At 38.3% G+C, this 244,894-nt stretch overlaps 4 protein-coding genes across 8 annotated transcripts; 2 read left to right on the top strand and 2 right to left on the bottom strand.

Moving 5' to 3' along the window:
• Window positions 1-27,297: 27,297 nt before the first annotated feature.
• On the bottom strand, window positions 27,298-29,388 carry LOC149831030 (GRAS family transcription factor). Its single transcript, XM_090011957.1, has one exon. It carries the CDS (start codon window positions 28,965-28,967, stop codon window positions 27,456-27,458), a length of 1,512 nt encoding a protein of 503 aa, XP_089868083.1. The 5' UTR covers window positions 28,968-29,388; the 3' UTR covers window positions 27,298-27,455.
• A 62,519-nt stretch (window positions 29,389-91,907) lies between these two features.
• On the top strand, window positions 91,908-129,205 carry LOC149831029 (putative potassium transporter 11). 3 transcript variants are annotated; one of them, XR_016433257.1, is made up of 11 exons: window positions 91,908-91,933; window positions 92,105-92,279; window positions 92,900-93,125; window positions 101,624-101,869; window positions 121,967-122,017; window positions 122,145-122,405; window positions 122,500-122,552; window positions 122,641-122,755; window positions 122,842-123,096; window positions 127,835-129,049; window positions 129,121-129,205. XR_016433257.1 is itself a non-coding variant. In XM_090013620.1 (9 exons), exons 1-9 carry the CDS (start codon window positions 92,157-92,159, stop codon window positions 128,872-128,874), a joined length of 2,370 nt encoding a protein of 789 aa, XP_089869746.1. In that variant the 5' UTR covers window positions 91,976-92,156; the 3' UTR covers window positions 128,875-129,205. The 3 variants fall into 3 exon arrangements, 1 of the variants encoding a protein (XP_089869746.1); XR_016433256.1 differs by lacking the exon at window positions 91,908-91,933 and having other exon boundaries at window positions 92,015-92,279; XM_090013620.1 differs by lacking the exon at window positions 91,908-91,933 and having other exon boundaries at window positions 91,976-92,279; window positions 127,835-129,205.
• Window positions 129,206-134,765: 5,560 nt separating this feature from the next.
• Window positions 134,766-138,783, bottom strand: LOC149831028 (phosphoglycerate kinase, cytosolic). Its single transcript, XM_090013619.1, has 6 exons — window positions 138,487-138,783; window positions 136,541-136,618; window positions 136,183-136,443; window positions 135,592-135,909; window positions 135,349-135,507; window positions 134,766-135,214 (listed from the first exon to the last, which is right to left on the bottom strand). The coding sequence occupies exons 1-6, from the start codon at window positions 138,676-138,678 to the stop codon at window positions 135,005-135,007; spliced, it is 1,218 nt and encodes a 405-aa protein (XP_089869745.1). The 5' UTR covers window positions 138,679-138,783; the 3' UTR covers window positions 134,766-135,004.
• Window positions 138,784-150,939: 12,156 nt separating this feature from the next.
• On the top strand, window positions 150,940-242,988 carry LOC149831027 (transmembrane E3 ubiquitin-protein ligase FLY1-like). Of its 3 annotated transcripts, none has more exons than XM_090013617.1 (15): window positions 150,940-151,479; window positions 156,721-156,790; window positions 157,022-157,149; window positions 169,148-169,263; window positions 171,154-171,211; window positions 211,495-211,561; window positions 211,681-211,758; window positions 235,971-236,128; window positions 236,221-236,280; window positions 236,677-236,770; window positions 239,194-239,361; window positions 240,817-241,145; window positions 242,104-242,220; window positions 242,314-242,471; window positions 242,670-242,988. In XM_090013617.1, exons 1-14 carry the CDS (start codon window positions 151,303-151,305, stop codon window positions 242,413-242,415), a joined length of 1,722 nt encoding a protein of 573 aa, XP_089869743.1. In that variant the 5' UTR covers window positions 150,940-151,302; the 3' UTR covers window positions 242,416-242,471; window positions 242,670-242,988. The 3 variants fall into 3 exon arrangements, with proteins under 3 accessions (XP_089869743.1, XP_089869742.1, XP_089869744.1); XM_090013616.1 differs by having other exon boundaries at window positions 211,492-211,561; XM_090013618.1 differs by having other exon boundaries at window positions 150,961-151,479; window positions 211,492-211,561; window positions 242,063-242,220.
• Window positions 242,989-244,894: the final 1,906 nt, after the last annotated feature.

The raw sequence follows: 244,894 nt of genomic DNA, 5'->3' as shown, positions 1-244,894 counted from the left end.
GTCTAGAAAAGGCTCTTTATGATCTTAAACAGACACTAAAAAGCCTAGTATGACAGATTTAGTCATGTTATGCATGATATTGGTTTTTAATCTTGTTTAACTAACAATACTTTATTTATTAAGAAATTTGGTGCAAGCATCATTATTATTTTTCTCTATGTGAATGATATGATCATCACTAGAAGCAACAAACAGGGAGTTGCAAATATCAAAACTCTTCTTAAAACTCATTTCGAAATGACTGACTTAGATTTATTAAGATATTTTTTAGGAATTGAAGTTGATTATTCCCCTCGTGAATATTTGATATCTTAATCTAAATTTGCTTTTGATATTGTTTTCAGGTCTAGAATTACACATGATAAGAAAGTGGGCACTCTACAAGTTGTCAACGTTAAAATGTGATGAAAAACTTCTTAATGATCTTATACCTTACAGACAGCTTATCGGAGCACTCTCTTATATTTTCATTACTAGGCCCGATATAATACACAATGTTCACAGAGCTAGTCAGTTTCAACATGCTCGCACCTATGTTCATATGAGAGTGATTTTGCATATTATTATATATTTAAAGTCCTCTCTTTTACAACGACTTTTTTTGTTTTCTTCATCGTCATTAGATTTAATTGTTTATTTTGATGCTGACTGAGGAGGTGATCCCAATAATAGGCACTCAACCACTGGTTTTTGTGTTTTCTTAGGTGAATCCTTAATTTCATAGAGATATAAAAAGCAACAAAAGGTCTCTCTCTCCTCCATCGAAACTGAATATAGAGCCATGACGACCACTACAATAGAAGTTGTTTGGCTCAAGCGACTGCACGCTGACATGGGAGTTGAAGCATTACAAGCTTCAAGAATGTGTTGTGACAACAAGAGTGCGATCTATATTGCAAGCAACCAGAAATTTCTCGAGCGCACCAAACATATTGAGATGGACTGTCACTATGTCAGAAAGTCATGCCATGAATAGTTAGAAATCAATATGCATTGATTCACATTCCTCGAGATTGAAGGTGTAAACCTTTATATTTTGTTATTCATCGAGATTACGAAGTATTTTGGGGAAAGAGTTTTCTACCATCCCAATCTATCACCAAGCACACTCAAGTATTTTCAAAAGAGTATTTTCAAAGTCCTATTTGATAAATGCATTTCAAAGGACATTCAGTTTTAAGTGTTGTTTGGTCTTGTCAAAGTAAATCTAGTTTTTACCAAACTTTGACCTACGAAACAACATTTTCAACTACTTTCAACAAAAATTAGAGGTTTTTAGCTTTCCAACAAGCTAAACAATGCGTTGATTTGATGTCAAAGTGAAAAGTTATGGTCAAAACATGTTTTTAGTTTAAACAATAACATGTTTGGAAAGTATGACCCATTTTAAGGGAATTTGTTAGCTTTTAAATTATTAAATTTGTTATTGATCTTAAAGGGTTCGATTCCTGGATGGGTTTTTATAAAGTTTGAAAAATCAACTGTCCAAAAATCTTTGTAAATTTTCGATGCTCTAAATATCATTTTTTTCATCAAAAATACATGATCCAAGTATGGATTCCTCATAAATTGACCATGCCCAACACATTTATGGGGGTCACGAATCATGCACCTAATGTTCAAATAAATAATATATATATATATATAAATAAATAATATATATAACTAAAATATGTTTACTGGTATGAACCAAGATTTTCATAGGTTCTTTTGAAAATTTCACTATAATAATGTGATCTAGACGTTTGGTTTTATAAAAAATAGACTCTTGGATCATCTAATTACAATGTATAAGAAGATCTTTTAAGGGTTCAAAATCAATGGCTTAGAATTTTCATAAATATTTAAGCATAAAAAAATGCATTTCTTGATCCAATCATGATGATCCAACAGTTGAATCCTAGCAAATGGATCACATCGAATGCATCCACAAGGTTAGATTTGCAGAAAAAGCTATGAAAATCTTGGTTCATATCAGCAAACATATTTGGTTGGTAAACATATATATATATATATATATATATATATATATATAACCTATACACTAGAAAACTTGATCCAAAGGTCAGTTCCTAGTAAACTTAATATGTAGATCACATATGAAGGGTTAGATATGAAAAAAAACTGAAAAAAAAATAAAAGCATTACAATTTTTAACTAAGGGTTCTTTACCAATGAGGGTAGCAAACGTTACCCCGCTCATATTTTTAAAATTATTTATTTCATTGAGTTTGTCTTTGCCACTGTCTACAGTACCATACCATCTAGTAGGACTTCTTAATATTTATATTGAATGTTGTATAGAATTTACGATGTACCTGGAGTGGCCATGTCGGTCTACAAACAACCAATAAGTGAACCTGAATCGGTGGAGTTTCTCGACCAACTCTTTCATTTTTTTTTCTTCACCCTTTTTCCTACACCATCTCCTCACCCACAAACTCACCACCACAGCTATCACCAGAGTTAGTTGGATGGAAACTGCATCGTAACTGGGAGATGTGAACCATGAGGAAGAGGGAAATGAGAGATAGGAGAGAGGTCGGACAGCAAGGGGAAGGAGAGAGCTCTGGAATGGGTGATGGGTTGCCGCATTTGAGTGCTTGCTGGAGTTGAGATGGATGGTGGTGGTGGTGAGATGTAGTGAGATGGGTGGTGAGGAGTGTCAAAATAAATTCTCTTGGTATAAAACATTTCTACACTCCCTCGTATAGGAAGTGTACTTTTTAGAAAAACTTTCTCAACAAAAAAGTCTTTTTTATTTGAAAGGGTTGGAAAATTTGTACGGGGTTTTTAATTTTGCATCACTTTTCTTACATCTTTCTTTCTTCCAAAAATGAATATGAGAAATTTTTTAAAAAGAGAAATTTTATAAAATATGTAATTTTTGATAGAAAAATTCATCTACCTGAAGGGGTGAAAGAATTTTTTCTATCAAAAATGATTTTTGATAAGGGCAATCATTCACCCACAACACATCTCATCCCATAGAATGCCACAAGAAGAGCTTCCTCCATGTTCATCTTCCATCCACCATCATCTCTCTAGTGTGGTCAACCACCTCTCTCTCGTATGCTCAAACCACTCTCTCTATGGGAGGGTTGACCGACTCTCTCTCTCTCTCTCTCTCTCTCTCTCTCTCTCTCTCTCTTTTCTACTCACATTTTCTAATTTATTTTTCGCATGCTATATAAATAAATGAAAACAATTCATTTATAAAAGTTATCATATCAAAACTTTTCATAGGCAAAAAAAAAAAAACTTGTGAGATTTTTTCTTGCTTCCAAACGTGGAGAAGCGTTTCTCATAAATTTGTTGGCATTTTCCCAAATGTTTCGAAAACACAATGTCTTTCATTTTAAAAACAGCTTTCTAAGAAACACATTTCCCGTCTTCCTGTACCGTTTTCATTAACCCTAGTTTTAACATTGTTTACAGCCATTTGCTTTTTATGCTCAGATGTCAATCATCTTGAGCATCAATGGCTCTGAAAAAGTTAAGGTTTTGTTAATTTTTTTTTTTATATAATCAAGCTGAGGTTTGGCGGAACTCTACAAGTGTATTACTTCAAAAGAATCTATAAATTAAAGTTACAAACATTAACATTTACAAAATTGATGGGACCGGTCTAGAGGCTTGTCCTTCCATTTGTAGTCCTTGTTAATGTGAGCAAAGGCTAGCTAACAAAACAGCAAAACCATCTTGAGATATATGGAAACTGTGGAAATGATAACTCGATCTAGTCTGAGCTTCTCATTCATTATCTCCACTAGGTTAGGATTGCGCACTGACCTCTACCTTCTACAAGGGCCTGTTTGGAATATCGGTGCTAGGATGAGTGTTTATGCATTTGGTGTTCCCAAGGCAAAATCTTGGTCAAATGCCCTTGGTGGTCCCGTTTGAAATTTCGGCACTAGGATAGGCGTTTATGCATTTGAGATGGGAAGTGAGGCCCTTTCTCCTTTGTATTTACACTAAAGGATGAATTTGACAGCTAGCAGTTATCACTTCCTCGAATGCATAGACTCCATAAACGCCCATCCCATCTACCGATCCCAAACAGGCCCTAAGATAATGAATGGTGCTGCAGACATATAGCTCAACACTCACCTTACTGTTGATAGGGAGCAACGGAGGATATCTAACCACCATGCCCATTCTCTATTCTCTACTGATCCTCTAAAACTGGTCCAACTGGAACTAAGAGTCTCTGATTGTATAACCAATTTTCCAGTAAGACCTGTTCCCACTTTATACATTGAGTTTCAGTCATCCCTGTGGAGGGCCCGTCCACCTTCCCTCTGCTCTCCACCTGACGACCGAGTTGAGATCAAAGGAGCGCTAAGTGCCATGGCTATGTGACACTAGCCAATCACATGACAGCATTGCATGGAGCCCACAGCTACATAGTGCAGGCCCCACATAAAATGTTGTCACGTGATTGGCTGTGTCAAATAGCCATGGCACTTAGCCACTCTCTAGATGTGTTGAATTTGTTAGTATGTGATTGGCCCGACTAGATGTGTTGAATTTGTTAGTATGTGCTTCATGTGTGCACTATATTAAGGCAAAATTGCTATACGATCATCGCCAATGTCCCTAATTCTCTGAAAATGACATCATTTTTAGCTCTCCATGTAGCTCAAATTGTGACCTGAAAAGCCACTAACCAGGCTTGGTTGACCTGTTTATCCTTGAATTTAGACCCTCCCCATCGAGTAAAGGCCTCGATTATAGTCCTGCTTGAAAACTCATAACCAAATAAGTTTTGTTAACTTGTGATTTTGTAATGTAGTTGGTTACTTCATGGTTCAAATCGCATTGGTTTCACTCTTCAAAACACATGCTTTTTCTTTTGCAGCTTTGCCACATTATAATTTGTGGCACATCTTACATTTAAAACCTATATATTTTATCTATACCATTTTTTTAGATGATGAACATTGGGATACTGCTCCCTAATTCTATGAAGAAGCTATACAAAAAATATATACGTGACATAGCAATGCAAACCAAAAAAATTCCCTAAAAAGGGGCCTAACTCGGCAAGGAACCAGCCCAGAGGTGCTGAGCATCTGCTTCCACATGTTGTTCTAAAAGCAAACACACTTCAAGAGTGGGGTTGGAGTTGGGGAATGTGCAAAGCTGCAACCATTGAGTCAAAATGGTTACATGGTCGTGAGGTCTAAGAGCTCCATTTCTAATAGCTTTCAGTGATGCCGTCAACGTAGAATTGTTGGAACTCACCTCCACATGTCTCAAGTTCAACATCTCATGTGGGAGGTGCATCCATATTCTATTCCCAAGCACGATCAGATCCAATTGAAACCCCATGGATCCTCATTAGAGTTGCATAGGATATGGTGGATTCACCCACCTATGCATTTGCACTTCTAGGGGTTTAATGAGGAGAAACCCAAAATCTGGGTCATGCTTTAAGCTTATCTGAAATATCCGGCATTTTTTGGGATTTTTTCTGATTTTTGGATTATCTGAATAATAGAAATTTTGATGCATTATTCATGATTTTTTGAGCATGTGGTTGCATTTGTATCAAAATTTTGAGAAGATCGATGTTCATTTCATCAAAAACAGGGTTATATGAGTTCGAAGTTAGCCCTACAAGTTCTAGGGGTATTTTTGGTATTTTAGAATTATTTTGAGGGCATTTATGTCTTGAGGGACATAGTTGTTCAACTCTATGTTGATCGTCCCAGTCAACTGTGTGAGGGCTATTATTGGCATTGCTTTGTTTGACCGTGAGGCATGATAGTAAAATTTTGTGTTTGACTAGGATTTTAAATGGATTTTGAGGACCCATTTGGATTGATTTTGCTTTTAGGGGGCAACTAGGTCTTTTTGGCCAGCTCCCATCCGAACATCTTTTGCCAGGGTCAGCTGGGTGGTTGGGCCCTTTGACCAGAGGTCTGATCCTAGTTTTATTTTAAATTAGGTTAGGATCCAGTTAACCTAAAGAGGGCTAACTAGGGCCCAATGAGATTTTTGTGGTTAAGGCCTAGACTAGGCCCCAACCTAATCTGATCCACAAGTTATTTAAACATCAACACCCCCTCTCAATTCCCTTTCACGGTTTGCCACCCTACTCTCTCACGTATGTGCTCTTCCCTCTCAACAGAGCTCACTCCCTCTCCATGCCCTCCGCTCTCTATCCCCTTGGAGTTGAGTGTGCTCCTCTTTCCTCTGTTTGTCCTCGTGTTGGTGCCGGCAAGTTGCACCATCATCTCCCTCATTTGGCCTGCAGTTGTAAGGTAGCTGCAAAGTGATGCGTAGAGGAGTTTCGAGGAAGGAGTGAGCCAAGGTAGGGAACTCGATCCATCTTCTCACGATGGTGGCATGCGTAGGCATGCTTGTTTGACTAGATATATGATTCTCTGATTGTTTTAGTTATGTTTGAGAATCTGTTATGTTCATCGTAATAGTTATGTTTCTACAAAAGTAAGAGTTTTAGGAATGATCCTCGTAAGGGAGTCAATTTTCTTTGAAATGTGTATGTGATGATTTCAGAAAGATGGATTGCAGTAGGTCTTTTAGAAGAACTATTGTGGGTTCTTGATCATGCTGAGAAAATTGACATGTTTGCATGTTTGCATGTTGTGCATGTTAGATGGATCTTTGCATGATCCTTAAGCATGTTGATACGGATTCATGTGCATAAAGCTTATCGAAAGATCACACTTTTTCTGTGTTATTGGGTTTTATGAGACATAGGAGTCAACTCCTGCTATACAGAGTCAACCCCTATAGAGTGAGGAAGACCCGAGGGTCAACCCTTAGTTCATGTGGGTCGATACCCGGGGTGACTGATATGACTCGGTTTGTTGTTTGCACATGCCATGAGGGTCGACCCCTATTCTTAGACGGTCGACTCTTATTGGTTATGTGCGTTGACGCTAGACCCATGAGAGTCGACCTTGGTTCTTGGGGGTCAACTCTTGTTGAGTCTTGCTCCCTGATGAGTCAACTCCTAGTTTCAGGAGGGTTGACTCATGAGTGCTAAGTGAATGTTTTTGCAAGGTTTTAAATGAGTTTTCATGAACAAAAGAATTTGGTTTAGCTCAACACTTGGTAGTAAAACTTTTGGTTGAAAAACCCTTGTTTCACTTAAGGTTATTGCTAAACTTTTAACGTTGCAAACGATTTCGGTATTTTTGAAAGTTTGTCTTTACAAATACTTTGAAAAGGTTTCATAGTTTTGGTATATTCATATATTTTTCTGAAAATCTTGAATATACACATAAATATGTATGTTTTAAAAGAATTTTGAAATTTGAAGTATTTACAGGTTTTGAGTTTCTTTAAAAAAGCTTTTGAAATCTAGAATATTTAGAAAAGTATATATATATTCTTTAGAATAAAGATAAATGTTTCTAACATTCTCCATAGATGTAGATTTATGTAAAATTATCAAATGTTTGCATGATAGAGAGAAATATGTTTAGTTGTACTTTGTTGTGCCATTTTTTTTTTGGAGAAGTTAACCGAGGTTGTGAAGCATAGAGTCGACCCTTGCTACTTCACTACGTGTTGGACAAGCCTGAGGGTCGACCCCTATTCCTGGGAGTCGACTCTTGGCAGTCCATAGTGTTGACCACTAGTTCCTAAGAGTCGACCCTTGAGAATGAAAAGTTGACCCCTGTTCATGAGGGTTGACCCTTTTGGCATAATTTGACTTTTTAGTATCAAGAGCATTCATTTCAGCTAGTATCTGAGTGGACTTTTCATAATAGTCCAAGGTTTGATCTAGAAGTCTGAGTTCAGCATATTGTCGATGACCTGACCCTGTTAGAGTGAGTAATGGTTTTGATTAGGAATTTCTTGATAATGACTGCTTTGGTTGAACTATTTGTTTGCTATGTGCCTACCTTATATAACTTGGTAGCCTCGTAGTGATTCAAGTGTATTTCTGCATCTTTAGATGCCAAGGTATCCTGGTGATAGGAGTTAGAGGGGCTTCGTCCTGGAAGCCCTTATAGCACTCACCCAAACAATATAGACCCAGGCACAATCGCATGCAATGTAGGGTGTTACATACAAGCGATTTATGGATTTGGATCATCATTCCTTTGCAGAGAAATTGAACCTAGAGAAGGCTGAGAGTTGGATCTAAGAGATTGAGAATGTGCCCGAGGTTCTCTGTGTGTCAGATGATAAAAGACCTTGTTCGAGCATTATCAGTTGATTGAGGATGTCACAAAGTGGTGGAGGACCACTAAGGAGATCCATTTTGCTAGAGTTGCCACAATTTTGTGAAAAGAGTTTCGATTAGCTTTTCTGGACATGTATTTCCTCGAGTTCGCCAGATATAAGAAGGCTTAGAAATTTTTGAAGTTGGAGCAAGGTAGTTCTATGTTGATGGAGTATTCAAGTAGGTTTCAACACCTAGAAAGGTACTTTCTGAATACCTTTCTCATAGAGAAGGCTCGAGTGCTGAAGTTTGCTCGAGGACTTTTTAATGGGCTTCACAGTAGGGTCCTTGAGGAATGACCTCAGACGCTGCTGAAGGCAATTGAAGTGGTAAACATTCTTGATGAGAATTGAAGGTCCTCTAAAAAGAGCTAGACTAGAGCCGATCTATTGCCATCGACATCAAGATCGAAGAATGATTCATAGAAGTCCTTTAAGAAGCATCCTCAAAAGAACCAAAAGCTAGCCCTGTGCCCCTCAATAACCGCAATAGCAAAGACAACCTGCTGGAGATGTCAGAAGTGTCATAGAGATCACAAGGGTCAGCCTTGTTCTCGTGAGACTGGGGCCTGTTTGTGATGCAGCCAGATGGGCCACTATATTAGATTTTGTCCACACAGGTTGGCTATGCCTCAACCTTTGCAGCAACAGCCGATGAACAATTCAGTATCAGCTAGCTCAGCAGTAGAAGAGGACCATGAGTCGAGTTTATGCAGCTACTGCAGATATAGACGACCCGAGTCACCAAGACATCGTATATGTCCCCCTTGGTCAAAGTGGGATGACGACTCCATGACATTGAAGAATGCACTCAAGATTCAAGAGTCGATACGCTTAGCTGATACCTCTCATTGTTAGTGTGAATTTAGAGGATGAATTTTTGTTTTAATGGGGTAGATTGTAATATTCGATATTTTTTAGAAATTTGTATAGTTTTACCTTGTTGTGTTGATTTTTTTGTTTTAGATAAGTTAGCCGAGGTTATGAAGCATATAGTCGACCACTGCTATGCAGGTTTTGATCTCTGCTACTTCACTAGGTGTTGGATAGACCCGAGGATCGACCCCTATTCCTGGGAGTTGACTCTTGGCAGTCCATAGTGTTGACCCTGTGTTATGAGGGTCAACCTCTGATTCTGAAGGGTTGACCCTTGAGAATAAAGAGTCAACTGTTGTTCATAAGAGTCAACCATTTTAGTATAGATTGACTTTTTGTTAAAAAAGAGTCAACTCTTATGAACAAAACAATATCTATTTTAGAAAAAGTCGGCCCTTTTTTAACAGAATGCGATTCTATTAAGGGAGAGTCGACCCTTGAGAGATGAGAGTCGACTATCCTCAACAAAAATAAACTCTATTTTATAAGGAGTCGCACTACAAGAAACCTGTGGATTAGCGACGATATAAATCCCTCGCTAATCTGCTGCTAAACAGCTTAGCGACGGATGTCTTCCATCACGATTTTTTTGATGCTAATTAGCGACGAAATATATCTGTCGCCCATTTCGTTGCTACATAGCGATGGACGGTATTTGTCGCTCGTTCTGTCGCTAAGTTGCGACGGAATAACGAATGTCAACATCCGTCGCAAGGTCATCGTTACTATACGGCGACATTGGTTTTGCGACGAAATTATAATCGTCGCTAATCCGTCGCTACATTCAACACTAATAGTACTTAGCGACGGATATATCTGTCGCAAACAAGGAAAAAAATTAAAAAAAATATTTGAAAATTAAATATCGAGAAAAAATTTCTCGTGATCCAATTTATATTTCCTGTATAATTTACATTTCTTGTGAATAAAAAATAAATTACACATCAAAATACATATAAAAGGAAACTAAAACAATTAATTGATCCACTTTAAAATTCGCAAGTTCTAATTATTTATAATTCAACATTTACATTTTTGAAACAAAAAGAAGATAGAACAAATTCAACACATGAATCTAATCATTGCCAAGATTTTGTGTGTCCTCTTGTTCATTGCCTTGATCTGTCCCTTCAGCTCCACTGCGCTGATTATCGCCAGCAACCTACGCAAGAAAAGAAAGGTCAGTATTGATAAACAAAATATATTGAAATAAATTATACTCTATTTGTGATTCTATCATCCTAATATGTATTCTAAGGCAGTAAAAAAATTGTATATGTGATTCTATCATGCTCATATGTGTTCTAAGGCAGTAAAAAAACTGTATATGTGATTCTATCATGCTCATATGTGTTCATAAGGCAGTAAAAAAAACTTATATGTGATTCAATAATGCTCATATGTGCTCTAAGGCAGTCGAAAAAATGTATATGTGATTCTACCATGCTCATATGTGTTCTAACGCAGTAAAAAAACTTTATATGTAAGTCAGTCATGCTCATGTGTTCTAAGGCAGTAAAAAAACTGTATATGTGATTTTATCATGCTCATATGTGTTCTTAAGGCAGTAAAAAAAACTTCTATGTGATTCAATCATGCTCATATGTACTCTAAGGCAGTAAAAAAAACTGTATATGTGATTCTATCATGCTCATATGTGCTCTAAGGCAGTCAAAAAACTTTATATGTGATTCTATCATTATCATATGTGTTCTAAGGCAGACAAAAAACTATATATGTGATTCTATCATGCTCATATGTGTTCAAAGGCAGTAAAAACACTGTATATGTGATTCTACCATGCTCATATGTGTTCTAAGGCAGTAAAAAAACTGTATATGTGATTCTATCGTGCTCATATGTATTCAAAGGCAGTAAAACTATTATACTGAAATATTATATAAAAGGTCAGTATTGATAAACAAAATATACTGAAATAAATTATATCTAATGCACCTAAGTTAAGGCAATTAAAGTTATATAAAATCTAACGACATGCAATATATCACATGAAACTTTCATACCTGAGAGGCACCTGCAATCGAAGTTCTCTTGTTCTGCAAAAAACTGTTTAACTCATCTCGGAGAACGTCGACAATTGTTTCATGGAAGTAGTCACACATTGTGTCCTTAACGATCTGGCGTACATCATCACCGAAAAAAATAGGGCACTTGGAGCTGATGTCGACGAGAGAAGTCTGTGAGCCGTAACTGGAGGAAGCAACGACTGGTGAGGTGTTCATATTACACCCAAACCCGAACACACGACCCTTTTCGGGTTCACCTGCTGCAGTCACCCATGCTGCAGGATCAAATGATGGATGCTGAGTAGAGTCATTGCCATATCGCTCTACCATCTGTTACTCATATGCCTCCTACAAAATAATGTTTATAGTATGTATTAATAATTAAGAATTACAATGTTTACGATAACTTGTATATCACAATGATTATTAATACAATAAATACATATCGTTGTCGTTCTTGCCTTCTCTAATACGAACTCTCCCGTGGTCTTACGTTTATGTGTTTCAACAAACACATCCTTGTATGGTACAATGCCTCATTTTTCTGTTTCATGTGAAGTGAAATGATAAAAGATTTAGTTAACAGGTTTGCAACAATACTTATAAAATTGACAATATATATATTGATGAGTTACCATTTTCTTCAGGTGGCTCCCAAAAGTTCTAGATCCACCTGTGTGTAGATGGGCTTCGGACATTTTTGCTCGATTTTGTGCAGCCTTCGCTAAGCGATTTCGAAATGCATCCTCCGCCCATTTGTCGCACATTCCCTCCAAATAATCCCTCCTGATAGTAATAGGGTCATGGCCCTTCCACTGTAGTGGATCATCTATTCTGCCATATGCTTTTTTTGTTGCAATCTTCATATTGTGCAATATGTCTGCAAATCGATTGACAACCACCTTCTGTCACACCTTCCTTACATCATGTTCCTCCATCGTAGTCGCGAAGCGATTCGAAGCCTATATATATTTTCAGAAAGTTAGTAGACAAGACTATAACAAAAAATTAAATATGAAATACATTAACTATGACAAACAACTGTATACCGTGAATGAGGACCACAATCTGTCTATCACCTCTTTTGGATACTCTTTCCATTGAGCGATCGGTCTTGGTAGATGTTGAGGAAGTGAATTTCTAATATCACGTACTACTTCTTGTGGCTCAAACCTCGTGCTGCACATGAATTGATATACAGTAAATATCAATATACAATATTTATAAGATATGTAATAAGTGAAAACGAAATACTTACGGTCGATTATCGATATACAATATTTGAATGAGTCTTCTTATGCCAGACTGAGAATACTCTGCATCTTGTGTTGGCTCCTGACTTGTATGATGAATAGGTGTAGGTGGGTCATGTACAGGCGAAACATCATCTATAAAAAAATACGTTAGAAATTCTCAGAATGCACATTTCAACTAATCAAACATCCAATTAGTTAAATGATATACCTATTAAAGGAGCCCGTAAAGATGAAGGTTGAGCCTGACTACTACTGGATGAACGATCACTGTAAGCTCCACGAACCATATTCTAACGAATAAAAAATGACATATAATACATTCAAATTGTTTCAAATAATTCACATCAATGCAATACATTTCAATACATTCAAATAATTCAACTACTAGTATTACAATACATTCAAATCATTGGAATACCTGCAAATCATTCACATCATTGTAATACATTATTGTGGGTCGGCCAATATGGTAGTTCCCAAAAAATAGATTTCTTTGTCTAATTGTGGTCCTTTCCAAATTCAAGGAAGGACGTCCGACTACGGGTATCTGTTAAGACATCTGAAAAGTTTCGCAATCTTATTAAAATCTCTATGCTAGACAATCTTGTGGGTGGACCTTCTATTTCAGTTGTGCCTGCTCGAAACGCATTTCTTTATCGTCGGAACGGATGGTCGCTGGGTAGAAATCGATGATGACATTCAAACCAGCAAGGCTTCCTTCCATGCGTCAATCTAAAAGTTTTTGTATCCTTCATGCAGTACGGACATGCCAACCTCCCATGTGTGCTCCAACCAGATAACATACCATATGCAGGGAAGTCACTGATTGTGTATAGAAGAACGACCTTCATATTGAAATTTTATTTTTTATGGGCATCATACGTAGTAACACCGTCATCCCACAATACTTTTAGTTCATCAATCAATGGCCTTAAATATACATCAAGATTTTGGCCAAGTAAGGTCGGACCAAGGATCAATAGAGACAAGAAAAGATTTGAACGCTTTATACACAAGCTTGGTGGAAGGTTGTATGGAGTTACAAATACTGGCCAACATGAGTATGAAGTTGATCTACCCCCAAATGGATTAAATCCATATGTACATAGACCGAGTCTAACATTTCTCACTTCCATTGCGAAGTTCTGATAAGTACGATCAAAGTGCTTCCAAGCTTCTGCATCAACAGGATGTGTGATCTTGTCTTCATCATGTCGAACTTTATTTCCATGTCATCTCATGTGTTTAGCTGTCTTTGAAGACATATACAATCGTTGCAATCTAAGAGTGATGGGAAAGTAGCGGAGCGACTTGTATGAAACTTCTTTTAATCTCGTGCTACCATTGCCTCTTGTCTTTGGCTTGAACCGAGGATGCCCACATGACGGGCATGATATGTTGTTTTTCCGATCCTTGAAATACAACATGCAGTGATTTGGACAAGCATCTATCTTTTTATACCCCATACCTAGAGCGTTGACCATAACCTTCGCACGATATAAATTTTGTGGCAATTTCTCATCTTTGGGCAACATACTCTTCACAATCATGCACAAACGATCAAAACATGAATGACTCAAATTATACTCGGACTTCAAATTCATTAGTTGAAGAACTGTAGACAAGATAGTGTGACTCTCACAACCGTTCCAAAGTGGCTCATCAGCATCTCTAAGTAAATCATAAAATATACTAACTGCATTGTTTGGTGATTCTTCATCTACTGCAGTTGTTACATCATTAAGACCCATAGCAGAACCCAGTTCTGTTCCTGCGGCATCAAATATCAAATCCATATATTGATTATCGTGCACAACATTCACCTGTGCATGAAAATTGTTTCTAAATTCTTAACCATGAAATGTCTAATTCTGATAATCACTCACAAAATCCTTCATGTATAGGTGATGTCTAACACCATGAGGTTCTATAAATCGATTGTTCTTACAAATCTTGCAGGGACACCTAATCTGACCAGTAGGATCCACGGTACTGACACTTGCCATTGTAAATTCAATAAAACTTTCAACATCATCCATATATTCATGCAATAACTCATTATCAACTATCCTACGGTACATCCATTCACGGTTTGCAGTCATTTTGTCGTATGATGTTACGAATAGTATCCTAACCAGTTAAAAGAGAATCATCAGTATGATGAAGAAAATATCAAATTTCTCATGCAATATATGAGGTCATACAATCACAAGAATTATGATGCGTGCATTGATAACTTAATATTTTTATGTGCAAACTATTCATAACACGATACATTCATTTGAAACATGCTTTAATTATACAATTTCACATGTAAGTCATAATCAAATTGAAAGTAACTACATGCAAGCATGGATACAATCACATCAAACATTGCAATACGTCGAAAACATTCATATGAAAAAAATATCAAACATGTACCTGCAGCAAACGCACTCCAATATCCCGCTAACTACTACCATGCCTTGTAAAACCCGCAAAATTTCGATAATTATCAAACTAAGTAAAGGATAAAATCCTTTGAAATAAATACGATAAAATGATATAGAGTCGATCCAAATGGATCTTGAAATCCAAACTGGATCAAATGGACCCAATATTTGGATTTGGATACGATGTATGGATTCGGATCCTGGATGGATCCGAAATCCAATTAGAATCCAATTGAATCTTAATGGATCCAAATTTTGTCAAATTGCAATCAAGATCCAAAAATAGTTAAATCGCAATCAGTTCCAAAAATGCAGTAAGTACGAATTTGGAACACCCAAGAGAACGATGTCATAATTGAACGAGAGGACCATGAAAAAAAAAAACCATACTTAAAGGTTAATGAGTCAAGAGGCAAGACATGAAGGGACATTTTAGGTTCGAGACCCCTGTCCACGGTAAAAGCGTAAGAAAAACGTTTATGATTTAGACGGAGCATCATAAGTGGATAAGAGAAACTAAGTTGCAGGAAAGAACATCTAAAGAGGAGTTGGTGCATTGGTTAGGACAATGGGCTTACAGAGTGGAGGTTACAGGTTCAAATCTCCTAGGTAACATAACGCTTTTTATGTAGAAAACGTTTTTGGTTGGTAATATAGTTCAGCCACAACGAGATTAAATACATTAATGTTGCAAGTTATTGCAACGAAAAACATCATGGTACACTAGTGGGAAACATTTGCCCTTATGGTGGAGACCTGAGTTCGATCCCCTCTGTGCACCAAGAAAGAGGGTTATTTTTATAAAAATAAAATATATTTTTATATTTTTGGAATTTGAAATTAGAGAGGACGTTAACCATTCCCATTTAAGACGGTTTTAAATGTGGAATGGGGTGGCACACGAAGTGGACTGGGCGTTTTTCCCAAAGGGGAAAGCCCCAACCAAATTTAATAAGATTTTTAATCAATAATGAACTTGGGAGGGGGGAAAGAACGTTTGGGAAAATCCTTTAATGAGGAAGGTGAAGAGGCAGCATCAAGAAGGGAAGATGGCCTGCCGTTTTGGGCAGGCTGTAATAAAAACAAAGAAAAAAAAAACGGAAGTCTTGGGAGGGGTTTTTACAAAGTGGAACCCTTGGAATTCACCCCCTCTCTCTCCATCCAGCCGATTGACCATCATCATCTTCCTTTTCATGTTTTTTTTTTCATCTCCAGCCATTCTCTCACCAAAAATTTGTACTTCTCATCCTTCTTTCCAAATCAGCCGAACCCTTTTGTTCTTGTGGTGCTGGAACCATCGGTTCTCTTAGCTACTTCCGGGAAGGATGCAAGCCGAGAGGCGTGGGGAGCGAGGGTTACTATTCTACCGATTTTGTTGATTCAGTCTTCGACAAAAGTAAGGGCATTCTATCCTTATGCGTATGCCTAGTGACATGTAGCACTCATATTAAATCCTACAGCCCGAATATATGTAAGAAAATACATATACTTAGTCGTGGGTGTTAACTATGTCGGATCCAAGATCAAACCGATCTTAGGTAGGTGAATGGGGTGTAACGTATGGAGTTAAGTTGTAACACGTATTGGTAGGTGCATCGATCCCCTCTACACAGTTGGATCAGTAACATCAGCCTTGTATAGAATGCTTGCAAAAATACGGTTATTACCGGAGGGGTAGCTCGGATTATCATTTATGAATTATCATTTGGTTTTGTTTGATCTTTTGCTTAATAAACCATTCAGGCCATGTATATTGAACTGCCCTAATATGATCAGAAATTTTATATACGTGGTTATGATTTCACGTCATTGCAAGATATATCATTCTTGTTGTGTAACTCGATTTGCCACAAAACTCATCTGAATGACGTATATAAATATGACTCATTTCATGTTATTGTGCGACATTTAGCATATTGTTTCATTGTTTATGTGAACCGTGAATTTGGTATGCCAACATACATCTATGAGTAAGGATTTGTGGCTGGGTTCATTAATATATATATATGGCAAATTGGGAGCACGGTTGGGGAGGGCTGCAGGCCCGACAACATTGTAATTCTATTTTTTTTCTGATCAAGTCAATAACGGGTGAGATTGACTAGACCGACGAGGGTCTATCCACCTTAAACGGGCTGTGTGTTTCAGCGCCACTGATGCATAATTAGTGCAGGGTACTTTTGACTGGGCACAACATACCCGAACCAGATTTCATATTGTCCCAGTTCAGGTCGGTTGCAACCCAGTTTGTTGTGAAAAAAAAAATAATGGGTTTCTAACGTATTTCTTTGCTGAAAATTTTCCATGCTGAAACTGTGCCTTCCTGTATATCAACGTGATAAGAAAATTTTTTTATGTAAGCAAGGATCATTTTATTTTTTTTTTATCATTAGTGTATGCTGACATTAACTCATGCACCTCAGATTATTAGATCTGTATGAGCATGTCTTAGGTCTACAAGGAAAGAGAATATATATATATATATATATATATATATATATATATATAAAATCGTGAGATGTGAATATGATTTTTCTTAACGCATCTTTTAAAATGAATCTTAACGTATTATTCTGCCTGCATATGCATTTGAAATCAATTTCAAATGCATAGACTAAGGTTAGCATATTGCAAGTTTTATGTGTATTTTTGTTTTTACATGCTAGTATAGTAATATGATCTTCTTGTACACACACAAAAAAAAGGCACGGTTGACTATAAGTCCAAATGCTATACCTAAAGTTTTGATATTTTTTTCAATGCCTATGCCTTGCATGGTTAGTGGTTGTGTTAGTTATTAAAAATATGCAAGGACTAATTCCTCTCACTCAACGCCCTAATGGGGGGGAGGAGAAAAAAAAAACGTTAATGTATATGGTGTATGCGATAGAAGTGGAGAATGGGTAGGGGTTAGTTTGAACCCAACCCCATTTGTTTTTTTTTTCTAGTACACTCACAATCGTGGACACCCCATACCATATCGTTCAATTTGCTCCAACTGGAGGTGGGTTGGCCCGGTGTGATCCGAAATAGGCTGGCTAGACCCAGGACACACTTTTCACGGCAGGGCGCGTGGCTTCCTGTGGGTGCTGCTGGCACAACAGGTTCTAATGGATCTGCTGGCACCACTAGCATTGCAAGTGTTGTTGGAGCTGCTGGCACTGTGGGTGTTGCGGGCGCTACGGGCACTACAGGTGTCGCAGAGGCTATTGTTGTCTATCATCACCTAAGGTACAACATGGTTCTGCTGCCCCGTTGAACCCTATAGTGTCAAACTGTGGTAGTTAATGGTGGCAGCGGTTGGCAGAACCATGGAGGTGTTATAAACTGGGTCTACGAACTCTAGCAACGGGCTAAAATTTTGGCATGTCATTCTGCTCATGTACCACCCACTTACATTTGAAATTTCATAAATTCCATTCATGAGTGGCATACCCTAACATACACCAACTTGTTGAGATTATATATTAGTCATTATATTAATAAGTGTCTTACAGTGGCGCGAACCTGATAGGATAGTAAACATGTCATTGCACTTATAATTATTCTATACCAGTATATGCACTTCTGCCAAGGTAGTTATATATGAGAAATTCAAATCGTGAATACAAATGTATAGCATCATCAATGAACTATAGTACACATATCTCGAATCGATCGAAAACCCACCAATATGAATATATATTGGTTATAGGATAAAACACTGCAATGCACATAGTCATTACCATCATGAAATTTTGATTATCTTCTGTTGAAAGGAATGTATGTGATTATGGTAAATGATTGAGATGTCACTGACACAATCATATTGCACATGGTTTTGTGTGTGGTTGGCGTAGATACGTTGCGACCAAGGTTTAATGCATAAATCACATGCAGAAACCTTGTGGGGCCATAAGGGACACTTATGATGCAAATTAATTTGTATATAAAGTGGATGGTGATTGCGTACAAACGTTATGACATGTTTTTGTGCTAGTTGATATATATATGCTTGTTCTGCAAAAATTTGCCTAATACAAGGCATTTGTCATGCCATGATCATGTGAAAGCTCAAAATCGAGCTTACGGTCTTGAGGGACCATTATAGTGGCATACGTGCCCCTATGAGTTTTTTTAAAGTTATGTTATGTCAGGTTGTAGCACAACCAGTGGGGTACGATACGTATACACTAGCAACAAAGATAAAAGCTAAATTAAGATATGTTCACATAAATGAAAAATCTAGATCCTGGGTATACCTGAAAGACGATATATGTTACCAGTTTCTATTGGAGGTTCTGGGTACATCTGAAAGACGATGTATGTTACTAAACCCAATCAAACAAGAATGAAAATATATGCACACCTAAAATAATTAAGGGGATTCTGGGTATACCTGAAAGACGGTATATGTTACTGGTTTCCCGGGATACTGGGTATACCTGAAAACAGTATATGTTACTGGTTTCCCAGGGCTCTGGGTACACCTGAAAGACGGTGTATGTTACTGGACCCATGGTCTACCTTGGAGAGGGTAGATGGTACAAGCTCCGTGGGACAATTTTTGTTTTGGTGAGAGCGAGGCGTCTCACCCGGTCCCCAGTCCTCGGAGTTAGGGGGGCAAGACTACCAATTCGTCCTAGGTGGTAGATCCAAGTCTTCTGCAGAAGTACAGGGTGCATCATAATTCTAGTTCTAGCCATTGGGGAGTACTCTCTCGGTCGTGAACCGTCCTCTTTGGATATCCGTACGGCTAGTCATACGGGTTATAAAATAATAAACCCCTGTGTGGTCTCGATCCGCTACGATGTCGAATGCCTGTGCGTACCCACAGGGTAATTAACAAGATGAAACATAAAGTTAGTGCATTAAGAAAGATCTTTAAGTAGTTGCATACTGCTCGATGTTGAAATTGTTGGAGTAAGTTGTGACTCCTGTAGAGCATGATTCAAATTAGTTTTCCGTTACATGGAAATTGTGATAACTTATGAATGATGTGTTGAACGTTGATGTTTGTGCTTTATACACACTTTACATTAATTGCTTTAGTTAAGTCAGGTGTACATCCTCATTAGTTCCAAAGTTGTTATTGCTTATATAAATATGGTTCATGCATATGATATATCGTGCTTTGACGTTGATGGAATATATCATGAAATACTTGACTTTAGTGACCTGTACATTTATCACTTGTTAAATGGTTATTAGTTCTATCTAAACATGTTGCACATATACTTGTACACGTGACACTGTGCACATTCATATGGATATTATGCTTCTTACTCAGACGTGGTAGTCTGACCCTTTCTGAATTAATGTTTTTCAGGAAACTGAATGACGAGCAATTGTGGTCGTCGCTACGACAGTGCCATGTGACCATATCTTCTTCGGATGTCCTGAGGAATATGACTTGTAATAAATCATTAAGTTGTAAATAATAACTTGTAGTATTTCAATGCAAGAATTTATTTTACTTAAATGCCTTGAGTCTGTGCTATTACTTGTAACCCGCCTAAATAATTTGACGAAGGACTTAATAAAGCTTTTCCGCTGTTGTTTAGAAAAAAAAATTATTCCAAAATTTTCAAGTTAAATATTTGGGGCGTTACATGCCTAGCATGGAATCCGTACTCCAAAAATAAGAACACTTTTATTCTCATAAATTAAACTCATGCTCAGCATGATCTCCAAACTCCAACAAAGCAGTCCCAGATATCAACAACTAAGTAAGTGTGTGAACAGTAAAGTGTTGCATCCAATAAATTAAATAACATGTAATACGCTTGTATCACCTACTCACCACGGGTATTTACCCGATTTGCATTGTTTTTGTCACTTACTTACCACGGGTGGCGGGGCACAAGCGGGATCCGTTGAAAAATCTGCAAAAGACACTGTGTTAAAATGAAATCACCCTCTACCGAAAGGAAAAAAATTAGAATAAATATTGAAGTCGGACGTGATTCCGGTGAGGCAGAACGCCTCCCGGGCGTTGACCACCTCTCTGTTCAGCCCGACCGCCCTCGAGTTTGACCGGCCAGTCAGTAGGCCAGCGATGTACGACAACAACATGAGGTCTCCGGAGGCAGTGATCGTCCCCCGAAGTGGCAGACACAGGGTGATGCCGTGGTTCAGGAACCCGGCGATCGTCGGGTGCCACCCGACCCGTCGCTCCCCTGTCGGAAATAAAACCGAGGCAGGGGGTCGCCCCCTACCAAAAAAAAAGAGGCAGGGTCGCCCCCCTCCCTCCTGCCAGAAAAGCAAGGGGGGCGACCCCCTGCCCGAATAAAAAAACGCGGCAGGGGGGTGATCCCCTGCCGAAAAAAACAAACGAGGTAGGGGTCGCCCCCCTTGCTGAAAAAAGAGGCACGAAGGCGACCCCTTGCCTGAATAAAAAAATGAGGCAGGGGGCGACCCTCTGCTGAAAAAAAAATAAGGCAGAGGGTCACCCCCCCTGCCGAAAAAAAAAAGTGGCAGGGGGGCGACCCCTGCCGAAAAAAAAAAGTGGCAGGGGGGCGACCCCCTGCCCAAATAAAACAACGAGGCAGGGGGGTCGCCCCCCTGTTGGAAAACAAAAAACGCGGCAGGGGGCGACCCCTCTACCGGAAAAAACAAATGAGGCAGAGGAGCGACCACTTACTCGAATAAAACAACGAGGTAGGGGGGTCGCCCCTGCCGAAAAACACAAAACACGGCAAGGGGGCGACCCCTTGCCCGAATAAAACAACAAGGCAGGGGGTCGCCCCCTACCGGAAAACACAAAACGCGGCCCCTGCCAAAAAATACAAACGAGACAGGGGGCCGACCTCCTGCCGAAAAAAATAAAAGGGGTAGGTGCCCCTTTTATCAGAAAAAGAATAAAAAGGGATTTACCTGTGAGACGATGGGCGGCAGGCGGAGGACCGGAGGGCAACGGGCCGGGCGGCAGGCCAGGGAGCGATAGGCGGAGGAGGAGTGCGTCGGGCGAGAGGGAGAGACAAAACAGAAAAGAGGAAAAAGGGCTCTGATTAGGGATTTACGGGAAAATTAGCGACAGATTTGGCGACTGCCAAATTTCGTCGTAACTCCATCATAAATTTAGATGACCAGTTAGCGACGGAATATTGTCGTCACTAACATCGTCCCTACTTAGTGACAGAAAATGTCCGTCTGCCAATCCGTCGCTAACCGTTGCCTGTGTTGTGACAAAAATCTGTCGTCGTTAAGTCGTCACTAACTAGCGACGACTTAGCGACAGAAATATTTTCATCGCTAGTTTCATAAACATTGCAAATCTTAGCGACGGATTAGTGTATGTAGTTAATCTGACGCAACGTTGCGACAGAAAAAATCTGTCGCCAATATCCATCACTAATTGGCAATTTTCTTGTAGTGTCGGCCCTGCAAGTAGTTGAGCTGACTCTTGCTGAACAAAATAGGTTTTGGTTTAGAAGGAGTCGACCCATGAGCTTTGAGAGTCAACTTCTGGTTAGAGAGAGTTGACAAAGTTGACTCTTTTACACCTACACGAATGTTTATTGTGTTTTGAGCTCGAGTAAAGGCTGTTTAGCCTTGGTTTTGGATGAATCAACCCTGAAAGAGGTTGAGGAACCTGGGTTTGATATATCTAGGTTTGATTGCATCAATTTGAGTTCGGTGTCCAAATAGGGGCTCAAATCATATTGGGATACACACTATAATATATTTGAATGAATGTATAATTGGTTTTTGGTTAGTATACTGTATAATTCTTGTATGCTTGAGTATGTGGTGCAGTTGTGTACATTTGTGCATGTTTCTACAATATAAGTATGCATATATAAGTGAAATGATATATATAGGTGGAATGATGGTGAGAACATTATTCTTTTATGTATTGTTAGAAAATTTTGTACCTTTGTTTGAGTTATGAACATGTGCTAAATAGAAAACTAGGTTGTGTGAAAATGTTCAAATGTTCACATTATAGATACTTATAGATGTGTAGGTCTGAATAGATTACACATTTTGTTCGAGATTCATGAAAATATTTATTTTATGAAATTACCCTTGATAGTTAGATTTAGACCATGAGAAATGAATTTTACCAAATATGAGCCTACTTGATTACAGTGAGGCTGAGCCTACTAGGGCTAGTAGTATGGCCTAGTTGAATATGATGTGGTTGAGCCATGAAGGTGACCCCAGGTGTGAAGCTAAGTATTTGCACATGTAATTGTTATCTCATAAGTTGAGAACTAGGAGTAACTTGTTGACCTAATGAGTACGATAAAATTAATAATATATGTTAACTATAGATGAAACAAGTTACACAGAGTGTGAAGGTTACGCCTTAAGAGATGGGATGACCTATTTTGGACTCAACTCGTTAAGCGAGTTGGCACCACCCTCGTGAAATGCTGAGTTGTAGATGAATACGCTCTCCACAATTGAGTTGTCCTTTGGTTATGCTGTCGGTAATGGTACGGTGAACATTGAGTTATCAACGGATATGCACTCTCAGTGACGATGCAAAAATGTTGAGTTGTCGATGAATACACTTTCAGTGATAGTGCAAAAATGTTGAGTTGTCGATGGATATGCTCTCAACAGATGAGTTGTCGTCAATTACATTCTCAACAGTGGTTCGATAAACACTAAGTTGTAGACAGATACACTCTCAGTGATGGTGCGAAAATGCTGAGTTGTCGATGTATATGCTCTCAGCAGTTGTGTTGTGTTGTTATTAATTACACGATCAATGACGATTTGGGACATGCTGAGTTGTCGACAGATACACTCTCTACAACTGAGTTGTCATCTAAACACTCCTTCAAAATGGTGATTTTTGGAAACCATCTTGGTCACTGAGGGTGAATCAGTCCCCAACCGTGAGAACTTGGGGAGCAAGGACTCTTTAGGAAGGAGATCCAATTACGTATGCTAGGTCTTTTCAAGAAAAAGAACATCTTGATGAGGGGTTTTATATTTTTTGTTACGGGTGGATTCGTACGTGTGGAGTTAATAAAGAATGTAGATATAGTTGTTTAAAGATACACCCCCATGTTAACTGATGAGCCTATTGTTGTAGCCCAGACAATGGTGCCTCGGTGGAAGCAAGTATTTGTAATTACTTTATGTTGAGCAAAAGAGAAATGTTTAATAAGAAATATATTAATATTTGTTCTTATATTTAGGATATGCGTGTACGTGTTGTTCTTCCTCTTGGATAGAGGTGGAGCCGAGTCAGATCATACAAAGAGTTGGGTGTTGGCACTCGTATTGAGCCGCAAACTTGGTTGGAGTTTGGTTAGGCTGTGACCTATCCATTCACTACTGTGAGATAGGTGGTCGAGTTTTCGGTGAGACGGTGTTTGGTCTCACCCCCCTATGGTTTAACTTTTTAAGGTACCCACTGGTGGGCGGCGTCGGTGGCAATAAATGCAGGAAGACTTGAGCTGGACTTGGACTCTTCTATTCTAGAAACTGTTGTTGTGTACTTTGGGTCTGTTTTATGTTTTGAGACCCTTGTATTTTGAAACTATCACTGTTGTTATCGTATGTGGATTGATGTTGTAAATAGTACTTTTAGTTTACCAAAAAATTTGTATGAAATTTGGATTTATATAAAGGAAATGGTTTTGGATTCCACTGTGCAAATGAGATCCATGAGGTATTTTCTTTCTACAATTCGGGTTTTAAAAAAAGAGAGGGGGAGGGGGGGGATTTAAAATAGTTTGTCTTCTTCAGTGTTTTAAAAAGAAAACCTTTTAATAAGCCATTTTTTGCTGTGTTAAATCTTTTAAGGAAATATTATAAAAAAAAAAACAATGGACACAAATTTTCTAAGTATCAAGAGCATTCGTTTCATTATGAGTGTGATCAGAATTTACCTGCAATATAAGAAAATGATCCTAAATAACGCAGCATAAGTTACACTTGAGCTTAGATAAGGAAAGCATTCCACCCTCATGAAGGATTCAATGGATACACATATGACATCATGATTAACAAATCTAAATGTAAAAAAAAGTTGGGAACATCTATCTAAAAAAGAAAATTATAGAAATGAAGTAAATGATAACTTAGAGTTTCAATCAAACTCTAAAATATGCATTTAATATTTAAACCATATAATAACAAACAAATCTCACAATTATCACAAAATATTTAAAAAAGCAAAAGAAAACCAATTCAAGCTGATTTCCGCCTATTTGATTTGATTATAAGAATATTGGTTTCTGGGGTTCCAGTGGTTGCAAAGGTTAGGGTATCTCTATAGCAGTTTTTATAAGGAAAGGGGGGCTCCTCTTCTTATAAGGTGGTTGATGCCAATCAGCCATTGCATGTCAAAGACTGTTTACTGGCTTGGTAACAAGAATTCCCCAAAATGACATTGGTTCAAAAGACACGTGTCTGCCAAAACACATTTTTTGTATTAAAGTCGCTGTAAAAAAATAGTTTCAAGTCAATCAGCTATGAGAATCTATACAAACGGGGAGATCCACTTGTCTGGCAGGAGCAGTTAGTGCACGTCACCTTGCGTTGGGACGTTGCAAGTTCGAATCCCAAATGGTGGTAGGTCGTAAAAAAGTCCAACTTTTTTTATAGGAACGATCTATGAATTTCACCAAGTTGATGTTTCTAGAAGTTCAGTTAACGGGAATAAAAAACTAGATAAGCTGCCTGTGGTTCGGATCGTGCTTGGCTTGTAAAGAACTCATTCAAATCCATAAAATAATAGGGGTGTTAACGGGGTCGAGTTTGGTTCCGTTCCGACTTGGGGTAGAATCAAACCCAAACCTCATTTGAGATGATGGTACCGGATCCAGACCCAGGTCTATTCAGACCCACTATAAGAGAAACCATACCTGAATCCTATAAAGATTACATGAACCAGACCATGTAAAATAATAGTTTTATATTAAAAAATTGTGGATCTTAATTGGCACTCGGGTCGAACCGGGGTCCGGTATGAAATTTCACAATCCATACCGGCTCTATATATTAATCGGAGCCTTAGGGTCAGACCCGAATTTTAATCAGGCCTTCTTATTTATCACCAAACCCAAACCCTAGGGTTTGGTATGGGTCGGGCCCGGGTCAAACCTGACCCATTGACACTCCTATAAAATCAGCCCGACGGACAAAAAAAAGAACAATAGGTGTTTGGCTCGGCTAGTTAAGTGATAATAATATATTTTGTATCATATATCGTAGACTAAAATAAACAGTTGAAGTGTATGGCTTACGAGCAGCAGGTTTACACCTAAAATCACTGTATTTTCTGTGTAAAAGAATTAGCGTGAGCCCCACTCAATAAGTCTAGAATTCAGAATTTATTATTTTTAGCTTGAAATAATATATTTTTCAAAAAAAAATGAATTAGCTCAGACTTTGCTTATTTAGCTTGGGCTTGTCAGCTCGGCTTGACTCGTCAACTCGGCTCGTTCTACTCCTTTACCAACCTAGAGCTGATAAACTAGTCACATGAGCCGAACTTGATCTGTTCAGGCTCAGTTTGTTAGGATATATACATCCCTGGTCTGACTGGCCCATGAGCTCGTCACAAGCCGAGCCGATCCGATCCGAGCCTGAGGTTATTATGTGCTTACTAATTTTTTAAAAGAGTTTGTTTTTAAGTGTTTTAAAGCTTGATAATATATAAAATATATAAATATATGTAGAATACATGTATAAAACATATATAATATGCAATTTTAAGGATATATAATATGTATTATAATATTTAAATATACAATATATAAAATAAGCCTAAACGGCAGAGCCAAGCTTGCTATGTTGGTTCTCGGCTCATTTACCTAAATAAACTGGTTTGTAGCTTTCTCGAAGAGCCCAGCCAAATGGTAAGCTGCTTGTCTCGTTTCCCAGCTCTAGTTCCAGCCGCTTATCGGTCCGTCTAAAGCTTGCACATTAATGCACAGCTAGGGTTGGTAAATGAGTGGAATGAAGCGAACAGGGGATCCATGTTTGGGCTCGACTCGCTTACCAGCGGATTGAGCTTGTGACTCGGCTCCCGTTTGTTTTTAGCTGAACTCGGCTCATCCCTGAATGAGTGAATAAGATGAGCTGAACACGAGCAGGCTGGTGTAAAAACATTTCAACTTATTTATACATGGAATATACATATTTTCATATATTGCACTTAATATATATTATATATATATATATATATATATATTTCATTCATTCTTCTCTACTTATATATGTTTTATGCATTCTTTTTTATGTATTATACTTAAAATACATATTATACATAAAAATATATATTTTAACTATACCAGCTCTCTCGAGCCGAACCGAGCTGAATACCAATGTGCTGCTCGTGGCTGAGCTCTCTAGCTATACGAACCGATCGAGCCAAACCGAGCCGAGTCACAAGCTGCTCGGTTCGTTTGTCAGCCCTATGCAGCACGGCTAATACTCTTTCGTAATACCTAACGTAAAGTCGCGCCGTACGCTAAAAGTTTGCCGTAAGGAAGCAACTCTTTTAACTGCGCAAACGCAATGATCAAAAAAAAAAAAAAAAAGAGAGAAAAAGGACAAAACCTCGTTCTGATCGCTATGACGTTAGTAAAATTAAAATATTCACATATGCAAAATCAAAACTAATCCCTCTCTTTTTTGCTTTTCTTCTCCCTCGAAAAGCGGTAAAAAAAAAACAGCAGCAGAAAGCAAGCGAAAAAAGTGGCCGGTTTTCATCGTCTCTGCTGCTGTTGCAACATAGAAGCAGCAGCAGAAGCTCCGGCGTGGTGACGGCCGGAAGCGCTCAAATCGTCGCCGTTGGCGCGCTGCCAAGCGGAGGCGGTAAGCAAGGGGAGGTCCTTCCAGCCGAGCTTGAGGCACCCGCCCTGCTCGACGAGGGTGTAACCCCTCTGCCAAGGGAACATCCCCAGCAAGAGGGTGGCCTGGGCGGCGGCGGGGCTCCCCCCGCCCAGGCACACCTCCCTGAACCCGGCCCGTCTCAGCTCCTCCCCCCACCGATCCAGCTTCGCTTCTCCGTTCCTCTTGGGCCCCCCCACCGCCAGTATGTTCCTGATCTCGCACCCCAGCACCTGCTGCTCCACCACGTGCCGCTCCGCCTCTGTCCCCTCCCCTCCGACCCCGATGGCGTCGAACAGGGCCGAGTAGTAGTGCAGCGCCCCAACGAACCTCCTCAGGAAGCTCCCTCCGTGGCTCAGATCCTGCTCCACGATCGTCACCAGATGAGGGCCGAGCTCTCTCAGAACTCTCAGCGCGCCGGCCTCCGATCCCGTCACGTCGTACAGGCAGTGGTGCATCCAGTGAACCGCTACTGCTTCTCCTGCTCGGAGTTTGAACGCAGAAGCGACGTCGGATATGCTCCCGACCTTGCCCTCGACGGCGTGGAACTCGAAGGGGATGCCGAGGGAGAGGGCGAAGTCGGAGAGGCGGCGGCCGGTGGCGTCGAGGGAGCTGGCGGAGTTTCCGACGCCGGTGATGCGGAGGGAGGCGATTTTCCGGGGGCGGGAGGCGAGGATGTGGAAGAGTCCCGGCCACTGCAGCCCCTGCATGACGTCGAGGTCGATGATGTGGATCCGGTCCTCGAGCTCGAAGGCCTGGAGGATCGCCTGGTTGGCCGTGAAGTGGGAGAACTTGACGAGGGGACTGATGGCGTTGTAGGACTGGAAGGCGCGGAGGACGCGTTGGGTCTGCGCGGAGGTGAGGGACGGGTCCGTTAAGGGGTGGTAGATCCCCAGGAAGGAGCTCACGATGCGCGCCTGAAGCGCCTCGGCGAAGTAGGCGGCCACCCGCTCCGGCGACGACCCGAACGGGGAGGAGAGCTCGCAGATCTCCGGGAGGAGGTCGCTCGCCTCCTCCAGCCTGTCCATCGCCACCGCCTCCGCGCAGTGGAGAAGGAGGCTTAGGAGACGCAGCCCCGTCGACTCCTCCTCCTCCGCCGCTCGCATCTCCGCCGAGTCTTGGATAGGTTTGAGCTTTTTCCGCTTGGGTGATCCTCTTGGTCTTGGCTCCTCTTCTTCTTTGCTGCTATCGTCTGAAAGTGACTTATGGTGGTGGTGGGTGGTTTGTCTTTTGGTTAGGTGAAGGGAGGTCTGTGGTTGTTGGGAGTTGGAGGTGAGGTTTGAGGAGAGGAAATGGCACCAGGAAGAGGTGGTGGAATCATCCATGGGAAGGGAGGAACAATAGGGAGAACAATGAGGGAAATAGCCTAGACCAAGACTGTCTATCATTGGTCTTTTTGGAGAGGCAAAAGAGCTTGTCTCAGAATCAGACAAGTGGGTGTGCGCGTTTCATAAGCTTCAGAGAGAGAGAGACCAATCGATCCATACCAACCGAATCCGATGAATAACACGCAGAGAGAAAGGGAGAGAGAGACCAATCAATCCATACCAACCGAATCCAATGAATAACACGCATGCAGAGAGAGAGAGAGAGAGAGAGAGAGTCCGATGAATAACACGCAGAGAGAGAGAGAGAGAGAGAGAGAGAGAGAGAGAGAGAGATCCAAACCAACAGAATCCGATGAATTAGATGAGCAGAGTGTCAGGCAGAAAATTCTGGGGGAGTGGGATCACACGCAGTATGATAAGGGGGAAGCCAGAATCTTCTTCCTTCTGGTCCCTTCCCTGATGATCCTTGTCGTTTACCTCTCCAATCGCTATTATGCAAGAATCTTTTCGGTCTTACCAGCTCCCAGCAATAACAGCACCCTCTGCTATTCTAATTAGTGAGTCACGCTTACATGCCTCTCGTGCCCATGCACGCGATATGAGCCTCTGCTGTTGACCGTTCGATCATCATCACGACAGCAGGGCTCTTTGTGAACGACAAGTATTCTATATGTTGTTTCATCAGGTGGGAGTTTCATGCACGCTCCCCTCACATAGCCATCTGAACTTATGTGGGTACCCACTGAAGATAAACAAACCATCTTGACAAATATCAGCAATATTCGGACATGGAAAAATGATTGTATACCCTCGACTGTACCGTGCCATCTAGTGGAAACAGCTCGTTCCAACACATTTTCTTGATTTTTTTTTTGTAGATCAAGCTCTAAAACATCTTTCACATCATCCAATTACTGATCTTTTAGAGGCTTCAGGATTCAACATACTGTAGTGCCAAATTTTCAAGATTGAGAAAATCAGCACCGAGCATTACCTAGTAAATGTATCATGTTGAATGCATTTGTATGTCAAATTGATGAAACAAAACTCCAACCTATGAGTTTGAGCTAGAGAGTAGGTGCTCTAGAGTCTACCCAATATTTTCCCTTTTGAAAATGTCACAAAAAAGGGCAACATTTTAGTTGTCATTTGAAACGGCCAAAATATTGTGATATTAGTGCGAGGACAAGAATAACATAATTATATTGTGATATTTATGTTTATAAGAAAATGGTATTTTTATTATTTACATATTTTTACTGTTTTGCTTTCTTAATTTATCATTCTTTGCTGATAAAAATACAAAAACAAAATAATTTGATTTCTTAATGGCCATAATTTTGTGGTTTTAAACATTTGTCACTACATGAACACTTTTCTTTTTTACATGAACACTTAGGCTGCCTAGTGAGTCCTCGCTTGTAATTTGCACAAATCGAATGAGATGCATCATCTCTATATGGGTCGCTCACCAAACATGACAAGAACTGGTTAAATTTTGCGGGACTCATAGTCTGAATCAGACACGTGTTGTGCAGCCAAGTAGAACATCACTTTTTTTTCTTTTGTGCAATTACTTTGAACCTCATCTGCTCTCTTCATGTAGACCATTAGGTTTTGAGCTTACCGACAATAGGTGCAAGGGTAGGAAGTGGTCATACATCAAAATACTATATTTTGATATATGAACAAACTCTATCAATTAAATCTGGTAAACCGGTAAACGAACCGATCACTCGTAACTCAACTCGGTTCGGCTCACCACAAACCTATTCGTGATCGGTTCGTTGGCAAGCTGAGCTATGAGGAGCTCGTTTAGCGTAAATGAGTCGAGCCCGAACACAGGGTGTTTAGCTTGGCTCAAAAGAGCTTGTATAGATAAAAATCTGTATTTTTGTATAATATATATTTTAAGTATAATATATAAAAAAAGAATGCATAAAATATATATAGAAAGAGAAGAATGGATGAAAACTATATACATAAAATATGAATTATTAAGAGTAATATATAAAATATATAATTTTAAGTATAATATATAAGTGCGGGCCCAGATCTTTCCTATGTATTCATTTCGGTATAACTGGACCAGATCAGCTCTATGGGGTTTGGTGCAGTAGATGGGGCCTTGGCCACAAGACGAGTAGTCAGGTTCCATTCCTATAAGTGCCAAATCCGTTGCATTAATGAGGGCAAGGGTTAAAAGTCAAGGGGTAAGCTCTTGCTCAACCGAAGCTGGGCAGCTCCTTGGGGCAAGGGGTACACCATGGTTTTACACTGTTGGAAAAGCAACCGTAAATATGCCAGACGTAACTAGGGATGGCAGTGGGGCGGGGCGGGGCGGGGGACAAGGTTTCCACCCCCGCCCCGCCTCAAAATTTTATCCTCCACCCCCGCCCCGCCTCCGCGGCGGGGATGGATTTTATCCTCCACCCCCGCCTCCATCCCCGTTTCATACCCTTCATCCCCGGTCCAAACGGGGATGAGGCGAGGCGGGGCGGGGATATTGCGGGGAAAAGTGGTCGGGGCGGGGTTGGGGCGGGGATTAGGCGGGGATCGTGGCGGGGGCGGGGAAAAGTGCACGTCCACCCCCGCCCCGCCTCCGCGGCGGGGATGGATTTTATCCTCCACCCCCGCCTCCATCCCCGTTTCATACCCTTCATCCCCGGTCCAAACGGGGCGAGGCGGGGCCCCGCTTTCCCCCGGTCCAAACGGGGTGAGGCGGGGCGGGGCGGGGCGGGGCCCCGCTTTCCCCTGGTCCACTGCCATCCCTAGACGTAACCAGCGTGACTTTGTCTCTGATTCCAAAGGTATTTTTTCTGTCCATAAAAAAAAAAAACAAGACCAGATCAAGTAGGCTCTTGACAACATTGAGGGAGGTGAAGAGCAGGTCTAATACATGGGCCCAAGTACTTGGCAAAGTATTTGGCCTCAAGTTGAAGCTGCAATGTGCTTTGGAGGCTAGACCGACCATCCCACATGGCTTCTACATGTATTGGGGTAAAGGCCCACCCTTTCCCAGGTTCACATGGCCTAAGGATAGGCCACCCTTCCCTTAGGGTGACAGGCCAGTAGGTCGAGTACTTAGCAAAGTACTTGGCGCAAGTACCGGATCATGCCTCTCAAAGGTGGCCCAAATGCCATTCATCTTCAAATCACCATGAATGTGATGGCCATCCTTAATTGGATGCCTCACTGCCTTTTTTCCATGTTGCCCATGCGGTAGACGGAGCATTAAGATGGTTTAATATGAAGTATGAAAGGCTCACATAAGTCATAAGTGTCGTCCTTGCCCGTTTTTGGATGTCATTGATAATATAAAAGACATTCAACGACCAATGACACCACACTATATACAATCAATTGTGACACTCATCTGTCAGTTATGAAGCACTAGCATAAGTAATATATGTAATCTTGAGAGTCAGGATCATCTAAATAGGAAATATTAAAGAAACCAATTTCCTCTTGTAATCAAATGAGCATTATAAATAAACCTCTCATCTCTGAAGAAGAATACTGACAGAGGAAGAGAGAAATTATCAAGGATGTAGGCATGCCTGACTGAACCATGCAAAAGCATGAGTGTGCATGTTTTGTGTTTTTGAGTTTCAACTTACGTAAGATTTGTTCCTACATCATATTTATTTTCTTTCATGGTATCAGAGCCACAAGCTACATATTGAGATAGTCAATCTATGTTGTGTTGCTTCTTCAATTGGATCCTCGCCAGGCATAGACTTTGTCAGGTGAGTCTTGCTTGTGTGTTTTACGTATGCATAATTGAGGTTGTGCATGCCTCGAGCATTGAAATTAATTATTTAGAGTTATGCTTTTGGGAGTGTGTTCTTCCTTGTTTTGGGATCGTCCTTGGGTTAAAGAAGTTTGTGTACCCATCATCATCAATTCCTTATCTAAATTGGTATCATCATCCATGAGTGCATCTTTGGTTTCCAATATCTCAATCTAATGAAACACCTTTTTAAGCATTGTTTTGGTAAAACTTGATCGCAATAATTATTTGTTGGGGTGATCTCAGATTGAATCAGTTATGTTTAGTCAAGATTTGATTAAATTTGTTGATGGCTTATGTGTTGTTCTAAAAAAATATTTAAGTGTGGCTAAGAAAGGTGAAATTTGCCTTATAAATCCTAAATATCTTGTGCGAAAAAGGTCTGATCAGCTAGCCTTAAGATGGACTAAGGCTGTTGTGTCTGAGGTTGTACTCAGTCAAATTGTTAGAATCCACAATGCTAGGGATACATGGGTAGCTCTTGAGAAAGCATATGCTTCTCAATCTAGCCTTATAATCATGCAACTGAAGAAAGAACTCCAAGATATTAGCAAGGGAGAAAAGTCGGTGATAAATATTTAAATCATGTTAAATTTTTTTGTCGATTCACCAAGTGCTATTAATAAAATTGTGAGTGATAATGATTTGATGCATTATACTTTAAATGACTTCACTCATGAATATAAGAACTTTCTTACCACTATTACTACACTTGATGAGTTGTCATCTTTTTATACATTATATGGTATGCTATTAAATCAAGAGAAAATGATGCAGTTGATAAGTCAAAGATCTTCTTAAGACTCTACTACTACTGTTTTCTTTGCTAAAAAAGGCGATGGTCGTAGTCAGAGTTAAGTCATGATCGTGGTTTTCCTATAGAAAATAATCAAGACAGAGGTAATAGTAATCAGAAAAAAAATCCAAATTAGCAAAGGGTTATTTGTCAGTTTTTTGGCAAAAGAAATCATATTACATGTTAGTGATGAGATATTCCTAAAGCTTTTGTTGTCTTCTTGAATATGTCCTTAGTTGGAAACTCTAATTGGTACCAGACACAAGTGCCACTTATCAAATGGCCGTAGAAGAAGAGGGCATGACAGCCTAGGTAGAATATCAGAGTCCGAATTCAGTTATGTTTGGTAATTATGATAATCTCTCTATATCCACTACATGTAACTTAAAACTCCCATCGAAAGTTATTCCTCAAATCAAGAAAAAATTATTTTATATTACTCACTTTACACATAATAACAATTATATTTTTGAGTTTCACCCAATGTGTTTCTATGTTAAGGATCTGAAAAATAGGGCTGCACTCTTAAATGGATGAAGTGAAGGAGGACTATACATCTGAAACTAGAAAAATAAAGAAACTAAGAAAAGGAGTAGAAATGTTTCATGCTTAGAAAGATACTTCCTCTAACATATGGCACTACAGACTTGAACCTCCAAATCACAATATAATGAATATTTTTAGTTTTAGACACTTATTTAGAAATAAATTGCATTTATTTGATTTATGCCCTAGTTGCATGCTTGAAAAAACTCATAGATTACCTTTCAGTTTATCTAAGATTGCTGCTTCTCATCCTCTTAAAATTATACATGCTGATTTGCGGAGTCCTGCACCTGTGATTTCTAGAAAAGGTCATATATATTATCTGCTACTTGTTGATGACTATTCTTATTTTTTATGGTTGTTTCCTTTAGTAAAAAATCTAATACCTTGAGTTGTTTTGAAACTTTCAAAAATATTATGAAAAAATAAATTGGTTTTCAAATTAAAATTTTCCAGAATGATGGGGGTGGTGAGTTTCTTACACTACAAGAAACCTGTGGATTAGCGACGACCTAAATCCGTCGCTAAACAGTTTAGCGACGGCTTAGCGATGGATAGAGGCCATCGCGAATTTTTGCTCGCTAATTGGCGAAAAACTTATCTGTCGTTAATTCCGTCGCAAATTTGCGACAGATTAGCGACGGACATTATCCGTCGCTAATCTGTCGCTAAATTTAAAAAAAAATAAAAAAAAATTGATCCCTGTCGGGCGGTATTCCGGCAGCAATAAGCCGGACTTATACCGCACCCGACAGGCATTGCACAGACTTGTATCGTCCTCCGTGAACCGGTGCTCTCCGGCATTGCCGTCCTCCAACAATCGCTCAGCCTCGTCGCCATCCACCGTGAAACGGCGTCCTCCGAAGTCGTTGCCGTCCTCCGTTGTCACCGTCACCGTCCTCTGGTGTCGCCGTCCTCCGTGAAACTGCGTCCTCCGAAGTCATCGTCGTCCTCGGACGTCGCCGTCCTCCATGAAACTGCGTCCTTCGAAGTCGTCGCCGTCCTCCGTCGTCGTCGTCCTCCATCGTCGTCGTCCTCCGTCGTCGCCGTCCTCCGGCGTCGTCGTCCGCCGGCGTCGCCGTCCGCCGGCGTCGCCGTCCTCCGTGAAACTGCCTCATCGCCGTCATGCTCTCCAGCGCGCTCTTCGACGGGGAGAGAGCGGTTTAAATCGTGCGCGGTCGATTTAAATTTCGAACGAGGAGAGAGGGAAAATTTCGCGCTCGGTTTAAATCGAAAATTAGCGAGGGAATTTTTCCGTCGCTAATTAGCGACGGAAAAATTCCCTCGCTAAAATGGTTTTCTTGTATTGAGAATTAGCGACGAAAAATTGTTGTCGTTAATCTATCGCTAATTAGCGACGGATTAGCGATGACACAACTTTCATCGCTAATCCGTCGCTAATTAGCGACAGATTCATGAAGAAAGTTTTCTCTAGCTAATTTGTCGCTAATTTGCGACGGAAAAAATCCGTCGCAAATTTTCGTCGCTAATTAACAATTTTCTTGTAGTGTTAGTTTGTTTTTTTCAAGTTTCTTAAATACATGGTATTAAACATTGAATTTCTTGTTCCTATACTCTCCAATAAAATGGGATTGTTGAAAGAAAATATAGACATGTTGTAACAGGTTTTAGGTATATACTTTAAGAACTACCACCTACCTTATAAACATGCTTCTTAGTCCTAATCTTGATAATAAGTCTTTATATGAGATTTTTCTTAAACAAATTCCTGACTATACTTCTTTAAGAGTGTTCGGATGTACTTGTTATCCTTAGCTGGTATAATGTAATTCTTTAAAATTGTCTCCCAAAACCAAGTCATGTATTTTTATTGGATATAGAACAAATTATAATGGATACAATTAAGAAAAAAGTTTACATGGATCAACCACAAGGGTTTGAAAATAATTGATATCCAGTTATGTTTGCAAATTGAATCAAGCTTTATATGAGTCAAAATAAGCTCCCTAAGTCTTGGTTTGAATAAATTTATAATTATCTCATCTACCTACGCTTTGTTGAGTCAAAGGTTGACATGTCTATCTTTATTAAAAGAAGTAAAAAATTTATATTATTTATCCTTATATATGTTGATGACACTATTGTGACCAAAAACTCTTATGTAAAAGTTCAGAACTTGATCAATAAGTTTGGAAAAAAATTCTCTATTAAAGATCTCGGGTCTCTGCATTTCTTTCAAGGGAATGATGCAGTTCCCTCGTCAAATGGATTGATTCTCTTTTAAGAGAAATATATTGTGGATGTGCTCAAAAGAAATCAAATGCTAAAGGCCAAACCTCTAACTACTCCAGTTGCAATTAACGTTGCCTTGTCTAAGTTCTAAGGAGAACCATTCGAGGATACCACTCATTAGCGAAACATCGTTGGAGCAATCTAATATATCACATTTATACGCCCAAATATTGTTTACACAGTCAATAAAGCCTGTCGATTTATGAATGCTCCAACCCAAGACCATTGAAACCATATCAAGAGAATCCTTTGCTATCTTAAGGAGACAAATGCACAATTTTCACATTCATAAAAGTAAATCCTTACAATGATCAGGGTACACAAATGCTGACTGAATATGATGCCCAAATGATAGATATATGCTCCCTTGGTGGTTACCTAACCTTCCTTGGCATAAACTTAATTTTTGAAACTCGTCCAAGTAACAAATTGATGTCAAATCAAGCACCGAGGCCAGATATAAAGCTCTTGCAAGAGTTGTGTCTGAGCTCACGTGGTTAGCATATCTTTTACGTGAATTACATGCTAAGCAACATAACATCCCAATAATATAGTACGATAACTTTAGGGCCACATACTTGAACAAAAAATACATTTTCTCATGCGCGCATGAAGCATATTAAAATAGATTTTCACTTTGTCTGAGAATAAATTAAAAAAAAGAAATTTAAAGTTAAATTCATTGTGTCAAAGGATCAACTAACATATATTTTAACCAAACCTCTACCTACTAGGCAAAGACATTAATTCTAGCTCAATCGCACTGCTCGGGAAATGAGCTTGCAGAGGGTGATAAAGAAGATGATCAAAGTGGGCGTGCAGGGCATCCTCTAGTGAGCCCACATGGTTTCAAGATAGATCAAGACTCCAAGAAGAATCAAGAGTCCAACTTCAAGAAAGATAATGCTCTTAAGAATAAAAAAATATTTAAAGGATAATTCTAAACACAAGTAATCTTAAGAGTCAAGATCATCAGGATAGGGAATGTTCAAAAACCTATTTCATCTTGTAATCAAATGAGCATTATAAACAAACCTATCCTCTCTCAAGAAGAACGTTGAACACATAGAGAGAAAATAAGAGAGAGAGAGAGAGAGATTACCATGGATATAGGCATGCCTGACTGAACCACATAAAACCGTGAGTGTGTGCATGTGTTTGTGTTCTTGAGCTTCAACTTACATAAGATTTGATCCAGCATGAAATCTAGTTTCTTTCATTTCCTTTTTGTGATAAGGTTTCAAATCCAATTAAATGGTTTATATTTGGCTTTGCACATGAATACCTATTGATATTCCATTTGTAGGACTGATGTTTTGAGAAAGTTAATATCAAATAAGGGCCTTAAGGCTTTATTCTTTAAGAGAGAGAGAGAGTCAAGTGAGCACTGCTCACCTTGATCCAATCCCTCTTATTAGAGATTTTAAGGTCAGGGTGAGCACTTTCTCAAAAGAAAAGTTGCTGCCACCGTTGCCAAGAAGTTGAGAGAGGATTAGATCAGAGGCATCTTTGACTTGTATGTCGTCCATCTTCAAAATGAACGGCACCCATCAAACATTGAATAAGGCTTCCCGGAGGCACTCATTTTAAACCATTCCCAATATTGTAAGGCAGATCTCCAAGTCATACATATCTTGAATAAATTGGATGCAATTTAAAAATAATTTAATTCGACAAAATAGGCATCTTTACCTGACCTTTTTTCCTTGTTTTTTTTTTCATATCGAAAGGGCGTTTACCTGCAAGATAAAAATGCTGGGATCACTTTTGACAGATTCTTTTTGGGTCCCACCTCAATCATGTAGCTAGGACAATCTTCTTTGCCTTTCCGGTTGACAACTGTTATAAAATGATGAGATATGATCAGGTGAGAGGTGTCTTGGCCGTTTATCCTTGTGACGGAGGGCAACTCAAAAACCACATTTGTACAGCTTATTTCACAGTTGGGTCCCACAAAAAAATTCAGACCCGTTCATTATCCAGATGAACGACATCTAAAAAACACAAAACATAACGGTTGAAAAATAAAAGAAAAACGATGGTGTTTGGGTTGTGATTCATATCATAGATGAACGGCATCCAAGGCATCTCTGACGATGACTGTCAGAACTCAGAAGTGCCTCTGACTTGATAGGCTTCCTAAAATGATAATAAATGAACGGCATCCAAGGCATCTTTTTTGTTCGCTCTCGATCACGTAACTACGCCTCATATGATAAGATGTACAATACTGTTTATTTTTTTTCGAAAAATCTGACTTGTTTCATTAATATTAATATTATTATTATTGGATTTGCAAGCTGAAGCTTTTTTTTTAAAGGCAAGCTGGGGTTAGGCAGACCCCTTACCAGTCATACAACTATACCATTGGGTTTCGAACCTGCAACGTCCCAACACAAGGTAATGTGCACTAGCTGCTCCTTCCGAACAAGCCTGTTGGTCAAGCTGATTACATAAAAACTGAAACCATATTATGGGACTTTTAATAGTACGTGATTTGCAGTTTTGACTAATCTGAACTTCAGATGATTCCTTTGACTAGGTACTCATTTTTGCTGTAGGTGCACACGGATAACAGTCACAATATTCTTTATTATAAATTTATATACAAAATCAAATTCTTGCCACACATTAATCGATGTTAAAAGTATTTGATTAATCAATTTACTTTGGCAAACCGTTTTGACTCAATCCAACAAATAGATGTATTCAGCATGGTCAATTTGTTAAGAATCAGCCCTTGATGTGAAAAAATATGTTTTTATGAGTTGAAATTTTTTGAAGCATTTATGAGCATCGAATTTTGGATCACTGAAAAATCTACTCAATATTTGTTGGAATCCTAAGATCACAATTTTGATTTTTCACAGTATACAGATCATGCATGCGATCATTTCAACAAGATCAAATTTACCAAAAAATAAAAAATAAAAAGATTTGCTAAGTTATTGATTTATACATATAAACAATTGTTGCAAATCTTTCCCCTCCTTAGATAGCCCGATCCCCTACAGGATTTCTCAAATTTCTACTGATGCATGTGTTTCTAGTGTGAGATTGATGTAAACCCCAAATGGGTTTACAGAAAAACTTCTATCCAACTACGAATTTATCTAAGAGACAAAAAATATAAGAGAAATTGCAGGAAATTCACTAAATTAATTGATAATAAATTAAAAAAGAAATAACTGAAATAAAATCCCAGATGACTCCTCATATCAATCTCAACTCTGCTCTAGATTCTTCCTTTTCATCTATATATAGATGAGATAGTACAATCCCAGATGACTCAGGTTTCCTATATAAATAAACACCTAATTAGGAAAGCAATTCTTAATCGTACTAAACTTCTAAAACGATATACTAATCAATTAATTGGATCCAATATCCATTACAATGACTCAAAATAAAAAAATATCCAAATTCAAAAATATAAATCTCAAATAATCCCATGAACCATGTTGACCCGGATATATGTCGCTCCGCTCTTGCGTCATTCTCCTCGGGTTGGATAAGACTTGCTCTCAAGTCTTAATTCTGCTTGTGCTTCTTCCAATCCCACTCAATTTCTACGAACCACAAAGACGGTGTAAAAAACAAGGAGAGGAAGAAATGGGTCAGCGAGTTGACGCTCATCTCCGCCATAGAATCTGTGTATATATATCTCTGTTTATTTCATGCAAGGTTATTCTCACTAAATTCATGCTTGTCTTTTGGGTTTAATTTCTTTTGAGTTGAACTTCGTAGCATCGTAGGCAAGATCGAGGTCACGCCAGTTGATGTAAACCCAAAATGGGTATTAAAAAAACTTCCATCAAACTACAAATTTATCTAAGAGAAACAAAAAATATAAGAGAAATGACAGAGAATTCATTAGAATAATAAAAAATAAACTAAAAACAGAAAATAACTGAAATAGAATGAAAATAACAAATTCTCATATCAATCTCAACTCCACTATGGATTCTTCCTCTTTCATCAATATACAGATAAGATAGTACAATCTCAGATGTATCAGGTTTTCTATCTAGATAAATATCTTACTAAGAAAGCAAAGCCCAATCTTACTAAACTACCCAAATAAGATATAAATCAATTACTTCAATTCAATATCTAGTACAATGACCCATAATAAGAAAGTATTCAAACTAAAAAAATATAGATATCATATGATCCAATGAACCATGTGGACCCGGATATATGCCTTTATACTCCTGCATCAGCGATGAAGTGAGCACACATCCTCTCCACCCCACCCACTGTCTTTCTATAGCCCTTGTTCATCCTATACCCAAACGAAACCTATCCCAAAGGACTTCTAACTAAAACCACCTAATGGATCGATAGGAACTGAGAGCATGTTTGCAATGCCCTGTGATTCTCGAGGTTAGTGGAATATGAAAAAATAATAATTCTGATTGTGAATGCCAACTATGATTATTTTTGCCTATTTTTACCTTAAATCTTGTGAAAATCGATCACAAAGTTGCGCTTGTCATTCACAATCACAACTTCTACTTTCTCAAGTTTCTAGTCTCTCACCTGTCACCAAAGTAAAAACGAAAAAAAGAACCCTTCATTTTACTTGTCATTGCCTATTTAATTCTCTTTAAAAAGGATAGCACTCTTGCTATATAGTATTTTATAAAGGGGAGCAAACCTTATAGCTAGGGCTGTAAATGGTTCCGATGTAGCTAATACCAAATCCGACTAATTATTTGAATGAAAAAAAACTAATACCAAATCCAATAAAGTATATAATCAGGTTCAAGTATCTGTCCGATTCAGTTCTGAAATCTTAAACTGAATTCAAATCCAATTACCTATCAAATTCAGTTTTTTAACTAAATTCAATTAATTGGATTTGGAATCAGGTCAAATATAGGATATATTTGATCCATGGACATCCCTACTTAGAGCTCAACCTCAAATCAGTTCACTTCCACTCATCCCCTATATAATCCCTCATCTTGGTACCCCTCTTAAATCTAGTGGTGCAAGTTGTTTTGATCAAATATGACCCTATAGATGGATTTAACATGGCTGATTTAGTAGAATCGTCCCTTGGATTGTATTTTTTCATTGAAAAATATGATTTTTTAAATAACAAAATTTTGTATTTTGTCAACAATTAATTTTGAGTTGCCAAAAAATCCTAAACACGTGTCAAATTTCGGGGATTAAAATGTAGATGTTCACTAAACGAATGATGTAGATCACATTTGTAGAGTCCGATTTGATCAAAACAACTTGCTTCAATTAAATCCCATGGTGGGGTATGAAGATAAAGATGACATAGGGATGTGGAACCGATTTGGCTTCAAATGGGGAGGTTGCAACTGTTGAAGTGAAAATGAGAGAGAGAGAGAGAGAGAGACTTTGTCATGGTTGGGGCTACGGTTGTCAATGGGTCCGGTTTGACCCGGACCCGACCTGCAGGGTTTGGTGATAAACAACGAGGTCCGATTAGAATTCAGGTCATACCTGAATGGTGAGATTAATATATGGATCCGGGTATGGTTGGTGCAATTTCATACCAGACCCGAGCCTGACCCGAGTTCTGACTAAGATCCGTAATTTTTCAATGTAAAAAAGATAAAAAATATTATTTGTCAGGTATTGTTCAGGTCTGGTTCATGGAATCCTTATAGCATCCGGGCATGGTTTCTCTTATGGTGAGTCAGATTAGATCCGAGTCCAGACCCCATACCATCATTTCAAATCTGGTCTGAGTTTGGTTCTACTGGATCCGAATCAAGCCCAACCCGTTGACATCCCTAGTTGGAGCACATAAGGTTGGGTGGTCATGTCACCTTACAGGAAGGCGGGCCCATTAAATGACCCAATTCTCGGTGAGGGTTTATTAAATAGAGACCAAAGCCAAACAGGAGAGAGAGAAAAGCCAAATATGTGGAACCAAATAGTAGGTGGCGAGTCGCACCACACTGCATAAACTAACAGTAGAGACTTGGAAATATTGCTGGATGCATCATAACAAACTAGATTTGAATAATAATTCCACGAGAAAAAAAAAAGAAAACAGCAATTTTACGGCAAAGGTATACAGGCAGCATCATGCCAGATCAAAACTTGAATACAATATTCAAATAGTATATTCAAATCTGAGTTTGGATCTAAATCATATCCAAAGAGATAAAATTGAATTTGGACAAAAAAATGTAGCAATACTGGATCTTCGAAAAAAAAAAAAAGATTAAAAAGGTCTTTAGATGTAAAATGCAATTGAATCAAGTTTTTATTTGAACCTGAATTAGATTCGACCTAAAATATTGATCTTAATCTGAAAACAATTAGATTAAGCAATTTCAAATAAGAAATGAATGCACATTCAAGTCTTACTTTAAGTATCCAAATTCAGAAATAACATGTTAGATTCGAATCGGATATTCAATCATATCTTATTATATTTGCACCCCTAGTAGGTATATAATATACCAGAAAAATGATCACAGAAATCTCTTCTTGTTAAATTTATGTTTCCCTTAAGGACGCCTTTAAAAGAAAAACAACTAAACAAAGTTTTGGAATTGAAAATAACTCTATCTATTTATCAACATAGTATAAGAGATGCCACACATTTTAGAGCCCTTTGAGTTGTGCATTCTAAGAGATAAGACCAGAAGAGGTGAATACAAGACTTATCCTTGTTCGTAATAGTAAAAAGTTTGAATGACACTAGGCTACAAAATTTTGGTCTTATATGACTGAGTTTTCACCTTCCATAGTTTTATAAAACCAACGTAGCTTGTGTATGTAAATATTCTTTTCTTGATGAACATGAGAATATTCTCCATGAGTACAAAATGATCTTAAACAACCTTAAAGTGAACTTAGTGTGGCTCAAAGGTGCAGTTTTGCTTGAGTTTCTTGGCCATTTTTTTTGACTAAGGAAAACCCTCACCGAGAACCGAGTCACTTAATGGGCCTGCCTCCCTTTGAGGTAAAACTCAGGGATGATGACACAGCCACCGAGCCTTACGGCCCCCAACCATGATAAAGCAACGGCAGCCCCCATTCACTAGCAGTATTCGATCCTGGGCCTTCAGCTTGACACAGGACCCTGCTGACCATATGGGTAACCACCACGGTTAACTAGTTGGCACAATTATGGAACAAATTATACTAATTGCACTAGTTGGCTTTCCTGGTTAGCGGGGGCAGTGATTTGTCACAAGACATAAAACATGCAACCACTGTTTCGAACCCATAGGAGGCATCCCATGCAGCAAGGCCGAAGCTCAGTATACTCCCTGGTGGGCATGGGGGACCTCAAGGGTGTTACCAACCAGTGGTGTAGCTAGGATTATTTTTTTTTGAGATAAAATAAAAAATGGCTACAATTATTAATAAAAGTCTATTTCATATGGACAAATCAAACTATTTGCTGCAGTCAGGGCTGGGCTGGGCTAAAAAAATGGATAAAAATCTATTTCATATGGAATCAGGGCTGGGCTAGGACTGGGCTTTTAAAAAAATAAAAAAAAATTTAACTGTTTCGGGAGGCAGGACTGGGCCACAGCCCAGTCCTGCCCCCCCAGCTCCGCCTATGTTACCAACTGTAGGCCTGCCAATAGGGCTGGTAAATGAACTGGTCGAGCAGCTCGTGACTCAGCCCGGTTAAGCTGGTCACAAACTCATTCCTGATCGGTTCATATAGTTGGTGAGACGAGCCATGAGCAGCTCATTTAGGTTAAATGAGTTGAGCCTAAACACAAGGTGTTCAGCTTGGCTCGGCTGCTCGTATAGATAAAAAAAAATATTTATGGATAATATATTTTGTGTAATATATAAAAAAAAAGAATACATAAAATATGAAAAAAGAAAGATGAATGAAAAATATATACATAAAATATGAACTATTAAGTGTAATTTATAAAAAGTTACATATATTTTAAAGTATAATATACAAAAATGTATATACTATGTATAAATAACATGACATGTTTTTGCACGCTCCAACTCGTGTTCAGCTAATCTCATTCAGGGATGAGCTGAGATCGAGCTCTGCTCGGCTAAACACGAATACAAGCTGAGTCATGAGCTCAATCCACTAGTAAACGAGCCGAGCCAGAACATGCCCTGTTCGGTTCGTTCGGCTCATTTACCAGCCCTACCTGCCAATGTGCAGTCGGCGAGGGGCTCCCTTGCCAAAAAAGTAAAAGAGGTTTAATCTTATTGAACCGAATTATAATTTGTCACAATGTGTTTTGTTATGCATAAAAAATACGATTAATTATTATGTGAAGTTAATTTTTTTCATGTTATTTGAGTTGGGTTTTGAATTTTTTGCTATTGGGAGTGTTCTTCTTAGTTGGTGGTCTCTTTTGTTTATTTATTTTTTCCTTGTATCTGTTGTGCTTGCTGTTGGAAAATCGTTTGAAATTGTTTTTTGCCCAACTTGTCTATAAAAAAAAATTCAAAAACTTCGCTGAATTAAAATCATCAAAGGCTTGAATTATTGATGAAAAGAAGTGCCAAATCGGCATTGTTGAATTTACCTTCTGATCGAATATTACTTTATGATACACTACGCTAATTTATGATCAAAATCAAAAGAAATTAAAGAAAATAACTCAACATTCATCAATCATCCATCTCTCTTCAACATAGTCCATACAATGAGTATTTATAGAAAACAAAAACCCTAATTCTCACAAGGATCTAAGATTTGTGTGATATCGTACTAAAACCCAAAAACAAATCTAAAAACCAATATCTAATTTAAAATAAAATGATAAAAAATCCAAATGGAACCTGGACCCAAACATGTTCGGCTTCTGCCCTGCAACAGAAACCTTGTTAACTTTGTCGTTATAGAAATCATTACATGATTCTTGGCTATTGCATTCACTTGACCACGCAAATTTACTTGCTTGTGGTTCGACCCCAGAAAATTGTAGCGACCTTCTATCAAGTTTAATTTATCAAATAAAAAGGGCAACGAGATAGAGTAGATTATTTCAAAGTTTTGCCGAGTAAAACCCTAACTCTTAGCTCATCTTGAAAGAAAGACTAATTTAAGGATCAACGCTGCAGCCCGAAGGGGGGTTGGCGTAGTGGGGTGGAGGCCTTGGCTGCTCGACGGAAAGTCAGAGGTTCGATTCTCATTGGCATCGCCCTTCTGCGCAAGCCAAAACCTCGCATAGGTCCCGGGGCAGGGGTCCCATGCATCGTAGTTTTACGCAGATGATTGTAGGTATGGCAGGCTGAGCCAACACAACCAGGTCTTCGTGCTGGGCGTGGTTTATTCAGGTTATAAATTAAAAAAGAATGGATCAACGCAGCATTGGATGCACTAACAATAGGCACATAAGCATGAAAATTTTTCTATTTATTTTAATGACGAAGAACCCCGTGAAAAGAGCAAAACCCTTGGTGGGGCCCCACGACGACCTTGCCTTACCTAAGCATGGAAGTTGTCAAGGTTTCAAATGACACCAATAGAGACGATGAATTTCATCGTGGGCAGTTGGAGGGGTATTTTAGGGCTGATAAATGAGACATCTTTAACGAGCTCGTTTAAACCTGTAAAATAAACTCAACAAGCTGAATATATCTTTGTTGGGCATTCCCCAAAGGAATGCTCCAAAAATAGCCCTTAGACACCACTTTTTGGAGAATTCTAGAAATGAATGCCTCAAAAAAGCCTTCCGTTCTTCCTGTCACTCTAAGAAATTTGATTTGCAGCTTTTGCGCCAGTAAATATATTTATTGACGCAATCGCTGCGGCAGTAAAAGTTTTTACCGGCGCAATTTACATTCGTCTTCATTCGTACACATTCAACGCCGCGAAACACTTTCACTGGTGCATTATTTTATGCGCCAGTAAAATTTCAGTTCACTTTTGCTTATAATTGATGAACGCAGATAGTAAAACCTGTTTAATAGAAATGGTAAACATGCTACCACATTGACTATTCCGACCACTGTCACATTATCTCCAAAAAAACACAATAGAAATTGAAAGGAGATGAGATCTCCAAAATATGTAACAGAAATTGAAGAAAGAAATGAGAGTCTCATTAAACAAGTGTTCGGCTCCCTCGGTACAGGCTCATTAGGTAATAATAAATATATTTTACATATTTTTTACATAATACAATATAGTGTAAAATAAATTGTCATAATATTTAGCTCGCAAGCAAATAATGTATTGTTTTGTAAATTATCAGGCTCGTTTAGCTCAAGCTCAGCTCATCTTGCCATGAAAAAAGCCAAGCTTGAACACCTTAAGTTCAGTTTGTTGGACTCATTTACCAGCCCTAGGTATTTCACAAGGGTAAGAAAGAATATGTTTCTCTGTAGTTGGGTGGCAATTATAGGTAGATAAATTCCACTTAATCTTCTTTTATGGTTTTCTTGTCTTGTTATTGTTAAAGTGGGTTTTTATGCCTTATGCAAAATTTCCAAACCACGTCTGAGCACATAAAATTTTTTGTAATAAGTCCGATTATGCAAATCCCTTAAAAATCTAGGTCTTAGCTTGTGAAAATCCCTTTCTTTTTTCTCCATCTTTTTCATTTACTTTGTTCTGAATAATTGGAAAAAGTTCTTTAGATTGTCAAAAACAGAAACCCTTAACCATGCTAGCTCTTAAAAGTAAGAACTTACTTCCCCATTGGTAGGGGCACCTCAAGGGTTTTACTAACTGGAAGCCCGCCAATGCGCAGTCGGGGATGGAGACGGGGTTCTTCCATTAGTCTTGCCAAAAGAAAGAAAAACAATAATTTTTTTTTTGTCTCGGAGAAACCGCTCCAGGCGCAGAGATCTAACTGTGCTGGCTCAGCCTGCCATACTTAGGGTCGCTGTCATGTCAGCATAAAACTCGGTGTACACTTGCTTTGTTACATACCCAATTTTTAACTAGATTAAATTTGAAAACTTAGTTTTTTAATTTATTATAAAAGAAAACTAAGATTTAGTTTGTTTTGTATTTTGGGCAAGCTTGACTGACCATTGAGAAGCAGAACACTAGTGGAAACCCATCCGAACCTTTCAGTATGCTGGCCGGGCTGGAGCTAAAGCTAGTGGCCCCAACCCAGTCAGACACAGCCCTAGTTTGATTCACACCTTAGACCCCTCAGTTTGGACAATTCAACTCTACCCTCAGAATTGCACCTACACTATCTCTAACTTGACTCTTTGAGATGATGCATCAACGGTCAAGAAAAAAATTTTAGCATGCGCTTGTCCTTGAGCCAATGATGTATTAAAATTTCCTACAAGTGACAGGCCAACCAGATGTGACATCTTGTGTTGTATTTTACAGTAAGATATAAATTTGTTGTAGTTGTTTGTACATGCAATCTAATAGAAAACACTATTTTGTTTTCGTGCTTCGTTCATTTTTTTAATTTAACCTTATAAATGTGATCTACACAGTTGATTTAATAGAAAAAAAGGTTTTGAATAATGTTTCCCCAATGTACAAGTTTTTTCAAGAACTTTCAAAAAACAACGGCTCCCCAGGATATAACAGGATTTCATGACTCAAAAATCATATTTTTACATTGAGAAAAGATGAGTTACTGGAAGCTTTTTAGGTGGGTGGGAAGCACGCTTCACAAAAACTCGCTTTGAAAGTACGATACTTTTCACTTAAGAAACTTCATGGAAATCTCAATTTTCCCACTCTTCATCTATGCTTTCCACATAATACATGATATATGTTATGTACATGCTTTTCTCATGTTTCTTTTCATGTTTTTCATATATTTTCTCTCACACTTTCACTCACTTTTCATGTACTTTTTTAAATTGCTAACCATCATTGTTAGATTTTTACAAAAATTTAACTTTTTTATTGAAAAATCATGAAATATAAGAATAATTTGCTTCTTGTTTGATTCCTATTCAGTTACCATATTGCTTCATTTTTTATTTATATTTTGCTTTCAAATTGATAGTTCACTTCTCGCTTCATATAAATTTCAAAATACCTTGCTTCTCGCTTCCCATATCCTTTGCTTTTGCTTCCTTGTTTGACAACTTGAACCTATGATTTTTTCCATTAACTAGGTTGTACGTACAATATAGAGTAGCAAATATGTATCCTTTACAGTAACCATATAAAATACAGTTTTACTTGAGATCCACCATCCACAGCAAACTCATGTGAACACAGATGGGTCCCACCAAAGAGGGGCCCACCGTATATTGGTGTTGGGCATCGCAGGGAAAGTGGGGTTTCTTGTCTGGAAATGATTATGGCCACATGTGGATGGATATGGCGTGGCACGTTTGAGCGGATGTGATCTATTCAACTTTTGGCCAAAAAAATGAAGTGCACGGAGATTCCCTCATCCTCATATCATATCCACACTTATTTTTGGGCTTCTGGTAGATCAAGTCCTCCAAAAAGGAACATAACTTTTCTATACAATCCGTAAGCAGCTTTTAGTGCCAATCAAATCCTTGTATCTGACAAAAATTTGGAATCTTAGCCTCATTTTATGACCTTAGTAGTTCTGATAGATATTATATGATGGCAAGGGGATCAAAGCTCAAAGTTAACAATCTTTTTCTTCTCCTAAGTTGCATGAACTATTTTGCAGTTATTGGTTGCCAACTCTTTAAAGACAAATTTCTGCTAAATAGGTTTATCACAGTCATAGATAAGAAGAATGTGTAATGGGAGCAGGTCTCGAGCAGCCTAGTGGTTAGGGTGGTGCTTGGTAAGATGGTGGAACCGCGTGTTTAATTAGGATTGATTTTAATTTCCCTAGAGATCATACTGGTGGCTTGCTTGGTAGGTATCCTTTGCCAACTAGGGCACTCACACAAGGTTTGCTATCTAGGCATCTAGGAAGGGTGAGCCCGTTGAGTTTCATTTCTATGCAGGTTTCAAGTTATAAAAAAAAAAGATAAAAAGAATACATGGTGAAATGTCTAAAACTGCAAAATAGGGGAGGTGTTAAATTCTAGAGGAAATTGAAGCTTTTCATGTTTATCGTGTTATATAGGCAAAATATTGACAGAAATAAATAAATTCAAACAAGTATATTTGTAAGAAGAAATAAAAATAAATGTGTAGAAAACAATATCACCCTTTTTAATATAGTGTATATCAGGTGAGAGTAAAATTCGACGGGTGACTATCAGATGTCATTTGGATGCCGTTCATCCATGCGATGAATGCACTACAAGAAAAGGGATTATTAGTGACGAAAATTAGTGGTGGTGCCAGAAAAACTGGCTTTTATTGGTGCACAAGAGGTGTGCGCCAAAGTGCATTCTTTTATTAGCAAAGAGAAAACATGTGTCAGAAATGGGCTGGTTATTTCGGGCTGCTAACAAAATTTTTGTAACAAATGAGATTCACTCACCTTGATTTCGTAAAATCTATTTTCAAAATCAATTTGTAAGATGTGGGATGCCAGTTTCAACTGTGATTCTTCACGAGAAGGTAAAGCGGAGGCAGGTGCTCGAAATCCATTATCAGGATCCAAAGTCAAAACTCTTAGCGAAATAATGTAACATGCAATTCAGATCGAGAGAGCATATAAGTACTCACTCAACAAATAATGAAAAATGAATATAAAATTAAGAGTAAATCATAAATAACTGAATGAATCCAAATGTTACCTTTTTCAGACTCAAGATTCATTGTCTTTTGGTCTTCAAATTGTAGGCTTTTTTTGGCAAAACCCCCTCCTAGGGTGTGTATAATGATCTAAGAGCTGCTTTTTCTCGGTTTAGCAACACCCCCACATAGGTGTAATGGTTTGAGGAATGAATCTAGCAGCACCCCTACATAGGTGTAATGGTTTAAGGAATGGTTTAAGGAAAATCTAGCAACACCCCCACATAGGTGTAATGGTTTAAGGAATGAATTTAGCAACACCCCCACATAGGTGCAATTTTTTTTCTATGGTCAGTACTCAGATAGAACCTTATTAGATGCCTCAGGTCTTAGGGGGCATCTCCTATTTATAGATTTTAGATTACGAGTTTTGAACTATGAATCTTAGTCCTAAAGGTTTGGATTTGGCTGTTGCAAAATATCCAACTCCTGATTGGTTAGACAGACAACATGGAACTATCTGATTGTGTGAGTATGACATGCTTACATTCTATTGACATCTACTCTGCTCAAGGGTTAAGAAATTAGAAATCAGTTGGATTCAACTAATATGCAGTGAGGTCTATCTCTAAGATAGAGATAGGTTTTCTGGAGGTTTCCTATAGAGGCGTATTCACACAAAAATGCAGGCAAGATCTTGGGATAAGGATAGGGATAAGGCCTAGGGCCTATCTCGACATTCGATGTAGCTGACGGCAAAGCCTCTTTGCCATCTCATAGTAGCTGGCAAAAATTTTTGTTGTCCCCAATAGCGGACGGCAAAGCCTATATGCCATCCCACTGTGGACGACAAAGCCTGAATGCTGTCCCCAATGGTCGGATTCAAAGAACATGGGTCAAATATCTACTTCATGTAAGCATCCTCAACCTATGAAGTTGTTCTTTGACAACTAAGCTGCTATGCACATAACAGCCAATCCAGTCTTCCATTAGCAATCCAAGCCTATAGAAATATAGGATAAAGTTCAAAGTAGGCTAATTTGCTACCAATACATTCACACCTTTAATCAATGTGCCGATATCTTCACAAAGACTTTGGGTCATGATCAATTCACCCTGTTGAAAACAAGCTGGGCGTGTTAAATCCTCACCCACCAACATATGGGGGAGTATTAGAATTACCACAACATTGTTGTATTTATTTGGCAGCCTTATCAGGATCAGTTGGAGATTAAGAAGGTTGGATGGTTGGTTTATGACTAATGTCAAGGAGAGAACCATGTATCCGTTTCATGTACAGTCTTGTAAATATGTTCTTGTTAGCTAAGTAATTCAATACAATAACTTTTCACTGTTTTATCTTTGGCTCTTACCATTTTTACAAAATGGAGGGGTACTGGTTTTCATATTAGAGTAATTTACAATCTGGGGAATCAATGTGATGAAATAAATAAATGAAATGGGAGGTAAAGAAAGGTGGTTTCCTCTGTTACCAAAGGGCCTATATAAGGAAATTAAAGAGAACATGACTACATGAGTCGAGCATAGCCTAAATGAATAGACCATGTAGTTTTCTCTGCTTCCTTCTGCCACAACTGCAAGATATTTTCCTTTGGTAATGACCATAATCACTGTTAAGCGACATTTGTTACACCCCACTCAAGGAAAGCCACTTTCAAACACCCAGGAAGGAAAGTGTTTCCCCTTGGGTGGGGCTGGTAAATGAACCGAATGAATTGAGCAGAGGGTGTTCAAGCTTGGCTTGTTTCTATAGCAAACAGACCCAAGCTCGAGCTCATAGTGAGCCCGAGTTGAATGAGCTGAACTTGAGCTAGCTTGCTATAAAGTTTTAAGCAATAGGATTTGAACTCTAAAACTTCTTGTTTGCAAGCCAAACACTTCAACCATCTAGACTCATATAAAATATGTATGACTAGATATGAGAGACAAAACACTTGTTCTTCATGTTTGGCTTGCCGAGCTCTTTAACAAGTTTGAATGAGCTTTTTACAAGCCAAAAACAAGGGAAGGCACGAGCAGCTCATCTCATTTCCCAACTCTACCCGCTGAAAAAGTTGTGAACCCATTTTGACAAGGAAGATATTTTTTTGTTTTCACTTACTATGTGAGCCTCACCACATTTTTCATGGAGATGTTTTTGTTTAACCTCCCTTAGGAAAGGCCTCTTTTCAATGAAGAGGGCTTTGGCCAAGGTTTCGTTTAGGCAAGTCCAACACAACACAAGGGACCAATTTTGATAAAAGATTGAGGGACTCGTGAGGGTGAAGAACCCTTGGTTAAAGAGGTCCGATTACGTGATATGCCAAAGCACAGTTTTTTGTATTTTGAGGTCGCTACCATCTGTGGCCTTTATCTTCGTGTGATGATGGCGTCAGCTCTTTTTGGTAGGCCCCAGTGTTTGCACAATGAATGGTGGTGATGAAGGCCATGGGCGGTGGTGATCTCAAAACACACAAAATTTAATGTTTTCTGATATCACCTGATCCAACCTCAGCTACCGTGCCACCATACATGTTACACCTGTCCCTATAACAGCCAATGCTATTTGCCGCTCGGGAAAAAGGATCAAGTGCAATCAGAGTGCACATCTGAAATGTGCTGCTGCACCAGAACACCTACCATCTACCGTTGGGCCCCACTGTATAAGAAAGATGGAGGGTGCTCAGTTGCGGCAGCACATCACAAAGGTACAATGCGATTGCACCTGATCCAGCCTCGTTTCTTATGATTGCCATGGGATGAGGGCATTGAAGGACAGACCAAGCCTGTTGAGCTCTGAAGCCTTGGTTCTCTCAATTTTTAAGATTTTTTCTGACGCACCATTATCGGCTGAGAGGTGCCATGTTCGGTATCTGCAATATTGTAAATCCCACGCGGTGATAATTTTCCATTGGCTTAGCTGGGAGAATCAGGTGTAATGTGATTGCACACTTTTAGTGTGCTTTGCTGCACATATCCATCTTTGGGATACAACATGTCAGCTGTGGGGCCCAATCAATGATGAGGTGATCGAGTGCAGCAGCACCAAAGCAGGTTATATGTTCCTCCCCCCCCCGAATAGGGCAGTTAGCTACATCTCATGCTCGGGGTCCCAAAGAGCAAGCATGTGTGTCTCGTCTCCCCATGTTTGTCAGCATTAATTAGCGTTGGAGTTTGATGCAATTGCAAAGACTTAAGTACCCTCTCCTCCATTGGTGCAAAAAAAAATGATGATTCTTGAAAAGGAGTGGTTGTAAAGACTTAAGTGCCCCGAAGATGATTATTTAAGACCCAGTCTCTGCACTGCAGGATTATCTGAGAAAGAAATCTCCCCTAGAGGAGGCCATGAACATCAACCCTCTCACACTCTCTCTCCCTTCTATTTCTGCTTCTATGCACATCCAACAGAAGATCTTACATTGCTCCATCAAGCACCGGCTGACCTGCACATTAACTATTGTGGAGCGTGATTCAGAGTTTTTACCCTTACAGGAGGAGGGTTTGGGGGTTCATCCCAGCGTGGGTAGCATCATTCAACTAAATGAGTTGTAGATCCTGATTCAGAGTTTTTACCCTTATAGGAGAGGGGTCTGGGGGCTCCTCCCAACGTGGGTAGCATCATTCAACTTGAAGAGTTGTGGAGTCTGATTCAAAGTTTTTACCCTTACAGAAAAGGGGGGTCTGAGGGCTCCTCCCAGCGTGGGTAGCATCATTCAACTTGATGAGTTATGGAGTCTGATTCACAGTTTTTACCCTTATAGGATGAGGGTTTGGGGGCTCTTCTCAATGTGGATAGCATCGTTCAACTTGATTTGTTGTGGAGCCTGATTCAGAGTTTTTGCCCTTACAGGAGAAGTGTTTGGAAGCTCCTCCCGATGGTCATCCGACGAAACAAACCTGAGCCATCAAAAATGTTTGTTTGAACTTTTCATCATCATCTTCTTCTTCTTCCTTCTCCGTAAAACACTGTAAAACCCTCTCTCTGTAAAACATTTTAATCTGAATTTTTTACTGCAACTTCATGCATATGTCTTCATGCTCTCCACCAAAAATCAGATCATTCTGAGTTTGTTGGCCCACTTTAAAAATCAAGATTCAAAACTTGTTATTTTGCACCGTCAGGATTTTAGCAGAATCAGGACCAACTTGCAGGAGTGATTTCTCCCTAACCAGAGATGATCTTTCCAATCTGTAAAAAAGGTTGTTTTTTAAATTGAATATAGTTTGTTCATACCAAAGTTCAACGATTTCTATGGTGTTTTCATACCAGTTTGAGGTAGAAAACCATAACCCTGTCATCCTATGTCATTTTAACGGCTCAGATTTTGATCCATTTTGTTTGAATTTTATTTCCCTAATGGGAGATCATTTTTCAATTCTGTAAAACAGGTTCTCTTCGTTTATGTGTCTAGTTCATCCCTGTAAATTTTCAGAATTTTTCATGGTCAATTACTATTTTATTTTGATTAAATACCAGAACCTTGTATCCAGATTTTATAAATGTTCTGATATTGGCCCCCATATCATGACTGTTGTAGCACTTCTTCAACAAATCGTTATTTGATTGGCAATATTCTTCAGCAAATTATTGTTATGATTTTTTTGGGTCTCTAATGAGTCTCTACTATGATTTGTAGTATTTTTGGGTCTCCAATGAGCCTCATAATGATTTATAGTGTTGTTCGGTCTTTTAACTATGATTTATAGTGCTTTGGGGTCTCCAACGAGCTCCACAGCGATTTGTAGTGTTTTTCGGTCTTTTAACTATGATTTATAGTGTTTTCGAGTCTCTAACGAGACCCACAGCGATTTATAGTATTGCTGAACCTCGCTATAGCGATTTGTAGTGTTTCTCGCTAAACACTACAGCGATTTGTGATACAAATCGCTATCCGAATCAGAACCAACTTGTCAGGGTCATATCTCCCTAACCAGAGATCGGATTTCAAATCCGTAAAAAGTGGTGTCTTCATTATGAAGTCTAGTTTATTGCTGTAAATTTTCAGTGATTTCTACGGTCATTTGATACCCCATTTGGATCTAAAACCAGACCCATATCAGTCTGCCTTATTTGAGTGACATAGGTTTTTATTTTATTTTGTAAGAGTCATATCTCCCCAACGGAAGCTCATTTTCCAAATCCGTAAAAAGAGTTTTTTTCCTCTATGTGTCTAATTTATATCTGAAAAGTTTTATAACTTTTTATGCTCATTTGACATTTCAAACCTGTTAAAAACCAAGAAGGGTTATAATTAACTTTCATTCACTCACTTAAAACAGAATAATAACATGTCTCGGTTTTTAATAGGTTTGAAATATCAAATGAGCATAAAAACTTATAAAACTTTTCAGATATAAACTAGACATATAGTGTATAAAAAAACTCTTTTTACGGATTTGGAAAATGATCTTTCGTTGGGGAGATATGACTCTTACAAAATGAAATAAAAACCTATGTCACTCAAATAAGACAGACTGATAGGGGTCTGGTTTTAGATCCAAATGAGGTATCAAATGACCATATAAATCATTGAAAATTTACAAGAATAAACTAGACTTCATAACAAAGACACCATTTTTTACGGATTTGAAATCCAATCTCTGGTTAAGGAGATATGGCCCTGACAAGTTGGTTCTGATTCGGATAGCGATTTGTATCACAAATCGCTGTAGTGTTTAGCGAGAAACACTACAAATCGCTATAGCGAGGTCCAACAACACTATAAATCGCTGTGGGTCTTGTTAGAGACCCGAAAACACTATAAATCATAGTTAAAAGATCAAAAAATACTACAAATCGCTGTGGGGCTCGTTGGAGACCCCAAAGCACTATAAATCATAGTTAAAAGACCGAACAACACTATAAATCATTGTGAGGCTCGTTGGAGACCCAAAAATACTACAAATCATAGTAAAGACTCATTAGAGACCCAAAAAAATCATAACAACAATTTGCTGAAGAATATTGTCAATCAAATAACGATTTGTTGAAGAAGTGCTACAACAGTCATGATATGGGGGCCAATATCATAACATTTATAAAATCTGGATACAAGGTTCTGGTATTTAATCAAAATAAAATAGTAATTGACCATGAAAAATTTTGAAAATTTACAGGGATGAACTAGACACATAAACGAAGAGAACCCGTTTTACAGAATTGAAAAATGATCTCCCATTAGGGAAATAAAATTTAAACAAACTGGATCAAAATCTGAGTCGTTAAAATGACACAGGGTGACAGGGTTATGGTTTTCTACCCCAAACTGGTATGAAAACACCATAGAAATCGCTGAAATTTGGTATGAACAAACTAGATTCAATTTAAAAACAACCCTTTTTATGGATTGGAAAGATCATCTCTGGTTAGGGAGAAATCACTCCCGCAAGTTGGTCCTGATTCTGCTAAAATCCTGACGGTGCAAAATAACAGGTTTTGAATCTCGATTTTTAAAGTGGGTCAAACAAACTCAGAATGATCTGATTTTTGGTGGAGAGGATGAAGACATATGCATAAAGTTGCAGTAAAAAGTTCAGATTAAAATGAGCTCTGGTTACATACAAATTGATAGATCTAAAATGCACCAGAATTCAAAGTATAATCTTGAAAGCAACTGAACATGATGAAAGCAAACTGCACATGCATGGATGTTCAAACATGAGATATAATGCCTTAAAATATGAATGGGTAAAAACTTTGAATCATACTCCACAACTCTTCAAGTTGAATGATGCTACCCACGCTGGGAGGAGCCCCCAAACCCCCCTCCTGTAAGGGCAAAAACTCTAAATCAGGCTCCACAACTCATCAAGTTAAACGATGCTACAGTTAATGTGCAGGTCAGTCGGTGTTTGATGGAGAAATGTTGGATCGTTTATTGGATGTGCACAGAAGTAGAGAGAGAAGGGAGAGAGAGTGAGATGATGTTTTACCCCTCTCTTGTAAGGGTAAAAACTCTGAATCAGGATCTACAACTCATTTAGTTGAATGATGATACCCACACTGGGAGGAGCCCCCAAACCCTCCTCCTGTAAGGGTAAAAACTCTGAATCAGGCTCCACAAGAGTCAATGTGCAAGTCAGTCGATGCTTGATGGAGCAATGTAGGATCTTCTGCTGGATGTGCACAGAAGCAGAAAGAGAAGGGAGTCAGAGGGTTGATGTTCATGGCCTCCTCCAGGGGAGATTTCTTTCTCGGATAATCCTGCAGTGCAAAGACTGGGTCTTAAATAATCATCTTTGGGGCACTTAAGTCTTTTCAAGAATCCTCCCTTGATTTCTTCTCTAGAGAGAGAGAGGGTTTTACAGTGTTTTACGGAGAAAGAAGAAGAAGTCTTTGAAGAGTCAACATCATCTTCGACTTTCTGGATGGAGGACATGTTTGTCCTTTTTTTGAACTATTTGTTTTTTCTTTTTTGAATGAAAGGCATTTTTGTCATTTTCTCAAACCATCACTTTATGAGAAGAATAGCAAGAAAGGGTACTTAAGTCTTTGCAACAACACCAGAGTCCGATGCAAAGTTATGTCAACATACATAGGAATACGAGCCCCATGTGCTTGTATACGTGGTGCTCATTCAAAGCCCCGAACACAGATGTGGGATTCAGTGAATCATCGGGGGGGAACATACACCACCCTCACTAAAAGTTTGCAATTACCTTGCATCTGATCCTCCCTCTTGGCTTCAACCTTGCAGCAAGAAACTTACACTCAGGGTATCCCTACTTCTAAGTTACAACAGCAGTAACCAAGGTCTTGGAACAAGAGCATTTGCAGAAAAACCTTGTAAATGATGAGTGATCTTGCTAAAGTGCACACATTACTCTTGGAAGAAGAGAAACACAAGTTCCATCACACTCACACACACAAGAGACACTAAAATGCCTCAATGCATTAACAAGAAAGACACTCAAAATCAAAGATACACCTTTCGCTTTTTCAAGACTTTTCAACTCTCCACTGTTTCACATATGACCTGTCCTCGAGGAACGTTTCAACAACATTAACTCCCATACATTAACAATATTAACTCTTATCACTCCCCTTTGATGCAAAACTAAAGAACACCAAGTGAATCTCCCAATTTGATAAACTTTGGATGCAAAAGTACTTTGGTGAGACCATCAGCAACTTGATCATTTGTAGAGTAGTGTTTAACACAATTATATCTTCAACAACAATATTTTGAATGAAATGACAGTGGAGCTTGATGTGCTTGGTTTTGCCATAAAAAAACAATTTTTTTGTCATTGCTATTGTAACAATGTTATAATAAATTTTTGTTGCAGAAACTTGATATTATTGCATGCCTTTTAAAATCTTTCTAATTCATATAACTTGACAAGTTATTCCAAAAGCTATAATATGTTCGGCTTCGGATGATGATAAGGTTGTAGAAGACTGTTTTTTTAAGCTCCATAATATAGCACCTAAACCATGATTGAAAACATACTCGCTTGTGCTTTTTCTATCATCTGCAAAACCAGCTCAATCACTGTTAGTAAAACCAACTAAGTTAAAATTAAGAACTGATTTATACCATATTCCATAATTGTTGATTACATAAATGTAGCAAAGAATACACTGGCTACTTCAAGATGATGCTTAGAAGGATCCTGCATGGATTTTGAGATTAAGCTAACAAGAAACATGATATCCTGATGGGATAGAGTTAAAATGCATTAACCCACCAACAATGCTTTTGAACAATCTTGGATCTACACGAGTTATTCAATAATTTGATGTCAACTTATCATTTGTGTTCATTGGAGTAGAACTCTCCTTACAATTTGACATAACGTGCCTTTTAAGAATATCAAGTGCATATTTCGCTTGAGAGATAAAAATATCATTAATTATTTGATAAATTTGAAGTCCAAGGAAGTAATACAAGAGCCCCACATCAGTCATGTCAGTTTTGCTTTATACTATTCTTGAATTTTTCAATAAGAAGATTTAAAGAACCAATATATATAATATCGTCCACATAAATATAAACAATGAAAAAATCATTACCTTCTACTTTGAAACATAACTTAGACTCATTTTCACTTCATCAAAAATCATTTTGCTGAGTGTATGAATTAAGTCTCTTATACCATGTTCTTAGTGCTTGCTTAAGACCAAAGGGTACTTTCTTCAACTTATAAATTTTTTTCTCTTTTTTTATCAACAAGACTTTGTGGTTTCTCAACATACATATCTTCTAAAAAACTATTTAAATAAGCCGACTTGACATTAAATTAAAAAACTTGTCCTTTCATTTGAGTTGCTAATGTCAATACAAGTCTAATGAATTCAATTCAAGCAACAAGACAGAAAGTTTTAAAGAAATCTATACCAGGTTTCTCTGCATACCCCTTTATAACTAACTTTGCTTTGTATTTGTTCACACTTCCATCAGAGTTGCACTTCACCTTGTAGACCTATTTCAAACCAATTGCATCTTTTTCTGGTGGTAAGTCTACAAGCTCTCACATATTCTTTTTCTTAATGGTTGCAATCACTTCTCTCATAGACTCTTCCCACTATTTTTTTTTCATATGCCTCTTTATAACATGTAGGCTTTGATTCATAAATTTCACATAAGTTTTGTGCCTTCCGTGAAGGAGTGTTGTTTGGGTTATTCAAATCACTAGATGATGTCCTTGAAGAAGGAGATGAAAACCCATGGGATGACATATTCTTATTTAATGGACTAGACTTAAGTTCATTCTCTAAAAATATTAGATGTTGACATGATTCTCTTTTCCATTCCCAATAACTATTTTCATAAAAAATATCTTTTCGAATAATCAACTTTTTAGTAGTAGGATTAAACAACCAATAACCCTTTGTTTCATCATTATATCTAACAAATATACATTTTTTACTTTCTTATCCATTTTGGCATGATCATCAAAATGAATCAAAGCATAAACAACAGAACCAAAGATTCTAAAAAAGCTTACATCAGTTTTTTGTTTCTACCAAGCTTCATATGAGGCCTTATTGTGCATTGCTTTAGTTGACAATATATTTAAAAGATGAGTAGACATCGCCACTGCTTCAACCCAAAAATCATTTGAGAGCCCCTCCTCACTTAGCACACTTCGAGCCATTTCTATAATTGTTCAATTTTTTTGCTTGGAAACACCATTTTTTCAGTGTTTTTCTTACAATCAAGTACTTGTGTATACCATTTTGCTTGCAGAAAGAACCGATTTCATCATATAAAAATTCTCTTCCTCTATCAGTGTAGAGAGTTTCTATAACATGCATACTTTTTTTTCAGCGAGGGCTTTAAATTTTTGAAAATTTTCAAACGCCTCTAACTTTTAAATAAGAAAAAACACAACTCATACGATAAAAATCATCAATAAATAATAAAAAATATTTACTTTCGTTCAAAGATGGAGTTTGTACTGGTCCACATATATCAACTTTAACCAATTTAAAAGGCTTTTTGGCTCTCCATGCTCTTTCAATAGAAAATAATCATCTATACTACTTGCCATAAATACAACCTTCACACATATGATCAACAAAAACAATAGATGACAAACCACATACCATCTACTTTTTACTTAACAACTTCAAACGATTAAAGGAAAAATGACCATAACGTAGATGCCACAACCAAGTCATTCTTTATATTAGCAACAAAAAGGCACTCATCAAGATATGAGATATCAAGAGATAACATGTTATTGTCAACGATGTGAATCTTAATATATGAAACACTAGATTTTTTAGTTCTAATTTCATATATATTATCATAAAATATTATTAAAAAACATTTTTTAATCAACTAACCCACACTAAGCAGGTGATGAGCTAAGCCAAGAATATAATAGACATTACTATTTTTTTTCTTTACCTGATTTAATTTTAACTGCAATGGTACCTTTGCCTTCAATTTTTTACATGCTTGCCATTTTCAAGTCTAACTTGCAATTTCACTGATTCATCCATGTGGCAAAATAAATCTTTTTTGCCTAGCATGTGGTTACTATATCTACTATCTAGAAACCACATCACCAACACTTTTATTTGGATTTAAGCAAGTAAGAAATAAGTTACCATCTCCTTGCTTTTCTTCGACAAAGTTTGATTTTTGTTTTGCTTTATCCCAACAGTAGGGCTCAGTATGATCCATCTCTTTACAAAGCGTGCATTGTTTTCTCTTGTGGCTTTGTTTTTTATCTCCTTTCTCACCACTTTTTTATTTTTGCTGGGTGGTGTAGGATCTTCCATGTCCACGACCACAACCATGACCACGACCATGACCACGTTAGCTAGCTTTTATTCTGCCTTTGCCTACATACTTGTGATCAGAGAAATTTTCACCATTTTTATCTTTGTCAGAAATCTCCACCTTAAACTGAAATATATACTCAATATTCTTATCAATCGATCTGTTCATTATTACTTCATTAGCCATCAAAGAACTCATTAATTCTTCAAGAGAGTAAGTTGATTTCGATAGTAGTGACAACATGATTAAATTTTGAAGCTAAACTCCTTGAAACTTTTTTACAATATTTTGATCAATGATGTTTTCCCCAAAAGATCGCATTTGATTAATAATATTAGAAATTTTAGAAAATAAATCTTGTCTAGACTTACTACCTTTCACAAACAATGTCTCAAATTCTCTACATAGAGTTTAACCCTGATTACCTTTTTGTCACCATGAAATTCTTGTTTTAATATGTCTCATGCTTCTTTTGGTTTTGTGACATTGGCAATTCGAGGAAAAATATAATATGTAACTGCTTATTGCAACACAAGTAGAACTTTGAGTCCCTTTTCCAAATCCCCTTTGTATCTGCCGGTTTCTCTTTTGCTTTAGAATTCTTTGTTCCCATAAAACCATTCTCTACTAGATCTCAAATATCTTGTGAGATGAAAGAATGTTCAAATTTTTATATTTTAAAATTTATAATTTTCTCCACTAAAAATAGGAACCAGAGATTGTGAAAGATTTAGTGTGTTCACACCATTGGACATCATGAACCAAAAAAAATAATTACCTCTCTTCACCAATTGAAGATCTTCTACTTCAACTACGACTACACACAAAAGAAACACTAAAATACCTCAATGCATTAACAAAAAAAGAACACAAGAAAATAACAAGAAAGCAAAGAGCACACACGACACTCAAAATCAAAGACACACCCTCACACACACACGTCTAATGCATTTTTATAGGCACAAAACCATTAAGGCATACACCCACGTATACCACCAACCCATTAATACTAACAATACCACTAACCTTTACTCACATTTTTTCATTTGAAGCAAAAACACACACCCTTTCACTTTTTCAAAGACTTTTCAACTCCCCACTATTTCACACACCACCTGTCATAAAATGTTTGTTTCAACAACATTAACTCTCATAGGTTAACAACATTAACTCTGATCAATTTTGAGCATAATCTACTGAGATTTGAAGAAAAATATTGCATACCTTTTTCTAGCTTTGAGCAAGACAGTATAAACAGATGTAGATTGGCGCATCATCAAACAACAAAGTGCAGATATGTCATTGGCAATTATCAACAACCTTGCTGTAAGGTCGATCGATGCTGGGTTTACTCTCTAGTAAGAGGGGGGACTTCAAGAGTTTTACCAACCATAGGCCAGCCAACTGTTCGAGTTTCCAATAGCTTTTAGACCTTTGTGGTAGAAATTGTGAAGATAAGCGAATTCTCTAACAGCAAGTTAATTATTCTAATTACAAAACCCAAATAATGTAAGTTCTTGTATCAATTAAACATAGATCCTGGCAATATGTAAGGTGCATTGGTCGATAGAATTTGGTTGGCTTCATATGCACAACTGGCAAAGGGTTCATAAGCTGCACACACACAAGCTCACAGAGTTCTTCATCAAGGTTTAGTCCTCAGTCCTATGTAAAAACTAAACTCTATTGCCGTGTGTGTCACTACAAGAAAAACGTGGATTAGCGACGGACATTTGCGATGGATTCTTTTCATTGCAAATGTGTGACGAATTAGCGAGAGAAAACTATCCGTCGTTAACATTCAAAATATTTGCAAAATTAGCGACGAAAATATCTCCCTTATAATTTCGTCGCTAATGAGCGACATAATTTTTCCATCGCCAAGCACTACAAGAAAAATAGTAATTAGCGATAAAATTATTCTGTAGCTAATCTATCGCTAATTAGCGAGGGATTAGCGAGAGGATTTTTTCGTCGCTAATTAGCGACGGATTGTGACAGAAAATTCTCTCGCTAATCCCTCGCTAATTTTTTATTTAAATCGTCCCATCTGAGGCGCAATTTTTTTTCTCTCTCCTAGTTTGAAAATTTTTTATTTAAACCATCTCCCACCACTCCTCCTGCGAGGTCCTCCGCTCCTTCAAGGAGCTCCACCGGCTCTGCATCGAGCTCCCCGACGGCAAGCTCGACGTCGACGGCGGTGCCCTCCTCAAGTAGAAGGCCGAGTTCGGGAGCTCACTCAAGAGTTGTGCCATCCTCGTCGCCTCCTCCTTCCGTCGGTGGCCCACTGCTAGCTACGATCTCCCCATCGATCCCGCCATTGAAGTTGAGAGGGACCCCAATTGTGGCCCTGAGGACCAATGAGGCATCCCTGAGTCATTTTACATGAACGGCGGACTGAAGCTGCGCGTCGTCTGAACGATCACCTTGCTGATCACCACCTCCGCCGGAGAGAGCGCCAGAGAGCACACCGGAGAGCATGCCAGTTCTGTGCAAAAGACCCCGCAGTGGCGGGCCGACCTGCTCGTGTGCAATGCATGTGTGGTGCGGTACAAGTCCGTCCTATTGTTGCCGGAATACCGCCCGACAGGGATCAGTTTTTTTTAAAATTTAGCGACGAATATTATCTGTCGCTAATTTAAAATAGTGACAGACTCACGACAGATAATATCCGTCGCTAATTTAAAATAACGACGTACTCACGACAGATAATATTCGTTGCTAATTTAAAATAACGACGTACTCGTGATGGATCATGTCTGTCGCTAATCTGTCGCAAATTAGCGACGAAAGTAGCGACAGATAAGTTTTATCGCTAATTAGCGACTAGGATCATGCGACAAACGCTATCCATTGTTAATTCGTCGCCAAACTGTTTAGCGACGAATTAGAGATGGATTAGCGGTGGATAGTGTCTGTCGCTAATCCATATTTTTCTTGTAGTGTGTATATATATATATATATATATATATATATATATATATATATATATATATATATATATATATATATAGTAGCTGCCTATCATTTTTTAGCCTACCACCAGCGAATAGGTTCTTTCGGGTTGTTTTTCACAAATCTTACCCTACAGATGTGTTCCACATGGTTGATTTGCTAGGAAATGATACCTGGATTGTGTTTTCGATAAACAATATGATTTTTTAAGCATTGAATATTTATGAAAATTGTAGACCATCAATTTTTAAATCTTATAAAAACCTACCTGCATGTCGAAATCAGACGATCAAAGAGTTGACTCCAATAAAATCAATCATGTCGATCACATTTGTATGGTTATATTTAAAAAAATAGCAAAAAAAACACTTCAAAAGCCTGGTAAGCTAGAAAATTAGTAAGTAGCTACCAATTTCTCTCTCTCTCTCTCTCTCTCGCTATATATATATATATATATATATATATATATATATATATATATATATATATATATATATATATATATATATGATGCCTAGCTGCGCAGGAGCGCAATGTCTGTTGGATGACGCTACACTCAGCATCAATTTTTGTAAAAATACCTTTACTGGCAAATTAAAAGTGCGCGCCAGTAAAGCTCTTGCACCTTTAGTGTACAGCTAAAAGGTCTGAGGTGCGCCGGTAAAGGTATTTTTGTGAAAACCGCGTGATAAACGCTCAGCATCATCCCGCTGGTAGTTGTGCACCCAAGGGTTGCACAACTACCATTTTCTGATCTCTCTCTCTCTCTCTCTCTCTCTCTCTCTCTCTCTCTCTCTCTCTCGCTATATATATATATATATACACACACACACACACACACGTCTTTGGTGCATATATGAATATGGTATCAATGAGCCAAAGTCCTTGGCTCGATCTAACCCTTCCGATGCGTTTAGTATAGTCAATTTGTCAGCGATCAACGCTTGAATCACAATTTTTTGACCAAAAATACATTTTTTTAAGCTATAAAAAATTGGCATGGATTTATGACTTATTTTTTAATCACCAAAAAACATGTACATACACCGGATTTCAGTGATTCAAAAGTCGATTCCCAGCAAACAGACGATGTAAATCATATCTATAAGGTTAGACTCACTTAAAAGACCACAAGCAATAATATATTTCTCATTTCAACTCATTGAGATGGTATACACATCTACACCAGATTTTTTTTAATAACTTTACAAGTCTATATGAGGGAAAAACCCTTGTTGGGCTTTGGCTCTTAAAAAGTAACAATTTTGTATAACAGGCTCATCAAGGTAGATACAAACACATTTCGCGGACCCAAATGAGCTCCTTGCTAACCCTACTTTTTTCGTAGTGATGCCAAAGAAGAGGAGGGCTTGGCTTTGATAGTGGACATGGAGGTAGACTTTACACTGTTCCTGGGGCAAGTATAAACCAAGGCTAATATTGCTTTGTTTTTTCGTTTATTATGTAGGAAAACTGCTCTTAGGATCGATGACCTGGTTGCACTGGTCTAGACTTTATGTACAATCGGTGTAAAACTCACGAGTCCTTCCTTTGACCTCACAGGGAGCCTCTTTTTTTTTTTTTTTCTTCGACAGAGAAAGCTGGGGTTAGGCAAACCCCTACCAGTTATAAAACTATACCATTTGAGGTTCGAACTTGCAATGTCCCAACACAAGATGACCTACTTACTAACTGCTCTTGCCAGACAAGCGGAGCCCCCGTTTTGTCTTGCAGAAGGGAGCTCCGACATGGGAACTCAAACTTGGGATAGGGAGCAGACCTTCCTATCCATTAGTCCAAGATCATGCAGGCAACCTTTATGGTCAGAACCATTGTTACCTATGGATGCAAATGGATCGGATCCACAACAGCTAAATATTTGGTCAGCATTCGGATTTGGAACAGCCAAAAATTCCAAAACCTCCATCCTTGATCTGACCCATTTGAATCTCTACTGTACCCGAATCAATATCCTTTATATGGATTTCAGTCCATATAGAATGATTGATTGATGTGAGCTTTTATGTTTCGATACTTATTCCGACAGTAATTGGAAAAAGAGATAAGGGGCAGCCTCTTCTCATTACACAGGACAAGAAATTCGTTTTACTAGTAGTAGAGTTGGTAAAGGAACCAAGCTTCTTGTAACACTGACTGGAAGGATGTAATATCTCCGAATTGACCACTAGGATCTATGATGTATCTTATTCTCGTAACCCTTTTGATGCAATATAGGCAAATTATTCATTCGAAAATGATGGTAACTAAAATCATAAGATGCTTATATATTGAAAATAACCCAAATTATAAAAGATATTTAAGGCATCTGGGCAGTGTGTTTAATGGCATGCAAGTAAAACCCAGAATCATAACTGGGGGTATTGGTGAAAGAGTTAAAGCTAGTATAGCAAGTAAAAGGCGATGTATGTGTAGGGACATTGTTTGGTAGGAGCTGTTAGTGCACGTCACCATGTGTTTGGGGGCGTTGCAAGTTCAAAAACCCAATGGTATGTTGTGTAACTGGTGGGAGTCTGCCTAACCTAGGGGTGTCAACAGGTCGGGTTTGGTTCGGACCCAGGTGGTATCAGACTTGGACCTGTTTTCGGGTATGGTATCGGGTCTGGACTTGACTTTAATTGGGTCCACTATAAGAAAAACCATATCCAAACTTGATAAGAACTATATGAACCAGACCTGAACCATACCTGATAAAACCATATTTATTATTATTTTTGCAATGAAAAATTGTGGGTCTTAATCGGAGGGTTGGGTCTGGGTCTGGTATAAAATTTCACAAACTATGGTCCATATATTAATTGGTCCTTTGGGTCCAGACCCGGGTCTTATTACTATACCCTGCCGGATCCTATAGGGTTTGGTTCGGGTGAGTCTGGATAAACCTGACCCGTTGACACCCTTAGCCTGACCCCAGCTTGTCTGTAAGAAAAAAAAAGTTGCAAGAAATTTATGAAGTTACGTTGGTGAAATGGCCTGTTGTGCACTATGGTCTATGTGATGTGTACTCGTCAGAAATTGGATGTTTTGGGTTCTACGAGACTTGTGGCTACCGCTGCTAGACAAGTTGAATACGTCAGAGTCCGAGTTTTATTACTTTTCATAAAAAAAAAACTATAACTAATTAATGCTTTATTGTTTCATTTTGATTTTGGGTGCATGGAGTAATTTAACACGCAACCTCTTGTACAGAGGCCACACAAGATAGAGTGATAATGGGTCCCATCCTCGGTTTTCCTCACTTCTGCGAGGGTTTCTCTGTCATCAAACACACAACTAAAAGAAAAAAGCACACCACTAGAGACATTGATTTTAACGTGGTTGGGTCTTAGGAACATAGCTCCATCCACACCAACGAGGGCGCCGCGTGGTTGGTAGGCGCTGTCAGTGCACATCTCCTTGTGGTGGGACGTTGCAGGTTCAAAACCCGTAGTACCGTTGAATAATAATTGATGGGGGTCTGACTAACCCCGCACCCCGTGCTTGGCAGGAGCGGTGCACATCTCCCTGTGGTAGAACGTTGCAGGTTCAAAACCCGTGGTACTATTGAATAATTATTTAACACCATGTTTCCCAAGCAAATCTATACGGAAGGACTGTTTAGAAACAGGGAGCAGGTAATGAGAGTTCGGCAGAATTCTGAAAGCGTAACAGCAATCAGGTGGCGTCGTCAAGCATGTTGGTTCCCTCCCGATGAACACTGGATTCTGGTTAACATAAGCAGTCTGTTTTATTCACATTGGCACTTTGGCTACACTGTCATGTTGGAAAGTTTCTGTGGGCAGGATGTTTCTCTGTCAAGGAAGGCCTAGAGGCAAAAGAATGATGCGGATGGCCGAAGATTCTCAGCATAGTCGATCCAAAAACACAGCTCATGTTGGAGTCCGGTAGGCTTGATGTGATAGCCAAAACAAAAGCGAAACTTGAAGAGGTAGACAAAATCAGGTACCTCACCACATCACACAATTTTTTGATAGGTTCTGTAGTTTCAGTGTACAAAATTCTAAATTCAACTCTAATTGCATAGCTAGGATACTGGCTAAAATAGCTAAAGGGGAGTGATCAAATCATGGAAAGATCACCCCCCCCCCCCCTCCCCCCATTGGTGATAGTAAGGAAATGTAAAGAGCTCTGTAATTTTTTGATGAATTAATTGAATCTGGTAGGGGTCTGCCTAACCCCAGCTTGCCTTTCTAAAAAAAAAACCCTGCATCCACGAAGTCTCTCTTCTCTCTCTTTTTCCAATTCAACTCGAGAGAGGAGATTCCACTATTTATGATTTTATATTACACGTGTAGGAAGGAGTTTTTGCATATGAAGATTACACGATTTGGCTTGGTCTCCTTTCATATTGAGGATTCTTTCTGAAACACATTTAGGACTCTCCTTATACATGACTTGCTTTATGTGCAAGTCTTTCTTTGTAGAACTTATATCACACATAGAGCGGTGGGATACATTGGAGTCCTTAGGTAAGTTTATGAACTTGATGACTTTCCTCGAGTTGCTGACGGTGTATGTCCCAGGTCAGGTTTGGACAAGGGCAAGACACTCATGAGTACAGAAAGTGATGCTTCCTTTTTGTTTATCCCGAATCAATAAAGAGAAATCATGCTCACTGACACTACATATCTGGAGATGTAAGCACAACCAGTATTAGGATCAAGACATTAACATCCTTATCGCTGAGCTGCATAGCCCATGAAAACACAACAAACAGATTTGAAGTCAAGCTTATGTCGCCCATAGGGTCGAAGGCAAGGACAACATGTTGAACCAAAGACTTTAAGAAACTCAGGATCAAGACATTAGCATCCTTATCGCTGAGCTGCATAGCCCATGAAAACACAACAAACAGATTTGAAGTAAAGCTTATGTCGCCTATAGGGTCGAAGGCAAGGACAACATGTTGAACCAAAGACTTTAAGAAACTCAGGATCAAGACATTAGCATCCTTATGGCTGAGCTGCATAGCCCATGAAAACACAACAAACAGATTTGAAGTCAAGCTTATGTCGCCTATAGGGTCGAAGACAAGGACAATAGGTTGAACCAAAGACTTTAAGAAACTCAAGATCAAGACATTAGTATCCTTATCGCTAAGCTGCAGAGCCCATGAAAACACGAAGCAGGTTATATGTTCTCCCCCCGAAGAGGGCAGTTAGTTACATCTTGTGTTCGGGGGTCCCAATGAGCACCACGTATTTAAGCATGTGTGTCTCGTATCCCCATGTTTGTCAGCATTAATTACCATTGGAGTTTGATGCGATTGCAAAGACTTATGTACCCTCTCCTCCATTGATGCCAAAAAAATGACAATTCTAGAAAAGGAGTGGTTGTAAAGACTTAAGTGCCCCGAAGATGATTATTTAAGGCCTAGTCTTTGCACTGTAGAATTATCCAAGAAAAAAATCTCCCCTAAAGAAGGCCATGAGCATCAACCATCTCACACTCTCTCTCTTTCTGCTTCTGTGCATATCCAGCAGATCCTACATTGCTTCATCAAGCACCGACTGACCTGCACATTGACTGTTGTGGAGCCTGATTCAGAGCTTTTACTGGAACCTGATTCATAGTTTTTACCCTTACGGGAGGAGGGTTTGGGGTCTCCTCCCAGCGTGGGCAGCATCATTCAACTAAATGAGTTGTGAATCCTGATTCAGAGTTTTTACCATTACAGGAGAGGGGTCTGGGGGCTCCTCCCAGCGTGGGTAGCATCATTCAACTTGAAGAGTTGTGGAGCCTGATTCAAAGTTTTTACCCTTACAGAAGGGGGGTCTGAGAGCTCCTCCCAGCGTGGGTAACATCATTCAACTTGATGAGTTGTGGAGCTTGATTTAGAGTTTTTGCCCTTACAAGAGGAGGGTTTGGAGGATCCTCCCAGCGTGGGTAACATCATTCAACTTGATGAGTTGTGGAGCTTGATTTAGAGTTTTTGCCCTTACAAGAGGAGGGTTTGGAGGATCCTCCCAGCGTGGATAACATCATTCAACTTGATGAGTTGTGGAGTCTGATTCAGAGTTTTTGCCCTTATAGGAGGGGGGTTTGGGGGCTCCTCCCAACGTGGGTAGCATCGTTCAACTTGATGAGTTGTAGAACTTGATTCATAGTTTTTTTCCTTACAGGAGAGGGTTTGGAGGCTCCTCTCAGCATGGGTAGCATCATTCAACTTGATGAGTTGTGGAGCCTGATTTAGAGTTTTTGCCCTTACAGAAAGGGGGTCCGGAGGCTCTCACCCGACGCGGGTCTCCAACGAGCCTCACAACAATTTATAGTGTTATTCAGTCTTCCAACAACGATTTGTAGTGTCTTCCGCAAATCACTATAGCAATTTGTAGTGTTTTTTGGTATCCATCGAGCCCTACAGTGATTTATAGTATTGTTGGATCTCACTATAGCGATTTGTAGTGTTATTCGGTAAACAAATTGCTACCTGAATTAGGACCAACTTGTCAAAGTTATATCTCTCTAACCAGAGGTCATATTTCAAATCCGTAAAAAATGATGTCTTTTTTATTGAGTCTAGTTTATTTTTGTCAAATTTTAGCGATTTCTATAGTCATTTCATTCTTTATTTTAAGTAAAAACTAAATTCCATAGTGATTTATAGTGTTGTGCAACTCAAATAATACAAAATAATAGGGGTCTGGTTTTTAGTTAAAATAAAGAATGAAATAACCATAGAAATCGCTAAAATTTGACAAGAATAAACTAGACTCAATAATAAATACACCACTTTTTACGGATTTGGAATATGACCTCCAGTTAGGGAGATATGACTTTGACAAATTGATCCTAATTCGAGTAGCGATTTACAGCGATTTGCTTATTGAATAACACTACAAATCGCTATAGTGATTTGCGGAAGACACTACAAATCGCTATAGTGAGATCCAACAACATCATAAATCGATGTGGGGCTCGATGGAGATTCAAAAATACTACAAATGACTATAGTGATTTGCGAAAGACACTACAAATCGTTGTTGGAAGATCGAATAACACTATAAATCATTGTGAGGCTCATTGGAGACCCGAAAACACTACAAATCGTTGTAAAAAGGCCTGATAATACTATAAATTACTGTTAAAAGACTGAACAACACTATAAATCGTTGTAGGGCTCGTTGGAGACCCAAAAACACTACAAATCGCTATAGTGATTTGCGGAAGACACTACAAATCATTGTAGGAAGACCCGACAATACTACAAATCGTTGTTAGAAGACCGAACAACACTATAAATTATTGTGGAGCTTGTTGGAGACCCGACAACACTAAAAATCGTTGTAGCAGAGTCATTGAAAAAATCATGGAAAAGAAACAGAAAAAGAAAAATAGAAAAATCGTGAGAAGGGGTGTTACGAAAACCTCGAGCAAGAAACAACCGAAGAAAACATGAGCCCCACGATTAAACAAAACATTTTATTGCTCTTTTTCGATAGTTAAAAGAGGAAAACAAATAAATAAAATTATACAAGGCCCAAAAAAAAATGGTACGGGGGCGCTGCCCCTCGTCTGCTGACCACGCAGCGGGACCCACATCGGGGGAGAGCCCCCGGACCCCCCTCCTGTAAGGGCAAAAACTCTAAATCAGGCTTCATAACTCATCAAATTGAATGATGCTACCCACGCTGAGAGGAGCACCCAAACCCCCTCCTGTAAGGGCAAAAACTATGAATCAGGCTCCACAACTCATCAAGTTGAACGATGCTACAGTCAGTCGGTGTTTGATGGAGCAATGTAGGATCGTATGTTGGATGTGCACAGAAGTAGAAAGAGGAAAGGGAGAGAGTAAGAGGGTTGATGTTCCTGGCCTTCTCTAGAGGAAACTCTTTGTCTCTCTTGATTTCTTCTTTAGAGAGAGAGAGAGAGGGTTTTACAGTGTTTTACATAGAAGAAAGAAGAAGAAGACGACAATAAAAAGTTCAAACAAACATTTTTTATGGCTCAGGTTCATTTCGCCGGATGACCACCGGATCGCCGGCTCACCATCAGATCGCCGACTTACCATCGGATCGTCGGCTCACCATCGTTTCGCTGGATCACCATCGGATAGTCAGATCACCATCGAATCGCCGGTTAAGGTTCGTTTCACTGTGTAGACTTTGAAGAGTCAACATCATCTTCAACTTTCTGGATGAATGACTTGTTTATCCTTTTTTCGAACCATTTGTTTTCTTTTTTTGAATTAAGGGCATTTTTGTTATTTTCTCAAACCGTCGTTTTATGGCAAGAATAGCAAGAAAGGGTACTTAAGTCTTTGCAACTGCACCAGACTCCAATGTTGAGTAATGTCAACATACACGGGAATACGAGCCCCATGTGCTTATATATGTGGTGCTTTTTGGGACCCCCCGAACACAAACGTGGGATTCAGTGAATCATCAGGAGCAAACATACACCACCCTCTCATGAAAACACAACAAACAGATTTGAAGTCAAGCTTATGTCGCCTATAGGTAGGGGGGTAGCCAGGATTAAGGGGGGGCAAACAGGGGTGTAGCAAAAAAAAAATGGTGTGATAGTCTGGGGTTCAGAGGCAGCGCCCCCTAATTTTTTTTTGAGATAAAATAAAAAAATGACTACAATTATTAATAAAAATTTATTTCATATGGACAAATCAAACTATTTGCTGCAGTCAGGGCTGAGCTACAAAAATGGATAAAAATCTATTTCATATGGAATCAGGGCTGGGCTTTTAAAAAATATATATATATTTTTTAACTGGGTCTGGAGGCAGGACTGGACTACAGCCCAGTTCGGCTCACCCCCCCCCCCCCCACCCCCACCCAAGCTTTGCCTATGCCTATAGGATCGAAGACAAGGACAATAGGTTGAACCAATGACTTTAAGAAACTCATAGTCGGGCTTTCTTTTGAACAAGACTTCTAAAGGGGTCTTACATCTAATATTCTTGGATGACAAACGGTTTATTAGGTACACAGCTGTGGGAAAAGCATAGTCCCAATACTTGTAGGTATTCTAGCTTGGGCCATCATAGACCTGTATCAACCACATGTCTCACTACAACAAAGCAGTAGATTAGCGACGACCACATTCCGTCGCTAACATGGTTAGCGACGGATTAGCGACAACGAGGCGACAGTATGCTTACGTCGCGAATATTTCGATGCTAACTGGCGACAGAATTATTCCGTCGCCAGGTCCTCCGCTAATTGCGATGGAATAACGAGCGCTATATTCCGTCGCCAATCCGCCGGTACTAAACGGCGACCACGGCTTGGCGACGGATTTACTTCCGTCGCTATGCCGTCGCTAGATTAATATGAATAGCGACGGATGGTTCCGTCGCAAACACGAAAAAAAATTAAAAAAATTTATTTGAAAATTAAATACCGAGCAATTTCTATTTCCTATACAATTTATATTTCCTGTAAATAAAAAACAAACCACACAAAAAATTTCATATAACAACAATCTACAACAATTAATCGTTCCACCTTAAAATTAAGAAGTTTAATTATTTACAATTCAACAATTACAATTAAGAAACATAAAAAAAATAGAACTTCTTCAACACAGTCCTCTAATCATCGCCAAGATTTTGTGCGTCTTCTTGTTCATTGTCTTTATCTGTCCCTTCAGCTCCACTACGCTGATTATCGCTAGCAGCCTACACAAGAAAAGAACAGTCAGTATTGATAAACAAAATATAATGAAATAAATTACACACTATATGTGATTCTATCATGTGCTCATGTGTGATCTAAGGCAATAAAAAAACTCTATATGTGATTCTATCATGCTCATATGTGCTCTAAGACAAACAAAAAGTTATATATATATATATATATATATATATATATATATATATATATATATATATATATATATATATATATATATATATGTGTGTGTGTGATTCTATCATGCTCATATGTGTGCTAAGGCAGTCAAAAAATTGAATATGTGATTATAGCATGTTCATATGTGTTCTAAGGCATCTAGAAAAACTCTATATGTGATTCTACCATGCTCAGATGTGCTTTAAGGCAGGCAAAAAACTATATATGTGATTCGATCATGCTCGTATGTGTGCTAAGGCAGTCAAAAAATTGAATATGTGATTATAGCATGCTCATATGTGCTCTAAGGCAGGCAAAGCAAAAAAATTTATATGTGATTCTATCATAATTGATATATAGCATGTTCATATGTGCTCTAAGGCAGACAAAAAAACTTTATATGTGATTATAGCATGCTCATATGTGCTCTAATGCAATAAAAAAACTCTATATGTTATTATAGCATGCTCATATGTGCTCTAAGGCAGTCAAAAAACTGAATATGTGATTATAACATGCTCATATGTGTTCTTAGGCAGTCAAAAAACTGAATATGTGATTATAGCATGCTCATATGTGTTTTAATGCAGTCAAAAAAACTTTATATGTGATTCTATCATGCTCATATGTGTTCTTAGGCAGGCAAAAAAACTTTATATGTGATTATAGCATGCTCATATGTGCTCTAATGCAATAAAAAAACTCTATATGTTATTATAGCATGCTCATATGTGCTCTAAGGCAGTCAAAAAACTGAATATGTGATTATAACATGCTCATATGTGTTCTTAGGCAGGCAAAAAGTTATATATGTGATTCGATTATACTCATATGTGTTCTAAGGCAGACAAAAAACTGAATATGTGATTATACCTGAGAGGGACCTGGAATCGAAGATCCCCTATCCTGAACAGCGGCCTTGATCTCATTTCGGAGAAAGGGGGCGACGGTGTATTGGAAGTAGTTATTCAGTGATTCATTAATGATCTGGCGTACATCATCACCAGAAAGAATAGTCGGCTGCTTGGAGCTTATGTCGGCGCAAGAAGTCGGTGAGCCGTAACTGGAAGAACCAATAACTGGTGAAGTATTCATATTACTCCCAAACCCGAACACGCGACCTTTTTTGGGTTCACCTGCTGCAGTCACCCATGCTGTAGGATCAAATGATGGATGTTGAGTAGCGTCATCGTCATATCGCTCTAGCATCTGTTGCTCATATGCCTCCTACAAAATAATGTTTAAAGTATTCATTAATAATTAATGATAACATTATGATAACTTGCATATATATTGCAATGATTATTAATAGAATTAATACATACCGTTGTCGTTCTCGCCTTCTCTGATACAAAGACTCCCGTGGTCTTCCGTTTATGTGTTTCTACAAATACATCCTTATATGGTACACTGCCTCCTTTTTCTGCTTCCTGCGAAGTTAAATGACAAAAGAATTAGTATACAAGTTTGCAACAATACTTATAAAATTAATATTATATATTGATGAGTTACCATTTTTTTTAGGTGGCTCCCAAATGTCATAGATCCACCTGTGTGTAGATGGGCTTCGGGCATCTTCGATCGATTTTATGCAGCCTTCGCAGAGCGATTTTTAAATGCATCTCCCGCCCACTTATCGCACATTTCATCCCAGTAATCTCTCCTGATAGTAATAGGACCATGGCCCTTCCACAGTAATGGATCATCTACTACGCCAGATGTTTTTTTTGCTGCAGTCTTCATAGTGTGCAGCATGTCTGCAAATCGATTGGCAGCCACCTTCTGCCACACCTTCCTTGCATCATTTTCTTACACCGTAGTTGCGAAGCGATTCGAAGCCTACAAATATTTTCAGAAAGTTAGTAGACATTGCTTAAATAAATTAAATATGAAACACATTAACTATGAGAAACAACTGTATACAATGAATGAGGACCACAATCTGTCTAACACCTCCTTTGGGTACTCTTTCCATTGAGCAACTGGTCCTGGTAGATGTTGAAGAAGTGAATTCCTAATCTCCCGTATTACTTCTTGTGGCTCAAACCTCGTGCTGCACATGAATTGTTATACAGTAAATATCAATATAAAATATTTAAAAGATATGCAATAATTGAAAACAAGATACTTACGGTCGATTATCGATATACACTATTCGAATGAGTCTTCTTGTGTCAGTCTGAGAAGACCCTGTTTCTTGTGTTGGCTGTTGACTTGTGTGATCAACTGGTGTAGGTGGGTCGTGTACAGGCGCAACATCATCTGTAAAAAAATACATTAAAAATTCTCAGAATGCGCATTTGAACTAATCAAGCATCCAATTAGTTATATGATATACCTATCACAGGAGCCCGTGAAGATAAAGGCTGAGCCTGGCTACTACTGGATGAGCGACCACTATAACCTCCACGAACCATATTCTAACAAATAACATATGCCATACAATACATTCAAATAATTCACATCAAGTATTACAATGCATTCAAGTCATTCACATCAAGCATTGCAATGCATTCAAATAATTCAAATCATTCACATCAAGTATTGCACTAATTCAAATCATTCACATCAAGTATTGCACTAATTCAAATCATTCGTTCCATAAATTATAATATATTCAAATAATTGAAATCATTCACATCAAGTATTACAATGCATTCGAATCATTCGTATCAAGTATTACAATACATTCAAATAAAATTTTTAATCATTCACACCAAGTATTGCAATACAACTCACATCAAGTGTTACAATGCATTCAAGTCATTCACATCAAGCATCATCTATATATTCATGCGATAACTCATTGTCCACTATCCTACGGTACATCCATTCACGGTTTGCAGTCATTTTGTCGTATGATGTTACGAATAGTATCCTAACCAGTTAAAAGAGAACCATCAGAATGCTATGATGAAGAAAATATCAAATTTATCATGCAATATATGATGTCATACAATCACAAGAATTATGATGCATGCATTGATAACTTAATATTTTCATGTGCAAACTATTCATGACACGATACATTCATTTGAAGCATGCTTTCAGTATACAATTTCACATGGAAGACATAATCAAATTGAAAGTAACTACATGTAAGCATGAATACAATCACATCAAACATTGCAATACATCGAAATAAACATCAAAATAATTCATATCAAATAAATGTCAAACATGTACCTGCAGCAAACACACTTCAATATCCCACCAACTACTACCATGCCTAGCATGGACTCCGTACTCAAAAAATAAGAACACATCCATATTCATACATTAAAATCATGCTCAGCATGATCTCCGAACTCCAACAAAGCAGTCCTAAATATCAACAACTAAGTGAATGTATGAACAATAAAGTATTACATTCAATAAATTAAATAACATGTGATGCGCTTGCATCACTTACTCACCACGGGTATTTACCCGATTTGCATTGTTTTTGTCACTTACTTACCACGGGTGGCGGGGCACAAACGAGTTCCGTTGAAAAATCTGCAAAAAAAAACACTGTTTTAAAATGAAGTCACCACGGAAAAAAAATTGTTCTGGCAAGGGGTCGACTCCCCTGTTGTTCCGGCGGGGGGTCGACCCCCTTACGAAATATAGGGGGTTAACCCCCTTACGGAACGTAGGGAGTTAATTGACCCCCTGTTCGGGCAGCGGGTCGACCCCCAGCCTGTTACGGCAGGTGGTTAACCCCCTGCCGGGGTCGACCACCTGCCCGGGTCGACCCCTTGCCAGAAACGGCAGGGGGTTAACCCCCTGCGTTTTCCGGCAGGGGGTTAACCCCCTGCGTGAAAATGGGGGTTAACCCCTGCCGCTTCGGGCGGCGAACGGTGGGATCGGCGGACGGTGGGACCGGCAAACGGCGGGAGCGGGACCGGCGAACGGCGGGAGCGGTGAACGGCAGGAGCAGCGAAAGAAGAAAAGGAAAAGCTGCCTGGGATTAGGGTTATTCGAAAGTTAGCGACGGCTTAGCGACGGATTAATTCCGTCGCTAAGCCAACGTAAAATCAAATTCGCGAAAATAGCGATGGAACCTAGTTCGTCGCTAAATAGCGACGGACTATATTCCGTCGCTAACGTCGTCGGTAAATAGTGCGATCGTAACGACAAAACAGTCTGTTGCAACATCCGTCGCTAATTAGCGACGGACTATCTTCCGTCGCTATTTTCATAAGATTCATTAATTATAGCGACAAATATTTATCGCTCGCTAATCCATCGCTAATTAGCGACGGCATATTTTCATCGCTAACGTCGTCGCTAACAACGTATTTTCTTGTAGTGTCTGTACTTACGTTCATCAGACCCTTTCTGCTCATGGATGTAGACATGAAATCTGGTGACCAATCCTGCAGGAATTTAGAAACTTAGCAACAAAATCACTACTCCCAATCAGTATAAAAAAATTTATTTTTTCTATCAAGCACATTCTCAACATGCAACTTAAATGCTTGAAAACTTTCACCAAATAAATTTATGAAACTTGTTGAATGCACCAATAAAAATCACATAATATTTAAACCCTTTAATGCTAACATCTGTGTCTGGCCTCCACACTAAACAATATCTAAAGGACAATAAATAGTATCAAAAGGTAAATTGTGACTTTTCCCTTTATGGCAAACATCCCACACATAAATTATAAACAAATTAGAATAAGGAAGACCATGCTTATTAACTACTTGATGAACTATCAGAAAACCTGAATGACCTATGCGTTGGTGCCAGACATCCAAAGTTGCTTGCTCTCCAACATTCACTTTTTTTGGTGTACTACTTCAGGATTCAACTTGTAGAAATTCAAACACCGCATTATTATCATGATAAAACTTTTGAACAGACATCAAGTTACAAGATATTTCAGGAACATGCAATGTCTTTCTAAAGGAAAGAATGATTATTGTGATAAAACATAGAAAAACCATTATTCTTTATCAACGAACCTGACGCATTACCTATCTTAACCGTGTCTGATCCTTGATAAACTCCATGAACTGAAAGATTGTTCAAGTCACTAGTGACATGATAGGTAACACCTGAATCAAGGTACCAACTCTCGTCACCGATAGAAACTTGGCCTGCATGATACACTTGAGGTTGTTGGGGCTCATTCTGAAAGACGTGAGCAATTTGACGACATGACACATCCATTATTGTTGAATTTGACCTACACAACCTCTATTATTTTTGCCCTAAAAATTTTCTCTGAATCCTCGGCCACGGCTATTGTTCTATCGGCTTTGATTAGACTGATAACTAAAGTTGTGCCTTTGAGCGAAGTTGGCAGTCAACATCACTTCTATGCTCTTTTCTTGGTTCTCGGCTACGCTGATTTCTTTTAACAATAGAAGATTACGCAGCTCACTTAAAATAACGGGGTTAGACATGCTACTTATGGAAGTATTGAATGTCATGTATTCAGATGGCAGCCCACAAAGGATGTGAAGAAGGCTTGGACACGATCGTGAGTTGTTGAGCTATAAGTTTAGCTCGATGAAAAAATCATCAATCGATATCTCTCTTTTTAAGCTCTTGCAGGATTTAGGATCTAGAATGAGTCCCGTTGACCACTTGCATTATTAATGAACTATGATGGTGATAGCAGCATGATGCCATTCTTGTGATTTTCTTTTATTTTTTTATTTTTTGTTTGGGGGCAAGTTTGGATATCTCCTAGTAGAAACTTATGGATCTAAAGATCATGAGGTATTAAAGGTTCTGCATGGGCATTATCTGAATTGTCAGGGTAATGAGGTTCTTTTGAATCAATGCCTCACCAGGGGCATTGAGGTCTTTTTACATGGCTCAACCTCCTTAGTAGCAATGTCATTCTTTTTCGTGGAATCTGCTACATGATGTCTAACCCATACCTGTCTTCCGATTGCCGTCATCTAGTGACCCTTTCGTTAAAAACTCTAAAATCTAAGACAAAACAACCCTACTTGTCTAATCAAACCTAAGTTATAATTCAAAAAAATCATATCCAAGTACTGAGATATAGCCAAAATATCAAATACTACTGTGATTGACAAATCCTTAAACTGTCAAAGCACCACTGAGTCCACTGCCTATAGTATAGTTAATTTTTATCCCCTATAATCATTAAAAAGTCTCCAAAAAAATACTTGCACCTTTCCTCGTACCTCAAACTCCAAGACCAACCCTTTTACCCTGCTTGGAATCAATGATGACTGAAACCCAATACTAAATGGGTGAACTCAATAACAAGATTGATGACATGGATGCCATGATGCATGAATTCATGGACACCAAGTCTCTAGAAATTTTGGAGGGTTCTACCAATGTGGGCCAAAAAACCATGACACCCACTCAATGGGGAACAAACAAATGCACTAACTCTAGATAAAATTTTCCGCATTCTATAGTAAGGATCCTATTAATTGTATCTTTAAGGTGATTACTTTCATGTAATGCAAACCCTTAAAATGGAAAAAGTGTTGATTGCTATGCAGTGTGTTAGTACCACTGGTTTGAAACAAACCTAAGAGTATTCAGTTTGGATGAGTTCTTACAGGCTCTAGTGCTGTGATTTGTGTTAGGAAACACTAAGTAAGAAAACTAAAAGACAAGAACAATCAAATCACGAGGGACACATAGATTTATGTGAAAAAACTTCCCTTCAAACTAAAAAGAGTAAAAAACAACGGCCACCCAAAGGAAAATCTTATTGCTCTTTTCCGACTGTTACAAGAGAAAGAAAACAAAGTATTTATACAAAGCAAGGGCGACAACCCAAAAATCCAAACTAAACTAAATGGATAAAAAATGCTCTGATGGATCCCATGTAGCTCGACTCCCCTCCAGTATCAACTTGCAAACTAGAATCATACCGAACTTCCTTAAACAAATCACTAGGAATTGAGTCAAGTTACAAATTAAAACCATATCCCCATAGGTGCGTTTGGCTTATTATTAGGGCAATCTAGACTTAGGTGCAAAATAGAGTTGTACATGGAAAGTTGGACGAGGACCAAAGCTTTATCCTGGAGGGTAATACAAAACACTTAAAAACAGATTAAAAAATGGATTGTATTTTGGATCTCATTTCATATCTGACAATAAGGATGTCAACACATCGGGTTTGAGTTGGATATCCAACATAATCAGAATCTAATTAGTCAGATTTGGTAAATCAAATAGAATACAATTGATATTCAGATTTGGAATCAGTATGCAGTTTTGCATCAAAATCTGAGTCCAAACTGAATCTTAAGAGAAATAGTTTAGTGTTCCAGTTGGTGAGGCCACAGAGACCAATTTGTAGCTTTTGGGTCCGGATTCATATTACCTTTTTTCCTGTCTGACTCTAACTCTGAGTCCAAATCTGATTAGTCGGATTAAGTAGTACCTCTATCTGAACTGAGTCCGACCCATTCAAGTCCCTATCTAACATATGTTCAAATAAGATATTATATCAATATTTGAGTTTGAATCTAATAGGGAAATTCAAAAAATCTAAGTCCAATTTGAATACGTAACCCTATTCTTCCAGCCACGTCAGAGAAATCTGGGCGTGACTTACTAGATGAGACCTACTCTTAATATTAGAATTAACTCGGTTTTTCTTTTTTTTATTCTATACAATAATTTATTTACCATAACTGTTTGTTTTATATGTATGGAAGAATGACCTGCATGCCACACAAGTTTGAAAATGTAAGAGAATTATATTAGTCGGAATCCTCGGAGAATCACTTGTGATGCTCCCAAACAACAAGAGTCCAAAATCCCAATTCCCTTTAAAAATTATTTCCTAAGGTATCAATGAAGGTTGTGTAAATCTCTCTCTCATGTAAACATTGTGAGCTGCCCACAAGGGTTCCCCTCATCTGGTTGGGGTGACTTGCTAATGTCACCACGTTGATGGGACGTCACAAGTTAGAAACCCATGGGTGGTGTCCCTTGTCGCAAGGTTGAAGCTGAGTGTACTCTTTAGTGGGCAGAGGGACCTTAAGGTTTTTACCAATTGGCGGTCAGCAAATGTGCAGTTGGTGATTGGAGACGGGAACATTGTGAGCTGATATATATATATATATATATATATATATATATATATATATATATATATATATATATATATATATATATATATAGAGAGAGAGAGAGAGAGAGAGAGAGAGAGAGAGAGAGAGAGACTCTTTATTTTGGGTTCCTTCATGATATTGGCAGTTTACTAAGTTTGATGCATGTTCGCTAAGATGATTTTCTGTCATGTGTGATCTTCTGCCATCATCTGATGCATGTTCGCTAGGATGACTTTTTCTCGCCATGTTCAAAGCGTTTTTGCTTTATGCAAGATCACTTATGCTTTGTTTTATCAACCACCTCGTGACCTCATATTCGTTTGACTTATACACATTATTTGTTCATCCAATAAATATCACGATCTGTTTTTCCCGTTCTTATTCTTATATATATATATATATATATATATATATATATATATATATATATATATATATATATATATATATATATATATATAGGTTAATATGTGGTGCTATTGAAGGCACAAAACTATTGAGTATGAATCACCTTTTAAATTTTTTTTAGATTGTTTGTAGACAGGACATTATAGATGTTTATTTACAATGTTTGTTTAGGAGAAAATGCGTTTTGAATCACGAGCTTGTGACATGTAAGCATATTTTTTTAAGGGCTTCAAAAATAAATGACTCATAATTCATCAGATTTCCTTAAAGATGCTCCTTCTCTAATAACAACCTCTTCTACAAAGGCCACATATTTCAAGTATCTATAATACACAACTCATTTAGCTGCCAGAATTAGGGACTTGAACTGAGTCCGATTCATTCAAGTCCCTATCTAACATATGTTCAAATAAGATATTATATCAATATTTGGGTTTGAATTCAAAAAATATAAGTCCAATTTGAATACGTAACCCTATTCTTCCAGCCACATCAGGGAAACCTGAGCGTGACTTACTAGATGAGACCTACTCTTAATATTAGGTTTAACTCATGTTTGGTCAACTAGGTTTTTCTTTTTTTTATTCTATACAATAATTTATTTACCATAACTGCTTGTTTTATATTTATGGAAGAATGACCTGCCACACAAGTTTGAAAATGTAAGAGAATTATATTAGTCCGAATCCTCGGAGAATCACTTGTGATGCTCCCAAACAAGAAGAGTCCAAAATCCCAATTCCCTTTAAAAATTATTCCCTAAGGTATCAAGGAAGGTTGTGTAAATCTCTCTCTCATTTAAACATTGTGAGCTGCTCACAAGGGATCGATCCGCTCATCTGGTAGGGGCAACTTGGGAATGTCACCACATTGATGGGACGTTACGAGTTCAAAACCCATGAGTGGCATCCCTTGTCCCAAGGTCGAAGCTGAGTGTACTCTTTGATGGGCAGGAGGGACCTTAAGGGTTTTACCAATTGGAGGTGAGCAAATGTGCAGTTGGTGATTGGGGCGGGAACATTGTGAGCTGTTCTTTAACATATAAACATATGATATCTCCACATTGACCATATATATATATAGAGAGAGAGAGAGAGTTTTCAGTTCATGATATTGGCAGTTTACTAAGTTTGATGCATGTTCGCTTGGATGATTTTCTGCCATGTCTGATCTTCTGACATCATCTGATGCATGTTCGCTAGGATGACTTTTTCTCGCCATGTGCAAAGCATTTTTGCTTTACGCAAGATCACTTATGTTTTGTTTTTCCAACTACCTCGTGACCTCATATTCGTTTGACTTCTACACATTATTTGTGCTCATCCATGAACATCACGATCCGTTTTTCCCGTTCTTTGACTGGGGGAGTATATATAGAGGTTAATATTTGATGCTATCAAAGGCACAAAACTATTGAGTTTGAATCACCTTTTCAAAAAAAAATTTAGACTTTTTGTAGACAGGACATTATAGATGTGATTTACCATGTTTGTTTAGGAGAAAATGAGTTTTGAATCACGAGATTGTGACATGTAAGCATATTTTTTTATGGGCTTCCAAAATAAATGACTCATAATATACTAAAATTTCATTTCATGATTCAAAATATCACATTTTTATATTGAGATAGCATGATTTAAGATACGATCCCTAGCAAACAAACCATGATAAACACGGATGGTCAGGTTGAGTCGATAAAGACTAAGCGTATAATTTTCAGCTCAATATTCATCATGTATATATGTGAGAACAAGAAATATGGGCATTTTCAATATTTTTTTTGCAAATCCAACCATGCAGATGTGTTCCGCATGGCAAATTTGCTAGGAATCAATTGTGGGATTGAGTATTTTCGAGGAAAAAATGTGATTTTTAAATGCTTGGATATTTATGAAGTGATTTTAAAGCTTTAAAAAAACTCATCTATGCATTATAATTGGATTATTCAAGAACAGGTCCTTATAAAGCCAAGCTCCATACAAATTTAAGAGAAAGGAACAAAAAATCTTAGTTAACACCGCAGTTCTCATATTCTACCACTACAAGAAAATTGTGGATTAGCGACGACCTATATCCATCGCTAAGCCATCGCTAAACTGTTTAGCGACGGATTAGCGATGGATAGAGGCCATCGCGAATTTTTGCTCGCTAATTACCGAAAAAACTTATCTGTCGTTAATTTCGTGGCTAATTTGCGACAGATTAGCGACGAACATTTAAAAAAAAAATAAAATAAATTGATCCCTGTCGGGCGGTATTCCGGCAACAATAAGTCGGACTTATACCGCACCCGACAGGCATTGCACAGAACGATCACTCTGCCTCGTCGTCGGACTTGTATCATCCTCCGTGAACCGGTGCTCTCCGGCATCGCCGTCCTCCGTGAACCGGCGTCGTCGTCCTCCGTGAACCGGCGTCGTCGTCCTCCGTGAACCGGCGTCGTCGTCCTCCGTGAACCGGTGCTCTCCGGCGTCGCCGTTCTCCATGAACTGGCGCCGTCATCTTCCGTAAACCGGCGTCGCCATCATCCTCCGTGAACCGGCGTCGTCGTCCTCCGTGAACCGGCGCCGACGTCCTCCAGTGATCGCCGACCGTCCTCCGGTGTCACCATCCTCCATGAATCGACGTCAGCATCTTCCGTGAACCGGCATCGTCGTCGACATCCTCCGTGAACCAGCGTCGCCATCCTCCGTGAATCAATGTCGTCGTCCTCCTTGAACCGGCGCCGACGTCCTCCAGCAATCGCCAACCGTCCTCTGGCGTCGACATCCTCTACTCTCATGTACATGCTCTCCAACGCACTCTCCGACGTCGTCGTCCTCCGAAGAAGTCGGTTTAAATCAAGCGCGATTGATTTAAATTTCGAACGAAGAGAGAGGAAAAAATTCGCGCTTGGTTTAAATCGAAAATTAGCTAGGGATTTAGCGAGAGAATTTTTCCGTCACTAATCCGTCGCTAATTAGCGACGGAAAAATTCCCTCGCAAAAATGTTTTTCTTGTATTGAGAATTAACGACGAAAAAATTATTGTCGTTAATCCGTCGCTAATTAGCAACAGATTAGCTAGAGAAAACTTTCATCGCTAATCCGTCGCTACTTAACGACGGATTCATGAATAAAGTTTCTCTAGCTAATCTATCACAAATTTGCGACGAAAAAAATCCATCGCAAATTTCCGTCGCTAATTAACATTTTTCTTGTAGTGTACTCTCTCTCTCTCTCTCTCTATCTATCTATATATATATATATATATATATATATATATATATATATATATATATATATATATATATATATATATATATATATATATATATATTCCTCCTAAGCTAGGAGGGGGTGGACGGCCTCAATTTTTCATTTTTTGACACTTTTTAAAACTCTAACCTTACAAATGTGATCTGCATGGTTAGTTTAGTATAAACCCATTGATGAAACATCCGATTATGACATATGAGCAAGATTTTATAAGGATTCAAAAATCAATAGCTTGGAATCTTATAAATTTTAAAGCTCATAAAATCATATTTTTTCATCAAAAAGTTTGATATAACATTCAATTTCTAGCAAATGGATCTTGCTAAACACATATATCAAACACAGTCTGAAACATAAAAAATCATTACTGTCCACACCATACAGATGGTTAGCAGGAACCAATATATAAATAATTTTCAGCTCGATGGTTTTATACCTTCAATGGCACCAAACATTAACCCTATATACGTATTATTGCCACTGATAAAAATTAATTATGATTGGAAGAGGCCGATGGCTATCTGTGTACCACCTGATCTCCCGAGTTGACCTTCAAAATCACATGCTTTAATAATATTTACGGAATAAACAAAGGAAAATGAAATGGAGTCTAAGTTTCCTGCAATATGATAACAAGTCAATAGATTCTATGATAATGACCATCAAAGAATGAAAAATATATACAAAGACATGGTGAATATATAATGATTATAAAGGTGGAAAAAACAAGGTGCTGCCTCAATAAAGTACAGAACAGACTCCTCTGGCTATCCTGTCCTAGAACAGCACTTCTTTTTTTTGTTTATTTTTTTAATAACAGTAATAGTCAACGGGAAGCTCAAATACTGAAACTCACTCCCCTAGAGTCCGGATCGGGTGCAATCACATTTCACAGAATTTGTGCATTAAGCAACAGATTGCCCTCCATCAGGCCTTTGGCCACATAATTGACAGGTCCTGTCCCCAAGATGGAGGGTGATCAGGTGCTTAATGCTTTTGCAACAAGGGACACCACCCATGGATTTCAAACTTGTGACATCCCATCAACTTGGTGACATAAACAAATAGCCTCCACCAGATGAGCAGAGACCTTGTGGGCATCACTTACCGCATATTGGCAGGCCTTTAGTTGGAAAAAACCATTGACATACCCTTTATCGACTAGGAAGTACACCAGCTTTAACCTTGCAGCAAGAAACACCTCTTGTGGGTTCTGACTTTCTTGGTCATCCTATCTCAGGTGACAAATCGTGGTTCTTCATAACTAGGAAGGTAAGCCCTTGCTGAACGCTCATTTCAAGTTAGAGATGTCAATGGATCGAATAATATCCAACATGGGACCGGAATTCAAATCTGATTAGTTAGATCCAGTAGCCAAAATAGAATCTGAATAATAATCGGCTTCAAATTCGGTATTGAATTTTGCATCCTAATCCAATTCCAAGTCTGACTGATATCTGAATCTGGATAGAATCCAAATCCTAATGCATGTATTCGGATGTTAAGTTAGATGGATCTATCTTCGGTTTTAGCTATTCCCAACTGACTCCTAATCCGAAATTGAATTCTATTAGGTCAAATCCCATTAGGTCGAACTCATTATTAACTAGATCTAACCCAAGTCTCACTCGTTCACATTCATATGTACAGTTGTATGACATCACTACTATTTTTAACATAGTTACCAGGAAGTGAAATGGATACGAAAAGCCATGCATGAGGTAACATGAAGTGTAAAGCAGGTATAAGCTTTGGAAGCAATTGTAAGCATATGCAAAGCAAAAAAACAACAACATGAAGAAAGCGAAGCGGAAGTAAAATATATATAGGGTAACTATTGGCTACTAATGAACGTAAGGAACTACTAAGTAGAAATCACTCTTTTCTTTAAAAAAGTTCAATTTTTTGTATATCAAATGTTAAGGATGTGATCTACATGGTTTGTTTTAGCCGAAAACTTGTTTTGAATCATGTGATTATGACAAGTATTTAGGTTTTTAAAGGAGTCCAAAAATCAACGGCATACAATGTGCCAAATTTTCATAAATTAAAACATCACTTTTTTATATCAGAAAAATACTATCCAAGGCTTGATCCTTAACAAGCAAACCATGTTGAAGACATCTATATATGTAGTTAGATTTAGTCGTTGCAACCTGCAACTATGATTTTTAGCTCATTAGTATCTTACCTTCATTAGTAACAAATATTTTCCCATCTATATTACTATGAAAAACATAAGAAAATGAGGAAGCGAGGAGAAAATGAGGGAAAATTGAAGAAAAAGCTAGTGACAAGCAATTTGAAAAGCGAACGTGAAGCATGTTTCCCATAATATGAGATTTTCCTCACAGTTGTTCACTTTTCAATAGAAGTGTGGCACTTCCCGCTTTCAAATTAAGCTAGTGCTTCCAGTGACTAATTTTTGCTTATGGTTTATAGGGGTGTCAACGGGTCGGGTTTGGTTCGGACTTAGGTGGAACCAGACTTGAAATTTTGAGTATTGTATCGGGTTAGAACTTGGGTCTACTATAAGAGAAATCATACCCGGACCCAATAAGAACTACGTGAACCGACCTGGACCATACCTGGTAAAATAATATTTTTTATCGCTTTTATATTAAAAAATTGTGGGTCTTAATTGAAATTCGGATCCATGTATTAATTGGACCTTCGGGTCAGGACCGGGTCTTAATCGAGTCTCTTTACTTGTCACATACCAGGACTCTATAAGGTTTGGTTCGGTTCGAATCCGTACAAACCCGACCCATTCACACCCCCTAACTGTTTAGTAGAGATTTAGTGAATGCACAAAAAATAATGCTATCTTTTTTTGTGACACGTGTTGTGAATGATCTTCACAGATATTTTAACCGATTCAACTTCTGTGGGACCCACAGTCCGAATCGAACACGTGTTGAGCAGATCAGGGTAGCCGCATTTTTTTTCTTTGTTTTTGGTGCAATTACATTGCACCTGATCCTCTCTTATTACGTGGAGAAGATGGCATTGCGATATATCACATTGATATTGCGTTGTCAATAATAATAAATCAGTACAGGAAGTAAATCAACGTTTGGCCTCTCTCATGTAGTCGTTATCCTTTATCTATTTTTTATTCAATATTTAACTGCTAGTTTGATAACGTTTACTTTTATGATAAATGCTCAACAGCAAGAGAGAGAGAGAGAGTACGTGAAACAGAATTTTTTTATTAAATAATGGATGCATGATTCATGAAGAATATTTTTTATCAAAAAGGCATTAAGAAAAAATCAGTATAAGAAAAAGAGCTACAAAGAAATCAACAAATAGTATCTTTGTTTAGTTCGGCTATAATTTTATAAAATGAGTTGAAAAAGGGACGAATTTTCCTGAAAAGCAAGTGAGGATGTATGGGTTTAAATTTAAGAGTAAATTCAATCAACCCTAGAACCGATAAAAATATATTCACACTGGGTTTTTTATGGAGAGTTTTTTTTTATCAAAATTTTATTGGCAAGAAACATGTTTAAATAGGGCTGCAAACTGGTCAGATATAATCTGGATCCTACCTGATCTAAATTTGAATTATCTCTGTCTGTCTGAATCCCAGTGTGGGCATCTGAACAAAATTTGATTATGTAAGAGGTTGCTCCAATCTGAAATCTATATGGTGATACTGGATCTGATAAAACATTACTGAAATCAAGGTTTTTACAGGTAAAGTCTGCAAATGGATCTGACTAGATCTGAATCCAAACATAGTTCTGACATAAAATGCTGACTCAAATCAGATCCAAATCCAAGAATTATACCAATATGTAAATCTTAATCCTGTCAGAGTACCCTTTTGGATCCCACTTTAATGATCCATGTCTGAAAATAAAATTTTGGGTTTGGATTAAAAGTCCAATCCAACCTAGGGGTGTCAACGGGTCAGGTTTGGTTCAGACCCAGGTGAAACCAGACTTGTCCCCGATTTTTTGGTATGGTATCGGGTCCAGACCCAAGTCTAATCAGACCCACCATAAGAGAAACCATACCCGGTCCCGATAAGAACTACATGAACCAGACCCAGGCCATACGTGGTAAAATAATATTTTTTAGCATTTTTACATTGAAAATTTGTGGGTCTTAATCGGAACTCGAGTCGGATCCGGGTCTGGTATAAACTTTCCATGTATTAATCAGACCTTTGGGTCCAGATCCATGTCATAATCGGGTCTTCTTATTTATCGCCATACCCAGATCCTATAGGGTTTGGTACGGGGCGGGTTCAGGTAAACCTGACCCATTGATACCCCTAATCCAACCCGATCCATTTGCACCAAAGAGAGAGAGAGTAAGGATATTCAATTCACATGGAGTCATGCATATAAATAAAGAGAATGAGAAAAAAAGGACGGAATTTCATTGTTTGGTTGGTTTTAAAAGTTCTACTGGCAAAGCACGTTTTGAATCTTGCTGTGACAGAGAGAGAGTGTCCCACCTAGGGGTGACAACGGGTCGGGTCTACCCGGACCAAACCCTATAGGGTCTGGGTATGGTGATAAATAAGAAGACCCGATTAACACCTGGGTCCGGACCTAAATATCTGATTAATACATGGATCCAGGTATAGCTTGTGAAATTTTATACCAGTCCTGGGTCCGACACGCGTTCTGATTAAGACCCGCCATTTTTCAATGAAAAAAATGATAAAAAAAATATCATTTTACTAGGTATGGTCCGGGTCAGGTTCTTATCAGGTCTGGGTATGGTTTATCTTATAGTGGACCTGATTAGACCCAGATCTAGACCCGAAACCATACCCGAAATGGGTCCAACCGTACCCGTTGACCCCAGGGCCCCACCAGGTACCACCCCCACCCACATGCATAAATAATTAAAGAGGAGCGCGTCCAAGCTTTCTGCGGCTCTGAAACTCTCTGTATCGAAGGTGGGCCCCACCAATTCCAGCCACAATAGACTGCAGCAGCAAAGGCAGGAAGTCGAAGTCTTTGTTTGGGAGCTGGTAACCAGAATGGGAGTTTATGCATTTGGTAAATAGTTGGGTGAAACCAACTTAGTGGTGACTGTTTGGGAAAAATGATATATAGAGGATGTAGTTTAAGCATTTTGGAGAGGAAGTGAGGTCGCTTTTGTATTTGCCAATGTTATCAAGGTGCCCCTTTTATATTCGCCAATGTTATCAAAATCGATCTCAATCGGCTTGAATCACCCAATTCAGATTGAATCAGCACTTTAACGAAATGGAAACGGAGGTCGATTTGAACCTTTTAAAAAATCTGCTCATTTTTTGCCAATGGGCTAATTCTACTCTAAATCGATTAATTTAGATTTTTAAATATATTTATAAGAAATTAAATACAAAAAGCAATCTTTGTCATGATCCCATTTGAAAACGTTATTATTTGATTTGATTTGATTTGATTTGTATTGACTTTGTCGTTTTTTCTTGTTTGATAAACCCATTCATTTAATGAATCGATTTAACATTTGCTCTCTCTCTCTCTCTCTCTCTCTCTCTCTCTCTCTCATTTTTATCAAAACCGAATTGAATCGGTATTTACATAGAATTATCGCTTTTTCGTTTCGATTTGGCGGCCGATTCAGGCCCGATTGGACTGTTTTAAGCTCAATTAGCTGATACAGCTGAGTTGGGTTCAATGTTGTTAGTATGGTTGCTAATCGGCCTGAATCGGTCGATTCGGATTGTATCGGGCAGAAATCAATACGAAACCAAGCTTATTCGGCTTATTTTTAATTTTTTTAAAATGGTTTACAATATTTTTAATATTTTGTCACACGTGTCACCTCTTGATTAAAAAGTTATCCGATTCAGCTCGAAATTAGAATTGGCGATTCATCTGAATCGTCCGATACAATTCTGACAATGTTGGTTGGTTCTGAATTGGCTTATATATAAAATGTTTATTTTTAACTTAAAATATTGTTTTAATACATGGATTTAAAGCTGTTGGCTTTGATTCGATTTCTAGTGATTCAGGCTTTCTTTTTTCTGAAAAAAAAAAAACGATTCTAACAGCATTATTGGTGTTTGCAGTAAAAATTGTGGAATTGGTAACTGTCAGTCTACCACTTCCCGAGATGCATGAAGAGTCTCCTTCCCACTGCCAGCTCCTCAACAGATTCTAATCAATAAACTAAAACCCGAAGTGAAAAATTATGTATGAAGGGTCGTCAGCACAGTAAAAAAAAACTGAGAAGAAGGGCGTTTTCGTAGAAAGATCAAAATAATAATAATAATAACGTACAAGATCAAATTTCTCTCTGCAAGATGGCAGTGAAAAATGGTTGTTTTGTAGCGTGCAAAAACGTTGGTTTTCTTCACTTTGGTGGTATTTGGTTCAGGTTGGTTTCTATATTTATCAAGCCTGAGCTCCCCAAGAGCCAAGTTTTGTTCTCTCTCTCTCTCTCTCTCTCTCTCTCTCTCTCTCTCTCTCTCTCTCTCTCTCTCTCTTGATTGCATGACCCTTCAATCGTTTGTCCTTTGGGGTTCAATTTGTGGGGAGGTTTTTACAGTTGGGAGCATCTTGAATTGAAGAAAGCTTTGGGGTCTTGAAGTCCTTGGGAGATGGCCTCAGCATCTGGGGATACAGAGGACTCGAACAAGGGGAATATGTGGGTTCTGGATCAGAAGCTAGACCAGCCCATGGATGAAGAGGCTGGGAGGCTCAGAGACATGTACAGGGAGAAGGTACTAAAAATTTGATAAGTTTGGTTCTCTCTTCCTTCCCTTTCCCAGTCGTTTGTTCTTTGGACTTGTTTTTGTTGTTGCAAAGTTATGGTTTGAGATGAAAGACAATTTCGAATCAGCTTTGTTCGCTAAGAAGGAAACTATAAGTGATGAAACCGCGAAACCAATCGATTTGTTGAGAAAAAAAAATCAGTGAATTTAGTGATCCTTTTCGGGGTTACCATAGATAGAACCTGCCCAATTTTCACAGCGATTCTTCTTCCTTGTTGTTTTGTGCTTTTGAATGCGGAGATTCTTCGCATGTGAAAATTTGGTAAAAGAAAAAGAGGGAGAGATGGATGAATGCAAGCAAGGAGTTTATTACTGCCCTTTTGCCATTGTTTTGAGCCGATCAATTGGCGCGAAAAGTCCGGACGAGCTCGAAGAGGGCAGTTGAGATGAAAGGGTGACTGGTTTTCGAAACGTTTGGAGTCGGTTTCGAGTCCGAATTGTAGAATTTCGAAACAGATCGAAATTGAATCCGAGCTCTCACATACTGTGGATACTTTTGTGATTTGCTTTTTCTCATTCATTTTGTGATTTTGGGCATCATCTGACTTGGCGTAGTTTGCATTCTGCAGGCTTTTTCATCCTTCTTGGTGCTACGGCTTGCATTTCAGAGTCTTGGGGTGGTCTATGGTGACTTGGGGACATCCCCTTTATACGTTTTCTACAGCACATTTCCTCGAGGAATAAGCGACCCTGAGGATGTGATCGGAGCGCTTTCATTGATCATATATTCTTTAACTCTCATTCCCCTCTTCAAATATGTGTTTATAGTTCTCCGAGCGAACGACAATGGACAAGGTGAGTCAATTCCAACCATAAAACTTGATATGTTCAACGGTTTCTCAATGGATTTTGGTGTGGCAATCGATATGCTTGCATAGTAGTTTCATAGAATCATGCTGAAAGCGTATTTCTTCACTTTGGTACTTTGATCACTTGATGCTGTGGGCCTGGTAAGCCTGGCCCGTTTCATTCCAGCTGAATAAGCTCATATTTGTGTCGTGTTCACTATCAGATAATTGCAAGATCGTTCACTCGATCCCCTGTTAGTGTTTGTCCAGCTGTTGAGATAATAATCCCTAAGGTTGCTTAAGTTTCAATTGTTCTAATTAGAGGGCCAAGGAGTTTGAGAAAGCACAACACGTAGTGCTATCCACCCATTCTTTGTGAAAACAAAAAATGGTCATCAAGTTCAAGTAATCCCATATTGGGTTGACCATAGATAGGCCTTCTGTAAGTCCACTTTCAAACAAACTGCAGGCGTCTATTATAGATCATGGTCTCTATCTCCTGTGCAGGAGATTTTGTCTTTAATGTGCTTACCCCTCAAGGGACTACCTTTTTCAAGGACTTTGAATGAATTCCTATCCTGTGATTCGCCATTATATTAGACATAGGGTAGGGACATGACATGAAGATGCTTAGTACAAGAGAGTTTCCTAGAACTAGGACATAGGGACCCACACACACACACACCCGCACGCACAGACACACATACACACCCGCACAATGTTTATATGATTATGTACACTCAAAATTCTTAATTGCAAGTAATAAAATATAAATATCGTCTTAAGTGCAAATTCTTGAGCAACAATTTTGTCATTTTGATTAACTAATAAATTTAAATAAAAGACCTGATTAAAACAATCAAGATCTTACAAAGAAAACAATGAAGTTAGGGAAACAGTGTTGGCAGTGTCTGAAATGAGTTTGACTGTGTCCATGAAATGACATGGTGTATCTGCTGTCATGTCATGTCGACATAGGGCACACATGCTAAAATAAGTGTCTGTGTGACATGGTGAGCATCACCTCCATGGTCTTCCACATCGTCCATGGTACTTTTTGTCTTGGATAGCACTATCAATATGCTTTTCTGCAAATAAATTGTAGGCACGCATTTAGTTATTGTGAAATATTTTTGGCTCTTGGAGAAGTAATCAGTAAATACAATTATACTTGTAAATAACAGAAAAGTGTCTGCAGCGAGTATTCAAGGTAAATACTGGCAAAAAGTTTTGATGTTTATGATGGATGATGAAAGTGGGTGAACATATTAACATTTACTACAACTTTTGGAAATAAACATGAATAAATAAGTAAATACATTTTAAAGTGTTTGTAGCTGATTTATCAAAAATAAAGCATTTATAGCCTTTGTAATTTCAATTAGTCAACAAAACAGCGTATTTCTGCTTTAGAAATGAGTTTTCCCTTAGTTTTTTGGCAATACTCGTAAAAAGTGCAGCAAAAATCTTTTGCATGCTGTGATTAGGTTGTTCTCCATGTAATATGAAATATTGATATCTTCCTTTGAGTATCCTCATTTGCAGTCTATTTCTATCTATCAATCAATCTATCTATCTATCTATCTATCTATCTATCTATCTATCTATCTATATATATATATAGAGAGAGAGAGAGAGAGAGAGAGAGAGATGAGCGTAGTGTCAAACTGGTAAAGCGGCTTTTTTGCCAAGTTCGACACTAAAAAAAAAGGAACGGACGCACCAGGCGCATCCGACCAAAGTTCGACGAGAGAGAAGGTTGTAAGTATCGGATCGTAACCCGTATCAGTTTGGCCCAAAGTAAGATACGTATCTTATCATTTCCTAGCGTATTGTAAAACATCATAAATTTCACTAAAAAATTCTTTAAAAATCTAAAAACACTGGAAAAAAACAAAAAAATCAAACAATACAAGAACACTATATTTATGTAATAAGATTAACTAAACATAGATATGTCATTAAAAATTTAACAACCACGCATTTGGTTGTGCAGTCATGCATCTAATCACCATAAATACAATCGGTTAAGACAAAATAATGATACATTTAAAATCCAAAAGGTTTTCATAACTCATTAAAAAAGTTAAAGTTATATTTTTTAGTTACAAAATGCCATGCTAAGGGGAAAGGCATACAAGCTAGAGTTCATTAACTATGTCTATATATAAAAGTCATATTCAGTATCGAACTTCAGCTAAATAATTTTTTTCGTTTATTGCATCGTTCAGTGGCTTGAGATGATGATGGGTCATCTTCATCTTCTGAATCAGAGACCACCTCTGACAATTTCTCTCCCACAAATGTTGCACGTACTCATTCCTTTCTTTTATTATCTTCTACAAGAGTAATAAGAAGCTCAACATGAATATCAATAGGAATGTGATGTGTACATAATTTCACGGTGGAGTTGCTATATCCTACAACATAACATTTAAATCTATACAATCCTCCATGCATTACAAAACCACAAAAGTTACACTTTATTATTCGTTTCAAATACATGTTCAAGTCAACTAGTATACAATATTTTAATGCATGATCCATTGAGAGACATCCCAAGACCTCTACCCTCCATCGACCTCCTAGAACATGAATTACTAAATCTAATCACTACAAAGATGTAAAACAATGCTCAATAATACACTTTTGGGGACACATTTTGAATTCTAAGGGCACAAAAAATGGAATTAAGGGTAAAAAACTAAAAGTATAGTATCTTCTAAAAACATAAAAAAAGAAAGGAATTTACCCTCTTTTAACTTCAAATGTTGTAATTGCAGAGGCTTTGAAGAAAATGAAATCAAGAAGGGCAGTTGGCCCAGATGGTATACCTATCGAGGCTTGGAAATGCTTGGGAGAGAAAGGTTTAAAATGGTTGACAAATCTTTTTAACTTGATTTGGCGAACAAATAAGATGCCTAATGAGTGGAGGAAGAGTACTTTGGTGCCTTTATATAAGAATAAGGGTGATATACAAGATTGCACAAACTATCGTGGTATAAAACTCATGAGTCATACTATGAAACTTTGGGAGAGGGTGATTGAGTCTAGGTTGAGGAAGGTTGTCATGATATCGGAGAATCAATTTGGTTTTATGCCTGGAAGATCAACTATGGAAGCTATACATCTTCTTAGACAACTTATTGAAAGATATAGAGAGAGGAACAAAGATTTGCATATGGTTTTTATTGATTTAGAGAAGGCATACGATAGAGTACCTAGGGACGTTCTCTGGTGGACAATGATGAAGAAAGGTGTTTCTCTCAAGTACATTAGTATAATTAAAGATATGTATGAAGGAGTAGTAACCAATGTCCGCACTTGTGGAGGTGTGACAACCAATTTTCCGATAACGGTTGGGTTACATCAAGGATCTGCTTTAAGCCCTTTCCTATTTGCGATAGTGATGGATGAGCTTACGAGATCAATTCAAGAAAATGTACCGTGGTGTATGTTGTTTGCTGATGATATTGTTTTGATTGATGAGTCTAGAGCTGGAGTTAATGCTAAGTTAGAATTATGGAGACAGACATTGGAAGCTAGAGGTTTTAAGTTGAGTAAGAGTAAGACTGAATATATGGAATGTCGGTTTAGTAAGCAACGAAGTAGTGATGGGAGTGTAGTGAAGCTTGGTGAGCAAGATATACCGGTGAATTATTATTTCAAATATTTGGGATCCATCATTCAAAAGTATGGAGAAATTGATGGAGATGTAAATCATAGGATAAAGGTTGGGTGGATGAAATGGAAAAGTGCTACTGGAGTGCTGTGCGATCGTAGAATGCCATTGCGGTTGAAGGGAAAGTTTTATAGGACGACTATTAGACCCGCTTTACTATATGGTACGGAATGTTGGGCTGCCAAGAGACATCATATTCAAAAAATGAGTGTAGCTGAGATGCGGATGCTTAGATGGATGTGTGGAAATACAATAAAAGATAAGATTCAGAACGAAGAGATACGTAAGAAGGTAGGTGTTGCACCCATTGAAAATAAGATGCGTGAGAATCGTTTACGGTGGTTTGGACATATTCGGCGAAGGCCTAATGATGCTCCAGTTAGAAGGTTGGAGAAATGGGAAAATATATTAGTTAAAAGAGGTCGGGGTAGGCCTAGGAAGACGTGGATGGAGATGATAGGAAAGGATATGAATGCTTTGAACCTCACCGAGGACATGGCGTTGGATAGAAATGATTGGAGGAAAAGGATTCATGTGGAAGACCCAAAATGAATTTCTTTTTTGGTTCATATCGCTGACCCCAATTGTTTTGGGATGAAGGCGTAGTTGTTGTTGTTGTTGTAACTTCAAATGTTGCACGTACTCATTCCTTTCTTTTATTATCTTCTACAAAAGTAATAAGAAGCTCAACATGAATATCAATAGGAATGTGATGTGTACATAATTTCACGGTGGAGTTGCTATACCCTACAACATAACATTTAAATTTATACAATCCTCCATGCATTACAAAACCACAAAAGTTACACTTTATTATTCGTTTCAAATACATGTTCAAGTCAACTAGTATACAATATTTTAATGCATGATCCATTGAGAGGCATCCTAAGACCTCTACCCTCCATCGACCTCCTAGAACACGAATTACTAAATCTAATCACTACAAAGATGTAAAACAATGCTCAATAATACACTTTTGGGGACACATTTTGAATTCTAAGGGCACAAAAAATGGAATTAAGGGTAAAGAACTAAAAGTAAAGTTGTATCTTCTAAAAAACATAAAAAAAGAAAGGAGTTTACCCTCTTTTAACTTCAATCATAATCAAATGAAGCAAAAAAAGATAATTTTTTTTATCTTATATCACTTTCTTGAGTTCGTCGACCCCAATTGTTTTGGGATGAAGGCGTAGTTGTTGTTGTTGTTGTATATCACTTTCTTGAGTGAAAATTGGGTGAAAATGCACTCTTATGCGAAAAAACCACAAAGACTTCTTCCTTGCACAAGAATCAGACCCCAAAACACTCTCAAGACTCCTATGAGTGAGTGAGTTTCCTTCTAATGTCCTCTACACAAATGGAGAAATCGGCCCTAGGAAGGTCTTTAAAACCCAAAGCAAAAAAAAGTTTTGGCCCTTTTAAAGTGTGCTTGAAGTGTATCGTATGATATACCCTGTATCGTAGGAGTTTATCATACGATACACACTCGTATCGCAATGTGAGTGTGTATCAAATAGTAACGATACGTATCATACCGTATCGTACGATACTTATGACATTAGAGAGAAAGAGAGATGTAGCTTTCAAACCATTTATCTCCCAGACCCAGATTGTAAGTATCGTATCGTTACCCATATCGTTTGGGCCCAAAGTAACACTGTATTGTATCGTATCGTACATTTTTAATAAAAAAATTAAAAAAAAATCTAAAAAAATCAAGAAAAACTAGCAAAAATCTTAAAAAAATCATATCACATGAAACAATGATGAATTGCACAAAATACAATCATAAAATCACATATAAAGCCTTTGTCTCTATGAGCTGCATAAGACATCATTAAACATCAACTATCTCACAAGAACAATGTAAAATATAAAATATAAAATATCTTGCAATTAGGAACATGCCACAATACTCATACTTTCATATTACATAAACAAAAATATTATGGAAATAGTTGCACTCGGTTTTCACTCGTTACTTGAGTGCCTCATTATCATGCTGGATCATCTTATGCCATCTTTATTGGAGGAGTGTGGAGCCTGATTTCTACCTTGATATAAATCTTTGAGTGAAAAAATGGTGGAAATGCACTTCTAATGACCTCTAGACAAATAGAGAAGTCGGGCTTCAAAAGGTATTTAAAACCCAAAATGAAAAAAGTAACTTTTAGCCTTTTTAAGGTTTGTCAAAGGTGTATCATATGATACACCTTGTATCGTACGATACGGCACAATACAGGGGTGTATCGTACAATACACCTTATACGAGTACGATACACACTCGTATCACGATACAAGTGTGTTGCTAGTCGAGGAAGCAAAAGCGGAAAGCGAAGCACTTCTAAAATTTTAGGAAGCGGAAAGCGTGGGATGACATTGAAGCAAACCGGGAGCGAAGAGGGAAGTGACCTAGGATTTGAGTGAGAAGCGAATATGAATCGAGTTTTCCCGATATTGGGCAAAAAAAAAATTGTTAAAGGCTCCAAGCCTCCCCCCAAAAAAAATCACTTCCTGATATTAGGAAGTGATCAGGGAAGATTGTGGGAAGCGAAATGGGAAGCTTGCTTCCCCATAATCTATGTAACATGGACTCTTCTAACAAGGCACCGCACCCACGTCACACCCGCACTCATGCGGGTGCAACACTTGGACATGACTTCCTTTATGTCAGGTGAAGTCAACCACACTGAGGTCCATTTCTGTCCAAAAGTAAATTTGGTTAACCCTAACCAAGTTCAGTTTTATCTATATTATATATATATATATATATATACATGCACCTCCGCACCTGTGGTGTTATTTTTTATTGATGAGGAATAATAATTGTAGTTTGTTAATTTGATTTATTGCATGATGAATTGATGATATGATAATTATTTTTATTTCATTAGTGTTAACTTAAATCTATTAAAAATTTTATATATATATATACACCCTCCCCGCATCCTCGAACTCAAGTTTTTTTAAAGTACTGTATCGCCGCATCCGCACCCCTACTTGCATTTATGTGACATAGCCCATAATGGAAAGCGTGCTTTCCATTTAAAAGTGTCGCTTTCCCATGTGTTTCGGAAACAATGTGTTTCGTGCTTTCGAAACACATTTCGAGGAAACGTGCTTCCCCGAGTACTAGCATTTTCGGTAACCTTGGTATCATCTCGTAAAACCTAAAAGTAATGATATGTATCATGCCATATTATACGATATGGTATGGTAGTTACAACATTGCCCAGACCATCCTAGACTCCTTTGAAAAATATACTTGTGTGCATTTTTTTACTTAATTCAAACATGTAGATGTGTTTATCATTACTAATTCACTAAAAACCATGCTTTGGATCGAATTTAACAAGAATTCTTGATTTGTAGTTAATCAAGTTCTATAGGTTTAGATTAAGCCAAAAACGCATGCAAGTATGTTTTTTTCAAAGGGGTCTAGGATTGGAAGCTACACATCTCTCTCTCTCTCTCATATATATATATATATATATATGAAAACCTGTAATGTAGAACAACAATTGGGCGTGCCTTGCCTATCGATTGAACGCAAAAAAGAGCATTAGCAGCAGTCCGCCGCTAATGCTCTGGGCAAAAAAATGACTTTTAGCAACGACCGTGACACCGCTAAAAGTCATTTTTATGTTAAATAGAAGCATCATCATTGATCAACACATGATCAGCGGCTGATAATCGTCTGATTATGTCAGACGATTTATGTGTTTGATGATATGGGACATATATATATATATATATATATATATATATATATATATATATATATATATATATATATATATATAGGGGTCTGGAGCAAGCTACCATGCGACAAAAGGTCTTCTTTCTAAAAAGATTTGGAATACTATTATATCAATATGCCCAAGGTCCAATATTGAAATCATTCAAAGGTTTTTTCTACCTTTGTCTGTGTCAGCGAAGAATTCAAAATACCTTGACCTTTTTAGAACACGTCTGAGTCAAATAGCTATGATTTGTAACACCTTTTTTATGATTTTGGGAACCCAATGGTTCGATCTTTTTTTTATGATGAGGAACCCTCGGCAAAGCAAGGAAAACCCTAGTTGAGGCCGCACGACCACCTTGCCTTATGTGGCCCACATCTGAAAGCTACGGACACCAATGGCTTGATCTTATAGATATATAAAATGCAGGATTTCCAATCCTAGCAGAAAAAGGAGGGACATGGATACTCAATTTAACGAGTAAACAAAATTCCATACTCGATGTCATAGATACATATAAAATTTTGTGGAAAGCCATATTTAATAAAAGTTATATGTATGGTTTGGAGGGAGATCTTTCATATCTTTTGAGATCCACCCTGAAATACGGAGTCAAAAAGCCATATGTGTGTGTGTGTGTGTATGTATGTATGTATGTATGTATGTATGTATGTATGTACTGGAAATTTGGTATTGATGAGTACAATTGTACCTACTCATAAATTTTCAAGTAGATTGGACCATGTAGATGCATATGATGTGGTTGATTTAGTATGAATCATGATTGATATGTAGAATTTGGATGTGAACCGATATAGTTTGATGTACTTGAAATTGCATTAGTGGATGAGATTTTAGGAATTGATACCAAATTTGCAATGTACACATCCACACCAAAGACTCTCTCTTTCTCCCTCTCACACACACACAATTAATCAGTCAATCGTGCATGGACTAAAGCTCCTATTCTAGGTAATGCTGTTGACTGCTAGCAGCCTTGTGGAACATTCATTTTAGAATTGATGCTTCAGTTTTCTTTATGTAGATCATTGCCTTTGTAATTATCCTTCTACTATGCAGGTGGGACATTTGCACTGTATTCCCTTATTTGTCGGCATGCCAAAATAAAAACTATTCCAAACCAGCATCGGACTGATGAAGATTTAACCACATATAGTCACCACAAAATAGACGAGATGTCATTTGCTGCTAAGACGAAGAAATGGATGGAGGCAAGTGTGCATAGAAAAAATGCCCTTCTTATTCTTGTCCTTGTTGGGACATGCATGGTTATAGGAGATGGAATTCTAACTCCGGCTATATCAGGTGCTACAGTATGAAGATATCTTTCATGTTTCACTCATCCCAAAACCTTTTTATTCTTGCTATGATTCTGTACTTGTATCAATAGATTTATTTGCAACTATTTGTTATTCTTAGGGTTCTACTTTTGTGACGTTCTTGTTAAATTAAGCTTGCACCTTTTATTTTTCCACTGTAGGATTGCATGTGAAAAAGCCAGTTAATATTATTCAAAACATACCCTCTATCAATTATTAATGTTATTTGTCGATTCTGATAGAAATACAGTTCATTTTAATGCATTTTATAGGATCATGCTCTATCCCTTAATATATCTGCAATTGGGTAGGATATGTCAAGATGATGTCTGTAGGCTTCATCATAATCTTGATCATGCTATATCCCATTCTTGAAGTCTTTAATTTTTTTCTCTTATTTTTTTCATGTGACCTTTTCTATATGATGTTATTATGGATCTCTATTGGATACAAGAATCTTCTTAGGTTCTCCTTTAAGTTTATTAATATTGGTGCTACTTCTAGCTTTCTTTAGTTTATTTGTTTGTAATCGTGTACTTTTATGTTGTTGGCAGCTAGATGCACTCTCTTGTTGTCAATTAGTAATGTCTTTCTATATTTTTACAGAAGTACCCTTTCAGTTAGAAAGCCATTTGGTTATGACATGATATACTAGCCTGTTGTTATCATCCATACCAATCTTGTGTTCATGGTCTACTATCCTTTTGTATAGCAGCGTCAAGGATGGAACTTATTAGTGTGACACATAAGGTCTTCTATCTCTACTCTACCATCTTTTTATCTGACCACATACTTTGCTTACACTATGTTTTATTTTCATTCAACTAACCTGTTAGAATATGTACACTAATGGATCAGGTGGGTTTAGATCCAGATCCATATACCCATTATGTACTTTTAACATAACAGTCATATAAATAGAGAAATGCGCCACCCACCTAGGGTGATGCCTTTTTTGGGATTCCTCACTTTCTCTTCCATCTTCTTTCTTCTTGTTTTGTTGTTTGTGCAGGGAATCTTATTCCAGAGGCGTTCTCACATAGTATCAGAGCCGATAACAAGGTAAGTCTCATTAAAAATGTGACTGCACATCTCCGCTTCTCTCTTCTCAAGTAGATCTGCCCTCCAAGTCAGATCTGCGTCTTTTCTCTTCTCTTTTCTAATCAGAGCTGATTCACAAATCAGACCTGTTCATCTTCTTCCGGCTTCTCTCTCTAGATCTGATATAAAAAAAATCAGATCTGCGTCTTTTCTAATTAGATCTGATTCATAAATCATATCTGTTCATCTTCGTCGGCTTCTCTTTCTAGATCTGATAAAAAAATCATATATATATTTCCTTTTTTTCTCATAAAAAAATTGATAAGTTTATTTCTTCCAAATCTTCTTCGTTCTTTCTCAAATCTTTTTCTCATTGCATCATATCTGTATAGATCAGATCTGAATCTTTTTCTTCCCAACAAAAAAAACAGGAAAAGATGTCACCTTAAGTTAAACAAAAAATGGACACTTTTCTTGTTGATCGCACCCTAACAAAAAAAAAGGGATCGCGTCTCCTCTCTGCCGTTTTCCAAAAAAAAAATCGGCGATATTATTATTTTATTCTTCTGCTTCAAAATTTGTCTTCTTTCTTATTAATCATTCTTCTTCTGCTCACTTTAATATATATCCTTTCTTTTCGGTTCCGTGCCTTTTCTTCTCGGTCTCCTGTCTTTATTTTTTGGTCTCGTGTTTTTCTTGCTATTCATCTTTTCTTTATTCTCTCTTGACTATTGCAAATGGCTGGGCTAAATGCCTCTTTTTTCAGTCATCTTGTCACTTAAAAACTTGACTCCACCAACTTTATTACCTGAAAAAAGCAAATTATTCTTTTCCTATGCAATTATGATTTAATGGGACACCTTAATGGATCAATTCCTGTCCCTTGAGAATATGTTTTCCACACAAGCTCTCAACAAGAGGATAACTTGGAGAAGGTTGTGAAATCCCAGATCCGCAATCCTGATTTTCTTACTTGTCAAAAGGATGACGACTGCAGTTGCACTTATCTTGGCCACTCTCTTGCGTGAAGCCCTGCTCCATATTCCATCTGGTATTCCTAATGGCCTTCCTCACTTGTTAAGAGTGCAGTAAATGATAATTTTGATGTCTCCTCTGTTAAAATGTAAAATATATATAATAATAATATTCATATTATTATATATATTAATGTAATTTTATTTTTATTTTTCTGTATTTTTTGCTATTTTATTTTATTTTTTGAGAGTCTAATTCTAATAGAACTAGACTTACATTATTAGTTAAGTTCCACTTGGAACTTAACTAATAAATGTAATTGTTGGACTAGTCCAAGGGTTACATTTATAACCGTTGGACTAGTCCAACGGCTACAAAGGAGAGCTCCTTAAGAGCTCTCCATTCCCACTTGTATATAAAGGGGTGCATCCCCTCTTGTATATTAATTCCAATGCTTTTAAGCATTTGATGTTTTCATATCAATAAAGAATATTTTATTTATTCTTTTGTTTCCCATTATACCCTTTTTAAGGGTTATGCTTTAGTGTCCTTTTAGACACTTTCTCGTGCGGATCTAAGTTCGTGTTTAGAAGATCCTCATTTCATTTCATCTTCTTCGCTTGGCCCGGTTGTTGCCCCAGTTCTTCATGATTCAAAGGTACCTGATTTTCCTCGCTTTTACCAAGTCTGCTACAGACATGTACCAACAAATGCACCCAGCACTACCATTCCAAGACATGCTCAAGGTGTCGTAGTTCCTCCTGTTTTGGACCAGCCAGAACAAACACCAATGGAGGCTACCTCTGATCATGCGGTTGTATCCTCAGTTCCTCGTGTGAGCACTTGGATCAAGAATCCGTTGTCTAAATGGGTGAGCTATGAATCCTTCTCCATTGATTTCGTCACGTATGTTGCAGCCCTTGAAGATATTCTAGAGCCCAAGTCTTTTGTTGAGGCCAGTCTTGATTCTTGCTAGACATGATGCGATTGCAGCACTTTATGAATGCCACACATGGGAAGTAGTTCCCAGACCACTGGATAAAAATGTTGTTGGGTGCTGATGGGTGTATAAAATAAAGTGCAGATCAGATGGTAGCATCGAGCATTTTAAGGCTAGACTTGTGGCAAAGGGGTACACACTAAAACATGCCTTAGATTTTGATTTTGATGAGACATTCAGTCCTGTGGTTCGGATGGAGACTATTCACATTGTCCTATCTTTGGCAATGTTATATGGATGACACATTTTTCAGTTAGATGTTAAAAATGCTTTCCTACATAGAGACTTATATGAGGAAGTGTATATGGAGCATCCTCCTAGGTACTCGGAAGGAGATCCAAAAACCTCAGTGCTTAGATTGAGAAAGGCTATCTACGGTCTCAAGCAGGCTTCTCGAGCATGGTTCAAGACCTTCAGTTCATTAGTAAAAACTTTGAGTTTTGAAAAGAGTCACTGAGACTACTCTTTATTCGTGCAAAAGGTACATTCGAATATCACAATCATCCTTGTTTATGTTGATGACATTATCATTACAGGAAATAATTCTGTAAAGATTGATGAGATAAAGTTGTTGCACAAAGCCTTCCACATGAAAGATTTGGGACCTTTTCAGTTTTCCCTTGGCATGCAAGTGGACCGGTAGTTAGATAAACTCATTCTTTCCCAACAAAAATATGCCATAGATATTTTACATCGAAATGGTATGCTACAATGCAAACACACAGACACTCACATGTTTGGTCATACACTTCTAACTGTAGAATCGTTGATGATGCCTACTTGGAAGACCCCAGCAAATGCAGAAGTATAGTTGGATCTCTTCAATATTTCACTTTTACTAGGCCTAACCTGATTTTTTTCGTGAATCAGGTTTCTCAGTTCATGCAAAGGCCTCAAACAAAGCACCTGGAAGCAGTTAAGCGTATCCTCTAGTACATTAAAGGTACTATTTCTGATGGGCTAGTTTATATGAAATCACCTCATATGCCTACCCACCATTCAATCAAGGTGATTGCATATTCAAATGTTGATTGGGCCCATGATCCAACTACAAGAAGATCTGTTACAGGTTATGGGGTTTATTTAGGCTCCTACCTTGTTTTTTGGGCAAGCAGAAAACAAAAAATGGTTGCACGATCTAGCACTAAGGAAGAATATCAAGCTATGGCAGCCATGACTGCTGAAGTCACTTGGATTAAGCACATTTTATGTGGCTTATGTTAAAATATATGTAATCTATATATTTATATATATATATAAATATATTTATCATACCCTACCTTATAAGGGGTAGTTATGTAATCTCGCCCAATAGGGGCATTTTAGACTTTTTCTATTTCTTCTTTTTTCCTTTTTCCTTTTTCTTTTTCTATTTTTTCTCATTTCTTTTTCTGTTTTTTTTGTACCTTTTTGTGCATTTAATGCACAGCCATTGGGGGCTCCAACAACGAGTCGTTGGTCCCCCAACGGTCACATTTGTGACCGTTGGGAGCCCAACGACTCCTTGTTGGGACTCTCAATGGTCCCTCTCTCTTGCTTTTCTCTAACTCTCCCTCACTCCTCTCTTGCCTATAAATAAGTGGGGTCTCCCCCTTTGTAATGTGTGGCTTCTTCAAGCCCTTTAGTGCCTTTATAAGATTTTATGCTTTCTAGCCATTATTGGCTTTTGTGTATGTCCTCTTTTGGACTTGTTCTTTGATTTCTATGTGTGAATGTCCATTGTAGGACATACCTTTCTTTTTCGCATATTTCATTACATGGTATCAGAGCCTTGGTTGTGCTCTTGATTCATATAGCTAGTTGTCTAGTTTTACCTCTCTCTTGTTTTGTCCTCCATTCTTGATTATATGATGGAAGGAGAACAAAAGATTGATCTCTCCTTCAAGCTTAATGGTACTAACTACATGATGTGGGCCGCCGCCATGGAGAACAACCTCAAAGGTAAAAAGCTTTGGGGATATGTTATGGGCACCATTAGGGAACCTCAACTTCAACTTACGAAAATAGATGGTGATCAAGAAAAAGCTCTAGAAGGAAATGCTCGCATAAAGGCTATTGAAGATCACCAATCCAAGGTAGAAGATTGGGAAAGTAAGCATGCAAAAAATCTTGCATGGTTCATGAACAACGTGGAGCTAAAGATTTGCGCCAACATTGCAAAATTCCGCCTAGCAAATGAAGCATGGTTCTTTATGAAAGGTATGTATACCCAAAAAGACCTTGCTCGTCAATTCTTCATACAAGAAAAAATCCGTACCATTAAGCAAGGTGAAATGAGTGTAAGAGATTACTATAGCACTTTTGGACCTTTATGGGATGAGTTATCCCTTCTTGAACCCAAATCGGTATCTAGTGAAGATGTGGAAATGCGAAGAGAACAAATGGAAAAAGAACACTTTTTCTAATTTTTACATGGGCTTAGGCCCGAATATGAACAAGTTAGGTCCTCCCTTCTTCATAGATCAAAACCGCTTCCATTGGAAGATGCCATAGCTGAAATATGCCAAGAAGAAACGCGTCTTGGCATGATTAAAGGAGGAGATGAAATTCTTGCCGTGTCTAAACCCGGCAATCATATGAAAGCGTATAAGCCTCCACACTTTGGGAGGCAAAATAACTATAATGGCAATTATAGGAAAGCCATTTGCCATCATTGTCAAGAACCGGGTTATATAAGACCTAATTGTCCAAAGATAAATGAACCTTCAAAAGGGAAAGTTGTTATTATTGAAGAAATCTCACAAAAGGAGGAGCCAATGAAAGGGAAAGAGTCATTTTCCCTTGCTCAACTATCCGAAGCACTTCAAATTCTACTCAAATCGCCGTCAACTTCGGGAGCCGCCATTGCCTCTTCTTCTACTCCAGGTACGCCTTCTTGGATTCTTGATTCTGGAGCATCTTTTCATATGACCCCTATTGAAAATGGACTATCCAATGTATGTAGCAACTCCAAAAATTCTTTTGTTTCCACCGCCGATGGTACCTCTTTACAAGTTAAAAGTTTTGGAACCTTAGACTTTTCAAAAGATTTTTTTGTGCCAAATGTAAGAGTAGTACCTCAACTTAATTTAAATCTTTTATCTGTCTCTCAAATATGTGATCATGGATGTGAAATCTCCTTCTCAACCAAGGATTGCTCTATACAGGATCTCCAGTCCGGGAAGCGGATTGGGCAAGGCCATAGGAGGGGAGATCTCTACTACTACATGGACAATTTGAAACTTCCCACTAACTCATTTTGTAATCATGTCCAAGATAAAAATATTGAAACTTGGCATCAAAGACTTGGACATCCAAGCTTCTCAAAAATGTACTCCTTTCCTTTTGGAAAGAAATTTTGTAATGAGAAACATTTTGTTTGCAAGAATTGTATTTTTGGAAAAATGAAATCCACCCCTTTTTCAAAGAGAACATTTGTGTCCAAAAGACCCTTTGAATTAGTTCATTAGGATGTTTGGGGTCCTTCTCCGGTCATATCAAAAGGAGGATACTCATATTATGTCACTTTCATTGATGATTTCACTCGATATGTGTGGATCTATTTTCTCAATCTAAAATCTGAAGTTTTTAATTTCTTTAAAAAATTTCATATGATTGTCAAAAATCAATTTTCAACTAATATCTTCATTCTTCGATCCGATTTCGGTGGAGAATATCTATCAAATGAATTTCAAGACTACTTAGAAACCAATGGCATTTGTCATCAAAGGTCATGTCCTAAGACTCCCCAACAAAACGGTCTAGCCGAAAGGAAGCATAGACACATCTTGGAAACCACTAGGACTCTTCTCATTTCCAAAGAAATTCCAAAAATCTATTGGGCCGAAGCCGCCTTAACTTCCACTTATTTGATAAATAGAATGATATCCTCATCTCTACAAAATATATCTCCATATGAAAAACTCTTTGAAAGAACACCCGATTTTAATAGATTAAGAATTTTTGGGTGTAAGTGTTTTGTCCTTACACATAAAAGAGATAAGTTATCTCCCAAAGCTATCGAATGTGTGTTTTTGGGATATGGAGAAAATCAAAAAGGTTTTAGGTGCTTCGACCCCAAAAGCAACAAACTATATGTATCCAAAGATGTTACCTTTTTAGAAAATGAGAACGGCTTTGAGAAAAATAAAGATATTGATGAAAGCGAATATGCTTTCTTATTTGATCTTCTCTCTCAAGAAGATGTGACTCCTCACGTAGAGGATGTTCCTAATGATTTAGAGGATACTCCTCTTAGTAATGTTGAAAATGGAAGTAATGATTTTGAAAATAGGGCAATTCAAACCTATGCTAGGCGCGGTCAAGAAACTCCCATAAGCGCTTTAGAAAAATATTCTCAAAGTTCCAACATAGAAGAAACCTCTTTAAGAAGATCTAGCCGAATCTCCAATCCTCCTAATAGGTTTGTTTCCTATGAGTCCCTAACACCTAAATATAGGGCATGCCTAATTGCATTACACTTTTATCATGAACCATCACACTATAATGAAGCCAAAAACATTCCTCAATGGGTTGAAGCCATAAAACTAGAACTTAGTGCCCTTGAAAAGGCTAAAACTTGGGAAATAACTTCATTACCCACTGGGAAGAAGTCTATTGGATGTAGATGGGTCTTCAAAATTAAAACTAAAAGTGATGGGTCATTAGAACGTTATAAAGTTAGGTTGGTTGCCAAAGGATATGCTCAAGAGTACGGAATAGACTATTAAGAAACCTTCGCTCCCGTAGTTAGAATGACTAGTGTTAGGACTCTTATTGCGGTTGCATCCGTTAAAAAATGGCTTATCTATCAATTGGATGTTAAGAACGCATTTCTTAATGGCGAACTAAGTGAAAAGGTCTATATGGATCCTCCACCAGGAGTATCTATTGGTGAAAACAAAATTCTTAAACTAAAAAAGGCACTGTATGGATTAAAACAAGCTCCAAAGGCTTGGCATGACAGATTTAGCAATGTAATGACTAGCTTAAATTTTCGTCCATGTTATACTGACACTGCGTTATTTGTGAAAAGTGCAGGGTCCTTTGTAGTTATTCTACTACTATATGTTGATGATATGATCATCACTGGAAGTGATGAGCAAGGAATCCATGATATTAAAAAAAAATTTAAAGAAAATTTTGACATGGCTGACCTTGGTTTCTTAAGATATTTTCTAGGTATTGAAGTTGCATATTCTCCCCGAGGGTATATTCTCTCTCAGATGAAACTTGCTGCTGACATTTGTTCCAAGTCTGGAATTTCGGATAATAAGATGACAGAAACACCTGAGGTTATCAATGCAAAGCTAAGGCTGGAAGATGGGGCACTTCTCGAGAATCCTACTCCCTACCGTCAACTCCTTGGGTCTCTGACATACTTATCCATCACTCGGCCAGACATAGCTCATGCAGTTCACTCCGTCAGTCAGTTTCAACATGCACCTACAACTGTGCACATGAGTACAGTCTTAAGGATTGTCAGATATATTAAAAACACCATAACTAAGGGAGTTTTTCTTTCCTCTTCATCATCTCTTGATTTAATTGCTTATACAGATGCTGATTGGGGAGGAAATCCCAATGATAGAGTCTTAACCACTGGTTTTTGTGTTTTCTTAGGTGACTATGATTTCTTGGAGATGCAAGAAGCAGCATAAAGTATCATTATCCTCAACTGAAGCGGAATATCATGCAATGGCCACTACAACCATGGAGCTTGTGTGGCTTAGAAGTCTCCTCTGTGATATGGGCATCGTCATCTCAACTCCTTCGAAGATGTGTTGCGATAACAAGAGTGCTATCTATATTGCAAGCAACCACACCTTCCATGAGCGTACTAAACACATTGAGATGGATTGCCACTATGTTCGAGATGAATACCTAAAAGGAACCATAGCACTGCCCTACGTCACATCCGAGTACCAGTTGGCGGACTTCTTCACCAAAGTTCTTGCTGCTCCTCGGTTCATGTTTCTTCTCAACAAGCTTTTCGTTGTATCCCCGTAAAGCTTGAGGGAGGGTGTTAAAATATATGTAATCTATATATTTATGTATATATCTATATCTATATATATATATAAATATATTTATCATACCCTACCCGATAAGGGGTAGTTATGTAATCTCGCCCAATAGGGGCATTTTAGACTTTTCTATTTCTTCTTTTTTCTTTTTTCTTTTTTCTTTTTCTATTTTTTCTCATTTCTTTTTCTGTTTTTTTTTGTACCTTTTTGTGCATTTAATGCACAGCCATTGGGGGCTCCAACAAAGAGTCGTTGGGACTCCCAATGGTCCCTCTCTCTTGCTTTTCTCTAACTCTCCCTCACTCCTCTCTTGCCTATAAATAAGTGGGGTCTCCCCCTTTGTAATGTGTGGCTTCTTCAAGCCCTTTAGTGCCTTTATAAGAATTTATGCTTTCTAGCCATTATTGGCTTTTGTGTATGTCCTCTTTTGGACTTGTTCTTTGATTTCTATGTGTGAATGTCCATTGTAGGACATACCTTTCTTTTCCGCATATTTCATTACAGATTACACCAGGTCGTTTTCAGCTTCCTAGTCTATTGTGACAATTGAAGTGCGGTTTCTATTTCCATCAATCCCGTTTAGCATGACAAAATGAAGCATGTTGAAATTGATCATCATTTTGTTAGAAAGAAAGTTGAATTAAAGGAAATTTGTCCCATGTTCATTCGTGGCGAAGATCGAGTGGCAGATTTATTCACTAAGGCTCTTCCAATAAATTGGTATTGGGATTTAAAATCCAAACTGTCCATGGTTGATGCAGCTTTCACGTGTTCTTGACGATGGTTGTTGAAGGCACGACCCTCACGGTCGTGCGTTGGGCAGAATGGAACAAGAATGCCCACCAAGATGGTAAGGCTTGATTTTTATTTCAATATCAATGTCAATGAACAATGGGCTGAATATAAATAAAAAAAAAGAACAAACAGTGAACATGAATAAAGAAGATGGAAAACGACAGGAAAAGAAAACAATGCTGAAAAGAAAGGTTGTTGTATTCTTCCAAAAAGTCCCCTTCACGCAACCCTAGACAGGGATTTTAAAGATGATCACTGGATTCGGGTCTGGGGTCCGGATCCAGACCCGAGACAGCTTCATTTTGGAACCGGATCGGTGGCGAGCCGAGCCTTTCCTCTTCTGGAGTAGGTGCGCAGTACATCCCTGCATCGGGTCACCTTACCTGTGATCGGATCCTGCTGCTGGATCTGATCGTTCATCCCTTGTGGTGGGTCGGGTTCCCTGGCCATGCCAGGGTCATGCGGTACAGCTTGTTGTGCATCATTCTCCCCTGGTTGGGAAGAAGTCGACTCTGACGACTTATCCCCACAGTAAGCATATAGATCAGACACATTGAAAATTGGAGAAATGTTCCAATCTTGGGGCAGTTCTAGGAGGTAGGCATTCGGACCCAATCACTGAAGGACTTTCAATGGGCCATATTTCTTAGGACTCAGTTTACTATAAGTACCCACTGGAAAATGCTCAGGACGTAGGTAAACCCAAACTAACTGACCAACTTGAAACTGGATATCACGACGATCTTGGTTAACGAAAGCTTTGTACGCTTCGTAACTCTCAACGAGTTTGGCTCGGACTTGCCTATGTATATCACTCATGTATTCAACGACATCAAAGGCATCTGGGGCTGGGTCAGAGAGACTGGACACTGGAGCTAGATCTACGACATGAGTGGGTGACCGACCATAAACCACTTGAAAAGGAGACTTGCCCGTGGACCTGTTAATGGAACTGTTATATGCAAACTCGGCTTGAGGCAAGACTAGGTCCTAGGTTTTGACATTTTCCCGTACTAGACTCCGTAACAAGTTCCCTAAGGTGCGGTTTGACCATCGGTTTGTAGGTGATACGCACTACTGAACTAAAGATTGGTCTTCAATAAGGCCCATAACGATTTTCAAAAATGACTCATAAAACGCATGTCACGATCGGAGCTGATCGTGTGGGGTAAACCATGGAAGCGGGTGACGTCTTTAAAGTAATAGAAAGCTATTAATGAGGCGTCGGTGGTTCGCTTACACGGGACAAAAATAGCCATTTTGGAGAACCGGTCAATAACGACTAAAATTGAATCAAAACGACGTGGGGTTTTGGGAAGACCCATGATAAAATCCATGGACACGTGCTCCCACGGTCGCTCAGGGATGGGTAACAAAGTATATAGACCACTATTTTGACGATGACCCTTAGACACTTGACAACTTTGAACGAACTTAACATCTTTGCCTATTTTGGGCCAAAAGTATCGTTCATCTAACAGAGCGAACGTCTTATCATGTCCAAAATGCCCAGGTAACCCCCCCTCATGTAACTCGAAAATCAACTGAAGCTTAAGAGAGAAATCAAGTACACATAACTTGTTCCCATGAAAGAGGTAACCATTATGAATACTAAAACGGTGGTCGACGGTGCGATCAGAGGAGAGGCACCCTTCCCAGACTTGCTGAAAATCAGGGTCCGTCGGGTATAACTCCTTACACTGCTCGAACCCAATGACCTGCAGTGACATAGTCATCAAAAGGTTGTTCTTCCTACTAAGAGCGTCAACCACCTTGTTCAGAGTACCAGATTGATGGCGAATCGTGAAGGTGTACTCTTGCAAGAAGCTGACCCACTTGGCATGACGAGCACTCAGCTTCTTTTGACTATTCAGATACTTCAATGCCTCATGATCCGTGTACAAGACAAACTCCTTCTAAATGAGATAATGCCTCCAATAACGAAGGGCTTGTACAACGACATAAAACTCACCGTCATAAGTGGAATACTGGCACCCGGCCTGAGTCAGCTTCTCACTAAAGAAAGCAACAGATCGGCGGTTCTGACTCAGGACGGCGCCAATTCCCACTTTAGAGGCATCGCACTCCACCACAAGGACTGCACTGAAATCAGGAAGGGCTAAGATAGGGGCACTAGTCATTTTTTCTTTGATGATCGTAAAGGCTTTTTTCGCGGCAGGCGTCCAATGGAAACTAGTACCCTTTAGGCATTCCGTGATAGGGGCCATGAGGGTGCTGAAATTTTGCACAAAACAACGGTAGAAAGTGGCTAACCCGTGGAAACTACGGATCTCTCCTATAGTCTTTGTGGTAGGTCAGTCTACGATCGCACGGACTTTTGCAGGATTTGCCTTAACTCCATCGGAAGACACAATAAAACCTAAGAACACGACACTGGACGTCATAAACTCACACTTTTTGGCATTGACGTATAACTTTTTGCTCCTTAAAATCTCTAGGACCTAACGCAGGTGACTCAAATGGTCAGACAAAGACGAGCTATAAATCAAGATATCATCAAAATACACAACGACAAACTTTCCTATACAGGGACGCAACACTTGGGTCATCATATTCATGAAAGTACTTGGGGCATTAGATAACCCAAATGGCATGACTAACCACTCATACAATCCATCACGTGTCTTGAATGCCGTCTTCCACTCATCCCCCTTCCGGATACGGATCTGGTGATACCCGCTTTTTAAATCTATTTTGGAGAAAATGGAAGCACCATACAACATATCAAACATATCGTCCAAACGGGGGATGGGAAAACGGTATTTGACAGTGATGCGATTGATCGCTCGACTATCAACACACATGCGCATGGACCCGTCTTTCTTAGGAGTGACTAGGGCAGGCACTGCACAAGGGCTCACACTCTCACGAATAAAGCCCTTCCGGAGCAACTTCTGAACCTGCCTCAACAACTCGGCATGCTCGGATGGCTTCATGCGATATGCGGGGAGATTGGGGAGACTCGACCCTGGCATAAAATCAATAGCATGGTGCACAATTTGCGTGAAAGGAAGGCCATCTGGGAGGTCTTCTCGCATAATGTTGCGAAACTCATTAATAAGGGTTGCGATATCCGTGAGAATGGCCAAGGGCGTACTCGTCGACGGCTTGGCTACAAGGGCATAACAATAACCATCTTCCCGACAATGATCCAAGAAAGACCGGTAGGACAAACCTGCAAGTCGGGGAACTCGCTCAGGCTTATCCACCGTGGGAAACCCGGTCTCATTGACGGGAAGGACTATCTTATGACCCTTAAATATGAACGAGTACGTGTTCCTACGACCATCATGAATGGTTTTGCGGTCAAACTGCCAGGGACGTCCCAAAAGGATGTGGCATGCGTGCATAGGGGCTACATCACACCACACCTCATTGTGGTAGTGTTCCTCCATGGAAAACCGGACTAAACAACGCTGGGTGATGGGGACCTCGTTTCCCTTATTGAACCAAGCTATCTTATAGGGTTGGGACAGTTTCTCGGCGTTTAGGTTCAAGGTAGACACTACACTCTCAGACACCATATTCTCGCATGCTCCGGTATCAATGATAACATCACACGCGTGACCCTCATAGTTGCATCGGGTTCTAAAAATATTATTCCTCAACCATTTTGATGGGGCCGACTTCTGGGGCGCGGTCAACACATGACGGATGGACAACAAATTTTCGACATTACTATCGAACTCTACAACTTCCCTCTCGTTATCCCCCTTAATGAACGACTCACCCTCACTCTTACTATCGGACACCGACTCAACAATACCCTCTACGAAGTGTGTATTCTTGTTCATGGTAGGGCACTTAGACGCAACGTGACCTAACTCCTGACACCTAAAGCAACGAATAGTAGACTCACTAGACTTGGCTTTGGATCTAGTGTGGTAAGCGAGTCCAGATTGGTCGGGTTTTTTAGGGTCAACTCTAGGGGTGGACTTTGAGTCTTCCGTCCTAGGGGAGCTCGCTTCCCTGGTTGGGAAACTCGACTTGGGTTGACTAGACTGGTCACTACGGGTGGTCCTATATTCATGTCGCATCTTCAACTTTTCCTCTACATTCATGACATAACTGCTTGCCTGATCTATTGACTCGACTGTGATACAACTAAAGTCATCAGAAATGGCAAAACGGAGACCAGAAATGTACCTCGTGACTTGCTGGCGGGCGGTCTCCTCGATCTGCACTCGTAGAGAAAGACGATGGAACTCAGCAGTGTACTCCGCCACAGTTCGGGTGCCCTGGCGCAAGGTTTGCTACTCTTTGTAGGCTCGCTCGGCGTGATCTGACGGCACGAACTTGGACTGTATCAACCTCTGCATCTCTTCCCACGACTGCACGCGCTCTAGTCCCTGTCGCTCCCTTGACCTCTGCAGCTCAACCCACCATGTCTGTGCTAGTCCTCTCAACCGAGTGAAGGCTAGCGAGACGCGACGAGGCTCAACTATATCATGGTAGTCAAAGAAGAACTGGACGACATAAGACCAGTCGAAGAACTGCTCCGCATCGAACCGACCTGCGAACTCTGGAAGCTCCAGCTTCACCCCGTACGTGGAGGGGCACTCTGGTGCTCTCTGTTGACGGGCCTCCACCATGCCTGCGGGGTACTCGTTCCATAAAGTATCATCGTCCCACATTGCTTCATTGTTGCAGTCCTGCTCGCCTGACGGCTGATGCTGACGTACTCCGACTGATGGTCGGCGCTCAGGTCACGCCGGTCCCTGATGAATCTGCCTCGGTCTGGCTTGCCTGTGGGCGGGAGCCATCTGCGGCCGGCGTTGGGGCATCGGGTTGACAGGAGGTCCAAAGTAAGGTGGATGGGTATGTTGGGTCTCGGGTTCTAGGTGGGTAGGAATGGGATAATATGGGTTTGGGTTATGGGTTGGGCTAGGATAGTGGTGTTGGGTCAGATACAGTATTGGGTTCTGGATCGGGGTTGGGTTAATGGGTTGGTTCGGGTTCGGGTATAGGGTTTGGTTGGTATAATATTGAGTTGATTCGCCCGATTGGATGTGGATCAGGTCTATTCTTAAATTACTCGTCGGACCCAGATTTGGATAGGTTGGATCGAGGATCGAGTTGTGGGAATAAAAGGCTTGGTTTGAACTCGATCCACGATCCATATGATTATGGGTCTGGTTTTGACCCGGCTCAAATTCAAACTTGAGCTCCGTCCGGGTCCGATATGGGTTCGGGTCGATATGGGATCCATTTTGTGGGTCAAAACTAACAGGTTGGGTCTGGTTTGGGGCGAACCGTGAACCAAACCCAACTGGGTAGGTTGGGTAAGTAGGTTCAAAACTCGGACCCGCTCCCGTGGACCCAAAGGATGGTCTACGACACCCGAGCTCGGGCCCCATGTTCACAAACTCGGGTCTGGACCTTCTCGAGTCCAAACCTGTCCACATGGCCCCCCTGCTCCCGCTCGTGGGTTTGTCGCCTTACGGCTCCCACGCGCGGGGTCAAGGGGGAAAATCTCATAATTTAATTTTATTTTGCTTCGCAAGAAATCAGGATCTAATCCCATAGAGATAATAAATCCTTCTCCATAATTTTGAAATTCAATGGGATTGGATTAATTGAATCCTGATGATACTGAATCAGATTATAATATCATGAATAACAATATCTGATCTATCAAATCAATTCATCGTCGAGAATTGAATAGTATAACATAGGAAGATCTTTTATCCATACCGAATCGAAAAATTCCATTCCTGACCCCCAACCAAGAATCCTTTTTAATTTCTCATATTTTTCTACTCTTTCGTTCCTTTCTATAACCCGCCGTCCTCATTCTTTATAGAATGATATCATATGAATGAGGTTTGACCGGTATTCCAAGGTCACAGCCTTCTTGGGTCGGATAAAGGAACCTGGGTCCCCAGCAGTGCCCAGCGGGACGCTGGGACCCTGCAGGCCCGACCCACCTTGTGGCGCGAGCTCCCCAGCACAAGGCCACGGGCCCAGGCCTGGGACAGGGCCCAACGTAACGTTGTGGTCCTGCAGCTCGGGCCCAGCCTGCGATGCAGTCACAGGGACTCGCTGTCACTGCTGGGGTGCATTCGCACCTTGATGGTTCGGTGGGAGGGAACCCGGAACTAGGCGACCCACAGTCGCTGCTGATTCGAGATGGAGGAGAGGTACCGAATGGGGAGAATTGTCGCAACCTGCATCCCTGTGCAGGGTTTCCTCAACGCCTTCTCGTCGCACCGTGTGTTGGAGCGTCAGCGAGGCTGGATCGACAACGGTAATATCATCGGGGTTGTTCGCGTGTGTGCCTAACTGGTTCAATAGCACCGCATGCACGTCTACTTTGGATTCAAGGCCACCCATCCGCGCTTCGACCCCGTCCATACGCTTTGACAGACCGGCAATGTCCTTACACGCGTCATACCCTCTTGAACTTTGGTCATCATGGCCATCAGCTCCGCCATTGGATCTTCGCTGTCGATCGCCTCCTGTTCCTTTCCAATCGCTGGATCGTTCCTCACCTCTTGACCCATGTCGCTGTCGAAGGAGGAAAACCCTGGGATCTGATACCACTTTGATGCAGTCTTCACGTGTTCTTGACGATGGTTGTTGAAGGCACGACCCTCATGGTCGTGCGTTGGGCAGAATGGAATAAGAATGCCCACCAAGACGGTAAGGCTTGATTTTTATTTCAATATCAATGTCAATGAACAAGGGGCTGAATATAAATGAAAAAAAGAACAAACATTGAACAGGAATAAAGAAGATGGAAAACAACTGGAAAAGAAAACAATGATGAAAAGAAAGGCTGTTGTATTCTTCCAAAAAGTCCCCTTCATGCAACCCTAGACAGGGCTTTTAAAGATGACCACTGGATCCGGGTCCGGATCCAGATTCGAGACAACTTCATTTTGGAACCGGATCGGTGGCGAGCCGGGCCTTCTCTCTTCTGGAGTAGGTGTGCAGTACATCCTTGCATTGGGTCACCTTACCTGTGATCGGATCCTGCCGCTGGATCCGATCGTCCATCCCTTGTGGTGGGTCGGGTTCCCTGGCCGTGCCAGGGTCACGCAGTACAGCCTGCTCTGCATCAATGGTTCTCCACCATGTTTGAGGGGGCATGTTAGAATATGTACACTAATGGATCGGGTCGGTTTAGTTCTAGATCCATATACCCATTGTGTACTTCTAACATAATAGTCATATAGATAGAGAAACACGCCACCCACCTAGGGTGACACCTCTTTTGAGATTCTTCACTTTCTCTTCCATCTTCTTTCTTCTTGTTTTGATGTTTGTGCAGGGAATCATATTCCGGAGGCGTTCTCACATAACCCTCTCTCAAATATCTTTCTTCCATTGTTTTTTTAAATGTTTGCGAGCAAGCCCACCACTGCATACATATCCACTCATTAGGATCAATGGTTGCAGACTGCAATCATGGGCTTAAGGAAGATACTCTATGGACTAATTAGTAATACAATGAATTTTTCCAGTGGGATGAAGCACATAAAAACCTTATACTCTAGCATTTCCACAAATATGTGCACATAATATTTGAATCTTTTATCAGTATTTAGGTGAATAGGCTATCCAAAAGCCCTCAAGTTATAATATTTTGGCTAGCAAAAAGGATTAAATAGTTTGGAGGGAAACGCCTGAATTACCAGAACCATTGTAATAAGAAATGAAATTCAGAACCATGTCATTTGTAAAATACTGCCTTTGTTTTAGCACCATTTTCAGCAGTTTGTATGGAAAGAAATGTGGTGTAGTCACATTTTCCTTGAGGTTTGCTTGAAAAGCATACAGTGGGTTTACACTATTAACCAATTGGAGTTGGTTAATTTTACAGGTTATTAGATGGGGGTATGGAAATTTTCTAATTTCACAATACAATTTTAATATAAAATTGGACAGAGATTCTTGATATTGTTGCAACTGAGACTCTGAGCATCTAATCTCATGACTTATGAGTGTGATAACCAAGATGATGATGGGGACAAATTGTTAGCTTTCGTGTGACATGAAAATCTAACACAAGCAACGAGATGCTGTCTAGGACCTGTTTGAGAACAGAAATAATAGAAACTGAAGAAAGAGAAAGGTGTGAAGGAGAGAAGAGGCCACTGGTAAAGGAGAAGCAACAAATGTGAGCAACATGACAGAAAAAATGAATTACTTCTATATGGTTCATTTTTTGTTCTATAATGTGTTTTGGGGGGGGGGGGGGGGGGGGGGGAATGGTGGAGGGATGGCTTCTGTAAAAGTTTACAATTTTCCTGTATGATGACTTGCTAGAGAACAATGACTAATATATTGATATGTGTGTGGGATTGAATGGGGTAGCTGGATGGAAAGTCTCGCTATCATAACTGAGGGGTCTCCAATTCGAATCTGTGGTTGTCCCTCAGCTTACCTATCCAGAAAAAATAATAATAATAATAAAAGACAATGAGTATGCTGATGTTTGACATTCCTCATAAGCCATACATGGTGAGCATTAAAAGAAAAAAAAAATAGAGAAAAAGGATTTTATTTCAGGAAAAGACAGTTTTGGTGATGAGGCGACACCCAACAGTACAATCATCAAAATTGATTACAAAATTGGCCAAGTCAAAACTAGCTGGATCAGGCTATCAGCAGCTGATAATATACATGATACATTACCACATCCGAGTGAATATGCCTATCAAGATCCAGCTCATGCCAAAAGAAGGTTTTTTATGCATCAATGCCTTTTGGATATAACTTGCTCACATCCTGTGTCTAATAATCAATCTGCCACCCTTTTCTTGTCAGTGGATCCGAGTAAGACAATGTCTCACTTGATTATTATTCAACAAGAAGTCAGAAATGTCTATCTCTTGGACTGAAAGAGATTGAACATTCATTTAATCTTGATCCTTGTCAAGTGAAAAAGCACTAGACTGAAAAAAAAAAGTGGCCAAAACATTCTTGAACAGCCTATTGTTCCTCTCCAACCATACATCCCACTAGGCCGACATTATCCAGCATTTTTATACAAAGCACCACTTCCAGATCTTTTTCATTATTGGCAGACACATTAGCAGGTGCCTAACACATGATTCATCATGAACATTAATGTCAAGGTCTGGCCGTGCCAACCTAGATAAATTCTGGAAGATACTACAAAAACAGAATAAGTGGAGGTAGTTTCATCAGCGTAAACAAAGACACCATCTGGTTGGCAATTATAAACCTTTACTTTTCCAAGAGTTTTGAGTATTGCTCTTGTCCATGGATAGCACCCACGCAAGTATACTGTCCTTTGGGAGGGGGCCCTCCCCCACAAAACATTTTTTGGGGCCAACCTTGAGTAATTATTTTGTGAGGATGTCAACTATTAGTCCTTAGTGCCAATAAATTAAACAATTTCTCATCCATCAGTGTGTACATGATCGTAGTATGAAGCACTCTTTCGTCAATAATGCAGAGCAGGTGATGGGACCAAATGTTAGCAAGCCTTCTTGGTAGTGGTAACTACAGGTTGGTAATTTGCTTCCATGTTGGCTCCAGAAATAGCTTATTTTTGTGACCACACCATGAAACTAAATGAGTGCCAAGGAAGAAATAATGTCCAGTGACTGGTTGTTTATTATTCTAGTTGTACACCCTGTTCATATCATAATAGGCTGTGATGGGAAGAGAAACATATTGGAGTTAAATTTACTCTGCTGTGTCCTCAGTTAGATGTCTCTATGCCCAAGAAATTTCTTCACTGCTTCCAGGTAGCCATGGCATGAAGCATGCATGAATTTGAATGTTGAATTCACCACACATCTCACAGGCTTTGCTGGGCATGGACAAGGTTAGGTAACATTAATCTCCTATTGTAGGAGATACTCCTTGTATTGCTTTCATTGGAATTAATATAAATTTAAATGATTCGAAAGAACCCAAAGGAAGTGTTGGAACTTTTGCATAAACGCTACCTTTCGTTCCTTTCGAAGTAGTCTCCACATTGACTGGAACGTTACTTACTAGTTATAATATCTTGCCATTGCATGCATGCACTTGATTTGGCCTATAAAGCCCACAGAATTTGAATACCACTTCAGTGTTTACTCAAGAGCATAGCTACCTTAAGTTTTATTTTTAACTTTCTTTTCTACCTTCCATATATTTAATTGCATAGGCTTGAACTTCTTTTCACCTGCTTTTTATTGTGTGATTGTCAATGGATAATTTTTCTTTTTTTGGCAGTAAGATTTGCTGCATGAAACTCCTCCTTACTATCTGATCCTTTTGGCAGTTCTTTCAGCGACTGGAGGGATCAAAGTAGACCATCCCAAGATGAGCAATGGTATTTTTCTGTATGCTTTTATTACATGACATGTTTGGTAATGAACTTCATTGTTTGTACAAACTGTTCAATGCACTTATCAATGTATCGCAGCTGGTGTCTAACATTTTCTCATGTAATCTTTCAGATGTTGTCGTGATTGTCTCTGTTCTTATATTGGTTGGCTTGTTTAGCATGCAACACTATGGGACAGACCGAGTTGGATGGCTATTTGCTCCCATTGTGCTTATTTGGTTTGTTTCTATCGGGGGTATTGGAGCTTTCAATATATGGAAATATGATAAGAAGGTACTGAAAGCTTTCTCTCCAGTTTACATTTATCGCTATTTCAGGCGTGGAAAGAAAGAAAGCTGGGTCTCTCTTGGAGGGATTATGCTTAGCATTACAGGTTTTTTCTTCTTTCCCTTTTCAAAGTAAATTCATTTTTACTCTTGTGGGATTATGTTCTTCACTTGTCAAAATGGTTTTTTTAATTGTTGTAGGTACCGAAGCACTCTATGCTGATATGTCTCATTTTTCTGTGGTGGCTGTTCAGGTTAGATGTCTTCCCATGCAATGTTTTAATTCGTTCCTAGTATTTTTTCTATTTACTTCATTAAAAGTTGTACTTCTTCTCTGTGCAGATTGCATTCACTGTAGTTGTGTTCCCATGCCTACTTTTGGCATATACAGGACAAGCAGCATACATTATTGAGCATCAGGATCATGTCATGGATTCCTTTTATAGATCCATTCCAGGTTGTGCATATTCTTCACTACTGATTATATTCATTTTGATTATGAAATTTCTACTAATCTTTTTTTTTGTCTTTCTTTAATTGTAGAGTCCATATATTGGCCAATGTTTCTAGTTGCAACTGCAGCAGCTGTTGTTGCTAGTCAGGCAACCATTTCTGCAACATTTTCGATAATCAAGCAGTCTCTTGCACTTGGATGCTTCCCAAGGGTCAAGGTCGTGCACACTTCAGAAAAGTTTCTTAGACAGATATACATACCAGATATTAATTGGATTCTTATGATTCTCTGCATCATTGTTACTGCTGGTTTCAGAAATACAAGTCAGATTGGAAACGCATATGGTAAGTTTGTGCCAATTAGTGTTTTTATCTTGTGCAAATTGTAATGTCAAGCCTTCCTTCTGAAACTTCATACGAAATCACTTTAAAATATGGTGATATACAATGATGGACATTTTACTCAATTGTTTGTAGCTCACTTTAGGCCCGCTTTACTATATGGTACGGAATGTTGGGCTGCCAAGAGACAACATATTCAAAAAATGAGTGTAGCTGAGATGCGTATGCTGAGATGGATGTGTGGAAATACAATAAAAGATAAGATTCGGAACGAGGAGATACGTAAGAAGGTAGGTGTTGCACCCATTGAAAATAAGATGAGAGAGAATCGTTTACGGTGGTTTGGACATATTCGGCGAAGGCCTAATGATGCTCCAGTTAGAAGGATGGAGAAATGGGAAAATATATTAGTTAAAAGAAGTTGGGGTAGGCCTAGGAAGACATGGATGGAGGTGATAGGAAAGGATATGAATGCTTTGAACCTCACCGAGGACATGGCATTGGATAGAAATGATTGGAGGAGAAGGATTCTTGTGGAAGACCCAGAATGATTTTCTTTTTTGGTTCATATCGCCGACCTCAATTGTTTTGGGATGAAGGCGTAGTTGTAGTTGTTGTTGTTGTTGTTGTTTGTAGCTCACTGATTTATAATGATAGCCTTCGATGCTTTGATTTGGTTAGGGTCCAAATAAATTAGTACAGTGAAAAGAGAATAATGTTTGTCTTTATGCAAAAAGTGGTTGGCACTGAAGGACACTACAAGGTAATGAACTTTTGAGAGTAAAATGAGGGGAAAAAAGACACAAAAGGTATTAAGTAAACTAGGTGAAATACATTGGGTTAATTTATGAAGTTGTTCATTTGTGTTTGATATGATTTAGTGGTTCAAGGACTTGTTTAATTTTTTGAACTTCCTTGCACTTTGTTATTTAAGATCCATCCCTTAGAGAAGATGATGCAAATGAAGCCAAACTGACAATACAGGCATGTTGATCACGCTCAGGCCTAGCCATGTTAGAATTGAAATTATTTTCATTAATGAAAAGTAGGAGTAATTAATGATGTGGTGTGGCAATGACAAGACAATTATGCCATAGTTTATTTGACTACCACGACTCCAAACATCAGGTACCAATACATTGGACATAGACTGATGTGCTTTAGTTGAAGCCTCTTTCAAAACATATAGGTTTTTATGCCTTTCAACCTTAGCAAGTGCTTGATTCGAACATGCATTTGTATGACTATGAATAGGAAGGAATCTGTAATTGAAAGGTTAGGGAAAATTGCAAAAAATCAGAAGAGGGATATTGGGGCAGGTTTAATAAATCCTGATACATGGATGGATGTGGAGGCAGGAGTATTATAAGGTTTGACTCAGGGAGTCCTGCTTACTTTTTTTCTCTCGCCATTATCGGTTATATTTAGATGCTTTTGCTCATAGAAAATGGAAGGAATAGGGAAAATGGATATTGTGATTCAGACATACTAGCTGAACAAGAATTTGACATTGTTACCTATTTAGGAGATTTTTTTCAGCTTCCCTGCATTCTGGGTCAAACTGTTGGGAGTGGTAGGTGGAGAATTCAGAGAGATCTCAAAATACACTACCCTGAACTCAAACAAGGAAACAAAAAGGAAATTTTACAAAATAGACTTTAGGGCCTTCTTTCTCCATGCTTTATCCGGATTGAGAGTTCCCACATGGCAGGAGAGGAAAGGCTAATACTCTGGGACTAACTTTCCCTTGACACATTTGCAACAAAGGGATCATGGTTAAGTCACAGTCCTTGAAGATTTGCCAAGAAATGCTAAATCATGTTGTTGGTTATTGTATCTGTAAGTGCAGGCATCCCCCAGTTTAATCCTAGATTTTGGTTTGGTCTTCTTCCTTTTTTTTTAGGAAAAGGAAAAATTTTATAAAATGAAATCTGGGAACAGTGACAAGTCACTCCCTATGTCATATAGGTGCGGGTGCGGATGCGGCACTTTAAAAAAAATTGGGTGCGGGGGTGCAGGGAGGTTTTATATATATATAGAGAGAGAGATAGATAGATAGATAGATAGATAGATAGATAAAACTGGACTTGGTTAGGATTAACTGTAGAGATGCACAATGAACCGAGCTAGCTCGAGCTCAGCTCGGGCTCGACTCGTTTAGGCTCGACTCGAACTCATCCGTGAACATAAATGAGCTGCGATTGAACACAAGTCCAGGCTCGGTGAGCATAAACGAGCCGGGCTTGATCAAGCTGCTGAACTCAGTTAGGCTTGAAAAACTCAATTAAGCTTGTGAACATAAATGAGCTGCGATTGAACACAAGTCCAGGCTCGGTGTGCATAAACGAGCCGGGCTTGATCAAGCTGCTGAACTCAGTTAGGCTTGAAAAACTCAATTAAGCTTGTGTATATATATATATATATATATATATATATGATATGTTTTCAGATTATAGTCAAAAAGTCATTGTTACCTTAGTGGGTAGGGTGTTCGCCTCTTATTCAAAAGGTGTGGACTTCTAATACTGCGTCTTATACTTTTTCGCTGTATGACAATCAAGGGAATTTTTAGTATTTGTAAATTTTTATGGGCAACAGTAAACAAAACAAATGATCTAGCATAATGGTGGGTCATTTGTGCAACCATTGGGGAGGTTAGGGATTGAGTCCCAACTTCTCAAAAACCCTTCACTGCATACAGCTTTTTGGAGTACTATTTAATCTCGGCTCGGCTCGAGCAACTGAGCTGAGCCTGGTCAGTGTCGTTTAAGCTCGGCTTCAGGCTCGAGACGAGTTTGAATCTAGTCATTTTAAAGTGAGCTGAGTTTGAACAGCCCAGACTTGGCTCATGTGCACCCCTAGTTAACTGAATCTACTTTTGGATAGAAATGGACCTCAATGTAGTTGACTTCACCCGACACAAAGGAAGTCGTGTCCAAGTGTCACACCTGCATGGGTGTGGGTGCGGTGCCCTGTTAGAAGAGTCTGTGTCACATATGTCACTACCCTTCAAAAAAATGATGTTACAAACCAGGATCTCATAATGGCAAATTGTTGATAACTCAGCCTCTGGACTTAAATCCAGTTAATTATCAGATATTTCCCACCTATACAGTGGCCTTCTTTCTTATTCCCCCTTCTCATCTTTCTTCTTCCTTTTTTCCCCTTTTGTATGTGCATGTTTGTGGTTAGGGGTGGGCGTCGGTCCGGCCCGGCCCGTTTAGAGTTTGGTCCATCAGGCTTTAAGTGCGGCCCAGAGATGGTCCAGCCCATTTACTTACTGGCCGGGCTTTAGCCCAGCTCTTAATGGGCTCGGATTTGAAGAGCAGCCCATGACCTGGGCCAATGGGCCAATGTGAAGCGGGTTGGTCCCGGCCCAGCCCAAACCCAACTAATTAGTGCAACTAATTAGGTAAATAATAAATAATTAACAAGTTCCCATGTACCCAACTAATTGTCTTTCTAGTTTTCATAAAACTAATGCAACTAATTAGGTAAATAATAATAGTTATCAAGTTACTATGCAATTAATTAATTTTTTTATTTTTATATTATAAAAAATTAATAAATAGCTCATGCTCGTCAGGCTGGCCCGGTAGCCCGTGGGCCGACCCGAACCCAGCCCACAAAGAGAACGGGCCGGGTTTTGTCCCGGTAGCTAATGGGCCTGAGCCTAAAACCTTGACCCAAACCCGGTCCATGGCGGGCTGGGTTGGCTTAGCCCATTGGGCCCGCGTGGCCCGTTGCCCACTCCTATTTGTTGTTTGGGTGCATTCAATAGGCAAAGTGAATCCGTCATTAAGTGACTAACTTAATTTGTTTGATCTAATAGGATTGGTGCCTTAGATAAAAATTATGAAGAATAATGCCTATGTATCAAATCAATGGTCCATTATTAGTTTTCCTAGACTTGGAAATGCCTGAACCAGACAATTTTCAAGATTTTAGGCCAGTATTATGTTCTTTCACAAATGTGTATTAGTATGCATGCCCACCCATGCACATCACAGAAATGCATGATTGAATATGTGTTCCTTTTTTTTCCCTTTTGTATGTGCATGTTTGTGGTTCAGGTGCATTCAATAGGCAAAGTGAATCCGTCATTCAAGTGAACTTAATTTTTTTGATCTAATAGGCTTGGTGCCTTAGATAAAAATTATGAAGAATAATGCCTATGTATCAAATCAATGGTCCATTATTAGTTTTCCTAGACTTGGAAATGCCTGAACCTGACAATTTTCAATATTTACTCAAGTATCATGTTCTTTCACAAATGTGTATTAGTATGCATGCTCACCCCATGCATATCACAGAAATGTATGAATGAATATGTGTTTCTGTGTGTAAGTTTACATGATGGGTTAGGCTGTGTCCAGTGCCTGTCAGTCATATGCATGTTTCCCCGTATACAGGCCTACTCTGCATGCATACATGGGCATGTTGCGGTGCTACTTTTGTTCTTTCCATACATTCATTATGTTCTTTGGTTCATATTACTACAAGCATTGAGAATTCGCTGTACGTACCACTCTTATGAAGATATATCATACAGATGTACCAAAATGCTAAATAGCTTATTGTTGGTCAATTTAACTTGTTTTCACATGTTGCTATTATAGACTATTATTCTATTTTGATTGTTAGATTACTGTTGTGTGCATGTGCATGTGTGTCTTGGGTGTATGCTTATCTTATTTTATTGTGGTCTTTTCTTATGGTATTGTGAACTTATTATGAACAGGCACCGCAGTTGTGATAGTTATGCTGGTTACGACATTTCTTATGATCCTGATAATGCTGCTGGTATGGAGGACACACTGGATTCTGGTCTTGATCTTCACAGTGCTATCCCTGGCTGTTGAGCTTTCCTACTTTTTAGCCATGTTGTTCAAGGTAGGTCAGGGTGGGTGGGTCCCTCTTGTGATCTCTGCAGCTTTTCTTTTGATCATGTATGTTTGGCATTACGGAACAATGAAGAGGTATGAATTTGAAATGCACAGCAGGGTCTCAATGGCATGGATTTTGGGTCTAGGTCCTAGTCTAGGATTAGTTCGTGTTCCTGGAATAGGTCTTGTATATACAGAACTTGCAAGTGGGGTACCTCATATTTTTTCCCACTTCATAACGAATCTTCCAGCCATTCATTCTGTTGTAGTCTTCGTATGTATCAAGTATCTTCCTGTCTATACTGTTCCAGAGGAAGAAAGATTTCTTGTAAAAAGGATTGGTCCAAAGAATTTCCATATGTTTCGTTGTGTTGCAAGATATGGGTACAAGGATCTACATAAAAAAGATGATGATTTTGAGAAAATGCTCTTGAATAGTCTTTTCCTGTTTGTTCGGCTTGAGTCAATGATGGAGGGAGTTTCTGATTCAGAAGAATATAGCTTGTATACGCATACTGAAAAATCTGCAGAATCTCTGCCCTGCGGGAATGGTGACACTGTCTCTTCCTTGGTAGAATTAACATCGTCTTCAAATGATGCCATTGTGCCAGAAAGGTCTCCTCTAGGGACAAGCATTAGGTTGAGGTCCTCAGGCCAGCTGAGTCAGAGTACAGAGGTGGATGAAATTGAGTATCTCAATAGCTGCAGGGATTCTGGTATTGTACATATTATGGGTAATACCGTAGTGAGGGCAAGCAGAGGTTCAGGGATTATTAAGAAGATTGCTGTTGACTATCTATATGCATTTCTTAGGAGAATATGTAGGGAGAACAGTGTTATATTCAATGTGCCTCATGAAAGCCTCTTGAACGTGGGACAAGTATTCCATGTGTAAAGATGAGAATAATACATAGTTGGCTCTGTCTTTCTAGTTCACTCACCGTTCAACACACAGTGCAGCACATGGCAACCATTGGTGCTTGGTAGAGGTGGCAGTATCTATTTTCACATACCGGCAAGTTGAAGTTAGAACATACGAGAGGAATTTGCTTCTTGTTTCTCATTGACAGGTAGATGGAGCTCTTCTTTTTGTTCATGTTGCTCTTTAGTAAAGTGTTCTCATCTTTTTCTTTCTGTACAGAGATCATTTGTACAGTTCTCCCTCTGTTTGGCATTGGCAAAATGGCAGGTACAAAAATTGAGAACTTTTCTTAATTCAAGATACATGAAAGAAATAGAACCATGAGGGTATGGGTACGGTGTGCGAACAAGTGCAAGATGGTCATGCCAGGAGAGGAGCAATAGTAAACTTGGGTGGTCATTTTCACAGCCCATTTACTCCTTTTCTAAGTGTTTGAATATGGTTAGCAGCCATCAGAACCAAGTATTTTCAGCTTTATATGATCATTCTTTCTTTTTTGGAGACTATCTATAACAGTATCTGTGAGAAGGGACTCCATTTGTTCCTCTCATCAGAGAAAAATATGATTTGCAATTCTATCTACAAAAACCGTGACACAACCCTTCCAAACATCCGAACGCCTCTTCCAATTTTGATTTTCTAACCAGTTGGAGGGCCACCCATTTAAATTATATTTCTTAATGAAAATGATCACAATTCTCAATTCTTTCTTACAAATCGACGGTGATCATTTTGTCAAAAGTGCCTTGTTAAATTTATTGTAGTTATGTATCCCCAAACCATCAAGATAAAGGGGTTGAGCAATTGCATGTCAACTTACCAATAAGTATATGAGTCTTTTGATTTGCCTGACCAAATGAATCTCTGAACTAGTCTAATAAATATTTTTTCCACCTTAGAGATTTTTAAAATGAAAATTGATCGTATTGTATGGTAAAAATGATGTGTTTTTTTTTAAACATCACAATTTGCGATATTCTCTTTATGTTCAAAATCACAAATAGCCAGCATTCGTATGTCCCTTTTACCCTTCGCATGTGTGAAACTAATGAAGATTGTGCGATATATTCTTTCGCTCTTCGGGTGTCACATACGCCCACTTAAAATGAGGTCCACACATTTTTTTGGTGGACTTCATGAAGTTCGCATAAAATTATATGTGAACTTGTTAAACTCGAATTTTGTATCAGAACATCACAAATACCTAACTAAGTTTGCATATGTATCATGAAGTTTGCATAAACATGTGCAAACTTTCTCTTAAACTGAAACTTTACAATATTGCAAATACCTGACAACGCATATATCTCATGAAGTTTGCACATAATTATGTGTGAACTTATTATTAACCTTGTATTACAAATTCTTAACTATTACAAGCATACAAATTTATGTTAACACAAACATACAATGAATATCAGTTACACTCTTAAAATTTAACAGATTTAGAATTACAGAACATTGAATTTACAGATCATTGAACAAATTTATATTAATACAAATTTACAAATCATTAAATTTTTATATGCAATTTGTGAGATATATGTGATCTTCATCGGGTATTTGGGTTGTTCAGAAGTTTCAGTTTAAGAGAAAGTTTGCCCATATGTTTATGCAAACTTTGTGATATATATGCGAACTTTGTCAAGTATTTGCGATGTTTCAATACGAAGTTCGCATATAATTTTATGTAAACTTCGTGAAGTCCACAAAAAAATGTGTGGACCTCATTTTAAGTGGACGTATGTGGCAGCCGAGGAGCGGAGCGATATATCGCATGAACTTTATCAGTTGTGCGCATGCAAAAGGTAAATGAGGCATTCCAATGCTGGCTATTTGTGACTTTGGACATAGAAATAATATCACAAATTGTGAAGTTTTTAAGAAAACACATCATTTTACCACACAGTACAGTCATTTTTTGTTTTAAAAATCTTTATGTAGTTTAACAACATGAGAGCAATGTTGAACCTCACCAAATTAATGTGACCCGCCCTAGATAAGAAGCGGTTAGCACAATTCTGAACCTTTGGTGACCCTATCTTCTAATTGACTCCAATGAAGCTCCCTTCAAATACCCAAATGCAAAGGTAATCCAAGGTACACGGATAGTGAACCTGCCTCGCAACAAAAAATGGAAGATGTAGAGTTAGTTTTGCTGGTAGAGGCCTCCGAAATGGATAAATCCCATTGGTGGTGGCCACTATTGCCACCTCCAAGGGGTAGCCATAGCATTTCTCATTTTAAAATTAAGTTTGAACAGATGAAATAATCCAAAGGTATAAATGATGTGTTAAGTACTCCATGTAGAGTGGGTTGCATATATTTGCATGTGTGTGTTTTAAATTTGTGTTGTTTTGTACGCATTGTATCAGATTATGGTCATATTTGTAATATGTATTGTATAAAATGTGGCTGTGAAGCAAATCAAATTTTACAATAAGATTGTGAACATAAATAGCTTTTTAAATTTAACAGGGCAGTTCAGATGATATCCAAACTTATCAGGTGCAAAATTGATCCCTTTCAGGCTCAATCTTAGGAAAGCCCACTCAATTGTTGTGATGAGGCAGACTATCAGGTGGATCTATGGTGGCAGCTTGGGCTAGAATCTGGTTGGGACTCTTTGCAGACTTCCCTCTCATGTTCTCTAGAAAAAGATGTCTGATACCAACTGAAGCTGTTGGTTGAATTTTTTTATATAAATCCAAGAACGGATTTGTAGAAAATTCAACCCAACTACAAGTTTATTTAGAAAAAGTGAGAAATATAATGGAAATTGTGAGAAATAACAGGAAATTGCAAAGAATTAAATGAAATTAAAAATAACTGAAATAAACTGAAAATAAGACATCTTGGATTCCAACTCCCAGTTACTTATAGGAAAAGAATCATAATTCTAACAGGCTTAAACTACCTTTTTTAATAAAAGCATCCTAATCCTAATGACTACTAAATTGGGATATGGATCGAGTAGTTTGGATCTAATACCCATTACAAGAGGTTTAAAAAAAAAAGAAAAGAAGTTCAAAACTATAAGCAGATCTGAATGGACCCTGTGCACCCAAAAAATTGTCGCTATGCTCCTGTATCAATTTTTATAGCATTTGGCAAAACTTACCAGCATCCTCAAATATCTGTTGATCCAGACATTCACTAGATGCTTATGGGAAGTCTAAATCCAGTGCCATCAATTGTATCTGGCATGTTCCGTGTGATGAAAGATAGACAACTTTGTAACGAGGTACGAACTTGTGTGTCTGACTTGTAATGGCAACAAAGGTACTCATGAACAAAGTAGAACGGAGGAAGAAAAATGTAGCAGGGAGATGGCTTATTGCAGCAAGCACGTATTCAATAAGAATTCATGCATAAGGCTTTTTCGTCTTTGTGTGTTTGAAACACGAAGATGAAACTCAAATCCTTGATCTCTTACCAACCGGGCCAGCTGGCCTCTTTGAGATTTGAGGCCACAGCCTAGGGCTTCATATTTTGGAGGGGCCTCCAAATATTTAGTCTATACATGTTGATTTGCATTAATTTCCCAATTCCCCAGAGTCTCCAATTCCTTCAACAGCCTCAGATCCAAATTCATCCCAACACTTACAACAAACACTGATAGAAGTTCATACCAAAATAGTTTTCATTCTCAAAAGGATTTCATTGAATGCCTGCCACTATTTCATTAGTGAAGTATCATTTCATTAGCTTGTCTATAAAGATTTAATCCATACATTTGCATCATTAAAAGCAAGAAATGTGGATTTTAGATAATATTTTTAAACTATTTTATATTTTTTTGGTGTAGTCTGATGAATATATGTATATATATATATGTGTGTGTGTGTGTGTGTGTGTGTGTGTGTAAATCCAATTTGTAAATATGAAGGATATTAAGAATTTAAGAAAAAAGAGGTGCAACCCCTTTAATAAATAATAAAATTTTTATGTACAATGAAAGAATATTTAGGGCCTCAACCTCTCTTGAGCCGCCCTTGCTTAACAACAGCCCAAGCACTTCACCATACATACACCAAGCAATGGTTCTCCAGCCAGATAAGGTTCGTCACGCCCATAAACCAATCATCTTCCACATGAAAGTTTGAAGGTAAAGTTCCCAGGGATACTAGAGTCCACCTTACTGCGATATGGAAATGAATAATCTGGTTGCCTTGTGCATTATGGTATCGACTGTATACACGACATGATATTTCACTAAACCAGGAGCCCTACCTAATGGTCCCCCACCTGCTGTCTCCTTAACGTTAGGCGGCAGCCACCTGCGTATTATCACCCAAAAAATGGTGATATCACGTATCACTGGAGGACAACATTATTTACCGACTACCAAGGAGCTTCTTATGGAAAATCTAAACCTGCTGCAAGTGCCACCAGCTATGTTGCACCAAAACATGCATCTGTGGCTGTAAAACCTAGCAAAATTTACGATAGGCGAAGACGACAAACACGAAATGGACTTCGCCACAAACTAAAACAAGGCATTTTTTGCTTTCAGGCTATCCATGTAAATTGCTATAGCGTTTGTTTCAGTTGGTAATACAGAGGAGAAGGTTCCCAGTGAGGAAACAAAGGCACAGTAATCGTATCTTGGCCGTGTTAGTACCAATTGAACAATATGGGAGTATCACTACTCAGATTGATAACCACATGGTTCAAGTTCTTGTTGATTCAGTATTATTCATAGCTTCTCTTCATGTTTCTTTGAAGCCAGGGAGCACTCCTGCCATACAGGAATCCACATGCAAGAGGATGAAATATAATCTGCCACTGAAATTTTTCATAAAAAAGAGATTTGGACAAAATATGGCCCATACCCACTTGCCAGCATATTGTGATGAAAATAGAACTTAAAAAAAAGGATAGATCACAGCTAATGTTTATTGGCTAAGTGACACAAAAATGTTACCACCAGAGAGAAGCAATTCTTATTAATGGGTAGTTCCTTGACTGAATTTCCTCCTCATAAGTGTACAGTGAGCTATTTGGTAATGCCCCTTTCAGTTTTCAATCAAATTTGTTTATAACTTAACACCCCATAGCTTAATGAATGATGTTTTTCAGTCACCTTACCCATCAAAATTCGTGCTTTTGATCCTTGAGGCTGCGTTTGATACACCCCACAAACGGCGCACGGGCAGAACATGCAACATTTGTCTAGTAATGACCAGTCACACCACCAGTGCTACTGCTGAGTTCCGTGATGATGCGTTATAACACGTGGTGTGGGACGCTGTTTGTCCTGACAAGGGCAATGTATCAAACGCAGGACAGCACCCGAGCAGGGGGGACCGGCCAGCATATCAAATGCACCTTGAAGTTTACTGCAGTAGTTGGGGTGAGGGCCACGTGTGAAGATCTGTGCTATTCGTAGGCAGCACAGATCTATCTTTTCTGTTAGATACCAAAATTAAACGAGTGGTTTTTTGGCATATACATAGTATATACTTGCACCATACTTTTACATCAAAGAACCAAATAATTTTTTTCAAAAATGTGTAAAAGATACAGGTATCAACAACCATATGAGGTATATCTGCTCTTTTTCTACATCAAAAACACCACAATTTTACCAACGGGGGCTCCGCTTGTCTGGCAGGAGCAGTTAGTGCACGTCACCTTGTGTTGGGACGTTGCAAGTTTAAATCCCAAATGGTATGGTTGTATAACTGGTAGGGGTCAGACTAACCTTTGTCGAAAAAAAAAACCCACAATTTTCAAACCCAGAAAAAACAGCATAGGCTTCCACATGCTGGATAATCGAAACAACAAAAACAATCACCACCGAAAACATGGGAAATGTGTTAACTAATCAAGCATCTAAGGAAATACATAACAAATCTTCAGGGCAGGAAACTACCAGTTTATTACTCAAACTAAACAAACAAGTGGCAAAGAAATCAAAACACACACAGACACAGATTATACTGTACGGTGATCTTTATTCATAACAACGAAAGGTGCTGGACTCAAAGCAGCAAAATTAGCCAAATAAAGCTGAAGCTTATTCGGTCTGATAAATGAAAAACGTCCAAAGATTGTTTATGCTACCACAACACTCATCTCTTGACTCTGTCTGAAGCGATCAGATAGCTGAAGAGGTCGCATCATCAAGGGCAAGAACTCCTGGAAGTACCTTTCCCTCCAACAACTCCAAGCTAGCACCACCACCAGTGGAGATGTGGCTCATTTTATCCGCAAGCCCTGCCTTCTCAACGGCAGCAACCGAGTCCCCACCACCTATGATTGTTGTTACATCCTTTGCGGTTAGCTCGGCAAGCTTCTTAGCAATGGCCTAAAATAACAATCATATTAATAAAATTATTAGTTGTACAAAGAAATGGTGTCCTTAGAGGTATGTGTATCTCAAAGATGCACAAGAAGGAACCAACATGCAAGGAATATTTAGTTTAGTACAAATTAAGATACCTCTGTACCAACTGCAAATTTCTCAAACTCAAAAACTCCCATGGGACCATTCCATATCACTGTTTTGCTAGTCTCCAATACTTCGCTGAATGACTTGACTGAATCCGGCCCAACGTCAAGCCCCATCCAACCATCAGGTATTGCAGAAGCTGCAACAATCTGCATCACGTGACAAAAAAATTTTGTGGGTAACCATAGTTTCTAATGCATCAGAGCTGCAGATAGAGAAAAAGTAGCACAAACCTTGCTCTCTGCATCAGCAGCAAATTTGTCAGCTATGACGACATCGGTAGGTAATAGAAGAGACACTCCTTTGGCCTTTGCTTTCTCGAGAAGTGATGTTGCAAGGCCAAGCTTATCTTCCTCAACAAGAGATGATCCCACAGAGAAACCTTGTGCCTTATAGAAGGTGAAGATCATTCCTCCACCAAGAACAAGGATATCGACCTTCTCAAGCAAAGACTCGATCACACCAATCTTTGACGATACCTTTGAACCACCAACTATAGCAGCAAATGGCCTTTTGGGATTTGAAATAGCACCAACAAGATAATCCAATTCCTGGAGACATAATTTTAACAGCGACGTTACAACAATAACTTGTTCAATGGAAAAGAAAAAATGCAAAAACACTGATCCATGCACGCCCTTCGCAAGAATACAGTTTTGGTGAAAACAAGTACAAATTTCACTATTATTAGGGGAGAACAGGTAATGCACATAATGCCTATACAATGATGCATTATCAAGGAATTGGAAACCATCTTCCATAGTTTTTTACAACTTCAATAATCATTATACGTGCAACATGATCAGCGAAATGATCAAATTTACCTTTTGCATGAGAAACCCAGCAACAGAAGGTTTCAAATACTTGGCGACCCCCTCCGTTGAAGCATGTGCCCTGTGCGCTGTACCAAATGCATCATTTACATAAAGGTCCGCCAGTGAAGCTAGCTTTTTCGCGAACTCAGGGTTATTCTTTTCTTCCTCCTTGTAGAACCTAACATTCTCAAGAAGTAAAACACCTCCATCTGGAAGCAAAGCCACTTTCTTCACAACCTCCTCACCAATGCAGTCATCAGCTTTTTCAACCTGTGATATGGTAACACATTAATCAACAAATTGAAATTTTTTTGTTTCGAAAATATGAAAAAACAGCAAATGAGTTTATCTTGACATAGAAACCTACTTGGATACCAAGAAGTTCAGATAACCTTGGAACAAGAGGGCTCAAGCTGTACTTGGGTGTAACACCCTTTGGACGTCCCTATACAGCAAAAACTCTTGTTAATCCATGAACAACTAGTATTACTACTTTGTGCAGAAGAAAGTGGAAGGAAAACACATAAGCAAAATTATCTGATATCAACACAAGCAGCAGCAGAAGCCTTCAAGAGGAATAAAAACCATTTACCATCTCTGTGAATATCATCGTATAATTCACAACAACAATCATCTCTAAATATCAACTTACAGTCCATAACAAATAAAAGAAAAAAAGGATAATCTGATAGCCACTAATAGTAAGTGCGGATTAATAAACAAAGAGTATGAAAGACGGTGTTTATCAATTTGGAAACTCTGAAAGCCATATCAAGAAGCAATTTACCTATTTTCAGAAGTATCGTGGGTTGCCAAAAGTTGTAATTAGGCAAAGAACCAGTTTTCTACCTATAGATATTTATTGAATTTTCACATGAGATTATTAGAAAATATTAATCATTTAATAGACATACATCTCTGAAGATCCCACTTGACCAATGACTAATCCCCACATAGAAAATGAGAAAGCAATCCCGAATGTTATAGCCACAAAAGCTTACAAAACTAATCAGCTTTTAACGTGGTTGGCCACTACTTGCAAAGATGTATTCCCCAAGGGCACATTGAGGAGTAGCTTGATAAGTGATATTATAAATAAGTGTTTACCGAATCTTCTTCCACCCAAATGATTCGTTGAAACTAGCCATTGAGATAGACAAAGTTGAGATCACTAAGTGCTCCGGAGTTCCTCTGTTTGATCCCTTTCTTTTCTGTTTCTGGATCTCTTTGGAACACATCTTCTATTTATTTCCTCTCTAGTGTGTTAGAGACAAAATTAGAAAAAGATCAAATCTCAGATAATTTCATCATACATGACTGAGTTGTGAAAGCTTCAGATAGGCATATACTCTGCCTGAACTGAACTCTGGCTGGTTAAATAACCTCTTCGCAGTTGCTCTAAAGCCTACTAATTTTTTTATCATTAGGATCATCTTCAACCATATCGAACAGAAATTTCAAGTTTCCTGTTTGATTTTCGTTATGAAAAGGAATGGAAATCAATGGAACACAGCAGCACGCCCATCAGATTTAGGCTTAAAAGAAGGGGCTTTTGCCTATTCAAACAGCAAGCTCACACAAAACTCCGACATCGAATGACCAATTAGCAATCCAATTCAGTTCTAAATTTTTCTGCGAAAGACACTCAGGCATAGATTGGTGCATAAGCACATTCCAGATAAAACTCCATCCTCCGCTCACATGCATCTCACGATATCAATCAAACAAAAACTTTCGGAACAAAAATAAGATGTTTATAAACTATACACAAGCCCACAGCGTTTTACACTCAATCATAAGAACCGATGCTCGCTGTGCATTTCTAAAAATGACGCCGCAATCATTTGGATGATAAGGTGTTGGGACAGAGATACAAGCGATCGAAGATCGCGTAACTCCAGATCTCATAAAAGTTCATACTCGCTAGCAATAGCATGCATCGATGTTCGAAACACCGCTTAGACCGCTATTCTCTCTAACGACCAGACCGATTAAAAACTGGCTCAACAGTCAACAGTCCTCAAAGAAGAGAAAAACCGTTTCAGATTCACGAATGAAGGGGATTTCATCACACATACAGATGGGCAAGCAATAGCATGCAATTAATGACGTTCAAAATACCGCTTAGATCACTACTCTCTCTCTCTCTCTCTCTCTCTCTCTCTCTCTCTCTCTCTCTCTCTCTCTCTCTCTCTCTCTCTCTCTCGCTCTCTTTACTAACCAGACCGATTGGGAACTGGTTCAACCATCAAGGATCATCCAAGAAGAGAAAAGCCGTTTCAGAATCAGAGAGGAAGAAGGAAATGGATTTACCAGATGGCTCGCAAGGATGACCTTGGCACCACGATCGATGAGGTACTTGATGGTCGGGACGGAGGCCCTCACCCTGGTGTCGTCCGTGATCCTTTGGTTATCATCCAGTGGGACGTTGAGATCCACCCTCACGAACACCCTCTTCCCCCTCAGATCCTCCTCCCTCAGATCCCCCACGCTCCTCTTCGCCATCTGATCGATCGATCGACCCTCTGTGTGACTGCGTGCGCGCTCCTTTATCTCGCTTTCGAGGAATGGGAAGGAGACAACGCCAACGCCTTCTTTTACTCCTTCACCGCATTCTTCTCTCTCGGGAGTCGGGATGTTAAAACGAATTCCGCCGTATGTGTTCACCGTAAGACAACGGGGTCTGAACGTTGGATTGTGAAACCGACGGTGGTGATGGGCATTTGACTGTCTCTCAACTCACGGCCGAATGCTTACGTAGTCCCGTCCGTCACTAAGGTGATACATGGGCCCCCACCTGCCTCCAGATTCCCAGAATCATTCCTCCTCGATCCCTTCCGTTTCCGGTGGTGGTCTCTAGTAGGGGTGGCAAAATCTGACCCAACTCCCCAACCCCCTTGTTAGCCGGGTTAGGGTTTGGCTTAAACGGGTTCATATCGTAAATGGATTCTTGTCGTAAACGGGTCGATTCACCTAACCCGCTTATTAAACGGGTGGTGTTCGTTTTAGGGGTATGCCAACCCGTTTGACCCGTTTAATAAATGGGTTAGGCAGATGGGTCAACCCGTTTACACGAACCCGCAACCCATTTATATTTAAAATGGTTTTTTGGGATAATTAAATTCGCAACCCGGTTGTAATCCAAACTGGTAATCATGTCGACTCGTTTTAAATATACATGACACTTTTAAATATTTAAAACTCGTAACCCGTTTTAAATATTTAAAACCCCCAAATGAGGTTGTCAACCCGCAACCCGTTTAAAATGATTAAATTCAATTTTACACTAAAGGGTCATTGCCAGATGGGCGACCATTTAGAGAGGAAAAATAAAAGGTGGGGTGTATTTTGAATTGTTGGTGTTGTGAGAGAGAGAAAGAGGTGAAAAGTTAATAAGTGAAGTCTCACTGCAGAGGTGATAAGACTTGAAAGCAATAGCATTAAATGTTCTCATATGGAAAAAATCGTTAATTTTTTTTAATATCAAATCAAGCTAAAAGTACAACTTTTTTTAATTTCTTCTTACTTAAAATAACCCCCCCTTCTTATTTCCTGTTTGCAACATCCATTGATAAATAAAGTGAGCCTGAACCTCATTTGCGAGCCCTACTCACAAGCTCATTGGTGTAAAGTTCTCACTAGATAGTACACTCATCTTTGGCCTCACAGCAAGGACTGAGCACCATGGGTTCTAATTTTGTGAGACCCTACAGATAGGTGACATTCACGTGTTGCCCTCACTAGATCAGTGGAGCTAAGGATGTAAATGGATAGAATCCAAAATTTTCAAATCCCGAATATTTGACTAATCAGGATTCAACTTTTTATATATTTAGTTGTTTCCCTGTTTGCATCCCTAAGTGAACACCTTGTGGGCCAAGTACAAATTATACGTGACAAAACTGGATCCACCCAAACAAATAATTGAAATCAAGCTCTTTACATATAGAACAAAGCAATCGAAATCGTGAAAAAAATAGAAAAACCAAAAAACTTATTATCTCTCATATATATATATATATATATATATATATATATATATATATATATATATATATATATATATATATATATATATATATATATATATATATATATATATATAGAGAGAGAGAGAGAGAGAGAGAGTAATTGCCTTTAATGTTTTTCTTGAATCTGATCATACAAATGTATTCATGTTTTATTTTATGGAATTAATTCAATTTCGACACACAGATAGGTTTTTATAAGGTTTGAACATCAATGGTATAAAATTTGTATAAAAATATCATAAATATTCAAAACTTAAAAATTTATATTTTTTTATTGAAGAAATATGATCCAAGTGTTGTTTCTTAGCAAATCGATCATGTCAAACACATCTGTGTTTGTCAGATTTAAGAAAAATAACTTAGAACCCTTCCCCCCTTCACTCGGCGTAGGCTGCCAAAGGCGAGCCATAGGCAGCTATACCCTTCTCTGTCTTTAGAGAGACAGATGCTTGCCAAGCAAAAGACCAGAAATCTTGGTTGGTGGATGAGTTAGGTTGGTTTCCAAGCTACCAAAAGAGTAAGTGTAAGTAAAATTTAGAAAAAAAAATAAAATTTTGTAGTTAATTCTTTTTCAGAGTTAAAATGATAGTACAATGAAATATTTATTTGAAAAGATCAAGTTAGCGAACCTTGGGCAGTTATACCCTTCTCTATCTTTAAAGAGACAGATGCTTGCCAAGCAAAAGACCAGAAATCTTGGTTGGTGGATGAGTTAGGTTGGTTTCCAAGCTACCAAAAGAGTAAGTGTAAGGAAAATTTAGAAAAAAAATTAAATTTTGTAGTTAATTCTTTTTCAGAGTTAAAACGATAGTATAATGAAATATTTATTCGAAAAAGATCAAGTTAGCGAACCCAGGGAGGGTTATAGGCAAAATATTTAGCAAATGAGCTGACTTCCTAAATGTCTCAGATTTAGGTTTGCATTTTTGCAAAATCATTCAAATCTATAATGATTCAAACCAAAGTTTTAGATAGAAATAGTTTTATACAAAAAAATCATATATAAAATGTCAAAATATACTCAAGAGCGAATAACAAAGAAAATGAATTCTTAACATCATCGCGTCATTGCGCCATTGCCGGTAGCAGTTGTCTATTCATTACTTGGATCTCATAAAAAGGGCCAAACTCATGAAAGCCTGGTAGGTACAATGATGTTATATAGTTGTACAAAACTAATATACATATTAAGCATATTTCAATAACATTGTAACACATACAACTAAACGATCTGTATAAATTTATACAAGTAAGGTATCATTTTTATTTCAATAAGCAGTGTGAATATCAAGACCTTGTTTTGATATTAACATATATGTGGTACTGTAATGCCTCAAAATTTCAACTTGTAATTACAAAAATATTTAATGAAATTCTTTCAAAACTCAGAGCTTTTAAATAAAAAATTTAGCAAAAGTGGATTTTCTTTTAAAAAGAAAACAAGTTGATACTTCTGAGCATGTTAGCACAAAAATCCAGCAAAAACATTTGTAGCAAAACAGTTAGTGGGCAAAAGGTATATTTTACTTATAAGCATTTTTGTCTGTACTAAGTTAGGAGTTTTCTTTCCCTGAAAGCAAAAGTACAAAGCCCAAAATAAGGAGCCATGACGCCAGAAAGAAGAGTGAGGCCTCAATCCATGTTTCACCGCACCACCGACTGTATAGAGAAGCTACTAGTCACCTGCACTCATAAAATGGGTCAGTTTTACAAAAAACTGGTAGGTGCGCAAAAAAGAACAAAAATAACATCAACTAATATAAATCATGTTCATAATTATGCAAACAGATATCATGCTAAATTGATTTCACAGGCGGAGAACAAGTAACTAGCCACAAGCAGTTATAACAAAACTATACATGCATACCATTAACTATCACAAATAGTAAGGTAAAGCAGGTAACCAAGCTCAATAGCAATGAACTATCGTAACATCACCAAAGTGCAAATCTAACTGTATTGTGAGCAGATTATATTTTGTTCTGATTATTAGCTGGTCATTGTGGGTACGCACAAGGCACAAAATGTAAAAGCAACCGAGATCAATTCAGGGGTTCATTATGTTACCCTGAATGACTGACTGAGTCTGCTCTTAAGAGGACGGCCAATGACCAAGAGAGTAAGTCTCCAAAGGCATACAAAGGCCTATGGATACATCCAACTTCTGCAGAGTTGTCAGACAACTACCACCTAGGATAATTATAGTAGCCCATTTTCCCTAACTTCGATGATTGAGGAAGCTGAGTCATTTACCCAAAATAACCAATAATGAATTGTCTATCGAAGTTTTTGTACCATTCATCCTCTATCTTAATGAACCGTGTCAAACGGGCATGATGGGGGTTTCTTTAATCATCGCCCCATTCTATATGCTTTGGTCCATTAGGCCCACTCGAGCATCTCACTTATGAAGGCGCATAGTCATCATTTAGTGATTTTTCATAATTGTGCCTTATTGCACACCATGAGGTTTATCAACCTCTCGCGCTACTCATCGTAGTATCACACATCACTGTCAAAGGATGTGACTACGATGATAGCCAAGGGCTACTCAAAAGCATCCAAAACAAGTTCAATCTTGTATGCATTCTCAAGAAAATCCAAAGTCCTTGTAGAACATAATTTCTTGAGATCGGCACATCGGTACCCAATTTTGTATCTTCTTGAAAGAAGTGAACCTTGGTACGCATACACTCGCATCTTGCAAGGTTTATCCTATAAGAAATCATAAGAGGCAAAATTCTTGCATCTCGAGTGGTCAAAGCCTAAAAGTAGCCAACACAAGGATAGAATAACAATATATAACGAAAGAAAGTACAACATTAACTAAAGGCATGAGCATAAATATAAGCAAGTAAAACAGGAAACAAAGCTTGGGCGCATAAAGTGCAAGGCAACAGAAAAAAAAAATACTCCAATAAAAGCGAAGAGTAAATAGCCATGGCGCATAAAGCCCAGGACAACAGAAAAGAAAAGTGTTGAATTAAAAGCGAAAAGTGAATAGCCATGGCGCATAAAGCGCGGAGCATCAGAACGGAAAATATTAAATTAAAGGCGGAAAGTAAATAGCCATGGCGCATAAAGTGTGGGGCAACAGAAAAGAAAATATTGAATTAAAGGCGAAAAGTAAATAGTCATGGCGCATAAAGCGCGGGGCAACAGAAAAGAAAGTACTGAATTAAAGGCGGTAAGTAAATAACCATGACGCATAAAACGCAGGGCAATATTAACGAAAGTGCAGAAAAGTAAAGACAAAAATTAAAAGCCTGGGCACATAAAGCGCGACAGCAACAGAAAAAAAATGCAGAAAAGTAAAAAGAACAAGGATTGTGAAACTGCATTCTTGAGTTAAAAGACATACATATATACTTATACGTATATATATATATATATATATATATATATATATATATATATATATAATTGGCCTCTTCTTTAATTATCTTTTATTTATTTTAGTTCTGTTCATTTAAGGTCCTTTTACGCAACTTTCACCTACCTTGAGAGGTTGCAGGTTCTTGTACGCCTGTGGGCGTAGGTGCAAATGACCTTGGGCCATGGAGCACAAGCGTGCTCCATCGTGGAACCTAGAAGCATAAAGCTATTAGTATGCAAAAATAAGAAGTGGGTCTGGTAAGACCTGCAGTAGTAGTAGACCCCGATATGAGGGTAGGCAGGGAGCTCAGCTCCCTGCAGAAAAACAACAGAGGCAACAAGGCAGGGAGCCTTGGGTTCCCTACCTGCTAGAACAACAAAAGTCCCTTGGCAGGGCCTTGCTGACAGCATATTGCAAGCCGTGGTGGAGGCAGAGAGCCCATCTCCCTGCTTACCCGAACGATAAAGAGGACTAGGGAGCTCAGCCCTCTAGCAACCCTACAGAAGGCACAAAGGAAGGGGCTCTGCCTCTGTCTACAAAAAAAGCAGAGACAGAGGCTTGGCCTTTGTCTGCCAGGCAAAATTGAAAGAAAGAAAGAAAAAAGAAGAAGAGAAACCCGACCCCTCCCCCACAAAGGAGGAACACAGGGAGGTCTCGACCCTTCTCCCACAAGAAATAGGGAAACAGGGAAGGGCCCAACCCTACCACTGCGCCCACAGGGCGAAAAGAGAAAGATAGGTAGGGGGTTCTACCCCCTCCCCCCCCCTCCCCTCCCGGAAGAAAAAACGAAGAGGCAGAGGGCTCCCCCCTGCCTGCTCGACAAAAAGGGACAAAGGCAGAGGGCAGAACCCCCTGTGCCCCTTGCCGGACAAAAGAAAACACAATGGTAGGGGGCGAAGCCTTCTGTCGGCCAGAGAAAAAGACATAGGCAGGGGGCTCCGCCCCGCCCTGCCTGACGAAAAGAACAACGACAGTGGGTGAAGCCCCCAGCCAGCTGAAGAAAAACATAGTCTGGGGCTCCGCCCTCCCTACTTGACGATAAGAGATAGCGGCAGGGGGCGGAGCCCCCTGCCGGCCAGAGAAAACAAGGGCAGGGGTCCTTCCCCTATGCTGAAAAGAAACAGTAGCAGAGGGCAGAGCCCCCTGCCGACTGAACAAAAACAAAGGCAGGGGCTCTGCCCTTTGCCGAGAAGAAGCAGCGACAAGGGGGTGGATCCCTCTGCCAGCTGAGCGAAAAGAAAGGCAGGGGCTCTTCCACCTGCCGACCAGACGAAAAGAGAGGCAGGGGGTAGTGTCCCCTTGCCGACAAGAGACAACGGCAGGGGGCTCCGCCCCCTACCGGTTGGACGACAAGAAGAGAGAGAGAGAGAGAGAGAGAGAGAGAGAGAGAGAGAGAGAGAGAGAGAGAGAGAGAGAGAGAGAGAGAGAGAGAGAGAGAGAGAGAGAGAGAGAGAGGTTACCTGAGGAGGAGGTCGGTGGTGATAGCTCTGGCGTTACCATACAAATGTAGAAGAAGACGAAGAAGGTAACAGGGTTGAGCGGTTGAAGAGTTCAAAGAGGGTGAGAGTGAAGTGGTGACGGAGGGGTCATCGACGGTCGATGGTCGTCGATGGCAGCAGAGAAGACGGATAAGGTGGTGGTGCTCGGAGGGGTGGCCGACGGCTTCAATCGTTTACGACTGCTCAAAGAACGAGAGATGACGGGAGGAGGTGAGGAGAGAGAAAAGAGTGAGGGCTTTTGCCCTTCGCTAGAAGGCCTGCGTCTTTTAAAGACGCATGCTCTCGATCCTTCGAGAAGCTGAATCTGGGTCAGGCTCGAATCTGGGTCCGAATCAGGCTCAGATCTGGGTCCGACACGTCGGACCAACATCGGCACGTGTCCGGCATAAATTTTTTTAGTGGGTTTTATAGGTACTCACAAGACTAAATCGTTGATACAGACTAAGACCATTCAGGGGGTTTGTTATTTCATGTAAATTAGTACCATGAATGATGAACTAAATTTGATCTAAAGGGAATGGTATAATTAGTGAGAGAAAATTCTTCAGATGTCGAGAAAAATGAAGATGAATCTTAATTTTTGCAAAAGTTGTGTGATCTACCACCTAGGACAATAATTGGTAGCCTTGTCCCTTAACTCCAATGATTGGGGGCACCAACTCATTGCCACTTGTACAATATAATTGTTAACAATTTGTCCATCAAAGCTTGTACCTCATATCCTCTCAAGATAAACATTATGTGTGAATGGGTTATTTTGTCATCTATTGTTAAAGAGTCTTACCACATTAGTATATGCCTTGCTCGGGTTAGCATTATCTACCCATTTTGCGTAGGTTCTCAAATTTGTTATTATTATAACTCATTCACCATGCTCTGATCTTGAAACCAATCGAACATCTTGCCTATGAAGGCAATCTTTGAATTTGCATGTGATTTTATCATAGGATAGTGTATTGTTGCACTACAAGGTTTGCTATAAACCTTGACTCATTCTTCATTACATGGGCATGTCTTGTATGTTTTATAGTACACAGTGATGATAATCAACCCAAATTTTAGAAAAGATCAATGCTTTTGTATTTGTAGAAATTATTATTATCAAGAACGATATCTTGATCCTCAAGTCGAGGTAGATCTATGTTGTTTCCATATGCATATCATAAAACTTGATATACGTGCAATCGGAGTCCACATAATCAAAGTTTCGCATCTGCCCATTCAAAAATAGACTCAATTGTGTATTTTTGAAACATATTGAACTTATTCTTTTTTAACAATATTTTAATGTTTGAACCACAGGGATTAATGTTTCATAAAGTTTGATAATTGTTAATGTTTGATGCATGCAAGCATAAAATCATGCACATGTGCTTTTTGAAAAGAGAATTAAAGCATGTGTACACATATTAAAGACGGTGTACATAAATAAATCACGTATAATTTAATAAAGTAAGCACACACAAAACTGCTTAAGTAAATAAATACATGAGTAATTTAAAGAAAATAGCATTTGCATAAATGTCATCGTAAATAAATGCCAGCGTAATTTTAAATAAGGCAAGTATACACAAAACTGTGTATATAAATATATGCATGCATAATTTAAAGCAGTGTCTGCATAAATATAAATAAACCATACATATATACATATACATATATAAATATATATATAAACATATTTTTATATATGTAATACCTATATCAAGATCGTATAAATACACTCATCACATGTATTTCCCTACCTCAAAAAACATGCAATCCTTTGCTAAGTCTGAGCATAGGTGACAGTTTGCATGTGTCTCAATATTAGTGTCAGAGGTACGAGAATGTGTTGATGCATGTGTTTGAAGGGCTCAGGTAATTTTTTGAAACTACGACAAGAGTGATGGTTAAAAATACATTTTGATGGAGGTAGCGATTACGACGGCACAGGGGTTGAACCAGAATAGAGTTCGAGTTAACAGGACCGAGTTGGGCTCATCGTGGCTGAGATGAACCGAGCTCGATTTTGGCTAATCGAGTTGGCTCGGTTAAGAAACGAATCGAGTTTGACTCGATTGAGATCAGACCAAGCTTGGCTCGGTTGGTTATGGACCGAAGTGGCTCGGTTAGGAGTGAACCGAGCTAGGCTCAGCTTGGAGGCTTAACAGGGAAAGGCTCAGTTGGGCCCCCAATCGAGCCACGCAAAAAGGGAAACGGGAGGGATCAGCTCGGCTGGAGCTCAACAACTCCTATAGCAAAAGAGGGGGAGGGGGAGGGGGAGGGGGAGCTCAAGCTGAGCTCATAAACCAAGAGAGGGGGGTGCCTGGCTTGACTGGGGCTCAAGAGATCGAGCCGAGCTCCAAAAATGGCTTACCAGGGGTTCGGTTGGCCTTCGGCCAGCCCTTGAGTCAAAGGGGGCGGGTTTGGACGGATCGACTAGGTCGAGCCCAGTCCAACCGCGAGTTTTGCAGCCACCCTGGGACTCGGGTGGCCTCTAGCCAGACCTTCCTGCATCAGAGGGGTGCTGGAGGGCTTAACTATGTCGAGCCTAGTCCAGCAGAGATCCAAGTCACCTCGGATCTCAGGTGGCCTCACTCCATTGCGCACGAGGCACAGTGGAGTGATGGCGCCAGACACTAACTAGAAAGTAGAAAAAAGGAGGAAGGAGAGGAGGCGGTGGAGGAGCATCGCCGTAGCAGGTGCCGGGCAACACCACCAACAAGGTGGTGTTGCTAGGCAAAATAGGAGAGAGGCGGAGGTGAGCGGTGGAGCTCTGCCTCCGTCTGACCGAAATATGGGGAGAAGAGGGTGTCAGACACCCTCTCTCCCAGTGAGCTAGAGCCACGGCTACTGGTGGTTCTGGTTCTTCGGCAAATTTAGGAAGGAGGAGAAGAGGAAGATGAGGGGGGGAGAGGGCCTCACCTCGATGGTGCTCTGAAGAAAGAAAGAGGGGGAAGTGTAGCGAGATGGGGGAGGAGAGCTGCCTCTGACCGAGGTGCGTCACCGGCGACGGGCAAAGAGAGGGGAGAGCTTAGAGGGGTGAGAGAGTGAGAGGGAGAAGAGGAATGCAGAGGGGGGGGGGGAGGGAGTCCGGATTAAGAAAAGTCAAAGAAAGGGATGGGGTTTTATAGCCCCGAGTTGTGGTAGTTTTAAAGGGTTTGGGTTGGATTGGATCCAACACGAACCGATTAATAACCCCCGAGCGGTATGAGGTACCCATTTGGTTTGGGTTGGATCCTCCTGAATCCAATCCAAACCGGGTATAACAAAGGAATATAGGGGGTTGGGTTTGGGGCCCGAACCGGAGAGGTTTATATTGGCTTGGGGCCCAAAACGAATAGGTTTAGGTTGGTTTGGGGTTGGATCTGTAAGGATCCAACCCAAACCCTTTGTTATCTTATATGATACCCACTTTGGATGTTATTTGGATGTTGAATCCAAAAGTCACCCTTTTATGTTATTCAAGGTAGTCCGCATCAAGTAGTTTGATCTCATTTAGTATAGAGTATAAACCTAGTTTAATGAGTAAGCAAATGCTCGATTGTATTCTAAGATCAAAGTTGCATAAATAATCATTGCACCAAGAACTTGTTTCTATGTCTAATAATTATAGCTTAAAGACAACACATCAAGAGTCTTTAAACCTATGTTGATAAATAAAATTACAAATAAATAAACAATGACAAATACATTTATGAGGTCACATTGAGTGGATACAATCTGTGGGAGCAAATATAGTCAATCAGGAGCTATAGCCAATCCTTGCCGCACATCTCCTTTGAAAACAGTGGGATATGTGAGAGTGAGGCCCATGCACACCTGAAACAAGTGAGATGTGTGATGGTGATAGAGTATAACGTAAGACATTACATATGACTAACAACTGTTTACAAATTGCACTAATGTTTTTTCAATTAGAGAGCACGTAGGTTGTAGACAAATATATATCATGCCAACAATGTAAGAAATAAAAGAAAGGGAAAATTTTAAATAAGAGAAATTTTCTGGTCAGTACTGACATTTATTAAGCCCCAAGTTAGTTCCTGCCAAAAAAATGTGATTGCATATGTTTTTTTGTGTAGATGTGTTCCTAATTGTTAATTTACTAAGACCATACTTTGGATCAAATCAATTTGCTAAAAAAATTTGATTCTATCATAACTTTTAGCACAATATGAACGGTTGATTCTTCACTCTTTTGAAAAAACACATATGTGCATGAAAACTACATAATCTAATGCATATTATCTACTAATTAAACTAACCAAAGGGGCTCAGCTTGTCTGGTAAGAGCAGTGAATACATGTCACCTTAAATGGTGTGGTTGTATAACTAGTGGGGGTCTACCTAACTCCAACTTGCTTATCTAAATATATAAAATCTACTAAGTAAACTATGATAAACACATCATATTGGTTTCGATCAAACAAAATCACCTGAAGCCACAAATTTTTTAATAGTAAATATTTGAAAACAATGTAGAACTGCTGAGATGTGAACTCAACCCCATCGATTTTACAATTAAAAAAAAACCCCTTTAAATAAATGCAGAGTTATGCAAAAATGATGCTTTCACTCAGCAGCATCTAGAGATGTCAACGGGTCGGACTCAAATGTGAAAAGGTAAAATAAAACCAGATATGACCTCATCGGATTTAGATGCGGATTCAGAGTCAGATGAAAAAGTTAAAACTGAATCCGGATCCGACTAACTTAAAACCAGATATTTACACTTAACCGGTAGGAGTGTCAATGGGTCAGGTTTGGTTCGGACCCAAGTGAAACCAGACTTAGACATGATTTGAGATGATGGTATTAGGTCTAGGTTTGGGTCCAATTAGACCCACCATAAGAGAAACCATACTTGGATTCCATAAGAATTAGATGAACCAGACCTAGACCATACCCAATAAATAATAAAATTTTTTATATTGAAAAATTATGAATCTTCATCATAACTCGAGTCAGGTATCAATTTTCACTAAACATACCTAGCACCATATATTATTTGGATCCTTCAGGTCCAACTGGATTCTAATCAGACCTTATTTATCACCAAACCCTGACTCTATAGGTTTTAGCATGAGTTGGGTCAGGGTCAAATTCGACCACTATTAATTGGGTTTGGATTTTAGACGGATTGAAATTTTAATTAGATTCGGGTTGGGGTTTCATTGCAAAAATCAATACTGAACCCAAATCCGATCTTTAGTCTGATTCAGATTTGACTACCGAATCTGACTTATTGGATTCGGATTTGGGCCAGATGCCGGTTACATCAGCAACATCTTGAATTGTGAAAAAAAGAAGAAGCCATGAAGAAAAACACGGTTCACTTTTGTCGCATCTTTTACATAATACCAAAAGTAATACCCGTTTTACAGATGCGACGTAGTGCTTTAGTGACATGATTGGCTTGACTTTTACATTCTCCCTACTTTGTTTTTAGACAACCCAAGTTAACAACAATGAAGGGAGACGCCCGTATGCCCGAGAAAAATTAGGATGCATTTCTTTTGTTACGAACGGTTTTCGGCGGTGTTTAGGACCGCCGCTAAAGAACAAAAAACAGAAATCCAGGTATTTAGTGGCGATCACCGATAAAACCTTTTTTTTTTTTAACGTTGTGGTGTGCGGCCGCACGTTCAAGCATCGTTCGATGCTAACCGTTCGATGATACGGCTTTTCGCGGGTATTCCAACATAATTGCGTGTCGTGTCCTATCAATGTGTCGAGCCTGGTCACATCGCTTGTCTCGTATCATACTGTCGTGTCCTTGTAAGAGGCGTAACAAGCTGATTAACCATCATCAGTGCGCCAGCCGTTTTTTACTGTCGGTTTGACTAAGAGCCGTGTGTTTTTAATATAGTTTTTTGTCATTGTTCGTCTTGGTTTTTCCATCTGCCTCTGAATCCTTCATTGGTGTCCTTTCATTCTTTTTCGAGAAACGTCGAGTAATTGACGTCCTGAGCGATCGATGCTGCGTCTATTTTACCACTATTGATTCAGTCGGAATTGCTCGATTGAGAAAAAAGGGTCGGTTGGGCTCTCACAGTCGCCAATTTTCCACCGAGTGCTTGTTGTTGCGGTGTTGACTCCAACTCAAGCAACCGATCAACACCCCACGCTTGTAAAAACGGGAAAACGTTTGTGGGTATTGCTTCTCGTGCCTTATTGATCCACCAACTGACTGATTGTGGTGTGCTGATGAAGTTTCTGGCCGAGTTCTGAGTTGGGTATGCCGAAAAGAGGGGCTAAAATGGTTGGAGATTCGGGAAATGGGGTGTCGAAACCGATGAGAGGTCGTATTCGTGGTGCCAAGCTCGCAATTCTCATCTATTTCGTCTTCAACCTGTTTTTGCCGTTGTTGGGTCTCAGGCCTCTCAGGGAGATAGATGGTTCCCGTCGTGATCAGGTAAGATTTTGTATCGAACTGGTTTTCGGTCGATTTGCGCATTTTGGTTTGATGAAGCTGGGGAATTAGTAGATTGTAGTGTTAATATTTGATGGGGAAAATATGTTTTTCGTGCTATTGATCATCTTGATGAAGCTTCGAAATTAGTAGATAGTAGTGTTAATATTGATTGGGAGAAGATGTTTTTCGTGCTATTGATCATCTTGATGAAGCTTGGAAATTAGTAGTTTGTACTACAAATATTAATGAGGTGAAGACGTTTTTCGTGCTATTGATCATCATCAATAAGCCTTATTCCAACTACACAAGGTCGGCTTCGCGAGTTTCTATTTTTTCTATTGTCTCCCGCTAGACCTTCGGTCACCTTACAATCCTTCATATCACCTCTCACTGCCCCCTGCAAGTCTTCGGTGGTCTTCACTTTTTCCTAATTCTTTCATTCGGGCCGTATCAACCTCTTGTGTTGATGCTTTGGTCAGTTTCATTTCAACATGTTCAAACCATCTTAAGCGACATTCTCTATTTTTTCTTTTTTCTATTGTCAATACTTCTAAGCGTTTTCTTCCGATATCTTATTTTTTTGCTTTAGTTTTAGCGCGATCAGCGATCCTCTTCTAAAAGTGTAAATTCAAATATGCTTCTGCTATTTAAGTTAGTTTGTGCTTTAGCTGGTCGGCCTTGATGGTACTTCAACTTGAACTGGATAAGCTTTCTGTGAAAGTTGGCATGCTTGCCTGTGTTCCACAATCTTGTGCTATTATAGTTTCAGCGTATTCCAACTGTCATGGTAGAACAAATTCCTAGGATGAAAACTCTTGTTCTGCCGCCTGTTTGATGAGGCTTCCACCCCTCACTAGTCCTTTTTTTATTTGGAAAAATGGGTTCCATATGCACTCTTTGTGTGTAAAATTTGTATCATATTGTATTGAAGTTCATTCTAATATCCGACTTCTGAAAGTTCTATGGACTGTATCTTTCAAATTGATCATAATTGATCTTGTGTTTCAACATGAATCTGTTAAAAAAAATCATTGTTTCTTAGCCAGACAGAGAAGCAGTAACCAGTATCTACATATATACTCTAGTAGTTTGCAAATATTCAGATGCACATTCGTACAATGGCATGAAATATTGTACAAGTTCCTTTTTATAGAGTTGCAAACTGAAGCTATTATGTTATCAAGTAAGTATTGGTGAAGGATTTCTTTAGGCAGATCATATTCCTTAATCCCCATTAATGATCATTTCAGCCAATAAGATGAAGCATAAAACCGATTGAAATTATGAACCATGATAGGGCTTGTAAAAAGGAGATCTCTGCCGATGTCACATAGGTGCGAGTACAAACGCAAGTGTAGATGCAGCGATGTGGCACTTAAAAAAAACCTAGGTGCGGGAGTGAAGATATGGTATACACCAGAGTTACCAGAAGCTTTTTAGGTAGGTGGGAGGTGCACTGCCTAGAAACTTACTTCGGAAGCGCAATACTCCTCACTTCCGAAACTTCATAGGAATCTCAATTCCCCTACATTTCTTCTATGCTTCCTGTAAGGAAATAGGCGAAAATACAAATAACACGTGATAACACTTGAAGATCCAATAATGGACAAGAAATCACGAGCACATAAAGTGCAAATACACAAACCCACTAAGGGGAAATCACAAGCACTTAAAGTGCAAATACATAAACCCACAAAGGGGTAATGCCAAAAGGCAAAAAGAAATAATTTTATTGATGGAGTGTGAGAGAACAACTACATGAACGAGGGGAAACACCCCTTTATATACATAATGAAAGAGAGAGAGGGAGCCATTGGGGCTCCCACTAGATAGACGTTGGGGAGCCCTAATGTCTATACAAGTGGGGCCCCCAATGGTTCCAAAAAAGGGGGAAATAAAAATAAAGAAATAAAAAATTAAGAAACTAAAAATTCCTAAATAAGTTGTACACCTATCTTGTTTTTTGGATAAAGCAAAAAAATACATTTATATATATATATATATATATATATATATATATAACACTTCCCACACGCATGGTCTTTGCTTCTTGTATGCTTTTCTCACATTTCTTTTCATGTTTTTCATGTATTTTCTCTCACGCTTTCACTTACTTCCTATGTCATAGGGACTCGGCAAATCGGGTGCCGCACCCGCGTCGACACGATGCGATGCGGGTGCGGCACCCGGTGCGGTCAATCTGACCTTGGGTGTGGTCAACGCACCCAGGGTCATTTGTGTCCACTTTTTAGACTTAAATTTTTTTTTCCGCCCGATGAAATATGCTGCGGAGGAGAGGAATAGGGATTTTTTTTTTGTCCTAATCCTCTCCTCCCGACCTCGCCTCCTGAAGCCTCTGCCGATCGACCTCTGCCAGACCCCCCCCGCCGCCGCCGTCGTCGATCGCTCCGCCGAACGTCTCCTCCTCAGGTACACTCTCTCCTCCCCGACTCCCTCTGCTCTCCTCCTCTCCTCTCCGACTCCCTCTGCTCTTCTCCTCTCCTCTTTGACCCCTCCCCTGCACAAAGAGGGGGCAGGGAGGGGGCTCGACTCCTCTCCTGCCAACAGGGAGCGCAGGGAGGGGGCTCGGCCCCTCCCCTGCACAAAGAGGGCGTAGGGAGGGGGATCGGCCCCTCCCCTGCCAACAGAGAGTGCAGGAAGGGGGCTCAGCCCCTCCTCTGCACAAAGAGGGAGGATAGGGAGGGGGCTCGGCCCCTCCCCTGCACACAGAGAGCGCAGGGAGGGGCTCGGCCCCTTCCCTGCCAACAGGGAGCGCAGGAGGGGGCTCGACCCCTCCCCTGCCAACAAAGAGTGCAAGGCTTGCGCTCGATGATAGAAAATTGGCGTCGTCGGGGGATTCTCCGCCGATGGCATTTGGTTTCTTCGATGATGAGATCAGCGTGGAGTTGCATAGGCAAGAGGCAAAAGTTGAGCCGTTGCTGAAAATACAGGTATTTGTTTTGTTTGCATTCTTATCCGTCATTTTTGCATTTGTTATGATGGCGTTTAGGATTGGATTGCTTCAGATTCATGTTGGGCTGGTGAAATTTTTAGACATTGAGAATGGAACTCGATCAGGAAGGGTTCCTTTTTGCATCTTTTTGGTTTCTTGGTCGATCAATTGTGTGTGTTCGGTTTTTAGAATTTCTTTGGGTTCAAATTCAAAGGAAAACACTTCCAATTTGGGAGGAAATCTTTGGTTATTTCCTTTAAAACATTGGATTATATGCTGAAAAGAATTCTTTATTCTTCTTTTACTATTGTTGCGGCACTGCTGAGCATGAATATTCGTGAGAAAATTATGCAAACAATGAGGTAGTGACCATTTTTTGCTTCTTCACTTTCGACGTGGCTGAAGGTTTGGTCTGATTGGTTTCGAGGCATTTGATAATAATGCCTCTTTGGTGTAGTCTTTTGTTGGGTTGTGTGTTGTTTAGTGTTGGTGCCCGTGGTGCCATTTTCATTGCTGATGCTGTCACCCATCAATTAAGGAGTCCAAGCAAAGCAAGCAAGCAATGGTTGCTTGTTGGTTCTGTATTTGTGTTAGTTTAAGAGTGATTCAGGTTGAGTTTCTTGATTATTTAAATTTCTTGTCAATAACAAATCTCAAACTCACTTCAATGATTGTTTCTACTGCTGGGCAACAATGATCAACGTGAACAGAATGTTGGAAGCAAGTGTGCATTTTCACTCTTTTCTACCACTTTTTGATAAGTTTAGGGTTTAGTCCAATGGTTTTGGGGTGATGGGTGAGGGAAAAAATGTATGCTTGGTTGGGCCTTTCATTGCTTAATGAAAAATAATAAAGAAAACAAAAATTGAATTTAATATTGATAAGGAATTTTGATGAATCACTATTTCTTTTCATTGTCTGACATTACTAACCGATGCTTAGGGTGAATTTTGCATGCATGATGAATGATATTATGACAATATTAACTGTTAAATTATGACAATGTTAACTGTTAAAACTTCAAATTATATATATATATATATATATATATATATATATATATATATATATATATATATATATATATATTTACATTTTTGCCCTGCCGCACCCCAGGTTTTTTAAAGTGGCGAATCCCCGCACCCGCACCCGCAACCACACCCATGTGACATAGCTTACTTCCCTTGTACTTTCTCTAAATTGGTAGCCATCATTGTTAGATCTTAACAAAAATTAAACTCTTTTACTGAAAAATCATGAAATATAATAGTAATCAATTTTATTTTAGTTTTTATTTGCTTCTTGTTCGATTTCTATTCAGTTACCATATTGTTTCAATTTTTATTCCTAATTCGCTTTCAAATTGATACTTCGCTTCCCACTTCCTATAAATTTCAAAATACCTCACTTTTTGCTTCCGCTTCTCGTATCGTTTCTTGCTTCCGCTTCCTAATTTGACAACCTTGGTATACACACACATATTTACACCAATGAAATAAAAACAATTATATTAAATTCATCATGCACAAATTAATGCAATAAATCAACATAATAATTTACAACCGCTATTTCTTAATTAATAAAAAGTAGCACAACTAAATCAATCTAAAAACATTATGACTTACACTAAGTGAATTAGCAAACATGAAACAAGTCAAGGAAAAAAGAAATTACACTAATAAAAGAAGCAAACAATGCATACCAAAAGCATATCTTACAGAATGTATATGACAATGAGTTAATTAACTTATCACTCATTATTTGCATCATCATGAAGTGCATCAAAAGAAGGAAGAATAGGATCAGTTAAATCCATGTTGAGGGTGTTCAAATCATGCTCCCTCTCCAAGATACACTCCTTTGTATTTACATCCCAAAATGTTGATCATCCATGTTTTCAATACAGTTAAAATTGGAAAATGTTAAAACACATGCAAATTTAAATGTAAGAACTAAGAAATAACTATGAGAGCAATTGAAACATATAATACCTATACTCCTCAGTGACTCGTGAAAGTAATCAAAGATTATAATGAACGAAAACTAAGTCCTCTACATGCTTGCTGATGAGTTTGTTTCTCTTGATGCTATAGAATTGGGTATGCCCCTTTGGAAGTTTCCTTTTTGGTTCTTTCTTAGAAGAAGAAATTTTAACTCTGTTGCTTTGAATTAACCTATAGATTTATGTTCTGTATATTGTTTAGTTTTTTTTCCTATTGCATTTTGAAGTTCAGAGATTATGGTTAATTCACGTGTAATTTTGATCTTTTTTTGGGATCATATTGCAGAATTTAATTGGAAGGGATGATACAGAACTGGGTCCTTATTCTGCTTGGAACATAACAGGAACATATAAAGGTGGGTTCTAGCCATTATCGCTGTTAGATGTCTGTGCACACTACCTAAAGTGCTTCTTCTCTATGTTTGTCTTTTATGGTATGTAATTAATATATGCATGAACCATGTTAATTAACCCCTTTTTCCCTTCTCTTTTGGGAGGGGTTACATTTATTATGGACCTTAGCCTTAAATTAGATTTCACCATGGAAGTTATATTTCATGCATATTGACATATGAAATCTGATACAGGTACATGGGGCTTTATGGACTCTAACAACAGTTCTAGTAGGTTTGCAGAGTTTAGAAGGTCTGATGGTTTATTTCTCTTTGAGCTAGCGAGTTCTTTGACGAAGATTACTGGTGTACATTATGTTCAAGTAAGCATGCTGTTTCTTACCATCTTATTTTCTTTTTTTTCCAAGCCGATTAGAGTAGCTTCAAATTGTTGACTTCGAATTTCATATACATCATGAGATTCCATCTGGCAATTATTATTTTATGCCTTATCATGTTAACTAAAATGAATAAATAGCTTAGCACATGATCAAGTATATTCTGGATTTCAATTTTAAGTAATTGATGGCAACAAGTTTGTTATTTTGTTTAGCACAAGCTAGTGATGAAATCACTGAAAAGAATCGTTTATGGATCTGGATCCAATCTAGACCCGTACCCATATATGGGTTGTGTTATGTTGTATTTTTACTATTCATTAAAGGGTATTTCTGTACCCTAATCTTTGTAATACTTTATATACATATGCCTTGAATAGATTAGTCACGCATTAGAGATTCAGCCGTGACCTTCTGCAGCCCTCTTTCTCCCTTTACTCGTTTTCTTCCTTGCGCAGGTAAACCTTGTTAAAATGTATCATTCAACCTTTGTAATATTATATATATTTTATATATATAAAGGATAATACATATTCATATATGGTATATATGCATATGTATTATCCTAATTATATATATAAAATATATATTTCTCTATTTATAGGCATAGGGGTAGTTTAGACATTTCACAGTTTTACTTTTACGCATATTCCATTTGGAATATGTTTTGTAATTTTACCTTTTATTTTTCTTTTTATTTTTCTCTTTTTTGTGGTTTGCGCCACCTAGGGAGGCTCCCAAAGGAGTCGTTGGGAGCCCCCAACGGAAATAAAAGGTAAAATTACAAAACATATTCCAAATGGAATATGCGTAAAACTGTGAAATGTCTAAACTACCCCTATGCCTATAAATTGAGAAATATATATTTTATATATATAATTAGGATAATACATATGCATATATACCACATATGAATATGTATTATCCTTTATATATATAAAATATATATAATATTACAAAGGTTGAATGATACATTTTAACACCCCCCCCCTCAAACTTTGCGTGGGGGAACAAAAAGATTGAAGAAAGCAGGAGGAAGACTCTCAAGGCTTCAAGAGCCTTCCGTACGAATGCCATTGCAAATGTCTTCCTCCAACGTCTTTAACGATGAGCATTTTCCATGATCTATCCAAGGTACTTCTTTTCCTCTTATCTTCAAGATCCTGAGGAACAACAACAAAGAACAAGTAAAAAATATCTTTGCATTATACTCAAATGGAACATTCCTAACAAGGTGCAAAAATTTATGCATAATAGGATAATTACTTTAGCATGAAAAGAAAAATTTAGAAAACCAAAGTTTCAAAAATCAAATATCATGTTAAAAAATGAGCGGAAACGAACTGCAAGAATGCATAATGCATTCATAAGGTCCAATATTGGACAAACACAACCCCATAATGGGAAATAACAAAATGGTCCACTAAGGGACACCACAATAAGCCTACGAAGAGGCATAAGCTACATATGCTTTATTGAATGAGGGCCTAAAAGGCCATAATGAGCATATGCATATACTATCATGAAATGAATTAACACTTAAAATAAAATCATTAATGAACATGCTCCAAACATACTTTAGTCATGCAAATGTTCAAAAGCATGATGAATATGAACTTAAGGGGCTTTATAATTTTAACACGCATAGATCAACAATAGAGTTTTTCACATCTTTAGGGAGAAGATCTATGTCAAACAAATGTCATATATAAGAAGCATGATTTGACTAAATATATTAAAGCATCCACCCAAGATTCAAAAATGAATATCATTTGAGACAAAAGACTCATTTTGCATATCAAATACAAAAGATGCCGAAAAAACTGTAAGCACTTCATATATAGATTAAATGCTAAAATATCAATTTGATAAAAAAAAAACATATCACGGATACGATTCACTTGTATCTAAAAACACAAGTTATGAATGAAATTTTGCAATTTTCAATAGTAGTTCATCCACTACAAGCAACTACCTCATTAGTTCTCCAAAACCCATAAATCAAGTGTATAAGCTACTAGATCAAGAATATAAATAAAATGCCATTAAAGGCCAAAGACACACACAAAGGTGTGCAAAAGAACCTCTTGTCTACATATAATAATACTTGAAATGAGTGCATCTACGACAAAAACAAGAGAATACACGCCAACATGGACCAAAAGCTTCTCTTGTCTACGTAAAAATACATTCAAAACCAAGTATATTCAGCTACTAGAACAAGAGTAACAAGCCAACCATGGGCTAAAACACAATACATCTCTTGTCTACATAAGATGGCACTTGAAATGAGTGAAATAAGCCAACCATGGGCATACATCTCAGCGACTAGAACAAGGACACAAACGCCAACATGGACTAAAACCACACACCATGGTGTGAATCAACATGCCTTGTTTACATAAAATAACACTCAAGACAAGTGTGTTCAGCTACTAGACCAAGAGAGCAAAAGCCAACAAAGGGCTACCAACACACGAAGGTGTAATAAAATTCTTGTCTACATATGATGACACTTAGATAAGGGGCATAAAAGGAGAAGACTTTTGAGGCAATAAAACTTGTAATGACAAACATATAAATAAAACCTTGAAACAATATTCTTCAAAAAGAATACCCATAAGAAAAACATATCTTCAACAAGATACTATAATCGATTCCTTGAAAATAAATGTGTAAACACACACACACCAAGAACACTTAGAACACTTGTGCAAAAACACAAGAACACAAAATCACAAATATGCAAATGCACTCATAAGATTCATAAACAAGAAAAGGTTGGGCAATAATCCCAAAAGCTCTTGATTTTAATATACCTTAAAACCATATATCCATCACATTTACATGTAAATAAGAGCATCCATTAGATCAATGGCCAAAAGAGAAAAATGAGTGACACACTCATAATTAGAGATCATATAACAAATCATTTTAGAGTCCCAAGGTGCCCATAACTCACCTCAACAACCATCTATAATATGGCAAGTGGACAATCTAAAATGATATAACACGAGGTGCCCATAACTCACCTCAACAAACATCTCTAATAAAACAATAATAAGGCCAAACAAATGATGCATTAAGTAACATGTGATGGACAAATATAAATGCCACAAAAAGGCAAAAAATACCTTTGCAACAAACATAATGACATAAAGAATTCATCTTGAGATAATCAAGACAATCAAGCTTTTAATCAAAAGAATCACAAGAACCGTAACGGTTCACAAAGAGAGCTTTAACACAATACTCAAAGAAAGAATATTCAAAAGTACTTGAAAATTTATAGATTTGGGATTAAATCCCATACAACAAGTTTTAAATATTCTTTGATTGTGATGAGATATGCGGAACCGTACAAAGTGCTATAAGCACTTACAAGGTTTTATAATGATTTAAACAAAAAGTGTCAATATCTAAATTCATTATATTTTTCACAAAAAGAAATGTGCATAAAAGCTCCACAATGTAAGAAATGTCTATGAAGAGACAATACATATGCAAGTACAAAAAGCTTTACAAAATATGTGCACGAAGGCACTCATACAATACTTGAACCAATACACACCAAGGTGTAAACAATCATGCACTAAGGCATGTATTTCATAGAAAAGAGGGAATGCAAACAAGCACAAATATTTGAGAAACAAATGTGCACAAAATACAAAAAAATACACAAAAGTGAGCAAGTATGCACTTTATAAAAAGAGCAATGCTTGAGATTCTCAAATTTTAATTATGCAATTATATGCTTGACAAATGCAATTTAGGACAAAGAGGACCATATTATGGCCAACGTAGACATCTTTAGAGATATAAACAAGAGGTTTTGAAACCTTATGTGAAAAATACAAACCAACAAGTTTGTAAAGTTGCATTGAATAAAATTAATGAAATCTTTTATACCAATGGATGTAATAGATACACTATGCATTCTATATAGTGTGAGAAATTCTTTTAAAAGATCTTTTACAATGGTTCATACAACCTATTTATCACAAACAATTTTTTCAAAAAACCTTTAAATAAACCAAAAAACATTGAAAGATCTTTAGGAGTTCTCATAAATAATTATCATTAACAAGAACTACTTAGGATTCATAACAAAGATTTAGATGTGAGAGATTCTTATACAAGAATTATATCAAGATTTTTCAAAAAATGCACTAAAATCCATAACCAAGAGAGGAACTCAAAATAAATTAGACTTTATATGAGAGTAAAGAGTTTTTTTAAACAAAGATCATTAATCAAGAAATCATATATAATTTTTAAAAGTTAATTTATAGGTCAATCATGAAATACTTATATAAACATCATAAATCCCACATAATTGAAGACAATTTAAAAAAAACATAAATTACTATTTATATGTGATGAGTAATTGATAAACATATAATCAAGAATTATATATTTGAATAACAAACAAGTTTACCAAATTTAAAAAGGAGATATTTAAAAATTTTCGAACATGTGAAATGTGAAAAGAAGTGATTCAACTATCATAAACACTACATATGCACAAAATAGTTTCATAATGTATAATATGTTTAAGAAAAGAGATACATACCGAAAACTTAAGAAAAAGAGAAGGATAATGAATACTTCACCATTTCTTGAGCAACACGCTTTCCGTTGTATCCAAGGACAACCCCATCGTAACCTGGCTTTGATACCATGTTAGAAAGTGACTTTGAATATATTAGGTTCAATAATGAACCCATACACATGCACATGAAGTGCGAATAAACCCACTCAATGGAACAACACAAGCACATCATGTGCTAATACATAAACCCATAAAAGGGGTAAATATGACCTAAAGTCATAAGTTGAATATTATTGAACAAAACGGAAGAAGAGGGTAAAAACCCTATACAATGGAGCAAATGCTCTTCCAAGAAGTAAAGCAATTACAAGGGGGCGACCCCTATTTATAACACAAGAGAGGAGCCACATAGGGGGCTCCCAAAGGAGTCGTTGGGAGCCCTCAACGGTCACATTTTGTGACCGTTGGGGGCTCTCAACGACTCCTTTGGGAGCCCCCTATGTGGCTCCTCTCTTGACCGTTGGGGGCTCTCAACGACTCCTTTGGGAGCCCCCTATGTGGCTCCTCTCTTGTGTTATAAATAGGGGTCTCCCCCTTGTAATTGCTTTACTTCTTGGAGGAGCATTTGCTCCATTGTATAGGGTTTTTACCCTCTTCTTCCGTTTTGTTCAATAATATTCAACTTATGACTTTAAGTCATATTTACCCCTTTTATGGGTTTATGTATTAGCACATGATGTGTTTGTGTTGTTCCATTGAGTGGGTTTATTCGCACTTCATGTGCATGTGTATGGGTTCATTATTGAACCTAATATATTCAAAGTCACTTTCTAACAAACCTAGAGTTCGTCTCTTAACATGGTATCAAAGCAGTAGAAAGCTGGGCCTGGGATTGCTTCTCCAAAAAGGACTGTCCAAAGAGATCTTGTCTGCGTCTTCTCCAAAATTGCCGAGAAATCTCTGAGTTCAATATATCTCATTTGCGTCTTCTCCAAAACTGCGTCTTCTTCAATCTGTGTTCTTTTTCTAAACCCAGACCTCCAATCTGTGTTTTATCTTCTCAAATCTGGGTCTCAGCGTCCTTTAAATTTGTGTTTTCTTTCTGGACACATATGTGCATCCCTTCTGAATTTATATCAATGACCTCCTTAAAACTGTGCTTCAACCTATAAATTTTTTTTGGTGCTAGTTAATCAGCGTATTCCTGTTTCCTTAATCGCTGTTTTTCTGAAACCTTTCTCTAAAATCAGGAACGTCTCTCGTTAATTAGCATATTCCTGTTTTCTTAATCGTCGATTTCTGAAATCTTTCTCTAAAATCGGGAACGTCTCTCTCCACGTCAAATATCGACTTCCAACCTCTTCTTCTTCTGTGTCAATCTGCTTTACTTGAAATCATCGATCTGCTGTCAATCTGCTTTACTCGAAATTCTTCTGTGTTATCTACATCATTCTTGATATTCAAGATTACAGGATTTGTTGAAGATTAGTTATATTCATTCATAAAGCTATTTCTTATCCTTTTGAAATCGATTCAGCGTTGACAGCATCAGACCCCTTATGTTTGCTGATCACGACAGGATATAATTTTCCTGGTTTAACTTCTGCAAAAAAAGAAAAGAAAAAAGAAGAGGGCAAAATATTAAAAGTGGTTGATTCTTTTATCTATTGACTGAATCTGGTCCATAAATTTTCCTTTTCCTTTATTCCAATCTCCTGTGTTACCCTCAATGGATTCCTCGTTCTCACAAACGCCTCTTTCTTCCAATTTTCTTAGTCAACTCGTCTCTGAGAAGTTGAACAATAGCAATTTCTTAACTTGGAAAAGACAGATCGTCCCTTTTATAAGGAGTCAAGATCTCTCTAGACATCTGGATGGGTCAATTCCAACCCCTCCAGAGTTTGTCTCGCAGGAAAAGGAAGATGATAAAGGGGCATCTTCTACTGTGCTTCTCAGAAATCCAGATTACATCACGTGGATGAAGAGAGACCAAGTGTTGGTGGCCTACATCACATCTACACTGTCGCAAGAAGTTTTTGTAGCCATCCCTGATGATTGTTTAGCTAGGGAATTGTGGGATAAGTTACTTTAGACATATTCGCAGATATCCGAGGCTAGAGTTGTGTTTCTTAAGCGAGAATTTCAGATGTTGAGGAAAGATTCCATGTCGATCATGGAATACTTAAATAGAATGAAGACTATCATGGATCAGCTAGCTATCATGGGATGTGTGGTTAATGACAAAGATAAAGTACAACAAACTCTAAGCGGACTGGGTCCAGATTATCATGTTCTGACAACGTCCTTATTGTGTCTCTCCGAGCTTGCTAAATTCGAAGATCTACATGCAAAATTGTTATAATATGAGATGAGTCTGAAAGGGTTTTCTGAAGAAAATCATGTGCAATCTGGGACTCAAGAAGTTCTTGCTACAGGGCTGACTTATGGCAGAGGAAGCGGAGGTGGTCCTTTTCGAGGTAGGAGTGGACAGGGAAGAACTGGTTTTGGGGGTCGTGGGCTACTTCCAACGCCCAATGTTTCTTCCAATCTGCAAGGTCAAAGGCTCATTCCTACTTGTTTTTTATGTAACAAAAGGGGACATATTAAAGCAAATTGTTGGTTCAATCCTCAGAATAAAGGGAAATCTTTGCAGTTAGAAGCCAAGAAAGACACAGAAAATTCAAAGGCTGGGGGAGAAGTAAAAGAGTTACTATTGGCAACACTGGCATGGCTAAATATGAAGCAAAATGATAAAGGCACTTGGTATGTTGACTCAGGGGCATCAACCCACGTTTCAGGTGATGCGGTTTAACTCCTAAACCTTGTTCCTTATGTTGGTAGAAATAGCATAGTTACAGGAGATGAGACCCATCACTTCATATGACACATTGAAAATGTCGTTATACCCATGTCCAAGTCTTCCCTTCAACTTTCAAATGTTCTTCATGCACCAAATATTCAGAAAAATATTGTTTCCGTGTCAAAACTTGTTGATGATATTAATGCTTCAGTTGAATTTACTCCCTCTTCTGTTTATGTTAAGGATGTTCGGACGAGGGAGACATTCGCTGAGGGAAAAAGGCGAGGCAATATGTACATCTTTCAAGAAGATCCCTCCTCCACAGTTCATTCCACTTGTTCATCGAAGCTCTATCAGCATCCATCATTAGTTTCATCTGAGTCTGTGTTCGTTATCTCTGAATGTAATAAGCCAATCCTTTGGCACAGTCGATTGGGTCATTGTGATCGTCATTTCATTGAAAAACTTGTCTCAAATAATTTGATTCCTAAGTCTAGTTTGAGTTCAGAAACAAATGAAATAAAATGTCCAAGTTGTCATTTATGTAAGAGTCATGTTTTATCCTTCAATTCAATCAATAAAAGAGCTTCAAAACCTTTTGAGACCATATGTTTTGATGTCTGGGGCCCTGCCCCAATTGCTTTTGGTTCTGGAAGTAGATACTACCTTATCTTTGTTGACAGCTATTCACGTTACACTTGGATATTCTTCATGAAGAATAAATCAGAAGTCTTTGGATTATTTCGAAAGTTTCATTCTTTTATCAAAAACCAATTCTTTGAAAACATTCTACATTTTCAATATGATGGAGGGGGAGAGTTCTCCTCTGGTGATTTTATTGAATTTCTCCAGCATAATGAAATAAGGAGGAGAGTGTCTTGCCCACACACACCTCAACAAAATGGGATTGCTGAGAAGAAGCATCGACATATTGTTGAGAGTGCAATGAGCATGATGCATGATAGTAATCTCCCTATTACTTTATGGACAAAGACTTTTCACTCTATAGTGCATGTGATAAACCGCCTGCCTATGTCACTGTTGGAAAACAAATCACCATTCTTTACACTTTTTGGCATTCATCCTGATTACCATGAATTGCGTGTTTTTGGATCAGTTTGTTATGTGCACATTGATAGCTCATTAAGGCATAAGTTTCAAGACAAAGCCTTGAAGTGTAGATTTGTGGGGTATGCAGATGAATATAAGGGGTACAAGTGTTATGATCCTTCGAGTAAACACATCAAAGTGTCGAGAAACATTATTTTTGATGAGATGAACTTTGATAATCAACCAACTAACTTCTTTGGCTCAGAATCCAATGTTGAAGTATATTATCCATGGCTAAGCTCTGAACTCTTCTCCAACATTAATACTGAATGCTCTCCGGACTGCAGTCAGAAGGAAGCATGTGAGGAGTCAGAAGATGCATCACATTCAGAAGAGGTTGATGCTCAACCCTTGAAAACAGGAAGGTATAAGGGCATTGTCTACACTCGATGTGAGAAGGAACTTTCACCTGTCTCTACTTCCTGTTCGAACCTTAATATGCCTCCTACCTCCTCACAGATATTGCCGGTCAGGAGGTCTACTCGGGCTCGTCATCCACTTGAGAAATGGGTCAACTACAAAAATTTTTCACTGGATTTTCAATTGTTTTTGACAGCCATAACCAAAGAAGATGAACCTCTCACTTTTTATCAAGCTGCCAACTCAAAGAAGTGGATTGAAGCGATGAATGAAGAAATGGGAGCTCTACATGAATGTGGTACTTGGGAGGTTGTTCCCAGACCACCAAATAGAAATGTAGTCGGATCGAAATGGGTGTACAAGATTAAATATAAACCTGCTGGGAGCATTGAAAGGTACAAAGCTAGACTTATTTCCAAAGGATTCACACAAGAGAAAGGACAGGACTTTGATGAAACTTTTAGTCCTGTGGTGAAAATGGGGACCATTCGAATTGTGTTGGGTCTAGCTGTTGAATATGGATGGATATTAAGTCAGCTAGATGTTAAAAATGCCTTCCTGTATGGAGATCTCAAGGAGGAAGTTTATATGGAGCAACCCACAGGATATGCAGAACAAGATACTGATCAATACGTATGTAAATTGAAACGAGTGATATATGGTTTGAAACAGGCATCTCGTTCTTGGTTCGAAAGTTTTTCGCTTGAAATACAGAGACATGGCTTCTCTAGGTCTCTTCTTGATCATTCACTATTCATCTACAAGAAGCAGAGTGTGACCACACTCCTATTGATATATGTGGATGATATCATCATTACAGGTAACTGTGAAACTCATATTGAGAAAGTAAAAAAATTGTTGAATCAGAGATTTAAAATTAAAGATCTCGGAGATCTACGATATTTTCTTGGGGTAGAAGTCGACAAGACATGTAATACACTTACTCTCACTCAACACAAGTACACAATGGATATTCTCAGTAGAGCGGGTATGATGAATTGCAAACCCTTGGCAACACCAAGTGTCATGCATCAGAAACTGAGCTATAAAGAGGGAGACTTATATGAAGATCCTACTAGATACCGCAGCATAGTAGGTATGTTACAATATCTAACATTCACTCGACCCGATATAGTGTATTCTTTCAATCAAGTATCTCAATTTATGCATGAACCTTGTATGTCACATATGGAGGCAGTTAAGAGAATATTAAGATATCTAAAAGGCACTGTCGACGATGGACTTGTCTATAGAAAGAGTGGGCTGAATCAAGGCGCATATGAGATCATTGTTTATGTTGACGCTGATTGGGCAGGGGATCCAGATGAACGCCGATCGGTATCTGGTTATTGCAGTTTTCTTGGGTCAAACCTAGTTTCTTGGAGCAGTAGAAAGCAGAAAGCCATAGCTAGATCGAGCACCGAGGCCGAATATAGATCGATGGCTTCTGCGACCGCAGAGGCTACATGGATAAGACATCTTCTCACAGAGATAGGAGAATCGATTGCTCGATCACTTTTACTATGTGACAACCAAAGTGCCATTAATATGTCCTTCAATCTCATTTATCACAGTCGAGCAAAACACATTGAGATGGATCAACATTTTGTAAGGCAAAAGGTCGAAGAAAAAGAAATTGAGCCCAATTTTGTCCGAACAGAAGAACAAGTTGCAGATATATTCACAAAAGGATTAACAAAGGACAAGTTTTGGATGTTAAAAGGCAAGTTGTTCATGAACCAAGATCATGTACAACTTGAGGGAGGGTGAAAAGAATCGTTTATGGATCTGGATCCAATCCAGACCCGTACCCATATATGGGTTGTGTTATGTTGTATTTTTACTATTCATTAAAGGGTATTTCTGTACCCTAATCTTTGTAATACTTTATATACATATGCCTTGAATAGATTAGTCACACGTTAGAGATTCAGCCCTGACCTTCTGCAGCCCTCTTTCTCCCTTTACTCATTTTCTTCCTTGCGCAGGTAAACCTAGAGTTCGCCTCTTAACAATCATAAGTGTCAAGGAGTGGAAAAGGGTCCAAAAAATGTCTGTGGGGAATAAATGTTCTTTTTCTAGTTTTATTGTGCTGCTTTTGAAACTGCTGATTAATGAAATGGGCATTATTTAAGGAGTGTTAATGCTTGCGTGAGCATATTACTTTTGGTTTAAAAGGCTTGAAAATTTTTCACCATGTATTGTATGCGTGTGAAGTAGGCACATTTCCTCCAGGCAATGAGGAAAAAATACATGATTTACTATTTCTTCTTGTGTGATAGCAAGCATAGAGTTCTAATATAATTATGTTAATGAATGAAAATTAATCTCTTAAACATTTATGACCGTACATTTGAACAAGGCACAACTATTGCTTTGAACTTAAGTTGAAATGTTAGATTTAAGTGTAGTTTCCTTTTGACTTCAAAGTTAAGTTTACCTGATGTGTGTGTAAAGGCATTTGGAGATGAAAATACAATACGCCAACAAGAATTTTGTTTGAACTGGAAAATCTGGGTATTATTATTCAAGTTTGACTCTGGCAAGTGCCAAAATGCCTTAACTGTAGGCATTTAGGAGTATTGTTGCAATGTAGATTCAGATCTACGTTAGGTGATGGATGAATTCTGCTTATTGTTGCATTGTAGATTCAGATCTATGTTGCATTTATTTTTTACAATATACTTCTCTACATCCTACTGACTCAGTTCCTTGTTTGACAAATGTATCGGATACTTTTAAGTTTCCATAATACCATCAGAAAAATGTTTCAAGAAGTAAAGAACACCTAGTATCTGATTGTGTCTTACTATTAAAAAAGTTCGTATTTATTGTTGCTATCTTTTCTTAAGAAACTTTTTAGTTTACTGGAAAATAAAGAAGTTTTGAGTCCCCACTTGCATTTTCCAAGTTTTCTGAAAACATGTGCTTTTATTGAGCCTTTCTGAGTTTTTCTAATTCTGTTTCTTTTGAAGTCCATCGTGAGATTCCTGTCCAGGTGAAATTCCAAAGAACATTGGCATATCTTTACTACTTGATAAAGTTGATTGTCTAATGGATGTACAAACTTGTGTTGGAGTCATTGAATTTTTTTAACTTATTTTGCTACCACCAAGCGTGATTTCTCTTATAGGATGAGAATTTTGCATCCCATGTCACAGGGCTTCTTTATGTTCCAAGATGTGTCAGATAATGAGCGTGATCTTGGTGATATTCAACTGAGAGTTGAAGGCGTATACATATGGCCCTTTAGGCAACTGCGACTTGTAGCTAATAGGTAAGCCAGTTATCAACTTATCAGTTTGATGCACTATTCAGTTCATGTATTCGCTGTTCCTCTCAGTGGTTAATGTCTTAACAATACCATGATCATTCTTCCTGTTTGACAATGAACCGTGCATCATCCTGAAGCTGTACGTTGGGTCCATATTGTTTTTCTTCAACGTAACACATGCATGACTTCATCTATGGAGTAGATTCTTTCTTCCTCAAGAAAAAACCGAAAAAAGCAAATTGGACTATTTTGATTTCCCTTTTTGAAGATGCTGTTATTCTTTCTTTATAACGGAAGCTTTATGTGTTTACTTAACCGCGTATGGTTTGTCTGGAGAATCTTGTATAAGGTCTGTGATTAACATTGCTTGCTTTAGCTGGTAGCTTTAGGACCAGTGTTTCTTATGTGAAGGTTTTGATTTTCTTTTTATTATTGTTTTTTCATCCCTCCTATTTGTTGTGTATTATTTCCATGTTTTGTTAGTACCTAGGCATTGGATATGAGTTGACCTTAGGACCCAAGAAGAAGAAGAAGAAGAAGAAGAAGAAGATTATGATGATACTGATCTGATGAAAGAAAAAAAGAGGAGGATAAGGAGGAGGAAGGGGATGGGGTGATCCTCTTCTTTTTCTCTTTCTTTTTCTTCTTCTTCTTCTCTTTGGGTAGCTGCAAGAAAGGGAAAGAGGGTGATTGACTGAGCGAAGGAGATAGAGGACAAGAGAGAGAGGGAAAGAGTGAGGGAGTAAAGGGGCCGGGGTGTTGGGTTAGACTTCTGGTCCCTTTCTCTTTAGTTAGGAAAAAAAGAAAGTTGACTAGGTCAACAATTGGGCAGCCTAGTCAGCCAACCAGGAGGCTTGGGCCTAATCTCCAGGACTGGGTTGGTCAACTTGTCTTGCTTTTGTCTACTAAGCATGCACCATCCTCATTTTTTTCACTATATAGTTTTTTTTTTTTCATATTGACAAACTTTGTTTCTTGTCTATTACTATTTAACATTTAAATAAGGGGCGATTCTAGTCAATGGATTGATTTACCTCAACAAGTTCTCAATTTATGTTATACAACCATTGATTAGTGAGCTACCTTTTTGTCTCTAATCTCTGCTTGCTTGTTGTGCCCAACATCTTAAAAGCTGAAACCTTTTATCTGTATCTAAGCAAAACTCGTCAGAGTCTAAAAACAATACACAAGATTTGTTAGAGAAAATAGAGAAAGGCGGGAGAGAAGAGAAGAGGTGTCAAAGACTACAAAAGAGAGCCTGGAGAGACTACCCAATTGGGTGCCTCAAAGTCTTATTCATAGATGGAATTACTTGGTTAACAAGTTCACCTTACAATCCCCTATACATCATTAACCCAACTGCGTCATTAATGCAACTGTCTTTTCTTTACCATATAACATTCGTTGGACTGCAAGTTACAAAAAAGGAAAAACCTGATACAAAATAAATATTACAACAGAGCCCATGAAGGGGCGACACCTGTTAATTGACCAAAATACCTTGATGAGTAAAATGATAAAATTGCCCCTTTGTCCAAACAGTACATCTTGTTGTCCTTGGTCCAATGAAAATTCCAGGTCATTCAAATTATCCATTTTTTCTTACCTCATAAACTAATTAAGTAATCATTCATGATGCCATAACATGTCTCCAAATGTTGCACCTAAGATGTGGCAATGGGAGAAGAACTTGCTACTCTTAAACTTTATTTCCTATGTTCCACGTATCTGTTTTGCTTTGGTAAAGTGATGAAGGTTTCTGGGGGGAGTTTTTCTTTGGATTTCCTTTTCATATCTCTTTCATCCATCTACATGTCTTAATTGTATTTCTTGGGCTTGAGTTTTGGTGTTCAAAGATTCTGAACTGTTTGCTATGTTGTTAATATGGTGCAGTGGGACAGAAGAGATGAGTCCAGAAGATGACCTTTTCCCTTCCAGCCCATATCATCTTGTATGTAATGTATTTATCTAAGATTCTGATTTCTTTCCAGATTATACACGAATTCTAAATCCACTGATTCATATTTCTTCTCAAAAAATTTTCTTGACCTTTAATGCTAAGTTTGATGTTTTTTTAGGTTTGGCGGTCTTTTCTCCTTATCTTATGCATTCTTGTATTCATGTACAAAAGTTACTTTTATGATTTTTTTCATCTAAATTTATGTCAAATTACAGAATTTCAGTTAGATTTCTCTGGGTGTTGATGCCTATCCATCTTTTTTAGTGAGCTTGGTATGGTTGCCTGCTGCCCTAGTTTGCAAAACATGACCATTTTTAAAATTAAAAAATACAAAGATCGGACAATGAGGGGTACTGCATTTTATTTTTAATTAGTTCTTCAGCAAGATTTATAAGGGCATTGCCAGAATCCTTGCTCACCATCATGATGATACTGTTGGAGATATTGTGTTGCTGAAAATAGTATAATTTCTTATTGAAATCATGATTCTAGGGTCTATGAGTTCACTTTTGCAGCATTGGGAACTTCGAGACATTCTTGAATTTTACTTCTTGGAGGACAATGCCACTATTGTTAATTGATGTAAGATTTCCATAATCTTTCACAAGGTTCATGATTAAAGGGTTGAATCACCTCATTTCCTTGCTGGACTGCTGTCTTCTCTAGATGCAATCACAACCTTTTGAAGATTGTCATCAGGTTTAGGATGATTAGAGGGGTTTCTACAAATCTGGTTTATCTATGTTCTGGTGGTGGAGAATGAAATCTGAGTAGAGGGGTTTTGATCATTTGTCTCATCTTAAATGTATTTGGAGCTCCCATTTATACCTATTCATTCACTTAAAAGAATTGGAACCTCTATTTATATGACTCATCTATTAGAGGGTTAAGGTAGGGTCAACAGGCTGCCCCACCTGCTTTAGGTCCATGGGTGCAAAGGCTTTGCCGGGCCTTAGCACATCAATGGGCTGGTCAGCTCGTCCAGTTCTTGGGCCAGGCGGGGCTGGACAGGCTTGTTGCTGGCCTCTATAACATGTAGTTTGTTTATAAGCAATAATTTCGATGTTCAGGAAAACACTGCTGAGTAACAGTATATATCAAATGCAGGTAAAGGTAGAGTTATCAAGAATTTGTGCATTAATTAGGTAAAGTTAAGAATTTGCTTTGTGGACGTTTGTTACACCTGTTTAGTGTCATATATTGTGTGGGCTTGGATAACTAATATTTTTTATTGAATAAAGGATTTTAATGTCTTACCATCCATAAGTAGGCACCTTTACCCAAGGTACCATTAGAAAGGCAAACTCAATCAACATGATCAATAGCATACACTGTGCAATGATCAAAAGGAGAATATTCTACATCGAATGGATAGCAATAAACACCAAAAGATTATTTCAAACGATGCCCAAGTTATTTTGGTTGATTTAAGTTTAGTAGCATTTGCATCAAGAATGGTCTCATTGATAGAAAATAGAAGAATGAGATGACCTTAATTTATCTGTAAAACAATTATCACCAGAATATGATGCATTGCAATTTGCAAGACCAATCTCCATAGAATGGGATGACCTCAATTCATCTCTAAAACAATTATTGCCAAATTATGGTGGATTCCAAGACCAATCTCCATAGAATTAAAGGTATGAAACAAAGTTAACAAACTATAGAGGCTTACTGAAATATAAGATGGCAGACTAGTTTATTAACCCTATTTTTTGGATCAGATACATGGAAATAAGTTGTATATATCTTTTCTCGATAACATTACCATGGAATTCTTTTCCTATGTCTAGTAAAGAGCTCATTGGTGGATGAAGAAACTATATTGTCTATATGGACAACCATCATATCCTCAACTAGCATAAAAAAATCACGGAAGTTAGTGAAAAAGGTGCAGGATCCGAACCCGATCCATGTAAAGAAGATCCATGTAACTTTCTTTTAGTTATCGGGTCTGGATACACCAAACCCGGACCCATAGTGTAATGTAAACTTAAATACACATTTAGGTCACGATTTCTTTTACAGAAATCGTGACAGCCGCAATCTCTCTCTCTCTCTCTCTCTCTCTTCTCTTTCTCAATACAGGGGCAAAAGGAAAACTTACATGGTATCAGAGCAGGTTCCAGCTAAGGGTTGAAGAGGATTCCAAAGGTGCGGCAGATCAGAGGTTTGAGGTTTCGTCCATCCATTCTTTCTTTCCTTCAGATTTTTTCTTTCTCTACCTCCATTCCCAATCTCCATCTCTCGTTTCCCCCTTTCTGTTTTCCCAGCCTTTTCTTTTCTTCTTTTAGTGGATTCACGTCTCACGTGAATCCCTAAACTGTTAGAAGGGAAAGGCTTGTTTCACGTGAATCTCCTGTTTCACGTGAAACACAAAGATCAAATTATAAAGATCGTGCATTTCACGTGAATCTCCTGTTTTTATTCAAATCTGTTTTTTTGAATCTCCTGTTTCTTTATTCAAATCTTTTTCTCCTGCGTATCCCTTCTTCATTTTGGGCTGCTGTGCGACATAAAATCTGTCTGGGATTCATTTTGATTCGACTTTTTTTTTTTTTGAATCTCCTGTTTCTTTATTCAAACTGTTCCTTTATTCAAATCTTTTTCTTCTGCGTATCCCTTCTTCATTTGGACTGCTGTGCGACATAAAATCTGTCTGGGATTCATTTTGATTCGACTTTCATTCTTTGTTCTCATTTGCCCTTTCTCGTATCATATTTGTTTTGACTGTTACGAGTGGGATCCACATTAAAATCAATCCTTCTTCTGACAGCTTCTGGTGGTCAATTTTTGAGTTACTCAGCACAAAAAAAAAAGGGAGAAAGACGATCAACAAACCTCTCTGGCTGCAGACTGAGCACTCTGTGAACACTTCAAAAAAAAACAAAAAAAAATGGGTTCCTTTTCTTGTTAAAACTCATTTTTCATGGATCTTCATTCTTCTTCATCCAATCTTTCTTCAAGTTTTCTCACTCAACTCGTTTCTGAAAAGTTAACTACCTCAAACTTCTTGATTTGGAAGAGACAAATCATTCATTTTATAAGGAGTCAAGGTCTCTTAGGTCACCTTGATGGAACCACTCCCGCCCCACTCGAATTTGTTACGAGAGAAGAAAAAGACGACAAAGGAGTAAGTTCAATTGTGTATGTCAAGAATGTAGAGTACCTCAACTTGGAAAGGAAAGATCAGTCAGTGGTTGCATACATCACTCCCACCTTGTCCCAAGAGGTCCTTGTTGCAATTCCCGACAATTGTACTGCTCTACAACTTTGGGAACAATTGGTTCAAACATACTCACAAGTTTCGCAGGCGAGAATGGTTTTTCTCAAGAGGGAATTTCAGATGTTGATGAAAGATTCCATGACCATCATGGAATATCTGAACAAGATGAAGACTATCACAGACCAACTTGCAGTTATAGGATGCGCGGTGAGTGACAGCGATATGGTACAACAGACTCTGAGTGGATTGGGATCCGACTACAATATGATCGTCACTTCACTATTGTGTCTCCCTGCCCTTCCTACCTTTGATGAGTTGCGAGCAAAATTGATTCAGTATGAAATGACTCTGAAAGGGTTCTCTGAGGAATCTCACATTCACACAAATTCTGAGGAAGTTTTTGCTACAGGAGTGACTTATGGTAGAGGACGAGGACGAGGAGGACAAGGGCGAAGTGGACACGCAGGGCGTGGTCTGCTTCCCACTCCAAATATGTCATCTCATGCGCAGGGGTCAAGATCCATTCCTACCTGCTTCCTTTGTAACAAAAAAGGGCATATCAAGGCGAATTGCTGGCATAATCCAGAGAATAAAGGAAAGGGTCCACAGACAGAAAACAAAAAGTTCTCAAGTAGTGGAGAGATTAAAGATCTGCTGGTATCTGCCTTGTCAGAGTTGAAATTGAAGCAGAGTGATGAAGGCACCTGGTTTGTCGACTCAAGGGCAGCGACTCATGTGACAGGTGATGCAGGTAAGATTTCTAATCCCATTCCTTATTTTGGAAAAAGTAAGATTGTCACTGGAGATGGATCCCACCATCCTGTTTCTCATGTTGGAAAAACTGTCATTCCCATGTCATATTCCACTCTTACTCTTTCTGACGTTCTTCATGCTCCTGACATTAAGAAAAATATTGTCTCTGTTTTCAAACTTATTGTCACTCCCTTCTCTGTGCAGGTCAAGGACCTACGCACGAGGGAAACATTCGCTGAAGGAAAGAGACGAGGCAATATGTATGTCTTTGAAGAAGCTCCTTGTCATGCTGTTCGCCCTGTTCACCTGAATTCAAAGCCGCCTTCATTAGAGTTGTGTTCATCCTCTTCTGCTAATGTTTTTAGTATTTCTGAATGTAATAAGTCATTCTTATGGCATAGTCGATTAGGACATTGTGGGAGTCATTTCATTGAGAAACTTGTATCTAATAATCTCATTCCAAAAGAAAGTCTAAATAGGGATGAGAACAGTCACAAATGTTCCAGTTGTCTTTCCTGCAAGAGCCATGTATTGCCTTTTCATTCCATTAATAAGCGAGCTTCAAAACCTTTTGAGATAATCTGTTCTGATGTATGGGGACCCGCCCCAGTTGTCTCTGGATCTGGGAGCAAATACTATCTAATATTTGTTGATAGCTATACTCGATACACTTGGATATATTTCATAAAAAATAAGTTGGAAGTCTTCTCTTTATTTCAAAATTTTCTTTTCCTTGTCAAAAATCAATTTTCTGAGTCCATTCAATTTTTCCAATGTGATGGAGGTGGGGAATACTCATCCCGTGATTTTATTTCTTTTCTTCAAAATAACGGAATAGGAAGAAGGGTGTCCTGCCCTCACACCCCTCAACAAAATGGAATTGCTGAACGAAAACACAGGCATATAGTTGAAAGTGCCATGAGTATGCTGTAAAATTGTCTATGAGAAGACAATACGCATACGAGCACAAATACTTTAGAAAAAATGTGCACAAAGGCACTCTCACAACACTTGAACAAAGTACGCAAAAGCGTAAAACAAACAAACATGCACTATAGCATGTATTTTATAGAAAGAGCAAATGCTTGAGACTCTCAAGCTTAAAGAGAAGTAAGGGGGAACACCCCTATTTATACAAGAGAGAAGAGGTGCAAGAGGGGGCTCCCAAAGGAGTCGTTGGGGAGCCCCCAACGGTCACATTTGCGACCGTTGGGGGGTCCCCAACGACTCTATTGGGGGACCCCCAATGCACCTTTATGACAAAAAATATAAAAATATAAAAATGAAAAAGAAATGCAAAAATAAAGAAAAAGAAAATTACAACATATTCCAATTGGAATATGCGCAAGATGGGAAATTACAATAATGCCCTTTTTGGGTGAATATATATATATATATATATATATATATATATATATATATATTTATATAGAGAGAGATGCGTATACATATATGATATATATGTATACGCATCTCTATGTATATAAGTATATATATATATATATACTTACAATAAAGATTTTGGAGATACATTTTAACACCCCCCCTCAAACTTACGGTGCGATAACCGCAAGTTTGTCAAGAAGGAAATGAAATCTGGGCGAACAAAGAGCTTTTGTGAAGAAGTCCTCAAGTTGATACTCAGACGTCACGTATGGTAGATCAATAACCTTCTTCAAGTATTCTTCCCTGACATAATGGCAGTCCATCTCGATATGCTTTGTTCGCTCGTGAAAGGTGTGATTCTTGGCAATATAGATTGCACTTTTATTGTCACAACATAGCTTGGTTGGTTCTCTGATAAGTACTCCCATATCTTCCAAAAGACGTCGAATCCACACAATCTCCATGGTGGTAGATGCCATGGCTCTATATTCGGCTTCAGTGGATGACAAGGAAACCTTCTGTTGCTTTTTACATCGCCATGAGATCAAAGATTCACCTAAGAAAACACAAAAGCCAGTGGTGGAGTGACAGTTACTAGGGTCACCTCCCCAATCTGAGTCAGTATAAGCAAGTAATTTTAATTCAGAAGAAGAGGATATAAATACTCCCTTATTCACTGTTCCCTTTAAGTATCTGATGATGCGAAGAACAACACTCATATGAACGGTTGTGGGAGCGTGTTGAAACTGACTGACGATGTGGATGGCATGAGACAAATCAGGTCGAGTAATGCTAAGATACATCAAAGAACCTACCAACTGCCTGTAAGGAGTGGCTTCAGTTAGAGGAACTCCGTCGTCAATCTTCATTTTTGATCCCACGACTTCAGGAGTTTCACAGACTTTGTCATCAAAAATCCCTGATCTGTCAATAATCTCACAAGCAAGTTTAGATTGAGATAAAAAATAACCTCGTTGAGAGTAGGCAACCTCAATTCCAGGAAAATATGTCAGAAAACCCAAGTCTGACATTTCAAATTTTGAAGTCAAGACGGACTTAATACCCTTGACTCCTTGAACATCATCACCTGTTATTAGCATATCATCAACGTAGAGCAACAAAATTACAATCCCTGCATTAGATTTTCTAGTAAACAAAGCAGTGTCAGTATCACATGAGGAAAAACCATTTTTCAGCATTACACTAGTAAACCTATCATACCAGGCTTTGGGGGCCTGCTTTAAACCATAGAGGGCCTTTCGAAGACGAAGAACTTTACCTTTAGGAATTATCATGCCTGGTGGTGCATCCATATACACTTCTTCGTTAAGATCACCATTTAAAAAGGCATTTTTAACATCCATTTGAAAAATGTTTCAATTTTTAATAGATGCAATAGTAATAAGACACCTAACTGTAACCATCCGGGCTACAGGGGCAAAGGTTTCTTCGTAATCAATTCCATACTCTTGCCCATACCCTTTTGCAACTAAGCGAGCTTTATAACTTTCTAGAGAACCGTCGCTCTTAGTTTTAACTTTAAAGACCTATCGACAACCTATAGTTTTCTTTCCTATAGGTAGAGTTTGGAAATCCCAAGTTTCTGCCCTTTTAAGCGCATTAAGTTCACTTTGCATGGCTTCTTGCCATTCTATACATTTTTTAGCTTCTTCAAAATTTCTTGGCTCAAAATAAGAGTGAATGACACTAAGACAAGCCCTATATCGGGGTGAAAAAGAATCAAAAGAGACAAAACGAGTTGAAGGTCTCCTATTCCTTTCAGATCTTCTATGGTCGAGAATAGGGGTAAGCTCACTATATTGATCAATAACACTTCTAAAGGTGTCTTGGTTTCTACGAGAATAAGTTATTGGCTCACTTGGAACTCTACTTTCTTGTTCATTGAGTGAGTTATGTTCACCAATATCACCATCATTTTCCTCATCATGGTTTGATGATACATCATCATCACTAGATATATCATCATTACTAAACAATAAGTCGAATAAGGAGTAATCAAAATTTTCTTGTTGAGAAACATTTTTTTCAAAACCACTCTCATTTTCTAAAAAAGTTACATTTCTAGAGACATATAGCTTATCATCTCGAAGGTCATAACAACGAAAACCTTTTTGAGTTTTGGAATAACCAAGAAAGGCACAAGGGATAGCCTTGGGAGAGAGCTTGCCATTCTTATCCGTAAGTATGAAACACTTACACCCAAAGACTCTTAACCTATTATAATCAGGTTCAAGCTTATGTAATACTTCAAAGGGAGATATTTTCCCTAATATCCTAGATGGTAAGCGATTTATCAAATAAACAGAAGCAAGAGCTGCTTCAGCCCAAAAGTTTTTAGGAATATTTTGAGATATAAGAAGGGTCCTAGTGGTCTCAATAATGTGCCTATGTTTTCTTTCGGCCAACCCATTCTGTTGAGGCGTTTTAGGACAAGACCTTTGGTGAATAATTCCGTAATCCTCAAGATATACCTTAAATTGATTGGAGAGATATTCACCTCCTGAATCACTTCTAAAAATCTTTATGTTACTGTTGAATTGATTCTTAATCATTGAATGAAAATTTTTGAAACACGAAAACACTTCATGTTTAAACTTAAGAAAATATATCCACGAATATCTGGAAAAATCATCCACAAAGATTACGTAATAAGAAAAACCTCCTTTTGAAACAACAGGTGCGGGTACCCAAACATCTGAATGAACAATTTCGAAAGTTTTAGAAGAGAACATAGTTCTTTGCTCAAAAGGTAAACTTCGCATTTTTCCGAGAATACAGTCATTACAAGAAAATGAGCTTTTACATAGGTCTTTTGCAAAATGTAAATAAGATAACTTGGTGATATTAGGATGACCACGTCTTTTGTGCCACACATTTATATCTTTATGTCGGGCAACATTACACAAAACTTTTGGAATTTGAAGAGATTCCATATAGTATAAATCTCCTCTTCTAAAGCCTTCACCAATCAATTTCCCGGACTGGCGATCCTGTATTAAACATTTATCACAAGAGAATTTAATATCGCAGCCGTGGTCCGTGAGTTGAGAAACAGAGAGGATATTTAAGTTTAGTTTAGGTATAAATCTGATTTTTGGAATAAAAAACTCTTGAGTTTCAAAATTACCTATTCCTTTAATTTCAAGAGAGGTTCCATCCGCAGTGGAAACATAAGATGGGAAAACATTTTTTGAGTAATCGGAAAGTGAAAAAATGTTTGGGGACATATGAAAGGATGCATCGGAGTCCAAAAGCCAAGAGATTTTACCTGGAGAGGAAGAAGTGGATATGGCCGCACCGGAGGTAGATCCCTTGAGGAAAGGTTGAAGGGCTTCAACTATTTGATTTATAGAGAGGGACTCACTCGAAGATGCCTCCTCCTTCTGTGGTACACCAGTGGTAGCCATGGCTAGGAGCTTCTTCCATTTAGGACATATGGGTTTGATATGCCCCAGTTCTTTACAAAAATGACAAATAGTTTTGCTATAGTCCCTTTTTCCTCTTTGACCACCATTTTCACTTTGATTTTGAAATTTAAAGTGAGGGGGACGATAGGTTCTTACATTGTTTTCGGGTCTTGATACGGCATTGACCTCACTATTTTCTTTAACATTACAAGAGACCGCAAGAACATTTGGTCCTTGTTTACATAAATTCATACGAGTCTCTTCACCACTTAATTTGGTGAGAACATCTTCAAGAGAAGGGGGAGAAAAAGAGGAAAGAAGAGATGACCTTATTTGCTCAAATTCGGGCCTTAGCCCATTCAAAAAGTTGAAGAACCGATCTTCTTCAAGTTGCTTGTGACGGAGCTCAATTGCCTCTCCACTCCATTTTGGTTCAAGCATTGCAAGCTCATCCCAAATAGAGGAAAGATCGGCAAAGTATTCTCTAATCGTCATATCACCTTGAGTAAGGGAGATAGCCTTCTTTTGGAGATAATACTTATGAGATAGATCCCTTGATGTGTACATTTATGCCAAGCTTCCGATGCCTTTTTGAACTTAATAATGTTGGCATTAATCTTGGTTTCCACGGATGAGAAAAACCATGAAAGAATCTTGAAATTCTTCATTTCCCATTCATCGTGCTTCTTGGAGTATTCTTCAAGAGCTTTGGTTCTTTCTTCTCCATCAAGAATCTTGATTTCGCTTCCATTTACCACGGTAATCTTAGGTTCCGGTTTCGGAATTGTGCCAAGTACATATCCCCATAGCCCCTTCCCTTTTATATGAGCCTCCATATTTCCGGCCCAAACATGATAGTTGGACCCATTTAATTTGAAATCAAGAGCAAAATGAGACTCCTTTTTGCCCATTAGAGAGTAAAGAGGGAGGGAGAAAAACGTACCAACACAATATTTCCAAAACCAACTTTGCACAAGATTCTTCTAAAATATTTGAGAAGAAGGATCCACCACTTCAAACTTCAAAGATCGGAAGGCACGTTTTTCGAGGCACTCGAAAAAAGGAGAATCCCACGATCTTCAAATATCTACCTTGCTTTGATACCATGTAAAATTGTCTATGAGAAGACAATACGCATACGAGCACAAAACTTTAGAAAAGATGTGCACGAAGGCACTCTCACAACACTTGAACAAAGTACGCAAAAGTGTAAAAAAAACAAACATGCACTATGGCATGTATTTTATAGAAAGAGCAAATGCTTGAGACTCTCAAGCTTAAAGAGAAGTAAGGAGGAACACCCCTATTTATACAAGAGAGAAGAGGTGCAAGAGGGGGCTCCCAAAGGAGTCGTTGGGGAGCCCCCAACGGTCGCATTTGTGACCGTTGGGGGGTCCCCAACGACTCTATTGGGGGACCCCCAATGCACCTTTATGACAAAAAATATAAAAATATAAAAATGAAAAAGAAATGCAAAAATAAAGAAAAAGAAATGCAAAAATAAAGAAAAAGAAAATTACAACATATTCCATTCCAATTGGAATATGCGCAAGATGTGAAATTATAATAATGCCCTTTTTGGGTGAATATATATATATATATTTATATATAAAGAGATACGTATACATATATGATATATATGTATACGCATCTCTATGTATATAAGTATATATATATATACTTACAATAAAGATTTTGGAGATACATTTTAACATATGCTTCATGACAGCAATCTTCCCATCAACCTATGGACATAAGCTTTCCATTCTGCCGTGCATGTGATAAATAGACTGCCTATGATTATTTTGGAAAATAAGTTTCCTTATCACTGTCTTTTTGGAACTCATCCTAGTTATTATGATCTGCGTGTTTTTGGATGTGTTTGCTATGTGCATATCGATCAGTCCCTGAGAAACAAGTTTCAAGACAAGGTCCAAAAGTGCAGATTTGTGGGATATGCAGATGACTACAAAGGATATAGGTGTTATGATCCCACCAACAAACGCATCAGAATCTCAAGAAATGTTGTCTTTAATGAACAAAATTTTGACCACGGAGCTGACACAACGAATATGTCAACTAAAATTTACTATCCTTGACTAAGCTCAAAACTTTTTGCTGGGTCCAATGAAACATGTTCCTCAGATTGCGTGCAACAAGAAGAAGAGGTATTTGAGAACATTGGGACGTCGGGGTCACAGAATGCAGAGGAAGTACCGGGTAGATACAAAGGCATTGCCTATTCCAGACAGAGACCGACAACATCAAGCCATTCAGATCATGTCTCAGTCGCCAATCCTACTTCTTTTCATACCCTTGCAGTCAGAAAATCAAACCACATACGACATCCTATTGACAGATGGGTTAGTTATAACAACTTCTCCTTGGATTTTCAACTGTTTTTAACTGCCATCAATAAGGACGAAGAACCCATCATGTATTATCAGGCAACAACTTCTATAAAATGGGTAGAAGCCATGAATGATGAAATGCAAGCCTTGCATGAATGTGGAACATAGGAAGTTGTTCCCAGACCACCTGACAAAAATGTTGTCGGATGCAAATGGGTCTACAAAATCAAGTACAAGCTAGATGGAACCATTGAACGATATAAGGCAAGGCTTGTAGCAAAAGGATTCACTCAAGAAGCAGGGCAAGACTATGATGAGACCTTTAGTCCGGTTGTAAGAATGAGAACGATTCGAATTACCATTTCCCTGGCTGTTGAACATGGATGGAAGTTGAGTCAGCTTGATGTAAAAAATGCATTCTTACATGGGGATTTGAAGGAGGAAGTATACATGGAATAACCTCCTGGATATCAAGAACAAAATTGTAAAACCCATGTATGCAGACTAAAAAGAGCCATCTACGGCCTGAAGCAAGCATCTCGCTCTTGGTTTGATAGCTTCTCATCAGAGATTCAGAAACATGGATTTTCACGTTCCATGCTGGACCACTCATTATTTATCTTTAAAAGCCAGTCTGTGACCACTTTATTATTAATTTATGTCGATGATATTATCATCACATGAAACTCTGCGGACCACATCCAAGAAATAAAAGACTTATTAGGTCAAAGGTTCAAAATGAAAGATCTTGGAGTTCTACGCTATTTCCTTGGTGTAGAAGTTGATAACCAGGCTCATGGATTGACACTCACTCAACACAAGTACACCGTAGATGTTCTCAGCAAGGCAGGCATGAAAGACTGCAAACCTCTAGGAACTCCGAGTGTACTTCATCAAAAACTTAGCGCTCATGATGGGGATCTGTGTGATGACCCCACCAGGTATCGCAGCATAATAGGAATGTTACAATACCTCACATTCACTAGACCTGATATTGTTTATTCAGTCAATCAAGTGTCTCAATTTATGCATGTACCTCGTACTGGACATATGAAAGCGGTCAAGAGGATCCTTAGATATCTGAAAGGGACTATTGAGGATGGATTGATATATTTACCACAGTCATATGGCCAAAACGAGCACGAAATTACTGTATATTGTGATGCAGACTGGGCAGGAGATCCTGACGAAAGAAGATCTACATCAGGATATTGTGCCTTCATTGGAAGAAATTTAGTCTCTTAGAGCAGTAGAAAACAAAAAGCTATCGCTAGATCAAGCACTGAGGCTGAATATAGATCCATGGCTGCTGCCACTGCCGAAGTCACATGGATCAGGCATCTTCTAACTGAAGTAGGAGAAAAGATCTCCCACACTGCCTTGCTCTGTGACAATCAAAGTGCTATCAATATGTCATTCAATCCAGTACATCACAGTCGTGCCAAGCACATTGAGATCGACCAACACTTTGTGAGGCAGAACGTTGAAGAAAAAGAGATTGAGCCTGAGTTTGTTAGTACTGAAAGACAGGTTGCAAACATATTTACCAAAGGGTTAACCAAGGATCGCTTTTGGATGCTTAAAAGCAAGTTGTTCATGGTTCAAAACCATGATCAACTTGAGGGGGGGTGAAAAAGGTGCAGGATCCGAACCCGATCCATGTAAAGAAGATCCATGTAACTTTCTTTTAGTTATCGGGTCTGGATACACCAGACCCGGACCCATAGTGTAATGTAAACTTAAATACACATTTAGGTCACGATTTCTTTTACAGAAATCGTGACAGCCGCAATCTCTCTCTCTCTCTCTCTTCTCTTTCTCAATACAGGGGCAGAAGGAAAACTTACAGTTAGTACCATTTCTAGGTTTTTTTATTAATGTCGAGTGCTATACCACTTAATAGACTCAACAATGCTGTTTTTTACAGCGTAAACCCATCAGTATCCAACTGTAACTTTACCATTTTATTTTACACAGGGTAAAGTATCATGTTCATTCACCATAACAAATTGCCACTTGGGCAGGATGTTAATCTTGGTAGGACCGTAAAGTAGGAATGACTTGTGTGAGGAAAATGTCTTAGGTAAAAAATTTGTTGCAAGAGAGATTCCAAGAGTCAAGCCTTGAACATTTATAAAGCTACTATTTCAAAGGCATTTACTCTTAAACTGACAAGTTAGTAGGTAAAATAGTTCCAGAAATGATAGATACAAAATAGGAATAGAAGGTTGCATAACTTGAAATTCCTATTTCTGAGTTGAGTTACTAGCATCCGGATGGGGAATATGGTGTATTAGAATGTGAATTATTGGAATTGCATGAGTATGTGCAGTCAGGAGGATGTAGGTCATCATTTAGTTGCCATGAGTGGGTACACGCCTGCATGGGAATATAAGGCCAAAAGCAAGAATTATCAAAAGTTATGATATTCAACAATTACCCCATTCCTAAAGTTTTTCAATAAATGCAAAAAATATCTTAATAAATTCAAAATCTCTACAAAATATATTTATTTCTATATTGCCTCATAATACTTTGATATTATCATCATATTTTTCCAAGAAATTTGCTAAATATAAATTTTTTCAATATATATGTATACTTTGAATAAACTAATTAATTTCCAGTAAAGCCACTTGTTTTTAATTTATTTTGAGAAAAAAACATGCCACTATTAGCACTGGAATGAAATTGGTGACCGGTATGTGTACCTGTGCATGTATTTAGTGCAACACAATAACCATACTTATCATCGACAAATACTCAGGGAGTGTCTTTCTTAGCAAATCATGAATAGTAGGCAACGTAATTGCTCAATACTAGAGGGCCCATTTGTCATTAAATATGATTTATTTGGGTAGATCATTATTAACAAATTTGCATCATAAGCACCTCAAAAGTAAAAAAGAAGTGAGAAACAGGAATGCTAAATATTAATGATATATTGTTATGATATAATAAAGACAAACCATACCAAAATGATGATAAGCCTAATAACGTGGGGATGAGGTGTTCCTCATTTGATCACTGTACCCAAAACAACCTTCTATACGTAGCACATTTTTGTAATAAGTACTGAAATACCCTCATGTTACGATGTCCATTGGTCCTTGACTTAAACACAAAAATATAAGAATCCAATTCCCAACCAAGTGAAGCTGCATAGAGAAGGCCTTGGTGATTGTCCCAGATGACCGAAATAGTTTTGTGTGGCCTCACAAATAGCCTAGTACTCCTCACAGACTGTCAATGTGAAGCTACCACCTTGTCTCAACCCAATTTGAGCTCATCCCTGGCACAGGTTTTCCTTGGGCTCAGTTTTGCATTGCATCCTAGTCTTTGCCAAGGCAATGGAAGGCAACCACTGATTGGATGAGGTGGTGTCTTATGATGCTCAAGGCAACATGGATGGAAGGGGAAGTTTGTTTATCCTTCATGTTATGAATGAAAAAGAATGAGTACCTAATTATGTTACTTAATTTGCAATAACTGGAAGGGATGTGCCAGTTTTTTGGGCAAGTCTCACTCGGCTCCTCACCTCTCCTCACCTCCATATGATGTCACGAACAATCAATGTTTTTGCTGAGAAATCTTTGAGGACACTAAATGTGTGTGTGTGCGTCTCTCTCTCTCTCTCTCTATATATATATATATATGCATTGTTAAGATTAGTTGACCTTTAGAGGTTTTAAGCTTTATTTTTCTTAAAAGAGGGTTATTTGATATTTCATATATAAGGAGGGACTTGTATGTAATTTTTCATTTAGGCTTCTCTCTATTTAACTTAGAGGAGATTAGCCCTAATAAAAGGTTAAAGAGTTTCTCCTCTCCCTGCCGACTTCTCTCTCTCTCTCTCTCTCTTTCTCTTTCTCTCTCTCTCTGTGTCTCGGTTCCTGTGCACCTCATTGAAGTTTCCACATGGTATCCGAGCAGTAGATCTCAGGAGCGTGAGCACGTGATCGATCTACACCAAAAGGCTCGAAAAAACTTGGAAACATGTGTGCTTATTCTGTTCTTTTTTCTAATTGCATAGATCTGATAACAGATCTGATGTCTGACTAATGTCATGACACAGATCTGTAATCAAATCTAAAGGTCACGGTGACAGCTTGTCAACAGGATCGGGTTACGGCAGAGTTGGGTGATGCGAGAAAAAAAAGGTTTTTTTTTGTGGAAGTGAAGAAAACCTATATTGGTCAGTAGCAGATCTGGATCTGGATGTCAAAATTTGTTGTCTTGCCGTAAATCCTGTGTCGTGGGGAGCAATTGTTTTTTTTTATATATGAAGCTGTCTTGATTTCTGTGTCGTGGGATTTTTTTTGTGCTCATATCAGATCATAAACAAAATGATCTTATCTTTGGTCGTGAACTTGGATGCCGTGTTTGACGCGGTTCTGGTTTTCTCAGATCTATTTTTCTGATCTGATCTATCATCATTTCTGATGTGGGTTGAATAACCTTGTGTAGTCGTGAAATAGGCTGTCGTGTGATCGTGAAATACGTTGATTTTTGTCTCTGCTAGCGTGATTTTATCTCTGATATGGGTTGAACAACCTTGTGTGAACGTGAATTTGTTTCTAATGTGGGTTGAACAACCTTGTGTGGTCGTGAAATTGGCTGACGCGTGATCATGAAATATGCTGCTCCTGTGTCAGCTGGCGTGTGGTTGATGAACATCCCAGATTTTAATTTTGAGTGATTAAGAGAGTGAATCTGATTTTTTTTCTTGTTTATTGCAGCAGTATTAGCATCAAATATCTCTCATACCTTGTTAGTATTATTCATTATGGGTGAAGCTCCGAAATTTGATTCCAAAAATGAGACTATCGGGGAATATAAGGCATTTGCAAATCCCTTCTCGTATGGTTCTTCTGTGAGATTGAATGAAACAAACTATGCCAGGTGTTCCAGAACTTTTATGATGTCGGTATCTGGACATCGTAGAAAACATATTTTGTTGGAAATTGAACCAAATGAAAAAGTGGGAAAATATATTACTTGAGACGAAGATAATGACATTGTTATGTCATGGATCATGAATAGTGTCGAACCTCATATTGCAGATGGTCTAATTTACTATATGTGATCATCGCAAAATTTTTCCTCTCGTAATATTCTCTCTCTTCCTTCTCTTTTTCCTTTCCAATCTTTTATTTTCCTCCTTTTTGAAGGGAGAAAAGATAAAAGAACGGAAAGGAAAGAGAGGAGAGAAAAGAAAGAAGAGAAGGGAAGAGGAAATTCTTTTGCGGGTCTCACTTGACCTTAATTTTGAAGATTTTTGAAATAACTCGCCTCCGTTTTTGAAATATTTGCGGGAAAACTGGGAAACGGGATCCGCTCGTCGGTACGAGGTTCGACCGTTCCTGGCGCCTTTACCAGGGATAATCGAACCAAGGGTCGAATTAATGCCTTTTGCTTTGCTAAGAAATTATCTAAGTATTTATCCTAAGTCTAAAATGCATAATGAATCATGCTTGTGCAAATGCAAAGATGTATGCTCTTTTTGAAAATATTTTGAAGAATTTCCAAGTGAATCAGATAAAGTGAAGAAATGATTCCTAACTTAGAACTTAAGATTTAAAGTTCTAAGCTTTTAGAACAATCAAGAGCTTGGAAAAATAAATCCGGAATTCGGAAATTGATTTTGAAGTTTTTGAGATAAAAAGAGGAAGAAAGGAATTTTCAATAGTCATAAATGGACTTTGAATAGAAATGAAAACGGAATTGAATCAGAAGAAAAGATGAAATTGGGAGATCTGAATAGAAATGAAAAAAATGGATTTTGAAAAGTTTTGGAATTTCAAGATGAAATCTGAATCCCAGATCTGGATTCGAAATAGAGTTCAAAGTTGAATTTTGGATTTAGGATCCGAAATGGGAACTTGATTTAAAATCTGGAATGAAATGGAATTAGTTTTAAGAATTGGAGAAAAAAAAAAAAAAAAAAAAAAAACGGAATATTGGATTTGGAATCTTGAATGGAATTGGATTCAAGATTTGGAATTCAGGATAGTATTTGGATCTGAAAAGGTGGATTCGAACTCTGGATCCTAAGATGGAATTGGATCTGAAGTCTGAGATCCAATGTAGGATTGGGTTCTGGATCCTAGAATGAATTTGGATCTAAAGTCTGAGATCCAATGTAGGATTGGGCTCTGGATCCTAGAATGAATTTGGATCTAAAGTCTGAGATCCAATGTAAAGATGGACTCTGGATCCTAAGATAGAATTAGATCTGAAACCTAAGACCCAAAGTATAATTGGATTCTTGGATCCTAAATGGAATTTGGATCTGTAATCGGAGATCCAAAGCGGGATGAGGATTTGGATCCTAAAATGCAGTTTTGGATCTGTAATTGGAGATCCAAAGTGGAATGAAGTTTATACTTGAAAATCTGGATCCAAGTTGAGATTTAGGATTTAACTTTGGATTTGGGTTTTGAAAAGTCCGAATAGGGCTTTTAAAGATGGGTCTGGGTTTTGAAAACCCAGAGTGAACTTAGGAGGTTTGATTTTTGGGATTTAGAGTTAATCTCAACTTTGATTCAAAACTTTGAAGAAAAACTGGATTGTGAATCAAAAGATGAATTAGAAACTTCAAAGTTGAATTGAACTTTGAAATTTTGAATTGAATCGGAAATTTGAAGTTTGAATATAAAGTGATTTTGGAGTTTCAAAGTCAAACTGGACTTTGAAATTGAATTTTTGAATCTTAAAATTAGATAGAATTGGATTTGAATAAAATCTGATGAAGAAGAAGAAACACTTGGAAAAGGAAGTTTTGAAAATATGATGCAATTCTATCCTATATGATGAATGAATTTGAATAATTTTGAAATTGGATTTGAAAATCATATTTCATTCTTCAAGTGAATTTAAATAAGACTAATGATATAATACACTCCTGACTATGGTCATTGAATGTATTATATAATAGTCATATCTAATTTCAAATGAAGGCTAAAATACACTTTTAGTGCTTTTATAGAATTTAAAATGAAATTAACTCTCAATATACCCTGACTATGGCCATTGGTATATATATTGAGTTAATTTTAGATTAAATTCTGATAAAAGAAGAAAATATTTAAGAAAATATGATGAATTTTGAAAAATGGATCCAGTGCGGATCCAGTGTTATTTCATAAAAGATAAAAATACTAAGTCTTGTTTACACCCCGACTATGGCCGTTGGTGTAAGTCATCAACTTAGAATTAACTTACCTCTTATGAAAAGGTGCACGTGCCATTCGTGTTTCACCATTGTGAGAATTTGAGAAATGAAGGCAAAAATGCATGAAAACAAGCAATTCATGATGTTTATAATGCTCATCCATTCTACCTAAAGCAGGAAATGTAAATTTTCATTCAAATCTAGCTATTACAATCTTGGAGTTTGATTTGAAATTACAATTTCTAAAAAAATGATACTTTTCATACCTCTTCCTGCGAAACAACCGGGTTAGTATTTGAAAAGAGGAGGAAAATCACATTTACACGGATATTAGTAGTAAAATGCCAAGATATATATGGGAAATGATATATATACACATATCTACGTATATATGTGTGCGTATAAACAACATAAACCATAGGAGAATTGGGGTTGGAAATGGGCATAGGTATTGTGTAGGTAATGGAGGTGATGTGCAATAGGCAACATGAATGACTTATGCAGCCGATGTTGGCAGAGATGTGGAGCTAGCTGCAGGGTGTAGGTAGTGGTGGAGATATAGAAATGAGTGGCTGTAGGTATGAGATGGAGCTGCCGGTAGAGCCAATGGAGTTGGGAATGATATAATGCAGTGGCTGGGCTGTGCACAGAAAGTGATGTGGACATATTGGTGGATAGCAGGCTAAATGAAGAATTGTGGAGGGCGCAAAGGTGCGGCTATGTGAGGTTGTGTAGGTGAGATTGTAGTGTGGCTCCAGGAAAGCATGGAGGAGAAGATGATAGATTTTAACAGGGAGACCTATGTGATAGGTATACAAGGACTGGTATATGCAGATGTTGTAAGGATATTTCCTGCTGTAACAAAGAAACAATGACATACTGCCTTTTAATGACAATATACCTATACAATCAGGCCAAATTTGCATTATCACAGAAGAGAAATTTTTGACTTATTCTTTTTGTCGACCGATATCTTTTATCAGTCCCACATGTGTCATGATGTTTTCTTCCATTTGTCTTTGTAGGGAAAGGGAAACAAAGGTTTGAAAGTGACTCAGCAAAAACCACTCATCTTGGTGCCTTGTATCCTGAGCATCAAAAGACAGTGAACAGGTTTCAATTGTTGCAATATAAATCTTTAGGCAAATTTGCATATGTTGGGGATCTTTTTGAAGGCCAATCCTCAATGACATGCCCTTGAATTAATAGCGTGACCCTCTTAGGTCAAGGTTTGCTGGTATCTTACCAAGAAATATTATTGGACCCCATAACATTTTCAGAATGGTATTGCATTCACCCAAGAACCCACTTCTGCCATGGCAACATGGGGAGCCATTAACTCCCTAAGCCGACACCTTTATCAAACTGTTCTGATCCACTTAGCTTATCAAAACTCAGCACATAATTATATGTAAAAGAAGAGAAAGCCTCTTGCTTTTGCTGGCTTTATACAGGGTGGTCTCTCTCTCTCTCCAAGATAGGAACTAAGAGGATGTAAAAAAAAAAAGAAAAGAAGGGTTTGTTTAGATAACTGAACTAATTACAGTGAGGGAGGTTACTGTCTCAAAGCCTTTGGCTCCCACTATACCAGTATGACATATATGGTTTGAACCCTCAGATGAAGGATGCTAAAAAAAATGAAAATATGAGTGCCAGTGATATGTACGATGGATCAGACTCACATATGGAATTGGAAGGCCCAGGGGATTGATGCCTGGAAAATTACATATTAAGTGAAAGATTCTCAACAGAAGATGCAAATAAAAGAGCCAAGGAATTTCTTGGAGTAGGCCTAAATTTTAGTCACGGGATTGATGTTCTTCCATCAGATGGTTTTCTTGAGAGAAAAAAAAAAGTCATGAACATTACCAGAAATCTTTCTGGTTTCTCTTCTCCTGACAGCTTACTGGAGATGGAGGGGTTGGTTCGCTGAAGGCTATTTCAAATCCGCCGCTGCTGACGATTCTGATTTCTTAAGCTCACACTTGCAGGGAGTACTGAAAACATCAAAAGTTATTAAAACACTTAAATGAATGGCACCATCCTAACATAAAAGTCAGATGCTGTGCTAAACATTATCAAAGACCCAATTGATATGCTCTGATTTGATGTTCATGCTTCCTGTAACAGCCATTGGAGGTTGGTGCTGATGCTGCAGATTAATAACGTGAGATCCCTGCCCATGCCGTACCCGATACCTCCAAAATTTGCTATTTGTGAACAACCCAACTGGATCTTTGGGGCTAATGTATATTGCGAATGCAGCCTCAACAAAAGACGATGACAGTTCATTGTCCAACATCGAGTTCTGGGAAGTGATTTTGGTGACCTTGCTCGAAGCAGGGGATGCAAATGGCGGGGACAGCGTGGGGATGGCCAGAATTAACTCAGAGGAATATAAAAATGGAGATATGATGAAGGTAAATCTGATATCAAAATAGGATAAGTAAAAGAAATTTGATTATAGCAGCCGATCATGGCTATCAAAAGAAACAAAGAACATCAGAGAGCCAACTAGCAGTCGATGGTTTACCTGATACATACCCCTTTACCATGAAAAAGTTTTCAGCAATCTCTTTCAAACCTGCAGATTTATTATTTATATATATATATATATATATATATATATATATATATATATATATATATATATATATATATATATATATATATATATATATATATTTTTAACAGCGTCATCCTTCGGAGATCTTGAACCGCCAAATTCTGAACCCAGCACATTAACACCACCATTATTATTTGAGCCAGACGAGTGTAGGCTGAAGACCTTCAGCAAATTTCTACGTGGAGGTCATTCATGGTCATCAGTTATGATCTTGATTCAACCAACTGGTGAATTCCACATTTATCTCAACAAACATCTTGAGAGTCTGCCGTTATAACACCACCTCTCAGAGGTTTTGTTCGATGCCACCACCATCTTCCCAGGATACACATATCAGTCGAAATGCTAAAAAAAAAGGATGATGATCTAGGCAAATGATAAATGGGAAGGTGACCCCAAAATTAGGCTAATATAGGAGAAAGAGATCAAAGGAAAATGCATGACGACAGTGAGAAGAGAGATTTGAAACGGGTTTCAGCGTGAATGTGAATTGATTCCTAATCTATTATGAACACTATTCTGGAGAACAAGAATTAGATTGGAGCTCCGATGGATTTGAACAACGTAAATATACATTCAGATTCACAGAAGTTGAGGGAAAATCAAAATAAATTTTCAGAAAATCAAAGGGAAAATGTAGGAATATGGAAATTCCCATGATATTGCACATAGATAACTCGGTTTGCAGTAAGCAAATCGATATTATCAAGGGTGCCAAAAAAAAAGGATGAGAAATAAGAAAACCAAGGAAAATCAAATTGATGAAGGAATAAGAAGGTGCTTACCGAGGATTTGCTAGAATTTCAAACTGGTCGACCTCTGAAGGTGAGTTGTCCTCTGAAGTGTTCCAGCAAAGATCGATGCTCAAGGGGGACTTCCGGTCTGAAGATGGGCTATATGAGATATTCAGAAAGAAGATGAGTTTAATGGATTTTTGCAGAGAGAACTCGGTGGTTGATCAGTATATATCAAAAAGGAATATATGCCTCAGAAGATAAGGAGATGATCGATGATGCCCGGGATGGAGTCGATGCCTCCTTTTTAAAGAGAGAATGGAGAGTTCGAGAGTGGGTTTGTTCAGGATAGAAGGCTGGGAGAGGGGAGGCTGTTGGAAGATCAACGGTGGAGAGGGGAGAAGAGGGAAGCGCGGGAGAGAGTTCGTTGTAACTTTTCCAATTTCTCAAAAGAAGGCCCCTTTGTAGGAATTTTTTTGTAAAGTGGTTAGAAAGGGAGGTTTTTTTTTTTTTAGAAAAATCAACTTGAACCATTTTGTTTTCTTCGTAGTTTTTCCAATTTTTTTTTTTGTTTTTATGTTTGTTTTTTTTTTTTTTTTCAAATTTTTTTTTTTGTATTTTTAGAATAGAATCCTAAAGTTTGTGAGAAAACAAAGGTTAAAACTATTTTTTTTTTTTTTGTGTGTTTTTGCAAAAATATTTACAAAAGGGAAATTTTCTGAGAATTAAAAGCTATTTTTGGGGAAATTTCTTCAGAAATGGGTTAGGACCCGGGTTTTGAGGAAATATGGATTTAAAGCACCGGATTCGAACCTGAAAACGATTTTGCATGGATCAATATGGTTTTTAATCCAGAAAGTCTGAAGAATTTGCTTTGATTTCTCAGAAGATGGAGTCAGGGGAAAAAGGGTCATTTTGTAAATTTTTTGAAAAATTTGGGGTGTTCACACTATAATACAACCAAATAGATGTGAGACAATCTTCGAGATAGGTACTCACAAGAGACTAATGTGAGTCGTATCTTGCAAGTCGAACAAGAGATATATAATTTGCAGTAGGGAGATCAGACCTTGGCCCAGTACTATGCCTTCGTCAAAGCAGCGTTTGAAAGACTCAATGCTCACAGGCCTCTTTGTTGTTCGAACCAAAAGGATCATCAAGAACAGACTATGGTTGCTCGGTTTCTCACAGGTTTATCTTCAGAATTCTTTGTTGCAAAAGTCCAAATGTTGACCGGATCCGATGTACCTACTCTTGCTGATGCATACAATCATTTGAGTAGACTTTGATTTCTCTTCCACAATCTCATCTTATGTCCCAGTCATCTGCTCTAGCTGTCCCATCTGGTTATGGACGTGGAAATATTTAGAATATTAGAGGACGAGGTCGTGGAAGAGGTATGGGAGGCAGAGGCAAACTTTAATGTACTTTCTGTGGAAAATCTGGATATTTATATGATCGTTGCTGGGATAAGCATGTGAAATTATCTCAAAAAAGAGATAAAGTGTGCGATAAGCACAACACCACCAATGTGCACAAATGCACAAGAACACTTAGAACAAATGTACACGAAGGTACAATAAAGAAACTCAAATGCACAAAGGCATACAAAATATAAAGAATTTTATTGAGAAGGAATGGAGAACAAAAGCTCCAAGAAGTGCATTTTACAAAGGGGGAACTCCCCTATTTATAAGAGGAAAAGGAGCCTTGGAGGGGCTCCACTAGCTGTTGGAGCCCCTCCAACGGTTAGAATTCTAACCGTTGGAGAGGCTCAACAGCTAGTGTTGAGCCCCCTCCAAGTTGACTTTGAGTCAACAAAATAAAGACATAAAAAGTGAAAAGAAAAAAGAAAAGGAAGAAAAGTAAAAATACAAAAAGAATTACAACATATTCATAATTATGAATATGCGCAAAAGGAAGAGAAATGACTAAAATACCCTTGCGGGTTTTACAAGAAAAAAAGGAAACATATATATTTACATATATATATATATATATATATATATATATATAAAGATAGATACATATACATATATACATCATGTATATATGTATATGTATCTCTCTTTATATATATATGTAAATATTTACATAAAGAGAGATACATTTTAACAAAGCATGGACGACCAACCTCTTCTGCATCAAAGCCTAATGTTCCAAAAGCTAATGTTACAACACTAGAGGTAAAAAATGAAAATGATAATTCTTCTGCAAGTGACAATATCACTCTTAGTCGAGCAGAATATGATGAGCTGATAGCTCGTCGTCCCTCAAGCTCCTTTTCTCCTGTAGCTGGTGTGGCCTACTCAACAGGGGATCATCTTCATCTAAATGATAGTAAGTGGATTATTGACTCTGGTGCATCTAGACATCTGTGTGGAAATTCGCTTTTCTTTTCAGATCTAAAGGATATTACTGTTCATCGAGGAGTCTCATTAGCAGATGGGAGTTCCTCACCAATTGTTGGTCAGGAAAATATTTCTATATCTTCTTCCTTGCAGTTGAAAAATGTTCTTCATGCTCCCTCATTTCCTCAAAGTTTACTCTCTGTGAGTTGTCTTACCAAAGAACTAAACTGTAGAGTGATATTTGACCCAGTGGGTTGTCATTTTTAGGATTTGCTGACGGGGAAGAAGATTGGTAGTGGCTATGAAGAAAATAGAGTACTACCTACATCATCCAGTGGGCAATGTTTATGCTGCAGTAGATCACTCATCCAGTCCTGTTCAGTGGCATCGTCGTCTTGGTCATCCTTCATTGTCAAAGCTTCGTTATGTCTTTCCTCAAATTCTCAGTGTTATCAAATCATTAATTCTTGAAATAAAAACTCAGTTTGAATCTGTTGTCAAGATTGTTCGCACTGATAATGCTCTTGAGTTCAAAACCAAAGCCTTGTTGCAATTTTATCAAGACCATGACATTCAACCCCAAACCACTTGTGCCTATTCTTCTCAACAAAATGGTGTGACTGAGCGAAAACACAGGCACCTCCTTGATGTAGCACGTACCCTTATGATTCAATCTAATGTTTCTGCTTTATATTGGGGTGATGCGGTTATCACTGCTTGTTATCTGATCAACCGCATGCCTTCATCTTCCGTGGGAGATCAAATTCCGCTACATATCCTAAGTCCTAATGCTCCACTTTTCTCTTTCTCACCCAAAGTATTTGGGTGTGTTTGCTTTGTGCACAAACTTGGACCTGACTGTGATAAATTAGCTGCTCAAGCAACAAAATGTGTGTTTATAGGTTATCCAAAAAATCAAAAGGGGTATCAATGTTATGATCCGATTTCTCGGCGAGAGTATGTCAATGCGGATGTATCTTTCTGTGAGTCCATTCCATATTTTTGTAGTACTGGTACTCAGATGCAAGTTGATCCAGATGATTCTTTTCCACTTCCTGTACCTCCTTTTCTTTTGAAATTTGTGCCCCAATTATCGGACCAAACTCTATCTTCCTCACGGTTTCATAATCCTCTATTGGTATATGTGCGTAGAGCTCCCCTTCCTCCCGTGCCTTCATCTTCTTCTTCTCCTGAGGTAAGTGCTACTGACAACAGTGACCTTCATGTTGATGATAACAGGCCAATCGCTCTACGGAAAGGGACACGACAATGTACCTTATATCCTATATCTCATTTTGTGTCCGATGCCAAAATTAAAAGTCAGATGAAAGCATTTATTTCAGCTTTATCTGCTGAAACTATTCCTCTGAACTATCAACAGGCAGAACTTGATAACAGGTGGAAGCAGGCTATGCAAGAAGGAATGGATGCCTTATTGTCTCAACATAGATGGGATGTAAAACCCGAAAATTTTATAAAATAATTCAAATTGGGCCTAGATCCATATTTCGGATCTAGGACCCATAAAGGGGGTAATTAGGATTAATCGATTTAAACCTCGATTTAATAAATAAATAAATTTTTTTTAAGTTTTTAAATATTTATCCGAGGATCCACAGTTGGATCCATTTGGATCCAACTTAATGGATCCATTTTGATTTTGGGGTCGGGTTACGGGTCCTGGGTTCGGACCCGAGCCGCGCCCTATGTTACAGCCCTTTTAATGAAAAGGGCAACCCGATAAGGGTTGCCCGATAAACCTGAAAACAAAAACAGAAAGGGGGGGGGGGCAGGGGGGTTACGCAGAGCGTAACGACCCCGCGCCCATCTCGGCAGAGGAGGGGGAGTCTGGGCCGATAAAAGCAGTGGAGGAGAGGGGTTTTCCCTCATCACTCGACATCTCTCTCCCTCGTCTCTCTCCCTGTCTGCGTGCGCGCACCGGAGGAAGAAGAGGTCGCCGGAAAAAGCTGCGGCAACCCACAGCCACCGCAGCTCCAGCGAGCACCCTTCTCCACGGCAGTGAAGAAGAGCGACACCCGCAGCCCCGTACTCTCATCTGCAACCTCAGATCGTCAGAAAACCAGCAAAACATGTACGGCTCTTCTTGGATTTGGGTGAGGAATCAAACCTGAGTTCGATTTCGGGTAGTGATTTGAGAGGTGGGGTTCGTAACGCCGGAAAATTATGAGAAATTTGGGGTTTGCGGTAGGGATTGCAGTTTCTTTCCCTTTTGCTGTATTCAAGAAATGATGGGGTTTCGGTGAGGCCCTTAATCGAAAAAAAAGGGGTTCCGATTTAGGGAAAAAGGGGCTTGCTAACAATGAATGGGGAATTTGGGGGTTTTCGTTGTAGACCTCATATAGTAAACCTATTGAACGATTTTAGGTCTGAAATTTTTCCTTAAGGGTTCCTAATGTGGGGTTTCTTTATCTTGAATATGCATAGGAAGAACCATGTATAACTTGGCTTAGTCAGGTTACATGATGTACATTACGTGCATCGCACAATATAGGTCGTTATGAAGTTTCTTTTAGACAAAGCTTGTTATGCTATGGGATTAAAAATTTCAGGTGGTTTAAGAGGTGTAGAACTGTTTGCTATGTTATGGTTTGATGATTTCGTTGCAGTTTGTCATCCAGTTCAATTACCTATGATTTTTGTTCTTCGAGCTGTGATTAAATTTGATCCATATGAAACTCTGGGTTCTGTCATTAAACCAGAATTTGTATTATAATAGAAAGACTATGCTAATGTATCAGTTATATCAAATATATTCCTGTGTGATTATTAATTGATATTCAATCTGAATACATGTCTTAGTTACCTGTTATCAGACTTGAGTTTTATTCATTTTCTTAACTATTGGAATCAAGTTAATCCAAGTTCATGTGATCATGTATGGTCTTACACGGTATATCATTTAAAGCATGTATATTTTTGAAGAATGTCCTGATTTCTATTAGAAGGGCTGATTTCCATATGTTTCCATAAGTTAGCTAAATGATGTTATTCAGACTTCCTATTCTCATAAATGAATATACAAAATCCTAAACCATTAAAACATGGATAGTGTAATACACTGCTGCTAGGTTCATGAACGGTTAAAGTCCGATAGAATCTTGCATGCATTACCTAATGTGATGTTGTAGGCTATCTATTGACATAAGATGGTGCTTGAGTGTGGTTAAGCTCAAAGTTTGTAAGATGTAGCGTGGGAGCATTGCAACATAGCCTGAAAATTTCAGTTATGTGTAATAGTGCTCATGTTACACGGTTTAGGGAGGATGGACACCTAAAACTGAAATTTTGTATGTAATGTATCTTGTTTTGTTGTCTCTAGCTGAACATTTTACTTTTGTCTAAAGTCCATGTGTTATTTAAAAGTTTGTGTATTAGATTGTATGAAAACACTTGACGTGGAGGTTAATGCTTGACTGTTATGATTATGGTATGCATGAGTGTGAGCAAGATTAAATCATTAGTAATTCTTCTTGAATATGTACGCTTGATTATTGTGTGAAATGGTAGATATACACTCACACACTTAAAGAAACCATGGATTGGTTAATACCCATATGTGATGTAGGTAAGACACACATATTGAAAATGCATATGAATGAATTATGACATGCATATGTTTGGGTTTATATTTGCATGAATATATATGCTTTTGGCATTTTGGCTTAGTGTTATAAATGAAACACTATTTTGGGTTTTGTTATGAGATGCACCGATGGCCTAATGGGACCATCATCGGCCTGGAGAGCCGTGGGTGTGGTTTTCTTTTATTTATGTTTCTAAATGCATCACTTAAACCACATAAGATGGTTTGGCACATTACTACACTGTTCTAGTGGTTGATACGGGCTGGAGCCCCGAATGGGTCCCTGCAAGGGAGGATGCAGGTTTTTCACTTTACTTTTGCATATTGTGTTGCAAACTTAAAGAATGGAATTAAATAAAAATATAATGAATAAGAACAGTGTAATTTACATTCTGGGATATCTCATCTAGAGTATGAGAATCTTAGATATCCGGTCTTGGGGAGACTGTGAGGATACAAAACTCCGTGTGCGTTGTTGCCCCTGAACCCGATATTGAGGTTCTTCTCCTGGCCACGGTTTTAGGGAGAGTCCGCCACTTTACCCGGGAGTGGTGTGTTAGTCACAACTGTGAGTTTATGGTACCAAGGAAGTGGCACTTGTGGGCGTGGGGTGTCCCTTGTGTCCCCGACATTAGATGTGGAGGTCTAATGTTCCGATGGATGGTGCTGTTTCCTGATATCGGTCGAGGGTTAAGTGGGAACCCAGTAATAAAATACAAATTGTGTGTTAAGCTACCCTGGGAACCTACTTGACCTCGGGGTTTGTACCCGTTTGGTGTATCCGGGGGCAACTGTAATTAAAAAGAGGAACTTAAAGATGTGTGCATTTAATAGGGCATGCATATGGAAAGATGAAACATAAATGAAAGATACAACAAACAACAACAACAACTACGCCTTCATCCCAAAACAATTGGGGTCAGCGATATGAACCAAAAAAGAAATTCATTTTGGGTCTTCCACATGAATCCTTTTCCTCCAATCATTTCTATCCAATGCCATGTCCTCGGTGAGGTTCAAAGCATTCATATCCTTTCCGATCATCTCCATCCAAGTCTTCCTAGGCCTACCCCGACCTCTTTTAACTAATCTATTTTCCCATTTCTCCAACCTTCTAACTGGAGCATCATTAGGCCTTCGCCGAATATGTCCAAACCACCGTAAACGATTCTCTCGCATCTTATTTTCAATGGGTGCAACACCTACCTTCTTTCGTATCTCCTCGTTCCGAATCTTATCTCTTATTGTATTTCCACACATCCATCTAAGCATCCGCATCTCAGCTACACTCATTTTTTTAATATGATGTCTCTTGGCCGCCCAACATTCCGTACCATATAGTAAAGCGGGTCTAATAGTCGTCCTATAAAACTTTCCCTTCAACCGCAATGGCATTCTACGATCGCACAGCACTCCAGTTGCACTTTTCCATTTCATCCACCCAACCTTTATCCTATGATTTACATCTCCATCAATTTCTCCATACTTTTGAATGATGGATCCCAAATATTTGAAATAATCATTCACCGGTATTTCTTGCTCACCAAGCTTCACTACACTCCCATCCCTACTTCGTTGCTTACTAAACTGACATTCCATATATTCAGTCTTACTCTTACTCAACTTAAAACCTCTAGCTTCCAATGTCTGTCTCGATAAGTCTAACTTAGCATTAACCCCAGCTCTAGACTCATCAATCAAAACAATATCATCAGCAAACAACATACACCACGGTACATTTTCTTGAATTGATCTCGTAAGCTCATCCATCACTATCGCAAAAAGGAAAGGGCTTAAAGCAGATCCTTGATGTAACCCAACCGTTATCGGAAAATTGGTTGTCACCCCTCCACACGTGCGGACATTGGTTACTACTCCTTCATACATATCTTTAATTATACTAATGTACTTGAGAGAAACACCTTTCTTCATCATTGTCCACCAGAGAACGTCCCTAGGTACTCTATCGTATGCCTTCTCTAAATCAATAAAAACCATATGCAAATCTTTATTTCTCTCTCTATATCTTTCAATAAGTTGTCTAAGAAGATGTATAGCTTCCATAGTTGATCTACCAGGCATAAAACCAAATTGATTCTCCGATATCGTGACAACCTTCCTCAACCTAGACTCAATCACCCTCTCCCAAAGTTTCATAGTATGACTCATGAGTTTTATACCACGATAGTTTGTACAATCTTGTATATCACCCTTATTCTTATATAAAGGCACCAAAGTACTCTTCCTCCACTCATTTGGCATCTTATTTGTTCGCCAAATCAAGTTAAAAAGATTTGTCAACCATTCTAAACCTTTCTCTCCCAAGCATTTCCAAGCCTCGATAGGTATACCATCTGGGCCAACTGCCCTTCTTGATTTCATTTTCTTCAAAGCCTCTGCAATTTCATTCTTTTGAATCTTGCGCATGAAGTCACGATTTATCTCATGAAAAGGAATGGAGAAGTCTCCAAGATCTTGAGTATGACTATCATTAAATAGCTTATCAAAATAATCTTTCCATCTCTCCTTAATCTCCTCATCTTTGACTAAAACCCTTTGCGTTTCATCTTTGATACATCTAACCATACCCAAATCCTTCGATTTCCTATCTCTCATCTTTGCAAGCCTATAAATATCCTTCCCGCCTTCTTTGGTATCCAACTTGTCATAAACCTCTTTATATACCTTAGCCCTCGCGTTTCGAACAACTTTTTTAGCTTCCTTCTTTGCTATCATATACTTCTCCAAATTCTCATTATCACGACTCTTACTTAGATTTCTATAACACTCTCTTTTAACCTTAATAGCTAATTTGACATCCTCGTTCCACCATGATGTATCCTTACCTAGTGGTGCACCGCCTTTAGACTCACCCAATACCTCCTTAACCACTTTTCTCATGCCACCCGCTATCTTATTCCACATTGATTCTGAATCCTCCTCGAGACACCAATTAGCTTCCTTAACTACCTGCTCTACAAACATTCCTTGTTTAGCTCCTTTCAGTGACCACCACTTAATTCTAGGATCTATCCTATGTCTATCCCTTTTGCGGCATTGTCTAATTCTAAGATCTAAAATTAAGACTCTATGTTGTGTAGCTACACTTTCTCCCGGTATAACCTTACAATCGATGCAACAACCCCTATCTCTCTTTCTAAGTAGGAAAAAATCTATCTGACTTGTATTAACCCCACTTTTAAATGTTACTAGGTGAGACTCTCTCTTCCTAAACCAAGTGTTTGCTACGATCATATCATAGGACAAACAAAAATCTAGAATCCTTTCCCCACTTTCATTTCTTTCTCCTATACCATAGCCTCCATGGATACTCTCAAATCCATCCCTACTAATGCCTACATGTCCATTAAGGTCACCGCCGATGAAAAGCTTTTCTCCATAAGATATCCCTTGTACCACTCCATCTAAATCTTCCCAAAATTGATGCTTAATGGAATCATCTAAACCTACTTGAGGTGCATAAACACTAATAATATTAATAATATCCGTACCTACTACTAATTTAATAAGTAAAATTCTATCACCCTTCCTACGGACCTCAACTACATTATCTATAAACTGATGACTCATAACAATCCCTACTCCATTCCTATTCCTATTTATTCCTGTATACCAAATCTTATATCCCCAAGGTTCTATCACTTTAGCTTTCTCACCTACCCATTTGGTCTCTTGAAGACATAAAATATCAATCTTTCTCCTACACATAACATCTACTAACTCTACCAACTTACCAGTTAAAGACCCTATGTTCCAAGTGGCTAACCTAATTTTATGGTCTTGGACTAACTTCTTTACCCCCACCCGTCCAACAAAGTGAGGGAACCCTTGCCTATTTGACACCACACCCGGGCGCCGGTGTGACGCGTCGCTTCTGGGCGACGACCTAGCAACCCTTGCCCATTTATCACTGCCTCCGGGCCTATTGAGTACAGCGCGTCGCTCAGTAGGGAACGCCCCAACGAAATTCTCATATTGGTTCATTTTCATAGGATATGACAAAGTTTTTATGCTGGCTGTCACAGGCCTACCGCAACCCTCCTCCTTTATCCGGGCTTGGGACCGGCAGTGTATAACTAAACAGTTATACACAGGCGGAGTTATAAATGAAAGATAACAGAAGAAATCATGCATTGCACATAATCATGCATTTTTCTGTTATGCATTAGATCATGCATGTTTGAATCATTATCTATATCATGACATGAGTTGGTGGTAGCATAGGATTTACTTATTAAAATTATGCTGCAAGATTTGGAAATTTAGTTCTTGATATATGGTACTGATTTACTATTCTTGACTGGGGAGCACATGCAATTGTTGGTAGTTATAGATATTTGAATGTTGCAAATTTTATATCTGCACTCACTCAAATCACTGCATGAAATCTTATCCATGTTCTTTATCACACCTGATTTCTTTAGAAGTAGCTGTGCTCAGAATTTCGGTTCTGACACCCTACTTTGTTGGTTTTTCACAGGTAATGGTGAACAGTGAAGTTGGACATGCATCTGGGGATGGATGAGTTATACTTGGGCTTGTCAGCTTCAGTAGAGGACTTAGTGGATCTTTCTTTTGTCTTTTAGTTCTGTTAATTTCTGCAATTGTTACTCTACTTTTAGTTGAAGAAAACCTTGTCTTTGAAATTTTCTTACTCATTAATAAAAGAGTTTTAGTTGGTTGATATGGATGATAATTGCAACTTCGTTTGTGGTGGTTGGGCTATCCAATGGTAAGTGGAACTGTGAGGACCCCAGATCTCTGGGAAGGTTTCCGCAACTTGTAGAAAAAAAAAATATTCCGCATTTTTAAAGGGTCTGGATTGGGGTCGTTACATGGGATCTAGTTGATTCTCCAGTGGATGCTGACATTGTTGGATGCAAATGGGTATATACCATAAAGTACAAATCAGATGGTTCAATTGAAAGATACAAGGCCAGATTAGTAGCAAAAGGGTATACTCAGACATATGGTATTGATTTCTTTTAAACCTTTTCTCCTGTCGCACGGATGAGTACCATTCGTCTTGTTCTCTCCGTAGCTGTTCACCATGGATGGAGTTTGTGTCAACTAGATGTGAAAAATGCATTTCTATATGGGGATCTGTCTAAGACAGTATACTGTAATGAAAAGAGGCGGAAGCACCAATAGGGCAAAAAATCACTCCTTAAGAGTGGCTACAAGAGCCAAGAACACAACCACCAAATGTGCACACACAAAACTCACAAATATAGAAAATGACTTAAAGTCATAAGTTGGATTTATTGAAGAAAGGAAGAGAAGGGTGTAAAAACCCATACATTTACAAGGGAGAACCTCCTCTTTATATAGAGGAGGGAAGCACTAAAGAGGACTCATAAAGGGGGCTCCCTTCTAGTCGTTGGGAGCCCCAACGGTCATAAATATGACTGTTGGGGCCCCAACGACTAGATGGGTGGGGCCCCTTTATGATTCCAAAAAGCAAAAAGACAAAAATAAAAAGGAAAAAGAAAAAGGGGAAAAAGAGAAAAAAGTAAAAAAAAAAAGGTACATTTGGAATTACCAAAACACCCCTATCGGGTTTTTGGTTTATACAAAACAAGAAAAAAACTATATAATTATGTATATATACATATATACGTATATATACTTATATATATACTAATGTATATATATATAGGTATATGTATATATATATTTATATATACATAATTTAACATGCCCCCTCAAACTTTACGGGGAGAAGACCGAAAGTTTGCCAAGAAGAAACATGAATCGTGGAGTTGGGAGCGCCTTGGTGAAGAAGTCAGCTAGTTGATACTCTGAAGTGACATATGGCAATGTGATGGTCCCTTTGAGATATTCGTCTCGAACATAATGGCAATCCATTTCGATATGCTTGGTCCGCTCATGAAAGGTGTGATTGCTGGCAATGTATATCGCACTCTTGTTATCACAACAGAGCTTGGTGGGAGTGGAATTGTGAACGCCCATGTCACCAAGAAGACTTCTGAGCCACACAATCTCCATAGTTGTCATCGCCATAGCCCGATATTCAGCTTCAGTAGATGATAAGGAGACCTTCTACTGCTTCTTGCATCTCCACGAGATGAGAGATTCACCTAAAAAAATGCAAAGACCCGTAGAGATCCGATCATTGGGATTTCCTCCCCAGTCAGCATCAGTAAAAGCAGTCAATTCAAGAGATGAGGAAGAGGATAAGAAGAGTCCCTTGGAGATGGTATTTTTGATATATCGCACAATTCTCATTACGGCCGCCATATGAACCGTAGTAGGAGCGTGCTGAAATTGGCTCGCTGCATGAACCGCATGAGCTATGTCTGGACGTGTGATGGATAGATAGGTGAGAGATCCAATTAATTGACGGTAGGGGGTTGGATCTTCAAGAAGAACACCATCTTCAAGTCTTAGTTTCGCATTGATAACTTCAGGAGTCTCCACTTTCTTTTCATCAGATATTCCTGATTTGGTACAAATTTCTGCAGCTAACTTCATTTGAGATAAGATATACCCACGCGCTGAATAAGCCACTTCAATTCCTAAAAAATATCTCAAATAACCAAGGTCAGACATATCAAAAGTATCTTTTAATATAGACTTAACATCATTTACTCCATTTTTGTCATTCCCAGTGATGATCATATCATCAACATACAGCAGAAGCATAATAATGGAGTCACCTGTCCTTTTGACAAAAAGAGCAGTGTCAGTATAACAAGAAGAAAAACCTAAATTGATTAATACATTACTAAACCTGTCATACCAAGCTTTAGGAGCTTGCTTAAGTCTATATAAAGCCTTTTTTAATTTTAAAACTTTTCCATTTAAATTCATACCTGGAGGTGGTTCCATATAAACTTCTTCATTTAAATTACCATTCAAGAAAGCATTTTTAACATCAAGCTGAAAGATGGGTCATTTTTTAACAGCAGCTATAGCAATAAAAGCTCGAACACTAGTCATTCGAGCAACTGGGGCAAAAGTCTCATCATAGTCTACCCCATACTCTTGGGCATAACCTTTGGCTACCAACCTAGCCTTATATCTTTCTAATGAACCATCACTCTTAGTTTTTACTTTAAACACCCATCTACATCCAATGGGTTTCTTGCCATTGGGAGGATCAATGATTTCCCAAGTTTGTGCCTTTTTAAGGGCATTAAGTTCAAGCTCCATAGCTTCATTCCAATGATCATATTGTTTAGCATCATTGTAATGAGATGGTTCATGAAAGGAGTGAAGAGCAAGAAGACATGCTCGATAATTAGGGGAAAAAGAGTCATAAGAAACAAATCTATTTGGAATCTTAGGAATGCGATTTGATCTTCTTTGAGAGGTTTCTTCTATCGACTCATTTTGAGAAAATCTTTCAAAGGCACATGGAGGATTTCTTTCATTCCTTCTAGAGTAGACTTGTATTTGTCTTGAAGCATTTTCTTCTAAGTTTTGATCATTATTTGGATGTTCAACAAGATCTTCATTAAGAGGTTCATTAAGATCATCTATGATGTTTTCTTGAGGTAACAAGTCAAATAAAAAGGAATAGTCAATATCTTCATTTGGTTGATGCGAGAAACCATTTTCTTCTTCGAGGAATGTGACATCTTTTGAGATATAAAGTTTATTATTAAGTATGTCAAAACATCGATATCCTTTTTGTTTTTCGTCATATCCCAAAAAAATATATTCAATAGCCCTAGGAGAAAGTTTATCATTTTTGCGAGTTAAAACAAAGCATTTATATCCAAAAATTCTTAATCTTTTATAATCGGGAGACATATTGTAAAGTTTTTCAAATGGAGAAAGATTTTTCAAAGAGGATGAAGGGATTCTATTGATGAGATATGTTGAAGTTAGAACCGCTTCGGCCCAAAAGGATTTTGGGATATTTTTTGAAATCAATAATGTTCTTGTAGTTTCTATTATGTGCCTATGCTTTCTTTCCGTAAGACCATTTTGTTGCGGAGTGTTGGGACATGAACGTTGATGACAAATTCCATTTTCTTTTAAGTAATTTTGAAAATCATTAGACATATATTCACCTCCCGAATCGGACCTAAGAATATATAGATTTCCCAAAAATTGATTTTTAACCATTGCATGAAATTCTTTAAAGAACGAGAAGACTTCAGATTTGCGACTTAAGAAGTATATCCACGTAAATCTAGTGAAGTCATTAATAAAGACCACATAATACGAAAAACCTCCTTTAGATAAAATTGGGGAAGGTCCCCACACATCGGAATGAACAAGTTCAAATGGCCGAGTGGCAAAATAACTTCTTTGAGGAAACAGAGTAGCTTTAGATTTCCCAAAAATGCAATCTTTAAAAGTCATGTGATTGTCTTTACAAGTATTGTTCAAAAAAGGGAAAAGGGACATTTTTACAAAATTTGGATGACCAAGTCTCTCATGCCAAATACCAATACTTTTGTCTTTAACAAGATTGCAAGATGACTTAGATGGAAGCGTCAAAAAGTCCATAAAATAGAGATCACCCTTTCTATGGCCTTGCCCAATCAGCTTCCCTGACTGGAGATCCTGCACGATGCAATCTTTAGGTGAGAAAGAGACTTGGAATCCATGGTCGGTGATTTGGGAAACGGAAAAAAGATTTAAATTAATTTTTGGAACAACTCTTACTTTAGGAACAAAAAAGTTTTGAGAGTTTTTGAAGTCAAGTGTTCCAATACTTTCAATTTTTAACGACGTTCCATCGGCCGTTGAAACATAGGAGGACATGGGTTCGGAAAAAAAACATTGGAAATGGAGTTTTTATGAGATGTCATATGGAAAGAAGCACCAGAGTCTAGTATCCACATACCTGGAGGCGATGAAGAGTAGGCGATGGCGGCTCCGGATGTTGAAAGAGAAGACTTGAGAAGGTGTTGGAGAACTTCAGAGATATGATTAAGAGTTTCTTTGATATCTCCTTCTTTGGTACTTTCTTCCTTCTTTGGAGAATTTTCTCCAACCGCGGCAACCTTTCCTTTAAGATTTGGACAAACCGGTCTAATGTGCCCCGGTTCATTACAATAGTGGCATATGATTCCCTTTCTAGGCCCATTGATATTTTTGTTAAAGTGGGGAGGTTTGTATGCTTTAACATTTGATCCGGGCCTATTAACGGCCAAAACCTCATCATTCCTAATGCTCAAGCCAAGTCGAGTTTCTTCTTGACATACCTCGGCAAGAGCATCTTCAATAGGTAGGGCTTTGCTTCTATGGAGAAGAGATGCCCTCACTTGTTCAAATTCCGGGCGAAGTCCATGAAGGAATTGAAAAAAGTGCTCCTTTTCAATTTGTTCCCTTCTTAGTTCAATGTCTTGTGGAGCAACCCATTTGGGCTCAAGAAGGACAAGCTCATCCCAAAGAGGGGTTAGAGAGCTAAAATAATCCCGGACACTCATATCCATTTGTTTGGTGGAACGAATTTTTTCTTGACAAAAGAATTGCCGAGCAAGATCCTTTTGGGTATACATACCCTTAAGGAAAAACCAAGCCTCATTAGCTCTTCTAAACTTGGCAATATTGGCACAATTTTTAAGATCTACCTTATTCATAAACCATGCCAAAATTTTGGCATGGTTACTTTCCCAATCCTCGATTTTGGATTGATGTTCATTAATGGCTTTGATGTGCTCATCGCCATCTAAAGCCTTTTCAACTTCATTTTCAATTTTGGTAAGAACAAGAGAGGGTTCGGGAGTAGTTCCCATAACAAAACCCCAAAGTTTCTTACCTCTTAGATGATTTTCCATAGCGGAGGCCCACATGAGATAGTTGGACCCATTTAGCTTGAAAGAGAGCTCCACTTTAGAGTCACGTTCCATCGGCACCAAATATGCTTCCTTTCTTCAAAACTTTGAGAGGCATGCTTTCCAAGATGACAAAAGAAAAGCCCAATCACCAACCGAGCTCTGATACCATGTAATGAAAAGAGGTGGAAGCACCAATAGGGCAAAAAGTCACTCCTTAAGAGTGGCTACAAGAGCCAAGAACACAAACACCAAATGTGCACACACAAAACTCACAAATATAGAAAATGACTTAAAGTCATAAGTTGGATTTATTGAAGAAAGGAAGAGAAGGGTGTAAAAACCCATACATTTACAAGGGGGAACCTCCTCTTTATATAGAGGCGGGAAGCACTAAAGAGGACCCATAAAGGGGGCTCCCTTCTAGTCGTTGGGAGCCCCAACGGTCATAAATATGACTGTTGGGGCCCCAACGACTAGATGGGTGGGGCCCCTTTATGATTCCAAAAAGCAAAAAGACAAAAATAAAAAGGAAAAAGAAAAAGGGGAAAAAGAGAAAAAAGTAAAAAAGAAAAAGGTACATTTGGAATTACCAAAACACCCCTATCGGGTTTTTGGTTTATACAAAACAAGAAAAAAACTATATAATTATGTATATATACATATATACGTATATATACTTATATATATATATACTAATGTATATATATATATAGGTATATGTATATATATATATTTATATATACATAATTTAACATATACATGCAACAACCTCCTGGGTTCGAGGTTGAGGGAGAGTGTCAGAAGGTGTGCAGATTAAGAAAGATGATATATGGTTTGAAACAAAGTCCTCGTGCATGGTTTCAAAAGTTGTTTGAAGTGATGTCAAGTTTTGGCTTTAATAGGTCGGCGGCAGACCATACATTATTTATTAAGAAAACTAACTCAGGTCTAGTTGTTATGGTGGTATATGTGGATGACATCATCCTTACAGGAGATGATATGAAAGATATTGAAGCTACAAAGGCTCATCTTCAAAAACATTTTGTTACAAAAGACCTTGGTTCACTTAGATATTTTCTGGGTATAGAAGTTGTCAGGAGCAGTGAAGGGGTGGTTTTGTCTCAACGAAAGTACGTTCTTGACTTATTAAAAGAGACTAGAATGTTGAGAGCTAAACCAACAAATATTTCCATGAATCATAAAGTTTAGTTGTTTGCAGAGGGGTCAAAACCTGTTGATAGCAAAAGTTATCGCTCACTGGTAGGGAAGCTACTATATGTAACTGTGACCAGACCTGATATTGCTTTAGCAGTAAGCAAGGTTAGCCAATTTATGGACAAACCAACTGAAGTACACTGGAATGCTGCAATAATGATACTCAGGTACTTAAAATCTTCTCCTGGAAAAGGGTTATTATTCAAGAAAGGTGGAACCCTGGAAATAGTAGCTTATTCTGATGCTGACTATGCGGGATTTGTAGTGGATAGAAAATCTACCACAGGATTCTGTGTTTATGGGAGATAACCTAATTCCATGGAGAAGTAAGAAGCAAAATGTGGTTGCTAGGTCGAGTGCTGAATCAGAATATAGGGCTATGGCCCAAACAACTGCTGAATTAATGTGGGTTCGAACCGTACTAAATTATCTTCAGGTGAAGGTTTCATCTCCTATGATAATGATGTGTGATAACAAGGCAACTACATATATAGCGAATAATCCAGTTTTTCATGAGAGGACAAAATATATTGAGGTTAATTGCCACTACGTAAGAGATATGGTTCAAGCTGGTCATATCGCTACCAAATATCTAAAGTCGGAGGACCAAGTTGCAAATATTTTTACAGAACCTCTTGCTAGACCCAGTTTCTCAAAAAGTTGTGGCAAGCTGAGCATGATTGATATCTATACTCCAGTTTGAGGGGGAGTGTTAAGATTAGTTGATCTTTAGAGGTTTTAAGCTTTATTTTTCTTAAAAGAGGGTTATTTGATATTTCATATATAAGGAGGGACTTGTATGTAATTTTTCATTTAGACTTCTCTCTATTTAACTTAGAGGAGATTAGCCCTAATAAAAGGTTAAAGAGTTTCTCCTCTCCCTGCCCACTTCTCTCTCTCTCTCTCTCTCTCTCTCTCTCTCTCTGTCTCGGTTCCTGTGCACCTCATTGAAGTTTCCACATGGTATCCGAGCATTAGATCTCAGGAGCGTGAGCACGTGATCGATCTACACCAAAAGGCTCGAAAAAAATTGGAAACAGGTGTGCTTAATCGAAGGTTAACGAGTTTCTCCTCTCCCTGCCGACTTCTCTCTTTGCCTCGGTTCCTGTGCACCTCATTGAAGTTTCCACATGCATAAGAGAGAGAGAGAGAGAGAGAGAGAGAGAGGGAAGTTCAAATATAGAAATAATGAACTTGAATGAAGTGATGTATTAGTTATGACAATTACATTTCTATGCATTGATGTTTAGTTCTTGTACATAGGTTTATTTCATTTGTGTATTAGTTTCTATGTTATATTTTGAAAAATTATATGTGCTTGTAGGATGTGCAATCAACAATTATTTCACTTATACATATTACACCATGCAAGTGTGCTCTTGAGTTTCTAGAGGTTGTTATCTTTACAAATTAGATATAATGTACTCTTACATTGGTTTAAAGAATATAATTTATGGGAGCATGCTCGCATTGACTCCTGATGAATCCGGAGCTGGAGTGTGATCCAAAATAGAAGAATCAGTTAACTATACTTTTTTACACCTTATTGTCTCAAAGGTAGAAGTGACATAGTCCTGTTTTCATTTGTAATATTAGTTGGAGCTGACTCAAATTTTGCATCTATATTCTTCTTTGAAGCAGCTTGGTGCTTTTTCATCTCAGCTATTGCAATCATCTCCACATTACCATACCAGGCGAGGGAAAAATCGTATGCTTGCAGGATTTTGTTTTATTTATTTCATGTTCTGTGATCGTCCATGCTATATTTTTTATTTATTTCATGTTCTGTGATCCTCCATGATATATTTTTTAGAATGTCTATTTCAGCTATTGTTGATGACATCACAAAGCATTGTAACATGCAAATTGCTGCTCAAATATCACGGATGTCAACCAGCCAGAATGGTAACTGATCCTGGATGTGATTCCTTTTAGGTTTCTTTTTTTTCCCTTTTTTCCTCTTTGTTTTATTATAATAATGCTAATCGAGTGAAAAGTCCACAATACCCCGTGAAAATGGGTATGCTATTGATCATGTTGATTGAGTTTGCCTTGAAAATTTGATCATCTTTGAGTTCCACAATACCCCTTGAAAATTGGCATGCTCTGCACATAAAACAACAATAATATGCAGAGCATGCCAAAAGTCCACAATACCCCTAATAGTAATAAGAAGAAACTCTGTGGTTCTATTGCTTTCTTTTACACTCCCCATCAAGTCGGGTGAAAATGTCTAGCATCCCCAATTTGCTCATGATGTCTTTGAGTTTTGATTTTTTTGCTACCTTCATAAGAATTTCTGCAAGTTGAGAGCAAATTTGAATATTATATATCTGAAACTGCTTGGCTTTTATCTTTTTCCTTATAAAACGACAATCAATGCCTATGTGCTTTATCTACTAGTGATAGACAGGATCTGATGCAATTTGAATGGCAGCTTTATTGTCAAAATGTAAGCAAATTGACATTTTCACCTCCAATATCAACTCTGTGTTAGATGGCTTTAATCACAATCCCTCGCAAATTCCTTGTACCATGTCTCTATAGTCTATACTCCACCTTAGCACTAGATCAAACTACAACTGTTTGCTTCTTACTTTTCCATGGTACCTGATTGTCTCCAACGAGTGTACAATATATAGAAATTGATTTTCTACTTTTTAATGAGCCAACCCAATTTGGGTCTACATACATTTCAAGGTCAAATGCTCATGGTTCAAGTATATAATCCCTTTCTTGGATTTTACTTTATCTACCTTAGAATATAGTACATGGTATTTGTGTGTGCATGTGTGGGAGATTGTATGAATCAATTGACCGTGCTTATGGCATACACAATGTTAGGCATAGTAATGGTAAGATATATAAGTGTGCTTGCCTACCAGCCTTTAATGCTCCCCAATGTCTTCAGATTGTCACTACTCCGCAAAGGGTCAGTTTACCATTGTTGAGGTCTGTTTGGCTACCAGAGAAAATTTCTCATGGTAATCAATGCCGTAATGTTGATTATACCTCTTAACTATCAATCTCTCCTTGTGCCTCTTTATCAATCTTCCCTTTCTTGAGGATGATGGGCAAACCAATATCTGCAGAAGTCAATTTAGGATTTATACATTCCTTTTTGTATTGTGACATCTATTAAAATATATGGATGTTATATATATATATATATATATATATATATATATGTATATATATCTTTTGTAACACCCATTAAGGGAATTTGGTCTTTTCATCTATTTGTAAGTCACCACCCCCATCCACCATACAGTTGGTAACTGACATGTTAAAACCCCTGTATAACTCGGGAAAGCAAAAGGAGAGGGAGAGAGAAGGCAAGGATTTTCTTTTCTCTGTTTGGAATCGGCAGCCACTATTCTCCTTAATGGTTGCAGTAATACTTCATTAGTCTAAATAGGGTTACAATCATTTTACAAAGACTAAAGTGCCCTGCATTAGTTGCACATGTTACATTAGAGTACAAAACAAAACTCGTGAATGGATATGGATCCTTTATCGGATCCATATCCAATTCATATTCTAATACCCTCCCTCAAGTTGTGCATGGGAGTGAACCATGTGCAACTTGTTCTTCAGATACCAGAAACATTGACTTGTAAGACCTTTGGTAAACATATCGGCAACTTGGTCTTCTGAAGGCACATAAACTGGTTCAATCTCTTTGTCTACTATCTTTTGTCTGATGAAATGTTGATCAATCTCAATATGCTTGGTCCGACTGTGATGAATAGGGTTGAATGCAATTTGTATAGCACTTCTATTATCACACATAAGTGTCGAATTTGAGATATCCTCTCCCATCTCTGTAAGTAGATGCCTAATCCAGGTCACTTCTGCTGTGGCAGCTGCCATAGATCTATACTCTGCCTCTGTGCTAGATCTTGCCACAGCCTTCTGTTTTCTACTACTCCATGAGACAAGATTTCTCCCAATGAAAACACAGTATCCTGAAACAAACCTCCTCTCATCTGGATCTCCTGCCCAGTCTGCATCTGTATAGGCCAGTATGTCATGTTTTGGTGTCTTCCATGAAGATTGAATATATATGAGTCCATCACCCACCGTTCCTTTTAGATAGCGAAGGATGCATTTAACAGCATCCATGTGACCAGTCTTTGGCTCATGCATGAATTGAGACACTTGATTAACAGAATATACAATGTCTGGTCGAGTAAAAGTAAGGTATTGCAACATACCCACTAAACTGCGATATTTAACTGCATCAGGATATAACTCACCATCACAAATACTGAGCTTTTGGTTGACAACACTGGGTGTGGGTAGATGTTTACAATCTGTCATTCCTGCTTTAGCCAGAAGATCAAGAGTGTATTTGTGTTGAGTTAATGACATTTTGTTATCTTGTCTGTCCACCTCTACACCAAGAAAATATCTCAGTTCCCCAAGGTCTTTCATTTTGAACCACATACTCAACAAAGCTTTAATTTGTTGAATGTGGTCTGGAGCATTACCAGTGATCATAATATCATCAACATATATGAGTAAGAAAACCACAATGGTACTATTCCTGTATATAAACAGAGAATGGTCAAGTTGGGAACGAAAGAAACCATGTTTCTGAATTTCTAAGGAAAAGCTTTCATACCATGACCTAGAAGCTTGCTTCAAACCATACAAGGCTCTGGTTAATTTGCATACATATTCTTTTGTGTCTCCCTCTGCATAACCTTGAGGTTGCTCCATGTAAACTTCTTCCTTTAAGTCCCCATGAAGGAATGCATTCTTAACATCAAGCTGACTAAGGGTCCAACCATGTTCAATTGCCAAGCCAAGAATAATGCGAATAGTTCCCATTTTTACCACTGGGCTGAATGTCTCATCATAATACTGACCATATTCTTGAGTGAAACCCTTGGCCACAAGACGTGCCTTGTACCGTTCAATACTACCATCCGGTTTATATTTAATTTTATATACCCATTTGCAACCAACAACATTTTTATCTAGAGGACGGCCAACTATCTCCCATGTTTGACACTCGTGAAGCGCCTCGATCTCCTCATTCATCGCTTCAATCCATTTGTTGGATTGGATAGCTTGATGAAAACCAAGTGGTTCATCGTGTTTTTCAATCTTGGATAGGAAAATTTGAAAGTCCATAGAAAAGTTGTCATAACTAACCCATTTTTCAATAGGATGCCTTATCCTGCTTGATCTTCTTGGTGCTTCTCTGTTATCAGACAATGCAATGTGTTCTTCAGCAGGTACATTTGTTCGCTCTCTGGGTCTCCTGGTATACACATTACCTTTGTATCTCAGACATTCTGTTTGTGATGCATCATCCGAAACCGTCTCACCATGTGTGCTTTCAGGGGTCAAAGTAGTATGTTCGGCAGTTTGTGAAATAAGTTCAGCACTAAGCCATGGGTCATACTAATCAGCAACTGCACCGATACGTTCACGATTGACGTCTGCTTCTTTTCCCAGAAAACTATTTTCATCAAAAACAACATTTCTGGAAATTCTTATCTTCTTATTGACGGGATCATAGCACCTGTAACCCTTGTGTTCATCTGCATAACCTACAAATTGGCAAATAGAGGCTTTGTCCTGGAACTTAGTCCTCATGGATTTGTCAATATGTACATAACATGTGCATCCAAAAACTCGTAACTCATTATAATCGGGATGTGCACCAAAGAGAACATAATAGGGAGATTGATTTTCAAGAATAGGCATAGGAAGACGATTTATCACATGAGTGGCAGTGTGAAAAGCTTCAGTCCAAAGACTAATGGGTAAGTTACTCCCATGTATCATACTCATTGCACTTTCCACAATATGTCTGTGTTTACGTTCAGCAATTCCATTTTGTTGTGGTGTGTACGGGCAAGAAACTCTACGATGCATCCCATTATTTTGGAGAAAATCTAAAAATTCTTTGGAGGAATACTCACCACCTCCATCACATTGGAGAATTTGAATATTTTGGGAGAATTGATTTTTAACATAGGCATGAAAGTGACAAAAAATGAGAAAAACCTCTGATTTGTGTTTCATAAAGAATATCTAGGTAAAACGAGAGAAACTGTCAATAAAAGATACATAATATTTACTTCCAGAAGAAGAAGGATTGGGGGCTGGGCCCCAAACATCTGAATATATTATCTCAAAGGGCACGGAGGCTCTTTTATTTATTTGATGAAAAGGAAGTACATGACTTTTGCAAACTTGACAACTGGGACATATTTTATCCTTCAATGAAGGTGAAACAGACTCTGAAAGAAAACCATTTGACACTAACTTTTCAATAAAGGCTTGACTACAATGACCAAGACGAGAATGCCAGAGGTCTGACTTATTGCATTTGGATGTACTTATGACGCTTTTAGAGACAGGATCAGACTTGGGCTTCATGATACTGGAGGCAGGATCTTCATTAAAGACATACATGTCTCCACGTCGCTCTCCTTTAGCGAACATCTCCTTCGTTTGAAGATCCTTGACAAAAACAGAAGTAGGAGTAAATTCCACAGATGAATTGGTAGAATCAACAAGCTTAGAAACAGAGACAATATTTTTCTTTATATTTGGTGCATAAACATCAGATAAAGGAATAGATGACTTAGACAAAGGAATAAGAACATTGCCTATGTTTGAAATAGGGTGGTGAGTCCCATCTCCAGTTACAATATTAGATTTTCCAAAATAAGGAGTCAAAGTAGAGAACTTACCTGCATTGCCAGTCACATGGGTTGCTGCCCCAGAGTCAACATACCATATTCCATCATCATTTTGCTTCAGATTCAAGCTGGCCATTGCAGATAGTAGAAGATCCTTAGCATCATCACTGACCCGAAATGTACCTGCAGTTCCTGATGTACCAACATTTCTAGTGTTTTGCATTCTATTTCGATTTTGTGGGTTGAACCAGCAGTTAGCTTTGATGTGACCTCGTTTGTTACACTGATAGCATGTGGGAACATTCTTTGAAAAACTAACAGTGGAATTTGGTGTAGGTAGTAACCCACGTCCACCCTGGATTGGATTTCCCTTGCCTCTGCCACGTCCTCCTCGTGGTCGATCAGCTATCACCCCTGTGGCAAGAACCTCATGCGTAGATGGTTGTCCTGTTGGAGCTTCAGACATGCTTTTCAGCGTCATCTCATACTGAAAGAGTTTGGCGCGTAATTCCTCAAAGCTGAGCAACGTAGGCAAGCATAATAAGGATGTAACAAGAACATGATATTCTGAACCCAGTGCATTCAGTGTCTGCTGTACCTTTTCTTTATCTGACACTGGATACCCAACCATGGCTAATTGATCTGTGATGCTTTTGACTTGATTTAAGAATTCAATAATGCTCATTGCCCCCTTTTTTAACATCTGAAATTCACGTTTAAGAAACAACACTTTAGCTTCTGATATCTGAGAGTAGGTCTGAGCTAAAGCCTCCCACAAAACTTTGGATGTGCAATCATCAGGAATGAAAATCAATACTTCTTGTGACAATGTGGAAGTGATGTACGCGACGAGGGCCTGATCACGCTTCATCCAAGTAACAAATGCAGGGTTGCGAATAATATTCTGCGATCCTCCATCCTCTTTGGTTTCGGTTGTGAAAAATTCTGGAGGCATTGGGGTGGAGCCATCCAAGTGACCTGAAAGATCTTGACTACGAATAAAAGGAGCAATTTGCCTTTTCCAAGTCAGATAGTTGTTTGTAGTTAGCTTTTCCGAAACTAGCTGCCCCAGAAAACTGGAAGAAAGGCCTGAATTGAATGAAGTATCCATTTGTAGACTTGTTGACAGTACCTTCTTTTTTTTTTTTTTTGTTGGGGGGGGGATGACCCTACAAAATGACACTAGTGGCTGAAACTGGACTGACACAGTTGGATGAAATTGGACTGACACAGTTGGCAGAGATCGGCACAGAGAAAAACAATGTCACGACCTATGTAACACGGACTCGGCTCCAAGGTCGCCGCACCCGCGTCGACACGCACCGACACGGGTGCGGCTCGGACTCGGTCAACACGACCCTGGGTGTGGTCAACGCACCCAGGGTCATTTTGGTCCATTTTTTGAAAATGTTTTTTTTTTTATTTTTTTTTTTAAATTTTCTGGGCTACAGCTGTAAGGAAAAAAATCCATCACAACTAAAAAACCTGTACACTTTCAAGTTTTAAGTACAGAATGGGCACAACTCAAGTTTTTGTGGTTTTTTCTTGTATGAAGAAAGTGAATTATTACAGTGTATGAAGAAAGTGCCCAAAAGTGAATTATTCCTGTATGAAGAAAGTGTACAGAATGCCTTCACAACTCATCACCTGTCCCCTAATGGGCACAACTTTGACCGAGTCTTATATATATATATATAAATTTTTTTTTTAATATATATATATAGCCGAGTCCCCTTGTCCAAAATTTTTGAAATTGCGCCGCACCCGTGTCGCACCCGCACCCGCACCCATGTGACATAGGTCACGACAATGACGCAGTTGGGAGATGATGGGGCAAAAATGGAAGACAGCAAAAACAAGTTGTGAGATAAGATAAGAAGAGAAAAGGACCTGTTTAGAAGACAGAAAATAGACTTTTCTCAGCAAAAACAAGTTGTTTCGGCTGAAGGAACTCAACTCTTGGGTTCGGCTTTTGTGAACTCGTCTGAAGTAGCAGAAGACAACATGCGTGATAGACAGATTCCAGTATCTGTCGCAGAAAACAGCAGGCGTGACAGCGAGGCGCAGGTAGTAGCAGGCGTGACAGAGATTCACAGGGTTGAACTCACCTTTTTGGGCTCGACTGAAGATGATTGAAGAAACTCGGCTCTTGGGCTCGGCTTTTGGAGTAGCAGGCGTGACAGAGAATCGCAGAAGGTAGCAGGCGTGACAGAGAGGCACAGGGTCGACTTGCAGAGGAGCAGGCGTGGCCAAAAGGTGCAGATCCTATACCACAGGCGTGACAAAGAGTCGCAGAAGGTAGCAGGCGTGACCAAAAGGTGCAGATCCTATCGCGTTCTCGAAGAAGACACCTTTATGCCCAGGGTTGTCGCCGCTGCTTTGATACCATGTTAAAACCCCTGTATAACTCGGGAAGGCAAAAGGAGAGGGAGAGAGAAGGCACGGATTTTCTTTTCTCTGTTTGGAATCGGCAGCCACTATTCTCCTTAATGGCTGCAGTAATACTTCATTAGTCTAAATAGGGTTACAATCATTTTACAAAGACTAAAGTGCCCTGCATTAGTTGCACATGTTACATTAGAGTACAAAACAAAACTCGTGAATGGATATGGATCCTTTATCGGATCCATATCCAATTCATATTCTAATATGACATCCCATTGATTTGGACAGTTATATACAAGGCCTTTGTGTGGGATGTCAAGGGCTTAGACAAATCGTCCTCTGAGCAGGTGACCGGCATTTGGGTCATGACTTGAGAAATGAGAACCGCCAATCCCTCAGGCTGAGTGCTAAGAGGAATTTTAACATTCCCTAGAATGCCTTCTACTGCCTCTTGATGTTCATTAGCAACACTGATTAATTCCAATATTCAGATATTGACAGGTGTCTTTGATAAATATGTCTCAATATTATATTTTCTGTTTTTCATCTCTTTGGATTTCTTTGTTGCTTCTCTACCGGCTTTTGGTAGAGCAATGATTTGGTGAGTCATTAAAGGTGATAGTCTCCTGACCGTGTGACCTAACTAACACCATCTTCAGGCCATTTCTTTTTTAGGGAGAGTGTAGGGAGGTTGTCCTTCCTTGTGATGGTATCCCTGTCATAAGATGCTGAAAGGGGAGCCCTGGTGTGGTTGTTGTTTGGCAGGTCCAGACGATTCACGCTAATCTGAGGGACTCTTTTGGAACTTCTTGGCTCTCTTAGGGATAGGGACATTTTTATATTTTATATTTTTCTTTTTATTAATTAAAGGGGTAAAAGGGGATTCCCTTCAGAATCATTGGGAGTCTCTCCAACGGTCACAAATATGATTGTTGGGGATCTCCCAACGACTCTTTTGGGAGCTCTCCTTGGCCCCTCTTGATGTGTATATAAAGGGGACTTCTTCCCTATTTTCTTTAATGCTTTTTCAAGCATTTCAATAATAGATTTATTATTATTTTAGGTTCTCTCTTCTCTTGTGTGTGTTTTGTGTTTGCCCTCCGTGGCATATCGTATCTTGTCTATTAGAGACATTGTGTTTATGTGTTTGTGCCTTATTGTAGTCACTTTGTGACGTTTTTTTGGCACTTTTCACTCTTGAGTCTTCTTTCTTTTATGTTTGAGTGTTACTAAGTTTTAAACTCTTGTTCTTCTTCAACTCTTCCACAATGGCCGATAAAGATGGAAAGATTGACCTCTCTTTCAAATTGAATGAGACCAACTATAGAATGTGGGTGGCCGCTATGAAAAACAACTTCAAAGGCAATAAACTTTGAGGATATGTATGTGAAACCTTTTGGAACCACAATTGAAGCTCACCAAGAAGGAAGGGAATGGAGAAAAAACTTTGGGTGATGAAGAAAAAGCCAAAGCTATTGAAGAATGTAAGAACTCCTATGTATATCAAGAAACCTGGGAGAGAGAGAGAGAGGAGAGAGAGAAAAGAGGGAACTCGTATTTGGGAATAGGCAGCTTCTCAGTCTTCACACACAGGCTGCGCTAATACTTCATTAGCCTTAATAGGGTTACAATAATTAACACATGGACAAAAGTGCCCCTGTATTAGTAACTCATATTACATTAATATACAAAACCTAGGAATGGATATGGATCCTTTATTGAATGGATCCATATCCAACCCATATTCTAATACCCTTTCTCAAGTTGTGCATGGGAGTGAACCATGTGCAACTTGTTCTTCAGATACCAGAAACGTTGACTTGTAAGACCTTTTGTAAACATATCAGCAATTTGGTCTTCTGAAGGCATATAAATTGGTTCAATCTCTTTGTCTGCTATCTTTTGTCTGATGAAATGTTGATCAATCTCGATAGGCTTAGTTCGACTGTGATGAATGGGATTGAATGCAATTCGTATAACACTTTTATTATTACACATAAGTGTCGAATTTGAGATATCCTCTCCCATCTCTGTAAGTAGATGCCTAATCCAGGTCACTTCTGCAGTGGTGGCTGCCATAGATCTATACTCTGCCTCTGTGCTAGACCTTGCCACAACCTTTTGTTTTCTGCTACTCCATGAGACAAGATTTCTTCTAATGAAAACACAGTATCCTGAAACAGACCTCCTCTCATCTGGATCCCCTGCCCAGTCTGCGTCTGTATAGGCCAGTATGTATTGTTTTGGTGACTTCCATGAAGATTGAACATATGTAAGTCCATCGCCTATCGTTCCTTTTAGATAGCGAATGATGCGTTTGACAACATCCATGTGACCAGTCTTTGGTTCATGCATGAACTGAGATACTTGATTAACAGAATATACAATGTCTGGTCTAGTAAAAGTAAGATATTGCAACATACCCACTAAACTGCGATACTTGACTGCATCAGGATATAACTCACCATCACAAATACTGAGCTTTTGGTTGACAACACTGGGTGTAGGTAGAGGTTTACAATCTGTCATTCCCGCTTTAGCTAGAAGATCAAGAGTGTATTTGTGTTGAGTTAATGACATTTTGTTATCTTGTCTGTCCACCTCTACACCAAGAAAGTATCTCAGTTCCCCAAGGTCTTTCATTTTGAACTGCATACTCAATAAAACTTTAATTCGTTTAATGTGGTCTGGAGCATTACCAGTGATCACAATATCATCAACATATATGAGTAAGAAAACCAGGGTGGTATCATTCCTGTATATAAGCAGAGAATGATCTAGTTGGGAACGAAAGAAACCATGCTTCTGAATCTCTAAGGAGAAGCTTTCGAACCATGACCTGGAAGCTTGCTTCAAACCATACAAGGCTCTGGTTAATTTGCATACCTACTCTTTTGGGTCTCCTTCTGTATAACCTTGAGGTTGCTCCATGTAGACCTCTTCCTTTAAATTTTCATGAAGGAATGCATTTTTAACATCAAGCTGACTAAGGGTCCAACTATGTTCAATTGCCAAGCCAAGTATGATGCGAATAGTTCCCATTTTCACCACTGGGCTGAATGTCTCATCGTAATCCTGACCATATTCTTGAGTGAAACCCTTGGCTACAAGACGTGCCTTGTACCGTTCAATGCTACCATCCGGTTTATATTTAATTTTATATACCCATTTGGAACCAACAACATTCTTATCTGGAGGACGGCCAACTATCTCCCATGTTTGACACTCATGAAGTGCCTCGATCTCCTCATTCATTGCTTCAATCCATTTGTTGGATTGGACAGCTTGATGAAAACCAAGTGGTTCATCATGTTTTTCAATCTTGGATAGAAAAATTTGAAAGTCCATAGAAAAGTTGTCATAACTAACTCATTTTTCAATATGATGTCTTATTCTGCCTGATCTTCTTAGTGCTTCTCTGTTATCAGGCAATGCAACGTGTTCTTCAGCAGGTACATTTGTTTGCTCTCTGGGTCTCCTGGTATACACATTACCTTTGTATCTCAGACATGCTGTTTGTGATGCATCATCTGAAACCGTCTCACCATGTATGCCTTCAGGGGTCAAAATAGTATCTTCGGCAGTATATGAAATAAGTTCAGCACTAAGCCATGGATCATACCAATTACCAGCTGCGTCACCATGTTCTCGATTGTGATTTGTTTTACTTTCCAGAAAACTATTTTCATCAAAAACAACATTTTTGGAAATTCTAATCTTCTTATTGGCAGGGTCATAGCACCTGTAACCCTTATGTTCATCTGCATAACCAACAAATTGGCATATGGAGGCTTTGTCCTGAAATTCAGTTCTCATGGATTTGTCAATGTGTACATAACATGTGCATCCAAAAACTCGTAACTCATCATAATCAGGATGTGCACCAAAGAGAACATAACAAGGAGACTGATTTTCAAGGATAGGCATAGGATGACGATTTATCACATGAGTGGCAGTGTGAAAAGCTTCTGTCCAAAGACTAATGGGAAAGTTACAACTATGCATCATACTCATTGCACTTTCCACAATATGTCTATGTTTATGTTCAGCAATTTCATTTTGTTGTAGAGTGTACGGGCAAGAAACTCTACGATGTATCCCATTATCTTGGAGAAAATCTAAAAATTCTTTAGAGGAATACTCACTGGGACACATTTTATCCTTCGATGAAGGTGAAACAGACTCTGAAAGAAAACCATTGGACACTAACTTTTCAATAAAGACTTGACTACAATGACCAAGACGAGAATGCCAGAGATCTGGCTTATTACATTTGGATATACTTAAGACGCTTTTGGAGACATGATCAGACTTGGGCTTCAGGACACTGGAGGCTGAATTTTCATTGAAGACATACATGTTTCCACGTCGCTCTCCTTTAGCGAACATCTCGTTCGTTTGAAGATCCTTGACAAAGACAGAAGTAGGAGTAAATTCCACAGATGAATTGGTAGAGTCAACAAGCTTAGAAACAAAGATAATATTTTTCTTTATATTTGGCGCATGAACAACATCAGATAAAGGAATAGATGACTCAGACAAAGGAATGAGGACATTGCCTATATTTGAAATAGGGTGGTGAGTCCCATCTCTAATTACAATATTAGATTTACCAAGATAAGGAATCAAAGTAGAGAACTTACCTGCATTGCCAGTGACATGAGCTGCTGCCCCAGAGTCAACATACCATATTCCATCATCACTCTGTTTTAGATTCAAGTTGGCCATCGCAGATAAGAGAAGATCCTTAGCATCATCACTGACTCGAAATGTACCTGTAGTTCCTGATGTAACAACATTTCTATTATTTTGTGTTCTATTCCGATTTTGTGGATTGAACCAGCAGTTGGCTTTGATGTGACCACGTTTGTTACACTGGTAGCATGTGGGAACATTCTTTGAAAAACTGATATTGAAACTTGGTGTAGGTAGTAACCCACGTCCACCCTGGATTGGAGTTCCCCTACTTCTGCCACGTCCTCCTCGTGAACGATCAACTATTATCCCTATGGCAAAAACCTCATGCGTAGATGATTGTCCTGCTGAAGCATCAGACATGCTTTTCAGAGTCATCTTGTACTGAAAGAGTTTGGCACGTAATTCTTCAAAACTGAGTAGCGTAGGTAGGCACAATAAAGACGTCACAAGAACATGATATTCTGATCCCAGAGCATTCAGTGTCTGCTGCACCTTTTCTTTATCTGACACTGGATATCCAACCATGGCTAACTGATCTGTGTTGCTTTTGACTTGATTTAAGAATTCAATAATGCTCATTGCACCCTTTCTTAACATCTGAAATTCGCGTTTAAGAAACAACACTTTAGCCTCTGATATCTGAGAGTAGGTCTGAGCTAAGTTCTCCCACAAAACTTTAGATGTGCAATCATCAGGAATGGAAATCAATACTTCTTGCGACAATGTGGAAGTAATGTACGCGACGAGGGCCTGATCGCGCTTCATCCAAGTAACAAATGCAGGATTGCGAACAATATTCGACAATCCTTCATCCTCTTTGGCTTCGATGGCGATAAATTCTGGAGGCATGGGAGTGGAGCCATCCAAGTGGCCTGAAAGATCTTGACTTCGAATAAAAGGAGCAATTTGCTGTTTCCAAGTCATATAATTGTTGGTAGTCAGCTTTTCCGAGACAAGCTGTCCCAGGAAGTTGGAAGAAAGACCCGAATTACCTAAAGTATCCATCGATAGACTGTTTGACAACCGAAAGACACTGGTGGCTGAAACTGAAAGGAATTAAATAAGTGTGGCTGAGACAGATTTGAAAGACTGACAGAGTATTAATATAAGATAAATGAGAATAAGTGGACTAACAGATTTCAGACTATGGTATGGACAGACAAATTTCAGACTAGCACTCGGTCTTATGAGGTTAAAAGGGCTGATAGCAGATCTGAAAAAGGATTTCAGATCTGCGATAGACAAAATTTCTAAAAGCAAAGACAAAGAGACGATAGCAGTTCTGAAAATATTTCAGAACTGCAATAAAGAGTATAGAATAGCAGATCTGAAGAGATTTCAGATCTGCGAGAGGATGGAACACTTCCTTATGTTCTAGATCTGCGAAAATATTTCAGGGAATGAAAGAAAGGCGATAGCAGATCTGAAAGGGTTTCAGATCTGCGACAGAGAGAATAGAGTAGCAGATCTAAAAAAAAAACTTTCAGATCTGCGGTAAAGAGAAAATAATAATAGCAGATCTGAAAAACTTTCAGATCTGCGACAGAGAGAAAATAATAGCAGATCTGAAAGTCTTTCAGATCTGCGACAGAGAGAATCTTAAAAGAAAATAGAATTAAAAATAGAAGTGACAAACAACAGAAAGGAAAGGAAAATAAGAATGAGGATCACGTGACCTGTCGTTTTTCACATTGATGGAGCACAGGCTTGACAGATCTTCTTCACGCACCAGATCACGAGAGATTAGTGCAGTTGTTCACGATCCTGATGAAGGGCTTGCTTCCAGGTACGTCGCTGCTCTGATACCATGTAAGAACTCCTATGTATATCAAGAAACCTGGGAGAGAGAGAGAGAGGAGAGAGAGAAAAGAGGGAACTCGTATTTGGGAATCAGCAGCTTCTCAGTCTTCACACACAGGCTGCGCTAATACTTCATTAGCCTTAATAGGGTTACAATAATTAACACATGGACAAAAGTGCCCCTGTATTAGTATCTCATATTACATTAATATACAAAACCTGGGAATGGATATGGATCCTTTATTGAATGGATCCATATCCAACCCATATTCTAATAAAGAATACCAATCCAAACTTGAAGATTGGAAAAGTGCGAATGCCAAAATATTGGCATGGTTCATGAATAATGTGGAGCTCAAGATTTGTGCTAATTTATCAAAATTTAAGGAGGCAAATGAAGTAGGGTTCTTCATGAAAGGTATGCACACTCAAAATGATCTTGCTGAACATTTCTTTTTACAAGGAAAAGTAAGATGAACCAGGCAAGGGGATATGAGTATTAGGGACTATTATAGTACTTTATCTCCTTTATGGGATGAGGTTGCTCTCCTTGAATCACAATGGGAAGAAAGTGCTATTGTTATGAGGCAAGAGCAAATGAAAAGAGAAAGATTTTTTCAATTTATTCATGGGCTTCATCCCGAATTTGAATAACTAAGAGGATCCCTTATTCATTGGGCTTCTACTCCTCTTAATGAAATTCTTGCTGGTTTATGCTAAGAAAAAACTTGCTTGGCTCTTAAAAAAAGACTTTGATGAGGTCCATGCGGTTTCTTAACCGGGAAATAATATGAGGACATATAAACCTTTTTATTTTTGAAAAAATAAAAATGGTCAAGGAAGAAAAACTGTTTGTCACCATTGTAATAAACCGGGCCATCTTAGACCCAATTATCCTAAGCTTAAAAAAGTTGGCTTTCGTTGGAGATATAGTTCAAGCAATTCAAGTGAAGAATCAAGAAGAGATAGAGACATAAAGGACTCCATTGTTCAACTTACGAAAACTCTCCAACAATTCATGAGAAACAACTCTTCCACAACTTCTACCTCTGGTGCCACAATCTTATCAACCCCCGGTATGTCCTGTTGGATTCTTGATTCAGGTGCCTCCTTTCATATGACTCCAAATGCATATTTTTTATCCAAACAAAATCTTAACTCTTTTAAATCATTCGTTTCCACGACCGATGAAACATCATTAGATGTTAATGAGATGAAAAACCTTGAATTTTTTTTAAGCCTAAGGCAAAAAATTTTGTTCCAAAAATTAGGATTATTCCAAAACTTAACTTAAATCTTTTTCCGTTTATCAAATAACCGATTTTGGATGTAGTATCCATTTTTCACTAACCAATTGCTATGTGTAGGATCTTTGGTCCGAGAAGCGAATTGGGCAAGGCTACAGAAGAGGAGACCTATATTACATGGATTTTTTGTCTTTGTCATCCAAATCATTTTATAATCATGTCCAATCTAAAGATATTGTTACTTGGTACAAAAAGCTTGGTCATCCTAGTGTCTCTAAGTTGTATTTTTTTTTTTTGAAAAAAAATTGTAACGAATTTTTTTTTGCATGCAATAATTGTATTATTGGAAAAATGCATTCTCTTCCTTATCCAAATAACAATGTTATTTCCAAGTGACCATTTGAATTAGTGCATTCGGATGTATGGGGACCGACACCCGTTATGTCTAAAGGAGGATATTCATATTATGTTCTCTTTATTGATGATTTCATTAGATACATTGGGGTTTACATTATTGAAAATAAATTCGATGTTTTTTCTATTTTTAAAGAATTTTATATCCTTATTCAAAATTAATTTCAAAACAATATAGCCATTTTTAGATCCGATTCTGGAGGTAGATACATGTCAAATGAATTTCAAAACTACTTTAAACAAAATGACATTATTCATCAAAGATCTTGTCCTAAAACTCTTTGTTGAGACTAAGATGTTTTTAGGAAATAAGTTTTTCTAAACTAGAGGTTATTTGAATCTTATTCTTTAATGAGGGACCTGGGTGTAATTTTGTTTCTTGGACTATCTCTATTTAATATAGAGATTAGCCCTAATTGAAGACAAGAAGTTTTGATTATTCTCCAGCCATCTCTCTCTCTCTCTCTCTCTCTCAACCTTGGTTGCTGCGCATCTCACCTTACCTTCAACATGGTATCAGAGCAGCGTCCCCTCCTGGGATACAGTTTCTGATCGTGGGTTGTGTAAGGCTGCTGTGGCTGATCGTGGAAAACTACAGCAAGCTGCATCAAGTGTCGTGAAACTCAGATCGTGGAAGCATCTGATTTGATTCTCTGTGTTGTTGACACAGATTTTTTCATAAAAAAAAATCTGATCGTTGCAAATTGATTGGATGCTTTGGGCTTCAAAACAAATGATCTTCGAACAACTTGTGAAAGTCGAGGTAGTTGTGCGTGGAAGGAGCAAGCAATACGATCGATCCAAACTGCATTCTGGATCGGGTTCTTCATATGGTGATTCAACTGTGTTGGATGTGATTTCAAAGTGAGTCAATGGGGGTAGAGTGGATGTTGAATAAGTCTCTTGTTTCTAGCATGAATCAGAGACATATTCGTGGTGGATATGCGGTCGAGGTATGCATCTCTATCGTAGTTGTGATATACATCTCTATAGTGGTGGATGTATAGTCGTAGTAGACAGCCTATTGTAGTCGTGGTATTCAGGCTGTCGTGATTTATATTGCTGGGAGCAGCTGTCGTGAGTTTTCAAAAATTTTGTTTCTGCTCATGTTATCGCTGGTTGTGCTCAGATTCTATTTAGCAAGCAGCTGGGTGTTGTGTTGTGATCCTTTTGACTCAGCTGACATTTGAAAACAGCATGTTAAATTTTTTTTTGAATCAGCAGGCGTGATTCCCTGCTGTGTTGAAAAATATTCTGTGTGTGGGAACCTTGTCGTTTGAAGTGGGATTCTGTGTTGGGTGTTGCTACTGGTTGTCGTAGTGGCGGATGTGTGATGGTAACACATTCTAAGTTGTGTTGGATGTGTGATCTTGTTTTACAACCTTTAGTCATCTTTGGTTGAGGTGGAAATTTTTGGTCAAGTTTCTGTAAAATTATATTTGAAGTTTGGATCTGAACTGTCGAAGGTCGTGTTTCTCAGATTTCTTTGGTGAAGTCAAAACTTGATATAGTCGGGCTTGTTTTTTATTGTGGGTATGCGCGTGTGGTTGCTCCTGCATTTTGTGAATCAAGCCCATTAGTTTATATTATGGCTCAAGTGGTTAAATCAGATGTAGATTCCTCCAATGATTGTGTAACTCTTAGCAGGGCTGAATATGATGAGCTCCTTGCTTTACGATCATCCAATTTGAAGTCTTCTGTTGCGGAGGTTGTGTGCTCGGCAGGTAATGACTTATCTGCTCAAGGTGGTAGGTGGGTCATTGATTCTGGAGCCTCTGGTCACTTGTGCGGAAACTCGAGCAATTTTTTAAGTTTAAAACCTGTGACAAGTCAAAAAGGGGTACGTTTTGCTGATGGTAGCTCTTCCCCAATTGTAGGGCAGGGAAACATGTCTATTACCCCTACTCTTCAATTGTCGCATGTTCTTCATGCTCCTTCGTTTCCACAGAATTTATTATCCGTCAGTCGAATGACAAAAGAGTTGAATTGTAGAGTGATTTTTGATCCTATGGGATGCACCTTTCAGGACTTGCTGACTGGGAGAAGGATTGGTGGTGGCTATGAGGAAGGTGGTCTGTATTACCTACACCAACCAGAGGTCTCGGCCTATTCTGCTGTTACATCATCCTCAAGTCCTCTATTGTGGCATCATCGTTTGGGTCACCTTCCAGTGACAAAACTTCGTCGTGTCATTCCTCATATACCTCCCTCAGTTTCTTTTCAGTGTGAAACATGTCAATTGGGAAAACATTGTCGAAGCTCTTTTCCCACCAGTCAGAGTCCATCAAGTCAAGGATTGTTTGATCTTCTTCATGTAGATGTGTGGGGTCCGAGTAGGATTCCGAATAGGTCTCAATGTCGTTATTATCTAGTTATTGTTGATGACTTCTCGAGGCTATCGTGGGTGTTCCTGTTAAAAGATCGGTCTCAAGGTCCTGTCATTCTTAAATCTTTAATTGCAGAGATAAAAACTCATTTTGACATATGTGTTAAAATTGTTCGCACTGATAATGCTCTTGAGTTCAAATCCAAAGACTTACTTCAATTCTACTCTGTTAATGGGATTCAACCTCAATTTACATGTCCCCATACCTCCCAGCAAAATGGGGTGGCTGAGAGGAAACATAGACAAATCCTTAATGTTGCTCGGTGTCTTATGATTCAATCAAATATGCCTGCTACATACTGGGGAGATGCAGTTTTGACAGTCGGGTTTCTTATAGATCGCATGCCGTCAAGTTCTGTAGAAGACTAAATCCCAATTCAAATTCTCCATCCAGAGGCTCCTCTCTTTCCTATCCCCCCTAAAGTTTTTGGATGTGTGTGTTTTGTGCATAAGCTGGGTCCTGATCGAGATAAACTTGCTGCGCAGTCTATTAAATGTGTTTTCCTTGGGTATCCTAAGAACCAAAAAGGATATCGTTGCTATGACCCTATATCTCATAAAGAGTATGTCAGTGCGAACGTTACCTTCTTTGAGTCTATTCCTTATTTTTCGAGTACTACTCTAAGGTTACAAGATAGTCAGGGTGATATTTTTCCTCTGCCAATTCCCCCTTTTTCTTTAGAGTCGTTCACTCCAAAGCCTGTGGCTCCATCCTCTGGGGAGTCTCGATACAGAAACCCTCCTATAGTGTATACTCACAGGTTACCACCTACTTCCATGCCCCCATTATCTCCTTCTCTTGAGGCAAGTATCTCTGAGCATACTGAAGTTTTTGCCATGGATGAGGATCTTCCTATTGCTCTGCGAAAAGGGAAAAGACAGTGCACTCTTCATCCCATTTCTCAGTTTGTTTCTGAAGTTAATCTAGGGGCGTCTATGAAGAATTTTATCTCGGCTTTGTCTGTCTCCTCTGTTCCGCTTCATCACAGTCAGGCTCTATTCGACCCCAAATGGATGCAGGCTATGAAGGATGAGATGAATGCCCTATGTTCTAGGGGTACTTGGGATTTGGTGGATCCTCCAACTGATGCAGATATTGTTGGCTGCAAATGGGTATATACCATTAAATACAACTCGGATGGGTCAATTGAACGGTACAAAGCCCGGTTGGTTGCAAAAGGGTATACTCAGACTTATGGTGTTGACTTTTTTGAAACTTTCTCCCCAGTTGCTCGTCTTGGCACTAGTCGACTTGTTCTTTCTGTTGCTGTCCACCATGGATGGCCCTTGTTTCAGTTGGATGTCAAGAATGCCTTTTTTTATGGGGATTTGCATGAAACTGTCTACATGCAACAACCCCCAGGCTTCGAGGTTCAGGGGGAGTGTAAGAAGGTGTGCAAGTTGAAGAAGGCTATTTATGGCCTGAAGCAGAGTCCAAGGGCATGGTTTCACAAATTATTTGAGGTAATGTCGAGTTTTGGCTTTGTCAGATCAGCTTCAGATCACTTCTTGTTCATCAAGAAAACCAGTGCTGGAATTGTTGTTATGGTGGTATATGTCGATGACATCATATTAACAGGGAGCAGTGCCCAAGATATTTCTACCACAAAAGATCATCTTCAGAAACACTTTGTTACTAAAGATCTTGGTCACCTTCGATATTTTCTGGGTATCGAAGTTGCAAGAAACAAAGAAGGCTTAGTGTTGTCTCAAAGAAAGTATGTGTTGGACTTATTAAAAGAGACTGGAATGCTAGGAGCCAAGCCAGCTAATATTCCAATGGATCCCAAAACTCACATGTTCGATGAGAAGTCTGAATATGTGGACAGTGTCAGCTTTAGATCCTTGGTGGGTAAGTTACTATATGTGACTGTTACTAGACCTGACATTTTATTAGCTGTGAGTAAAATCAGTCAGTTCATGGACAAACCTACAAAAGTTCACTGGGATGCAGCTATGATGGTTATTCGGTACTTAAAGGCATCTCCTGGTAAAGGTCTGTTGTTTAAACGAAATCCATCTTTGGACGTTGTTGCTTACACTGACGCGGATTATGCAGGATCTGTTGAAGATAGGAAGTCAACATCTGGATTTTGTGTGTTTGTGGGAGGAAATCTTGTTACCTGGAGGAGTAAGAAACAAACCGTTGTAGCCAGGTCGAGTGCTGAATCTGAATACTGAGCAATGGCCCAGACTGCAGCTGAGATTATGTGGATAAAATCAGTCTTGACCGAGCTTCAGGAGAAAGTATCCCTACCTATGTTGATGATGTGTGACAATAGGGCTGTTACATATATTGCCAACAATCCAGTGTTTCATGAAAGGACTAAACATATTGAAGTTGACTGTCACTATGTTCGCGACTTGGTTCAGGCTGGGTATATCTGCACCGATCATGTATCTTCCGAAGATCAAGTAGCTGATGTTTTTACCAAAGCCCTGGCGAGATCAAATTTCTCAAAGTGTTGTGACAAGCTGAGCATGATTGATATCTATGCTCCAGCTTGAGGGGGAGTGTTGAGACTAAGATGTTTTTAGGAAATAAGTTTTTCTAAACTAGAGGTTATTTGAATCTTATTCTTTAATGAGGGACCTGGGTGTAATTTTGTTTCTTGGACTATCTCTATTTAATATAGAGATTAGCCCTAATTGAAGACAAGAAGTTTTGATTATTCTCGAGTCGTCTCTCTCTCTCTCTCTCAACCTTGGTTGCTGCGCATCTCACCTTACCTTCAACACTCTTCAACAAAATAACCTTGTCGAAAGAAAATATAGACATCTTATTGAAAAAACAAGAATTCTTCTTATTTCTAAATATGTTCCAAAGAACTTTTGGGCTGAAGTTGCTCTTTCTGCAATTTATCTTATAAATAGGATGCCATCCTCATCTTTAAAAAATGTTTTTCCCTTTAAAAAAATGTTCAAAATATCTCTAGATTTTAAAAGATTATTATTTTTTTGTTGGAAATGCTTTGTTCTTCCTTAAGGACAAGATAAACTTTCACCAAAAACTCTTGAATGGGTTTTTATTGGTTATGGTGAAAATCAAAAGGGATATATGTGTTATGATATTAAAAACAAAAATTTATATTTCAAGAAATATAACTTTTTCTTGAAAAACAAAATGAATTTGAATCTCAAAAACCCAAAGAAGAGGTTGATTACTTTTTTCTCTGACTTATTACCTAGAAATGAGTCTAAAGATTTTAATGATACTATTTGTGATAATGTTTGTGATGACAATTCTCATTAAAATAATGATTTGCTTCATCAAAATGATGATTCTCATAATGAGAATCCCAATGATATCCATGTGTATACTCGGAGAGAAGGAAATAAACATCAAAATGATTTTGACATATATTTACAAAATATTTTCTTAGAAGACCAAGTAGAAGAATCCCTACCTAGGCGATCTTCTAGGAGTAGTAGACCTCCTTAAAAATTTGTCATATGATTCCTTTTCCTCAAATTATATAACTTGTCTAATGATGATCCATTTCTATCATGAGCCTTCCAACTTTAAAGAAACCAAGCAACATCTACATTGGATTGATGCTATGAGATTTGAATTAGAAGCACTCAACATAGCTAACACTTAAATAATTGTAGGTCTTCCTTTGAAAAAAGGTTATAGATATAGATGAGTTTATAAAGTTAAAACTAAGAGTGATGGGTCATTACAAAGATACAAAGTTAGGTTAGTTGCTAAAGGGTATGCATAAGAATATGAAATTGATTACGAGGAAACCTCTGGTTGTTAGGATGACTAGTGTAAGAATTGTAATAGCCTTAGCATCTATTAAACAATTACCTATCTATCAATTTTAAATGAGAACCTTTATGAAGAAGTCTACATGGATCCTCCGTTGGGTCTTGAGATTGAGAAATAAAAAATTCTTAAACTTAATAAAGCTCTTTATGGTTTTAAACAAGCTCCAAAAGCTTAGTATAATCGCTTTAGTAAAGTTGTTCTTGATAATGGTTTTACTTCTTGTTATACTGATACTACTTTTTTTGTTAAGAATACTAGTGATCACATAACTATTTTATTGTTATACGTTGATGACATAATCATTATTGGGAATGATAAAAAGGGCATTGAGTTTATTAAAAATATTCTTAAAAGCAATTTTGATATGTCGATTTCTAAGGTATTTTGTAGGGATAGAAGTTGCATATTCTCCTCGTGGATATGTTTTATCTTAAATAAATCTTGCATCAAATATTATTTGCTAAGTCTAGCTTAAGTGATGAAAAGAAGGTGGAGACTTCAGAAGTAATCAACGCCAAGATAAGAGGCGATGATGAAACTTATTTAAAAGATCAAATTCTTTATCGTCAATTGATTGGATCACTAACATATTTGTCTATTACCAGACCAGATATTGCTTATGTTCACTTGCAAGTCAATTCTAAAATGCTCCTACTACTATACACATGTTGCTGTCATGCGAATTATCAGATATTTGAAAAAATCTATAACTAAAGGACTATTTTTAGCTTTTTCTTCATTTCTTAATTTAATTGCTTATACTGACTCTGATTGGGGTGGGAACCCCAATGATCATATTTTTATCACAGGTTATTGTATTTTTCTTGGAGAATCATTAATCTCTGAGAGATGTAATAAACAACAAAAGGTGTCTTTATCTTCTACGGAAGCCGAGTATAAGGTGATGACCACAACTACAACTGAACTTGTTTAGTTGAGAAGTCTGCTCAAAGATATGGTAGTCATTATCTCTATTTCTTCGAATTGTGTTGCGACAATAAGAGTGCCATCTACATTGCTAGCAATCATACCTTTCACGAACGAACAAAGCACATCGAGATGGACTGTCATTATGTTCGAGATAAATTTTTATAGGGCACCATTTGACTACCATATATCACTTCAGAGTATCAGTTCATAGGATTTTGTACTAAAGCTTTGCCATCACTTTGTTTCTACTTTCTCCTAAGCAAACTCTTAGTGATCTTATTGTCAGTTTGAGGGAGGGTGTTAAAATATATGAATGTTATATATATATATATATACACATATATATATTTCATATATATATATTTATATGTATATCTTTTGTAATGCTCACTAAGGGTAATTTGGTCTTTTCATTTATTTGTAAATAGATATGTCCATTAGAGACATTTTTGTATTTTTATATAATATATATATATATATATATATATATATATATTTTCTTTTTGTTAATTAAAGGGGTAAAATGGGATTCCCTTAAGAGTCATTGGGACTATTTGTGACTGTTGGGGAGCTCCCAACGACTCTTTTGGGAGCTCCCCTTGGCCCCTCTTGATGTGTATGTAAAGGGGACTTCTCTTCTATTCTCTTTAATGCTTTTCAAGCATTTTAGTAATACATTCATTGTTATTTCAAGTTCTTTCTTCTCTCTTGTGTGTAGTTGGATGTCCTTTGTGGCATATTGTATCTTGTCCATTAGAGACATTCTGCTCATGTGATTGTGCCTTCTTGTAGTCACTTTGTGACATTGTTTTTTGGCACTTGTATTTCATTACAACATCAAGATCTGACTCATGAGAATTATAGTTGGTAGTAGTGAGTGGATCAAGCATCACAACTCTCTTTTTGCTCTAATGTAAGATCTTTCTTCACCTATATTTCATTTCATGTAACCCCTTCACTAAAGCTAAATATGGCAATACTGTTCTCCTCTAGAATACTCCTTGTCACTCTGAAAAATGGTTTGCTTCGAAGAATGTAATGTCTAGGGTCACATATCTTTGCCTATTGACATGGTTAGGTATCTAACTAATATACATGTTGATTGCTCTAAGGTCAAGTTTATCTCTGGAATGGGAAAAAATGTGTACATAACAGTACAACCAAAGACTCTTGGAATAATATGAAGCATTTTTGCTTGTGGGTCAAGAACCTGGAGAGGGACCTTTTCCTTTAGGGCATCACCAGGCATCTTGTTGATCAGATTGACAGCTGTTAATAGGGCATCCCCTAGTAACAGTTACAGACATTTCTCCCTATTAATGAAGTATGGGTAACCTCAAGCAAGTGCTTGTTCTTCCCTTGTGCAACCCTATTCTGTTGAGGTGTATGAGGACAAGCAATCTGAGGCTCAATATCATGTTTGTGATGATACTCTCTCAACCGGTGTGATATGTACTCACTATTGTCCGAGTGTGGTATCTTAACACTAGCACAATATCGATTCTCTAATGATTTATGAACCACTTAAAATATAGAGACCACTTCATCTTTACATCATCAGATACGCCAAGATCATTCTAGAATAGTAGTCAACAAAGGACATAAATCAACATACAAAACTGAGGATGGACCCTATACATCAGAGTGTAATATTTCAGAGGATGTAACACATTGCCTTTTGACTTTACTTTGCTTGGCTTTCCACTTTAATTATTGTAATACAAAAATGAAATCACCTGTTGCACATTTATAATTGAACCATTCATCTGAGTCTTGACTCATTTATTGGCTGCTAAGTATTTCATTCTTGTTCTTAGATGGAGTTCATGAATTTTACCATATGGAAGGCTTGGTGGAGAGTCCTTCAGTGGACGATGATGGAGAATGTATTTTACCAATTTTTCTAAATGCGACCTCGGTCAACACTGATGTCTATTACAATAAGGCTGTTAACTATACGTTGATGGTCACCTTTGTATCCTTATTTAAGCATCTTGTTTTTCATGAATGCCAATGTTTTAGTATTAATTGGTGTTCCTTGTGAACCTTAATATCCAAATAAACCAGGTCTCTTTTCTTCAAGTTCTTCTGTTGATTCGACAAATGGAGCACAGCAATACTCAGTCTGTAAGTATCCATATGTTTTTTTATTTTTTGTGACCAACCAGATGTTATCACTTCCTCTTGGTAGATTTATGACCAATGTCAGAATTGGTGCGAATCGGCTAATTCGTATCGTATCGGCCCAAGATCGATACAAAATAGGGCTGAATCAGCTTATCTTTCAAAATTCTTAAAAATATTTGAAAATGGTTTTAATATTATTTTAATATTTTACTGAAACATATCATCTCCTGGTTGAAAACTGGCTGATTCAGGTCAGAATCGGAATCAGCCGATTCCCTGAATCGTTTTGAAAATCAATTCAGGGCCGTTACCAATAATGAACATTGACATGTATTTCCATGCCTTTTTTATTTAGTGGCAGTCATGAACAGTCTTTATTTTCCTGAAAATGTTCAGGGTGCAGCCAAAGTGTCACTGCTAATGATAGGGCAACAAGCTATCATGGATGCATACCTCTGTCTGCTGCATTTAACTGCAGGCATTTTAGTTGGTGAGTTTCAAACTTAAAATATCGAGAGGTGGGAAATTGATGATATTCAGTATAGCAGAAGCATTTGTTCTTTCCAATTCTCATGGTTACATTTATTAGTGAAACAAAAGAAAGTCAATAAATTGTCGGCATACTCAGGGATTATCAGGTGACTTCCTACATTAAGCACAGATTGAATAAGCAGTTCTTTGTTAAATTTTTAAATGGTTCTTGTCAAGTGTTACTGTTTGGGTTTTCAATGGATAACCATACCATCATATTTCATAAAATTGATCTGGTAATAATTCACTGACACTAATTTCAATAATAATAGAAAAGTCGAATCCTGCTATACTTCAACATAAACGTCCTAATTGAAAACTCCCATTATGATAAAAAATTAAGATACAACTAGAAACCATAAAAATTATACAGTAACTTTTAGAGTTTTTTATGTTGAATATGCAAATTATAGTTGTTTTCTTTGTTTTGAAATGTGGATTTTACTATTCAGGTTTAATATGATCTTCTTGAGCTTCGGTTGCTGGAATACAACTTTGTATGGCACCTCAGTCAAGTTTTTTAACTAAATTGTTAGAAATTGAATTATATTAGATAAGGTTTCTTGGGTTCCAATCAAATTGTTAGGCTATCCTAGCTTGCCTGTTGGATTTTACTATTCAGGTTTAATATGATCTTCTTGAGCTTCGGTTGCTGGAATACAACTTTGTATGGCACCTCAGTCAAGTTTTTTAACTAAATTGTTTGAAATTGAATTATATTAGATAAGGTTTCTTGGGTTCCAATCAAATTGTTAGGCTATCCTAGCTTGCCTGTTGGATTTATGTTACTATGGTGGATGATGAAAGAGGAAATTGAGAGGAATAGAGAGGACAGAAGGAAGAATAAACAGAAAAAAGGTCAAAATATAAATCTCAAGGGAAATTATTGAAAAACAAAACAATACTATTAACAAACAATCTCTCCTTGAATTCATGGTAAGATCAACAAAAGTATGGTAATGAGGAGCTAAAAATGTGGTTCATAGACATGTATTATGCAGTCCTATATCTAGAAATTAGCAGTTAACATATTGCATAGTAATAAACTGGTCAGGAAACTTTTTTTTGACAAAAATGGTAATCCAAATGAAAACTTTTGGTGTATTCACGAAATGTAAATTTTTGGTATTTACACTATCATTCTACACTATCATGTGGAAGACCCAAAATGATTTTCTTTTTTGGTTCATATCGCTGACCCCAATTGTTTTGGGATGAAGGCGTAGTTGTTGTTGTTTGTTGTTTGTTGTTGTACACTATCATTCTACAAGACCTTCGCTTGGCTAGTCTCATTGGATATAATGAACACCCGGATCAATATAAGGATGAAAAGATACTTTGGACCCAGGCGGGCACATACTTTGTCTAAGGCAGAGGAATCTTCCACACATTCTTTTTTGTCTTTTTTTCAAAACTTATTAAATCAGTCTTTCCTATGTTGAATGGTGTGCTGGGGAGTTTTCCAATGCTAGATATCTCATTCCGAGGCCAGTGAGTTTTAGAAGGAAAAAACTTTGGAGATTCATCTGGAAATGCCAGTTATTTTAAATATGGTGGGTGCTACGGAAGGAAACAATCACATGTTTGACGATATGTTTTTTGAATGTTTCATTCATTCAGAAACTGATTGAAGTTGAGGTAAGTGTATGTGTACCAGCAAAGTAGCCAAATAAGGATTTACCCTGGTTCGGCCCTTTGCGCAAATCTAGTTTGTTGGATAATGTAAAATATCTTGGATTACTCCTTTTCATCCTACTCATTCTTACTGTCTTATTTATGTATTTCGTGTCTGAACTGAAACAAAATTTTCCTGTTTCTCTCTAAAAAATAGAAAGGTCAGCATATGCACATATTAGTAAGTAAATAAAGTAACATTGACTCCAGAGACGGAAAATTCACAATTAATGAACAATCTATGAATCCAGTGAATAAAATTGTAGAATAAAGACAATGCAAATTTTCATTTTGATTCACTAGGTGGCACCATAGCCATCTTTATCTGATCCAGCTAGGTCTATCTTATTGTTGTAGTGCAACCCTATATGATAAAACCATTCCTGAAATTATATATCTGTTATCATGTGGAAAGTAAATTTGCAACTCCTTTTTGTAATTTCTCCCTTGTAAAGGATGAATGGTGTTCAGTTCTCTTGCTTGTCAAATAAAGAAATTTCACATAACTCTTGCTGCACATTCTTTTATTGCTCAGACATGCTAATGGGGATACTGATCTGCAGTTATGCCATCCTTCCTCTTGATTGCTAAATTACATTGCCATTATATTCTATTTTAAATTTTATATTTCATGGATCTATCCTATCCAAATGCATTAACCATCTTTAAGATTGCATAGAGTAACACCCTAAATTTTTTTACATGCAGAATCTCTTTTTAATGCATTTGCCACGGCAGCCTTTTTTAAATTTGTGGTCTTTGCAATTTTTGAGATGAGGTATCTTCTTGCAATTTGGAAAGCAAGTAGATCTATTAACTCAAGTGAGGGATGGGAAACAATGAGGCGTGATTTATCAACTCTATATAGCCGTTTCTGTAAGTACTTGTGCTAATGATTAATTTCTTCAATTCTTAGAGTGCCTGGTATAACAAAATGAAGTCATTAGTTTTTCCTGTTCTGTAACTTACATATACCTGTTGTACTAGGTGCCATTCAGTTTCTCCTTACTATTGTTACTGTCTTGCAATTACACCAGGACTTTTCCCCCTTCCTAGCACCAGTTAATTTTGTTAACCTCATTATTTGAGCAGGTTTAGAATTTGAATTACAAATTGTGTGTAACATTGAGGAACAGGGAGGAAAATTGAAATCCTGTGGTCTCACTGAGTAATCTAAAGATAGTTCGAATATCTTGGCATCACGTTATTTTCTAAAACAAAACTTCTTGGAAAGTCATTTTATTCTGAAAAATTAAGCGTCTGCCCTCCTTAGGGCCCAGGTATTATGCACATCCAAAATAAAGATCCTTGAACACTCAGAGAAAAGCACATTGACCTAACAAGAATCCTATATGAAAAAAGGAAAAACTTGTCCAGTAACATGCAGATAAATAATAGACTAAAATGTTAGTATTTAATGGTTCTACAGAGTTGCACCTGTTCTAAACAGAAGCCCCTCAACTAGAATATGGTCAAATAATTGAAATGGTGGCTATTTGATACTAGATCTGAAGTTTCCTATTTCCTGTCCTGTATAGCATGTCACTTTCTCTACCCAGCATGGAATATCTGCAGTGTGCTCATATCTTTGGATTTGAAAACATTCATATGGAAAAGAGGTGCAGTTTGTGCTTTATTAATAGGTTCCAGAAACATAATGTTCTCAAAGATCCATGGCTTGTACTTTTGACTAAGAGGCCTCAACTTGGTGAAACTTTTTCTCCCATGTGTTATGTTGTCCTTTTGATTTTTCTGCCATGTTTGCTGCTCAATGAGATAGAAAACTCATTCAGCTTTTGTACACTCACTGGACGTCATAAGCTCCTTTAGCATAGCAAATTCAGTCTTTTGATGGTAAGAGCCATACATGCTCTTCCTTTTGATAACTATTTTTTTTTAGTGCACTTAGAAAGTAACTATCGGTGTCAATCTCAAAAATATTATTTTAATATTGAAAAATATTAAATAACTATCACCATTGCTACCCTTCAACCCAAAAAATGTCACAAGAGATAAGACTCCAAACGTCCTTGTCTCTCTTTGTGTGTTTGTGTTGTAGAGAGAGTACAAGGAAAAGTTGATAGATGTGTATGCCACAATGTGAAAATAAAGAACTATATACATAATTAATTAGAAAACTGTGCTAGTCTCTTAGTCTCATCCGAGTTCAGCAGCATCCCCGTGTATCTACTTTTCCATCCATTTATCTCGACTGTACTATTATTGTGAAAGTTGTCCCACAAAAATTGGTTACCATTTTTTCTTCTTCTTTGGATTGTATTCTATTTAATATTATTTTTTCATAACTGACAATGGACTATTTCTTTGCAGATGGCATTCTCTTGGGAGGCATTGTGGTAATGTATGAGATGCATAATTTCATGCGATCAATTTTGTTAGTTTTGTATTCATTTTGGATTCCTCAAATAGTTACAAATGTCATAAGGGATACACGAAAACCTCTACACCCTTATTACATACTGGGAATTACCCTCACACGATTGGCCATTCCATTATATGTTTTTGGTTGCCCAAACAATTTCATGCGAAATGCTACAGACTGGAATTGGTGCTTATGTTTGATAATATTCGTGGGACTTCAAGCCATCATTCTTCTCCTTCAACATTATTTTGGATCTCGATGGTTCATTCCTCATCAGGTAATGTCTTCAGCAATTTCCTCTGTTATGTGCATGCTCTATTTTGGATTAAGTTCTTCATGCAAAGTAACTTGTGCATGTTCACGCACTCAAATAAACACATTAATATATCCACATAAGTCTACATTCATGTATGTTTAATTCCATTACTTTGTTCAGGATAGAATGATTCTTTTACCAAATGAATCCATATGAATTCTTCCTGTGCAAGGGTGTTGTGATTGTTTCCAGTAATTCCATACTTCTTTCTGTTTTCCTGGTACCATCCTTGGTAGCTTTTCCTTGCTTTCTCTGTGTGTACACACAATTTAGTTCCTTGTTTGAAACTACCATTACTCTTCATTTCTAGAATTTTCTATCAAATAAGGAATTCTCTTTATGCAATTCTTTTCACTTTAAACTATGAAATTATGCTTCTAACCGCTAAACTGCCACTTGATACTTAACAAGCAGTGAATGACCTTTTTGTATATTCTTGTAGACCTATTCCCTGTCAAAGTTGTTGAACCATTCACAGGTATATGAAGGTCTACTTTTTGTATCATGCTATTCTTTCCATGTATGATGATTTACTATTGTGCATTGCTCATTTTCTGTTGATTTTATCTATTTCCATATTATATAAAGGGTGGAGCTCTTGCATAAGTTATTTTCTGAGGCAGTGATCATGTAGTACATGCAGCACTTGTAAGTGCTAAGTTTTAGCGTTCAGTTTTATGCTGTCTTTTCTCACTCTGCCCTTGTTTAAGTAATCAACATTATAGAAAGGTTGTTATTTTATTTGTGAATAGCATGAGGTTCATGCAAAAGGTTTTTGTTGGTTAACATGCCAGACCAGACTAAATGTTTGACGTAGCAATTATTATTCATTTTCCTTTTCAATAATGGCTGTTTCTGTTTTTCCTTTTCTTCTTGAGTTTGTCTATACGACATACTTCATTTCATTATTGATGATCAGATTCTACCTGAAAAGTATAACTATCACAAAAGGATCGATCAGAATACAAATCATTCTAGTGATTGCGTTATCTGCATGGCCACAATTGATCTTGTGCAGCATTCAGATGATTTCATGGTAATCATTTGAATCACTTCACCTTTAACTGTTGTTTAAGGGTGTTGCTTGTCTATCCTGAAATGTGCATTCCAATATGCAATGCTTGTGCAGGTGACACCATGCGAACATTTTTTCCACTCTGGTTGCTTGCAAAGATGGATGGATGTAAAGATGGAATGCCCAACTTGTCGGCGTCCCCTGCCACCTGTCTAGGAACTCTTCTCTATCGTGTGTACTACATTCAACTGATAACACACATCCATCACAAGGTAAATGTGGGTAATGGTGGAAGATATTCCTTTTCTCACTTGAGTGATTAAGGTTTATGCTTTGTTTCTCAAAAAAAAAAAAAGATTAAGGTTTATGCTTTTGCTTTAAAAGATTTGGAAAATTTTCAAGCCCATTTTCTTTCTCTATAGGGCTTAAAACTTTAGTGTGAACACCTCAAGTCATGTGATCCTTTTCAGGTTTTCAAAGTAGGAGGCCAAACTGTACATTCACATGGATGACATTTTCTGGTCATCAAGTCCAAAGGCATGAGCTGGAAATGCTGCATAGCCTTCAATAATATGCAGAGGCTGTCTTGTATATTTTCCATGTTAATGTAATTTAGAAATATTTGCTTGCTCCCGCCCCTTCTGCAATAGCTATGCCACATTATTTGTGCTCCCTTCTTGATTATGAGGGATCTGCATGTTGCAATGCTGACAATTGTCTGTAAGAATAGCACACAGTCTTCCCTTCTCCCTGTTGAATGAAATTAATGTGTTACATTTGAAGCTGTAAGCATGATCCATCACTTAGAGTGAAAATTCTCCCTATCCTCCTTGAAAGCACGAAGCGACACAGGTGTTTACTGGACTTTTGAGTGAGTAATTCCTTTGTTGTACTTTGCATTTCTTGTCAAGCTTCCATTTGATTTGTGCTACAATCCTTTTCGGTGATCATCATGAAGTCGATGAGTTTCTTAACCCGTTGTATCTTCAGTTGCATAGGCCTTTCCATAACAAGAATCAAATGAAGAAATGTTTAGGCTGCATTTGAGAGCATTAGTTCTCAAATTCGAGGGATCTGCTGTTGAGATCCTTGGTTTTCAGAACTGAGGATCTCTGGCCGTACTCCCTAGTTTGGGCCTGAAAATCTCGATTCTCCGTTGTAAAAGTGTATCCACGATCCTCAAAAATCGAGGATCGCACATATAACGTTTGAGAGAATGTTGGATTTAGGCATCGGGCCTGCATTCACTACATCACTGCTGCTGAATGTCACATCAGATCCACGGATCTCAGATTTGAGGGTCTCAAATTCAGCCTTAGTATGATTTTTTTTTTTCTTCTTCCTTTACAGTTTGAAGATTTCAGTTTTTCAACTTGTGTAGCAGCTAATCATTTGAACTAAGATTCCTATATACTAAACTCAGGTATACATTCGTTTCAGATGAACATGAGTTGACAATGCATGGACGATGCTCATTTAGGGCTTGTTTGGTTGTTGGTATGAAATTGTTCGTTCCACCAAGCGTGGCCCATCAGAGGATGTGGATATCCTGCCAAAGCGGCACAAGTTACACTTTGGGTGCAAGAAAAGTGTCCTGGATGCAATCGTCTAAGACAAATTGTCCTGGACCATTGTGTCCAGGAACACAAACCTCCCATTAAGGTTCGTTTGACTCACTAGACAAATGCCACCTAGATACAGCAGGTGGCGTTCGTCCAGGAGCTGTGAGTCGCAGCCCTGGGTGCAACTCACAGGTCCCGTGGCACCCTTTTAAAATATAAAAGGGGGAAACAAAGCGGTTCCTGCCTGGACCACTTTGTTTCCGTGTATCAAATGCAGGACAGCATCCGGGTAGGGACCCGTCTGTCCCTGCTCGGATGCGTCTCACAATTCACATGCAACCTTAGAGTCCAACCCAGATTTATGAGTGCTTCAAAGCCCATCACAAACGTCTCCTTAGGGTCTTGTGTAGTAACCCATATTCCTGAGCGCTTTAAAGTCTCATAAAAAGCCACTCGTACTTTTTACATTATCGTTGGCAGTATCGTTCTAGGCATTTTCATGGTTAGTTTTTTTCTTGAGAATTCTTTTTTCTAAAAAGTTGTTTTACTTGAAAAAAATCTTGGATGCTTTAAAAAAAAATTTAATTATCAAGAAAATAAAAAATAACAAGTATTTTTTCCTAAGAAAAACAAAGAAACAGTTAAAAATTCATCACAATTAAAGAACAGTAACAATAGAAAAACTAGACACGATGTTATTTTTGTACTTAAGTTTCTGCATGATATTTATGCGAACTATCATATGTATTTGTGATTTTTCTCTTAAATATGTGAATTTTGTACGTTTGCAAAATATAACCTATATGCAATTTATAAAACATCCAAAATTTACATAACATCTTAAAAATTTATAAAATTTACAAATTTTAGAGAAAATTAAAATTAAATTGAAATTAAACAACCAAAGTTTATGCAATGCAATCGCACCTGATCTCAATTGTAGGTTTTTAGACATGCTCGGACCTCAGTCCAAACCTGAATAAAAATGGGTCAGGTCTGGGTCTAATTTTAAGACCCAATTAAGAAATGGATCTATTGAAGACCTGACCCAATTATACTTGAACCAATATATACTGAACCCATGAACTTATATGGGTCCATAATTCCCAGCTGTACCGAAACCTGGATCCTGC

The sequence above is a fragment of the Nuphar pumila genome, chromosome 7, assembly GCF_984573655.1.
Source record: "Nuphar pumila chromosome 7, dmNupPumi1.hap1.1, whole genome shotgun sequence".
NCBI lineage: Eukaryota > Viridiplantae > Streptophyta > Magnoliopsida > Nymphaeales > Nymphaeaceae > Nuphar > Nuphar pumila.
The sequence above is the reverse complement of the archived record's forward strand: the minus strand, read 5'-3'. Positions and strand labels throughout refer to the sequence as shown.

Bases quoted from the DNA above. Each gene is read 5' to 3' on its own strand.
- LOC149831030 (XM_090011957.1), bottom strand. From the start codon at position 28,967: ATGATAGACAGTCTTGGTCTAGGCTATTTCCCTCATTGTTCTCCCTAT.
- LOC149831028 (XM_090013619.1), bottom strand. From the start codon at position 138,678: ATGGCGAAGAGGAGCGTGGGGGATCTGAGGGAGGAGGATCTGAGGGGG. The intron at 136,619-138,486 runs GTAAATCCATTT...TTTGCTGTATAG, and splicing joins TCATCCTTGCGAGCCATCTG to GGACGTCCAAAGGGTGTTAC. The intron at 135,910-136,182 runs GTAAATTTGATC...TTATGTCTCCAG, and splicing joins CTGGGTTTCTCATGCAAAAG to GAATTGGATTATCTTGTTGG.
- LOC149831027 (XM_090013616.1), top strand. From the start codon at position 151,303: ATGCCGAAAAGAGGGGCTAAAATGGTTGGAGATTCGGGAAATGGGGTG. The intron at 169,264-171,153 runs GTAAGCCAGTTA...AATATGGTGCAG, and splicing joins CTGCGACTTGTAGCTAATAG to TGGGACAGAAGAGATGAGTC. The intron at 211,759-235,970 runs GTAACTGATCCT...TCTTGTTCTTAG, and splicing joins GATGTCAACCAGCCAGAATG to ATGGAGTTCATGAATTTTAC.
- LOC149831029 (XM_090013620.1), top strand. From the start codon at position 92,157: ATGGCCTCAGCATCTGGGGATACAGAGGACTCGAACAAGGGGAATATG. The intron at 92,280-92,899 runs GTACTAAAAATT...TGCATTCTGCAG, and splicing joins GAGACATGTACAGGGAGAAG to GCTTTTTCATCCTTCTTGGT. The intron at 123,097-127,834 runs GTAAGTTTGTGC...TATTATGAACAG, and splicing joins TCAGATTGGAAACGCATATG to GCACCGCAGTTGTGATAGTT.